This window comes from Callionymus lyra, chromosome 14 (genome assembly GCF_982586985.1).
Source record: "Callionymus lyra chromosome 14, fCalLyr1.hap1.1, whole genome shotgun sequence".
Taxonomy (NCBI): domain Eukaryota; kingdom Metazoa; phylum Chordata; class Actinopteri; order Syngnathiformes; family Callionymidae; genus Callionymus; species Callionymus lyra.
This window is the reverse complement of record NC_141831.1, coordinates 22,116,506-22,354,329: the sequence shown is the minus strand read 5'-3', so window position 1 is coordinate 22,354,329 and position 237,824 is coordinate 22,116,506. Positions and strand designations below refer to the sequence as shown.

General features: G+C 38.3%; 9 protein-coding genes across 13 annotated transcripts; 2 read left to right on the top strand and 7 right to left on the bottom strand.

The window, feature by feature from the left end:
* Window positions 1-7,634: 7,634 nt before the first annotated feature.
* LOC148066463 (uncharacterized) lies at window positions 7,635-11,166 on the bottom strand. The gene is made up of 5 exons (XM_087806947.1): window positions 10,978-11,166; window positions 10,195-10,395; window positions 9,642-10,115; window positions 8,499-8,552; window positions 7,635-8,425 (listed from the first exon to the last, which is right to left on the bottom strand). Exons 2-5 carry the CDS (start codon window positions 10,319-10,321, stop codon window positions 7,989-7,991), a joined length of 1,092 nt encoding a protein of 363 aa, XP_087663073.1. The 5' UTR covers window positions 10,322-10,395; window positions 10,978-11,166; the 3' UTR covers window positions 7,635-7,988.
* A 674-nt stretch (window positions 11,167-11,840) lies between these two features.
* Window positions 11,841-16,909, bottom strand: LOC148066462 (calpain small subunit 1-like). Its single transcript, XM_087807646.1, has 11 exons — window positions 16,770-16,909; window positions 16,031-16,077; window positions 15,902-15,938; window positions 15,701-15,793; window positions 15,444-15,501; window positions 14,986-15,050; window positions 14,460-14,532; window positions 14,144-14,218; window positions 13,205-13,321; window positions 13,088-13,146; window positions 11,841-12,985 (listed from the first exon to the last, which is right to left on the bottom strand). Exons 2-11 carry the CDS (start codon window positions 16,075-16,077, stop codon window positions 12,959-12,961), a joined length of 651 nt encoding a protein of 216 aa, XP_087663772.1. The 5' UTR covers window positions 16,770-16,909; the 3' UTR covers window positions 11,841-12,958.
* Window positions 16,910-21,908: 4,999 nt separating this feature from the next.
* On the bottom strand, window positions 21,909-49,067 carry LOC148066461 (RNA-binding protein Nova-1-like). 2 transcript variants are annotated; one of them, XM_087806662.1, is made up of 4 exons: window positions 48,748-49,067; window positions 41,061-41,204; window positions 30,127-30,293; window positions 21,909-29,777 (listed from the first exon to the last, which is right to left on the bottom strand). In XM_087806662.1, the coding sequence occupies exons 1-4, from the start codon at window positions 48,914-48,916 to the stop codon at window positions 28,758-28,760; spliced, it is 1,500 nt and encodes a 499-aa protein (XP_087662788.1). In that variant the 5' UTR covers window positions 48,917-49,067; the 3' UTR covers window positions 21,909-28,757. The 2 variants fall into 2 exon arrangements, with proteins under 2 accessions (XP_087662788.1, XP_087662790.1); XM_087806664.1 differs by lacking the exon at window positions 48,748-49,067 and adding an exon at window positions 44,130-45,043.
* A 2,757-nt stretch (window positions 49,068-51,824) lies between these two features.
* kptn (kaptin (actin binding protein)) lies at window positions 51,825-55,082 on the bottom strand. Its single transcript, XM_087807168.1, has 12 exons — window positions 54,767-55,082; window positions 54,550-54,632; window positions 54,402-54,486; window positions 54,285-54,339; window positions 54,039-54,117; window positions 53,469-53,542; window positions 53,284-53,393; window positions 52,953-53,048; window positions 52,820-52,874; window positions 52,601-52,736; window positions 52,353-52,526; window positions 51,825-52,167 (listed from the first exon to the last, which is right to left on the bottom strand). Exons 1-12 carry the CDS (start codon window positions 54,966-54,968, stop codon window positions 52,018-52,020), a joined length of 1,299 nt encoding a protein of 432 aa, XP_087663294.1. The 5' UTR covers window positions 54,969-55,082; the 3' UTR covers window positions 51,825-52,017.
* A 515-nt stretch (window positions 55,083-55,597) lies between these two features.
* Window positions 55,598-61,833, bottom strand: orai2 (ORAI calcium release-activated calcium modulator 2). 2 transcript variants are annotated; one of them, XM_087807828.1, is made up of 3 exons: window positions 61,594-61,833; window positions 59,705-59,934; window positions 55,598-57,668 (listed from the first exon to the last, which is right to left on the bottom strand). In XM_087807828.1, exons 2-3 carry the CDS (start codon window positions 59,927-59,929, stop codon window positions 57,117-57,119), a joined length of 777 nt encoding a protein of 258 aa, XP_087663954.1. In that variant the 5' UTR covers window positions 59,930-59,934; window positions 61,594-61,833; the 3' UTR covers window positions 55,598-57,116. The 2 variants fall into 2 exon arrangements, with proteins under 2 accessions (XP_087663954.1, XP_087663955.1); XM_087807829.1 differs by lacking the exon at window positions 61,594-61,833 and adding an exon at window positions 61,171-61,558.
* An 879-nt stretch (window positions 61,834-62,712) lies between these two features.
* Window positions 62,713-81,721, bottom strand: usp28 (ubiquitin specific peptidase 28). Of its 3 annotated transcripts, none has more exons than XM_087807487.1 (26): window positions 81,209-81,721; window positions 80,065-80,139; window positions 77,970-78,090; window positions 77,323-77,410; window positions 77,020-77,182; window positions 73,775-73,861; window positions 73,562-73,699; window positions 73,224-73,294; window positions 73,062-73,138; window positions 72,840-72,985; window positions 72,651-72,778; window positions 71,681-71,776; window positions 71,422-71,595; window positions 71,154-71,350; window positions 71,008-71,078; window positions 70,706-70,934; window positions 69,372-69,710; window positions 68,718-68,851; window positions 67,750-68,016; window positions 67,042-67,137; window positions 66,531-66,709; window positions 66,212-66,290; window positions 65,333-65,412; window positions 64,765-64,888; window positions 63,831-64,029; window positions 62,713-63,518 (listed from the first exon to the last, which is right to left on the bottom strand). In XM_087807487.1, exons 1-26 carry the CDS (start codon window positions 81,251-81,253, stop codon window positions 63,343-63,345), a joined length of 3,579 nt encoding a protein of 1,192 aa, XP_087663613.1. In that variant the 5' UTR covers window positions 81,254-81,721; the 3' UTR covers window positions 62,713-63,342. The 3 variants fall into 3 exon arrangements, with proteins under 3 accessions (XP_087663613.1, XP_087663615.1, XP_087663614.1); XM_087807489.1 differs by having other exon boundaries at window positions 68,718-68,848; XM_087807488.1 differs by having other exon boundaries at window positions 77,323-77,407.
* A 163-nt stretch (window positions 81,722-81,884) lies between these two features.
* On the top strand, window positions 81,885-88,260 carry htr3b (5-hydroxytryptamine (serotonin) receptor 3B). Its single transcript, XM_087806906.1, has 9 exons — window positions 81,885-81,903; window positions 82,094-82,245; window positions 82,591-82,635; window positions 82,730-82,839; window positions 83,944-84,113; window positions 85,137-85,294; window positions 87,132-87,342; window positions 87,605-87,805; window positions 87,992-88,260. The coding sequence occupies exons 1-9, from the start codon at window positions 81,885-81,887 to the stop codon at window positions 88,258-88,260; spliced, it is 1,335 nt and encodes a 444-aa protein (XP_087663032.1).
* Window positions 88,261-91,184: 2,924 nt separating this feature from the next.
* Window positions 91,185-96,071, top strand: htr3a (5-hydroxytryptamine (serotonin) receptor 3A). Its single transcript, XM_087807127.1, has 9 exons — window positions 91,185-91,248; window positions 91,812-91,975; window positions 92,053-92,097; window positions 92,158-92,267; window positions 92,338-92,507; window positions 93,413-93,573; window positions 94,124-94,334; window positions 94,478-94,714; window positions 95,761-96,071. The coding sequence occupies exons 1-9, from the start codon at window positions 91,185-91,187 to the stop codon at window positions 96,069-96,071; spliced, it is 1,473 nt and encodes a 490-aa protein (XP_087663253.1).
* A 7,524-nt stretch (window positions 96,072-103,595) lies between these two features.
* On the bottom strand, window positions 103,596-233,190 carry zbtb16a (zinc finger and BTB domain containing 16a). The gene is made up of 7 exons (XM_087807125.1): window positions 232,989-233,190; window positions 229,816-231,121; window positions 184,005-184,102; window positions 155,832-155,918; window positions 118,631-118,801; window positions 108,934-109,104; window positions 103,596-103,851 (listed from the first exon to the last, which is right to left on the bottom strand). Exons 2-7 carry the CDS (start codon window positions 231,042-231,044, stop codon window positions 103,622-103,624), a joined length of 1,986 nt encoding a protein of 661 aa, XP_087663251.1. The 5' UTR covers window positions 231,045-231,121; window positions 232,989-233,190; the 3' UTR covers window positions 103,596-103,621.
* Between the last annotated feature and the right edge of the window lie 4,634 nt (window positions 233,191-237,824).

Below are 237,824 nucleotides of genomic sequence, written 5' to 3'. Positions count from 1 at the left end.
GTATCGTTACTGTCTTTTGTCTGCTGGAGCAAAAACTGTCTCCACCAGACGTCTTATTTATGGACCATCTGCACCAACACTGGTACTTTAATCTCTGCCATCACCAGCTAACAATCTTGAATAATCGTCACGATTAATCCAAATTTATATTCAGAAATTGAACTCATTAACAGACCTATCAATCATCGTCTGGGTCAATCGACTCCATTTCAATGTTACTTTAAAGGAAAATCTGTCATGTTAAATATCATTTGTATTTGGTAAGACACGTACTTTTCCACTTTAGGCAGAAATCCCCTTGAATTTTTATTTTTTTCTGTTCTGCATTTGACTTTTAATATTTATTTCAATGGACAAAATGCACTCGTCATAATATTATTATAATAATAATAAATAAAAGTTGAATTCAATGTTGTCCTGTCCTAAATATGTTGAATATTAGAAATCAGGTTTCTTATTTACAGCCTTCAGAGATTACATGTCAGTTTTTTTATTCTTCGGAGTATCGAGAGATATTCATTTCTCATGATGTTCCTTTCTTGTGACATTCATATCTCGCGATATCATGATTCACATCTTGCGTTATTTCTATTCGGAAGTTCCGGATATCTTAAATAAAAACTACCAGTGATGTTCTCCAGTAGTTACAGCGAAGACGTTCTTCTCCTGGATCCTGTTTTTTGTGTTGGGATCTTAACTGTATGTAAGTAACTAAGTAAGTGTGAAGTTGTAAATAAATAATACAGAAGGAACAAATGTAATAACTTTGTCTGTTCATTGAGTGTTGTGTGTGATCATACATTATTATCAGTTAATTAATTGATGACCAAGTGAGTGATTGAGACCAGAAGCCAAAGAAGATGGAGCTGGAAGAATTATTGAACGAGAATGACTTGATACGATTTATTACAATACTTTCTGGTCGGATGTTACTTATATAATGCGCATGATCGTGAAATATTAAGATACCAACTAGAGTATAAAGAGATACGGACATAATGGGAAACGAATATCTTGAGATACCAATATTTCGAGATACCAATATCCCATGATACAAGCATCACAAGTTATGAATATCTCGAAATACCTATATCTTGAGATACAATTATCCTGAGATACCAACATCTTGAGATACCAATATCCTGAGATACCAATATCCCAAGATACCAATATCCTGAGATACCAATATCCTGAGATATAAGCATCCCGAGATACGAATATCTCGAAATACCAACGTCTTGAGATTTCAATATCCTGAGATACCAATATCCTGCCCTGAGATACCAACATCTTGAGATACCAATATCCTGTCCTGAGATACCAACATCTTGAGATACCAATATCCTGCCCTGAGATACCAACATCTTGAGATACCAATATCCTGTCCTGAGATACCAACATCTTGAGATACCAATATCCTGCCCTGAGATACCAACATCTTGAGATACCAATATCCCGAGATACAAATATCCCATTATACAAGCATCACAAGATACGAATGTCCCAAAATACCAACATCTTGAGATACCAACTACAAGAGATATGAGTATCAAGAGATACGAACATAATCAGAAACAAATATCTTGAGATACCAATATTCCAAGATACCAATATCCCGAGATACCGACATCTTGAGATACCAACATCTTGAGATACCAATATCCTGAGATAATAATATCCTGAGATAACAATATCCTGAGATAATAATATCCGAGATACAAGCTTGACGAGATACGAATATCTCGAAAATACCAACATCTTGAGACACAATTATCTCGAGATACCAATAGCCTGAGATACGAGCGTCACGAAATAGGAATTTCTTGAAATACCGACATTTCCAAATACCAATATCCCGAGATACGCGCAACAATATCTCAAAACAAAAAAACATCTTGAGATACAAATATCCAGAGATATTAATATACGTGATATATACATATATATATATATATATATATATATATATAACGTAGAGTATCACAAGATAAGATTACGAGATTAAAAAAAAAAAAAAGGACATTCATGTCACCTTCGGGGCTTCGTACTTGATTTATTGGGGTCTGACAGAATAGTGGTAAATGGTTCTTAATTCTACAGCATTTTCAGCCATTCACACACAAAAAGCTGCGACACAGTTCCATATTACCACCATGAGCAATCAAGTGTCGTCATATCCGGAGCTGGGATTTAACCCAACAACTTCTTAGTCAGCCACTCTACCGTCAGAGCTATGTTTCCCAATTCATATTCTAGTCTTCTAATTATCCAAAGATAAAACATCTTACAAAGTTATATAAACAAGTTCTCGGTACAATTCTCTGCAGATCCATCGAACATTGCAGACATTCGTTCATCTTGATTCAATTAAAACTGTCTGCAGAAAGAAGTACAAGATAGCTGATACTGTTGTCCTGAGCTGCCTTTGAGCAAGGGTTGCTGGAGTCTAACGTTGATGCCTGTCAAAAAGTAACTTGAGTTCCTGGAATCCAAGTGTAACATTCGACATTCTGCTGGTTTGGACCACACTGGCGCTACAAATGCCTCCATCAGCCCCAGCAGAACCATCAACCTGTCAGCGCTGAATCTCAGCCGAACATTATCACACAAACAAAACACAGCCTTGTGCAACGAATCTCTAGTGAATGAAACTGTTGGACGAATGCCTCGGAAAAAACAATTGACGCACGAGACAAACAATTGTTGTTTTTCATTCGAGACTCAAGCGAAGTAGCAAAACAGGATTTGTGCTGAGTAAGCGGCACAATATTTATCACAATTGACAGAACAGGTGGTGCTTTGATCTGTTTTCAATCCAATATTTTTGTATCAAAGTACTTTTGTACTTAAGAACTTTCACTTGATTAATTCGGTTAATGAGTGCACTAGCGTTTTCAATATTGTATTTTTGTATCTCAGGTATATGTCAAGTACTTATGTACTGGAGTATTTTGAATTAATTACTTTGGTAAATAAGAACTGTACCTTGTGTTTACAATCAGGTATTTTTGTACCTTTGTGCTCAAGTATTTTTACTTGATTATTTACTTTGGTAACTGACAGACTTTTGTTTACATTGTTAATCAAGTACTTGTGTATACTTTTGAACTGAAGCATTTTTACTTGATTACTTTGCCAATAAGTACATCTTGATCATGTATTAAAAAGGGTATTTTTGTATTTGAGTACTGTTTTACTTGAGTAGCGGGTCCAGGGTTTGAAAAAATAAATTATATAACTACTTTTGTAATTAAGTATTTTTACTCAATTACTCGTTGGTAAAAACTATTTTTTTTAATAGGGTATTTTTTATATCCGAGTGCTTTTTACTCAAGTATTTGTACTTGATTACAGTGTATAACGATACATTTGTTGTGCCAGTGTTATCAATCAGGCATTTTTGTATCCAGGTCCTTTTGTACCTTAGTGCGTTTATTCAATTACTTTGGTAAATAAGTGCTTTTTACCCCATTGTTTTTTAAGCAAAAACTTTTGTAGTAAAGTACTTTAACTTGACTACTTTGAGTAATGTTTGAACCAGTAAAATTATCCAGGAATTTTTGGTACTGTACCCAATTAATTTTGGAAATTAGTGTGTACCAGTGTTTTCAACATTTTTTCTATCCAAGTATGTTTTAACTCGATTAACTTCACTTGATTATTTTGGAAAATAAGTACTTCTTTGCACCAATGCTTTCAATCAAATATTTTTGAATCCGAGTACTTTTGTATGCAAGTGAATTTATTTGATTACTTAAATAATAAGTGCTTTTTGTATCAAAGTTTCCAATCAATCATTTTGTATGTGTTGTTTTCTATTTAATCATTTTAACCAAAAACTTCATTAATTGAATCATTTGTGCACCAGTGTTATCAGTCAACGTTTTTTGTAGCAGATTACTAATGTACTTAAATGATTTTACTTTAGTAATTTAGTAAATTAGTACTTTTTGTACCACTGTTTTCAATCAAGTTTTTTGGTATCAGAGTACTTTTTTACTTTGAAAAACTTAACTCCATTAATTTGGTAAATGAGTACTTTTTGTACCATTATTTTCAGTCAAGTATTTTGGTATCAGAGTACTTTTTTACTTTGAAAAACTTAACTCCATTAGTTTGGTAAATGAGTACTTTTTGTACCATTATTTTCAGTCAAGTATTTTGGTATCCAGGTACTTTTGTACTTGAAAAACTTTAACTCCATTAGTTTGGTAAATCTGTAGTTTTTGTACCACTGTTTTCAATCAAGTATTTTGGTATCCAGGTACTTTTTTACTTGAAAAACTTTAACTCCATTAGTTTGGTAAATCTGTAGTTTTTGTACCACTGTTTTCAATCAAGTATTTTGGTATCCAGGTACTTTTTTACTTGAAAAACTTAACTCCATTAGTTTGGTAAATCAGTAGTTTTTGTACCACTGTTTTCAATCAAGTATTTTGGTATGCGAGTACTTTTGTAGTGGAAAAACTTTACTGTACTTTTTGTTCCATTGTTCTCAATTGAGTTTTTCAGGTATCCAAGTACTTTTGTCCTTGACTATTTTAACACAATTACTTTAGTAAAAGATTGAAAACAATTACAAAAAGCACTCAATTATTTTTGCATCAAATACTTGGGAAAATTTGTTTTTTAATCGTAATGTTTTGCACCAGTGTTTTCAATCAAGTATTTTGGGATTAAAGTATTTTTGTACTAAAGTCATTGGACTACATTACTGTGATGAATCAGAGCTTTTTGCAACAGTGTTTTCAATCAAGTATTGAATCAGTATCCTGATTCAGTATACAAACATACTGACTCAGTATACAAAAAGTGCTTTTTGTATCAAAGTTTCCAATCAATCATTTTGTATGTGTTGTTTTCTATTTAATCATTTTAACCAAATACTTCATTAATTGAATCATTTGTGCACCAGTGTTATCAGTCAACGTTTTTTGTAGCAGATTACTAATGTACTTAAATGATTTTACTTTAGTAATTTAGTAAATTAGTACTTTTTGTACCACTGTTTTCAATCAAGTTTTTTGGTATCAGAGTACTTTTTTACTTTGAAAAACTTAACTCCATTAATTTGTTAAATGAGTACTTTTTGTACCATTATTTTCAGTCAAGTATTTTGGTATCAGAGTACTTTTTTACTTTGAAAAACTTAACTCCATTAGTTTGGTAAATGAGTACTTTTTGTACCATTATTTTCAGTCAAGTATTTTGGTATCCAGGTACTTTTGTACTTGAAAAACTTTAACTCCATTAGTTTGGTAAATCTGTAGTTTTTGTACCACTGTTTTCAATCAAGTATTTTGGTATCCAGGTACTTTTTTACTTGAAAAACTTTAACTCCATTAGTTTGGTAAATCTGTAGTTTTTGTACCACTGTTTTCAATCAAGTATTTTGGTATCCAGGTACTTTTTTACTTGAAAAACTTAACTCCATTAGTTTGGTAAATCAGTAGTTTTTGTACCACTGTTTTCAATCAAGTATTTTGGTATGCGAGTACTTTTGTAGTGGAAAAACGTTACTGTACTTTTTGTTCCATTGTTCTCAATTGAGTTTTTCAGGTATCCAAGTACTTTTGTCCTTGACTATTTTAACACAATTACTTTAGTAGACCACCAGCAACAGCTACAAACAACCAAGAGTCACAGTCGGGAGAAGAACTTTGTGTAGAAGATGCTGCGACGGCGGCAGCAACCGTGATGGTTGGTCAGTGACGGAGAGTGACAGTAGATCACAGCTCAGCAGATGTCCACGTCCTTTTGTGGAGGCATGATAATGATTTAATCCCATCATTCTGTGGAACGCCGTTCCCCCCCCTTCTCCATCCCACCTTAGCTCCCTCCTCCAGACGCTCCTGCAGCAGCCTCCCTGGCAGATGGGAGATGAAAGGGGGAGCAGCGGGGGTGGGGTCGCGGGGGTCAACTGCCGCAACAGAATAGAGGGAGGAAACGTATAGACTTGCACAGGGCGATCGATGGATAGATTTTCTTTCCTTGTCCTCCCTGAAACATGCATCCCTCTCTCCGCCATATGTCCACGTGCATCACGTGCACACGTTTGAGCGGAATCTTCACCACTCGTGGTGCGTTCATGTACTTCTGAGAAGATGACGAAGTACACACGTTTGAAGGGAGATGAAAAGCCACTTTAAAATATTTACATTATATTTATAAACTATCCTTTTCATCATTACTTATTAGCAACTTCAATAATTACTTAGCAAAACGGAAACAAATAACAAAATATTAAATTAAATAATGTCTCAAATATTGTTGAAAACATTACGAGTACACACAAAGAAATTCAATAACAAAGCTCCTATGAAAATGTGGAAAAAAATATATAAAGATATATATAAAAGAAAAAAAATAATGTTGGAAAGAAAATAATGGATGGAAATGACAACATGCATGACAAAAAACACACTTTAAAGATGCAGAAGATTAGAGTTTAAATGGTGTTTCATGCTCAAGTGCTTCACAGTTACTCAAAAGTAAACCGAGTCTTTTCTATATTGTAGTTCAAGCTGAGCACAGATCAGTTTCATAGACCCTGGAAGTGAATAACGTCTATTCAGCAAAGCTTAACTTTAGAGTTTAGAGCTCCTAAAGAGCCCAAGGTAAAAAAAAAAAACACAATGTGAATACAGCTGCTCGTTCAGGGGCCCCAGACTTGATGCTGCCTCCAGTTATGGAGGAAACCCCCCCAGTGTCCAAGCATCCTGCCCTCCCTGCCTCAGCGCTCTGGAGCAGCTGTTTAACCAACACGGACAGAAGGGGAACAAAGCCATCCATGCCTGGTGTGTCTCACTATTCATGTGTGCAGATGCACGCCGGCGACTGCTGATCCGACTCTTCTGTAAACAGGAAGTTGAAATGGAACAACTGCCAGTCATTCGTGACCTCTGACATCACATCATTGATGTGCTCAGATCGACAACAAACATGAATCTCTTAAATTTAAGAATTTTAGAAATTTAAAATGAACAGGAGTTACATTAAAGATTAAATTATGACGTCATTATATGATCTAACATACGGTCATGAGCGGCTGTAACTTGCCTCACCGTTAGAGGGCAGTAAAAGATAATTTAAGTTAAACGTAGTACATTTCTTTTGCAACACAATAACTATACTTTTCACTTCAAAAATGTTATGTTAAAACACGTTTTAGTTTTATTCCCACTTTTTTATTTTTATTATTGTTTTGAACACTAGAGCAGGATATTAGTCTTCGATTATTTAAAAATGTAATATTTTTAATACACCTCAAAGCCTCACTATGTTTTTCTTTTGGGAAAGTATACCCAAGTGGGATCTGTCCATCATAGCCATATGTAGTTACACTAATTTAAATGAATAAAAATACATAGATTTTTTCCATCTTGAATCTTGGTTTCCATTATGAAGGACGATTGCTATTCTGTTGGTTTTCATTCTGGATGTAATTTCATCCTATAAGTAAAAGATTTTAAAAGTAACAATAAACCATTTAACTGTAGACCCTCCTCACAGGGGACAGTTTCCTAGCTCACCATATATAGCAAGTATATATTGAATATTATAAATAAATATTAAAAAGGAAATAGTCAAAAACCTTCATTTCAGCTTTCTGATCACTTCCAGCGTCACTTCCCTCAGGTATTTATTCCATATTTCAAATGTTCATCAACAGCACATAAAAAAGACAATCCAGACGACTTGTTTACAGTTTCTAAAGCACCAGGATCCATGTTTAGCTTCAGACTGAAGACCATATGATGGTCAGTACAGACACTGACGCCTGGGAACGCTACAACTTACAAGTTTTAAAAAACAAAGCAGACTAATCGTTTGCATGAAACATAAAAGGTAAAAGCTGTTTTAAAAACCATGAAGTGGTGGTTGAAGGTTCAATCTCAGTAGCAAAAGTCCACCATTCACGTGGTTCAACAGTACAGCAGTCAGTGGAGCAGTTTGAAGGACCGTCAGAGTTCATGAGTTCGATTCTGCTATAAAGTGGGACGTCCGTTTAGTTTGTCGTGCATCAGCGCTACGGCGCCCCCTGTGAAGTCTCTGAGAACCTGCACCGTCTCTCGCTGGATCTGCAGCGACTCGCGGACGAACTCCTGCTGGGTCTCGGCCAGCTGCTGCACCGACTCCGACAGCAGCTCCAGCGAGCGCGACACCGTCTCCAGCAGCATGTTGGTGGCGTGCTGCTCCTGGAGGCTCTGCGAGGCCTGGTGGAGAAAGCTCTCCCTCGCGCTCGGCAGGGACGGCGCTGCTGGGAGTGTGGCTGCTGTGCTGGGAGGTGCTGAGGACGCTGGCTGCTGCTGCTGCTTGTGGAGGCCGTTGTTCCCCTGGTGATCTCCTGAGGCTTTGTGCTGAGTGGAGGAAAACGCTTCCTCTCTTTGGTCTTCGTCAGAGTCTGCAAATGTACCTTGAACTTCTGATAAAGATAAAACTCATGATTAGCCTTATGAAAAAAAAAGTCAATCCTCACATGAAATGTGACGACTCACCGTCAGTGAATGGAAGTTCATACTGAATATCAAACGCAGGTTGAGACGAGTCGCCTGCAAAACAGTCAGAATTTCATAAATGTGGAAGTTGACAAATCAAGAACAAGAACCAGATCAAAAAAAGACCCTGCACAAGATGTACTTATTTTCAGAGCTCAGTAGGTGGCGCTCTCCGTTTATAAACTATCTGAGCACCAAAGTTTATATGGCATAGAGTGCCACCTAGCGGCCTGTGTGTGTTTCTACGGTGTGGTGGACAAACACCTGTATCTTTTAAGTAAACATGTTCTAAACTCTAACATGCATACATCATTGCAAAGAATGCAAATCTTATTAAACAGTGTTTTACGCACTAATAACTGAACTCACCACTAACAGCATTAGCATCGTATACCACATTATTTCTGACTTCCTACTGTTTATTTAGTTGTTTTTTTTAGCTAAAAGTGTTTTACTATGTATTGTCCTCCTGATTTAATGTTGTTTATCTTTTTTATCTATTATTGTCTATTAATTAAATGTATTAATTATTTTCTAGGCAAGTTGATTTACTTACAATATTTTCTGTTACAAACAAACATAATTATAACATTAAAATATATTCCTGCTTCTTCTGTTTGTTTTCTTAAAGATTCAATATTATGCAGTGTTGTATTTTTTTTTAATATAGTGACACAATATACTGTGGAGGGGTGTTTCTTTTTTTCCTAGGGGTAGGGCATACAAATAATAGAGAAACACTGGTTTAAAATCCACCTCATTTTGTCACCTTCACGGTTACTTTATTTTTTTTGTTATTGTTATAATTATCTGTTCTCTTATTCATCAACACCTCCTTCCCATATGTAAGTAAGTAAGTAATTTATATTTTTAGAGCACTTATCCAGACCAGGGTCAGAAAGCGCTTAAACAATCAAAACAATACTCAGTAAAATATATGCTAAAAGGTCAAGACACCACCGAGAAAAAGCCATTGCAATTTGTGTTTCCTGCTTCCTAAAAATGATCATCATTGTTTATGATTTTTCCATCATTGATATACAGCATTTGTTTATTGAGAACTATGGTTTGCTGCCAGCAGATAGTATAAATGCAATGTAATGTAAATGTAAAAAAGTGAGAGTCTGTGTTTCAACAACTTACGAGATGATCCGCTGTTATTTGGTTGCTCTTCTTTGTTGCTAGTCTGTGCGGTTCCAATGCTGGTAAAAGAAGAGGGCGGCGGCATCGACACCATGTCTAGTCCATTAGGGGAGCTCTGCATTCCCATCATATCATCCTCATAGTCCTCTTCCTCCTCCATGTCATCGTCGTCTCCCAGAGGTTCAAAATCACCCGCGTTGCGGCCCTCGTCGTCATCCTGCATCTCCAGAATTTGAAGAACTATTTTCTCCGTCTGATTGAGGTCCTTGGAAAGACGAGAGTTGAGGCCTCTGTTCGGTACGGTGCCTGACCGCATGGCGGCCACTTTCCGCTTAGTGTCACACTTCAGATCCGACCATTTCTTGATGACTTCGATCACTTCTCGCTGGCATTCTCCGATTTCGTTGATCCGTGCTGTAATTTTTGCCCACACGCGCTTCTTACGGTCTGTCGCGATACCACGGTTGAATTTACCTTTAAAGGAAAATACATTTTCATTCAAAAATACTGATATACCACAGTTTGACTTGTTGACACATTCAAATACACGTACCAACAACTATTGTGCGATTCTTCCTGACTTCGTCCAGCAATATGTGGACTTCACTGAAAGAGAAGCGAGCCTTCCTCTTCTTGAATCTGTACACACTGTCCAGGTTACAGTGAGTTGGTGAAGACATCTTCAGTCACCAGCTGCAGCTTCTCTTCTGAGCCCCTTCTCCTCCACTTCAGTCAGTGGTTGACCGGCACAGAACTATATGAACGAGAAAATAGAACAACAATCATCAAACGTGTCAAAAAAGGTATTTAATTGACATTGTTAAATATACTTGGGAAAGTTAAGTAAACAACATAAACACGCTTTGTTGTCGTTGCAGAACAGGCTGGTTTAAAGACACACGTGCATGTTTTCTGCAACTCACGTTTATAAATGCAGACGTTTTCTGTCACAAGGTTAAAAACAACAAACGATAAACTTGTTTACAGTCAGAGTGAACGAACGACGAAGTCTGTTACTAATACAAACAAGCTAGCTAACGTTAGCAGGTTTAATGGTTAATCCTTATAGCCTCCATTTCCGTTTATATCAGACAATTAATCATATTTTAACCAATACATCACACTTTACATTAGGGTTTAGAGATAGTTTGCATTTATAACGCATTTTTAGGTGTCTACATTACCCCTGTATGCTACGAGTTAGCTTTCTGGTTAGCATTACAGTCACAGCTATCGTTAGCTTGTGTCAATTCAAACGGAATTCATGGTTTTGTTTATTTTCAACTTGGACATGGAATTGACTCGGAAGGCAGAATAATAGATCGGTTGAGCGTACCTCCCGTGACGTAGAGATATGAAGTGGACCCGACACTTCCCCGTCGGGCGGTAGCAATGCTAAAGCTAACCGGTAGAAGCTAATTTTACGCTACAGAAAACGTGTCCGGTCGATGGTGGTCAGTCAAGCACAATGAACCACCCACGAAATCCATGAGTGAAAGTGCTAAACATTGAGTACGTTATCACATTGTTTTTTTTTATTTACACAAGCTTATCTAAGGGAATGCGTTGCGACGCACTTACTCTACTTTGGGATTTTATTTTCACGGTAATGAACGGGCTCTTATTCTGAAGGAGCATTTTAATTGTTGTGAATCCAATGTAGTCTAAATTTTGTTTTTAAACCAATTCCTAAAAATAAGTTTACATCTTAAATACACAAAAACAACAGATATAAATGTAAACATGTATTCATCATAGACAAATATCTTAGGTTCTCGTTCATGAATGAGAAAATGATGGAGGAAAATGTGCTGAACTCAGTTACTTGTAAAACATTTAAAAAAATAATATTATAAAAAGCACACATGACGATGGATGGATGGATGGAAAAAGCACACAATTATCGATCACAGCATGTGCCTCACCTGCAGAGACCGGGCATAACATTACAAATAAAGGCAGCTATTAAGTTGCTCGACAGGGGGCGCTACTCTACCGTCATGATAGGATGTCCTCACTGAAAAGTTGAGGTAGATCAGGAGTTCTGGACATTATCAGCAGGGAGGAGTCCCGGGGCAAACCCAAGGAAATGGCAGAGAAGTTGTGTTTCTCCAATAGTCCGTGAACACGAAGAGTTGAAGGTGGTTTCCAGCTTCAGAACTATGCTCGGATTATCAGAATAAACGACACATACAAACGTTATCTGAAACATGGCACAGGTACTTTTTATTTTTCCCAAATCACATTATTGGCGGCACAGCTACATGCTTGAATATATTAAATGATATTAACTGCATGCTTTACAGGGACAAACAATTGTATTAATGATTCATTCACATATAGTCATCAAAATCAGTGCCTAGTCTGGGATACTACTGTAGATGTGGTTTAGATACTGGTTTGCTGTCAAAACTAAAATCAACACGTGTTGTATAACATACTTAAAAATGATTATACTTTATATTCAAGGCCACTCACGACAATCTAATTTTATAAAAATATTTCAAAACATACAAGAACTGGAGTAAATTAACCTGTTAAAATCTGGCTCAATGTTTGGCAGAAAAAGCAGGTCATAAACAGCTTTTTGTCACATCCCATAATCTCTGATGTGTCGATGCTTTCATAACACACCACCACCTCAAACAATAATCCGTCGCTCATTACATAAAGGACACCAACATGGATTTTGTCACACAAAGTGGCAGAACAGCAGATGTGGCGGATGATTGAAAGCAACGTCACCTTTGATGGACAGTCCGACCAAACTCTTATAATCCTGCACATGTTAATTTATGATGGTCTGGATGAAGTGGAAAAAAAGTGGCATTTACTGTGCATGAGGATTTAAAAAGATAGTTTTGCAGGTCAAGTCCTGCTGCAGCATTTGTTTTGACATCAACAGCTATGGTGTGTGTGATTGTTGTATTGATTGAACTTCTGGCACATTATTTAAAATGTGTTTTTTCCCCCTAGAGTGCATGTGGCAAACAAAGAACAGACCTGATTAAAATGTCAAACAAATACACAAAGAATATAATGGCACCCATCAGCCTGCTGGTACATGTTGTAAATGCTGGTCCAGAACTTTGTGTAACATTTCTGAGTGCAGGCGACTTTCAGCAAATAATCCCATAAACTGTAAAATAAACCAAACCCAGAACCCTCTTAAAATATCTGGCTTAAAATTCACGACAAACATGCGCAAACACACACACACAAGATTGACTGAATAAAGTGGAAATGTGGATAAAGTTGTGTAAAATTTTGTGCTGTGAGGGAAACATGTGTTTGTGTAGCAGCTGACAGCATCTGGCTCAAGAGTACATGGTCAGCTGGAGCCACTGGAGGAAACAGGAGAAGAGGAATTTCAGATCCCAGTGCAACACACAAACTCAACATCATTATATATTGACGCTGAAAAGCCAAAAGCGAGATCAGCTCACCTCCTGAACATTGACTTTGATAGTCCCATTGTTGTCCTTATCCAGGGTTTTGAAGGCACCTGAAGCAGAACAGACGTCAGCCATAATACACATTAGTAAAATATTTCTTTGGCTTACGGCACATGGCATCCAGTCGGACAAGACACCCGATATAGTTGTCAAAGTCCATGTTTCCATTTTCATCACTGTATCTGCGGATGATCATGCTGTACATACTTTCATTGAGCTTGAACCCTGCAGAATTGAAGTATATGTTATTGAAAATACCATGTGAATGACAACTCAATGTAATCAAGCAAATATCTTCAACACTAGAAAAATATGTTTCTCTTCCAAAAACAAGCAGTGATGAGAAAAGTTTGTGACATTCCTGTTGTATCACACAATCGTACTTTCGTTTTACTACAAGAGGAAGAACACAAAGCACATTACACATGTAAAGCATCTAAGAATTTGCGTAACAACACGATTGTGTCATCCAGCCAAGTCACACCTACTTTCATAAACACGTACTAGATCATCGGTTTGTGCAGCTGATAATTGGAGCATAGAGGAACTCCCTCAGTACGACAAGGGACCTTTTTTGTTAGCATTGGATGAATATGAGTATTCTGTGGAATAATGTTTCAAATGTATGTAGTTCATTTCATTTTCCATAATGTAGCTCAATAGGAATCACTATAGTTGCTTGACTGTGTAGTTGTAATAAAATGAACACAAACATGTTTATAGCCTGTTTCAGGACCTAACACAAAACAGTCTAAAAGGCACAGAAAAATAATGTTAAAAGCCAGTTTAAGGGAATGACCTTGTGAGACTTGCTAAATTTTAAAAAGCTCAGTTTGCTTCATTTTGGCCTCTATTTTCAAAATAAAACAATGATATACTTGTGCAGGGAAGAAATATAATTTCATCAAGTAATCCTGTGTTTTAAAGCACACATATCAACGAGATAAACGGCCTTTAAGGTCGTTTCTCGAGTGTTAATCAATGCCTTGATTAAACGGCTCAAGGCTAAACACAGGTCGGGTCACTATGTTTGGGAATGACACTCACCAGCAGCTTGGAAAGCACCTGGTAGCTCGTCGGCCCCGATGACTCCGGAACCATCCCTGTCATAGTTCTTGTACACTCCCTGTACAACAACAAAATGTATTTCCTTCAACCCAGGTTTCTCTTAAGGCGGAGTCATAGCATGACTAAACAGAAACAGAGCCAAACAAACACATGTTCTGAAATGTTGATTAAATTAATATTCACACATTATGATAGCAGGGCTAAAAGCAGCACATGCTACTTGTTTCTTCATTATCTGCAGGAAACACAAACCACAGGAATGCATCAGCACAGACACACTAGTGGGTTACAACACTTGCCTGCCATTTCTTGATATTATTCCAGAGATGTTTGAATTCATGGAAGCCCAGTTTGCCAGTGCTGTCGCTCTGAAACTGTGTTAAGGAAGAAACAAAGCCAACCCTCGTTCATCCTGGCAGTGTTTGCGTAAGGCACATTTTTTCTGGTTCCTTATTTACATGGCACATTACTCACAGAAGCATCAAGGAATGTCTGAAAAACACTGAATGGTTGATCGTCTAAATTAGGACTCCTTGGTTGTGGAATGGTAACATTAAAATGTTTAAACAAGGAAGAGTGATGGAACTCCTACTCAGGTCAACTGCTCGACATTTGAGGTTGGCCGTCTAAACATATAGATCATTTGTAAAAATTGTAAAGTCTAAGTCACGGGCCAAAGCAATTTTAATATTTTTGCTTATATTAAACACTAGCATCTTCATAGGGGACTACATCAACATGAACATTAGTCTGTATTGCATTGAGTTGACACAGGGTTGAGATCATCATCTTAGATAGATCATCTCATGCAAAATGGATACATCCATGACTGCAACCATGCTCCTACAAGACTCGATACTGAACCCATCTGTCTGCAGATCTGCATCTGAAATGGAAGAGAAAATCGAGACGCGAGGGGATTAGAGATCAACTAAGGAACAAGTTGTCTATCACTGGACAATAATTAATGAAAATAACTTTTATCTTACGTCCTCAAGAGCAACCACTCACTTCACTAAATGAAAAACTATTTCTGACAAACTAAAATACAGGAAAAATGCTGTATATGAATATGAAGAGAGTTGGAACATAATCAAACGTTGACTTCTACTCCTGATCCAGAGAAAGCCCGTTCAAATACAAAATACTTTACACAAAAAGAGCTATAGGATATTGTAATAGAAATGGTGAAAATAACTGCTCAAAAAATTGATTAAAGCAACTGATCTAGTGTGTAGTGGCAGCACTAGAGAGCAACAGAGAATAACTTTTGGCTTACGGTTTTTAATGATTCTGTTCAGAATGTCCTTAAGTTCAACGGGGCTCACTTCCATGTCCTGTATTGCAAACACCAAAACAGACTTGTTTACAATTGTCCTATAATAGTAGTGTAATAAAAAAGTAATGTGCATTTTTGATACAGAGACAAGTTATCACAAAACAATATACTTTAAATAGCAAGGGCTTTAATTTATAATCTTTCTCTTGTTTAATCAATAATTTTTTAATGAAACATTATGGATATTGTTCACCCACATCTCCTGCTAGCTGCTGGAAAACCCTGCGAAACTGCTTCTCTTCATCATTTTCATGGTGCTCAGCATAAGCCTGGGGCCTCCGTGGCGGAGGCTGTGGGTTAAAACATCAGCATTTGTCAGCGACAACATCCTGACACAGAATTAGCAGTAATGTGGCAGGTGTGAGAGAACATATAGGAATGTCAGAACTGTCACTCACAGGTTCAGAGGGCACAAACTGGGCAGGGTCAATGTTGCTACAAAATAAACAAATATGGGCCATCACATGTCATCACGGATGATCAAAAAGATTTGCACCACACAAACTAAACTTTTAACGGAAACTCACCTGACAACATCAACGATGCCCCCCACCAGCTTCCTAGCCCAGAACATCTTCAGAAAGCAAAATTAAATTCAATACCTCTCATTTTAAATGATGCTTCCTTATTTCTGTATATAAAAGCTATATGGGTGAGTCTGAAAGGGAATTTCATTAATATTCCAAATGTATTTACAACACAATTTGATAAAAAACCTGTACATAATGTCAAGATTTGTAGGATTCCTCAGGTATTGTTTGCTATGTTGTTGTTTATCGTCAAAATGTTCAAGTCATAAGTTGGCAGCTTTATTTCCTATCAAATAAGCGACACACCCACTGCCCACTTAAGTTTTCCACAGAGCCAGGAAAGCAGAGTCACACCCGTTCACTTTAAAACAATAGCGATTTCGAAAAAAAAAAACATAAATTGGTAGAATACTTTAATAATATACACAATGAAATTTTAGCTAACCTGTTTAGTAGCCAGCTAGGCTTAAGCGTGATTTCTACCATGACGACAGCCGAATGTGTCTTTAAACGCATTTGTCTGAAAATAACCGAGAACTTTAACAACTGTTGGGTCAGTTTACTGTCGCTGGAATGTAAACTATTGTAGCTAAGATTAGATGCTAAGCTAACGTCGAGCTACATCAAACTGATGCTGTCAAGTTAGCTTCGCTGTGGCTAATACAAGCTAATCAAGTTCACGATCCCTTAAAAAAGTTTATATGTCGAGCAGACTCGACGCGATGCAAACATTTACCTTGGTAAAATGTCAGTCGGAGGGTTGGTAGCAGAATCGTTGGATGGGCTTTAGAGAGGACTTGTACTAACTTCGGTTCCGCTGCTCAGTCAACACGCCCAACGCTGCAAACACGGACGTCAGCACACACTGCAGGATGGTAGCCTTCTGATCACATCCGGGTTCGTTAAGGCGACGTTAAAGCCTATACTGTATATTACCACAAGTGGATAATTTAATTTTAGAACCAAACATTTATGTCATGTTATATATCAAATATGTTGACTTAATGTTTCCACCAAAAAACATATATGGTATTATATTTAATTTGTGAACAGGCTAGTTATTATTTTTAAATAATCGTCGTAATTTATTAGTTTTCTCATATTTTTTTCAGAATCAGAAACTTTTATTGCCAGTGTTGTAAACACAACATATGATTATTTTGTGGTGTCATTAAAGGATAAAATAATGAAATAAGATAATACAAAATAAGCAATAGTCAAACAGAGCACCAAGGCATTCCATTCTGTTATTATTAAAAATTGTGAATGTTATAGATTAGAAAAAATAAATGAATAAAAATAACTCAGATATACACAACAGTGCAATTACTTGAACCACTTTTGTTTAGTTTAGTAGAGATTATTTTGGTTTTGATTTAAATGACGAATGACGAAATGTAACTTAATGTGATAATGATGATAATCGTTTATTCTTGTATCGTTCACTTGTATATAATACATAGTTGCATTATTCTCAATTAAACGTCGAATCCATTTGTAAGCTACAATTCATTGATGAACCCCAAACCTCTCTTTTCTTCTGAATGTGTGTGAGTCCTTGAATCCATTTCCCTGATGGACTTTTATTCTGTTCAGGAAAATAGAAGGCAATTAAGTAGCTCCAGTGAAGATTCGCCAATAGGCATGTTTCAAAATTACAATGAATAATTAAACACAACTTAATAAGGAACGAAGGGAAATTGTGTTTCAATTTATTCTGCCAGAAACCAATTTAAGTATGATTGGCTGTGAAGTAATGGATTGTTTCAAACTAATGAAGAAAAGTCAAAGAAACTTTACCGTGTTTAATATAATTTTATATTTAATGTCTGAGTATATTTTGTCTTTGGAAATGTGTCATCTGATAATGGAATCAACAAACCAACAAGCCTAAAAATGGTTTCATGAACAAATACAGTGACAAATTGCCAGGAAACCTCTTTAGGGAGAAACATTTCTTTCCTATCATTATGATGATATTTTTTTCCCTTTAAAATGTAAGATATGAATGACTTCATATTAATTAATCACTTGCATTATTGATTCCTCACAGTTGTTTCCAATGAAACAACACGACAAGCATATATGTTGACTCAATGTCTTAGAAACTGGTTGGTAATTGCTTAATCTAATCCACACATCTAAATATCAGTTTGATTCGTTTATTTAGTAAAGTCACATTAACATCCCCTTTAATTGCTGGTTATCTCCAGTAGGGGGCTATGGTGCCCAAGTTACATGAACGCCAGAGTCGTGCACCACTGAAGGCATCAGTGCACGAAGATGTTTTTGTTTGAAGATGTTTTTCTCATCCAACTCCAGACTTGATTTTTCAAAATGATTAATCTTAACTATTGCATCTCCCCACAGTCATGTTTTGATTCAAGGCCAAAGGTCAGCAATAAATGTAAAAGCAAGTCCACAGGCCACAAGTCATATTAGTTATCCTCCTTATTCTCTTGGTATTCTTAACTTTGCACCAATATTAAGTATTAACCAGTAAAAGATTTAAACAAACTATGTCCAGTTTAACATCTTGTCATGTTATAAGAGCTTCAACTGTTGCAGAGCAATATGATTTTTTGTGTGTGTGCTTAGAAAGCCACTGATACACTACTAGTTACTGGTGTGTTTTTCTAACACATATTTTAATTTTTTTTAAATCCATAATCAGGAAAAAGGTGACGTATTATATATGAACAACAAAGCTCATCTACAGTTTTCACTTCAGCTGCACTTAAAGATTATTGTGATTTCCTTTATCTAGCAAAGGTAACTCATTTTTTAATTGAAGTGGTTTCTATTTTAGCGGGTTTTACCTAATTGTGTTGTATGGGTGGGTAGATACTGACCACTGCCTTCTATCTATGTATTTTCATCAATCACAATATCGTTGGTATATTAGAATTCTAGGACTGAAATGCTAACGTTATTCCTTTGTGATCTTCAATTTCTCTGTGGCCAGCATGAGCAGCTGCAGCCACCTTGATAGTGCAGAGGGTTGCCAGCCGCATCCTCCATTTTAACCAGTGAGCACCAACATCCCGAACCGCCACGCTCCCCACGCACACTATTCATATTCATACATGCCAAGATCAAGTTTAAATTTTGACGCCTCGTTCATCAAATCTGCCGCGGAAAACTTGCAGCAAAATAAATCATCCTCTGGTTTAATTTGTGTCACAATTAGCAGCGGCGACTTGTTTAATTAATGGTGAGTTTAAATCACGTGGTTAATTGGGGAGGAAACACAATGTTCAGTGTAGAGAGGGATATCTATCCTTCAGAACCCACTCCAGCTAAAATTACTCCATCCATGAAATAGAGGTATCCATGGTTACACCAGGAGCCATGTTAAAGGCTGCCTTACTGTGTCTCTATTCTCAAACACTGCTTCTTTCTTTCTCACCCTCATTCATCATTTCAAAGACACACTGTGCCACCTCGACTTTCTTTTTTTTTTTTTAGGACTCACCGTTTTTCTCTGCAAATGAGATCTTGGGCGTGAATAATTGGGGAAGTGTTAACAGTGACAGTCGGGTTATTAAATATGGCTGAATTATAGATGCAAATGTAACATCTGCACTTACCAGCGTGACTTTGAAGGAGTGGAGCCGACCGGGCGCCCCTGGTTCAGCGGCACAGAGGTGGAAATGTGGCTCGGGAGCGTCCCAGTACGACATATTTGCAGTCTTCAGAACAACCTGTTACCTTGACAACGCAGTTTTATCATTCAAGCCCATTGCTACCTTCTCTCACACTGAGAGGCCAGTGTGGTTAAATATATGTTGCTGCAGGGTTTTACACATCAGTATGTTTGGAACATTTCCAGTCGCCAGCCGTCGTTCTACTACGACATTTCAAGGAGCGTTCCTTTAAATGTCATATATTCAGTTTGAGTCATGCAGGCACTGAATATAAATACAATATATGCATGTTTTTTTGCATCTAAATAACATTATTTCAATTAGACTGAAGCAAAATATATTGAAATAAATCCATATTTAAAAGGGAAAACTTACAAAAATGTTAATAAATCATCGTCTAGAGCTTATCCAAGGTCAGGTTGCAGCCTGGTCTTTCCTCTCATAGAAACCTCCTGTGGCTGTTGTGGGGGAACATCAAGGTATTCCTAGGAGAACTTGGGTAGAGTCTCATTGGTCCAGCTTCATTCGTGTCTTTTTCCTTCAGCTACTACATTTACCTTTTGGCTCAGCTCTGTCTTCACCGATGCATCCGTCTTCCTTTACTTCACAAAGGTCTTTATAATAAATAATTATTCATAATTTACATTAGTTTTTTTCCACAATTAATAATCGATACATGAAAATACAGGTGTGAAATGTATTTTTAAAGCAATAAAGGATAAATGTAGCATAAATATCTTCCCATGTATGTACATATTCATTAGTTACATGCTTCATTTTGAAAGCTATTCTTGTTTAAGAAAAACTTCAAGTCAGAAAAGGTTCTCTTGTTTTTGAAAATGATTTGGCCCTTCTGCCCTTTGTCTGACACATGCACGAGTACATTCTATATACTTTTAGATGGATGATTTATCTGTTATTAGTGTAGTTTAGCAGAATTGTTAAAAAAAAAAATATACTTGTTTTTTAAGTCTTATCTACACAGACAATATTCTGCAGCACATTTATTAAAAATAACAACTAAAAACTATTTCTTCCACTACTAAAGGTAAAATGAAATCCCGCGAGATCTCATGATGACTGGGGTCGAGAGGATACAGTCGGCTAAAGCAGATTTTGGTCATATTTTCTTTTCCAAACAAATAAAAGCATTAATTAATTAAAAATATACTACAAATATATCGTTGTTCCTAAAGTATGGAAATAAATTACGACATATCGTATTGTTGCTTTTGTATCGTGATACGTATCATATCTTGCCAATACACACCCCTAATATTTGGGTTGCATATTGTGTGTGTGTGTGTGTGTGTGTGTGTGTGTGTGTGTGTGTGTGTCAACAGCCTGCTTGTTTCGCTGATCTCAGAAGATTAGTGTTGCATTTGAGCAAGGTCAACCAGCAATAATGGAGCTCTGGATCCGAGTCAAGCCACAGCACAGACTCACTCATTTGCATCTCCTCCTCGAGCCGACTGCTGTTCCGTGTAGGACGCCTGCTCGAAACGTACACACGTCAACATCTGACATCATGGCGAGGAAGGGGAGAAGACATCAGTCGCCGGCTCTACGTGGATTACCCTGCTCTGATGTTCTTCAGTCATATCGTCTTCCTCTGCACAAATCCTCAGATGAAGTGCTATCAGTTCATCTCGATGTATTCCAACCTATGACTCATCAGTTCTTAACAATAAGCTACATCGCTCACGTTGGTGTCCTGTTCTGTGTGTATTTTGACAACTAAATACACCCTTTAAGTCGTGGGGGCAGCAGTAAGAGCAAAGTGGGCCAGACTTCTCAGCACACATCCTAGATATTCTATTTGTTTCAACTGGGAGGAGGCTAGAAGTCTCTTGATTGTTAAAGAGTCTCTTAGACAGGGACGTCTGGGTCTCTTGTCTTTGCCAGCTGCCTCCATGACCTCGGTTAAAGCTATTCTTAAAAAAAAAAAATTAAAATAACTTTCAATAAAAAATGTAATACTGTGCTATTATTATCTGGCGAATTTAAAAACATAACCGTATGATTAGTTGTCTACATCACTAAGGCTTAAGATTTTTGAAATACTACACACGCTATACCTCAAGATATTGTTGGGGATACATCAAGTTTTCTTTTTCTTATTGGACGCAGTGGAGAGCGTCGCCCCATGTGGCCGAGGCGAAGCCTGGAACTGACCCATTTGTGTTGCGGTGCAGAGCGGCGGAGAACAAAAGGCAACAGCAGACCAGTGATGTTAAAATGAACATTTATAATGACTCTTTGTCGCCGTCGCAAAAATAATCTTTAAAAAACAATTCAATTATTAACACTGAAATGCTGACTTCACTGGTAGTCCACGAGTCATAAAACACAACTCACTGAATTTTCTTTTACAAACACAGTACTACAGTTACATTAAATAGTCATTACCGTTAAATCTATTCATGAATAATGTTCAAATAAACAAATAAAAAACAAAGAACAATGACACTTTTTAAAACCCTTTCATTCCCAAAGTAGCTGTTGTCATCATCAGTGTATCATTTTAGAAAATAGACTCCTTCTGAGATGTTTCTCTCTGGCAAAAGCTGAAAACAGACTGGCAGCATAACAACGAGGGTACAGAAGCTCATGTGTCAACGATTAGAGTGACTTTTGCTTTTTTTTTTTTTTTTTCCTCAAGGGGAGTGATTCAACATTTAGTAGGCTGGCTGTCTTTTGGCTCAGTATGGAATTATTTGGCACTCATTAGGACAAAAACATTGCCGTAAAAATCGCTCACACATTATTTCTAAAATAAGGCATTTTCATTTCAAATCTGAATCACTTTTTCAAACGGTCCTTTGAAAGCCCTTGAAAGGATTTACTCTGGACTTTCACAGATTATCTTGTAGCAAACCAAGACAGATCCATAAATCCAAAACATGTACCCAATCAACAAAACAATTTGTCTGCTTGAAATGTTAATTTGTATGCTGTCAGTCCATTTTATCTCTCTGAGATGGAACAAACGGACCACAACGGAAAATACACATGAACATGTTCGTAGGGTACCAGCATGCTTTCTTCCTCTTGTGCAAGCGCTCCGTCTTGCAGAATAGTCCAGCAAACAGAAAAACTAACGAAACAAAAAAAACAGTCTTAAAGTATCTGACACATACATGAGCTCCACGGGATGAAGAAGTCAAGAACGTTCATGGGAGGTTCAGGAGGGCCAAAGACAAATCAAATGGCCACGTGTCTGGTTGGCGAGAATTTTCTTGAAGGAAAGGGTCGATCCGTTTAAAGGGCAGACACAGTAGCAGGTGCTGACCGAGTTCATGTGTTGTGTAGTGAGATCCAGGTAGAAGAGGTTTTTAAGAGACGCGAGCAGCCTTAAGGTATTTATAGTGTTAACCAGTCCCAGCCTTTGTATAAAAGGACTCTGTAGGGCATGAGGGAACACCCTACTGAAACGAAAAAAAGGAAAACAAACACATATTTTGGAATGATAACATTTTCCAGTTTGGCATCGAGTTGGGAATCTAACCTGCATGTTGTAATTTTCGTTAGAAAGACGGGGATCGAATTGAGCCTTCGTGACGTCCCGTCTGAACGAAGAAGCACTCAGTGACTGAAACTGAAGGGAATGTGAAACACCTTCGAGTGAGGACACAGGTGCTACTTTAGCGTTTCCACTTCTCGCCATCACAAACAACTGGGAATAAATCAAATAAATCAGAGAAACATCAGAAAAAGAAAGTGGTTGAACAAGGTTTGCTTCATTTCACACCTAATATGACCCGCGGATCAGTAAAGTGCATTTATGCAACACCAAAACAAACAATGCTGAAAAGCGAATCGGAAGTTGTATTAGAAACGTATCTGGGTTATGTAGACGGCCACGCGAGGCCTACCTGACTATAGCTGAACTCTGGTATTGACATAGATATTAACTTTACATGTATGTGACATTCCTGCCCTGAATTGACATTAAAAGACCCATAACAATCGACAGAAAAAAGAACTAAAAAAAAACAGTCAATGAGTACATTCATAGAGTAGATCTGGGCTTTCAAGCTGTGACAAAAACACTGTCGTGGTACAGGTCGTATGATACGGAAGCGTGATCGTGTCGCTTGAACAACAACGACATTCAAGTTTAACAATTCATCAGCAAAGGTCACTTCCTTTAACTCATGACATTCAAATAAACTAAAAAAAAAACGGATTCTGGTTACTAGCAATTTTACTCATCTCCACGTAGTGCAACTCTTGGATAGACGTGAACGAATAAATAAATAAAAAGGACGGAGTTGTTGCAGGTGATCTGTCTGTTTTTGATAATATCAAAAGAATGTATTCAAGAGAACGCAATACGCTTCCGTAGTTTGAGGTTCAACCTGTTTATTCAAATGAAAGTGACCGTCAAACAAGAGCTTCACATTTGCTCGTTAAACATTAGAAACACTCCGTTTTTCCTTTCCAACAGATAAAAAAACCCAAAAAACATTCCGATGACAGTCGATGAAACTTTTGACATGTATATATGCGTGTCTTTTTTTTTCGGGCCAACATGACGAAAAATGAACGTCCTCCCAACTCACAACAGAACAACAACATTTCAACATGAGGCGAGTAAACTGAAGTGCTTAACATCTGAATGCATGCAGCGTTTATGTCTTTGAATGTTTTGCGAGACGGCCTCGCACATTTTTTTTTTTCCTCCGTATTTTTTTTTTTTTTAAACATTTTTTTTTTTTTACTTTGATACCATGCAATAGAAGACGTGCAAAAAGATAACACCGAACTTCACGAACACATTTCTTGATTGTTAATGGCTATGTTATGAATGCTTATAACATGTTAATGCTTAGTCCATGCTGGCCTATAGAGACATTTGTGAGAAAACAGCAGTACTTAAGCCACAGGTCAAACGAACACACGAGGGATGCATGGAGTGTAAAACAACATGGATCCATAAAAATCACAATCTTTAACTCTTACTCTATGTATGGGATCAAAACAATGCACAGAGATGTTTTTTTTATCCTTTGTTTTCTTAAGCAATGTTTTTTGATTATCTTTTTCTTAACTCAAAAGAAAGTGTTTGATTGGCACTTGATCAGCACTTCTAAACAAGTTATCGATAATGACTAACATTTGATCGCACATCTATAAATTCAGAAGCTGCAGAGGTCTAGTTTGGCACATGTTGTACTATGGAGTCTATTATTACTTTGACTATCTTACCAATACTGTATAGTGGTCTTCTCTCGTGGTGCTCCAGCGGTGAAGAGCCCACTTCTAATCGTCTTTTCCCAACTCAAATATTTTGTATAGTTTACTTATCAAATAGCAGCATTTTCATAACTTACAAAAAAGTACATGTAAACCTATTCATTCAAAATTGGAGTAATTTCAAAGTTCATACAACAGACATAAAACACAAAACAGGACAACATGCTACTATATTGCTTCCAATATTCTTTACATTTTCTTACTGTCGAACTAAATCATCAATGACAGAAATATGGACACCACCGGCTGATGATGAGGCATCATAATGCACAAACAAATCGCAAAGCTAATCTTAGTCAGGCTTAGTTGGCACTCTCATCTTCCACACGAATATAACATAGTTCACATTGTATCGACAACGCGGGACTGCATTTGGACTACAAACTAGAATAGCTACAATAAAGTACATATAGATCATATGACATGACATATTGTTCTTCCACAGAAATGAAGTCTAGTCTTCTTCAGATAAGAGGATATGCATAAAGGATGTCATTGTTTCAGCTTGAGGTCACACACATGTTCCCACCTTCCTTTCTCTATCTTAGGCCTTCTGTCTTTGCTATCGTTTTTGTTAATAGGCTGGGAAGCGAGCGTCACGAGTTGTTCTAACAGTCCTCCGTGAACGAAGGCTACAGCCCACCTCCCCAGATCCTACTTGTTCTTCTTAGAGAGGGAATTCAATTCTTTGTGTCAATGTTGCTGGTTGTCTCGTTGGCGTCACAGTTTTTGGAGGCAGGTGTTTTTTTTTCTCTTTTTTTTTCTTTTTTTTTTTCTTTTTTTCTGTGCATTCACGCCTTGTGGCAAAATATGTTCGAACCCTCATGACCTATTAGTGCATATCTTTCACCAGCAGCATAAGCGACACACCGCCCATGAGAAGACAAGACAGGAGGAAGGAGAAAGAGGGGGAGAGAGAGAAGAGAGCGCACGGTGCATGAAGGCGCACAGACATATATCAGGATGAGGAACTGCATCTTGCAGGGGGAAACAAATGTTGAGAGAAAGAGGAAAGTTAATGAAGGGCAGAGAGGAATAGTATTTGGCACGATGTATTGATCAGAGAGCTGAGGCTCCCTGCAGTAAAGCAGTCCAGTTGCATTGATAAACACCCCCTTGGTTTGTGCTTGTTTCCTTTTAAATGCTGAAACTGTGGGCAGTGGAAGGATCTATGATTTGAGAAGGGGCCAGATTGAGGATGAAAGATTTCAAGCTCATTGTTGCACATTCAGACACAAAGACTCCAAATACCTTCGGCGTTAAACAAAAATCTTGGTTGGTTTAAAAAAGGCTTCTTAGTCGCCCCTTGAATTTCCGTGGACACTTCTTAGCACCAACCCTCACAGCTGCGTACTCATGAAGCTGATCATAGAGCCTGGGTTGATGGGGACTTTTCGAGCGAGACAAGACTGGGGTCATCTATGGTTGGATTCTCAAATGTTTTGCTAATTTTCGTCAACGAACATAAACTCTTGTCTTGAGACGCAGATATGCACATTACACTATACTCACACCCCCAGCAGCGACAGACACACTTTACATTGTGTTCTTTTTTTTTCTCACAGTGCGGTCTTGAGAGACCCAGTGTACTCATGAGCATGGATAGCAGCACAGTAGTCAGCTAAGCTTCGAGTGCTCGCAGATGTAACAAAACATTTGCCTTTCACGTCACGCTCTGCGTAAAGCCGGGCATGAGATGGTGAACATTCCGGGAATGTTGGTGACGACAGATGAAGTGCGCTTTCTTGACAAGATGCAAACGTAGAATCGAGGTGGCAGCAAGGAAGCCGTCACCACGGATCCTCAGGGTGATGTCGGAAGGACCAGGAAATGTGATAGAGGCACTCGTATCGTTGCCACAGTCAACACAACATGCTTCATCTCTGTGAGCTTCAGATACTTCCGTAGCTTAAGCAAATTCTGGGAAGCATACTCTCCACATTTCAACACCCTTTTAATCTGTGATCGCCGCCATTCACCGATCTCTCGCCTTAAGGAGTCTAGCAAAACAAATGTTCCGTACTGGGTGTCCATCTTAACAGCAGCTTTTGCCATCATTGACATTAGAGCTAAAGTTGACAAGTGATGTCAACACTACCTCCTAAATAATAAAAATACCCTTTTTGGGGTCATTTGTTTGGATATTGCAAATCCTGAGGTTCTGTAGAGACGCACATACAATTTCCCTCGACTGGAATCTACCCAGCAACAAGTGAAGCAGATATGAGCACGGAAATGTTCGGGAAAGAGCCTGAATTTTCAGCTCCACAGTGAAAACTGTGTCTATAACATGGATTGAATGCCCAGATCTAGTGATCCTTCTTGCATTTTGGGAAGTACTGTATCATTTGTTTGAGCTCTTTCAGCAAATTTGGAGCTAAATACTGCAACGTCTTTCACTGGTCGTCCCTCTGCCCTTGCAGAAGTGTTTGTCTCCTGTCTATTTGGTACCTTTAATATAAAGGTTTGTTCAAAGATATTGGTTCGAACAGCTTTTTTCTCTAAATGCTGTCGAGAATCTTTGTTCCCTTATTTCATCCGAGCGCTCGAGATGCTGCTCTTAGCTCCAAGGTAGTCTGGGGGAAAATCGGAAAATTTGCCAATTAATAAACGGGGAAAAAAAGACTAGACCAGGAGCAGAATGGATTCTCAGCTAAAATCAATCCTCCTTCATTACGTAGAGGCTGGGTCGGATCCAGTGGGCGACTAATGACTGGACGACACATTTTCTGAAGCAACTAACAACAGTGGTCGCCAGACGGTTTAGGGTTTGATGGCACTGAATATATAAATAGAATCAGATAGCACCAAGAAAGGGTTTCAACATTTTCGTAGCTATGATTGAATATGCAACTATCTTTCTGTGTTTGTGCGTTTGTGGGAGCATCATCGATAACTGTGTTTATGTTAAGCATATTTATACATTCCTGTGTGTCTCCTCTGTCCTCTCACATTGTTTATTTAACCCCTGAACAATATTCGCCAGTGTGAGGTTCAGACCGGGGTTTTTTTCGTTATACATTTCTTTCACTGCAACACAACATTTGATCCCTGTAAATAAAAAATAGCAACAGGCTAATATTGTTTTACATTCAGATCCACCTGCACTGGCAGGTTTAAATAATCTACTTGTGTCAGAATGAAACCATGTCAATAAATAATGGAGAAAATATAAAGCAGCTAAATTTAGACAGTTCAATCGTGTGACGTGAGCTAACTAATGTCAAAGTAGATGTCGTCGATGTGAAAGAAATTATACTCAGATTACTTCACTGAGACGTGAGGCGACCTCAGGTGCTTGTCGTGAAACCTCTCTTCTGTTGACGATGGCTTCCGCATCGTGGACACAGAGCGAGGTTTTGGGAGATAGCTCCATAAGCTTGCTGGAACTTCCTCTTGCACTCGGCTCGCCAGGAGCCGAGATTCACAAACAAAAAGTAAACTAACAAAAACCGAACACAAAAGAGAAAAAAAAGTAGGTAAGAGAGCTATGAGGTTTTGGAGAAGGGCGAGACCAGGGGCCTCGCCCATAAATCTGCAGCTTGGCAGTGGACCAGTTCAGCTTTCTCTGATCACCATCATCAAAAGGACTCGACACAAACTTTTAAAAAACATCAGGACCTTTGTCCTAAAAACACATTCACATTTCACACACACTTATCTTGGTTGTCTCCCCCACCTCCTCCTTTGTGATTCTCTCGTTTGATACTGAAATATTGAACAGATATTTGGACTTTTCTTTTTTTCTTTTCTTGGTGATCCTCTCAGTTCCTTTCCATCTGTCTTCATCCTTTCCTTCTTTCCTCTTCTTTAGCCTTTTAGCCCACTTTTTGTGGGTTGGTAGCACGCACGCCTTGCTCGTACGTGATCCGCTGGCTGATCAGATACTGCGCTGCTTGTGTGGCTGCTGGCGACCCTGTTATGGTTACTTTACGGTTCCGAGTACCGGGAATGAACTCTCCTTTTTTGGAGATCTGGATACGGGCTCCTGTTAGCTCCTGGTACTCTACCAGCGTTTTCCCACCTTTCCCTAAGATGGCGCCGACCAGATTCTCAGGTACTGCTATCTCAACCACGTCCTTGGCACCATCTGCCAGCTTCTCTGTTGCCAATAGGGACGAGGCCATAAGTGGGGAAGAAGCATTAAGGTAACCATTGGAAGCCCCGGTGGCAGCTGCAAGAGAACCCAGGGAGAACCCACCTAGGCCTGTCGCAGGGTGGCCGGCACTGCTGGAGGCATCGCTAGCGTATGAGGCAAGGAGGTTAGCTGCAGCGGCTGCAGCTGGGTTGGCACTGGCTGCTACAGCAGCGAGGACCCCAGAGGCAGCCGCGGGGTTGAGGCCCAGGCCCAGGGTATTGGTGTTGTAGCCATAGCTGGCCAATGTGTTGAGAGCTGAGGTGATGGCCAGCAGGTCGTTGCCGGAGAAGCTGGACATGGCGGCAGGGAAGGCACCCATTCCTGTCAGTCCAGCTTGGCCTAACAGACTAGAGGCAGTGGCGGCGGCTGCAGCAGCGTTGGGTAGAACCTCAGCTGTGTTAGCATAAGGGGATCCGGTGGGGTTGGAGTTAGCCACTGGGCCCGAGACGTTGGAATAGCTAATATTGAGGCAGCTGCTGCTCTGTGGGTCCTCTTGGATTTTCTGCACTATGATTTCCACTGCCTTGCGGTTCTGTTCCGGCTCACCGCTGATGGTTACCACTCGCTCCTGCAGGTTGATGCCCTCCGGCTTCTGCGAGAGCTGCACCCAAGCCCCGGATTGCTCCATGACTGCTTTCACAGTGGCTCCTCCTTTGCCAATGATCAGCCCAGCTGTGCTGTTGGGCACTATCAGTTTAGCCTGCAGGAAAATAAACTCCATTAAACTTTATTTTCTGACAAGAAACAAAGTCAAAGACGATATCAACAATGAAGGTCAGGGACAGGGAACTCAGTCACTGAGTCAGTACTACACAATCCCTGCTTTACTCAGCAATTTGCTAATCCCGGGGGTTTAGCCTGCAGCTGCCACATGGCTCTGTCTCGCTATAAAAGACTGTTGATAAAAATAACCACATACCCTCACATTTTCCTGACCCCGCCACACATTGGGTCATGGCCCAAAGGATGAGTAACACTAGTGACTAATAAACAGTGTCCTGGACGTGAACCGCTGCGAGCACACAGCGAGCCGCTGGATTACGTCTCACCTGTTTGACACGGTCGGGGTTGACGGTTGTCTGGGGTTGCAGTATGCTGACTGGCTCTGGTTTCTGGGCACTCTGCGGCATCTCACGGACCTTCTCGGCGATAAAGTTGTGGACGCCATTGAGAGCTTCGACTGTACCCTGTATCAGACACACACGCTCTGTTGTTCCTGTGAGGGAAAAGACGTCAGTTCTTAGAAGAGGGTTTCAGCATATGACGAAAAATATTTGGATTTTACATCAAGCCTTGATCACTTAAGCATTTCATGAAAGGAAGACGTGCCACAGGGGGGTTGGGGTGGGGGGGCGGGTAGGATTCCTCCCCAGTGATGTAACTCCTTCTAATGTCCAGCTTTGCTGGCCTTTCACTTCTAATAGACTAAACACACACTTGTTCCTTCTCTGGGCTTCACTCGACACCCACAATACCAACTTACCAGCATTCCGTTGCCATGGCGAAGTGCTCCGGCTGTAGAAACATTCTTTGCAATGGCAAGGCCATTTTGTACATTTTTTTTTATTTTTTATGAAACACCCATTCTTTTCTGTCGACCTTCCACCTTCTATTCCAGATAGATTTTTACATTTTGTCACTTACGTTTCCTGACAATTAAGAGTACATTAATTAATTAAATTCTGTCCTGAATATCATCAACTTTCCCAAATATATTTTGTATTCTTCTAATGTCAAGCAAAACTCTCTAAAACTTAATGGGTATTTTTTAGTGTTGTGGATTCTCGCATTAGTATCACTCACTTTTATTTGAATTTTTCTGTATGAGACAAACCACAGCAGAACATTTTAGATGCCCCAGTGGACAATTCAAAGGATCAGGGGCACTTAATGGTTTATTGGATCATAAAAGAACACCTTTTAAATGTGACTCTTTGACCGGAGAGATTTCAATATGCAGATGAGAGCCGTGAGAGATGTGGTTCGAGGGCACCAGGTGGATGAATGCAGTAAAAGGTTGCGTCGCACCTCAACTATACAAGATGACTACGAATAAATCACCGGGCAGTTTATTATCTCTCTGAAGTTAACGCGTGATTTACAAGCGGAGGTTTTAGAAAACACATCAGGAACTGATGGAATCTCCGGAGAATCTGAGACCACACACACTCTGCCTCGCCAGCCGGTCAAATCCTTGAGGTGACAAAGTGACAGACGCACATTTGGCAGCACAGACGCTTGACCTGAACTGACACTCGATGTCAACACGGTGATTCGTCAAGAAAGATTATCGGGCCACGTTTAAAGCCGTAACAGGTTCAATTCTTTGAGCATAGTTTCAGTCAAGGAGAGAGAGAGTGGCCTCATACATAACTGCAACGCAAGATACACCGCCTGATGTCGTGTCCTGGGCAGTTCAACATTTTAAACCCACACAAGTACCTGGATGAATATCAACCTACACTTCTGAACAAGGACAGCTTGGACGTTCCTATCTAAGTCTTCAGCTTTGCTCGACAGGCCGGTGATTTTCAGATGACCTTTTCGAAACCCTTGAGTGAAGCAAAGTCTCATTATGCTTCAACCCAGTAAAAGTCCACCATCCTGTGAAGGTCTCTAAATGATCTCCTGGTCCACCTCTGAAAGAGATTTAGATACACTCGACCGTCTACGTGGGGTTTATTTGATGGATAATGTGGGTACTATTGAGACACTTTAGCTGTAGATGCTAAATATGGCTTAAGATACGACTTAATTAAATCATACAATGACGCACAAAAGCAGAAGGATGATGCCAACTCATCAATCTAGCAAGTGATCACCTGAGTCATAGAGTAGAATAACGTTTCCATTTCAGAAAGATTTATATAATTGTTTTTCAGAAAAATAAACTTTTGTTTACTGTTTTTCTTTGCATACTTTCGGATACAAATTCAACAAATTACCTCAGTTATGTTTTTATACAAACTGTTAAGGTAATAATGTAAAAGAATAAACGAAACCACGGAAATAAAGATGATCAGAAAAGCAAACATGAAAACATATTCATGGAAATGCTCTTTTCTGACTTGGAGACACATCGTGTTGCCTGGAGACAAACAGTTTTTACGTCATCTGCTAGTCAATTCAGTATTTAAAAGACGCATGCAACAATTCCTCAAACCCTTCTTCATTTTAAGGATTTATACCCTTTCCACTACATTTCCAACTCTTCCTTGTAGCATTCCAAGACTATTATGCACCAGAATTCAAACAGCTGAGAATAAACGTTAGAGATGATTTTTTTTTAACCTTTGTAGCTTTTTAGTGGGTTTTCTGTTATGTAATGTCAATTCCACTTGAGTCCTGCAGCTAAATTTAATAAGCAGAATTAGGTCAAGGGTTAAAGAGTCATAATAGTTACGAGCTGTAGTCCTTCTAGTGAGAATTGTGTTGGTCTTGAAACGTGTTTCCATCACCCATGCTACAAGTCCCATAGTGCACTACAACAGTTGCATCCTAATAAAGGTGTTCCTTTCGAGCCCTGTAAACATGGCAACAGATATAAGTAGTTCTTTCACGGCAGTACTTTCCGGTCAATCTGATTATTGAAGTGACTCCTTCCCGGGAGTTGGCTCTTGAAGGATCTCTGAAGAAATATTCCTTTCAAAGAGCAGTTCAGGAGAGACATTTTTTTGGACGCTCTGATTATTTTCAGACTGAGGTCAGAGGAGAGGTATTGTAGATTGGTCACATAGGAGGCTGTTAACATTATTTTGGAGCATGAAGAATATTCTGTATTTAACAGTCCAAATACAGTCATGAAAGTATGCAAGAAAATACGACTGGACTGAACCAAACTCGGGTAAACTGTTCACCAATGTGACGAAAAGTATGGTAAATTCCCTTTATTTTGAAGTGATGGACTGAATCATGGGTAATAAACTGGAATATTGCGTTACAATAAAGGCATAAAGAAATGTGGAATGAATTTTCACTGAGGTTGGAAGCAGCTCTTACGACACACACCCTCCCTCACACCACCACATGAATTCTCAACTTGTACATTACACTCCATGCTACGCTAAAGGTGTTAAACGTTAGCTCTGCTAATAGATTTGTGACCTCTCATTACTGTCAGTGCTAATGAACAAGGTGTCTGATGAACAGAATATTGTTTCACTCAGAGCTCCTTAGCATCAAATAAACAGAAGGATTTTAGAAATCCTCTTAATATTCTGAATAAAAGGAGAACGTTTAAATTTAAGTTCATCACATCAGTTAAGGATCAATGGAGAACAATGGAGATCAAGAAATGTGCAATAAAACAGTTTTGAATTGTTGACTCAATTTGCTAGGTCCAAAATATCAAGGTAAAAACATTTGAAAAGATAAAGAAAGTTACATATTAATATCTTATTATGTTAAAAGTTCAAGACTATTCAGTTTATATACAGTGTATTTAAAATTCTCAATGCAATTTGTTTAGAATACAGGAAACATTATGGAAAAATAATATTATATGAAATCTCAAAAACTAAGTTTCTTAAGAGAATCATATAAATCAAAAGGCAAGAAAACCCAAACGTTTTAGATCATACTTATAATTTTATACTTTAAATATATAAAATATAATGACTCTAGAAATTATGTGTAACCACATGTGTTTGCAACAAGCTGCCAATAATAATAAAAACAAAATGCCTGTTTTAGTAATAAAATAACTTTGAAAGGGATGAACATATTTCCTGCTGGGTTCAAGGGAATCTTAACTTGCACAACAAAATGCAAAAGTGGAGTCAATGAACGGTAAAAGATATGCAGTATAAACGCGTGAAAACTCTCGTATAGCCAAGCAGCAGTCTGTTTGAAAGTAACTTCAGTGAGCCAAAGGGAATCCTAAACTACTCAGTACTCTTTGATTAAACTTTATAAGGAGGTGGAGAAGTGGCAAGTATTGCCAGGCAGAAATAGATATTGCAATTATTTTTACAGGGAAGGCTTCAGTGCAGACTGGCCTATATCACTGCAGAGAACACGGAAGCAGAAGGAGCCAAAAATAAAAATGGATTCACACTAGGCTGCTCTTGTCAAGCTTCGTTTTTATACCAGGGAGCTTGAGAAACAAACCACCTTAAAAAAATAAGTTAAGTTTCATCGTCGCTTACTTGAATAACAAATCGACTTTCTGTTCAAGATAGACATTAACTGGTGACCTTATGATGCTGTCATATAGAAGTATATCAGGGCCATCAGGGCCATCAGAATATTGAATGGTTAATTATTAAATTCATGTTTAAATTGTTTAAATGTTTAAATTTGAAATGTGGTATTTTTTAATCATTTCTAAACTGAAAAGTTGAACTTGTTTTAATTGAGTAATTTAATTTAATATATTGTATATTAAAAATGGTTTCATTTATTTTATATTGAATATTAAACAAAAATCAATTCAATACAATACAAATTCAAACTGTCAATATAGAAATTATTTAACTAAATTATTAAAAATAACATTTCAGACATTTAGAATGTTAAATTCAACCATACAATATCCTGATGGCACAGACCTACTTCCAAACTGTGTGTCGAATATTTTACTTTACAATCAATCAACTTAAACAAAATATCCCCCTTCAAGATCCTTGATACATCTTATGAACATTTAAGCGTGATTTATTACAACTGAAGTCACACATAGATGCTAAATTAACTGAGGTTTAAACAATATAATTTGTGTCAAGAATCCTAATGACTTATTGAGAATATTATGTGGTTTAAATTAGCAGACATCTAGACTATATAACCGATAAAGAAACATCTACATTTTCCTATTTTTTCTCTTGTAAGTGGACACAGAAAGTGAAGCATAAAAACATCCAATCACTTAGGTTTCAAACTAAACGGGAGATGCATCAAAATAAAACTGAATTTAAGTGAATTGCATTTTCTGAGACCTCCTTCAATCATGAATAATAATTTGATTTAAAAAACGTGGCTCTCAAAATAAGAGCACTGCTGCAATGCACCATGGGTACTTGAAAAGGATACATAATCATGCAACCTTGAGCTTTAAATGATCTGTGAGAGATGCAGCATAAGCAAACCTTCATTTTTCAATCAAGGGAATCTTCCGTAAATCCTATAAAAAAAAAAAAGCAATCATCACTAGAAAGTATTTAAACTAGGAGTGTAAATGTTTACAATGTTTTCTACATGTATAACCAAAGCTTCTTACTGTTGTGTAAACGGTTACACTGAAGAGATTTATGATCTCGATATGCCATCTTTCTATATTAATTGCGCTATACAACCACTAGAATGTTCTGTCGCAATTCAATCCCTTCCTTCCGGGGTTTTTTAGCCGAAAAATTTACATTTTTTCAATTTCAACAGTGCTCCTTATAAATAAAATTCTGGTAGTACTCTCTGGCCTCAAACTGATTTGATGTAGTACACAGCGCTCATAAATCTTGTGGAAACTATGAAGCCACATTAAATACGTTTTGTCATTTACGATAATTTAAAGCCCTGTATAAGTGAAATAAATAGATATAAATGAATGAAAAATTAACGAAAAACGAAACACACGCAGAGGAGGAGAGAAAAAAACACATTGACAGTAAGTCAGGTGGTTGTGTACACAGTTGTTGACTTTTCTCAACAGTAATGATTTGAGATAACCGTTAACACTTTGACACCCCTAGTTTAACCACTATAATATTATAAACGATAACGATGTGGCCTTCAAAGTAAAGAACCATTTCTTTACTCAGGTTATTGAAAGAGGCAATTTCAGACACCAGTGCCGACTTTTAGTTGATGATAATCACCGTCCTTGAGCAAGTTACTAGAGAATCAATTCTTCTTTTAACCATATACAAGGAATTATACATAGGTTAAATGTTAATGTGAGGAGGATCAAACAGTAGAAACAAGACAACACTCAGGAAGCGCAGACGTCCGGCCACAAACCTTATTTCCACCATCTTGAGATTTTCACCCATTTTTATCGTACATTCATTTCTGTAAATTAGATAGCTTTTTAATGAATATTAAAATAAGCTTTACGGCAGGAGCCCCCAACATTTTTTGCACCGTGGACTGGTTAAATGTGGGAATTTTATTCACGGACCAACCTTCATATAATCATATAAAAATTTAAACTAGTTTACAGGAATAATTTTTTTTCACGAGCCACAGCCATAGGCCAATATTACTTCAGAGAAATACCATCTTTTTCTTTACAACCAGGTAAAACCCGATCGAGTTTGTTGAGTTTGCGCTCAAGTGTGGAATCTACAGAAAAGATCAAGAGCACCAGCAAAATGTTATCATCTGTCCCTCAACCTATTGCCTTTATATTTACATTTTTTTTACATTTTTTTTTTTTTTGTCCTTAAGTTGTATCGTAGCCGAGTCTTGCCAATAGTCCATCTCAGTTTGTCATCAGCAATCCGGGTCAGTCGGCAAGCTTTCCACTACTTAGAAAGGCTCAGCACTGACTACGATGTCATACTATGATTTTTTTTTTGTCAATATACATTGGGCCTGTTTCAGGTGCCTGTTCGGGTGCTTTAAACATTTGAATGAAATATGGAGGTCTTGACCTGCCATAACCATTTGATCATGATATACCACAATATAGTTTTTCATAAAATACCTTCAAAACCTCCAACATAATATGGAAATATCCTGCGTTTTCTCTCTCTTTATTTGAAACTGCACTGCAAAATTGCTTGAATTGGAATTCCAATCTGTACTAGGAGGATTCCAGATTCTACTATTGAATTCTAATCTCTACTAGGAGATATTGGAATCCTACTACTGTATTGGGATCTGAATATTGGAATTCCATCACTTGATCAAGATACTTTATGCTGTCACTTTGAAATCAACCTTTGAACTGGCTTGAGAGGGAGAAATAAACTATTTTATACCGAGTCACTCACTTATGGTTTTCCCTTATTTACATATCAATATTAAGATACCAGTTCAGTAGCAGGATTCCAATCTGTACTATTAGGATTCCAGATCCTACTGGATTCCAGTCTGTACAGTGGTCATATCATCCACACACTGAAAGGTGAAACTAGGCTTTAAATAAGTATTGCTCTGACATATCTGTACTAAAGTTGGCAGATATGTGGGATAAACTGGATTATTTGAGATTAAAAGTTTTCAATACAATCATAACTTATATATGAAAATTCTGAGATACTCATTGATCGAATTCTAGGGATTCCAAATGGACGACGTCACAAGAACAAAAACAATGGCTTGGTATCAAACAGAAACAACAGCAAGGGGCTCAAGAATGGTAAATAATGACCAAAGATAGCCAGTCCTTCTGGTGTCGTTTCTCCCGGTACTCACTTGGTTGTGAGATCAATAAAGTTAAAAGATATGAGTTATAAAACGTGTGATAAACTTCCACATCTGCTCCTCATTTCCCGAAACAACAGGAACCGTATCCTTCAGGGGATTCGCGTTCAATCCCGATGATTTTAATGATCCGAAGATGAAAAACACGAGACTCTGTTTCTATGACATCACAACAAATTCATCTGTTTGCTGCGGCTCAAGTAGCCGAGCACTTGGCTCCCCGCCATCGGCGCCGAACAAAGGTTACCAAGTTTTACTTCTGTGTTTATGTTTGAGTCGTGAACTCCCACGACTCGCTGCAGCTGCTTAAATATGCGGATGTGTGCGAGTAAGTAGGTGTGAGTAGGTGTGAACATGTGCCGGGTCCACTGTACGAGTGGGTGAATGAGCAACACGCCGAGATGTTTCGCCCAAGCAACACTTTAAACCAACATTAACCAGCTCGTCGTGAGGCCGGTGGCGAGAAGTGTGATGTCACCATCTAGCAGGAGCGCAGCGAAAGAACGAGCTCTGAGGAGGAAAAGGGGAATCTTGGCTTGTGTTCGTGGAGGAAAGTACAGCTGGGAGGGAGGGGGGTTTGGGGGGGTCATGTCCGCCGAGAGAGATTGAAGGAGGCTATTTCTAGGGCCTGCACCCCATACTAGCGTACAACCCTGCATCACACACACCCGTCTCAGCACCTACTTCACACACGCGTGTGCGGAGGTGAGCCATCGGGAGAAAATGGCTGCGCCAGGTTGATTCCCCCGGCTTTTCCTGGAGCGCGTCTGCTGCAGGACGAGCGACGAGGGCGTGAACTGTGTGTAATGGCATTACCACGCTGTATCAGCGCGATGGCAGCTGATTCCACACAAACAGACGAGGGCCTCGACTGGAGACCAATTTTCTGTTACCATCAGAATGCGGCGCGACGAGGCCACTACGGCTTTTTTTTTTTTTCTCCCAGAGATCGGGACTTCTTCTCAGAAAAAGCAGGCGCTCTCGGGGCTATTGTGCCGCGTACAGTAGCTGCGGGTTCGGCTTACTTGTGTGGGGGCCACCGTCGCCCGTCCAATCAGATCCCTGCCAGCACCCCGCTCCCCGAACTCCTCTTCTCACTCATCACAATAATGAGGAGGGGGATGGGGACAGCAGGTGGTGGCCTATGAGCACATCCACAAACTCAAGCAAGAAATAGAGACAAGTCTGCAAGAAGTGAGGCCACGATGAGCAAAAAGTCCTGTGTGTTGCTACACTTTGTGGTTCATCAAGGCCAGAGAAAAAGTGCATGTAAGAAACCACCGTGAAGAACACTCAACCTTCACAAAGCCTAAACGCACACGAAAACCGGTCGTTTTAACCATTGTATCACCCGTCTTCTCGCAGGTATACCATCGTCACCATCAATATAAATATATAATACAGGGGCCTCTCATTTATTGCAAAGGTTTTCTTCTGAGAATCCCCCGCACTACCCAAAATCCTCAGAGGTTGTTACAATTTAATTTTTCACTCGTTTATTTATTGACATTCATTTTAACTCACAACTTGCATATGAGTCTCACCCCTCTCAAAAACCAGTGACTGCACAGTTTCCACAATGCTTTGCCGCCCAGTCAACCAATCCTAACTGTCGGTCATGTGACGTATAAGTAGATTTTCAGTACAGTATCCACCAATCAAATGTAACTAAACAGAGCAGCGTGTAGTAGTGATGGTCTGATGAACCTTCATGAAGCAGTGTCATGTTGTTTAGAGGTCAGTAGGTGGCGCCATCACTGTAAAAAGGATGTGATGTTAAATTAGAACAGTTGCTCAAAACAAAGAAAAATAGTGCAGAGACCGCCATCTAGTGGACTCTTAAAATAATGACAATGCTTCATGAAGCTTCATCACTAGTGTGTAGTAAGGCATCATGGAAGTTCAGGGATCTTTTGGCACCATATGTAAGGTGGGTGTGGTTAATAGTCCCTTCCAGTAAGTCAGTGGTGTTGTTTATCTGCTATTTAAATAAATCATCACTGCAACAGTGTGAACAACGACTACAAGCTGCCATATTTAATATTAATGCAGTACAGTGTGCACAAACAAAGAAAATCCCTGAAATAGCGAGACTGCGGAAGGTGAACCCCCGATATGGCGGGAGGACATTTCATCTCTGAAATACACAATGATGTGTGGATAATGTTTTGAAAATGTTGACTTGTGGGAGAGGGAGGTGTGTTCAGAAATGGATGAGTATTGCTTTGCATTCACAAATAATACATTCAATACAAATTGTATAGATTTGTTTATAAAAATGATCACAAAAAAAGATACCAAATTAAGCATTTCAATTAGAAAAACTCAGATGCATAATATTTTGATTTAAGAAACAAAAACTAGGTTGTAATGTTTTGCGTAAATTAAACGACGTGACAACACACGAGATCCAGAAATAAATCTCCGGTTGCAGCAGATGATGAATATGAGCAGGAGCCAAAATATTTTCTTTTCTTTGTTTGGCTGTTTTTTTCCCTCTGCAGCCACAGAGGATTTTAAGGAGTTCTCTGCTCAACACTTACAAAATGATCTGAACGAGGATTGAATTGTTAATCCGTTTTTTGGTCCGAGTGGAATAAGAATGCGGTAAAGGAGCACGAACATAGAAAATTAATTTAAAATGATACACATCTTTTAATTAAATCGATGACTTATTTCTGAAATGATATCATCAATCTATTGTACCTTTTTATTTACACGTCATGACGAACCTCTTTTTTTAAAACAAAAATCTTTTTATGTTCTGAATGTATCCAGAGTAAAATGTATAAAACTCCTCCTTGATGATTTAGTTGCTTCACAGCAAACAGCTGGAGCTAATAATCGGTGTGACAGTCCACACCTGTTATTCCTCGGCAGGTTGATGCCTCCTCTGAGGCGTAAAGGACACTTATAGGATTCTGTGTTTGGAGGAAAAGATGGCTTCGGCTTTACCTCGCATTAAACCAGGGTCGTAGAGCTGCTGTACATTATAGCAACCTTGTAGTTTCTAGCTTATATTAAATATTAATGCATATTTTAACTGAGCTGATGCACTTGATACACATACAGATTCAGTCTATATACGTATAAAGCATCAGAGACATTGATCAGATTTTGTTGAGTAATTATTGTCTAAATTTCACGGCACTTGTGTGTATCAAAGTTGATATAGTACAAGACAAAATATCACAGTTTCTGGATTACATTTGTTGCCCTGAAGTTTCAGTGTTTCCAGAGTCAGATAATTATTATTTCTGTCTCTCGTATAGAGAGTCTGAAGATCCACTCGATCTGAAATACAAGTATCAATTATCTTCATTGTTCAGTGGAAAGGAACAATCTGCTGTTTTGACTGGATACGAAAACGATGAAATTGTGCAAGTGTGGATTGTGGTTTTTCTCCTATTAATGCTGTCGTGAGAAAAGAAAGTGAAGCCAGCGTGAAGAGGGCAAACGCCCCAACATAAGGACTGTCTTGTTAAAATAAGATTCAATTAGTTAGTTTTGAGTGGGATTTTGATTTACGTTCAATAGACGGTTATTTTTAAAAGCCAACGTGACATATATGAGAAAGAATCGGAGTGAGATGGTGGAGGTTTGAAACCGTCTTTCTTACCTGGGTAGAAGTCTTTGGATTTGGACAGTTTGATGGTGGCACCCGTCTCTTTCTGCAGTTGTACGATGGTCTGACCGCCTTTGCCAATTATAGAGCCGGCTGCATAGCTGGGGATCAGCACCTTCAGGAAGTACTCGCCCTCCTCTGGGGAAGAGACACACAAAGTGAGATGTTTTGTAAAGGAGCACAGCGGATCATTTCATCTTGTGCTGCTACATCTCCCGGACTACTATCTCCAACACCAATACTGCTTTTACTCAGACTTTCAAAATTGCACTCATGTAGGAAAGGTTGAGTTGACATGTTGTGAATATCTGTGACATGTTCACTGTGGCCCAGATTTCCTGTAGAGTAAATGATGACCTCTTTTCAAGTGTGCGGCGCTCCAGTTTTTCACTGTTTGCAAACAGTTTAAGCGGGTTTAACCAAATTGTCTACAATCAGAATTCCTTAACCTCAACATGGAGCTCTTGTGTCCCCAAAATCTGACACTGAACTCTATTAGAATGTAGAAGATTATAGATTATTTAAGACCAAAAATCTTCTCTTCTCTTGAGTGTCAAACCCATGGCACCGTGGCCCAATCACAGCCCTACTTATAGATTGCTCAGATTTAATTCAATACTAATTTACACTATACTTCCATTGCACGGTGAAAGCATGACCTGTGAAGCACCTGAGCCCGGGGGCCACATGTAGCCTTTTGCTTGCATTGACAAGACAACCGATCAAAGTACAACAATAGAAGTGACGCTGCTGTTCAGAGTTTTAATATTTAATATTCGTCATTGTGTCATTTTTTGTGTGAATCTACAACATTCAAAAGTCATATTGAAACAGATATCAAAATATAAGATTTACATGAGAATGTGTATAACAATTATCTTGTATAATATCTTATCTTATAATAAAAATGTTGAGAAAAGATAAAAGATAATATTAGTAGTTGAATGAAGCCCACATATGCCATATTTCTATGTTTCCCCAAAAGTATTTTTTTTAAATCCTGAGAATATCCAAATAGAATTCAAATAAAATAGTAACAATCAGATTATATTAATACATTAACAACCCTTTAGAGAGAGCCTCACTGAAAGTGTATCTACCATAGCACGAGATAATGTCAGTATACTGACTCAATATTGATCGGATACACAAAGTGGTCAATTTTGAAAGGAAGTCATTGCTAATACGATTAATTCCTAATAATAATAAAGTGCTTGTACATTTTGACATGAGCGAGATTAAACACGGCGACAGCCTCCTCACACTGATCTTCAGTGACGAACGGTCTTAAGAGGAGCATATGGAAATCAATCCCACTGATTTGTCGAAGGTTATACTTTCAAGATGGTCCAAATCTCTCTTTTGGAAAGAGGCTCGGTCGCGAGCGGAAGATTGACAGCGCACGTGACTTCCATGTGTTGCGCTGCCAATTAAGTGTTTCTTTTCATACTTTCTTCCCCACTTGTAATTAAGAATTAATCAGCGTCGAGGGGTAAAGTGTGTGTACGAGAACAACCTGCTCCCATCGAGTGTTGGAATGAAGGAAAAAAGCAATCAGCTACTTATTGAGCTCAGATATAATTAAAGTGCCGGCAATACATCAAATGTCTTTTTATTTATAGACGCAACGCAATTATGGCTCACGACTGGTCTGGGATGTACATGGATGACGTCACGGTAAACACTTGGCACAGGTGCTACGAAGTGGAAGATACGACGAGCGTCCGCTGCATGCTGGATTCCAACAGCAATGACGTCATATTTGATATCGGCTTTTCGCCGGCTCGAGGAAGACGTCATGACAACGGAAAGAGGTGTACACGCTTAGCGGCGCCGTGTCTAATGTCATTTCTTTTTTATAAAATATGTTAGCATGCAGATGCCGAGGCCCAAAGTCTGACATCATGTTGCTGCATCTGGCGTGTCACGGAGGGGTGTCAAATGAGGGGTTACAGCGGCAGCACAAGACGATGATCAACCTGTTGCCTCATTAACACGCACGATAAAGTCGGACTATAACCGACACGGGCGACGTGACATTACACAATCTGACAGCCGACAACGTCGGTCCTGCTCCTGATCACATTAATATGCCCCTCATGTTCCATTAGGACGGCGTTTTTGTTTTCGTACACACCACCGGGTGGTTTCAGAGACACGCTCGCACGCCTGTCCACGCCATTTCACTCCTAATTTAAAGCACAAAAAGTGAATTTAAGACTGATAATTTATGCACAACGCTAATGCAAATCTCGCCACAATCCAGTCATTCCTGGCTACATTGGCTGTCCATGCTCAACGGACTACGATCTCAGAACTATTGTTGTGGACAAACCACAAAATGACCTTGGTAAAAAAAAACAAAAGATCGTGGATGATTGGCTGTGACAGGAGGTATGAGCGGACGCTACGCTACTCCACTTCAGGATACGTAGCCACAACATTCCCCCTCGAGCAATAGCCAATATAAATATCTTAAAAAACCTGTTGTTGATAGACAAGCCCAGACCCACTGCGTAACTTTCTTTCTCACCCTCAACCAGAGTAAACCCAGCAGGGGGGGAGGTCGCTACGATTCCCTCAGTCACCCTCGCAGGCACGTTTGCAGTCATTAGTCAATAATTAATTCTGTCCTAGTGTCTGAGATCACAGTAACAGGTTTTAATGGCGTCATGTGGTAGAGTAAACATGGCAATCTGTTGCTGCAATCCGCCAGGGAGCAGGAGCAGTGGGGCACACTGGGATATGGAGCCAGTAGGGTGTTAGTTCAAATCCCTGCCTCGGAAAAAAATGGAAAGGGTGGTTTGGAGGAAAGTCACGAAACACTGTGCCAAATGTGTTGAGTTAACTTAATCAAGGGGGGTGGGTCAGGAGGAAATGCCTTGTGACCGTCCTCCCTCCTTCTCACTACCCATTCTGCATTTCAATGGATCAACCTGCCGAAGACGGACGGCCAAAAAGACGATGGAAACGAAAACGAGCTACGACGGACAAACGCACCTCTTCTCTAAAAGAGACTGTCATAAATTCAACAAGTCAAACAAAAAGAGTTCCGAGGCTTACCCATTCTGAGATCTGCTGCTGCTCAAGTCCTCTGTCAGATCGCCATCAATGCCGGGACGAAGTCTCTAAAGGGTATCTGAACATTAGGCTAGGCATGGGTGCAGTGGTAGTGTTGAGGAATGCGGCCAGTCGACCTTTTTTCACTGAGGTCTAATTCATCTGTGGTCGCGGAAAAGGAGATTTCACCGCAGCATCCAAGCCATGCCTGCAGCTGGCCAGAGCCTCAATTGTCTGAGAAAATGCTAATGCAGGCTCTCAGTGTTTTCAGTGAAAGACGGCACGCATTGTTCAAGCCTGCATCGGTGTGAAGGAGGGGGGGGTCTTCCCTGCCGCATCACCCTTTTCACTGCTCTCATCCATATTCATCGAGTGGCCTGTCCGTCTGCAGCAGTACGCGGGACTGACACCTCGCTCGGCCAATCGGCGGCGTCCTCTCGGCGGCGCGTCACGTCCCCACCCCTCCGAAGCCGGTCCCAAAAAAATTGAATTCTCTTCCCTACTCCGCCTCTTTTGACGCAGCACTATAAAGTATGGCGGTCCATTCACTCACTTTCCTAGTGTATGGTGACAAAGGTGAAGTGTACGTAGGGACGGGGTTTGAAGGTGAATGGGCGACGCGAGGCGAGTGACCCTCCGGTGTAGACAGAAGCGGCGTATTGATAAGCGGATGATGAACGAGTCGGGAGGAGGAGTGATCAGAGACGGTGTGCCTTCGCCACCCACTCTCCTCTCCTCCTTTTCCCCTACCCCCAATCCCTTAGACGGCCATGTTTGAGAGGGCGGAGGGGCTCATCAACCATTGCAAATGGCAGTGCCGCAGAATGGTGGAGGGGGGTTATGGAGCCAATCACTACGCCTATAAATCTTACGCCGAGAGGTTCCTTAACTAGGTGTACACGGATTACAACATACGTGTGCCTGTGGACGGGTACGAGGGTCCAGCCTGATTTATTAGGGCGATTCACAAGAAATCAAGAATTCCATCTGCAAGTCACTAGATTTGTTCTTTACATGCTTCGGGAAAATTTCCGACCGCTGTCAATTAGTAGGAGATGGTCTTGCAAATAGACACAGCATCCCTGTAGACCCCACTCCCTCTCCCCTTCTTCCAGTCCCATCTTTTTTCTCACTGCTCTGCTCTGTCTTCAATCCTATCCCTCTCTCTTGTTCTCTCTTTCTCTGCCACCTGGCAAATTCACAGTCCTCTCACGTCACACCGCTCTGCAAGGGCACCTGTGTCCTTCCGACCGAATTCTCTGCAAATAAATTAATAAATACAGTTTTCGCACCCGTGCCAACCTTTCCATTAGCAACATTAGGTGGTCGTCCCTTAATTCCTCGCTCACGCCGGCTCGTGGACGACACATGCTTGCCAGCATCATGGGCTCAGAGAACAGGCAATTAGAGAGAGAAATAAAAGAAAGATGTTCATTTTGAGCAGCGAGGGCAGCGCTGATAAAAGACTGATGCATCTCACTCAGTGTGTCCATGGCTGCTACCACACAATGAGGGGCTTGGTTCAGGCTTTTCATGTCTTTGTTACAACTGCCAGTCATGTTAATGATCAGTTTGGGCAGGAATAACGTGATCAATATCAGATGTAGTACAAGGGGTTGATGATTATAGGGGCGGACTGTCTAGCATGACTGCCGCACAAGCTGCAGATACACAATAAAGCCCATAATGCATCACGTGAAGTTAGGAAGTAACAAAGCAGTGCATGAGAGCAAGACAATGATACATTTTATCTTTTATTCAAAAACAAACACAAAATATCCCAGAACAAACTTGTTACTATCTGGAACAAAACGATAGTATTAGGAGACAATCCAGGCGGCAGAAATATATATTAATGCTACTATTGTTTTTCAAATCTACATCTTAAAAGAAAACTTGATGAGTTTAATATTCTCTGCCTTAGTAAACATCTTCTCTAATGCTAAGCCTCCCTGATATAATATACCTGGAAGATGTGGGACTAGTCGTCATAGGAATTAAAACTAAAAAGCAGAGAAAGGCAACACCGCATTGCAGTTTTTGATGGACTTATTTACTTTCATTAAGTATATTAGCGCCCCCACACACAGAGCAGAAGATGTGAGATACTGACTGTATCAACAGAGGTTTATTTATTCCAGCACACGTAGTAGCTTCCGAGAGCTGTAGTTTCATATCATTTATGATCACGGAACAAAGTACAAGTGAGCCACAGTCTGCAGGAATCGTCCTTGACCTATTGTCATAAATAATGTAACTAGTAAAAACTTCACAAACTAACATTATAAAGAATTACTAATACATCTTTTTAGAACCCCAGTATGTAGTAGGTCACCTAGCAAACACAGCCGACCTCTGATTGGAAGATCCGTCATCAGACATTCTTGAATCTTTTAGAATTGTAGCCAAATTAAAAACACATTTCTGTCTTGCTGGTTGAAGGTGGGAGTGACCGAAATTTAAAAAAATACGCAGCAAACTACAGTGAGAACAGTCTCAGAACTACTAAACCACAAAGAACTTTGAGGCTGTTGAATCCTAAGGTTCGACATAACAAACTTGACAACACATTTTCTCAACAAGGTCACATGGAGGTCATTTATTTCAAGTCGTAATAACAATCATCCATGAAAATGATAATTTACATCCTTTCATATTATTCAAGTATTATTGGTCAATCTTCAAGTAATACAAGTTCCATAATGCACTGCAACAACCTTGGAAGCGTAAGAATTAATGAAACAAGATGTATATTTCTGTGTATGTTTGATTTAACCATTTCAATCTCCACACCTTTAGTTAGTTCGATAGAAAGATAGATACTATTTATATTTATAGAGCAACAGCAGCATGGAATACACATATAATGATAAGATAATGGACGGTTTAGTAACTATTTCAAACAACTACTTTGCATTTATACCTCATCAGGCACTTCAGTAGTTTGTCTCAGGTGCAAACATAAGAAGGTAGATCAGGACCCGGAGAAAGAAGGGAGTTCGACTACATTTCTACATGTTATTCTGTGTGTTACACTCATCTGTTGCTCAGCGTGAGTCGTGTTGAAGTTTCTATCTGATATAAAAAAGCTTCCAGAGAAGCGAGAACAGCAGGTGTAAAGCAGCTCAGGGGCTGCTAATGGAGGACATACGAGAACTGTATCTGCTGTAAAATAGTGTCTGATGGCACGAGGGTGCTTATGTGTCGTGCTGAAATTACATTTCTGGGGAGCAGCGAGGTGCAGCAAAGAAGCACTCATGCTGGCAGGGCTGGGATAAAATGCCGCTATCATGGAGGAGCAGGCTGTCTGGTACGCAGGCAAAGAGCGCTTCAGCTACTTACGGCGACCAAGGTGTCCGTTCTCCACGGACGTCAAATTAACTTCATGTTTCTGAGGCTTTGTGAAGCCCAGCTGTACCCATATGACGCCCTGATTCAGCAGCCATCTTCAATGCGACACCATGGCTGCTCAGTAATGACACAAGCATGTAGACAACAAGATACCCAGAAGCCTGAAGACATGAGAAATGATAACACAGCATTTTTTATTGCTTACTTCCTCTTCCTTCATCATTACAGAATGATAATGTTGATGATGCGAAACATGAACTCATGATCCACGACCACAACAAAATGAAATAATCTTTCAATTAAGAAAAATGTCAGATAACCAAAAAGATGAATAAATAGTGTGATATATTTAATAGTGTGTAGTTCATAGAAGTCAATAACCATTAACTTAACATTGACATTGTTTTAAATATGAACAATGCTTAGAGAATGATCTGTGCATTTCAAATTTAAATTGTTTACCCTAATTTTTCCAGACGCTACGTGCCTGACTAAAAATTAAACCACTCATTCTACAAAACTGGTGCCTTTTTTGTCTACTCCATTTCATAAAAAAAGGTCCAAACCAGACCTGGACAATCTACTTATGTCGAGAATGTAGAGAGAAATGTTATTATAAATTCAAATTAAAACAACTTAAATAACCAAAATCATGCCTGGATACTACTCTTATTATAAGTTTAAGATACTACTTGACTAGATACTACTTCGATTTATTTATGTTTCATATTTAATAGTGTAACTTAACCTTAAATGTAGAGTGAAGGGAATTCTAAAGTAAATGCTATACTTGAAATCTTAACTGAACAATAAACAATCATTCTGTTGTTCATTTAGGAACACTTTATACCTATGTATAGTTTGAAGATTCAAATCAATTGTTTTTCTCAGATCAAATAACAAACCTATCATTTATTACAACAATATTGTTGAAAAAAAGAACAAATGATAGATCACCTTAATATTAAGGATGGTCTGAAGTGAGAATATACTGTTGTACGTCTAATGGCCGCATTAAATGCATTTTTTCAAGTCACATTTTGTGTAGAAACGTGTTGTTGTACTTTAGATTGAATGAAAAGTCTAGGAGGTTGGTGCAGGTGCAGGACTGGGGGGTAAGTGGGTTCATCTCCAGAGCTGACCTGAACTCCAACAGTGTGAGGTGACACAGCTGCAGGGGCTCACAGGTGGACGCACACGCACACGCACACGCGTGAAAATGCGAGTTTTGTTTATGGACGCGAGGCAGTGTTGCGTTCGAGGACCTTACCTCCCGTGTTGGTGCGCTTGGTACAGCCGGCCTCCTCCGCCGGAGTCTCCAGCGGTCGCTTGCGGGAGTCCGCGTTCTCCGCCTCCATTTGCTGCTGCATGCCGAGCAGGTTCGGATCGGAATAAATCCCGTTATGATCCACGACGTCTCCGCCGCCACCGGCCATCATTGTATGTCCTCAACAACAAAAAACAAACCCTCGGATGAATCCTCTTCAAAGCACCGAGGCGAGCATCTTGTGATGGCGCGCGGGGACGAATGAAGTTTTTCGGGTCTCTGGTGGGTCTCTGGTGGGTCTCTGGTGGGTCCAGACGTCGGATCCGGAATGATGGGGTGGGGGGGGGGAGAAAAAATGTGCTCCCCGTCAGCACGCGCTTTGTTGTGGACTGAAACCGGGGTTCGAGAGGAAAAAGGCGCACGGAGTGTGGAGCCGGGAACAAGTGCAGCAGTGCAGGGGAGAGACGCGCACGCCAGGAGTGCGAGGAAGTCCTCGGTGAGAAGTGCAGCTGTTGTTATTGTTGCCTTTGTAGTGGAGGAGCAGAAGTGGAGGAGAGAAGAGAGGACGACAGTGCCACTGACCGGCCGAAACCACCGCACAGAGAGGACACGTTTAGGTTTTATTCTCCTCTCATTCTAACTCAATCTGATCCTACTCTTCTGTGAGTCCATCCTTTTTTAAATAATGTCGTTTTTTTGCTTCACCAAAAATAGTTTTTTCCGGCACAGCTGAGGGTAGAAATTTGCCATCGTTTCGATCAATAGATCAGAGTCAAAAGTTGAATTTAATCTCTGTAGATGTAAACATATTCCTGGATGTTGAGGTGACTGGATGTCCCAGGATTAGAACCTCATAGTTAAACTGTAAACTCAGAAGAAAGATACTCCAAATAGTTTTAAATCAATAAAGAATTAAACAAAATCCAGGATAACAACTCTATAAATAATGAGGGGAAAACGACAAATTATTATCTAGTTATTTAGAATACATTCCCAATTTTCTTAGGATTCTAGTTTAAAGTTCTGTTTCTAACACAAACTAAATATGAAAACTATCGCCCAATAAAGGATGCGTCATGTTTGATTATGTTCTTCCCTCATTTGATTTGAATCTGCTCCTACTCTTCTGTGAGGGGAATTATTTATTTTAATAAAGTTGATTTTTACTCCCCTAAAATAGTTTTTCTGTCACAGCTGAGGGTACAGTGTTAAATCAATAAAGAATTAAAGAAATCCAGGATAACAACTCTACAAATAATGAGGGGAAAAAACGACAGATTATTATATAGTTATTTAGAGTACATTCCCAATTTTCTTCAGATTATAGTTTAAAGTTTATAAAGTTCCGTTTCTAACCAAACTAAATACAAAACTATTGCCCAATAAAGGATGCATCATGTTTGATTATGTTCTTCATCATTTGATTTTAATCTGCTCCTACTCTTCTGTGAGTGAATTCTTTATTTTAATAAAGTTGATTTTTACTCCCCAAAATAGTTTTTCTGTCACAGCTGAGGGTACAGTGTTAAATCAATAAAGAATTAAACATAAATCCAGGACAACAACTCTACAAATAATGAGGGGAAAAAACGACAATTTATTATCTAGTTATTTAGAATACATTCCCAATTTTCTTCAGATTCTAGTTTAAAGTTCTGTTTCTAACCCAAACTAAATATGAAAACTATCGCCCAATAAAGGATGCGTCATGTTTGATTATGTTCTTCCCTCATTTGATTTGAATCTGCTCTTACTCTTCTATGAGTGAATTCTTTCTTTTAATAAAGTCGATTTTTACTCCCCTAAAATAGTTTTTCCATCACAGCAGAGGGTAGAAATTTGCCATGGTTTCGATCAATAGATCAGAGTCAAAAGTTTAATTTAATGTTTAGAGATGTAAACATATTCCTGGATGTTGAGGTGACTGGATGTCCCAGGATTAGAACCTCATAGTTATGAGGCTGTAAACTCAGAAGAAAGATATTCCAAATGCTCATGGAAGGAGATTTACGGAAGATAATTGTTGGCAAGAACAGTGTTGAATAAATAAAGAATTAAACATAAATCCAGGATAACAATTCTACAACTAATGAGGGAAAAAAACGACAAATTATTATACAGTTAGAGTAAATTCCCAATTTTCTTCAGATTCTAGTTTAAAGTTTATAAAGTTCCGTTTCTAACCAAACTAAATATGAAAACTATCGCCCAATAAAGGATGCATCATGTTTGATTATGTTCATCATTTGACATGAATCTGCTCTTACTCTTCTATGAGTGAATTCTTTCTTTTAATATAGTCGATTTTTACTCCCCTAAAATAGTTTTCTGTCACAGCTGAGGGTACAGTGATAAATCAATAAAGAATTAAACAAAATCCAGGATAACAACTCTACAAATAATGAGGGGGAAAAACGACAAATTATAGTTATTTAGAGTACATTCCCAATTTTCTTCAGATTCTAGTTGAAAGTTTTTAAAGTTCTGTTTCTAGCCCAAACTAAATACGAAACTATTGCCCAATAAAGGATGCATCATGTTTGATTATGTTCTTCATCATTTGATTTGAATCTGCTCCTACTCTTCTGTGAGTGAATTCTTTCTTTTAATGAAGTCGATTTTTACTCCCCTAAAATAGTTTTTCTGTCACAGCTGTGAGAAGAAACTGTCACCGTTTTATTGAAACGTTTCACTTTCAGCAAATAAAGGTTTAGTGAATGTATTTGGGACTCTTGTGAGATGTAAACATATTTTTGGATGCCAGTATGTAAACTTGAGTGCCCTGGAAAATTCCAAGAGCTCATGGAAGGAGATTTATGGAAGAATAATTGTTGACAATTACAGCACTAAGTCAACCGAGAAGAAAGCACCAGGATAACAACCCTACAAATAATGAGAAAAGTTAATTATTTTCGAGTTGGTTTGAAAAGGCCAAACAATCCCTGCCAACATGTCCTACCAGTTTACCTCGGATCTTGGTTTAAATTTTACCAAGTTAAGTTTCTCCCCAAACTAAATACAAAAACCATCTGGGTTAAGTCATGTTTGGAATTGTGTGAACAACAGCAGGACGTCCACAGTGTTCTCCACCCGTGTTCTGTGATTTATTTATTTTATTACACAACACAGCAGTTTATAAAACTTCCCATATTTAGAGAGTTTTGAAACATGTTTAGCTTTAATTCATCAGTGATGAACATGTTTGCAAACTGGAATTAAAAAACAAAAGAAAAAACAATTCATGGCTCTTCATGTTTTCATATTGATTGGTAATTATGTGGTGCTGATGTCTTCCTCTGCATTTCTCTTCACCTCTTCAGTGACTTCAGGTCTGGACTCTTCCCGCTCTGAGCCCGGTTTCAGCATGGATAGTCGCTTGGCGAGCCGCTCCAGAACCAAATCAGCTGTGCTGGTCAGACTGTGCTGAAATGGCACACAATCATAAATAAGATAATACCTTAAAGCGTTAATGAAAGCTAAAAGAAAAATAAATGTGGTGATGTAGATCTCCTTAAGCTTTGGATCAATATTACAAAATGTTTGGATGCAACTGTAGTTACGGCGTGCGGCCGCTAGATGGGCGTACACATACTAGAAATGTTTCATACCTGCAGAATATGAAGTCCTTTCAGAGTGAGGACCGCCAGCTCCCTCAAACCGTCTCCGGTCAAGTCCAAGTAGATGATGGAAAGCAAGGGACTCTTGAAGCTCCGCCTCCACAGTAACTCAAACTGATCATCCTTTTTGCTCCCTGATGGTCGAAACTTGTAGCAGAGAAGCTCCTGAGGGGGAGACAAGTGTCTACATGAAGACCTCCTCTGGTATGTCAGGATTCAAGTGCACAGGGAAGACAGACCTGCCCATATGTTCCCAACAGGACCTCCTTCTGCCCGTCGAAATCCAGGTCAATGACCAGAGCACAGAGCACCGCATCCCACTGGTCGCTCTCCGAGAGACATATGGAGTGAGACAGGCCACACTCCCGGACATCTCTGGAGGACATCCAAGAGACATTAGCTTCACATCACAGAGCAAGTATGAGACAAACAGTTAGGGATTACCGTCAACACTTCACCTGTAGACGACGGCCATCTCGATGGTGCTGGTGACCAGCAGGTTGTAACTTTTGACTGTGGGAAAGAAAAAGAAGATCTCTTAAGAATAAAAGCGAAAGTTATAAAAGATGTATAAGACTGAACATGACTCACTGATGGTCTGATCCACATCACTTGGGCAGGTCAGAGGAAACAATGACACCATGGAGATTGGACTGTCAAACTGGACCCGCCAGCTCTGCAGAACCTCTGAAACAAATGTTAAGGCAAATTAAACAAAGATATAATTGAGGTATTGTCCGAGTACTTAACTCTGACGATGCAGAATTTACAGATTGCATGACTTTAGTCATTATTTCTGAGTCAAAATAAACATACACATACATACATATTTGCTGTTGATATATCGATACAGTACAAAAACGTTGTGATATATCGTTGTATCGGTATTTCCTGAAATCTCTACTAAAAGATTTGACCTCACCTGGTCCACGCTGGTCAACCAGAGCCAATCCTACGCAAGCGTTCTGACAGCCAAACGCAGAAAGTCTCCGTAGTCCATCATCCAGACTCAAAACGTCCAACCATAAAACACTGTAAGGATGAGAAAATAAATGTTGTTCATTTTGTTTTTTCTATTGACTACAGAACGGGGAACAGAACTCTCACTTGCTGGGCAACTGCTGCAGTTCAGGGAAGAGTCTCTCCACCGGCTGCTCTTCAAACTGGTGCAATGAGGCGTTCTGTGGACAAGTAGAGATTCTTCCAACTCACACATTTACTTCCTGTTATGATCTTATCACTGCTGTACAGAAAGTCTTTAGTATCACTATAATAATGTCACTATTAATAAAAGTTGGAAATAGACAAACAATGCTGAAAGATAATCAAAAATGCTTACTACAGTTTGTTATTATGTGAGACTTTAGATAATACATCATATAAAGATGTGATTAGTTATGTAGTTATTACATTAAAAAAAATGTAATAAAGAAGATCATGTTGCATGCATACAATGTGATGTGTTTTGAGTACAAATGTCAGAGTAATATGTTCAGGTTTTACGACAACCGTAGCTGTATTTTGTGTGTGTATATGTATATATATAAAGTTAAACAAAATGAAATTACCGATGGAGATTTTCAAAATCAAACTAGAAAGAACAATCCATATTTTCTTATTAATTTTTTTTTTTAAATATAATGCTTATTCCAAGCGATCATCGCACACATCTCTGACCTCCTTGTAAAGATGAATCCTCTGGTCGTGACCACTGAGAAGAAACACCGTCTCACTGCTCCCATCATCACAGTGGACTCTGAAACAAGAAATGATTGACGTTTCAATAAACACAGTTATTGACTTGTGTTTATTGTCATTAGATGTTTATAACATTAACTACATGTTGTAGAAAATATAGAAAGTCTTTTCGTATCGTTTATGTACAGAATGTTTCTGATTGTGTTTGGTATCAAACACACTTACTCTGTGTGGTAGAGCTGGAAAGGTGTGAACTGCAGTTCCAAGTTCAAACAGCTTTCTGTTCAGAGAAGACAGTTCATAAAACATACTGACCATAACTCACAATAAGGTTCGTCTTACGTGCAATGGAGTCCAGGTTGAATTCAGAACCAGGCTCATAGTCGCAGTAGATGTTTAGAAACGGGGTTGCTTTGTCTCCGGAGTCCTGCATTAGAAGTCTCAGACTAACAAATCAAACATTTTCGATGTTGTGACTGAAAGATCTGACCTTGATGAAGGTGATTCCCACCACCAGCCCTCGCTTGGGTGGAGACTTGTTGAAGGCATCGATGGACACAATCTCTGCATCCACTAGGAGGAACAAGTCAAAATAAAAAAAGTGTTCAATGTACACCACAAACAAGTGATTTGTCGACTGACTAGATACTAGAACATACATATGAGAGAGGGATGAAAACAATACAAAAATGGTTTGGTGTCAGTACCTGGAATGTAGGTGAACTGGACCTCTTTGGCCACAGGTCGGATCTTCTGCTGCAGCTCCTGGTAAGTGAAGCTCACAACCTTCCCCTTGAGAGTGGCAGCTAGCAGCTGCTGCTCACCGGCTTGGCACAGCCCGTAAATATTACTCTGAGAAGGAAAGCGACTAAAACTGTCTTCCACGAATGGGTACAAACCACAGGCCATAATGCATCTGAGCGAAACCTCATTTATAGAGCCTGGAATTGTTTATTTTGACGCGTTTCATGCTTGTTTTGGTAGCATAGCTAGCTACTATTCCCTACTGCTGCTAAAAGCTGCATCAAGCGCCCAAAATAAGATGATTCACTTCCGGTAAAAAATAAAGACAACCTTTTCCCCGTCAGCGCAATAACAGTAAGGAGTACGCTTGATGGTTTTAATTTGAAATAATTTACATCATCTAATTTTTATATCGATTGTGTTTTGACTAAACGTCAACGTGAATAAAAACATCCGGGTCGGAAGAGGCGCTGAATAAATGGAATTATTTACCCGTGACCCATTAAAGATGTAATGGTTTTATTTTTTTTAGATTTATGAATACAATTGAATACATTTTTTTTTTACTAAACTTGTACATTAAGAAAGTACAAAAACCTCAGCCTTATTGGGTTAAAGTAACTATAACTTATTAGGGTACATTTTACATATATATGGAATTTAAATACAACCGTCAGGTAAAAATTTGGTAAATCATAATGTGTGACTGTGTTCTTCCACTAGAGGTCAGTAGACTTTAGGACTTTAAACTCAAATTCTTAAACTTTAGATCAGAGAAAATAAAAGATAATAGACACGATTGAGTATTTGTTTTATTTTTTAAAGCACTTTGCAAGCTGTAAAGTTAAACTCCATGTTACAATATTTACAAGTACAAGTGCACTTTTGAGAGAAACAAAACTTTGGTCAATGACTGCATCTGGAATGTGGGGAAAAAAGACAAAAATAAATATAACTGACACAAGGTGTAAAAAAAAAGGTAACCTGAATGTAACATGAAATTGAAGTTGTGGATTTCTTAAAGCTCTGGATAAGGCAGGCCTTTATTTGGATAGTAACATTCATGACGAAGCACCTGAAGCAGCATCAGTAAGCAGTCTTAACCCTTTGGCTCCGAGGGTTTTGCAAACGACTATTTGTGTAAACGGTTTGAGGAGTTTGGATTTTTTTTAACCCCTTTAAAACAGTGTAACTGTCGTGTCTCTGATTATATACACATATTAAGACCATAACATGGAGCTCATTAAAACGGAGCTCCTTAGGAAAGGCAGCCGTAAACACTCATGCATGACACAGAAACATCTGCAAATACAAAACCACTTTTGGTTTGGTGTCAAACATGCATAAGCTTGATGAGCAGGTTCACGGAGCGAGCGGTAAACAGTGACTGTCGGGGAATCTAGATTGAAGCTACTGTTGTCACAACGTCGATCATCCACTTTAGCATTTAGATATCACTGAGCATGTTGTTTTTTTTTCATTAGAAAAACAGAAACCTGTTTATCTCTGCAAATATTGATTTTCCTAAAAATAATTTGGCAAACTTTATGACGAAATAAAGCACTTTGACGGCGGAGATGCTGAGTGGCCAGTTGTCTTGCTACAGTCTTGGCCTCAGAAAACCATATTCAGCTACATCTTTAATGCACTTCTCATCTCGCAAAAGGGATTAAGTCATAGTCCTGCACCAGTGTGGATGCACTGAACTTGAAACTGGGTAGAAAATAAACTTCTTTCAAGGCAGATCTCAGTGAGGTAGATGACGTACAGACAAAAGTACATCCATCATCTGGAGACTTTGAATTCAACATTTACTTTACATTCATACCAACAGCTTTTTTCTAAACTGCGAGTAAAGGAAAATGTTCCTAATCTTAATCCCCATGAGAATAATAGGATCATAATTAAATGTATTTATAACTGCTTTAATTGCACCACACATCATTTAAGGTTAAACTTTGGCCAGTAATTTATATTGACTGCCAAAAATACGCAGGCCTTTGAATTTTACCTTTTTTGTTTTGTTTTGATAAAACACATTGGTATGTTCATTAATTTGTCCTGACTATTACTTATTTATAAATAGTTTTATTTAAATTAAGGCAGATCTAATTCTGTGACCAACATTTACCGTGACCCGTCAAAGGATGAACATAAAGACGCTCACATACTTTAGAAGCCCTTTTCTGTTTGACCTCAAACTGACCTTGACAAAGCTTTTAAGCAAGCAAGTGCATCTTGGTAACATGGTGGTGTGTGTGCTTCATGATCTCCAGACGGACGAAGAGAGTTCAAGGTTGAAGGTCACTGTCGTCACACAGTCTGGATTCCTCTGTCGTGTCCGTCGAGCTGCACCTTTATCTTGTGCAGCTCCTCGATCTCCAGGTGGTGGCGCTCCGTCTTGTGGCGCACCAGAGAGCGGTAGAAGTGAATCGTGAACAGCACGAAGATCAGCCCGACCGGGACCATGATGATGGTGGCCGAGAGCGCGGCGTGCCAGCCGCTGGAGCTCGCCGGCTTTTCCACTCTGCAGTCGGGCGGCTTCTTCAGCTCGGTGGAGTCCACGGGGAGGAACTTGATCCAGCACAGCAGCACCACCTCCGCCAGGAACAGCAGGATGCCCAGCGCCGTGGAGAAGCCCCAGGCCAGCTCGATGTAGTGGTGCATCCGCTCGTGCGGAGACTCACTGACCGAGTTCAGGTTGTGGATGTTGCTGACCGCCTCCACGTTGGGCAGGATGCAGGTGCTGATGAGCAAGGCGAAGAGGTGCACGGCCACCAGGACGGTGGTGCAGATGCTGAAGCCGATGAGGAGCGCCGGAGGGTAATTGTACTGCATCTCCAGCTGCACCTCCACCATCGCCACCTGCAGCGGACAACACAGGAGTCCATTAAACCGACCACCTTCTTCACTCCAACATCAAGATGACAGAGCAGATGTTGACACTTAAACTGTCACAGCTGATCACTTTTTTCCAGTCATTTCAAAATAAAACATCTCAAGATTGTTTCTCAAGAGAACGACACCAAATATAGTGCAACAGAACAAACTCCATATTTGTCCTGTGGACCGTGGGAAAGTATTGACCTCCACCTTACAAGATACTGAAATATTAGTGGAATTTTATCTTATCTTAATGATGCATTAGTGACCATGTAGCAAGAACAACATGTCTAAACAAACACTTTAAAGTTCTGGTTATTGAATAATAATCCTATTGAATTATTATTATTACCATGATTATTATTATCACGTCTCTGTATTGTTTTTGTTTCCTTTACCACCGTTAGTATATTGAAATAGTTTCACGATTTTTGATGAATTTGCTTTAAGTTTGTTTGTCAAAAAAAAGAAAGAATATCACTGTGCAAATGTATACATGACTGTATTAAAGTCCCACAATGCAATGCATCAACATTCCAAATACAAATAGAATAAATGTTAACCTTTTCTTTCTTCCTGTGACGAGATGAGAAGCATTCACATGATCACGAAGCTACATGGTCACGTTAGTAACACATATGAAACAATGCGAAGAGCTTCCTCCACTGAACGGCATGTTAAATTAGTTTATCCTCAGTTAAATTCTGTGAATCTATTCACCACATCATCTACGCTATACAAACAACGTACTTACAAGAAAATTGATAACATCATAAATAGTTTAAAAACACACCACTGAAATAAACCGGATTCATTAGTATTTAATAATCTACTTAGTTTGTGCTACAACTCTTTTATCTCTTGACCTGCACTGCATCACCTCTTTCCTGCAAATCCTCTGTAACATTCTCTCCATTGTAGCTCCTCTTCGATTTAAGGAGCATTATCTTCATCTTCGTACTCGCTCTCCGTGGTTTTGTAATGGTGACACGCAGCAACAGCTTCGTCACAACATGTCATCACCCAGAAGCCTGTGTCGAGTCTGGTTTTGCTTGAGGTTTCTGCCTGTCAAAAGGTAGTTTTTCCTCGCCACTGTCGCTCACTGTGATTGGCGGGGACAAGTTTTTCCCCATATATATATATATATATATATAAACTACAAGTCTCTTGAGATAACTTTGTTATGTTGGACTTTTAAAATAAAGTTAAATTCGAGTGTCAGGTTAAACCTAATTCTTCACTAATTCTTTAGTTTTGTTTATAAAAAACAGGTTTGTCTTTGTGACATTGTTAAAATGTGTTGGGGCAGGTGACTGATGTCTGGAGGTCATCAGAGGTCATCACTAATTGCAATACAACCGCCTCAAGCTCTATTATCGTTGAAGAGTGTTAGAGGCAAGTAACCCAAATAGCGGACCCACCTGAACAGGCAATCGATTTAAAAACCAGTGAGAGGCTAGTAACTGAAGTATGTCGGTCACATGACCAGTAGGATTAGCCGTATATAATCAAATCAACATTCTGTGTCACAAGCATGTCTGCGCATAATGGGTAGTCATCATTGTAACTGACATCCATGTCACTCAGGAGCTTCACGTCGTTGTTTAAACGTCACCTCTTTTTTCGATCTACAAATCAAGCCCAACTCAAACCAAAACACTTCGAGAGACTTTTCTTTAAGATCAATAGAATAAAATAGATCTGAAGACATCCAGTCAAGGGATCATACAAACCTAAATGTGAGTCTTTGGATGTGATAAACTTTACCAAGTGATACAAGCGATAAAAAACACTTGCAGAGCAGGCTGTCACTCAAAAAACATCTAATCTCAAATCACACACTTTTATCATTTTCAGCAAAGCACTTAAAATGACTTTCTCTAGCAACCAAAGTGATATTAAACAAACAAGTTTGTTTATTTTAAACTAAACCTCTACACATTCTACTGGATCATGTGGATTTACTGCCACCAACTGTTAATAAAATGTATTCAGATGTTCTCAGAGTGTGTACGCACCATGGCGAAGCCTGAAAGGAGCGCGGAGGTTCGACTGGACGCCTTCAGCTTGGCTCGACTCAGGTAGAGTTTCCTCCAGGACAGCGCCTGCACCGAGTGATGGTTGGAGCTGACCAGCTCCAGATAACTGCGTCGCACCCAGTCCCTGTAGTCCATCCCGCCGCCGTCCGGAGCATTTTCTCCTGGTGCCGGGGAGCCCATGGGCACGTTCAGCTCACTGCTCATGGCACCTTTCGTCGAAAACGAATAAATACGCAGTCACACACGAGATGAAATGGATGATGATCAATACATAAAAACAGTTTTCTAAACTTGATCTCAGAACAGTAAGTCTGGTTATCAGTGCTCTCAACAAGCCATCTAAGGTGAGCCACAATTTCCTGTGAGCGTCAATCTGTCACTTTCAACCCAGGAAACCAACAACTGAGCAGACTCTTGCCTCATGAGAAGATGGTGGGCAAGACTAGTCACGCCATCAAGAAGACAATGTTATCTTGAAAGTTGATTGAAACGCTGGAACGACCAACATTTATTTATAAAGAGTATTTCTTGATCATTTAAAATGTCTATGGAGTGCCATATTTAAGTAATAAAAAAGTGATTGGAAATAGAGACAATCTACAGGAAACATGGTCAAAATATGAATTATAATATATCAAGATACATTTAGATGGATACAATTAAACTCAATGTTATGGCTGAGGGGAAATTGATACATTATATCCTTAAAACTCTTCACTGGCTTCCAGTTTCTTTCAGGATCAACTTTAAAATTCTGGTTCTTACTTTCAGATCTATTCATGGTCAGACCTTAAATCAGTGATCTGATCCAGCCGTACACCCCAGCTCGGGCTCTGAGGTCTGTGGATCAGAATCTGCTGATGGTTCCTCGCACACGGTTCAGGACCAGAGGAGAGAAATCCTTCCAGGCTGTTGCTCCTAAGCTTTGGAACGATCTTCCTCTCTCTTTGCGCTTGATGGATCTACTGACTCCTTTAAGAAACATCTTAAGACGTTTTTATTCGTTCAGGCTTTTCCTTGATTTTCTGGAACTCTTGTTGTGTTATCAGTTTTATCTTGATCTTTAAAGTATATACTTTATTAAATATTGTTTTGATTGTTTAAGCGCTTTGTGACCCTGGTCTGGAAAAGCGCCATAGACATAAAAATTACTTACTTACTTACTTACATAAGGAAATGCGTGTATAAATTAGCAAGTATTTCGGTGTATCTTTTTCTACTATTTGTTTGGTAGTTTTTACTAGTCTAGGTCTCTATTTCCATTTGTTTTTTACTACCAATTTATGACACTCCTGGCATTCCATACATGTATGCATAATTTGAAAATGTAGTAAATAAATCTCATTTCACTGTCAATAAACAAAAATAACATAGTAATGACAATGACGTTATGGATTTATCCATTTTTTTTAGTCAACAGTTTTGATCCTTTCATGCGTGTGTACCTGAAACAAATCATGTCTTCTTCTGCAAGTTAAAACACATTTTCTGGTGACATCTCTGGCCTGAGGCAACATTCCTGCAACACTGGAGCAGATCTGGTCGAACTTCTCGTTCATCTGAGCGTCAAGTTTGAGTGACAGGAGTCGAGGCGGCGGACGTTGCACTTTTACGTCTCCATGTATATTTAGCACTTGGTAAGTAAGTCGTATCCGTTTACCAGGGTTTTCACCGGCAATAAAACCGCAGTCACTGGGAGTTGAAAAATATTTAAAAAAAAGTTAGGTGTTCTAACAGTGTTTGAATTAAACCAACGTTCCAGTAACTAACCGCTCGTCAAGCTGACACTCCTTTAGCTCGTCAAGCTAACCAGCACGACTCACATCCTGTTTAGATCTGTGTGGATCCACTTCAGTGTTGGTCCTTACCTTCCTGAAGAAAACCTCCTGGATCACCGCCGGTGATTCTGTTGCTGCTCCTCACGACACACACCAGGCTCTGAAAACAATCTCACGCTCACACTCTTCCGGACACTTCCGGTGGTCAGCCTCGCCGCACAAAACGCAATATGGCTTCAGAACTTAAACCAGGAAAATAGGTGGATCTTGGCGATGAAAGCCATGTTTCGACATGTTTATAAAGCGCCCACTGAAAATCGTTCTCTTCCTCAAGAGGGTGCGGAAATTAAAAAGCCTGAAAAAAACTGATTTCCGGTTGATGGGGTTGGAATTCAAAATAAAAGCTTTGATTTACGCGAGAGCGATTGTGTCTTTATTCGTCACAGAGGTTGTTCCAGAAGTTTGGAAAACACCAGAAAATGCTTTAATAAGTACATTGGACTCTTTTAACCTCATGCATTGTCCTAAGCCACGTGGTCTTATTTAACCAGGTCACAGTAATCGTAGAGTTTATTATATAACAGTGGGTTAGACAGTCTTTCAGGTTCATCAAACGTCATAATCGTACATAAATCACACATTATTTGATCTTATTTTACTGTTCCTTTTTAACGTTTCATATCCGAGATTCTATATTTTATTTTATGCCTGCAATTTTTTCAATTTAAATTAACAGAAATATCGTATTTTTGTATCTTGCTACGCCTCTTTGTAATATTGGATGCTGCAAGAAATGTCTCTTTAGAGATATAATAAATATCAATCTATCTAGAGTGTGCAGTGTGTGGTTTTTGACAACCACGGTTGTGCAGCTGCGTCAAATATTTTGACCACATCCCTCTTAAGCTTTTGTCTCTAACTTTCATCTGAGCCTCACTGATCCTCATTTAATTGCTTCTCTGATGGACATTTAACTTTTACATTTAAGCAGGACAACAGCCGTGAACGCACCAGAGGGAGGAACTGCAGACAATTGCTTAACCTTTCTTAAAAATAAATGCATGTTCAATTGACTGCTGGTTCAATTTCTATCTCATGAATTGTTGAAATCATGCAAAATACATTAAGCAATATGAATATATAACCAGTTGATCAGTTGTGCATAATTTAAACAGACTTAAGGCAACTACAATCAGACACAACAGTAAACGGTATTTAAAATATTTATTGTGTACAAGTGAAAAAGCAGCAGAAGGTGAATGCTTTTATTTTTTCAGTGTCACAAACATGTTTCCTCAGTTCTTCAACAAGAGTGTTAAATCAAAGTGCTTCCCAGGTCACAGGGACCTTTTTCTGTACAATGATGTATATATATATTTTTTAAATATAAACTACTCTGTTTATACCTTTTCTACTTGTTAGTCTATATCTTTTTCAAATAAAAATAAATACAAAACACATTTTAAAACGCTGTTAAACATTCGCTCTGCTGATCAAGTCTCAGCTCTGCACGCAGACTTCCTGTCACTTTACTTTTAAAACACTGAATATTGACCGATGAAAATCTGTTTAACAGATTGAAAAAACACACATGGTGTTCTACTCTCTACTGTTTGTGTTTTTAAAGATATTTTGAGCTCTAGTCTTTAAATTTGTGACGACTACAGACACTTATTAATGCGCACAACTACCTATGTTAATGCTCGATCAAGACGTACAAACCACTGCAGCTGAATACGTTTTGTGACTAGTTTAAAGAGTCTCAGCACAGAGGGATCCACCAGTCACTTCATTCAAGGTGTTTGATTAGTAAACAACGGTGACTCCGCCCACGGGGGTTTACGTCACAGTGACGACGGAGGTGTTGTGGATGGACTCCATGACGGCAGCCAGACGACTGCACAGGTCATAGGCTTGGTTGACGTGGACTTTGGGCGGATCTTTAAGGACGACCGTCTCTGTCGAGCAGTCCAAAACCCTGGGCAGGAACTCCCCGAGTTTGACCTGTAATGAGTCTGAATAAAAGGACAAAAAAAACATTACTTTTCTAATCTTATTCCACATGAAAGACACGTTGAACTCAATGTTCTGCTCATACTCTAAACCAGGGAGGTCAAACTCACACATGAGGCTAAATTGTTTTTGCAGTCTAGGTCCCACTAAATTCCTTTCTATCAGTTTAACTCTTAGATAATTTATGTTCCTTATCTTATCTTAATCACTGATGTCAAGATGTAAACATTTCTCTACTTTGATCTGGAGCCAACCATCCGGAGGGCCACGTATAATGAGTCTGACATGCTTCCAAACGAATCAATTTTCCTCACCATCCATCTCCTGGCTCAGACAGCAGCACCAATGGCCGCGGATGCTTTCCAGAGTCTCCCTGTCCTCCTGCGACAGCGACCTCTCCCGGTTCATCAGGTGGAGACACGGGATGATGACCTCCTCCATGATGGCGATGCCTTCCTCCACTTTGCCCTCCTCGGCGCTGCAGAACAGCTTGGATGCACTTTCATTTAGTTTCTGCAATGCAGAAGGACGGCAGGAGGAAGTGGTTATTGCAAGAAAATATCTTATATTATAACAGATTTACACGTGAGATGTCAAGTCAACTGGTACAACCAGAGAAAAACGAACATGTTAAATGGAGACCATAGTGTCATGGTGGTCTCTTCCCCCTTTTTAGCTCCAAAGCAGGAAGAGATGGCCATTTGATCATAAGGTTTGGTTCAACTCTGATCCCAACTTGAACTTCTGGATATTCTTGAGACTGTTTCTGACGTGAGTTTTTTGTTACAGTACGCCTTTTCTCTCTTTTTTGTCTACTGTGTTCTGGATTTCGTTTTTTTTACCCTTTGTGCATTTGATTTATCTGACACACTGACTTTCGTTTGTTTTACTGTTTCCGCTTCTGCATTCTTTGATTATCCACCCGTGACAGATACAGTAGGTGTCTCACAGTTCTGATGCCTAAAAATGTTGTAGTACGTCATGGGGATTTTTTGCTTTTATTTGTTTCCTCAAAACCAACAATCCTAATCAAATTCTTTTAACATTAGTAACAAATGATACTAGGGAGTAGATGATCCAGGATCTTTGCAATTTCATGGTGGTATCAACGTTTAAACACACATGTGATGTGTAGTATTAATGACAATTTACAGTTTCTGAACATTCATCTGTTTAATAAATAAAAAAATGACTTTTTAAAAAAATGTTTCAAAGGTGGTTCTGCTCCTTCAGTCGGCTGCTGCTCACCGTGAGGCAGTTCCTCCTGTAGACGCCGATGAGAGACTTGTCGATGCCTCGCTTCTCTCCGTTCTTCAGAAGAGTGGAGTTGGTGTCGTACGCGTGGGCGAGGTAGGTCAAAGCTTCACGCATCCTGAAAAACAACCACACGAATCTCAATAAAATACTTTTGAATGATGTTTCTCGATCATCCAGGAAGCCTCTGGGAGACCCCCGCTTTACTCTGACAGGAAATGCCCAAATGTCAAAATGTTGAAATATATCATGTTTTCATTTCAAATGTCAACAGCTCAGTAGATTTTATCATTCATTAATAAAGGTAGAGATGAGATGAGCAGCACAGACTTCTCAAACTGCAAAATATGTTTGCATTTTAAAAAGATCATCTCGATCATCCTTTAGATAAACCTTGTCTTCTTCAAAAAATTGGACCTGGACTGTTCAACATTTCCTAAACAAGACCAACAGATTTTTAGATCCCATGTTAGGAAACAAAATGTTGCTCATCTCGTTTCACTCATCTCTAACCTGCCATAGTTTTTAGGTTGAAAACAGTTGGTTTACATGTGAAACCTACTTTCCATGTTGATAATGCTCCAGCCCCGTCAGCAGGTAGACAAACACGGTCCTGAACAGCCTGTAGTCATCGTGCCACTGCTGTAGACAAACACAGTAAATAACCTTTAAATTACATTTTCCAGCTTCCTTTAACCGCCTCAATTTGATATTTATTTTAGTTATTTGTTTTTCAATTATCTCAGTTGAGTAAGTGTCTCTATGCACTGGTGATTTACTACATTTTAAAAGAATATATAGTGTGACTCTTAATCTTAATAATACTTAATGCCTTTAGTCGAGTCTGCATATGTTTTATTCTTCTTAAACAGAACATTTGAGCGACTATAAGGGACAAATTAGTGGCAAAAACAAATGGAGTGAAATTGCTTCACCAGGTTACATTTTAAGTCCCGATTTAGCAAATTTAATTCAGTATTTAATTACAACACTGGCCTTAATCGACTAAAGAACAGCAGCTAAATAATTTGAAATAAAAAAATGCTGGTGTTAAAAGTGCGTCACTCAGAGTAAAAGTGCTCTTTGATTGTTTTCATCCGTGGGTTGGTTTTATATTGAACAGGTAACGATCATGTCTACAGTGTTCGATCATGCATGTAAGTGCATGATGGCTGTGCCTATTTACATATAAAGTGCATTTACAGCACAGGTATATGGTTATTTCTAACAGTATGAGGTAAAAATATTAACTTAAAAAACAGTATTTTAAACTAAATATGTTGTGTATTACAGTCCGTGCAGAAGCAGAAACAAGTGATGTGTTGTTTTGTTGTGGCAATATCAGCTCAGATCCACCTCCGAACACAAAGAGGTAATAAAATAATTGCTTATCGAGTCACGCCATCTGTGGATGCTTAGATTTTAAGGACACAGGCAGTACCAAGTATTCATCCATGTCCATGTCCTCGGGCTTGATGAGGCGTAGCTTGGCTCGAGCTTCTCTCATGATACTGATCGCCCTGCAGGTACAAAGAGCACCGAGTCAGAGAGCTGCAGTAAAGGTGTTGAACGCTTGATGGCAGCAACGACCTGGTGTTCGTCTATGTCAGCAACAACAATAATATATTAAAAATAGTTGTATCAAGAAAATGTGGATGGATTTGATCTAATATACATTGTTTTAACATTCACTTCATTATCAACAACTGGCTATCAAAATCAACTCTTTTGTTCATTTGCCTCTCATCTGTTTACCACACCTTTCATCGAAGCTCAGGTTACGGTCGGTAAACTGCTCCAGCAGGGTTCTCTCAATGATACGCTTGGGTGCCTTATTCTGGAAGAAGTAAACAAGGGCGTGCTGCAGACGAGCGTCCTCCTGTGGCGTCGTCTCCTCCTGGGAGAGCTCGTGCAGACGGGAATACTCTTCATGGAAGGCCTGAGAGAGCAGATGGAAGCATGAATATTCACATATCTGTGATACTGTTAGTCAGGAAACAGACACTAATGAGTGTGAGATGATTCAAACTCATGTCTGACTTATATTGAACATGCACTTATGTTATAACAGTGGCTGACTTCTTATTGTCAGTTGAGCTGAGCCAAAAGACAGAGCTCTCCATTAACAAGTCCATCTATCATAAAATTCTGACTTGTATGTGGATGAAAACTGTCGTCAAAGCAAAGACTCAATCCAGATTTGATTGAATAACCAACATTGTGACATTTAAGTCTATAAGTCTGATCGTTCAGAATCCATGGATCCCATACCTTGATGAGACCAGCCTCGGGACCCTCCGTGTCGAATATTTGTCTGGCTTTTGCAATGGCCAGAATGACGCCCTGCATGGCAGGAGTCAGCATCATCTGTTGAGAGAGGAAATAATCGATTTAGAGCGAATCAGTGGGCACATTCTAAAGAAATAAATGTAAAAATTGTGTGTTGGTGGACACATATTTTAAGAGTTAGCCAAAAAGAAAAGTGGTGAGCCATAGTGATGAGCTATAATTATTGTGATTGTACCACATTATTATAGAACATAAAGCTGCTCTTTTGATAAATATAAACCCCCAAAACATCATCACACATGTTGTTAGTATTTGTTTTTCTCTAAATGAATCAGAAAGTAAACGTCTACACATGTCCAAGTGACAATATTTCTCTTTTTCAAGGTTACATCTTGGAGCCTTTTTGTAAAGTTAAGAGTCATTTCCAAATCAAATCCAGTTCAAGTTCCTGTTATCATCTAAGGAGAAACTGAATTATTCATATTCATCTTTGTAATACAATCTAATAAAATACAGTGAAGGAAAGGAAACGTCCACCAGTAGACCTCGACTTCAACGAGTAAATGTTCAATACCACATTTGACCACGTGGAGGCAGCACATTCAAGTGAATCTCAGAGGCTGGTTTTCTCAGTAAATATAAATGTATTCACAGTAAGGATATTTGCTATATTTGGTAAAAGAAACCCACCTCCTCATTGTAACCATCGGCGTCCGCTCGCACCATAATCCGTCCGACGTTGGGGATCTCAACCTCTGAAACCTCATTCTCCGTCTGCCTCTGTCGAGCCGGGACCTCCCGGTGCTGCTGCTCCTCCAGATCCGCCTCTTGTTCAGGTGCTTCGCTGGGAGTCTCCGGGTCGACCTCGGGGCCGCGGTCCTCCACTTCAGAGTCGCTCTTGGCGGCGAGGGGGTCAGAAGGTGCTTCATCACCGAGCACCTCTTCGGTGTCTGGAGTCTGACAGAGAAGAGCTGTTAAATAAGCATCAACTTCAATTCAATCATTATTGCTATGAACGCTGTTTATCAGGAGACGATAACCAGCTGGTATTTTCTATTTGAATTGTGACTCTGGTGGCTCTCAAAACACCACCTGCAGCCTCAAGTGTTCGCAAATTAAACACAGCACTGCAGAGGTTAATAATAACTGATTTTTGAAACTAATACGACACACAATCAAATAAAAGAGCTATTTTATTACAAATACCTTTTTTTTTTAAATTAACCATAAAACTGCACATTTTGTGATCTTGGGCCAGTAAACATCCCTTTTAACCCTTCTGTTATCTGAGGGTCAAGGTGAACCAGAGGCCAGAAAACAAATGTGTTTATGGTATCCCTTGCGTAGTCTCTGAGTCAAGATGAACGACTGCCACCAATGCATATGTATTTCTGGAGACAACACAACAGATTTGTTTTTGGGCCTTTGGGTCATCTTGACCCTGAGGTCACACAAGGGTTAACAAAACAATATATTTTGAATTAAAACAAAATCTTTTTTTGTTCAGTTAAAGTTCTAAATAAAGACTCAGCTGGTATTATCATGTTATCACTATGCTGAGAGGTGAAGAGGATACTTGACCCAGATGTCTGGGGTTATTTTTGTGGCATAGAATTTCTGACCCAGTTTCTAACACAACTCTTCTTATCTCTGCCCACCTGATTTTGAATTTGTTTTTCTGCCGCAGCTTTATCTGCGGGAGGCCCCTGGGTGTCGCTGACTGCTGTAGCGCCATCGTCTGGCGGCGAGTCTGTGTTCTGAGCTGGTGGCTCTGAGGTCACGGCTCCTGCTTCTGTGGGAAAACAATGTTTAGTTTCAGGTTGAGATTCTGGTTAATGCGCTGAACTGCTTTTCCAGGTGGAAGCTTGTGTAGATTAATGAGCAGAAACTCTTTTTTACTTTACTTTTTTTGATACACTCTGCTTTATGATTGTCGTCAACATTATGCTATTTATTAGAAAAAGACTGGAGGATGTGATTGTATTTATTATTATGTTTCCATCATGGTTTTTACTGTTATGCTCCTTTGAATTGCATGTTTAATTTTTATTACACTTTTATCGCTTTTATTTATAGTCACAACTTATCTTTATTGGTTTGAATACTTTTTTTTATTGTTATTCATGATCGTTTGTATCTATTGCTATCACATGTATCAAACATGTCTGCGATCCAAACTTCATGAACCATGTTTAAATGAGGAGAGTAAGGATTTTATCACAGTGATAGGACAATAAATATTGTTAATAAAATGCCAAGAAAAAAGATTTTTTCAATAATCTATTAGACCGCCCAGTTCAACAATTACAGACCTTCAGGCTCCACCACGACATCCTGCTCTAGATTCTTCTCCTCCTCCGGTTCCTCTTGTTGTGTCTCCTGAACACCGTCCTGGTCCGGCTCCACGGACTGAGGTCTGGATTGAGGGGCCGGCTCCACCAGAGTCTGTTGAACATCCTCCTGTCCGGGGTCGGAAGGTTCTGCGGAGGCGGTGGACTCTCCCTGTGGCGCTGCAGTCTGGCAGAACTGCTCCTGCCATTCATTGAGCTCCTGCTGGAACCAGCGGTTATCTTCGTGGACGTAGCGCCGCAGGACGGGGGGCAGAGAGTCCAGGCCGTGCAGGACTTGACCGGTTTCATCATCTGTGTCACCTAGACAGAGAATATATGGTGTTATTAATGTTTACGACTGCTCTTATTACTGGAGAAATGCATTAGTGAATAAGGCGGTGTATTTGGCAATAATTCGGGGATATGATAAGTATCACGATACAAGGGGAACAATACAATACTTTACAATACTCTAGGAACAAATATATATTTGTAGTATCGTCGAGTACTTTACTCTGGCAAATTTACGGACAGGATGACTCTTGACGAAGTTGTAACTGCTTTAATTTATTTTGATACCAAAAAATCAGATTTAAAAGCTGCTGGAGTCGCGTGTCTCCTCTTGTCCTCAGTCACTGCGGAATTTGCTGCCATCCACTGGCCGGAATTTTCATTGCAACACAAACACTGTGAATATTTGCACATTAATTGTAAATTAATACATTAATTGTAATTACATCACTGATCTGATCAAGTCTTACACCCCAGCTCGGGCTCTGAGGTCTGTGGATCAGAATCTACTGATGGTTCCTCGCACACGGTTCAGGACCAGAGGAGAGAAATCTTTTCAGGCTGTTGCTCCTAAGCTTTGGAACGATCTTCCTCTCTCTTTGCGCTTGATGGATCTACTGACTCCTTTAAGAAACATCTTAAGACATTTTTATTTGTTCAGGCTTTTCCTTGATTTTCTGGAACTCCTGTTGTGTTATCAGTTTTATCTTGACCTTTAAAGTATATACTTTATTGAATATTGTTTTGATTTAAGCGCTTTGTGACCCTGGTCTGGAAAAGCTTATAGCTTAAGCGCTATATCAATAAAAATTACTAACTTACTTACTAAATAAAACAAATATTTTACACTCTATACTCTCTATTAAATATAAACCATGAAAAAACGATAAAAACAAAATTATATTGTGATATTTAAGTGTTTTGGTTTATTGTCACAGCCCTGTTTGTAAGTGCGATTCTGACAAAAATAAACCAGCTTTCGCTCGTTTCTTTTTTTCCGCACGACAAACGACTGAATATAATACCTGTGATCAGGTTGGGCAGCCTGTCGTCGATGTACATCAGGCAGTAAGCACTGGCATTAGTCATCCCACCGAAGGAGTCTCGCTCCAGCTCATCCCAAGAAGATTCCGTTATGTTGATGTCATTGTACTTCATCCAGCGTTGGTTGGCGTGGTCATAGATGTACGCCCAGTAATGACCCGCGGACGCCTGACCTTCATGCACCAGGACGGCGTGAAGTCTGTAGGGAACCTTGAAAGAAAACAAAATCATAAAGGTTGAAAATATTTGCAGTGTTTTTTTGTACTTGATGATCGTGTTTTACCTGACACAAGCTGTTGTCTGAATACATGCCCTCGAGTGCCTGAGAGAGCCTGTCAATGTTGACCTTAAGTTCTAGTGACACGAACAGAATATCAACAATGAATACAAAGATATATATATGTCTTTATTTGTTTTGTTTTTTTTTACCATTGATGTCGTTCTCTACTTCTGTCCTCCATCGCTGCAGGCAGCTCTTGACATGCTGCAACTCTTCTTCGCTGATGCTGTGAGGAGCTGGATGTGGGGAGCAATCAATAGGTGGCCGGCACTGGGTGAAGGGTTTGTAAATGGGGGTCCTCTGACAACTGGACATACTGTCTGGTGAGTCAGCGTCTGGAGATCCACTGTTGGGGACGAAAACAATCGAGTTAAATGGTTAGATTTTTCAAAAGTGGATCAACAACTTGTTACTGACCTGCACTCTGTGTTGGCGAGGTCGCTGAGCGGGTGGGATGGTGGGGTCGGGGACGATGAAGTGGGTCTCGCGTCTTCGGCGGCACTGGACGGCTTGGTGGTGGCAAACTCCAGCACGAACTGCAGCATGTCGGCCAGTGGATACTTGGTGGGTCCTGAGCCGAAGTTCTTGTAGCTGAGAATATAAACACCAGTGAACTGCAGACAAACACACACACAAAAATAAAGAAGGAAATGATGGCATGGACGGTGTGACCCACCACTCAAGTTTCTGTTGAAGAGTTGAAAGTTGGTCTCGCAGCTTTTTGACTTCACAGCGTCTCTCGTGGGTCTGTGTGATGTTTTTGTGCAGATATCTGGCAGTAAAAGAAAATTTTAATTATTAAACTTAAAAAAGAATGATATATATACAAACACACACATAAAAAATACACTGGTCCTCCATTTTTTGCACGGGATTACTTTCTAAAAAAAACGGCCACATTAAACGAAATACGCAAAATAGTGAAAGTTAATGTTTTTATAGTTGTTAAAATTTAAAATATTTATTTAACACGTATTTAAATTTGCTAACTCAACAGTGCATAAGAAGTGCCATCCCTCTCAACAACCTTCTCAGTAATGGTAAAGTAAAAACCTCCCACAATGCTTTGCTGCCCAGCAAACCAATCACAGCTGTTGATCACTTTTGTCATAGCAATAGATGTAGAATGTAAATATAATATTGTCGAGACCAAGTAAGTAAGTAAGTAAGTAATTTTTATTTGTATAGCGCTTTTCCAGACCAGGGTCACAAAGCGCTTAAACAATCAAAACAATATTCAATAAAGTATATACCATAATACCAATTGGCCGTAAATAAATAGATCAGTGTTTAGAAAGGCATGATGGGAGTTCACTGTAGTAATGGTCTGATGAAGCTTCATGAAGCATGTCATTATATTCAGAGTCCACTAGATGGCGGTCTCTGCACTATTTTCCTTTGTTTTGCACAACATTGCTGATGAAACATCACATCATTATTAGACTGATGGCGCCCCCTAGTGACCTCTAAACAACATAACACTGTTTCATGAAGCTTCATCATCACGTCACTAGTTCAACCTTCTTGTCACCATAAGTAAGGTGGTTGCGATAACTAGTCCCTGTGGTTGTGTTAAGGTTTACCCGCTGTTCAGATACATCAACTTCTGCAGAATGCATTCTGTTTTGATTCTTTTCTAATCTTACCTGTCCATGTGAACGATCTGAGGAAACTCGAGTTTCTTGTGAATCTTCTCAGGGCGACCGAGTTGTGTGTTGAACTCAAACCTGGACAGTTCGAATGTGAGAACCGGCGGCAACTTTTTGAACCATCTCTGTCAAAATACAACAAAGCATTAGCAGGAAATAACCAGCTGGTTCCGACCGCTTTACTACCTCACGACCAGAGACGCTGTGATCAGAATGCAGCGACTCGATCTCCCTCTCGACCATGGCACCTTCCAGACATTCATCCAGGTTGTTGAAGCCATTCACCTGCAAGGGGTACTGACCGAACTGCTCAATATTGCAGAGGGTTTTTCCTAAACAGAGCAAGTAAGTAAGACAATGACTGATGGTCCATTAAGTGAGATGTAGTGACTTCTGGAGATTACCAACCCTCGTGTCTTCTCTCCGTCACAAACGTCCCGTAGAAAAGCTGCACCATTGGGTTTTCTAATTTATCGTCCAGGTTTCTATCAACACAGTGACATTTCAACCTTGTAAGATCAATCATGGTGCATGAGGACGGCGTGTTACATGGATGTGTTACACTCTTACTTTCCATTGGCTGCCAGTTGAAACGCGTCCTCCAGCCAGTCGAGCAGCTTATGGGAAAACTCACTTACATCCTAAAACGTGGAAACACACATGCGTCAAGCTCACCTGATGATTGGTAACGGTGAGTCAAGAAGCTTACAGGTGAACGTACTTGAATGTTTGTTTGAAAAGTAGAATTATTTAAATGTTTATGTTATTAATTAACATGTAAATGACATTGTTTTAGGATAAAGACATTGTAAAACACGAAAAAAGGCTCTTAACTTTTGTTTGAAACTTATAAAAAACGCCAAAAGCTCATCCCAGACGCCCACCCTGTGTGAAGCTGCATGTGTTACCTGCTGTGCCTCACTGGTCCGAAAAGCATCTCGCAGCAGCTCCACAGCTGCAGACGGATCCACAAACCTCCGAGTGGAACCAACCATGAGGGCAAACAGACACCGGAGCTCCTGCATGAAGGCCACGTTCCTCTTATCCTGCAGAACAAACTCTGTGTTAAAACCCCCTTCACTTCCACCGCCGTTTGGATGCTGAAGCGTTTTGTAATTCACCGCGTGACTCTTGCACTTCTCCAGAATTCGCTCAGACAGGTGGTAGTTGAGAACCAGACGCCTGAAGACTGGCAGGTGGAACAGTGACTGCACAAACAACAACCAAAAGAGAGTTAAGACCACATTAACCACCACCAGCTGATGAATGTGAGACAATTTATCACCATGACAGCAACGATACTCTCTGTGTTGCACGTCTTTGTTTGCCAAACACATTCATGGATTTAAACCTTCAATTGGGTAAAAGTTTTCACAGTCGAATTAGAACCAATGATAGCTTAATAAAAGTATATACTGTGTAAGGAGTATATACGTTAGTTTATGTGTGCTGTAATTAATTACTTAATCAAAAAACGTTAATTGTTCTTGTTGCTTTGTTTTTAACAGCCTCGTTTCTCGTTACTTCTTTGCTACTTGATGGAGTCTACTGACTCCTTTAAGAAACATCTTAAGACGTTTCTATTTGTGCAGGCTTTTCCTTGAATTTCTCGAACTCCTGTGTTGTTCTCTGTGTTGTCTTGATCTTTGAAGTATGTACTGTTTTGAGTATTGTTTTGATTGTTAAAGCGCTTTGTGACCCTGGTCTCGAAAAGCGCTATATAAATATATATTACTTACTTACTTACTTACTACTCTTTGACACATCAACGACGCATTCGTTGACAATGGGATTGCTATGGTGTGTTCAAGAACGTATTATATTTTAGAACTAAACACGAAACACTATAACTAAACTAAACTAAACATCAAGCTAATGACTATAATTAACACACACACACAACACACTTAGACTTCCGGTCTTTTAGCTAATAATGCAGAAATGCTGACTTTTGTAAAGTTTATTTTGATGGTTTGATTAGTTCACTGTTGTCTGTACTTTTTTAAACTTTAAGTTTTGTATTGTTTGTTATTTTCATTTGAACGTTGTTGTGTTTTTAAGACAGTGTTGTTCAATTTGATGGATTAATGGGTTTGTGTGATCAATAGGATAATTAAGACTTTGTGTGTTTAAGTTTCTACGGGGTAAATAAATTGTTATCGTCTTTTTGAGACTCAAATATGACAGTGGATCCCAATTTATTTTGTTTGTTTCATTTGTTGTTCATACCTTTTGTCTGACTTGATGCTTTGATGCTAGTGATCGATTGCTTTAACCCTCTCTTACCAAAGTTAATTTAAAGGAATGAGTAAAAGTAAAAGTAACTGCGTTACTTTTGAAAGAAGTAATTATTAATATCGATTACATTACAGGAATTTGATAATTGACTTGATCAGAAAATGCAATGGAAACTATAAATAACCAAAAAGAAACTCAAGAAAAGAGAGATTACTTGTATTCTGCTCATTTACACCCATATTCTTTTATAGATTTAAACTAAATAATTCAATTCTACTTAATTTAAAGGGTCAAGTCATAAGTGTCTTGGAATGAATTAACATTGTTTATAAAACACTGTTATAGAAGAGAAAAACAGGTTCCAATAGCAATGAACGACATTGGTGAGGACAAATCTACTGTTAACAGGCAGAAACCTAGAGCAGAACCAGTCTTTTGCCTATTTAATCATCTTAAATATCGTTGATAGTAATCAGCTTTATTGGACAAAATGTTTATGGATCCAGATGGTAATAAGGAGCATTTCCTGATCTTATTTTTGTTATTTTGCTTTTAGACAAACTCTAACTAAAGAATTAGCTTTGTAGAGCTAATGCCAGGCAATATTTTTGTTTAAAAAAACTTGAGTCTTCTCTTTGTTCTTGTGACAATGTAGATGTTTTTAATGGTCCCTTCACTCACACGCCTGCCCTTTGTTAACCATCTATTCCAGCTCTCTTGATAAACCAAGCACATTAGTGTGTATTAGGATCATATATCATGTGTGGTTCAGATTTTGAGCACTTACCAATATCCTCGTGAATATGTTTCCATTCAAGTGGGGAAATTCAATTACTCTTATCTTTGTTTTACTGTAATTTATGCCGCCAAAGATAATAGAATGGAATGTGAGCCGGCTTCTGAATGATGTGGTCACTCCAGGCCTCCATCTGATAGCATAATTGCATTTTGAGAAGGAATGCTTTATCTGAGGTTTGTTGGATTACAAAAACAAGTCGCCGTAATAGGAACAATAAGCATAAATAATGGCAAAGAAATGAACACTAGAAAGAGCAACTAATAGTATAAACAAAGCTATCTGTATTTCATATAATGGAGGTTTAAGGAAGCATATTTTAAGCATATCTGCTGTAACCAGTTACAGATTACTTTCTGCTCATTTGTGGAAAAGAGATTTACCTCCAGGTCACTTTCCAAATTGATAAGAGTTGCTTCTTGGTGAGCTAAGCTCAGTCCATAAGGGATTTGCAAAAATAATTACCGGCTGACAGACAATGTAAAGCAGATCAGGCAGCTAATTGTTTTCACATTGAAGATTTTACTAGCAAGGTGAACACATCGTGGGTGAATGAGTCTTTGCTAGAAGTTGATTTTAGGTCCACACAGTGGCATATTTTAAATAACAATTGCATTTAAACGTATCACGACTATAAAACAGGTGAGACTTAAGTTTAGATTTTACAGCTGATTAATTGTTTAAAGTAGTTTGTATGTTTACTCCGGGCACTCCGGTTGTCCTCCCACAGTACAGAATAATACACAGTTTGATGGGGAAATTGTCCGTAGGTAGGAGTTGTGTTGAATGGTTTTGTGTCTTCGTGTGCCCTGCGAAAGACTGACATCCTGTCCAGGGTGTCCCCCACCTCTCGCCCCGAGAAACCAGGATAGCCCCTCCAGCCCCTCTGCCATCCCCATAAGGGAATAAGCAGCAAAGAAAATGAATGAATGACTGAAATGTGCCTCTCAATTCCAGTTATGGGTCGTTGAGGTTTACAGCGGTCGTGGTTCACAAACCAGTGTCCTCATTCTCTTGGTCATTAGGTGGCGCTCTCAGTTTAAAATGATGTGAGGATACAATGAATTAAAGCAGAAAGTTCCATCTAGTATTCTTTGAAAACAAGGTTTCAAGCAAGCATGTCATCATAGCAACATTAGAGAAACAATGTTTAAAATTAAACAATTTGTTAAAATGTCATTTTTATAGTTACTTCAAAAGGAAACTTTATTTGTGAACATGATAAACTACAATAAGTTAACAAACAATATCGAAATGAAAAGTGTTTTTAACAAGCCTTCCTTATGACTGGTTTGTGATTTACTACATTCAAGATCACCACATTATTCTTACCTGGATGACAGCGCTGAACCAACAGGTGTTCCCTACATTCCGAATTCCAACGGGCCATTCCTCTTGTCGGATCCAGTCAGAGGGGCTACACATCTCCCCCTGAGCCTCACATTTCTTTCTCTTGATTCTGGCTGAGCTCTCCTCGGCACTGGCCTCCAGAGCCCTGGTGAACACATGAAAATGACCCTCAAATAATTTGATACTAAAAATAATGTGACAGAAAGTAAAGAAAGAAGGGTGACATCAGGTCCAATTACGGCTCTATGGAAGAATGTCGTCCAATTTAAAAGTATTATGATCTACCTGTGGAATTCTCTCTCTTCTTCTTGAGCATTGTGGGACTCCTGTAGACTGAGTTCAATGGCGGCCTGGAGCTCATCTTTAAGAACTGCTGAGGGAGATAATGGAATCAAACATATCTCAAATTCACACGATAATATCGAAAAGTTAAATTATCAAGTAATTATCAAGTTCATAAACAATTTTATTTACCCTATGTTGACATACATCTAAATCATTTTCCTAAAGGGCAACCAATGATGCTCATCATGACCATGTTATGAACTTATTACTTTATAAAGTTCTCCCCCGACTGAAATCTCGGCGAACAAGAAGTTACGAGAGCGCAGTCCATTATGACGTAATAATGGCTTAACTCCTCATCCAGCAAGTTGTAATCACGGCCCGCTTTGTTTTTACAATGAGTCCCTTGGAGGTGGAAACTTCTGGGATTGATAACTCGCGTTGACAAACCTTGATGTTTGACCAATCACAATGTGTGATTATACGTATATATTTCAATGAAAAGAGAGTTTTGTACAAACAGACACATACTGATGATACAATAGAGGTTCAACATTTATTTAAGACACACTTAAATCAACACATTTGTCGCCTTTTAAGCATAAAATAAGTGTCATTTTAATTTCCATTTGATTAATTCAGTTTACCTTTCTCTCCTTCCCAGGGTCCTCCAGGATTCCCAGACTCCGGTGAGTCCCCAGATTCCTGCACCTCGGTGGGCTGGGTGGTGAGCAGCGCCACCGCATGACCAACATCTCCTTGACTGGCCTTAAAGATCAGAGACGAGTGGATGGTTAGTTGCTTTCAGACAACAGTATGTTTAGAAGTGTACATTTGTCTGTAAGCACAGATGAATACAAACCGATAATCATCAAAAGTATCATGATAATACATACAGTCAATACTAATATGGCATCAAAGCCTTCAGTGAGTTGATTCCAAGGGTGATTTGGTTCTAAACTCGTGGGCTCCGGCGGCTTCCTCGCCTGCAGGACAACAGACTGTCTGCGCCACAGTCGCACAAGCTGTTTACTGCTGCCTTTTACTTTTATGAGCCTCCTATTAACTCATGCTCTCAGGGATTTCTGCTTGCGAGCGGCGATGTTTCAAAGCTCAACCAGTGGGTGCATATTCCGTTCCCGGGAGGTGCTTCTAATGTAATCAAAGATGCTCCTGGAACATTAATTACACTTCAAGAACAGCTTCAAAGACATCCAGCTTCAGGGACAGATCGCCGACGAGACCAGAAAAAAAATACATAAACATCCCAATAACGTTTGTGTGAACCCTTTTTAAGGATACGTCGTATTTTCTTCCTATTCTGCAGTTAATCACACAGACTGTATCAAAGACTTTAGCCTTTGTAAACAGAGTTGAAGATAGTTTATGTACGTCTGACATCATCAGGGTTCTGGTTGACTTTTTATTGGCTTTTAAACTCGCTGAAAGATAAACCTGCTGATATTTAAACTTCTCCCAGATATGGAATCCAGAGATTCTGACACTTGAACTGTGGGGGTGTAAGAAAACATCGATACACATGAATATTTCTAATATATACCGTATCGATATTCAACCGCACATTTAAAAAAATAATTTCACGTCAACAGAATGTTTCTGGGCTAAATGTGACGCTGCCCCTGATTGGCTGAAATGTGTTTGACTAAAACAATGCACTTGTAATTGTACTATGGAATATAAACATAGACGTGACTAACAAAGATCGCCAAATAAATAGCTGTTCTAATTATAAAATGTACATTGTTTAAATGTATTGATTACTCGTAAGTTTAAAAAGTGGCCAGGACACGATTCAGTCACCGGGGTCGTCCCATAGCCCGGACACATTCTGATGAAAGTCACTCGGTCTTTTTGTTAATGTACATTTATTGTCCGTGCTACAAAGTATCTTCTATTCGCTAAGTTGAAGTTTGGTTGACTCAAAAAAAAGTTTTTTTTGTATCACCTGATGATAAGGTTCCAGGGTTGAGTCAGTACTTAGGTGACTTAGGTCAGTCTGTCAAACTGAGCCTGAGAAACCTGGGTGTTGTATTTGATAAAGACATGTCTCTAGTTCAACACTGCAGAAAACTGACCAGAAACTGTTTCCTTCAACTGAGAAAAATCTATAAACTTGAAACTTGAAAATGATGTCACAACACAATCTGGAGCTTGTTATCCATGAGTTTGTTTCTTCTTGTTTAGAATATTGTAACAGTTAATACAAAACTCTGCAGCGAGAATTCTGTAACCGCTCTAGTAGAAGAACTCACATTTCCCCGATCCTTAAATCTCCTCACTGGCTGCCAGTTTCTTTCAGGATCAATTTTAAAATGACTTCAAGAAACATCTTGTTATTTGTGAAGGTTCTTCCCTGATTTTTCTTGGACTCCTGTGTTTGTCTTATGTATATTTTCCTTTTAAAGTATATATTTTAACTGTGTATTGTTTTTGATTGTTAACACGCATTGGGACCCTGGTCTAGAAAGGTGCTTTACAAATAAACTTTACTTACCTTACTTTTAAAAAAAATGGAAAGTGCCCAGACCGAAATAGTATGGCGGATATGACTGAGGGCGAGAGGATACAGTCGATTCTAGGAGGGTTTTTTTTTTAATTTGAATTTGTTTCGATTCTAGGAGTTTTTAAGGCCCATGTTTGGGAATTTTTTGGTTTCAAATAAAATAAAAGCTATTACGACCCCCCCCCCCTCCAGAGAACTGGTAATAAGGTGACACTTACATTCAAGGCTCTACAGAGGATCTGTGGATCCTGGACACCAGTGATTTCCTTCAGCTGGTTGATCAACATGATGCTCTGAAGAAAAGCACAGTTATGAAGTACATTTAATAAACAATCCTTTAACTAACCATTAATTGTGCAATAACAATATGTCCGTATCTTCAACAGGTGGCCAACGAGAAGCAAAAAGACTTTTAAAACAAGCAACATTTCCACCTTTGTATCATGAGTGAAGTCTTCAGAGTTGAAAAGAAAGGTCCGTAAAAGGGTTTCGAGCGTCCATATAAGAACTCCCAGAAGGAAGTAGACGAGGCGTCTGAACCGGCCACGGTGACGAGAGGTTGTGTGAGTCATGCTTCTGCTCTGTGACCCACATCCCTGACACATGCCAGTCGCAGCGATAATGGGGTCGAGTGTTGGAGCCGCCAAGGGGACAATGGCGGAATATGACGCTCAAGTTCTCCAATATTCGGGGGTCGGCGACCAATGGAACGACTTGGGAACCGATCATAGGCGATCGATACTGGCTCTTAAAAACGTTTGTATCAGAAGATGTCGAGCACAAAACAAACTCTGGGATGGTCAACATGGACGTGACAAGTGTCAAACACGACGCTAAATAAAGCCAGCAGGTGGAAATATCAAAGTGCGTCTCCCACATAGACAGGGAGCCTGAGCCGGGCCCCTCAGACTTATATGGCGTCCCGGGGATATGTGAGACTCCCGAGGGCTGGGATCTATTTTCGGCCGCTGACAGGGATAGCATCGACTTCTGTTTATCATTCCTCTCACCATGTCACCGGGAGTGAGTGACAAAAGCACTGGGTCCATCTCACTCCCAGCGTCCACTTCCACATACCAACACTATATACGACAAGATCTTTTATTAAATCAACAATATCATTTATTAGAGTCAACAGTTGGTTTAACCCCATTTAACTCGCATTTCTTTTTACTATTTCAGATTAATTAAACATGTATTTATGTTAATAACAAGTGTAAAAAGTAGATAAAAGTAAAATAGTGAAGGTTATGGAGATAGAAAAATAGATGAAATGCAGAGGGGCTCCTGGAGTCAGGAACAGAGGGGTTAGTGTTAGATCACTTCATCTCACTTCTTGTGTTAATTCAAACCAGGTCTCACCGAGTTGCTCGAGTTCTCTCCATTTTCGCTCTCCTCGGTTCTCATGGCAGACGAGAAACCCTCAATTTCTGTCAAATCTGTTCTGTTCCAGCGTGTGTTTCAGTCCCTGACGAAGAGTCAAACCAACTCCATCTGTCAATCTCCCGGAGACTCGAGACCGCGGCGCGCGACCACCTGTTAGGAAAGCGTGCGCGCGCTCACGAGCACTTGCAATGACGTAGGGCGAATGCGACGTTTGATTATTTTTATTATAACAAGACACAGGATAAAGCATACAAAATATTGTCATTATTAATAATATACAGTTTTATAATTAATTTAAGTCCAGATAAAAAAAAAAGATTTATTTAAAAGAAAAAACTAAAATATATATATATATATATATTTATACAGCTTTTTATCTCCTTCAACTAACAATTTAAATAGTAATAATAATTAAAAAAAATACTAGACAATGTTTCCATGTTCATCAACCTGAGCGCAATGGGGGCTTTTATCACATTAACCTGTCACTCAAACCCAACCCCGTGAAAATCAATACCAGGAAATCCAAAATGTCGACCAGATCCTTCTCATTGTTGCTTTGCTTTTCATTGGAGACGCTGCACAGAGGAGACATTTTTGATCAACTGTTTGTATTTTTAATGGGATAAAAATAATGTTTATTCTCAAATTGATGGTTCTGTGTTACACAGGTAAGACTTTAAACTGTTATTAATTTGGTGTATGCTTTCATTTTATCTATAATAATCATGTTTTTAACTTGGTAACTATCAATAGAGATACATTACATCAGGAAGGAAGATGTATTGGTTTGTTGAACATGTCTTGAATATAATCTGTCAGAATAATACTTATTTACATTTTTACCAGCCCATTTTGCAGCAAGTGTTCCAGAGAAGCATAAAAGATCTGCTTTGAATCAACTCACCAGAACGCTTCTGAGAAAATACGACTGTGGAGTTCGACCCGTTCACAACTGGACCACCACCACCACAGTCCTCATAGACCTCATCCTTCAGTCTGTTCTGGACGTGGTGAGTTTGGGATTTTAAACTGACTTTTTTATTTTATTGTACAGAAACATTGTAAGGAATTGCGCGTATAATATAAGTGCTATATTTTAACTTGTTATGCAGGTATTACAATATGTATATAAAATTGTTAGGATTGTATAGATGTTAATATAAAAATACATTTAAAAAATATATAACAAATAAAATACTTCAGTCGATAAAATCAGGAAGTTAATATATGAATTAAAATGTAAAGCAATTTAATTTAAAGAAGACACCAACGTAAATATAATTAAATATACTTTTAGCTTTAATATTAAATGTGAACATTATCCTCATCACATTGCTGAAATAATTTCTTCTTAGGACTCAAAGACCCAGAGCATCACGACCAGTGTTTGGTACAGACAGGTATGTACTGTTGCTGTTTATGAAGAATTTGTTTGGAGAATTCTAATTTCCCACCCAAGAGTGAACATATCCACGCACCTTCTGTTGGATCCAGATATGGACAGATGAGTTCCTGGTTTGGGACCCTGAGGAATTTGACGGCATAAATGAGATCTCACTGTCATCTGACGCCATCTGGATACCGGATATTATCGTTAGTGAAATGTGAGTTTGTTGCAGGCATTGTTCTGATTTTCTGGAATAATGTGGTAAACAAGGTGAACAGAATAATTATTAGTAACAGACTTGAATTCACCTGTAAGAGTGAGAGAATCAATAAGGCAGCGCGGCACAGAAATATTGATTCTCTTGTGTGAATGGAGCCAAAAGCAATTATGTTAGAACATGTTAACAAGACAGAACATATATACATGTCTCTCAAATACAACTCATTATCGCTTTATTACATGGGTTAAAAATATAAAATGAAGCATCAATATGAACTGAAAATATTGAGTTAAAAAAAAGAAGCAGAAAAATAGTAAAAAAAATAAATTAGTTACTAGAAAAAAACATTCTTTTTAAATAAATAAATACATCTTTAGGCTTAACATAACTCTATGGCAGAACATAAATGGAGAATAACATTTTACAGGGCAAGATCTACACATTTTGAAAAAGGCTATTATTTATGTGATCAGATCTAAGAAACCTAACATGATCTAAATGTAAAATAAGGAAACTTTTATTTATATTATGACTTTTAATACATTAAATGTATAATTAATATTATATTTCAGTTATCTTATAATGTTACATTTCTTGACCCTCAATATATGAATATATATCCTCATGTATTATCACTTGTATATTAAAATCTATATGTATGTACAGTATGTATGGATTTTAATATACGAGTAATAATACATGAGGACACAATTATAATCTATACATCAACATTGATTCATATTGATTCATCAAGTTAAATATAATACACTTTAGAAATAAAGGCAAAGATGTTAAGGGTCACACCAGTCTTTTTTTTAGGTTTGCAAAAAGATCAAAAGCATGATCATACAATCAATGAAGGTGCACAAATATATATGTCAGAATATTATTATTATCGTCCTATTCTTTTTATTCAAACAATGTATTGATTGACACATACAAGGGAGTCATCGACAAGTGTTTGCTTTAGCTCTTTATTAGCTTAACATTCTGAATTCTGCTGACTTGCTAACATGGGCACAGTCACTGAGGTTATGTAATAAAAAGTTCAGGGTCATCTTCAGCGATGGTCTCAACTTACCTTTTCCTCTTCCGTCCAAGTGTGGCCGAGGGCAAGTCCCCTCCCATCCCGTATGTTTACGTCAACTCCTCGGGCTCGGTGAAGAACTACCGACCCATGCAGGTGGTTCTGGCCTGCAACCTGGAGATGTACGCCTTTCCCTTTGACAAGCAGAACTGCAGCCTCACCTTCCGCAGCTGGTTGCACTCAGGTCTTTACTGTCTTAATGTATATTGCATTAAAATAGCAAGATCATCAGGAGGTAGCTGAAAAATCTGTAATGAAATAATAATAATCAAGCCACAGATTGACAACCACAAAATGATTTTGAGTTTATTAGAGCAATTTTCAGCACTTGAAATATGGTTGATATCAAGAGCTCACTCGCACAACACTTAGCATGCGAGACCAATAATAGTTATTTCTGCAGCTCATAGTGATGAATCTTCAAATAACTCATGGTACCTCGTAACACCTCGATAGTTCAATAATCTGTCATTCATTATCAATATATTTTTATGAATTTAGAACATGTTAATTCATTTTTTAGCTATTTTGATAAAAGCAGACAAACACAAACAACTGAATGTCATTGAAAATTATGTTTCTTTTTTTTATGTCTTATTACTTGTGATCAATTCAGTGTCTTTATTTTGAAAGTCCACTAGATGTCACTCTAAGTTTTATCTGGTTTCATTGAAAAAGTAAAGTAGCGGCCAAGACTATAAAGCAGAGAGTGCCATCTAGTGGCCTTTAAACATGAAGACACTGTATCATGATACCTCATCAGCTGTTTCATGAGGCCTCATCAACCCATCACTAGTAAATTCATCAACAATAAACCTGGACAGTGGAATACATTGGGTGTGTATTGACCTAATGACAAAGACATTCATACAATACATAAACGATAATACGATATACCAATCAACACAAGGAACCCACAGTATCAAAACAGCACTTATCTCTAGTTTCATCTTTGAAATCTACATTAATATAATAAAGTATATTTTTCAACACGATATTTATAAACCATTATCAACAATATCATAACGACTCTTGAGTCCCTTAATTTAATTTCCTTTTTTTCGTTTATCTTCTTGTTTTTTGGTGGTCTTAGGTGGTTTGGAAAGAAAGAAACAATGTTATTATCACTTTCCCCATGTTTAATGTGTTGGTTTGTAATTAAAGGATCAGACGTAATGAAGTGTTTTCTCTGTCTCGGCCCCTGCAGTGAAGGAAATTGACCTGGGCTTGAGGAGGAGTGCCGAGGCCATTACCAATGATAAAAAGCAGTTCATGAACGACGGAGAATGGGAGCTGCTGGCGATTCCTTCGAGCTACTGGCACGTGCAGCAGGACGACATGGGATACGCCCACATCCAGTTCAACGTACGTGACACAGGAGACCGGTTCGATCATAGATCAAAATGCTCACTCTCAGCTCGGAGCAGAGCAACAAGCCATCGCTGCCAGTAAATGCATTGTGATTGCTTATCGATGGTGAGTTTTAACTGCGGCCCTCTGCGGGTTTGGTCCCACTCCTCATGCTGTGCAGTGGAATTGTTAAGTGTAGAGCAATTGGCTGAAACCTTCATGGATCGAGCGAGTGAGCTAATGCCAAATGATGAGGCTTAGGGTGTTTCTGGCCACTAAAGAGGCAGATAGAGCGAGGGGCTGATAGACAGGGGCGGCTGAGCAACCATAATGAGACTGTCTCAGTGGCTGCCTGATCAATGGACTTCTTGTTAGAGCCCGGGAAAATGGCTCCATAGCCCACTGCAGGTGGACAGGAGGCATCGCTGCTATTTATTCTGCTCAAAGACCAATGTCTTCTTAGGAAAGCAACATTTCACAGCTCGGCGGTATATGTCGGAATGCTAGTTTTACTGCTGATGGTTAAAAACTCTGTGGATGCTTTCAAAAATACCAAACAAACAGGAAATATATTTGTCATTCCTGTTGTTACCGGGCCGCACAGAAAGAAAAAAAAAGATCTTACTGCATAAAAGCTTTTTAATTTACAAAAATAAAACATATTTTATTAGAAATAACATTAGTGTGTGACGAGTGAAAATTAGTGATGGTCTGATGAAGCTTCATGAAGCAGTGTCATGTTGTTTAGAGGTCAGTAGGTGGCGCCATCAGTTTAAAAATCATATAATGTTTCATTAGAACAGTTGTTCAAAACAAAGGAAAATAGTGTAGAGACCGCCATCTAGTGGACTCTGAAAACAATGACACTGCTTCATGAAGCTTCATCAGACCATCACTAGTGAAAATAAGTAAAACACAAAAAACAAAAAAGGTTCTCATTCCATATAAATGATGTTTAAACACAAACATGCTCACACATTGGCACAATGTCTCTAAAAGGAGACACTCATACAGAACATCATTGTCAGTATACAATCAAACATACATAGATGCAAATACGCAAACATCTAGTTTTAACCAGATTTTTTTCATGCACTTAATTGTAGTTTTTTTGCATGTCATGTTATTGTTTTTTTTACTTTTCTCTCTCTCAACACTTGACATTTAATCGGTACGGGGTGAAAAAGAAAATCTTGTGGACCCTTGCACTAAGGCATGAGACCCCAGCCCTTTTTTTTGCGGCATGGACCGTTTTAATATCAGGATTATATTCACAGGCAGACCTTCAGATAAAGCAGTTAAAATAAATCATATAGAGTGTGTGTTTCACTCATTATAACTGGTTTACTGGTTTACTCTTTGTGTGAACATAACAGAAACAAGCTTCAGGCTAATGTTCAGAGAAACCACTTTTTTTCCAAACAAAACACATTCAAGTAATAATCAATAGAACAGAAAAGACATGTATCATTTATACTTTCTGTGCGGCCCCTAAAAATGCAGGTCCCTAGACCAGGGGTTGGGAACCACAAGCATAAGGTGAAACAAACGCCAGACACATATAAAAAATGAAAAATAAAAGAAATGTTAAAAAATAAAAATAAAAACGGTTTAATATTGATATTAAAAACTAAGTAAATTGGACTTAAGATGTTTTTGAGGGTCATTGTAGTAAAATCTAACATTATAAATAAACATAACATTATTTTTTATTAAGTTCTTTTTATTTTGTTGTTGTTTCAGAAATATTGACTGCAATACTCTAAAAAAGATAAATTAATGTGTTAATCCAACAGTTTCCTCAGACAAATCAAGTCTCACTTCTTCACGTCTTTCCTCTCGGGGCAACAAGGTGCTGATCAGGCGGCGCCCCCTGCTGTACGTGGTGGGTCTCCTCATACCCAGCATCTTCCTGATGCTGGTGGACGTCATCAGCTTCTACCTGCCTCTGAACAGCGGCACCAGGATCACCTTCAAGATCAGCATCCTGCTGGGCTACACCGTCTTCAGGGTCAACCTGACGGACGAGCTGCCGGTCACCGCGGTCCGCACTCCGCTCATAGGTCAGCGTCTTGTTATTATGTGATATACTGTTAAAATTACAAGGACAAAGGGTGGCCCCATTTGTTTTTCTCTTCTACTTCGTCACCCTATTCGTTACGCAATTATATATTTTTTAATTTTATAATACATACTTTGAAAATCTAGTTTTATTTGCAACTTGTATTTCCTTATAATAAGACTTCGACCTATTTCAGTTTTATAAAAATCATTACTCGATTGATTCAAGATCTAGTGACTTTATTCTACGTTTTTAACCTCCAGGAGTGTTTTTTGCCGTGTGCATGGCCATGCTGATGCTCAGCCTGACCAAGTCCATACTGGTGGTGAAGCTGCTGCACCACAGCGAGAAGGAGGTCAGACAGATGTCAGTGTCCGCCTGCCTGCTGGACAAGTACGGCTCGGCGGGTCACGACTTCCCCGAGAGTGTCGGTACCTCCATTAAAACCCTCGACCAGTCTGGAGGTAAAGCTATCAGATCCGTCAAGAGAAGACTTTTGTCGGTTTCGATGGTACTGAGAGATCTTTGAGGGAAAATTCAGATTTTATCTGTTATTTTGTTAGATTGTATTAATGTTTTTCGGATGAGGCTGAAAAGCCTTACTATTCAGATATAGATTCCTGCCTTGACTTTTCAATCCTGGCCCACAGATTTTGAGTTCGATCCCTCACTGGATGATGACCTGCTGTCTCTGGATGAGATGCCCGACCCGGCTCCCTCTGGGCTGGACTGGCTTCATCGAGAACTGGTGTCTCTTCGTGAAGACTTCTCTCAGGAGGACAGCGAGTCTTCAGCACAGGGGGAGTGGCTGGCCCTCTGCTCCAGACTGGATCGCTATCTCTTTCGCTTCTACCTGCTGGTTCTTGGCCTGTACGCCTCCACTCTGGTGCTGCTCTGGGCCAGTTGGAGCTTCGCCTGATCGCCAAAATTGGACTTTGAAGAATTTGTATATGTATTATGTATCACTGTGTTCTTATGCATACTGTGTGTTTCAGCGCCACCCATTAAAGAGAAATACATTCAGTCGACAAACTGATGCCTGAACATCCCACATCCGACACCATTTGTCCAGAAGAGTGAAAATCTGAGCCTTAAGACAAAAACCTTCACAGATCGTCATCACAGATCTGTATCCACGAGACGTTCGTACAATAAAGATCTTACATATGCAGAGGAAACACTTGGTCACATGACCATCCCTCTTCTTCAACCATTTGTGACAGAGAAGAGAATACTTTACCTAATGTAGTCTTGAAGCTTTGTGGTTTGCTCAATGTAGATAATGTTAATTCTGTGATCTATAAAGTGTTATAAAATGTTTAAATGTTTAAGATAAGATAAGGAACATATATTATTGACATAAAGACACTTCCAATAATAGTAAAAAATATATAATAAAGAAAATTATTTTGGGAAGAATAACAAACATGAAAATAATTAAAGGGCAACTAATCTTGGACATATTGTACTTCATCAGTATGTGTCTGTTTGTAAAAAACTCTCTTTAATTTTTTTTATTAACCAACTAATAAACACTGTTTTTATGGAGGTAATCTTGTTCATCATAACCACGGCCACTCTGCAGTCATTGGTCAAACATCAAGGTTTGTAATCACGAGTCATCATTCTGGATGTCTGGGAGGGACTCATTGTATAAACAAAGCGAGTGTGATTACAGTTGGCTGGAAGAGGAGTGAAGCAATTATTGGACTTCGCTCTTGTAACCTCTTGCTTGCAAAGATTACAGGTGGGGGGGAACTTTAATAAGTAATAAGTTCAAAACATGGTCATGATGAGGGTCTTACTGCATCTTGGAGAGGAAGACAACATCTGAAACATGTGAGTGAGTCAGAAGAGTTGGGTTTTCACATTAGTTGCCCTTTAAAAAAAACCAAAAAGACTTGCTGTTACAGAAAGTTTGGAAAATATATATATATATATTGTTCGCCCTGTGACTCACATTGTTAAAATATTATGGCTCCTTGTGTGATTGAGTTCGATAACCGCGTCTTATGTTGTAATTATTATATAAATATTATAAACAACATGAATAAATGCATTTGTGGACCAAGTTTCCTCAGTTTCTCTTTGCATTTGTAATCTTAGGAATACAGACTTATTCTGCTGCTAATCAGTTGATAGATATTATGGATCATTCATGTGGATAGGTAAGATCAGAGGATCACTAACATAAAAACTACATGAACACATAAAGCATACTTTTCTGTTACTCTTTAAGCATCTATTAGTGCAGGTGGGGAAGTTAAGTACCAGGTAATTCATGCGACTACAGTTGAAAACTAATGCCTGGAAATCTGGCAAATATAATAAAAACATTCTTAGATCTACAATGCTTTATTTAAATCAGATAACAAGATGAAGGTCTTACAAAGACATTTATGTGAGTAAACTGCTATCATGAATCTTCACCACTGAGATCAACTCGCAGATACTGTATAATACGCCGGCCTTGGGGGGAAAATCTATAGTGCCGGTGTGATTCTACTCATACTTTAATCTCCATCCTGCCGCCACAAAATAGATCAATAAAAGCCATTCGGAGCTTAGGCTGCTGTGTCTCCGCTCCCCGATGGTCTCCAAACACTCATGATAAGATTATTAAACCTGCGTCACAGAGCAGCAGCCAGTGGAAGAATCTATGTTAATGTGATTTTTGTAGCATCTGAAACTTCTTCCTCTGCTGGATCCAGTTGCACATGATGTAACGGAGCCGTCGCTGGCTTCATTATCTTCTGCCAGAGGTATTTATGTGCACTTGACTCTCTTCCAAATGACTCGCATTGTGGAGATGAATCTGTATTTAAACACCTTATGAAAACATGACTTCAGAGGAGAAGGTTTTTAGCTGGTTTTACAACCATCATACAATGAACGCAGCTTCACAACTGAAACAAAGAAGTTTAACATGATCAAGTCAAACATCACAGACTATAGAACAAGGAGCTGAAATCTCAAAGTACAAAATGTGCATTTAAAAACAGGAGGTACTAGTCAGATTTTTACATTGTCTTTTCATTCTTTGAGGCTTAATTTACCTGAATTATCTCTGTGTTTGTCTTTCCAACAAAGTACAGTTTTACTATGTGCATGATACTATTGCAGCTCAGAAGAGTAACCGCAGCAACAGACTCCTCTCCCTGCACTGCAGAACAGAACGCTTTAAGACGTCCTTTGTTCTTTCTGCCATAAGATGTTACAAAAGAACTCTCCCTCATGCTTGAGATGCACTTTTACTTTTGCTTTTTCTGTGGCAACTTTTGAATTATTTATTTATGTCTTTCTATGTTTTTGTATGTATTTATTAATTTGATTTTAGATGTATTTATAACCCTAACCCATCCATCCATCCATCCATCCATCCATCCATCCATCCATCCATCCATCCATCCATCCGTCCGTCCGTCCGTCCGTCCGTCCATCCATCCATCCATCCATCCATCCATCCATCCATCCATCCATCCATCCATCCATCCATCCATCCATCCATCCATCCATCCATCCATCCTAATCAGAATGACTTATGTGTTAAAGCATTAGTCTTTCTTTGTATCATAACAACTTTTAATACTGTTAAAAAAAACACATGTTGACAAGCAACTACAGGAATAAAGTTATAAATTGAATCTGTGTTTTTTAAATGATTTAAATGTATATTTTTTTCTTTATTTTTTTTTGACGGAAGAACACACCCTGATGAGTAAAGTGACACTAACAAGGTTTGTCTTGTGAGTCAGTGAAGTGATGGATCAAGTGGTGAAAGTGTGTGTGTGTGTGTTTCCATCAGAGCAGCACACAGACATCAACAACAGTCGGACCAGCAGCATGAGACCCTCGTGGACCGTGTTAGCAATTCTTGCCTTTCTTGAAACACCCAGAGCCTGCACAGGTACTTTTTTACTCTTACTCCTACTTATTTATGGCTATTCATTTGAACTATTTTCTACTTACAGTTTTACTTAAATCACTCCTTTAACACCACCGAGACATACAGTAATACCTCACAAACTATTGTATGTACAAATAGATTACTTATAGAATTATCTATTCAATATTTTAACAAATATTTTATTAACTAAAAGCTGGTCCCGGGACCGTTACTGGTCGGTAAGGGAAGATATTTGTTACTGGAAGGAAAATATGTTGTATGTTATTTCTTTTATATTGAGTACAACTGTCTGAAAATGGTTGTATTTTTGAAAGATGGCAGGATTTTCTCTCGAGTCACATTAGCCTGTGACTGTTGACATGTCATTGTATTGGTAAAGGTTATAATAAGCCTTTAAACTAGTGAAAACTATTAAGGCAAAACTCTATATGGGACCATGATGTGCCTATGATGGTGCATTTTGGTCGGATGTTTTTCTCAACCCTACCATAAATGTTGGTGCGTGTTGTCAAGGATGTTGCGGAACTGTATGACTTGTAAAACAGTCAAATGACTTGTTGCAGTGAAAAGACTGGGCGGCAGCTCTGGGAGGTTTGCAAACGCGACGTTGGTGCGTCTCTCTGAGTTCCTGAGCGCGGGATATAAGAAAGGAGTGAGACCAGTGAAGGACTGGAGGACCTCCACCATCGTGGCCATCGACCTGATGGTCTATTCCATCCTCAACGTGGTCGGTTTCTAATCCTCTGCAATCTTGTTGAATAGTTCTTGACACAACATCTGACTTGTGAATCCATGTGAAAACAGGATGAGAAGAACCAGGTGTTGACGACCTACGTGTGGTACAGACAGGTACAGACTCTAATGTTTTATGGTGACAGGATTGGAATCATTCGAGTGTATTCTGAACAGGCATGGACCGATGAGTTCCTGGTGTGGAATCCAGAGGACTTTGATGAAGTCAAACAAGTTTCTATCCCCACAGCCAACGTTTGGGTGCCAGACATCCTCATCAACGAGTTGTAAGATCCGCTGCTGTTTTAATAATAACCCCGTTGAGTACGACTTTGACTCCCTCGTCTGTCACGCCAGCGTGGATGTGGGGAAGTCTCCTGACATCCCATATGTCTACGTGACACATGATGGACTGGTTCGGAACTACAAACCCATCCAGGTTGTCACGGCGTGCACGCTCAACATCTACAACTTCCCCTTCGACGTGCAGAAGTGCAGCCTGACGTTCCAGAGCTGGCTTCATACCAGTGAGTCTCTTTTTCATACCGACGACAGAAGCAGGAGACGGAGTCGAGAACGAGTGACAAGTTTACATTTTATAAGAAACTTAACTTACTTTTACTTTTAGGATTGTTAAAGCAAAATTATTAGTCTAGAAATAACAGTTTTTAACAGAATAATTGCCTGTCCCTCACATTTTTTTTTGAATAATACAACTATATATGTTTTATATCATGTAAAAACTAAATTGAATACATCTATATTTACATAATCTGATATTTAAAGAATTCAGAAGTATATTACTCATATTTAATCTTCAGGACATGTCATTTAAAGCATCAATCTGAGAATAATATAAATTAAATAACCATCAACATATTTCCACAGTCCGATAAAATGGCCGCTGATGACGCTAACTGGTGTCAATGAGCAACTTGTAAGATATATTTTAAAGATGCTGTTAAAAAAATCTAATAATAATAATGAATACAAACAGTAATTATTGTACAAAGCAACATTTTTTATTTTTGGAGATGGTTTGAAAATGCTTCAATCCTACTTTATTTTTCCATTTTTATATATATTTTTTTCATGATCAGTGCTTTGCTTCTAAGATACAACAAGATAAAATTTACAATGTATTTCGTCCCATAGTTTGGATTTAAAACAGTAACAGTAACACAGACCACAGATGTATTTACAGGGCAAACATAACAAGCATGTATTCAATATGTTGCAAAATAAATCATAAATAATAATGAAATATCTCCAGAATTAATAACGAGATGACAAAAAATGAATATGTATTCGCTATAACAGAAGTATGCACAAGAACGTGAACTGATAAAAGTTTGCTCACAGAAGAAAAGTAGAGTAAAGGAGAGCGTTAAAAATTAAAATAAAATCTATTTATGTTGCTTTCCATCCACAGTTGACGACATCAACATCACGCTGATGAGAAGTCCTGAAGAGCTCCGGGAGGACAAGAGCGTCTTCATGAATCAAGGGGAGTGGGAGCTCCTCCATATTCTGTCCAACTACAAGATATTCAGCGTGGACAACGACGACTACTACGCCGAGATGAAGTTTCACGTGAGAGATTCGTTACTCAAGAAAGTGAAATGAGCTCCTTGGCAGGGGTATGCTTTATCTCGGTGCTTCTATTAGGAGTGACATGACACGTCAAAACAACCTTTAAAAAGTGGGCAAAACAAAATTAAATTAAATGCAAATCTGATCATTTCTAATTTAGATTGATTGAACCTTTGGTTTAACTGTTTGCTAAACTGTTGCATGATGGGATTTTTTGTATTGATATTGATATGCCATTGATAATAATGAAAAAAGCCTAATGTATTCTCCTGTCAGGCATAAACAGCAGGTTCTTGTTCTGTGTCAGGATGAGTCTACTTCATAGTGTTGGATAAAATTGTCTTTTAACGTCATTAAAGTGTACAATTACAATTATTTTCTAGATTAAAAGTTAGGAATTTTATCAGAGATCTAAGTGAAGAAATGAGTGAAGATGACAATGTAACCATGAGTTATTGATTTCTTCATTTAAAAGCACATATAAAACCTGGTAAAAAGAGACGATATAGCACAAGTCAAAGGCAGCTAAGGTGGATGTTGAAACTCACAGGTGGTGATCCGGCGGCGCCCCTTGTTCTACACGGTCAACCTGCTCCTGCCCAGCATCTTCCTGATGGTGATGGACGTGGTGGGCTTCTATCTCCCCCCCGACAGCGGCGAGAGGGTTTCTTTCAAGATCACCTTGCTGCTGGGATACTCCGTCTTCCTCATCATTGTCTCCGACACTCTGCCTGCCACCGCCATCGGAACCCCGTTGATCGGTGAGCAGCATCTCTCACGTCTTATCAGCAATTTGCATTAATATCAGGGTTCCTGCGCTGAGAGCTATCTTCAGAGAGAAGCCTGTGAAAGTGCTTCTGCTGCTTTTGAAGGTAGAGATGTTGAGACCTGGTGTGTGCTGCAGGGGTGTACTTCGTGGTCTGCATGGCCCTCCTGGTGATCAGCCTCACGGAGACGGTCCTGATTGTCCGCCTGGTCCACAAGCAGGACCTGCAGACGCCCGTCCCTCCCTGGGTGAAGTACCTGGTGCTGGAGAGGGCGCCGGTCCTCTTCTGCATCCACCAGAAGCACAAACTCTGCTCCAGACTCTCGTCACAGAGTTCAGACCTGGAACACTACAAGGAGAGCAACTATGGAACAGGTAGATCCTCAGAAAACTGTCTTTTCAAATGTTTGATTAAACTTTATTATTAGTAATATATTCATATATACTGTATGTTTAGAGGGGCTGAGGAGGTTTCATGAAACAGTGTCTTTATTTTCAAGTCCACTAGAGGGCATCCTATCCTTTTATAGAAACCCCTGAACAAAGTGTGGCCCTCATGAGGTCAGATGAAAACTTCAAAACGGATCAAGAAGACATTTTTGACTGCTCACAGGCAATTATATTTTTTATTTATTTGTATTATTAATTTAAAGTTTAACACTAAACTTTGTTTCAAGCTCCTTTTCCTTTGGTTACCTTTGTTTTTTTGCCTTTTTTTTATATTTTTTTTACCTCAAAATAATTATAATAAAACATATTTAGAAAATGTTTTAAGAAAATATAATATACAATAAAAAACAATTTCACCTTTTCTGTTTTTAATGACAAAGCATATTTTTGTTCAATCTTTTAAATTTGATCGTTTTATGTGTTTCTTGTTGCTTGTGGTAATCACCCCCCTTTGTTTATACAATGAGTACCTCGGAGTTGGAGACTTCAGGGATTGATTACGTGTGGTGACAAACATTGATGCTTGACCAATCACAGCAGAGTGGGTGTGATTATAGTAAACCAGATTAAATCTCCAGAAAAATAAAGTGTTTTCAGGAGGTGGGACTTAAGCACATTCTCTAATGTACATATTTCAATGAAGAGTGAGTTTTGTACAAACAGACACATACTGATGATACAATAGAGTCCAATATAAATTTAAGACACATTTAAATCAACACGTTAGTTGCCTTTTAAAACTATCTTGTTTATTTCCTGACGGGCCCTAACAGCATTCGTGCAGAAATTTAATTGTCCCTCTTTTTTATTATCTTTGGCTCAGAAATACTACTTCGAAAGCACATGAAGCAATGAAACCACATTTTTGGACTGAGAGCGCCAACTATTCATCTCTGTTGAAGGACACAGGGTTTCATGAAACCTCTTCATCAAACCTAGACTAACTCTAACTGCATTCTTGTCCGGCTCAGCCCAGTGCACTCTCCATCACACCTGTGAGATCGGCCGCAGGGTGAGTCACCACGAGCGGGAGAGCGTCCTGATGGGCCTGGGCCGACCCCTCCCCAGAGACCCCACCCCGCCCGTCATGGACAACATCCTGCAGGAGGTGACGGCCATCCGACGCTTCCTGGAGAAACGAGACCGAGGCCGAGAGATCGCCAAGGAGTGGCTGCAGGTCGGCTACGTGCTGGACGTGCTGCTCTTCAGAGTCTACCTGGTTGCCATGGTGACGTACAGCATCACGCTGGGCACGCTGTGGTCGGTGTGGCAGGTCGCCTGAAGTCCTGAAGGGAATTTTTTCAAAGTGGAGAAGTTGCTCAAGACAGAGTGTTCTTAGGAGAGTACACTGTGGTGCACATGTTGACAGCTGGAGCTCATCATCTATTAAAGCACACGCTGAATTAAACATCAATGTCATCAGCAAAGCTTTTCAGGTGATAGAAGGATGAACCTTCACACTCAAGCACTCGCTTTGTTAACACTTAAATAATCATTGTGTGTTTTTGAACGCCGCACATGACCAAGATTTAACCAAGAGAAACATCTCAAGACATTTTTATTCATACCTGATTTTCTGAGACTCCTGTGTTGTTCTCAGTAATATCTTGACCTTTAAAGTATATACTTTATTGAATATTGTCTTGATTGTTTAAGCGTTTTGTGAGCCTGGTCTGGAAAAGCGCTCTACAAATATGAATTACTAACTTACTTACTTAATTGTGAGTATAACTAGTTACAGAACAAATAAGTCATTTTGTTGCAACAATTTTCCATATTTTCTCATCAAGCCTGGACTATTCTTTTGGAAAGTTCTGACCTCTAAAAACGAGAGGCTCAGCAAGAAGTGAAGTAAGGTGTTCATATATAATATAATGGTTAATTGTATGTTTGTGTATACTTTTAAATAACATATAACAACCATGTAATAAAGTCAGTTTTAAGGTATACATGTATATTCAACAATCCTTCTAAAATAGCTTTATATAACTATCATGTTATCATTAAACTCTACATGTATTTTATTACGCAGAACTTACTATAAAACTCATGTCAGATATCGATGAGAGCGAGTCGTTGTTGCAGTTCAAACATAGGCCAGTTGATGGCGCCACTCACAACGACATGGAGGAGCGTATGTAAAGTGAAGAATATAAAAAAACATAATTAAACCAAAGTACTGTGTTTGTATTAGAATGTATTGTACAATAAATGCTTAAACACTTTCTCCTCATTACAATATGTACATTTCTATTCCCACCGTCACGAAGGAAACATCTATTTAAAGAAAGCTCTTTGTGTTCTGACTCATTTATTTGTGTTGTCGAGGTGATTGTGTGCTTTATTTGTGCTGCTAATTCTCACAGACATTGATTCCATTGGTTAGCTCGCTTTAATAGGCAGCCAAACAAGATCACTTGATACAATTAAACATATTTGCATTTCAAACTGAGACGTCTTTGGAGACGATCACGTTTATTTATTAGAAAGAGATGTTCTTTCCTCTGACCTTGTCAATAATGTATTTATAGAAGCCATTTTTCTTATGTCAATTTAAAAGTCCCAAAAATACATGTTTATTTAATCTTCAAAATAGTAGGTTTAGTATTTGATGGAAAAAACAATAATATTACCTGAAAAGTTATTGAAATGTGTTAAAATCAACACACTTAAATGTTGAAGAAATACATAACATTATCACTTTGATATCATTATACGACTAAAAAAAAGATATTTTTTAATGACTTACTTACTTACAATATCGTGAGTAAGTTATGCTATTTCAATATTAAATCAAGCTTACTGTTTCCAAAAAAAATTATGCTGAATATCATTTCATATTAAATGAAAAAAAAGGTCAGAGGTTAAATGTCAAACAAACAAACCTTCATGATCTTTGCAACCATCCTGACATTCACCAGCTCCTTCCTTCCTAAACACCCCAAAATAAGATCACACATGATCCCTAAACTAACAAAACCCACTCTTGAGGGACATTTCCTGGTTTTGTGTCCGTCCACAACAGTCAAAACAAACATTGAAAGACAGCGACGACGTGTTCTCGCTGAAATAGTAGGAGCCGCTTAAGCAGAGCGAGAAGAGACGCCTCATTACTTTTCAATACACTGACGCACAGATCTCCTGGTGCCTGCTGGGAAAAGGAAATGAGCAAATATCTGGACATTATTAGGACATTTTTTGATCAAAAGTTATCCGTCTTCTTAAATAATGTATTTTATGACAATAATATTGACGTACGGGAAGGTAAAAACTGGAAAACTATTTTCACATTTTAGTAAAAAATATCCTTTCTTATTTAATACTGAGTTAGGAAGTCCATGTATGAAGGTTAGGAGATGGATAAATACAAAAAATGCTGATCGCAACAAAAAAAAAGAAAAAAAGCACTTTTTTTTCTTTTATAGAAGTGAGAGCAATAAATAATAAATACAGTCTCATACAAGGAGGATTCAATGTACGTGGAATTATTATTTTTAAAAAGTCATAGTGTCGTTAAGTTAATAACATTTCCATTATTTTAACGACACTCACATGACTCACAAACTGCTAAGCTAACGTTACAAACTAGCTATATATCTAGTAATAACATAGAGCTAATCCACGCTATGTTGTGTTTGCTAAAGTAACATTTCCATTATTTTAACGACGCTCATGAAAACAATATAAACTGCTAACGGTACAAACTAGCAATAGATCAAGTAATAACATAGAGCTAATCCATGCTATGTTGTGTTTGCTAAAGTAACATTTCCATTATTTCAATGACGCTAAAGAAAACATAAACTGCTAAGCTAACGTTACAAACTAGCTATATATCTAGTTGTAAAATAGAGCTAATCCATGCTATGTTGTGTTTGCTAAAGTAACATTTCCATTATTTCAACAACGCTAAAGAAAACACATCAATTGTTAAGCTCACGTTACAAACTAGCTATATATCTAGTTATAAGATATGACTAGTCCATGCTACGTTGTCTTTATTAACTTCTTTTTTTTCAGCTCGTCCAGAACCAAAGAAGAAACCACGTCCATGAAACAGCTCAAGATTGTAGCTAGTTGTTAGCGTAACGTTGCTAACCTCAAATATTTAGTTTATTTTGTAGGAAGGTTGTGTTCCCAGCCAAACATATAAAAATATATTAAAAGTCGCGCCATGATGTCGACACTAAATTTAAACTAGTTAGGATTTAAATTTTATTTTGAGCCGTTACATACGTATACGGTGGGGCTTAATTTTTCCCTTTTTACGGATTAAATCTCCTGTCCAAATAAAAAAAAATTAATGTTTAAGTTGATATCGTGAGCTATAATGATGCTATTGTTCAAGATAACTAAAACACAGTGTAGGAAACTTACCCACAATAATTGATGAAAATATTGGAGGATGTCGATTTACGGTAGTCTGTTAGCACGTGCTAGTTTAAGCATTAAAAAAATGAAAACATAATAATACAATTACTTTATTATAATGATACAAATACTCTTATAGAAGTGATGGTTAACATTGAAGTTAGTTCGGCCCGTGACTGAGACAGTGATCAGTATGTTTATAATTTTTGTTTTAAGTTTGACACCATTTTGTAATGAGCTTAAAAGACGACAAGAAGGACGTGCAGCATTAATTCTTTTATTTTTATTTTTTTCACACTCCATCAGAGAACACTGAAATGTTACAAAGAGATGCGTCTGATTCTACATGGGAAGAAACAAAAAACAAAACAAAAAAAAACAACCTCTATTACAGACGGTGGCTATAGATTGGTGGCACAGCTCAACAGGAAACGCCACAGGAAAAATAATCGCACAATGTCGCTGGAAAAGACAAAGGACCTTTGCAAAGCTCTAATGCAAATTTTTTTTTTTCTTTTTTTTAAACTCATAACAATAAGAGAACAAAAATAAAAATAATAATTGGGCACCTTCTAAGATTAGGCTAAGATTAGGTGCTGAGGTAGACAAAAACTATAACAATTCAAATCATAATATATATATATAAAAAAAACCACTATTTTCTCAATACAGAGCAACGGGACTGGCACTTGTGCTGTCACGACAATGGAGGGGAGAAGTAACACACACACGCCAGGGAAAAGACAAGAGAGAAAAAAGCTTACATAAAAATGCTTTGTTATGCTTGGTCCGACAGAGCGATTGGTCCTCAGTGCTAATATAAAAAATACGACGTCTTGGTGCTTTTATTACTGAAAACAGTTTTTTAGTCTAGACCTCGATGGCACATGCGTTTGAGAAACACTGCATGAAATGGCTACTTTGTTCTAGAAACACCACACCGAAAACACAGAGTGCCAGCTCCAGGGATGCCATGATTTCTCTCTCTTTAAGCATCCAGAATGCATCCAAAGAAAATAAAAAGTACTTTATAAAAAATGAGCAAAAAAAGCAGAAGGGCGTTACCCCAGTGCTCACCTACGACGTGGAGGTTTTTTTCAATTTAAAGGAAATTTATAGTATAAAGTTCTCGGCAGCAAACCTGTTGCCGACAAAAAACAACCCGTCCCCCTCCCTCCCCCCGTCCCGGAAAAAAATTGTTTTCTACTTGTCTGGATTCCAGAAATGTGCCCGAATTACTGCCAATCACAGAGTCCTGCATTCTAGACGATGCAGAATCTTGGCCGTCCGAATACATCAGAGTTTTCATTACCGAAAAAATGACTCGTCTATTCAAAACCAGAAACTGAGCGTCATGACATCCCCAGCGTGCTAAAGACACCATATTTTAATCATCTTCTGAAAATACAGAAAACTAAGCAGATATAGATGGATATTTTTGTTGAACAACTTCCATTTTTAGGCACAAAGATAGTACAGAAACATCGGAGAACACTGAGGGAAGAACTATATCAATGCCAATGTATATATATATCTTTTTTTTTTTAAACATAGAGAAAAAACAGTGGCATAGAATATAATTTTATTTTTCTGATCTGATTAGTGCATTTTCCCCAATAATACCCAAACACACACGCATAGTTACACACGCTTGGACGCACTCGTACACCCGCAATAGTAGAAAACATTCAGAGGACGATGATAGGAATACACGTGATCGTTGCATCGTGGCGGTACAGACGGAGCCGTGTTGGGTTTATTGTCGAGGGTGGATTTTAACACGAGGGCGGGGAAAAAAAGAAGCCCCCTCAGCTCACAGTGTTTGAGAATAAAATGGCAAGACACCACGGGACATGCCATCCCTTCTTTTTTCAAGTACAAAAACAAAAAATGTCGACAGTCAAGTTTGATTGAAAAAGTGAATGACAAGTACTAACAAGTTAGGCAGCTTCTTCTCTGCCGTCCCATATTTTATCATCTTTTTTTTTTCTTCTTCTTATTGGATCTTTGTCACACACAGAGAATTGAAAAAAAATGGTGGCGGGATAGATCGAGTCCTTCACCTATAATGCATTTGACATCCAGAAAAGCAACACTTATTATTACAACACACACATTATTTTGTCCAACAATATCAAAGAGGAGCAAGGCCAAAAAACGATTCACACCCAAAGAAAATGACAGGTAATAGTAATAATAATAAAAAAAGAAATACAAATAGTTGTGCCCTGCTTTAACCCTCCACAAATGGAAAAAGGACTGACACTGAATACAAAAATATCACAATTTTTTGATATCAAACTGCCGTTATTGGCTTTTGTTCAGAATTTCTCAGAGAGAATCTTTTTATTCTTTTTTTTTTTCTAACTTTTGATTGCAGTTCCAATTGTCCATCGCACTCTGCAAAAACAAAAAAAACCTGTCCCTGGGTTCAGCATGTTTTTGATGAACCATCTTTTTTTATTTTTTTTATTAATCAAATTACAAAACTACAACTCTATTCACATATTTTCAAGTTTAAACTGTTTAAACCCTCTTAGAAAACGCTTCCTCTCGTCCTCCTGCTTCACTTAAGGCTTCAAAACTGCACTCGGAATTTTTTTTTGTAATCCAGGGGAGACTTTAGAAGAAGGATAAACCTGTCAATCATCTTATCCGCCACTACTACTTTAGTTATTTTATACACATTTCGCTCCATAAAACAATCATAAATCAACTTTATTTTGCAAAATAAAAAAATATGAGATGACTTAGCAATGATACATAAAACACCTAAAAAAAAAAAAAAAACTTAGAGGTAGCTTTTACAACAAATAAACCAAACTTTACGGCTCCTTATCAAGCGGTTAATAATACCAAGTTTGGTAACATGTAATGCACGAAAAGAAATTTCACAACATTTAGAAGAAAAAACAACAAATCTCTCCCACCGTGGCACTTTTTTTTTTTTTTCTTCCGCGAACACATTGCTTCATCTCACTGTGCTATGCATCTTTTTTTTTTTTCGACACACTCAAAAAAACATGAGACAGAAGGGATAAAAAGTACACGAGCAACATGAGGTCACAACAAAAAAACAAACAACCAACGAGGTAATTCAAGTACGATGTGTTGAGCTCTCGCTCAAGGTCAATAATAATAAGCAACAGAAGAGATGAAAGCGACGAAAAAAAACAAAAGAAAAACAAGTTCGTTCTTCCAACTTGTTTCGCCTCCGTCACTGCGGATAAGTAAAACGCTTTAGATATGTGTGACACAGTGACGGGCGGCGGTTTTTTTTTTTCATCGTTAATTTTCAAGCAGGTCGCGACTTGAGACGAATAGCGGTTTTATCCTTCTTTCACATTCAGTTTTTCACATATGACGCCATCTTTTTTTTCATTTTCGCTAGTGTTTCCAGCACAGCCGAAGGCTCACATTCTCCACTTGCAGATCCTCCGACCCCCTAGATAAACGTCCCCCGTGTTTCGTAATGAAAGATGCGATCACAAGTGTTAGTGTGCGATAATAAAGGCTACAAATAAAAAGATGTTAAAAGCGGAAGATTGATATGTTCCAGAGTGAGTTATGAGTCATGATTATATACCTTGTTCTAACAGAGACTGTTGTCGTGATTTTGTTTTGTTCCGTGCAATCAAGCCATGATTAACAATAAACGCTGAGCTGGATAAAATAAAAATAAAGATTAATCGAGAAACGAATGCATAACAATTGAGGCCGATGGTGCCTCAACAGGTGATTAAACCGCCAACACAGAACCAGGAAGACTAGTGAGAAAAGTGGGGAGACGTGGAAAAGCAGCAGTAATATTCCCTTCCCCCCGAACTACTACCCTTCCGGCAGAGTTTTTCGTGCTTAACTCTGTCCAGTTGTATCTACTGCATAAGAGCATGAACACGCTCAGGATTTGGATTCTCAAGAGCTGTCGTGATCTGGAAAATATACAACTTGGAAACTGAACTTTTCTTCTAAAGTTTGTCGTTTGAAACTAATAATTCTGAGGTGCAAAATGAACTTACTTACTTAACTAAAAGTAATGGATTCTTAACCATTTTTTAAATCGACGTTTCAAAAGTACCTCCCGCGTTGCTAGCTGGTTAGCGACGCGCTAATAAGACAGCCCTTGAGAATCCGCCCTCACACACCATCGGCAGCATTTGACGGTCACTTCCTTGCAAAACTGGTTTTTCGGTAGTTTGGCGTGAAAATGACCTGACTTTGACGCGGATGTAGTGATAAGACCCGGTAAATCCGAACAAAGATGAGAATCTCCTCCAAGTCATTTTTTGTGTGTGTGTTACTCACGAAATAAACACAAAACCTTCTTACGTTTTGAGTCTCTTGTTATTGACATTCCTTTTATCGACTGCTCTCCTCCACATCCTCCTTCTTCCCTCCGTTACATTCTCCTCGCCCTCTGACCCCTCACCCCCCCCTGCCCCCCCGGGACCACCTGGGCTCTCAGACGTAGCACAGGTACAGGTAGGTCTTCTCTATGCGCCAGTCTGGCGGCACGTCTTCGGGCTTGTGGCCCTTCATGTGCTTCTGCATGGCGGACAGGCTGGGGCAGTACTCCAGGCAGATGGTGCATTGGTAGGGCGAGGCGCCGTTGTGGGTGCGCAGGTGCTTGATCATGGCGGAGTAGTCCCTGGACCGCTGGTGGCACAGCTTGCACTCGAATGGCTTCTCACCTAAAGGACGGCAGACAGTCGTTACGGAGCCACCTCCAACATTTGTGAGCAGAAAACCAAAAACAAGACGATGGCTAGAAGCTTCAGAATCACCAGGAACTCTTTCATTCCTTTAAGAGGAAAGAATATTGTTGAATATCGTCATTTCATTTGCATTATACAACGTTGGCAATAAAAGTTTTCTGATTCTGATTCTGAAATTGAGGAGAATGAAGTCAAACGGCAAAACAAGATGTTTGAGGAAGTGGTCGTCTGAGTGCGTCGACCTTGATCTGCACTTAGCTCGCAATGATTCCACTTTGTCTCAAAGTCGATAAACAGACAGTTACACGAATACAAGCGTCTGTACTGCGATGAAACTGCAATTCTTCACCGTCCACTCCTGACATTTCTCCAGTCCATTGCATCACTTTTGGAGGTTAAAATATTTTCTGTCTCCTTTTTTTAAATTCTTCACTATACATGTGCTTAACCCTTGTATTATCTCAGGGTCAAGGTGACCCAAAGGCCTGAGAACAACTGTGTTTGTGTCATCCCTTGTGTTGTCTATAGTTTGAGTATGTACATATAGATAGATAAACTTATATATTAGATATGGCTATTGATTATTACAATTACACATTGTTAGAAAGTTAGGAGTTTAACTGCACTGACAATAGTTTGTTATTTAAAAGTTATTCATTTCATAAATGATTAAACATATAATTATGTAACCTTTTGAATCTTTTGTTTTCGTGTACATTTTTTATTATTAAGAAATAGTTACTCTGGAGATTCTAAATAAACCAAAACAAATGTACTTATTATAGGATTAACTTCCTATATTCTCTTACTATTGAACTTGTCTACATACATGAACTAGTTTCATTCTGGAAATTCAAAGATAATTATTCAACTTTAATCGACAGAATTGCATTTTATACTATGAATCGTGCTTTAAATATTCAAAAACTGACCATGTTTAAGAAGAACAATCGGCTCTTACGTTATTAACTGTTGCAGTGCATTATGGGACTCGAAGAATGATTAAATAGCTAATATAATCTTTCTTTAACTTTCTTCTTCCTGACACATAAATCTAGACTTGTTCAATATACATTTACACAACAACACCCTACAAAAGTAAGTAATAACGGGATAATAAACTGGATCCATCACCAGCTTCGGCGTAATTCAAATGCCAGTGTTTTGCACTTTGATAATATCGCTGCTGCCTTCAATACTTTGTTTGTTTGTCTGCACCAGGCGCCGGTGTTGTGTGCGGTGCATATATACGACAAAATTGTTGTGATATTTATTGCCATCCGTGCATCACAGTCCCCTCCACGCATGACCCCGACCATTTTCATCAGCTATGATAGCGCCGAGCCCGGCCAGGAAAATTGCACAGTTCTGTGGAAAAAAGGCGGCAGAATTGCTCCGGCTGGGGTCGCGCGAGGGAAAAGCCGCCAGACGCTTGGCAAGGAGGTAAACAAATCAGCAGTTTAACCAGATTAGTATCTAAAACACTTGGTATGTAAAGCTGCGAAAATACCCACGAAATGTCTGAAGGAAAAGACGAGTGAATGACTTCAGACGGATGTGAGACTGTAGAAAACATCAGATGGATGATGATTCAGAAGCTGCTCGTGTCGCAACATTAAACCTGAGAAACGGCTGAAATACTGACTATATCTACAACGTTATCTTTGCACAGCATTGTATCATCTCTCAACAACCTGCAAATAATCCAATATACTCTACAGTAGTAACATCTCTATTTGAATCTACAACTACAATTAAAGGCTGATTTATTTAAAAACTAAATTCCATAATTACGTGTATCTTTCATGTCAATCTGGAGCTCAACCTTCTTCTACTCTTAATAACATGTTGCATTTAATATAGTACATAAAGAAGTTTCTTCCTTAAATATTGTGAATATTTTCTTTGCCAAAATCTTCCTTTTATGGTTCTGAACCAGACTTGATGGTTATAATTGGATACAAATAAATCAATAATAAAGTAAAGTAAGTGATTTTAATTTGATTTATTATTATCATTATATTTATTATTAATTACATTCTATTTAAATTAATTTGATGGTTAAAGGGCTTTGTGACCCTGGTCTAGAAAGGCGCTTTTCAAATAACCTTTACTTTAATAAATAATAAACATTCTTTAATAAAATTCTGGATCATTTTTTTAAATTTAAAACTGTAACACTGAGATATTCATTATTTTACGATTCTTTAAATAAGTATGGAATAGAATTTTGACCATATTTACGTCAAAAAAGAAATGCATAAGTACATATGCAGTGGTGGAGGTTGTTTTCCTTGACCCAGAGACTACACAAGGGATACCACAAACACATTTGTTTTCAGGCCTTCGGGTCACCTTGACCTTGAGATAACCCTTGTGTTAATTACAATATTATTACCTACTATTACCTATTATTAATAACTCGTGTTTTACGTAATTTATCTATTTCTTCCACATTGTCTGATTCATACAATATGAACACTTTCCAAGATCTTTAAAAAAAGAATGAAAAGTAATAATTTATCAGTGAAAACAACTGAGCCGCGAGTCCTTGGCAACAAAAAAGAAGGGCTGATGTGTTAATGTTTCATTCGACCGCCTGATCAACTCATCACAGAAACATTAGAGGGGGGATCTGGTGGCGGCGTGTGCGCCCCTGCAGGTGTCATAAATCAAAGTGCACCTCCGCTCTCAGCTGTGGGGGGGCTCTAATATTCAAGAGGCCCATTTCAATTCAGCAACAGCCGCCCCGCTAAATGCGCTAATGATTTGAGTGATGGCGGCGAATAATCCACCGGCGCTCCAGTCGGCAGACGCAAATTAGACATGTAAATGCTGACCTTTAGCAATGGCATTTGAAATGAGCTGTCGGAAGTGATCTGGCCGCGGCGCTCGCCGTCACCTTTCAGCTGGAGCGACGTGTTCGCCCGAGACGGGGGGACGACTCCCGCTCTCTCCCCCCTCGGTTAACCTTGACCTCGGCTCCGGGGGGCTGGGCTCTCGACTACCGGTCATATTCATAAGTAATAATGCAGTGGATAAGCCGACTGTAAGCAAGGTCGCCTCATATACAACCGGCTTGGTGATGAATTGCAAATAGGCTGTCGGTATTGATCCGCCATTGGCATTTGGGATGTGTGGAGAGATGGGGGGCGTCAGGGTTAGGTTGCCAATGTCGATGATTCATCAAGCGGCTCTCTTTTGTGCGAGGTGGCCTTTGACGGTGAGCTTGTCACCTGCTCTTGTTATCTGCTGTTGCTCCACGGCTTAACGTGGAGCCCCCCCCCCCGCCCGCCACAAAAGGGGAAAGGGTGGAAAGGAGGGAAGCCAATTATTGGACAGGCTGCCTTGATAGTGTGGCTTAACAGCTGGCTTATTGAATAGGAGATGTGCGCACACTCGGTGTGAGTCCGTGTGTGCGTTCAAAGACAGACAAGTCGCGACAAAAAAAAAACTGCCGCCATTGTCGCTCAGTTGGTTCGTAATCGGCACTTATTCTCCAGAGTCGCCGTGTCAACATCTTTATGTGACTCTAAGTATACTGGGATCAATATGAAGTCTTTGAGAAATGCTACTGCGTCAGTATTACAGCAGCAAATATATTCATCTGGCCGGGGAATACCTCTTCAACCCTCAGTATTAGAGTATGATGGATACTTGGATACACCTTCAACTCATCTTTAAGTTTGATATTCTTCCTTATTAATTGGGCGCAAGGAGATTTTTACTTTATATATAATATTACGGTAAATATATATAGGTCGTCCCTATACAGCACTTAAGACTCACAAGGTGCTTATCTTTTAAAAAAATACAGCCTAAATGTAAACTAATGCACGGTATGCTAACAGATGCACTTTAAATAATCTTTTTACAGCTAGCAGAGGTAAAAAATAAACAATAATAATTTGGAAAAACTTCAACAATTCTGATAGTTTGAACTAAATCATTGTCCAACCCATATGTTTAATTTAATTTAAGAAATAGATTGTGCGTTTTGTCCAGCCTAGGAACCAGATTTTATTTAATTTGGCCTCTTTGTTCAGTTGGATTTGACACCACTGAATTAAAATGTCTACATCAGGGGTTTTTCACTCATTTTATTTTTAAAATAAACTCGACATAAACGAACGTCTTGACGTGTCATGAGCCACGAGCTAATTTTATTTTAGAGAAAATACCATATTTTTGTAAAAACCAAACCAATTCCAGACAGTAACAATTAATACCACACATTGGTATTATTTCTCTGCCTAATGGACCAGTACCATTCCCTGGACTTTGTTGGAGTTGGGGACCAATGCCCTACATGGTCAGGATAAATAAAACTTTGTATATAAATAAATACAAATGATTTTGCAATACAATGTTTTATTATTTTAATAATATTGGGGCTATATTTTCTTTACAATAATTAGATCAAGCATCCGGGTACTTTTTGTTGCTTTAAATGGCATATTTATAAATGCTTGGAGTTGATATTGTTTTTATTTCTGGAAACTTTATACATAATATATATATAAAAAAAATGCTAATAATTGTGTTGTTGCAACATTCATTGTATCTAAAAGAAGATTTATTTGTTTTTTTATTAATTTATTTAATTTATGTAAAACATGCACAGACAAAAACTACTTTATATATATATATATATATATATATATATATATATATATAAAAATGAAATATTAGCATTTAAATGTGGTGTAAAAATCTAACACAAAACATTATCAAAAATATCAAAAAAGCTAGTTCTTGCTTATTTAAAATACTTGAATCACTAATTATATCAGTATAAAGACGTGAAAACTACTTATAAAATAGAATTACATTTCAGTTAATCTATTAAATGAATGAAGAAAGAGATCAGATCATACAAAAATGGGTCACAGCTTCACACTGATTCATGAGAACCAGATCAATGAAAAAATGGCCCATCATGCCTCAATTTGCACTTGTCTTAATTTATTTTATTTGACCATATCAACTGTTTTAAAAAAATAGTCAGTATTAGGACTAGACTAGATAAAGGGGTGTGTGATTGTGTGTCAGTGGTACCTGTGTGCACACGGTAGTGGGTCTCCAGCTGGTGCTTGAGGCTGAACTTCTTCCCGCAGCCGTTACATTCATAGGGCTTCTCCCCGGTGTGGATGCGCTTGTGGCCCTTCAGCGTGCTCTCGTCCCGGAAGCAGCTCCCGCAGAACTCGCACTCGTACGGATGGTCCCCGGCTGAAACATGGACACACAAGGTTGACTTCAACAGATCATGTGACAGCGTTGACAGCATCAACACGTTGATATGAATGTACAGTTTTAAACATCAGTTGAGCGTCATTGTCACCGCAGTTGAAAACATATATTTTACTCTCCATCCCGGCATCAAGGCCTGGTCGCGTCAAGACCGGCAGTTAAATGTTGAAATTGTTGATCCTGTTCTGCAAATATTCTTCATGGCTTTGCTGCTTTTGTGTGTATCCACAAATAATTACATCCTGTCAGAGCTGCTCCCAGCCACGAGGCTTGTTATTGACCACACTGTCCTCTCCCGGAACACTTATGGATACTGTGATGAATGTGTCGTCGGTGGGCGTTAGGTCACTCTTTTTGCTTCACTATACTATTTAAAGAGTGACGTCTGAATTATGGGGAACAGATCAGGACTAAGTGATTTTTTTTCCCGCACCATTTTTAGATCTGACTAAATATGTTTCTCTTCCTAACATTGATACCACATGTTGCTTGATGAAATTAGATTGTTTTATTCATTTATTTTTCCGGTCATATCTCCAGAAACAAACCTTAATAATAGCAGTCAGCCATCACAATGCTACAGTTAGCATAGCTAATGAATACATTGTTAGCTATTTGCTAGCTGCTTCACAAAACGTAATTAAACATTTTTAAAATGTGGGATATTTTTAGCAGATCTTTGGATGGAATTATGAAGTTTTATTTATTATTAGGTTAAAGATTAGCATTTTTTCCCCAACTTAAAAAAATAATTAGTGAGGCATTTCTTTATTTGTTATTTACCGGATTAAGAGCAAATATTGTCTGGCTTTGTTCTAGCTAATGTAATATTTTAAACTTAATTAATATGTCGCTAACATTTAAAACATTTTAATGATAAAGGTTTATGATGGATTGCATTTATAAAATAAAGATTAAATCCCAGAATTTCACTTTTTCTATAACCATCCAACAACTGCTTTTACAGGTATTCATCTAACAGAAAATGAAGAAACAAGGAAAGTGTAACGACTGAATAATTATTATATAATAAGCTATGAAAAGCTATTTACTGAAGGAGATTTCACCAGTAATGATAAATAATGTAATCATTTATTATTTCTTTTGACTTTACGCAAGAACTTTTTTATTTAACTTTTAATTTTCATCTTTCTCGGTGAAAAGGTCAAGCTAAATAATTTAATTTGGTCAATTTCATCACCATTTTATTTTCCATTGTTGTGACTCAACACAGTTTCTGTCCAAACCTCTTATTATTTCTTTTCTTTCAGAGCTTATAAACCTCAATTACTATTCAGTGAGCACCTGTGCTATTATTTATTTCGCTGATGCGGTGAATCACCGCAGACTTGAACTTGTAACATTTGAAATGATTAATTTGTAGCGCTATGATTTATTGATGGAATAGTAGATATGGCGAGCAGCTCATTTGAAAACACAATTCTCTACCGAGTCATCTCATGGTCCAACCTTGTTTTTACTAATCGTGACGCTGCTCGAAACCAATTGGTTTTGCACTTAACGTCAATAAATCAGCCTCTGTGTCGTGAGAATACATTCTTCTGAAGGTTGTTCCACGGATGACAACAGAACTGATCGCTGGATAAAGTGTGCCAACAATGTGTAAAAATGTACGCTCATTTACAGACATATTTCTTCCAGCGTGTGACATATTCTTGGCAACCCTGGCAGCGAGCTAAATGACAACAGACATCACACTCGGCTGGTCAGCAGCCAGCTCCCACGTTCCCATGGGGAGGCTGTAATGGATATTCAGATATCACTGATCAGGATATTATGATTTGATAGCGGCTCTCGCCGTCATCCCGACCACTAATCACCGTGTTTGACGAGGAGCTGCTCTTTGCATCGTTTGCTTTCACCCCCTCCTGTTACACTCTCCGGCAGAGCAGCGGATATTTATTAATGTATTTCCCTTTCCATTGCTGCAGGTTTAAGCCACCATCAATGACCTATGCCTTTCATTATCTGCCTGTCCAAGGCGCGACGTGCCGGCGAATAAATTGCATTTGTGCGGCAGCCGTCGCCGCTGAGAGACAGTTTGAGTTCCATCCCGCATGTTTTATTTAAGGTTCAGGTCTGTTTACATACAGTATGTATGGGCTGCTCAGTTATTTAGGGAGACAGGGGCGATGCAAAAGGAATAAAAGATGGATACACTTTAAATGCTGATCACATTTCAGATCCATGCAAGAGTTTCAGTGCCTCGTGGTATTGGACTGTTTCCCATTAAACGGGAGCTTTGATGAGTGTGTGTGTGTGTGGAGACGGGAGGAAACAGGAGTGTGTGTACGGCGTTAAGGGGGGGGTGGGTAAAAATCAATAAAAGTGACAGTCTTTATTTGTCTGCATGAAGTTATCAGTGGCTCCTGCTGTAAGACATTGTGCTCTTTCTAGCGTTTCAGCCGCGGCAGAGATCACAATCCATCACGGCGCTCGGTGGGCTCGCAGGATGCGGCGGGAATAATAAGTGAGCCGATGTTCACCTGACTTTAATTAGGGCCTGTGATCAGACCAGTGGGTGGGTCGCTAATATGCAGAGGAGACCGACGGGCGATGATTTATGGGCCTCGTCCCACGTCTGGCACTGATTTGCCCACAGATAAGTTAATTTTCAAGGAATGAATATATGATCAACGAGCCATTCATGCCAATACCTTGGATTTTGAAGTGTGTTTACACTCATCATGGCCCTGATTTATTCCTCTGGTACAGCCAGGATAAATACAAATAAGACGATGAATGACTTGGTAGCAATGAACACATAATAGCACACATGCTAGTAGGACTTTGATTGTACAAGTTTCAATGTCGCACGGGCAGCAAAGAGGCCTAAACTTTTCTCTGGTCTGAATTATCTCCACCAACTTTTATTTTGAAAAACCATCTTCCTCAAGGCTTCCTCTCAGTGGGACTTGCCTGAAACAACTATGTCTTCAACAGGTAAAGTAAGGTAAGGTCATGATGATGTTTAAGGACCTGACGAAGGCCAGGGAAAGAAGAATTGACTCAAGGTATTGGACTTGAGTATTGGTATCAGGTAGATCATGTTGATGAGGCTTCATGAAACCACTGGTGAGGTATCATGATACAGTGTCTTCTCTTAGTTAGAAAATGATGCGACATTTTGGCAAAGATTTTAAAACAAATCTATTCATCTATCCATCTTGTGGCCTTTCAACAATGAAGACACATTATCATGACACCTCATCAGCTGTTTCATGAAGCCTCATCAACACATCACTAGTATCCATACATGAGGTACTTTAACTCTACCAACTGTTTGAGAAGCTTCAACCGACAGAAAGAAGAATACAATTCGCCACATTAGCATAGAAGCTACACATTCCAGAAACTAACTCTTGACGTCCCTTTCTTGCCAAGTGTCTTTGAACGCAGCACGGCTATTTCTTTCACTTTCACCACCAAACATTGTTACTTTGGTGTCTATTTCTTTAAGGGATCTTGGCATTTGGAATACCTGATCCCCAACCCTAGTCCTTCACAAAGGCTGTAAACCATAGTGAAGCACGTTCAACATCTTGACACGACCATGACGTATTTTTTAAGACGGTAGAAAATTACACATCTGAGCGACACTGGCAGTTACTACGATACATTTTTAGAGCAGCGTTTGTCTCTCAGGGCTTCTACAGCTTATGGCAAGTTCATTTCAAGACTTTAAACATTGTTTTTTACCATTTGAAATTCAATTTTAGACCAACTTGACAATCAATGTCAAAAAATTGATTGATTCTTAAGACTCTTACTTCATGTTTTAAGTTGATTTTTAAGAATATCCCTGAATTTACACCTTCCAAGAGCAAACACAGAAGTTGCTATATGGAGAAGAATGAAAAATGGCATCTACTGTTAGATCCGCTGTTAAGAATGCAGGTCAAATTGTATTCATTGATTCATTTTCTACCCCTTATCGGGGTCGCGGGGAGACTGGAGCCTATCCCGGTTTCATTGGGCGAAAGGCAGGGGACACCCTGGACAGGAAGCCAGCCTGTCGCAGGGCACCAGAAGCACAGACAACCATTCACACACACTCTCATACCTACAGTTCTCAATCAACCTCTGTATGTTTTTGGACTGTGGGAGGAAACCGGAGACCAATTTTAATATTTGAAACGTACAATCTTCCTCATCAAGGGTTCATTTTAAAGACTGAAGGCCCTTATTTCAGATCCATTATTTGATTGCCTCTTATAGAGAGGATATACAAAGGATCCCCTGCTTCTGTGTCATCAGCAACAGGTACATCGATGACGCACACATTCTATTTGGATTTCCTCCCATCATCCTCGCGGCGACGCTCACAGCGGGCACTTTTCTAAAACTAAACTGATGAAATAAACGCCTCGACAGCCGCCGTCTCCTCCCAGACCAGGGGGTGGGGGGGGGGGACAGTTCAGGTTTAACTGTCCGTCACAGCTCTGGCATCACCCTCTTTTATCAGAGTGGTCACGTGACCGACGGAGACACGGTGAGAGAGCACCCTAGGGTGGAATCACCACCTGCGTCTCCTCTCTTTTGTTTCCTTTGCGGCGTCCATAGGCTTGATGGGGGGGCGTGGGCGCCCGTGGGCACCAGGGGGGGCTGTTCATTATCCACAGTTGAGGCTGTAAATCAGCGGGCTTCATCAACGCCAGGACCAGAACTGATTTATTCCCTCACTCGCGCTCTCCCTGGCCGTCTCTCTATCAAATACAGCTGCGAACACAAAAAACGCCATGCCACAGCAGACAGCAAATTGGCTCAGAGTTAAAAACACACACACACACTTACACACACTCACACAGACGGGCGCACAACAACAGAATATTAATGAAGGTCTGTAGAGTGTAAAAGAGGAGAGAGAACACGCACAGCTGCCGCCACTATGTGCAGACACTGTGGATGGCTGAACCTAAAATACACTGTACACACACCAGCAACAAGCCAGTGCAGGGGCGGCTTTGAGGTGAGCGTGTGTCTGGCATGTTAAAAAGACGAGATCGCAGGTGGTTGGATGAGAATGAGAGAGCGGGGCACAGCCGGGGAGCGATGGTGAGATAAAGATGCTTGGAATAAACAACATTAAATCAGCTTTCTTTTTTTTTTTTCTTCTTTCCCTCTCTTCCGCCCCCGCCTTTAAATGGTGATCCAGTGTCAGAGCCTCCACGGCGAGGCTGCTTTTAGAAGATAAGGGAGCAGACAGGTAAAATGAAGAACACGTAATGAACGGCTATAAAACGCTTCCTGTAGCTTTTCTGTTGTCAGTTGATACAAGTGAGTAGTAATTTAACCAATAACCTGCTTGTATGTGAAAAAGCTTTCAGTGGGAAATGAGCTGAAACACGCCAAACATTTAAATGAGGCAGAAACATCAAGCAGACTTCTTGTTTCTTTGAATCCTCACCACAAACGGTAACTCTACAAATGATCTGCGCGAGCATGACCGACTGTTTTAGATCGTACAGCTCGTACTCAAGGCAGGTGCAATTTAGGAGATTTAGAAATATATTTGTAACAATCAAGTCCTACGTTGAGTTACCATGTAAGAAAGGAAACTCCGGACAAAATGTATATTTACCTAACAGGAAGTAGGACTTTAATATTGTCTTTTTATTCCTTGAAGCTAAAAGTTTCATGCAGGATATAAATTCAAAGTATACTTTCTTATATAAAAGCATTATTATCCTTATAATGCCTTTAGTTATTTTACAACACATATTTACATGAAAAAAATAGTAAATAGTTGGCTTTATTTTAATTTTGTGTTTCTTTATCATGTATGTACAAATAGAAAAATATTTATAAATATTTGAAATAAATTCATTTTTGTTTTGGTTACTACAAAGACACCGTTTCTTTAAGTGACATAAAAGAAAGGGTATTCTTCAAAGACTAGTAGAAGATCTCAATCCAATATTATATATTTGGAGGATTTACTAGGTGGACGGATAGTTGAAATAAACCACCCCATAACGCTTTCTTTGCTATATATTTTGATGATTAGAATGTAAATGATTTAAATCTTGTCGTCTCAATAAACCACCTGTAATAAAGGAATCCATGATGAGATAATATTCATTATGTATCAAATGTGTATCATGTTTTATACAGGGTTGGATTAATTTGCTTAATGTAAATGACACGTTACAATAATGATGATAATATTTGGATTTTCAGGTCAAATGCTTTATATAACCAGAATGTGTTAAAATACATGATACATGATTATTCGTATGGTGGCTCAGAAGATATTCTTCTCGACCAAAAGGTTCAACAAGTGTTTTATTAAATTGGTTTGTTGCTGGCTGTGACATCACCAACCCTCTGGCATGAGGTGCATTGTACATGTACATTGTACATTGTATATACAGGTATCCATTGTCCAACAGCTTAGTTGTTGTTGTGGTTCATTCAATATTGGACCTGACGGAACCAGAGCTGCAGAGCCTACATTTGTATGTGTTTATGTGAGTAATATTTGTATAATTTACAAATATTTAACCTTTGGATTGATAGTTATTTACTTACAAACAAACACCATGTTATATTATTACATAGGTGTGAAACAAGATGTGTTCCGACCTCTCCTCGCATCTCTGGTCGATTCAATCCGACACTTAAAGATCTGCTCGGTGACTATAGATTCTAATAAGAGGATCTTTAAGATGAATTTCATGAGCAAAGAGAAAACCAAAATAACCAAAGTGCATTTATGATATTAATCACAATTAATGCGGATTGTATTTCGGATGAACGAACACACAAAAATGAGATTTAAGAATAATTTTTGGTCAGCACACACAGCTCATGATGAAGACACGTGAAGGAGGAGACGAGCGGGGAAAGTGTATGAATCTGGGGCAGGCTGATTAGCTCGGTGCATTCAGAGCAGCGGTATCCAAAAAACAAAAACAAGTGCCGGCTTTGTTATGCCTGCGCTCATCAACACGGGTGTGAGTCGGATTCCTCGTAGGAACATGTGTGTATCTGAACTATCTCGGCTCGTTTGCGAGATTATCAACATCAAACGAGAAGGAACACCCTGTCTGCAACTTTTTTTTTGAAATTACAACCTATTTTTTAAAGCTGCTGACTTGATAATCCCCGACAAAAGCCTGCACATCATATCTTAAACGCTCATTGCGATGCACACACGAAGGCAGCATCTGTGCAGGTGGACTCGTGTCCTCCACGATGTCAGCGGGATGGAGACAGATGTGCGACGCTACTGTACAGACAGTCTCCACGCCGGCGTCACATACTAATGGTTGCCTCCGCCGACTTGTAAATAGGCCTGACTGCTCGCATCGCGCTGCCTTTCCTTTCAAATATTTATCCGTGAGCTGGTGAGCTAAATCGGCTCTGACAGTGAGACTGTTATTTAAGGTCGCAGACAGGCAGCTGAGCAAAAAGGAGAGAGCAGGAAGGAGAGGAAGGAGGAGGAGGAGGGGGAGAGCAGAGGGAAAAAAAAAAGAAGGAAAAAAGTATCCATCCTTTGCTGGTATCACAGACTTCATTTCCATGTGTTCATATTCTGTCATGGCTTATTTTCCCTCTGTCGAGTGTGTGTTCCTTCTCCGGCCTCAGCAGAGAGGAGCAACACAACAAAAAAAAGAAACTCTCTTTAAAACACTTCTTGAGGCGACTAGAATTCATTTCATGTTGACCTGAATTATTTTATTCAGCCGAGCAAGTCGCAATGTAGCCGGGCACAAACAGCATAATCCACCCCCATCACGTTTCCCAAAATAAAACACGGCTTTTTACTTACTGTAAGCACTATTTGTCCAAGATAATCCCTGTTCTGAAGCCAGTGAGTCCTCTCTTCACTTTTAAAGGCAGAGCTGGGTTTATTTTTTTCTACTTAAGCTCTTCTGATGCTCAAAATGTATCAAAGAAGAAGACATTTGTTTTCACAAAAATCTACTCTACTGCAGTATTCGACGTCAGTAAATTGCGGCTAAACTTGGGTGTCGTACAGCCTGGGGGCCACTTGGCACTTAAGATCTTTTCTGCTAAGAATAATATGTTTTAATTCTCATATACATGTTTACACATGTTTACTTCTCATATGGTCACATCTGATTTTATGACACTTTTATTTATTATTTTACCTTTTATTTATTACTTTTAAAATTATTTTTATATATCATCATGTTTTGCATTTGGCTTGACAACAAATCAAGATAAATAAACTTTAAAGTGATTTAAAATATATTTCATTACATCAGTTCATGTTGCTATAAATTCACTTTCAACTCAATATTTATTAATTAAATGTTATTCAAGATTTTAATGTTATTTTCTTTGCAATGTTTGTTCTAGAACTACCTGCACAATTATCTTTTTTTTAAATTTATACATGTCATAAAGCACATTGAAGAGCAGGCAGATAAAACAAACAGATACATTCTCTGTTTATTAATCAATACAACTAAATTAATATGAAATAAATACAATGACAGTTATTTAAGGTGTAGGTGGTCTCACTATATCGACAATTTGCTTGAACTTTTTAGGTTACATTTTTTTAATTAAATAATTATGGATGTAAAAACACTTTATATGCACTGATATCAATAGTGAACATATATTGCATTATTTCTATGAAAGAAAAGAGGTTTGTATTCAACAAAAACAAACAAAACTATTTTTTTTCTGAAAAAATAGAAATGTATGAATGCACTTAAAGTATTAAGGAGAAATGTCTTGAGTATTTATTTAAAATATAAGTAAATAATGATAATAATTGAGAACATTTCTTTATAAAAACTGTTTTATAGACCATATAAAACCTTCTATTAGACAAAGAAACATCTATACAGGACATGACTAATGACTCAAACATAAAGGAACATTTCAATGTTATTTAAAATCTTTCACTCATAAAAGCATGTTTAAAAAATGTGTCTTGATTTTAAGTTTGATTTTAAGTTTGAAGAATCTTAAATCCCCAGACAGACTACATTATATTCAGCAAGCTTTGTGTTAGCATGCTAGCTGTCTTTATGGCGAGGGATACAGCTGGTCAATAAGGGGTTAATAACTCCATGATAAAAAAAAAAGTCTGAAATTATATGTTTCACTGTTAAACATTTTAAGTAATTATTTTATTCGTAGGATTTACTGCCGCGAAACCAGTGATCTTATATTTGAGTGACCTTCTCCCCGACAATGTGTTCCGGCAGTTCTTAAGATCAGATATTTACACTTGACTTTCATCACCTCTCACTGATCTGACACCAGCTGAGAACAGATGAGCAGGAGCTTTGATATGAGTTCAATGAAAAATGGTGGAATCACGATGTGCACTCATAGTGATGGACGTGAACAGGAAAGACCTCGGTGCTCCAGGAAACTATCCCAGAGTTACAGGAGGCCAGTAGTTCCTGGTTGTGTTTCGATCATGCTGAAGAGGCTCACGAAAGGACTTCTTCCAAATACTGGTCTACATCTCAGAGACGGTGGTGCGTTCACTGACCTGTGTGCGAGCGGAGGTGGCGTTTGAGCGCAGTATGGCTCGGGAAAGTCCTGTTGCACTCGCTGCAGATGTAGCTGCGAACCCCGGCGTGGACCTCCATGTGCTGCTGCAGAGCCGTCTGGCCCTGGAAGCGCTTCCCGCACAGCAGGCAGAAGATGGCCATGTCGGAGCCTGCAACACAACAAGACCTTTAGACACCAGTCATGGCCACCATGATGCATTCGAGGGTCACAATAAAGACACATGTAGGAGGCTCTTGTAAGTTGAACATTACAACATATAGTTTATAGTCATCTTTCATTATAAGTCATTTATTAGAAAATGATAACGTCTTTTATAAATCTTCCTCACATTTTAATAATATCCGCCTGCATCACAAATTAAAATAAAATGGAGGGAAATAAAATGGCAAATACAGTAATAATAATAATAAAAACATCTTATTAATCCTTATTTTGTAATTTAAAAAAAAATGTGTTTGTTTCCAGACCTGGTTAAATGGGTAAATTAACAATTGATTATTTAATAATAATAATAATAACAATATTAAAAAAGAAAAGGGATATGGAAGACAAAGAATATGATTAAAATATAAAATCAGATAAACAAAAAATGAAAACACAACACATATAACAGATACAATTGTAAGACAAATACTTTTAAAGTGAAAATAAAACATTTTACAATTAAAAAATTTCCTATGTGTATTTAATTTGTTTTTAATCTATGAACATATTCATTTAATAAATAAACATTTTAATATACAGACTAGCGCTTAATTATAAAACCATGTTGTAGCTAAATCCTCCCGTACATATAAATATTTATGATATAAATAATAAAACAATGTAGTATAAATAACATATAACAAAAACAAACATAGAACAGATACAATATTTTAAAGATATTTTCTTTAGATTGTATGATAAACCAGTCATTTTTAACATCTAATAATATTTTAAAACATTTGAATTAAGAAAAGTAATATATGTGTTTAAAAAAAAGTTTAACAATTAAAAGAATAATCTTGTTTTCTTATAAATAAAGGGATACGTGTCCTTTTTTCCCCAGGCATAAACATTTCAAAAATATGATGGTGCTCCATTATAAAAGAATGTTGTGCCACATATTAATACTTGTTATCAGGCAGCATCTATGTTCGTTGCCACCGTCCCAGCCGGTGTCGTTTGTACTGGGACGCCGCAGCAGTAAACGCCTCACATCCCTCTCATTATTGCCTAAACTACAGTGCCGCGATAACTGCTGCGTACTTAGCAGCGTCAGAGTTCACAAACTGTGTCCTTGGAGGCTTAAGAAAACTATATTTACGGGATTAAAGGTGCTCACGATGCTCAGCCTCTCTGTGCAGACGGATAAAGATCTCCTATGCAATACTTCAATCGAATCTTGACTTCGGCAGCATTTTTCTCCAGCAGAGATAAGAACACACCGACGGGAGGAAAAAAATCACGACAGAGAAACAGACACACAAAGTTGGCACGCTCCCTTGAACACACTCCCTTCACACTTTTTCAATTACCAGGCTGGAGAAAACTCAGGGGAAGGACTGAGTGTTTGGAGCTCAGTTTCTATTTCATCAGTCAATAACACATCTTTGGGGCAAAGCTGACACTAATTTAAAAATCTATGAAGAGCAGCCCGCCTCGTGTTCATAACCACTGGAGGGGGAGGAGGGGTCTCCACGCCAGATCAATCACCGTCTTTACGCACTCACCTCACCAGAGAGGCGAGGATGCACCGGTGGAGGAGGAGGAGCCACGGTACAGAGAAGCTGCTGGAGATTGGGTTTTTGTAGAAAATGATGACGGAGATTTCAAGTGGGGGGAAAAAAGAACAACTCATTCCAGCGGAGAGAAACAAGTATCGAACAATCCATCGCTCTCTTTTTTGTGCAGAGGTAGATATAAGAAGCTTGATGATTGTTTTCTTGCGAGCTTGGCTTTGATAACTTTATTAAACACACAATTCCACTCATAGTCTGTGTTAAAAACAATGTTTAATTGATACTGGCTCAATCTAGTTCATTCTTTAATAGAACTTTCCCCAAAATATATTCACTTCTTTAATATAATATATACATTTTATATAGATAATATCAACTCAGATGGATTTTTATAAAAATACACAATTAAAACTAGAACACTTAATTGTTTTACAATTTTATAATTAATTATGATAAACATACTTTAATTTGCATCTCCAATTTAGCCTTTAATTTAAATTAATTCAACAGAGAAATAAAACATATGAATTTAGAGACTGAAAGTGAAATTCAATTCATTAATATTTTCCAAATAAATTATAAAAGATATATTGGATTAATTATTTATACCCTGTACTTTTTAAATAGTTTATTAGCAAACACAAGTTTGTATTCATACATCCATAACTAATACAAACAAATGAATTTATAAGGTACATATTTAATTAAATTATAAATGTTCTTACAATAAAATATGTTTAAATTATATTATTGTAATTATATCATATACATTTTATATTATTATTTAATTAAATCAAACTATCCTTAATCAAATAAAGAAAATAATCCCTGTAGTAATGTTTGATGCATTTTCATCATTTTATTCCCATCAACATGTTTTTGATATTAAACGGGTAAAAAGTAATGATCAGTATTTAATTCTCCTTCACATTTCATTATGAGTGAAAAGCTTCTTTAATGGAGCTCGGCCTCCCCGGGTGTATTTTTCTCATCTGTGCTCTTTTATCAATGAAGAGACTATTGATGAGGTCGATTCCTCCTGGAATCCCATTAGGGCCTCGAGTACTTAAGTAGCTTTGATTGACAAGAACGTCTTCCATTCACTTCAAATCTCCGTCTGGCTCTGTCTCGGCGTCTCTGATCCGCTCTGTCTCGTCTTCACTTCCTGTCGTCACCTCCTCACTTCCCAGGTAGAGGAACATGTCTCGGTGAAATAACCGAGGGAGTGAGTTAAAATCCGAAAAGGGGAGGAAGGGATTGGAAGTTCCAGAGGAATAATTAGTTGTGTGGGGGGGGGGTTTGGAATGTAAAAGGTTAGCTGACCTCTGACCTCAGGGCCTGGGCTTGGGTGTGGACATGCTTGAAATATAAAACCGCGACACTCAAACGTGCACAAAGGCTATTGGTCGACGGAGGCACCACATGAGACAAACTTTGAAGTTGCTGCGTAATCTAAACCAGCCTTAAAAAACAAACACTAGCAGAAACTGTATTTACTCATATCCTGGATGAAGCTAACAAAGGCTAACACACTCAAATATTGACCTTCCATCTATGTTTTTCACATCAACTTCATTAGAGACATACGTCAACTGTTGCAGTGCATTATGAGCCTGAATCATAGGAGTGAATTCATCATTGTTTTTAATAATCAACACCCAAACAGTTCATGAGGTTATTAAAAATAATTATTTATCAGGGATTGATTATTGAGTATTGCATTAAGTAACAACTGTAACATTTTTGCTTACAAGCAAAAATGAATTTAAAAATGAAAAGACATACAAAATAAAAAAAGAAATCCTTAATAAAATAACTTAAAATTCTCTGAAATATTTATAGTATTACTCACAAGGGCCGCATGAATACAATCAAGGGCCCCATGTCTTTAGTTAATGGTGCCACTAAATTTAATTTGAAATAAAACATTATAAAAATAAACATATAAAAATAATAAAAAAATAATATATATATATAATAAATATTTTGTGTTCGCTCATGTTTGAGTCAAAGAGAAATAAAAAATGTAATCCAGTACCACCTTAACATGTCAATAGCTATAATATATAATGATTTAATTTTATTTATCTTTATTTTCCAGCTGTCTTTTATTGTAATTATTTTATTTATCAAATATTAGATGAATTATAACATTGTATTAATAAGATTAATGGGCTAAAACAACAACAACAACAACATGTTGATATAAAACTATTCTAGGATGTTAAAAAGGAAGTGCGGTTAATGTTTTTGGTTTGTCAAGATATTTAATTGAATATAAATGCATTCTCATATCCTGCTGTCATAAAAAACAAATCTACACGCATTAGTTCAATGCCAGACTAATCTCAAGTTTGGCACAAACAACCGGTTCTCATGTCTTTACAACGAGGACTTTTAGAGAGACGGATAAAATAAATAAAAACCAGAAGTTAAAAAAAAACTGCATAAAAAGCAACAGCTGGACTTTTAAAGGCATTCTAGTGTTTCCCTCTGATTAGACTCGGAATGAAGTGGTACAGACTTCCCCGTCAGTGTGTTTGTGTCGTGGCAAGGTGACTAAGGGTGTTGTCAGCCGCTGATAGATGAATACAACCGTGAGGAGATAAAACAGGTGGGAGAAAAGTAGTTGACCCAGGAGGTCCATTACAGTGTAAAATTGAGTCGGCACAAAGTGACACGCTGAAGGAAGAGCTGCGAGTGTGGAGAAAGGGCTCAGACTCGCAGGCCTGTTTTAGGAATAATTTAGCTCCTCTAACCAGCTTTTCTCACTTTCCCTCGGCATCTATTTATAACGGGCCGGCGCAGTCTGTGGCTGCGGCAGAGCGGCCACTTTTTTTAATGGTCCAGGAGAAGCAGGACGGTTATTTAAGCTGCGGACCGACACGCTCGGTAATAGAGCCCCATTCTGCCCGAGAGCAGGGAAATAGTTCAAGGAACGGGGGAAAGCTGCTTTCTGGAGTATCGGGGCCAACATTCACTGGCCAAATACATTATGACCACCCGTCTTTGGCCCGAAGGATTTGTTCCCGTGCTCAATACCTATCAAAAATGGATGCAGGCCTCAGCAAACAAGTGAGTGAAGGCACCGAACTAGGGTTTAGCTTTACATGGGTTAGCATGAGCAGTGAAATAAAGTCTCCTTCAACATTGATAAGACCATAAATAACACAATTACGGAGATACAACTGAGCTCATAATACAAAAAACTAAAACACTGATATTTCCATGTTAAACTCTAATTAGAAGTCGCATTATGTTTGCTAAAATCCATTTAGACCTCTGTCTTTTCACCAAATATAATGATTCTACATTTGTTTTTCTATGACTCTAATGATGTTGTTTTTACATTTTTTGTGCACGGTTTACTTTAATTATCTCTGTTTGCTATCCTTTAACAAACAAAAGTTTCTTCCCCTGGAAATCGGTTGCGCCATCTCTGAATAATTGGAGACATCAATAACCATGGTTTCTTATCGTCTTTTAAACACTTTAAAGGTCACAAAATAAACATGAATCTACTTTTGGCCACATAAAAAGACTCTGTGAACCAGATTTAGCAACAGTTCTCGATGAACAGAAGTTAATTTGGAAAGCCAAAAATAAGTATGAGTTGAGACAAATTGATGCAGAAGCTAGTTTACTGAGGCGAGAACGCAAGTCTGTCATTGGACAGTTTTCGACACAAACCTGTTGAGAAATATAGTAAAATTAGCTCCCCCTCAAAAAAAAGAGATTAAAAGCCCTTTACTTAGACCGTCTTAAACGTCTGATAGACTTGACACCCCTGCAGAGGATCTTCCAGATGCTCTATTTAACACCATGATTAAAAAGAGGTGAAAAAAAACAAACCACACAAAGATGTGTTCTAAAAACACGCGCGGGTGACGTGCAGCAGATTTGTCACGGCTGGTTGCTCATTATAAACACAAAACTCCGCCTGAAGAGAAACTGAAAAGGGACATTTTTAGATGAGAGCAATTCGACTGCGACGCCACCGTGAGCACAAACACACACGCGATAGCTTTCCCCGTCAGAACACTTGTGGCTCTGCGGTCCGGACACTTGAACACGTCCTGGACGTGGCCTGCAATGCAGCAGAGGAAACAGAGGAACCTGGCGGAAGGTAATGAGGCGGCGAGCAGCGGGACCTGAGCGCGAGGTGTTCAATCACAGGCCATTACTGCAGCCCTCAACCTTTCACACCGCTCGCTCCTGTCAATAGCGATCCATACGACACTGTAGTTTATCAACGAGGGCCCGTACAGTGGCCCCCCGAAACGAGCGCGAGCGGCGGCGGCGGCGTCAAGGTCACCAAGTTGTTCCCAGCTGTAAAATTTTACTGTTTACTTCATCATGCTCATGGTTTTTATGGAGCAGCACTCGATAGTCACCAGTAAACAAAGTGGCCGTCTCTTCGATTAACAAGGTCTGAGGAGGTTCTATAAAGGCTATTAGGGGAACATCAATGCCGCACGCTTGGGCTCTAAATCTACATACCTGTTGAAAAATGAGTCGCACGCTTTTAAAAAAGCTACAAACTCAATGACGGAACGAGAACATTTGCTTTTCCAGAATAAAATGCAGTGTGAATACTGAATCTGCTGAATCTTAAGCTGAAATTCAGTATTGAATTACTATTCAAAGTAAAAATGTTTTGAAACAGTTGAAATTATGGCATCAAGGAAAAAGACTGACGTGAAAACGTTGAAATTAAGGGAAAAAGGTTGCGAAGAAAAACAGAAGAAGAAAAGGAAGAAGAATACAAATCAGGAAAAGAAGAAAAAAGTAGTAGAATTAGTATTAGAAATAGTCAAATTATTAATAGAGGTAGAAGAAGAAGTAGTAGAAGTAGTAGAAGTAGTAGTGGGAGTATAAGAAGTAGTAGAATTAGTAGTAGAAGTAGAATAAGTAGCAGTAGTAGCGAGATAGAAGAAGTAGTAGAACTAGTATTAGAAGTAGAAGAATTAGTAGTAGAAGTAGAAATGGAAGTAGAATTAGTATTAAAAGTAGTAGAAGTAGAAGAAGTAGAATTAGTATTAAAAATCAGTAGAAGAAATAGAAGTAGTAGAATTAGTAGTAGAAGTAGAAGAATAAGTAGTAGTAGCGGGAGTAAAAGAAGTAGTAGTAGAGGAAGAAGAATAAAAAGTAGTAGTGGGAGTACAAGAAGTAGTAGTAGTGAGAGTAGGTAAAATAGTAGTAGTGGGAGTAGAATAAGTAATCGTAGAAGAAGTAGTAGAATTAGTATTAAAAGTAGTAGAATTAGAAGTAGAAGTAGAAGAATAAGTATTAGTAGTAGTGGGAGTAGAATAAGTAGTAGTAGTAGTGGGAGTAGAATAAGTAGTAGTAGTGGGAGTAGAATAAGTAGTGGTACTGGGAGTTGAATAAGTAGTAGTAGTGTTAGTAGAAGAAGTAGTAGAATTAGTAGTAGAAGCAGTGGTAGAATTAGTATTAAAAGTAGTATAAATAGAATTAGAAGTAGAAGTAGAAGAATAATTAGTAGTAGTAGTGGTAGTAGAAGAAGTATTAGTACTGGGAGTAGAATAATTATTAGTAGTGGGAGTAGAATAAGTATTAGTAGTGGGTGTAGAAGAAGTAGTACTGGGAGTAGAAGAAGTATTAGCAGTGGGTGTAGAAGAAGTAGTACTGGGAGTAGAAGAAGTATTAGCAGTGGGAGTAGAAGAAGTATAAGTAGTGGGAGTATAATAAGTATAAGTAGTGGGAGTAGAAGAAGTATTAGTAGTGGGAGTAGAAGAAGTATTAGTAGTGGGAGTAGAAGAAGTAGTACTAAACACCCGTGATGAACAACTAGCTCCATTGAGAAAGCAGTGACAGTGAAACACCTCAGAGATGATCATCGATGCTGTCGTACGTTCAGTTCTGGCAAACAAGCATCATCATCATTAGTACGCAGTCGCCTTGAAAAGGTTGCGAAGCTGCTTCCATCGCAGTCCGGCGCCGCTTCACACATCTCTCTCCACCACCAACAAAAGAAGTGCCTTCTGTTATTTAACCACGGACAGACTTGAAAAGGTCAAACTCCCCGAACATCTTACTGTGACCTCAGTGTAGCGGTGAATGTTTGGGGGAAAATTAACAACAGAAACAAGATTTAACTTCATCCATGATTAACCTTCGTCTCAGTCACTGTCAAAAAACAAAAAGGGTTTAAATGTGTCAAATCCAGCCTGCAAAATTGTTTTATGTGGCCAGCTTTAAATAAGTGGATTTAGATAGATAGATAAACTTTATTGACAGAGAAATATGGAGATGTAGTGAGTCGGTAGTGCAAGTTCTAAAGGTTTAAATCAATATAAATATTGTTTTAATTAAATACAAGGTTGTTGAATTTTGTGAATTTTGATTTATTTAAATAATTTAAATAAATAAATAATATTATTATTAAATTTATTAGCTAGTACCTTTTGTTTATTATCAACACCCCTTATTTTTAGTAATTTATTCTAAAAAGGGCTGAATTGCTCGAGTGCAAACTTATTTATATATAAGTATTAAAACTCTTTCTTGGTTGAGTTTTTTATTTAAATAAAGCCGATCTCATTTGTTTTTCGGCAAATTTGACACATTTACTTTAACAGTCTCGCGACAAGGAACAGTAATTATATTGTAGCAGCTTTTTCTATTCCCTAATTTAAATTTAAATGATGTTTTATAAATTAAACTAAAGGTTAAAATGAGAAAAGATTCGGGAGAACATTCAGTTCATGACACATATTTCGTTTGGGTTTCATCAGCTGAAGTGAATCCTCTCATGTTCGTCACCAGCGATGGTGAAAAATAGCTAATTGATGGAAATAAAAATCACTTTGGAAGGTTTATTCATTCATGCAGCAGAAAAATATGAAAGTGTCACAATCACAAGATGTTTTTTTTTTTTTTTTAAATATCTTCTCGAATATATTAACAACATTTAAGGTTTTCATTTTACTTCCCTGCTTCTATTCAACTTGTAAAAAAACACGACTCTATTGGTGAGACTTCCACCACAAAAGAAAACCTCTTAAAAACAAGTTTTAGAGGTTCACGACTTAAAAGTAGTCACGTGTCGCCCCTGAAAGGAAAACGTCTTAGAACGCTGTTTACGGCAATTCTTATTTTACTCAAGGTTACCACTGATGAGGCCGATGTGTATTCAGCAGCTCTGGGAAGAAGGTTCTGGTTATTTAGCTAAACATTACTGAGAGTTTTCAATGAGAACGTGTCGTTAAATTAAACATGGAACTATGCAAATATAGTTTTTATAGCTGCTTATATTCATTTTAGAAACATGTTGTAAATGGATGAGATATAGAGAGTGTTGGACTCTTGTTTAAATCTGAATTATGAATTTATTAGAAAGGCAAACGCACAAATAAAGCTTAAAATTTCATAAATATTTTAGTCAGAAAAGCATATTGCCGTTCAAAATCCTAACATAAATAATTTGAAAATATGACTAAATAAAAGAGGTAAATATTTCAGAAAAATACTTGATTTTTTTTCAAGGTAGAAAGTCTCGTGATGGTGAAAATGCAACACGTCTATCACGCCGGCTGTGGTTTTTGTTTTCGTGGCTGCCTCGCAGTTTCATCTGGGGGTGGGTTGGGGGGGGGGTTGGTGGTGCGGGGGTGATAACTCACATCAGAGTCGCAGCAGTGCTGACATTGTAAGATGGACTGCTCCCAGCTAGATTAATGCCACCAGATGCCAGGCGAGATGCCATATTAATTACCCAGAGATAATGTCAGCACAACCATATGGCAGCTCAACTGGCCATTTAGTTGACAGGGAGAGATCTTTATGGAGGCACATATTTCCTCATCGCCACAGACTCGCACCACTTCTTCTCTCCACCGCACTATATTATGACACAATTTACTGTCGCCTGGATCCAACCGCTGGAGTTTCAAAATCATTTCTACTGCTTTCTTGGTCACTCACACATGAGCTTCTCGTGCTGCAAATAAACACTGACCTGCTAGATTCAGAACTATGACAAGAACATTTAGCATGAAGCTAATATTACTCAGTATTATGGAGCCTATCATACTGTATTATGATTTAAAAGTTATAAAAAATATTAAAATTATTTAATATAGCTTTACTTGCAATCCCAATTCATATATATATATAATGTGGTTTAAGGAAACCAGCAAATATTTTCACCTTAAGTCCAACTAGATTTGAAAGTATTCCTAACACTGTTACGAAACGTACAGATGTTTTTGTGTTTTACTGTAAATCTGACATTTTATTATCATAAGATTTTTTTTGGTCCTGATTTGTTCCATTATAAGAAATATAGACGTGCAAAGTAAATGCCAGTTAAGGACATTTTGTTTAGATAATCTTTTGGTATTTAAAAAAAAAATATATAAAAAAAACTTGTCACATTAATAAAAAAATAAAAAAATAATAGTAATAAAAAGTTTTTATTAATTTATTTTATATTTTAAAATACTCATATCATCCAAATATTCATACATATTTTTTTTATACATTTTTAAAATTTAAAATATTTTTGAAACACGTATTTATATTATTTTTAGGTATGAAAAAAGAAATAAAAACACACATTAAATAAATAAAAAATAATTGTCGGTCAGAGATTGACCTTTTTCTTAAAATGACCTTGAATATTTGTGTAAAAAGGTGTAGAAACATTATTGCTAAATCTGCTGTATTTAACATATAAAGAGATCATTTAAATAAACATTACTGTCATTCTATGGTTCCATAGCACCATTTTAGAAACAAATCTTAATGAAACAAAAAGAAAAATGTTCACTTAAAGTTCGAGATGAATTGAAAAATATTCATAATACCGTACGAATAGATCCTTTTGTTTTACAGTATTTTTAAAAAATATTATACTGAATAACAATAGGTGATTTGTTTCATTCAAGAAATAAAGTGGACAATGCTGATGCCAGTTATTGACAATTCTACAATTCTTGTATTTTTTATTTAAAACAAACACTGAAATAATCGTATTTATTTATTTTATATTTGAAAATACACATATTGTTTAAATATTAATACAAAAGTTCATAGAAAACATCTATATTTTGTGTTAAACCCACTATTTATATCACTAAAATACATTATAAGTTCTGAAAAACACACATTAAATGAAATAACAATAGAAAAAGATTAACATGAATATTCACATGTGTGTGTAAAAAGGTGGAGCAACATGCTTGCTATATCTGTATTGCTACAGCTGTATATTAAGAATAAAGACGATTAATTGTCCGTCTGTGACTTCATAGAGCGTTCTAGAAACAAACCATGATGAAGGTAAAGAACAAGCTTCCGTATTAACTGCCCTCACTTTGTGTGAGCGATGCTCTGCAAACATGGGGGTCGAAATATAACCGAGGTGATAAAACAGAGGCAGTAATATCTGTCTGACTCACGTCTGTAATTATGTTTGTGTTGAGGCTTTTCTTAAAAGGTCTTAAACACACATTACACACGTTCCAGAATCTGTTGCGGATGTAAATTCCACGCCGAGGCGGGATTTATTCGCCGCCGAGTGTTTGTTTTTCCTCCACTGTAACGATCATAAACCGGGAATTAATGTCAACGTGAAGAACTGCGAGCAGCCCTTCAGTGGGATTTACCTTCGCTCTCCTCGTGTGGACAGAGACTCCCCCGGACCCCCTCACCAAAAAACCTCCCCGACATCCCCTCCTCGTCCACCACCCCCCCCACACCCTTCCCTCCAATCCCCACAAATCCGATTTAATCAGACAACTTGTGCAGTGTGGCTGCGAGTAAGAAAAAGGATAATTAGTAAACAGAGGAGCGGCTCGCCAGGCTTCATTGGCATTCGCACCGGGTTACTGTGTCGCATTTAAAATGCAGTCTGATGAAGTCTACAGAATCAAACCATTTGTTACTCCTATTGAGGAGGCTTCGGGCTACTGGCAATTAAATTGGAATTAGCGCTGGGGAATGAGATACGGCAGATTCATACCAGGGAGAGGAGGGAGCGCCGAGGAAACAGAGACGGCGCTCTGTCTGGACGCCGGTACAGTGGCGTCCAATAAAAACTTTACATTCAACTCAAACTTTTCTTCTCCTGCAGGTCAACCTACATTTCCATGGAACATCACTCCACTTGACTGTCGCATTCAAAATTAAAACTTTATTTATAAAGAAAAAGACACTCATTTTTTTGCTTAACTAGTTATATTAGTTGTTATAATACAAATAAACTCAATGTTACTAGTGTATTAATACACATAACTGACACATACTTTAACTGAAATATTGCTGTTCTAATTAAAATACATTCATTTTAAGCCATTTGTATTTGTATTAAGAAATCATTGTCCTTGTTTTATTGTCCTCATCTGTATAATATGCTTGTGCTCAAAAAAATACTTTCTAATATTATTATTAGTATTCAACAATATTCAAGAATTTGAAATTATAAGGGTGTATTTTATATGTATTCATTTCTGGGGGATATTTTTTTTTTTAAATATTGTAATTATACACTATAAAAGAATTTTCAAATAATGTCATAATTCCTGTAAAATACAAATTATGTTATTTTTTATTATACAACACATTACTAGTGTATTTATTATTATTATTAACTGACATACTTTAAATGAAATATTGCTGTTCGTATTAAAATACATGAATTTATCTTTAATCAACAGTAAACACAAACTTAAGCCATTTGTAGTTTTACTAAGCAATTATTTTCCTTGTTTTATTCTCTTTTTCTGTATAATATACTTAAATATATATACTAAAATAAATACGTTCTGATAGTATTATGAATATTATTATGAGTATGAGTTTAACTATTATTATGCGTATTCAACAATATTCAAGAATTTCAAATTATGAGGTATATTTTATATTTATTCCGTTTTTGGAGAAAAATAAATCCTCAGAATTACATTTTATTATTTAACGTAATTATACAGTATAAAAGTATTTTCAAACAATGTCATAATTCCTGTAAAATACAAGTTATGTTATTGGTTTATAGTAAAACTACAACACAAAACTGACAATAATAAAATAGATATGATTAATACATTTGATAATATTCTCATATTTACGACACATTAATAGTGTATAAATGCACTTAACTGACACATACTTTAACTAAAATATTGCTGTTGTAATTAAAATACATTAATTTTCTTTCAATCAACAATAAAAACAAAAAGCCATTTGTATTTTTTAATTTAAATTATTATTTAACTCATTTTATTCTCCTCCTCTGTATAATATACTTGTGCTAAAATGAATATACTTTCTAATAGTATTATAACTATTAAACAATATTTACAAATGATATATTGGTATATTTCATATCTATTCATTTTTCAGTATTAAATGTTAATATTTAAAATAATTATACAGTATAAAAGCTTGACTTTAGCAATCAAAATATTTTTTTTAATTATATCAGTTTTTCTTTTTAATATTTGTTTGATGAATTGTTTTTCTCATTAAAAAAAGAGAAATGATAAGTAAAGTAAAATTGAACCAATATTCTCATATCTACAACACATTACTAGTGTATTATTGCACTTTACTGTAACATTAAGTTTGAAAAGAATTACACATTTATATTAGTTGAAATATTAATATGTTGTTGTAATTAAAATAAAAGCTTTTCCATCAATAAAACAATCAAAACGGAGTTTTTCATTTTAATACTGTTGCACTTTAAATAAATGTATAAACTAACGTCATTGTCCAACAATATAGTTCTTCTTTAAGGTCATTGATGATTATTTTAAGGAGAAATAACAGTTGGTTTTACATGTTCAATACCAGAAAGTACAAGTCTATGGTGCATTGGAGTGCAGGAGGTTAGTGTTGCCATAGCGATGGTCAGTATTTAGACGACATGTGATCTTCATACTTAACAAACCAGACCAACATGGACATGCAGAGAGTTCAATGAGACAAAGAGATGCCGTTTGCTCGGCCACAGTCGACCGGGCACAGAGGACTCTGGCTCTGAGAGAGAGGGACGGAGGATGAAGGGAAGAATGAAAGGAGGGAGAGATGGAGAGAGAGAAGGGCAAGGAAATGGAAAGGTGGAGCAAATAAATGAGGTGGAAAGAAGAGAGTCCAGGACTTAAGGTTGCATTTGTACAGCATTTACATGTTTATGTCGTAGTCATTTTGTTTGAATCAACATTAATTTATTAAGAAATTATTTTCTTTGTTTTATTATTTTGTTTGTAAAATATACTTATGCTATAACATATATTATTATGACTATTCAACAATATTTAAGAATTTTAAATGATGAGGTATATTTTCTTTTTATTCATTCATATTTTTGGAAAATATTATCATTTTACATAATGTATGATACAGTTTAGAAGCATTTTAATGAATGCTGTATGTCCTGTATAACACTAATGTTATTTTTTAATGGCACAATTATACAAAAAAAAGATCAATAAAAAGACAACTATACAGTCATTTTTAGGATGTCTCCCTCCAACCTAGAGGAGGCCCAGGGGCAGACCCAGGACACGCTAGAGCATTGGTGGGCAATTAAAGTTCTACAAGGGCCACATTAAATTCCGTGAATGTCGTAGGGGCCGTCAAACAAAAATAAAGACGAAAAATCCCCCCCAAAAAAAGGTAAATAAGATGCAATTTTATTCTTGTATAGATTCGTTTTTTTCAAAACATTTCTTCAATTAACTTATTTGAGGGATTAATATATACTCTAAAAACAACACACAAAAAGGAGGGAAGAGTTGTGTGAAGATGATCATACTTTGACATTACGAGGGCCGCATAAATACAGTCAAAGGGCCACATGTGGCCCCCGGGCCGCACTTTGCCCAGGTCTGCGCTAGAGAGACATCAAGTCTCTGGACTGAAGCAGGAAGTGAAACGATTGTCTGACCTCAAAGTCGAGTTAGAAACAACATCCCAAACATACTCAGATTTTATAATTTTTGTCAACGTCTGTGTGAACATCTTTCGATGTCCACTGATTGCCAGGAAATCACTCCGTCTCGGAATGAACCATTTATCATCCCCGAGGACAAAGTTTTAGGGGAAATTTGATTTAAAAAACAAACATTGTTGGGTTGAATCAATCAAAACAAATACATGTGAATTTAATTAACAATAAAGTGGAGCTTTAACTCGCAGAGATTACCCTCACGAACCCTCCAAAAAGCTCCATTAAAGGGGAAATAAATGCAGGGAAATGATGATTATTACAAATGGTTCCTCCACTCAAGATTCTCAAGGTTAAACACGAAGATGTTGTGCGAGTCCATTTGGACTGATGAAAATAAATGACAACCCTCCACAGCGGGAGGTTCCACTTCCCCACTGAGAATTACTGTGTGTGCACGTTGGGATCCGTGCACATCAAATGCTGGATTGTGTGTGTTTCAGATAAAGCGTCCATGTTGGAGTGCTTGATTGTTTTTTTTCAAACAAGAAATGGAGACATTTTCACACTAAGTATATGAGGGAGTGCGGCGTCTGATGTAAATCCCTGTCAACAAGACTAATAAATAAGAGATACAAAAAAAACACTCTGATCTTCTGGGCGAGCGGTGACAAAAACTGCTTCGACGCACATGAATAATAAAGCGTGTACTTTGAGATTTGAGGCGTTCATAGTTCTTAGAGGGAGATCTCACTTTCTCTCTTTTCAAACCAGACCATAACTTTTGAGCTGAAGCTTTAAAAAGTCGTCATGAAGAAACACATTGTCTTGAACGGGCCGAAGAGACAGGAAGAGGAAGTTGTTGTTTTTTTGTTTTTTTTTAAAGGTGTTGAATGCGTCACCTTAAATGAGCTCAGTTTATTGATCCCGCACTAATGACGAGAACATCTTCTTCCTGTCTGACCGGCGTCTACTTGAGTCCGGTTTTTTCGTTTGAGAACGTTCACACCTTCACGAGTGCTTCGGACCCGAATGACGGAAAAAACACTTTGGATGATTCAGACGAGCTGGGAATTATCTAACGTTTCACGTATGTTAAGAGGTTTTAGTGTTTATTTCGCTTTTACTTTACCTAAGTATTAAACATTTCAGCTCGTTGCTAGTTAGCAAACGGATATTCTAGTAAACATTATTAGAATTCTTATACCACAAACATGTTTCTGAGTAACACATTACAAAAAGCAAGTCTTCATAACTTAAAAAAACCCTCCCCTTTTACTTCTCTAGTCAAAATAATATGTTCCTGCTTGACCTCTGAGTATTTTCCCCAAATAACATCAATAAAAAGAATACAATTACAAGGGAATTCTTCAATTTCAATCAAATGCTAACATAGCATGTATGCTAATGTGGCACTACACAGCAGAGTGTGCAAATTAATAGAACCTTCTTTTTTTTAAATTAAACCTAAAACACACAATAAATGGTGTTTAAAACGTATCCTTAAAACTAGTTAATAAAATAATAAGACTAGTTAATAACATAATTGCCTAAGGATAAGAACATTTTTATTAGTAGTTTATACTACAACATTTCCATTTTTTACCCTTTTTTTGTAAAAAATATCTGAATATTCATCTAAAAAAATCAAAAATCAAATTTAAGTATGTAAGTAAGTAAAATTTAGGGTTTAACACAAAATGCCAATGTTGCTCTTAACAGCATGGAACATTTAAAAAAAAAAAAAATTCTAATTAAACCTTTCGTCGAGCTACTCAACCCGTTCTTTTTCGGTGAATTATCCAGTAAATTGTCTACATTATATTCACAGACTGACCTTAAGATTAAAACGCCGAAAATAAAATCGCATCACGGCCAAAAAAACAACAATGTTAAGAGCATGACAGAACACTGACTCAGCAGAAGTCCTGCACTGGCTCCTCTGCAACAAGATGGTTCTTGTATAGAGTTTAACTCATTTGTACTATGTTTACAGGGTGATTTTTGGGGTAAAAATGAATGAAACTCGTGTCTTAACGTTACGAGAGTCATTTGAGAGAAAATATTTTGAGAGAGAAAAGTGTTTTTTAACAGATAAAACTCATTTCAGACATTAATAACGGAAATAGAGTTAAATCAATGATGTTTTCTTCCTGTTGTATCGTCTTCTCACACATTGAATAGTGAAGTCCAGGGAAACTGCACCCCCTCACACCTCGTCCAGTGGTGGAATTCCACATTTTTTCTTCCCAAGATTTACTTTCTCACTGACCATCAGGGGAGGGGGGGGGCCTACAGACCCCCATTAGTCACAGGCTCTTTGGTCCTTCCACCCAATGACACACACACATAAAGACCAGATGACCCCGGCACCCCCTCCTCGAGCACCGACATGGTCTTTCCTGCCGGACAAAAGGCTTTTCGCACCTCCACTCTACTGTCTCCATCACAACATCTCCTGCGACGCACACTTGCTGGACAGGACGGGAAGCTAGTTTTGTCTTCTCAGACGGCTTTGGGAGCCCAGAAGGGAGGAAGGCGGGTTCGGCACAAAAAGAGGGTGACGGGCGTCTGGGACGGGAAGGTTATCTGATCTGATGTGTGCGAGCATTTACAAACACAGTAAGGACAGCAGAACTAAAAGGCTGCTGCAGAATGAAAGCCACAAAAGCGTGCTTCTCTTGATACTTGGCGGAGGCTTAATGTAGTTAACGTCAGCCTTTTGTCGGCGGCAGCCGAGGACGAGTACAGGAGTGGAGGTCAGGGAGAAGAATCAAAGCGCTACAAGAGTCTATTGTCGCCGAGGTTTGTGTTTAACACACATACAGGCTTTCTTTAGAGCAGCGGCTTTGACGATAAAACCAGCGCACAGGTGAGGAGCTTCACCTGTGTGTGGTGCTGCGTTCAGGGTCGATGCACCACAGCTGTGCTGCCTTCAAGTGCTCCACAACAAAACAAAGATAACTTCTCGACCTGCTTCTTTATATTTTTTCATTAAAAAAAAAATAGGCCCTTGATCTAGTTATTTCAGATTAGCTTTAACGTGTTATCTTAATATATATATAAATTTCACTCGTATATTTGGGTTTCGGCTTTCATTTTAAAGATAGTTTTTTGAATATCCCTCTTTTGAAATCAAACTTTAACACGAGAAAATAGCTTTATAATTATTATATAAAGAACTATTTTTGATATAAAATTATGACTGATAAATTACATTAAATATAAAGAAAAAGCTTAAATATTTATATAAATAATGTAAAAGTTTAAATTCTTTCCAAAAATTACAAATCTAATTTATATTTAACATCACCAAATATAACTAAGGAAAATAGCTTTATAATTATTATATAAATAACTATTTTTTTAATATAGAATTATGACTAATAAATTACGTTAAATAGACAGAAATAAACATTTAAATAAATAATATAACATTTTTAATTCTAATTTAGATTTCACATCACCAAATCTAACCAGAGAAAATAGCTTAATAATGAGTTTATGGAGAAATATCAACTTTATAAAACAATGACTATTTTTAGGGGGTTTAGTAGACAGAAAAATCTAAAATATTTATAAAAATAAAGAATTATAAATCTTATTTAAATTTAACATCACCAAATTTAACCTGAGTAACTACGGTAATAATTATCAAATTAGGTCATATTTAATCTATAAGAATGACTAATGAATAAGGAAAAAAAAAAATTCATAAACATTGTCAAAATTACAAATCTAATTCAATAATGATTTAATTTAATAATAATTGAAAATAGTTTAAAAAAAATAATTTCATTATTATTAAAATTAAACAAATATTAATAAAAAAATTGTCTTGTACAAGTAAAAATATATTAAAACCGGTTATTAAAATGATTTCTTTAATCACTATTATATTATTATTTTTGTTTAAATTAAATATTTTGTTTAATTGAAAGTTTTCTACTTTACTTTTTTTTTATACAAGTTCATATTATTTTACTATCAGTGCAATATTGAGGCCACTTAATAATAATGTTGTTACCATAGTAAGAATAAACAAATATATGAGAAACATAATGGAACTAATGGACTTAAGATGAGTTAACGGTTTGTGGTGTTTAAGTTTAAATCATGTCAGTGAGTCACTAGTTTGACACTTAAAAAATCATATTTGTATAGAAATCCATTTGTCCTGTGACAGGATCTACAGTAGCCTGGAGTGGATTAAAAGCACTTCAGCAGACAAGCTTTAATTGAAAGCAACAAAAGGGGTCGCGACCTTGAAGCTAAACTCTGAGTGGTCGACTCGACTTTGTGGGTTTGATGAAAAGCTTTTATTTATAGATCACCTGTGTGTCGATCAAACCGCATCGACGAGGAAACAGCAGCCACCAGAGAGCAGGAACAAAGTGTGTGTGAGTGTGTGTGTGTGTGTGTGTGTGCGTCTGAGGAACCAATACAGTGGTGAGCTTCAGTCTCTCTTAATTCCATTTCAAGGGGGAATTGATTTGGAGCGCAGGCTAGTCGAGGGCGAAATTCAATCTCATTTGCTTTTATTTTTGTCATTTTGTGGAAAACACAGATCAGAGGCGCCGCAATAAGAGAAATGTAGCCAGTAGGGGGTAAAAGAATAAATGTAAACGCAGCATTAGAAAAGACAGACGCAGCAGGAAGTGTCATCAGATGCAAATATAGGAGAGATTAGAAAATAAAGGAAAAAAAAACAAGATGTCGTCACGTATAGGACGCAGATAAATAATGCATGCTAAATAATACAAATATAAACTGTTTCTCGGACTATTCTTGAATGTTTTAGATCAAGTAGATTTTCTTTGAATCTTGTTTGGACTTGTATGTATGATGAAGTTATAAAATGTCCATGTTATGATTCAAGAAAAACGTTTTGTAACATATTGTATTATTGCTTTTATAATTGAGTAAATTCCTTTAAAATATGTATTTTTAAAAAGGTCCTTTATTTAATGACAACAATAAAAAAATATATTTATTACAGTAGATATTAAGATTATATATTTAAAAAATAATATAAAAAAAATATTATTTTTATTACAAAACTAGAATAAAGAATAATTAATATTTAAATATTGACTCAAGCATACCAATAATAATAACAATACAATTTATTAAGTGATTTAACATCAGACAATTAAATAAAATACATTCAAGGTCCAATAAGTTAATTTTAAGAACATAAAAATAACTTTAAAAATGTTAATTAAAATACCAAAAATATTCATGAAACAATTCAACATAATTATCATTTAATCTAATTTAATGAAAAATATTCAACATCTTGAAATGGGTTAAGAATGGTCGTATTCAAATAATGACTTAATTTAAAACAACATTGCTGAATATTTAACTTAAAGGTTATTATTATTATTATTGTTTTTCTTCACATCTCTTAAGTCACATTAATGAAAAACATGAAGATGGTTCAACTTTGGCAGAACTCAACTTTTTACACATTAGTTATGGAAACGTAAAAAATATAATTATCAAAGTCAAGTCGACCTAAAACACAGCTTCACATCTTCGTTTCTGGTTTCATCCGAGCGTGTTCCGTTGCCGCCGCGACCTACTTTCACGTCATCATTCCCGTATTGATTCGCTTCATTTAAACCTCGTCGTGCCACGATTAAAAAACAAGGACTCGCACGAGCTGTTGTATAATTCACTTCTCTTCATTCAGGCGAGGCAGAAAATGGACGCTCATTACCGGGGCGAAGATGGCGAGCATGTGAGGACGCCTGTAATGTGACTTTGATTTAGATCCCGTCTTAATCTCAAGAATCACAGAGCAGCTTGTAAACAGTTGTTTCACTTCCTGAATCAAACCACCTGTGTGTGGTTGAGTCTCGCTCATAAAAAACACCAGGAACGCTGATAAAAGTGCATTTATATTCAGAAAACTTCGATTTTTAAGACAGGGTCTGATGCTAATAAATGTGGGAAGAAATTAAAACGTTACTGAAAGCTTCAATCTGTGAGACGTGGCCCCCTGCTGGGATGGATCAGGCAGAAATAAAGACGATAACTTGGCGGTTATTAGACTTTACAGGATGAAAACATGGCAGCGGTTTGACTGAAATGATCATTTCAGAGCCTGGTGAAGCAGCTGAGTGCGCTCTCTGGTCAGCAGGGGGGGCTCTACCGTCTCACGCTCACTGGTTTCCAGTTGTGAGCGCTAGGACTGGGAGACGTCCTCACATGACCTTTAGCAAAAGCGGCTCACTGGAGTTTGCCGGCAGTGGAGGGGAAAAGAAAAAAAAGCTTCTTATGCGATATATGGCGAGACTTAACAGCCTCAATGTCCATGAGACACTTAATGGCTCACAAGTGAGATTAGAGCAGAAGTTTAGTGGGTCAGGTGTTTGCTCGGGGTCACCGGGGTCAACGCAGTTCAACTGAAGCCAGGATATTCCCAACAGAATTCCACAGACAAACACTAGCTGTTCAAAGTAAATGATCCTAACTTCCCTAAACATGAAGATATTAACCCTTAATATGAACAAACTTTTCTCTGGAGTTGGACGATGTATAACAAACTCACAATTAAAAACTCAAAAAATGTTTAAATATTAATCCGATTTTTTTGTGGTGACAGTATAGTATAAAGGAAATACATATAAATAAAATAAAAAAATAAAAAAATAAAAGATAAATTAAACGGAACAAAATAAACATTAAATTAAAGTGGGCAAGTAAAAAATAAATAATTAAATACTATATTTTATTAAATAAAATATAATTTAAAAAATCAAAGATGATTCATCATTAATATATATATTGATCATTAGGTCTAATTATTTTAACTCTTGTAAACCATTTGAATTAACGATAAATGATATATATTTTTTAAATAAAATAAAATAAATATAGGTTTACGCGTTTAAAATAAAGCCACTAATCATGTTTAAGTTAGAATTTTATACATTTAAAACTGTTTACTTCTGAAATTTTTTGCATCAGCGTCATGTGATTGCATTTACAATTTCCAACTATTTTTAATTCCACTAAAAAAGCAATATATTCTTAAAATAATGTGGCTTGAATAGTCATCATTTTATAGTTATACATTTTCTTATCTGCTTTAAAACTGAATAAAACTAGTATAATCGCTGGGACTTCTTTATCAAGTGTCCGTCTGTACGAAGAACATTTGCTCGTGTTGAAGTTTATTCCTGAGTGAATCTAAAGTGTTTTCAAAGGCACGTGAAAAGCTCCGACGACTCCAAAGATCCTTCTCGTGAAGCTGACAGTTAGACGGCGACTTTATCTTTCACCTCTTGAAGCAGAAAGATTCCTTGATTAGCTGTTTTCATTCCTCCTTCATTATCATTAGCAGCCATTAAGCTAATGAGAGACAGTGTGAATGTCTTTTTAATATAAGACCAGAGAAGAGAGACTCTTGTTCTCAACTGGATTTTTTTAGCTGTAAAACAAGTGATAAACTAAATAAACAAAGTTATTATCAAAACTATAACTTGTAGTTTTTATCGCACATATTTTATTACATTGTTTCTTTTTAACATGAAACGTTTTGTTTACTTTTTCATACAGATAAGTAGACTTGACTAGAGAGTCAGTCGTCCAACTGGAGCTGGATTGATTCACATTTGTAAAGTTGCTAACAAAAAAACTTTCTCTTTTATAGTTTCTCCTGCTGTCCCTCCTTTTTTTTTTTAGCCTGTTTGGGATTCCTGGCCTTTCACCTGACCTCGGGCCTTTCTGGGAGAGATGGGGGAGCTGGTTGCTTGTGGTGATGGGGGTTTATGTGTAATCCTGTTCCTGTGACCACAAAGGCTTTGGCCCCTGAGGGCCAAGGACCGGCCGCATTTTCGGAATTGCAACGTTATCCCTCAGCAAACCTCTTGGACGGACAACATATCAAAGGATTAGGAACCTGCTGCTGCTCAAACTAACCAAGTCTTCATTTATATTCTTTTATGTTGTGCAATATTTTCACAATAATCATGTCTGTGACTCCAAATGGGACCATCAACAACATATATTACACAAATGGTTGATATTTTTAATGTAGAAATGCGACTTAAGTGTAACTTTTTCCCTCTTCATGACATAAAACCCTTGTAAAAACATAATCATAGTCTATTTCAGTGGCCAAACTTATTGTATTGTCTACCATCTGTAACTGGCACATCATTAAGACTGAATAGAACTCGAGTTTGGATGTTATTTTTGGATTTTTGGATGATTCTTTTGGAGAATTCGGACCTGCTCTAGTAGGAGGACTCACATTTCCCGGATCCTTAAACTCTTAAACTCAGTTTCTTTCGGGATCCATTTTAAAATTCTGGTTCTTACTTTCAGAACTATTCATGGCCTCTTTACATCAGTGATCTGATCCAGCCTTACACCCCAGCTCGGGCTCTTAGGTCTTTGGATGAGAAACATCTTTAGACCTTTTTAATTGTGTAGGCGTTTTCTAAATTTACTTTGGGCTTCTGTGTTTGTCTCTATGTTGTCTTAACCTTTTAATGTATATATTTTAACTGTGTATTGTTTTTGATTGTTTAAGAGCTTGGTGACCCTGGTCTGAGAAAGGTACTTTACAAATAATAATTATTAACTTACTAATTTACATAGTACTTAAGAATCAGAATTAAAAACCTTTTATTTCCACACAACAGCTGATTTGTTTCGTAGTGGAAATATAAAATTTCACATATATATATTTATATATATTATTAAAAATAAACTATATGAAAGAAAACAAAATACATTCAATTAAATTACATTAATAAACTTGAATTCATTTGTTGAAATTATGCTTTTTTATCATCAGCATCAGAACAAAGTTTTCAGAACCTCCAAAAAAGTTCACCTATTTCTTCATTTGAAAATTTCCAACCAGGCGAGGGTGTCGACGAGCCCGCGAGTGCATGTGTGAGGATGATGGTTGGGATGCTTCAGTTCAACAAGTTCGACATCAATCTATTAGCAAGAGTAATTGCAGCGTGGCGTCATTACAAGTGACATATAATTTAAAGCATTCAGATGCTGATATCTGGCTGCTGCTAATTGCTTGCTTAACTAATCCATTAAGGAGTGTTTCTACAACAGCTTGCATGCTCCATTATCATTAGTTTTACTCCCAGAAACCCTTTTTTCACCACGGCCTGGCCCTGAGCTCCTTTAAACCTAAAGAATTTGCTTCTTCTTTTTTTTTTTAAAGAGCAACTTCTGAAGATGGAGAGAAGTGAAGCGAAAGAGAGAATAGCTTTAATTGACGCCTCCTCCATTTTCCCAGGGTGAGGACGAGAGGGGGGAGACGGGGGGGAGGAGGCGAGATGTGACACTTGGTCTCCTGGTGCTGCGACTGTACAAAAGGAAGCAGATTTGCAGAAGAGCCGACCCCTGACCCCTAAAGCCGCAGAAAGGGTCCTCGGCGGCCCCCAAAAACAGCCAATCAATCACCGTCCAGAGCCTGTTGCTCAGCCGGACTGTAAAAGGAGACCGCGGCCGGACAAGAGCCCCCAACCCCCAACACATTCCACAATGGACGCCAGCGGAGGGGGTTCTGCAAATACAAACTAATTTTATTTTCATTTTAACATCTCTGCTGCCTTCGATCTCTTCCTCTGATCCGTGTCACGCTCAAAGAACATCTTCAAATCAAGTTTGAGATGGTTGTGTCGAACCCTCACTTCTCAATGGACGGTGATACAAGTTTGAATTCTTGAACGCTAGTTTTAGCATGAAGCGTCTCTGTGGTTTGTGTCGCGATCAATAAAGTTTCATCCTTCAATAACGACTGACGACACAACAGACATTCTAGTCCAGACCTTTCCAATGGTGAAAGCCAACATTTTTATTTTGTATTTATTATTGATTTATTTTTCTTTCTTTGTCCGTTTGGTAAATATTTATTGCCACTACAAATATTTTTGAGATAAATATTGAGATCATATTTAGGAAAATAGGAAAACTTTAATATTTTATTGTATTATAAGAACATCATTTTACATCATTTTATATTCTTTATGAATGACAATGAATTTATGTTTTTAATTAATTTTTCCCATCATATTTTGGCTCTATAATGCTCTATACACTGAAAAATACTGAATAAAATTTAATGGAATTGAATTATACTCTATACAACAGTCAGAGTATACAATGTGGCCCCTGAGGAAATTTAACTACCCACCCCTGCTCTCGTCTTTATCCTCAAAGCACAACCACAAGCACCACTTAACTATGAAGCAATTTTCCGTTTTTAATTTTAATTTTAGAGATAAAATGTGGAGATTTATGGATTTTTAGTTACTTTTTGAAGCTCTTTTAACAAATATTTAAGTCATTATTACTCAATTATTTGTATTTTAATTTCTATCAAGGCCTCAATTGTGTCCTTGGGTGTGTTTTTCATGAGATTCTTTGTGTTTCAATAAATCCTTATTTTCTATTTGATGAACACAAGTTGAATTAAATACATCTTTAAAGGCGTCTGATGATGTTTTCAGCTCCAGTACAACTCAACAAACAAGATCATCATCGGCTGACCTCCTGACAGTACAAACTACACTTGCACAGGTGGAGCGACGACAGCACAAGTGAGCAGCGACTCTTTGTGAGAGGAAAACATGAGAAAGTTGTTTTATCCTGGAGCACCTTTATGTCTGACCGTCTGTGGACTCGAGTGGAGAAGAGGAATCCTCCGGAGACGAGAGTTACTCAAGGTCGGTGTACAGTGAACATCTGGCTGCTGACTTACGAGCGCGATGTCGCCGCCGCAGAGACACTTGAGCATATTAGCTGGTGATTAAACACATCATTAGATGCAAAGTAACTTCTTAAAGTGCAACATTTGCATAGAGCAACGTTTGAAACCAAGAGCAGCAAGGACAGACGCGCAGACGTACAGATGGAACACATCCTCGGCCTTGATTATTTTTAAGGCATTGATGAATAAATGATGATCCATGTGGGCAGAATTTGGATGAGCATGTGTACAAAGACGGAACAAAAGGAATTCTTATCCTTTATTAATTTACAGAATGAGATCAAAATGCATTTTTAAATTGCAGAATCTTCCTAAAAAAAATGGGTCATGAAACATTTCTATAACGAATTAGCATGAAATATCATAGTTTCCACCTTTGTTTGATATGTAAACAATGAGGTTTTTATATTAACAAATATTAGTTATTTATTAAATAAAACAGCATGTTTCACATAATTCATTGTAAATAGAATATTTATTCAGTTCAACTGTGTATTTATTTTTATTATATGGTCAGTTAGTTGTCAAAAATATTACACATTTTCCTTGATTTTCTGGAACTCCTGTTGTGTTATCAGTTTTATCTTGCCCTTTAAAGTGTATACTTTATTGAGCATTGTTCTGATTGTTTAAGTGCTTTGTGACCCTGGTCTGGAAAAGCGCTTTACAAATAAAAATGACTTACTTACTTAAGTGACTAACAAAATACATGTTCAATTTTAAGAATGACAAAACATGTTCTATTCAATTTCATCAATGAAGGAGTGAGTAACAGCTTTTAGCACGGGAATAAAAATAAAAATGAAACGGCTCGTTCGCGTTCCTACATGATCGGAAGCTCAAACGACATTTAACGGCCATATTACATCCCATAATGCTAATTATCAGACGGATGCGTTGGAAGTTCCATTTGGACGAGCAGCTGAACTGTAACATTCCTGCACTAACGTTCCATCAGGCAGTCGCCGGCGCACATTAACTGGTGCTGCCGGAGCTCAAGTGAGCAGAGCACAGGCTGCTCCGGTCGTTACCGACGTATACTTGTTGTTGCTTAATATGAGAGCGAGGATTACTGCGCGTTAAACAGGCCACAAATGTCGGAAAGACAAAACACGCAACAGTTACATGATGTTCCTCTGATATGGCCCGCAAGGACCGGATGAGTAAATAATGCTTGGATACAGACTAGATTCTTTTTTATGGCTTAAAGCAAGAATATGACTAAATATTTTGAATAATTGTGCGTATTAGAAATATGACTTTATTATGAATATGTTTAGTTTCATACATGTTTATTGTATAGGTACATTTCATTAAAATAAATATATATTTTGTTACGTAAAAATGTAAAAAGTAAGTCTTTTTTTGTCAAACTACTATAACAAATAACCCTAAAGATGGAAAATCAACTAACTGCTAAAACAAAGGAAAGTTATATATTTATTTTTTATGTATTTTTTCTAGTTTTTACAAAACTATAATTTGATATGTTTATATATAACCTGAAATTCTAAATTATTGCCGACCCATAAACTTAAAAAAAAACCAAAAGAAATCTAAAATTCAGGTCCAAACCGTTTGTCTAATGGAATTATTTGGAATAAATAGCTAAACACGTTAATATATTTGTGTGTTTAACAATTTTAAAGATGAAAGCATTCCTGGTTGCGGCCATATCGCATTGAGAACATAAAATGTGCAAGAATGCCGTCCAATCAGGTGATTCATTCCCTGGAACGCACCTCGTCAAACATTCATGGAACTCTAAAGATGTGTCAATACTGATAGAGCGGCTCCAAAGTATTTAAAGGAGATTTAGAATATTTACCTTAAAGTCAAAAATAACACTCATACTGCGCTTTATCTTCTCTTAAACCCTACAAAAGCTTATCTATGACACGCCAGTGGATTTTTGTTTCAAAGGCTTGACCAGGTGACTTCTATCAAAGCAATCTTCTCTCCGAGGGAAACCTACTATTAACTGATAAGAGTCTGTCCTCGCTGGGTGTAATGGGCCCCACTTGAGCTTCTTATTTGAGGTATTGTCCACGCAGGCCCCCGCCACAACTCAGGCCGACACAACCACTGCACGCTAGCTTCATGTCCACAAGCATGTGGGGACAACAAAACACTTCACGAGCCAAAGAAGGTCAGCTGAGGCGAGAGAGTTTGTTGTTCCAGTTACGGAACTATGCCAGGATCTATGTTTCATCAAAATAAAAACAGAAAGTTTAACCCTTTAATTGCATAACAAGACTAAGATCTAACACAGTGTCAGGCGATTAAATTTCCACAGGGGCTACATTTTATACTGCGACTGTGTAGAAACTCAAAAAAGTTCCAAAAAACAAGCTGAACAACTACAATGTTCACGATTATTATATTTCATATAAACCGTTTTTTATTTCATGTAAAGGAATTTTTAATATAATAATAAAATAAAAAATCAGAAGCACAAACTGCCAAAAACATACAGTTGAACGTCTGAATAAATAAATATAAATACAAAATAAGAGTGTTAGTTTCTCCATGATCTGTCTGATAACTTTGACATCATTACTATAGTGAAAGGGACCAGAACACGATCTTGTGGCCTTACCAGAGATGGATTCAAACCCTTGAACGACTCTTCCATTGTCCAGTTAACTAGCTAGCTCAGTGAATCAATAAACACTTTCTTTTGAAAACAACTAAATCTAGCGCTTGATAAACACCAGCACGTGCGCATCATACTTCATGTTGACCGAGGTAACCGTCACTGACGGAGGTTGGAGTATGTAATCGAGCATCCAGCGGTTTGTCTAAAAAACAAACCAGTGGAAGACAAACCGAGCACAATTAAAGCCCACCAGCCTGGAAACTCCCATCAGCCACTGCAGCAGCAGCAGATACAAAAAAGTTGACTTTCAAGGAATTGATGTAAACGCTTGAAGAGAAATCATTGTGCGAGGCTGGAGTGTAAATCCATCATAAATAATGCAGATTGAATCTCGTCTGCTGTGTAATGTGATCTAAACACTATTGATATTGTGTGGCTGGTAATTAGCTCTTTTTCTTTATTGAGGAAGAAGGAAGCTCATCAAGTGTGAGCTGAAATTACATTTAAATTGAGTTGTAATTAATTAGGTCTAAATGTCATTTTCATAATTGGGATTGTCCAGAAGGCTCTTCTGGCAAATCGTCTACTCCTGGGCAGGAGGATAATGCACAAATAGGAGTCGCGAAAGCCGTCTCGAGACGGTTCTTCCTCCCCATACTGTGTATGGAGTACTGCCAAAATAACCCATGGCAGATTGACGAGGGTTAAACTCCCATAATCAATATGACACCGCTAAGTGCGCTTTGATTGAGCCGCGCGCCGTCTAAAAGGACATTTCTGTGCGCCCGGCTGCCTTCGCCGCCGAGAAAATGCAGCATTTGTCCGAAGCTAAACGGTCTTCAGAATGTCATTGTCGCGGGAACATTACGTTTTATATGAGTCAGAAAGACAAAGTGACGATGAACGGCCGTTTTCATTAGCGTGGCGGCTCGGGTCCATTAGGAGTGTCGCAGATTTGGACGGGGTAGGATGGCGGGGGGATGCTACAATCAAAGTCGCTGGATCTCATTCCCACAAGGAGCCTTGTTGTGGGTAAATTTGCTGGGTGTAAAAAAACCCATGTCACCAGGCAACTGGTTCCGATTGGCGGCTTTGTTTGGGGTGAAAGGTCGACGCCACTTGTGCTAATCTCCTTGCTTTACAATTAAAGAACACCGGAGAGCCGCTCGGACCCTCTTTCCGCTCTCACACAACAACAACAAAATGAAAGGATTGAAAGACTCCGCCGCCGTCCCCTTCATCCCCGCTCACCCCGCCCGCCAATTGAAAGGTATTTGCACTGTAAATTAAAAGGCTGCCATTTTAGCAGTCCGCTAAGACGTCCACATGCAGCTCCAATCTAATTACGGGGTGATTTACTTCAAATAACACCATCGACAAAAGAGATGTGGTGATTGTCGAGGGGGGGGGCGGCGGAGGGGTGTCGTACACATCCCTCTTGGGGTGAATCCTTTTATATTCAAAGTCTTGCCAAGGTTAAAAAAGCAGATGTGGCGGTAGGAGGCGTCCCGACAAAAGCTGCCTTTTTATTCCCTGGACGGCGAAAGCCTGTTGTTGATTTGGACCCGTCTTCCCTTATCTATCTTTTTTTTTAAAGCACGACGGGAACAATGCCACAGCGGCCAACATGCAAATGCAGAGGGAGGGGTTGGGGTTGGGGTGGGGGGGGCAGAGCGGCGGGACGTACTCGCCAGGGTAGCATTGTGGCGAGAGGCTAAAACACATCTTCGGGGTCGAAAGAGAGAAAAGGGGATGGTGTTTATTGGTCGGGCCAGATTTGCAACCGTGTCCTGCTGACTTCCATTTTATGGCCTGTGAATCGCTGAGCCCTCTGGGAGTCTCTAATCCACTGCCACCCGCTCGCCCGCCCTTCCCTCATCCCGTCATCTCATAGGCTGGATGTTGAGGCGACGTCGCGATGATCCGTCCATGTGGGGGAGACACCAACAACAAGACTGTTGCCCCACCACAGACATACCCAATTTGCTCGCACATCCCACCCACCAATTTCAGCGCAAATAAGAATACTACTTCCCTTCAATGACACGCTGTTGTCCCATGGTTTCCTGTGGCGACGGCTCAAAGCGCCGGTGCCCACCATGACATTAAGCCCGAGCACAGTAGTTCTGCAATGCAGGGGCCCTGTCGGGTATTTCTCAATGAATGAGGCCCGGGAATGTAGCTATGCCAACTCTCATTCACACGTTTCATCTCATTTACAAACATCTCCATCTTTTTTTTTTTTGTGCGTACAAGCCCCGGACCACTGCGACCACGGTCTCGCCGCAGTCCTGCACAGTATCAATCACTACCACTGAGGATTTTTTCTCTGCCTGGGAAAAACTCATTTAGATCTTATCTGGGGAAAAATTTGTTTGCCGAGAGAGTGGAAAGGAGGTCTGGAGCAGGAGTGACTGTAGTCGAGCTCGCGCCACTTGATTTAATTTAGCCACCGATGGAGTCGAAAGCCTCTCGTACTCTCCCTCGTTTAAGGAGGTGAGCGAGAGTAAGTACCAGGGATGGAGGCGTCGAGGAATAAATATTTATTTGCAGACTTTAATGGGGACCCAGCATCTGAAACATTGAGACGTTGTATAGCTGTGCGGCATTTATATTTTCTCTCGTGAAAACTAAGTGTCTGAACAGAATATGACATTTATATTTCGTATACTCGCTTCAACTTAGCAAAGTACCTTGAAATCTTAAGAGTCAATTCTACGAAAACTTCAACAAGATAAAGAAATTCCAATAAATTCATAACACTGTACTTGTAATGTTTGTCATGTAATTGGAGTTTAATAGAAACATATTGTCAAATTCCAGATTTATAAACACGAAAATATTACTTCAGAATGATAGCAGCTAGCGTCTTCATAGCTAAGCTAGCAACTAAGCTATTCTGCTAAAATTTGAGAACTTAGTTCCTGCTATGAGTTTTTTGTAATAACCAAAAGATGAAGAGAACCAGAAGTGTTACTTCGTGGTGTGTAAAAAATATGGGATAGAATCACAAAAAAAGGCTTAATATACATGTTTGGTTTTTATAAAACATTGTTTAGTATTAAGGTTATATTTTAAAATGAATTTAGGTTTGGTTCCATGTGGATCAATACAGGGTTACATAAATATTATTTATATATAAAATCAAATTGAAACATGCGTTCTGTAATTCCTAATGCTTCATTTTTAATCATTTTAAAAGCATTTGTAAATGCCTTGTTATTGGAGAGCTTACAAAATTGAATGGCTTCGTAAAGTGATTTTTTTAAAAGTTGGTGTGTGGTTGGTTACTATGGATCCATGGATTTAGGGTGTTGTGTATCAACAAGGAATCAGAGTGAGGGTTGGATGGACTGGATGGTTGAAACACCTGATGAAGAACCTCCATCAGAACGGTTACCTCACATGATCCAGGGTAGATCTGGTCAGCAGGACAGACACGCAGACAGACTGCTAATCTGGCCTCCAACCATGGACAGCTTGTTCAATCCAAAGTGTGATTCGGAAAACAACGGGCGCTCTTTCTAATCAGCATTTTTGAGCCGGCAGATGACAGAAAGCCCGACATGGGAACATCCTGTGATCAAACGCCACAATGCTAATGCACATCTGCCCTATAGCGACGCCGTCAAACGCCTCATAAAACAAGCTTATTTTAATCTTTATGGTGATCATTTGATTCTAACGGCTTAACAAGACTTTAGAGCCATCAAAAGGTTGAGTGGAGTGACATTCACACTTCCAGGGCGCTCGCCTTTTTTTTACACACATCTGCGACGATCCACAACACATGTGTAGCGCTGCCTGTGCGGTCAGGCGGGGTTGGGGGGGAATATTTGTTTTGCTTATTGCCGCGCTAATGCTCACTGACAACTTAATAACATCACAATTAACTAAATGCTAAACAGATGCCAGTGTTGGACTAATGTGATTGAGACACTCGGCACTTTTGACGTGACCCCTGTGTAGCGGCGCCATTGGCCTAATTCACTTGAGTGACACCGCTGGACTTTGTGTGCGTGATTGCGAACTTGTGAACAATTTTATCATCAGGCTTCATTTTTCCTGACGGACATGTTGTTTTCCCCCCCTTCATCCCCACATCCTCTCCCTCTCCTCTGATCCGCTCGGCCCTGCATTTCTGGCTGTATTGCCAAACTATTCCTGGCTTGAGAAATAAAGTGTTTACTCTGCGGCCGAGGCCTGGAAGAGTCCTGCTGGGTTCCCACTGGCTGAAGCCGCTCTTGCCGCCCCATGGTTTGCATGGTTTGGTCGTGTTACACAAGTTAAAAAATAGGAACGTGAACTAAGATTCCGAAGTGAAGAGAAGCCTCGCCTTCTTTTATTCAAGGATTTATTCATCGCACCGATATGAATCATGACAACATTCTTTCACGCCCTGTGGAGTCATTTCTTAAAAAGACGCTTGTCTCGTCTTGAACGACAACAGCATGACCTTCCTTTAGGAGATGCTCAGATTGTGACAGTGAACCAGTCCGTGTTCGCTGGCGTGCATAATGTACGACTTACATGAGCATGGAGACGCAACGCAATCATCGCAAACCAACAACAAAGTCATATTAGCTTAGATTGTTTGTGATATTATTTTCTGGCAACACGCTGTGACCTCATGATCTGTTTGGTGCTTCTATTTAATAAAGTGGAAGCTAGTTGTAATACACATGGAAACCAATTATCATTTTTATTATTTACTTTTAAAAATGTTCTTTATAATAATCATTTTCAATTATTAATTATCATTATTTTCCAGATGTCTTTCATGTTTATTTTTATTCTAATTCTATTTGTTTTGCTGTTTCTGTTTTTTATGAATGAAAAACTATATGATGCAGGTGGACATTGGGGGAAAGGGTGATCTTGTTTTTGGGGATTTTTGTTATGCCTTAAAAATATATGATATGTATAATATGCGATAAAACTTAAAACGGGGAAAGAAGATACGAGACATACAAATATGAAATATGAATAAATAATATGAAATCCAGGTCATTAAACACTTATTAAACTGCTCCTCAAATGTGAAGAATGCTCTTGAATGATTAAGTGAAATGTAATTCAGTTTAAAAAACATCATAGAAAGATGAAAATAACTCAATTATATGATGAGTACCAGTATCCTTGACAGCTGAAAGCCTTTGGTGTGGAATAAGATTATTTGTAATTTAGGTGTGAGAGGTTTCAATAGATTATTTTCTTACTATATTTGAGTGGATAATTGTAAGCGTGTGTCTTTAATAGATAACTGAATATGGAACAGTAAAGGTAGCTGCTTGAGCTCAATCTGACTAAAATCAAAGACTAAAAAGGGCATAAAGTTTCATAGTTTAACTGGGCGTGTAATCATTGCGTAAATCTGTCTGTTAGATTCTGAAATGAGTAGCTAATGTAGATGTTGTATGTCGAGGATGTGTTAATGCTTTTGGCAGAATCTCATTCATTTACTTGAGCCAATTTATACTTGGAAGTAAATTATTGTTTATTGTGAACCAGAAATGGGCAAAAGATAACTAAATCATGGAGTCTTTGTTGTCTTTATACAGTATTTGAAAAGGCTCATTTAAAAAATGACTAGTATTTTTATACTAAATCAGAGCTTTTAAAAGGACATTATAACAACAACTTCAACAAAGATTCCATTGAAATACTTAAAATGACATTTAGAAAAATAAATAAATAAATAGTTTTACTAATATAATTATTTATAAATATATCGTTGTGTATAATTTATTTTGGTATTAAATCACTGACTCTATGTGTCAGGTTTGTATTTTATAACTGGGATCCAATGTCTCTTGTGACTTTTAAGGTCACGAATCTCATTGAAACCCTTTAACCCCACAAAAAGTAAACTTATATCTTATAGTAGTAATTCCAAGTCCTCTCTACTGTTCTGTCTTCAATAGAGGGAGTTCTTTACTTACTTTAAACTTCTTAGTTTGTTTATTTTAGCATGTTTCAAACTTACTTTACTAACACTTTTGTGTCTTTGTGTCTCAGTGTGGACTCAAAATATTGGACCGTCGACTGAACAATTACGACAATGTAAATTCAAGCGGCCTGACAGGAAGTGGAGCTCTGAGCTCTGGTGAAGTGACAAACGCAGCTGAACTCAGGTAATCCTGGATTTATTTGTGTGTCTTGCACAACACGGGAAAGTTGGCAGCGTGTTTACTTGCACAAGATTGTGCGTTTTTTACCCACAAACACATGATGTTTTCCTACGAGTTCCCCTTTAACACGACAGCCTGTCGATCAGGACCGTCTGCTAACTATCCCATGGTTTTGGATAACGACCTCGTCCGGGCCTGACACACGAGAACCTCGGAGTGTGATATAATAAGCAAACTGGACAAAGAGCTGCAGAGTTGACTGAAACAGAGAAGTTCCTTTTCAAAGCAGCAGAGAATAGATTTGTCTAGTAAGGGTCAGAATCTTAGCGGTGGGCAAATCTGTGTTTGACAAATTCACCAACTCCCTGCTGCTGTTTTTCTTCTTCCGTAACAAACTCACAATATAAAAAAAATGAGAAAAGTAGTTTCCATTTTACGCAGAACAAGAAGTCGATTCTGTTCATTTGTGGTCCGATTCTATTGAGTTGTGAAATTCCTAATTCACCTTTAGGATTATTTTCCCAAAATAAAAATAGATCATCCGTGTTACTCTGAATTCATCACTTCATCTCTGATCACGCCACTTGGTTTGAAAGCGTCTGGAAGCCTGTAAATATCCCTGATATTCTCTTCTCTGGCGTGTCGCGACGGAAAGCCGCTGGTTTAGAACCAAAGATGGCAGATAGTGTCACCCTTCTTTCACCGCCGTCCTTTCACGCTCCCTTCTTTAGCGACTCTTATCAGCCAACACGCGGCGCTACACAACCCCTCGCATCCGTGTTAAGCTCCGAGACTTTGATTTGTTTTGCATTAAAAGATGAATGAAGTGAGAGAAAAGAAAGGGGGGATGGTGGTAGAAAGTGAGGAGCCTGGTGATGTTTTCCATATTGACAACAATTCATGAGACTGTTTTCTTGAGAGAGGCGAAGTGGGATGAAATCTTTACGTCAAGTGTGTATGATAAATGACCATCTTTCTTGCTGCTCGTCTAGAACAGTCTGGGCCTTCCCGAGGCACCCCCCCGATCCCTGCACCCACCCCCACATTTCTTCCAGACTGGAATGTCTATATTTAGAGTTCTTCTTTCCTCTGTTATGGCTGTTGGATCATTAGCCTCGTTTAACCCTTCTTTACCTCCAGCTTTCTGATTGGCTGAGGGCATGCCCCTCAGGACTAACCCACACCTTCCCCCCCTTCAAACTTCAACCATGTCGTCCCAGTTTCCCCTCCTCCCCCTCTTACATACGGAAGATGGGGGGCCTGAATGAATGGTCACGAAGACTAAAGTGGATGAGCCCAAAGGGAGCAGCTAGTGGCAGAATGAGTGTTTGTGCTGGAAATGAAGGACAAAATGAGACGATGATGATGATGATGATGATGATGATAATGATGAGCGGCTATTTTAGGAGCCGTTTCTGGCTGGCGGGGCTTCATTGGCAGCTCTCTTTCCATTTATCTCATTTGGTTTTTTGGGCAAAATAGGGTCGTGCTAAAGCACATTGTGATATGTTGGACGGTGACCAGATGACCTTTCCCATGACACCTCTGAACCCCAAAGCCTCCACTTGTGTAGCTAAAAATATCCAAACCAAACAGGCTGCTAATGAACGCTAACAAGCGGATTGAAGACATTTCTAATCACGCAACAATGTTGGTTGCACAATCGTTGACGAAACACATTTTTACCTCATGTTGTCATCGAAAGTTTGATGATCATTTTAATAATATATAATTTTTATTGACTGTGTGTCACCTGTTGAAACTAAGGACTTTTATTTATTCTTGTCAAACTATTTAACCTGAGGTAATTTGTTTTTGCAGTAAAATAGACAAAAATGTAATGAAGATGATGATAACATATCATATAATAATGTTAAATGGTTAAATTTAACATTAACAACACTAAAACTTTTAAATACATTTATATATTTTTAATATATTATATAAGCATTATTGAATTGAATTATTATGAGGGAACAATTAGATTCAAAAATGTATATATTAAACGATTTAAATTGTTTTTATTAAATAATTGAATTAATTAACACAGAGGTTGATATTCTGATTACAATAATGAAAACAATTTAATCTAAATTCAATATTTTTTAATGCAAGCCTTTTGAACTGGAACTTGAATATAAAATGTTGGTACATTTTCAATATTTAAAATGTTAAATCCAACTATTCAATATTCTGATGGAACTGATATATTTCATGTATTCAACCACAGTCATCAGCTTCTTCATTGAAATGTGTTTTATTTTCCCATTTTACACCTAAAGAAAACTACAATGAGTATAATAGTTTATCATTTAATTTGAGAAAAATAATACTTAATTCCGTAGTTGGACAAAAAATAAATGAAATAAATGAATAACAATAATTATTAATTTGATTTCAAAAGCAAGTATTTTAAAAACAATCGTGCAACTGACGTTTTTACGTGGTGCGATACAGGAAATCTATTGGAGCAATTGTAGAGTTGAAAATAAATTCGATTGAGTGTAAATTTAACATATTGCACGACACTCTTCACTCATTTCTCAAGATGTTTGTAACAAACTGTATCATCTGTAAAAGTTATCAATGTTGTGAAGCACTGGAGGATTGAATGAAATTAACCTCTGGTATTTTGATCATAAAGTAAGCTGCACACATGTCAGGTAATTTAACTTAAATATCTTCGTTCAATTAACACATTTGTCATGGACACCAGACAGTTCTGGGCCAGCTAACATCTGCTGAAAGGGGATTTACTTCTTATTTTACATCCTGGCATGGAGTTCGCTCTCGTCCTCTCATCTCTGCGGCGGAGCGCTGATAAACAACTTGGGTCTGCCAAGTTTTCAGAGTTTGTTGATTACTGTTGGACTTGATTTAGGACGTACGGGGCTAATCCACGTTGATGCAATCTGTCAGTCAAACCATCACGACTCAGGAGGACTGATGTCAACACTGAAGTTGGCCTAATTATTCAGCGTGATGGACTATAACAAAGACCCTCTGAGCCGCTTCCATGTTATACGTTTCAGGATGTCGTGATGATTTGTGTTTTTCCTACCGGTGTGGATCGGCCGGTGAGACTCCAGGGATTCTTCCGTCTGGAACTGGGCGCCGCACTGGTCGCATACGATGGCCTTCTCACCAGCTGCACGACAAAAATAAGCAGAAAGATCATTTAATACACGCATCAGCCTTTAGCACAAGCACATGTTGACTGAACATGACGACGATCACACAACAAATGCTGTCTCATGAGAACCATTAAGTCATTTCAAAGAGAAGAAGTTGTTGCCTTGTCTCTTGAGTTAATCACAATAAAAGCCATCAGTGTTCATCACATTTGAGTCTTACAAATATATCCCATAATAGTCTGGAATTTAACTTTTTCTTCATAAGTCATTTAGCAAAAGTGTAAACTAATATTGGGATTTATTTGATTAGTATTCTTTGAATGCGATTGTGTTTTAACCATTGTTAACATTTAATATTACGTTACAAAACCACAGCAACCAAGACAAGCCGCCACAGGGTCAAAGATGGTTCAAGTCGCAGGCAACGTCAAACAGTCTACTACCAACATCCTCTGACAGGAAATAAGTGTCTAAACAGGAAGTGATGTATTTTATCAAACCTGCTTAACTGCAAAACACCAACACTTTTTTGGATCAGGCACCTTCTACGTGATGACATTACTCATTGAAAACGCAAAATACGTATTAAAAGCTTTTTTTATCAGTTACCAGAAACTCCATTGAAACTAGACACTTAAAACATAAATATTTTAATTCGGACGATTTTCCGAAACAAATTTTTAAATGAAAAAATGAGGAATTGTTTCGATTTCTTGTAAGTTTAAAAAAAGGGCATGGGAAACAGTTCAGCCAACATGTATCTTAAATGTTTTAGTTGTGATACAAAGTGACATTATCTTGTGGAAGGTCGTAATGGTAAGACTGGCCGAAACAGTAGTGATGGTCTGATGAAGCTTCATGAAGCAGTGTCATGTTGTTTAGAGGTCAGTGGGGGGCGCCATCAGTTTAAAAAGGATGTGATGTTTCATTTGAACAGTTGTTCAAAACAAAGGAAAATAGTGCAGAGACCGCCATCTAGTGGACTCTGAAAATAATGACACTGATTCATGAAGCTTCATCAGATCAACAAGAAACAGTACTTAAACCGTAATCTCTGTAGGTCATGACATTGACAAGCTGTGGAATTGATATAGTTTATTCCTGTTAAATTTAACACACATGGCCTAAGGTATTACTAAATCACTATTTTAGTCATGGATTATGCAACATCAAGCGTGTAAGCCTGAAGTTGTACTCTCATGTATTACAACAATGAAGTCTAGGGAACGGAGGGTACTGTTGAAGGGCACATCCGATCAAGCCCAGGCGTGGAGTCTTTTATGACTTGGCAGCAAGTACAGTACATGGCACACACACCCCTCAAAGAGCACATCTGGATGGTGTGTGTTTTCCAGTGCAGGCACGGAGCGATCTCTCCCGGCCGTGGTTTTGTTCTTGGAACAGCCTTGTGGGTTACGACACCTCCACAGAGGAAAAAAAAAGGAGGAACACAAAGAAAACAGGAAGCCAATTCTTAGATGACAAAATAAAACAGACCGGGAGAGATGCTCGTGTGGTTTTGCAACCGCGGTGACATTAGGGAACGGCCTGTACTGTAATAAGCTCTTACCAAAAGCAGAAATGACAAGGAGTGTACATGACACGGTGTGCGTGCCAAAAGAATGCTTATGCAACCAGTTATGCAAAAAAAAAAAAAAGACGCTGCACAAGTGACCAGATCATGAGGACCGGCCCGTCCCGGATCGTACAAGATCTTCTTCAACAGAGCAAATGAAGCTTAAATAAGTCAGCGAGTGAGAGATGGTCTTTTTTTTCTCTCCCTCCTCCATATTCAACAGACATGATTTGCATCAGGAGCGTATGGTGCACTCGTGTCAAATGCACAGATGAGCATATGGCTGAATTAGCCGCCGCGATAGCAGCCACTTAACCTTTAGAGAGCAAGACATGTAGAGGAGATGTACAGCCAATCCCCCGCTAGACCTGCTGTTGTCCCTCATTTGCATTAATCAAACGGTCGCTTCGGTTCTTTTAAAAGTCCCTGGTTCATCATCGATGCAGTAACTGAGATGATGGTTTTTACTGCGGCTTTAATCGAGACCTCAGATTCACCCGCCGGCTGACGGATCTGAAGAAAATCATCCTCTAGATTCATCATGTTTGAATGAGACTTAACCTCTGTCAAGAATGCATTTAAACAGGGATCCAATTCTGTTTTCAAATAAATGTTGCCCAAATGTTGAAAATGTTGTTTTTTGATGTTCAAAAAAACAGAAAAATCGACCCTTTTTCGGGACCAAAAGTTGTTAAAAACTGTCAAAAATAAACGTCTCTAAAATTGGATAAATAATGTCTTAAAACCATAGTTTAATACTTGGCGAACCATGTGAACACAAACAGTTTTCTGAAGTCTAAAAAAACAGGAAAATTAGACCCTTTTTCGTGACCAAAAGTTGTAAATCTTTCAAAAATCAACATATCTGAAAATGGGAAATAATGTCTTTAAACCATAGTTTTAATGTTTGGTGAACCATGTGAACTTCAACTGTTTTCTGAAGACTAAATAAAACAGGAAAATTCAACCTATTTTTGTTACCAAAATGTGTAGGTTTTTTTTGCAACATACAGGACAACAACAAGATATAAATGATTAGTTGAGTTTGAGTTTTTAAAGCTAAAGTCTACATTTTGAAAAGAAGGTGTTATATTTGAATAACAAATTCAAGTGGTTTAGTACAGTTTGATGTGCATTTTGTTTTGAAAAAATATTTTATTTCCTCTGAAGTAACAATAGCCTGTGATTCCAGACCAGGGGTCACTCATGTGGTGCCTGATAACATATTTTTTCATGCAATAAACATCTTATTATGTATTTTTTTTGCATTTCCTTTGCTTTCAACTCATTGTAAATCTTTGAGTATATTAGAGAAATGTTGTTAATCATCCATCAAAATGTATAACCAACTGACGGTAACCATTCTAGTAGCTCCCAGTTGCAAACAAGTTGGTGACCCTTGCACTAGATATATCAAGATGGTTGTTTCAGTCATGTTACTCAATAAAATAAACATTTAAACAAGTGAAAAAGAGAAAACACAAACTATCCGGGTACATCTTGTTGCAAAAAACTGTCCAAAGCTCCTCCTTCATTGTTTTACAAGAATTTAACGTTTATAAATCGGTTATGCCATTTTATTTATTAATCTTTTACCGGAAGGTCGTTCCGTTTTTATAATTTAACCAGTCCTGGTTTAGAAGGTTTCAAGAATGTCGCAAGTTTGATTCCTGATCACTTCAGTTAGAGATGAAACAACTGGAACTATAAATTTTACTTTGATTATATATTTTGAATGTTTGTCAGATCCAATAATCCAAGAAAGTGTTACATAATAGCTCAGTAATAACAAATAAATCAAGAAGGGAAGTTAAAATGCAACACATGTTTCTGCAACCGTTTCATAGAGAGAGAATGGAATAGTATTTAGATCCCGAGACAAATTGATAAATGATTAATAATTCACTTATTACATTACCATTTGATTTCTTGAGGTAAGCTAATACGTTGCGTTTCGAGACCAAGCATTAAGTTAAAGTGTAGATTACCGAAATACATTTTTTTCTATTAAAAATATAGGTTCATCCTCTGGGAGAGTCAAACCTAAAGGGCACTTAAACACAAACCTCTTACACACCAGTCAGGGGGGAGGCTACGACGAGCTTGCTAAACGGACGGGGATAGGGTTTTAGTGCAGGGCATGGCCCCGCTTGTGGCACCATAACATAAATTGTGGGGGAACCCCCTGCGTGGTGCCTTGCTCCAAGGAGAATAAAGGTCAACACGGAGGCGAAAGGGGAGTAGACGTCGGAATCAAGAGCACACACACCGCCCGGCAGCCACCCGGGCGTACGCCCGTCACTCTAGTTAGCAGGCTAAGTGCTAACAGGGGGGCCCTCCCCTTAGAAACGCTGGCCATGAGCTATTTTCACTGCCAAATGAAAGCAGTAAATCTTTGAGGCCCCTTTGATCGCAGAAACTTGTTAGCTTAGAAGAGGATTGACGAGACAAATACTCCACATCAGCTGTTACTTTTGTCGCCGCCGCTACAATGGCACGTTAAGCTAGTTTAAGACACATCACACGTGGGATTGTTGTTTTCTTTTATTGAAAGATGGGTTGTGACAAAATCAACAGGAACTGGAATGTTGAAGTAGAAGTTGGATTAGATGTCACTTGACTAATATTATATTAATAATTAAACCAGTTTTTTTCATTATTCCAAAAAAAAGGTTTTACATCATTTTGCAGCCTTGACACTTTTAAAATCCAAAAAGAACACAAAAGGTTATCAGTGCGTAAACTGATTGTAAAATCAGATTTAGCATTTCGATTACGCAACTTGACTTGTGAGTCAGTGTGTGTGTGTGTGTGTGTGTGCGTGGCGATCAGGTGCCACTGAACGGGCTTCCCTTTTCACTTCCTCTTGTGAAATATTGCACAAGTGCTGCTGCAGCCGAGCGAGCCTCAGTTATTTCATAAACAGCCATAAAACGGGAACAAGCGAGAGGCTTCCCTGTCAGTCAAGCATACTTCCTATTAAATTGAAAAGATGCTGCTCAAGCATTTCTTCACCTGTAGTTTTTCCAAACTGGTTCTGAATTAGCTTCACTTAGTGAAGATTTCAAGGAGGTTTTTTTTGGAATTCTTGGAGGATTTCTGACGATTTCTTTGAGAGTTTATTGGATAAATGTGTCCATGTTGGCGAGGTGATCTTGTGAGGTCACCTCAGCTGTGCTTGTTTAAACAATTAAGATGTCATTTCGAACAGTAAATCCACAGACTTTTAAAATGTTTGTTTCACTTTAGACTGAAAATTGTGCAGGCAGACGAATCAGGGATTAGCTCATCACACTGTCCTCAATGACATGCTAAGTCTGTTTAGTCATTTCCCTAAATAATGTTTGGTCGCTGGAGTCTTATTAGCATGTCGAGACCAAAAGTAACTTCAATAATCTTTTGTGTGAATCGGGCTGATCCGGCAACGTGAGCCTGAGCTCCGAGTTTTAAAGTGTAAACATGGAGTTTTGACACTTGTTGTCCCAACCTACTTTCTCTTCTCAGGTAGACGCTAAAGTTTGCAACAGATGTACTCCCTTCAGGGGACTCGCTTCAAAGCAGAATCTTTCATCAAAGACAATCAGAGAATTAAACATTAGTGCTGGAGAGTCTGTCTTTGCTCATAGCGAGACACAAAAAGTAGGCCAGCCGTGATGCCGGTGCTAAACATCTGATGCCTCTGGATCCTTCCTGCAGTCAGGAAAACCTTTTTGCTTTCCTTTACAACTGCTGTTTGTTGATTCCATCACAGTTGACGACTGATTTAGCCGGAATGATGCTACAATATACAGACATAAAATAAGTTTTCTCTGTCTGGATTATTGATTGACAAGTGGATGTTTACCAATTTGATATGGATCAGTACAGACCAACTCACTCACACTTGTAAGTCTCTGCTGAGTTAGGGGTGTAATAGAGGGGGGTTCAGGTCTGGAACTGACCAAGAAAAAATAATTTACTTTCAACCATTGGCTCGTTAAATGTTAGAAGCATCAAGTGTAGCAGTGCATTGTGGGACAGACTGTGAGATTTTCAAAATTGTATCTTTCATCTGTGAATTAAACAGGGGGTCCCCAATGTTTTCTGCACCACAGACTGGCATCATGTCAAAATTAGATATAGATCGACCTTTAGATTAAAACAGTCAAAATAAAGTCTAAAATTCACTCATCTTCACTAGCTTACATGTTGTTGTATTTTTATTAAACTTGCATTCAGCCACAAGCTTGTTTTACTTAATTTATGCCATCTTTTTGTGAAAACATAACACATTGCAGACAGTAATAATCAACAATACAAATATTATTCTTTCTGTGCAGCCCGGTAACAAATGCCTCATTGACCGGTACTGGTCCCTGGACCAGGGGTTGGGCACCACATAAATAACCAGATATAGGATTGATGCATTGATGAGGGTTTGACATGTGTCTTGGGGGGTCATTTAGCAACCCCAAAACAATAGCAAATTATTACTAGAGTTTGTTTATTTTAGTGATCCGATTGTATGGAGTGTTTTATTATGCATATATTTTTCCAGATCCTAAATCCAGATGGAAGGAACTGAACACCACCCAAATTATTAGTTTATTTTCCTTTTAGAAACTTCTCATACGTCGTGACTTCATTTTTTATATAACAGATCACATTACCTCCTTGGCAGAGGCAATAAAGCTCAGTAAGTTTCTTGCTAACTTGCCATCAAACCAATGATTTCGTTTTTAAATTCTTCATCTGATCCGATTTCATGGTCGTGTTGCACATGTCACTTTCAACTGCACTGGGTTTCCAGTGAGAAATTAAATATCTTCCACAATTCTGTGACTGTGGCGGCGCATGAGGGCGTGTGCGAGGAGAGCAATTGGTCCGGAGGCAAAGTTTGATCTAAATATATGAGCCGACTCCTGTTATCCAAGTGGCTGCAAGCATGTAAACACTCGCTAGATTTGATTTGAGTCCCTAGATTATCATATGATGTGTCAATATCAGACGAGATTTCCATCTGGTTTAAAGGACGAGTTTGTCACATAATGAAATTATACTGCATCAAAGTTTGTTATGAGAAAGTCCCCGACTTGCATTCTATTGCACGACATGGTGCACGTTAGAAAAAGGACTTTTTTTTTTCTGAGGGATAACTGGGACATTTTAAAGGCTTGTTGCAATGTTTCTGTCAATAGTAGGCAAATATCAGAGCAGTCGAACAGACGAGACGCAATTACAGTGTGTTCCAGTGTGCGTGTGCGTGTGCGTGTGCGTGTGTGTGTGTGTGTGTGTGTGTGTGTGTGTGTGTGTGCGTGTGTGACAGAGGGAGGGAGCAGTCATCGACCAAAACACAAGCTGGCTGTTCGCAGAGTATACAGAAATGGCTTACGTAACCCACTGTCAGAAAATAAAAATAAATCCATAAACACTTTGCGAGACAAACAAGTCACACAATCACACGCACGTTATTTGAAGTCGCACTAATGAATGTTAACTTTCACTCGAGCGTGAATGGAAATCTTTCAGAAAAGTGTTTGTTTTTTTTTGTCCATAAATAAAAAAGCAAATAAAAATGGCAATAAAAAATGAGGACAAGGAAAAAAAAAACATTCCGTCTGGTCGATGCTGGATCGTGGCGACCACAGTGTGCTTTCAGAACAATGCGTACAGACAGTGAGTCCACTCTTGTCCTCGCTCTACCTTTATGGGAAACCATCCTGTACACGTCTATTTGCACTCTTATCAGCAGCACGGCAGCGTCGAGGCTGCCAGTTGGAGGGTACTGTCTGTACCCTGTAGCAGAGTAGGTGTGTACCTTTGGGCTCCCAGCACGTTTTTTCCAGGTTTAGAAATGCCTGAGCCGATGCCAGGGAGACACTTACACAAGAGCTGTTATAACAGCCAGGTAAGGGCACAGAGTTAAGTGTAAAAACCTCTTAACATTATCATTTTTTAAATCAAAAAAGAAAACATGAGCTTGAGCTGAATTCTAAATTCTTGTTTATTTTGGATACAAAAAAACTTGTGTTTATCAATCGTCATATACAAATAATAAAACATATTAGTTTGTGCTAAAATGACTCAATTGGTATGTTTAACTGGATGGAAATTATTTCGTGTCTACATAACAGGCTGGTGTTGCTTGTGCAACGTGTTAGAATCCCACTTCTGACAACATCTGTAACAACTTCCCCTTTACTGAGGGAAGGCTGTTACGTTTCAAAGGGAACTGTTGTGTTAGGAAACAAGACAAACAAACATGGAAATAATATGTAATATGATGGGATAACTTATGTTACATCTACTGCACAACAAACCAAGTTTCAGTTATGCCTGCCATCCTACTTGTGACGCCACTGTCTTGACCAACTCTTATTTTCCATTGACCCTTGTGTTAACTCGGGGTCAAGGTGACCCGGAAGCCCGAAAACAAAGGAAGAGGTCGTTCACCTTGACTCAGAGGCAACATAAAGGATACCACAAACTCAATTTCACATCATTTTTTTTGTTATATAACATAACATGAACCCTTGTAATAAATCAGCAGATTAAAAAATATTTATTTTTTGATTTAAATCAAATGTGTTTCTATGACTGAAACTCTAAATAAATGTTTAAGAATTTAGCAACTTCAAATGTCTCCTTCATAAAAAACTCATGAAATAAAGATGCTTTTTCTTTTGGGCCACCTTGACCCTAAGATAACACATAAAATCACCAGTGCACATATTCCGCATGCAAATGTTGGTCTGTCATGATCAATCAAAGCATCTCAAGTACACAATAATAGTCAGAAATACTGAGTCCACTACACATACTTTCATCGGATCATTTAAATAAAATAGACGTAAGCTTGTCTACTGATGCCGAGGTCGACTCTCCAGGTCACAAGTCTGAGACAACAGCAGGAACTCATCCAGAAATAATGACTTATTGTTGAACACATGGTTACTAATGCATGCACAAAGCTAACAATGAGTCCTGTGACATCTTATGTTTTAAAAAAACATTTCTCTTGGAATAATGGCGGCTGAGATGAAGATGAAAAGGGACAGGATGAGACAGCCGTGAGTCAGGTAAAGACCAGATCGGGGACAATCGGTGTCGAACACAGTGTTCCGCCGCTACTGTAATCATCCACAAAGTACACCATGACACTATGAAACACTTGTTCTCAGAACCGAGACGTACTCAAACAGCCGCAAATGGCTTTATGTTGTGAGCAAACAACAAAGATGATAGAGGAAATGATGTGTGTGCGCGAGTGTGTAAAGAGGGCGAAGCGACATCAAAAAAAGCAAGAGAACCTGTTTGCTCCCGATGATATTGTTATCGACGGAGAGGAAGAAGAAATCAAAGAGAAGCGGGAGAGCACAAGGATGAGGGAGGGAGAGAAAGAAGGAGGAAACAGATGAAGACAGAGAATATTCAGGTCGCAGTTGACAGCTTTACGGTCTAATGCGTCGGATGGGATGTCTAGGGACGTGGCAGAGCAGACAAATATTGACTCGCAGTGCACGTGTGGGAAAGACTAAATATTCTTCCCCTTTTTTTCTAGATAAACGGGCTCACGTTGCACCATCATATTCCCTCCCCGGCTCTACCTTTTTAATCCATTTGTTTGTCCAGTAGGTCACAGACAGTTTCCTGCTCTCCCTGTCCTTTTGAACCGTTTGTTTCTGCCTCTCCAGTGACTTCGTCTCAGCGCCCCCTCAAACCTCTCCTCACCGCTCCCCTGCCATTTCCATCCAGTCCGTCTCTCCCGACCTGACTTGACGTCAGAGGAACCAGGTTTCAAGCCACCGCTGACATAAATAGACACGAACACTCATGCATCATTTACCTCGGCCTCAAAGTGCCGCTGGTTTCTTTAAAGGTAAAGTCAGGTTTGATTAAGAGTTTTTTATTCCCGCTGACCCTGAATTCATGTCCTCGACTGCCAACTTTAAAGTTCTGACTCGTCACAAACTCCATTCATCCGTGATTTCATGCTGCTCTTTACACACTTTTATTTTATTCACCGTGTTTGTTGTTGAGTAACGGCTCTAAACTCTGTCCTGTCACAAGAGGATTGGTCATCTTCTTTATGGCATGTGTCATAACATTTTACAAGTTAGAGGAGCTACTTTTAATTTTATCAACTTGTTTCTATTCTCTATTATTTAATTATTAATGCAGAACTTTGTTGAGGTTACGTCAGAGGGGTTTTGTTTATTCGTCCTCACATGAAACCATCTTTAGAACGAAGCCTGTTTGATTATAACATGAACCCTTGTAATAAATCAGCAGATTAAACAACATTTATTTTTTGATTTAAACCAAATGTGTGGATTTCTATGACTGAAACTCAAAATAAAAGCAGCTTGTATGTTTGTTTAAAAAACTGTTGAAATAAATATGCTCCTATTGAAGTGCTTTATGGGACTTTCACTGGTGGTCATTTTGGTTATGGTATTTACTTCCTCATTGAAATCACAATTTCCCATCAAAATAAAAGCATGCTCAATGAAACAATTGCAAATGTGTTTTGCATCACTTTTGGAAAAAAGTAATAAAATAAAATAAAACTAGCAACGTTTTAAAAGTAGTTTTAATCTACATGCTCGCTACATATGATCCAAGTTCATATTCTTGCAGTAATGCATCTTGAATGTGCAAATAAATAAAGGAAATATCACTAAAAAGAAGAGAAATGAGATGCTGGGAATAAATTTAAATTTTAAAATAAATAAATATGTGAAGTCTTTTTTTAAAATTGCCCTCAATCCTGACTTGCCGCCCCTGAGGGTGAAAGGTGGCATATGTTTCCTCAACAACCTTCTTTTCAGACACTACGTCCTCAACTTATATCCATGTTATCCTGCGGGCCGTGGTGACCCCTGGGCTGGAGCTGGATTGACAAAGATGTCTAAGTGTGCAAAGGAAGGAAACAAGAACCTGACGGAGGGACCAGCCTAGGGCTCTCCTGGTGTGAAGAGACAGGAAGTGAGTTCGGCCAAAGTGGGCTCTTTACTCACGAAGCCTGAGGGGCTGGTACTAATAGACGCCAGTCGGAAAAAACAGTGGGTGGGCTTCTGTCAAAATACACACCGGCATGACTGACATGAAGCAGATTGAGTGTATAAACAAAAACGTGTTGCTTTGATTAGATAACATTCTCCTTTAGAACCAACTTGAGGTGGAAAATTAGATTTAAAAATATACAATATTTGTATTTTTAAACAATTGTTTAACTATCTTTCTTAAATGCTCTCACAATTTTAAATATTAGACAGTGGACAATAGTTATCAATACTATACGCAATATTAGTTTAAGGAATAAACTCAATATCAAACTCATTTCTTTATCCAGTTTCTATTAACGTCTGCTGAGAAGGTACATTATACTTTAAATGCAAATGTTCTTAGTCATGCTACACAATATCTTTTTCCTCTTCTCAACATTTATATCAAGAACATTCTTGCATTTCTAAAGTTATTAGTAAAACCTTAGCGTAGGAACGCTACCAGCGTTGGACAAGAAAGCTCTGCATTATTCTATGTATTCTTTAGAGCGGCCCGGAGACGACACCCTGACCAGTGGGTGAACCCTTACCCCTGCGACCAACACAGACGGTTGCCGGGCCAGCTGCAGGGGAATGCAGCCATTGACATTCTCTTTCCAGTGCTGTAAATGCATTTATAGAGCACTGGACTGGACTGGAGAAGTGAAGCATCACGAGAGGGAAAACTGCTTCAACGAAAAACAAATGTTTTCTTCAACTTCAACTCAAACCAAAACCAGCAGCAGGAATGAGGATTTTTAACCAGCCTTGAGGCGTCGACTCAACATTAAAAGTTGTTTTTTTTTCCCTTCCTGTATTTGTGTCAGAGCTTCACTTCCATCCTGTTCTCCTTTTCGCTGGAGAACTAAAACGGCAACTTGAGTTAAGACTTGGTCAGCTGCCCCCACTCTCCCTCGGCTAACCTCTGGTCAATAACCTGTAAAGATTTAGTGTTTAGAGCCCATTATTTCCTGCTTTCAAGTCACACGTTGTCAAAGGCAATCCTGAGTTTATTAAGCTGGAGTCATGGGGCCACAGCACAGAGAGTACAGTCTTCGCTCCCTGGTAAAAATGGACGGAATGAGAAAAGAAGAGAAAACCATCTGTTAAATATTTAATAGAAGATAAACACAATTTATTGTCGTGTGGGGCGGAGGTTTCCAACCATTTTTTTCCCACAGTGGACCAGTTTAATGTCGGCATTTGTTCTCGGAGCGATCTCCAGATAAAAACATCATCTATTTTCACTAGTTTACAGGTTTATTTTGTAAGTAAACTTGACTCAAACGAGCATCGCGACATGTCACAGGCTAATGTTACTTCTTTTTCAAAACAAAAAACACCTTTCAGACAGTAATATTCAGTAGAATAGAAATGATATACATTATTTAAAGTACTAACATATGTATTGATGTTAACTAAAAATATAACTAAAAAGAGCTTTCTTTCTCCTGAGTCCTATTGGAGTTCTTCTAAGAAAACACAAAGGTGTTCCTGGGTCTCCAGGTCTCCAATATTTTCCAGTTCTGGACCTTGGTCTCCTCCCAGTTGGACATGCTCTGAGAACCTGCCAAGGAAGGCGTCCTGGACTCGGCATGAAAAGGTTCCAGAGCAATCAACTGTCTTTTCTACAAATGGTGGAGCAGAGGTTCTACTCTGAATGTCTACTGAATGATTGACCTCCTCACCTTATCTCTAAGGGAGAGTCCAGAACGAGAAAAGTCACTTGGCCCGCTTGTATCCTCGATCTTGTCCAAGAAGAAAATGGACAGTTAAACGTAAGAAACATTCAGCGAAGGAACCCGTTCATTGGTCGCTCCTCAGGGTCTGATTAAAACTTTAATCCGATTAGACGGGATTCACATGGTAATAGAAGGCAAATGTCAGCAGAAACAAGTGCAGAAGTGGTTGAGATCATTTTTTGGCTACACTGAGGAGCTCCAACTGGCTGAACAACAGGAAATTCTTCAAACATGGTGTTTGCTTTATTGCTTTCAGGTGCATGTTTCATGGTGCGGCACGCTCTTTTCCTCGATTCCGCCATTCCGAATCAACCATTCCTCGCCATTAAATCCTTCACATAAAACTTAACAAGTGCTGACTTCAAACACCCAAACTGGATCAATTAGAATTTTTTGAACAAACTCGCCCACCAAAATACTTTCAGTCGTTTAGTTCTCCTCTGCTGCCAAAAAAAGACAACACACAGAGAGTTTCCCTTCCCATGAAGTCATCGCTTTTCTTTATCAATCACCGTCTTTGCAGGTTAATTAAACAAATACCTGCGGCCATCATCGCATACATGTTGCCTTCACAATAAAATATATATTTATAGCAGACATGTTTGTGAGAGAGTTGAAGAATGATTCACCAATATGGTGCAAAAAATTTCCCTTTTCCAGTGAAACAGGGATATTTCCTTAAATCCGGCACAAACACAACCTGTAGAAGGACTTACAAGTCTTCAAGAAAATGACTTACAGTTGAAGTATATTTCTAATTTGGCATCATCAACTGACACTGTGTCCACAACATAAACCTTAAGACAAACATAATCTCTCTGACTGGTTATTTAAAATGTTTGACAGTACTTATTGTAGCAAGAAAAGTGGATTTGAACAACAAGTCTGCAGTCCTGACGCCACCACCAAAGCTCAGGCAACTTCAGAATAACCATTTCACATTCCTGGATACAGGCCTGGATTACATGGTGCATTCAAACGCAACAATAAAAACAGTAATTATTTAGTATATTGAAACTTAAAAATTGGTTGATCCAATGGAAACCATTGTTCTCTGTTTTAGAGCTTTAATCCGGATTCCATCAGTGGCTTTACAAAACCAGTCACGCACGCAAAAAAAAAACAACACATGTGGGCCACATGTACTTCTTCCTTGCGCAGTTCAACAAGTGTGTACTCGTACAATATCTACAAATAATGAGTGACAATGCTCCGTGTCTGTAGATTTGGCTGGTAAATGTACCGTACATCCACGATACAGCCTAAGCTTCTTAGAGGGAGTCGAGAATGAACCGAATTTACATGGTGACCAACAGATCTGAGTTATGACAACAACTTTAAATTTGAAGATCCTAAAGTTGATATATGCCTAACAAGAGTTTTTAAACTTATGTTGGACCACTAGCTTTTAAGCAGAACCTTGTAACACTTTAATGATTTTACTTCACATTCTCTATGATTATCGAGTCGAGCATTTAAAGATTGAAGCTCAGTCATCCTGGAGAAGCAATAGCAACCAGACTAAATAAATAATAATAATTATAAGTATTATAATCATTATAGGAGGTCATTTTATAGTAGCGGCTTGTTGTTTTAATATCCCCCGACCGTTATAGAGATAATACTTTCACAATAAGAAAGATAACAACAAAAAAAATCAAACTTCATGAATTACCTATAATTCCACCTGGGAAGTCTGAAAAGGAAACAAACCGATGTAGTTTGCTGACCCTGTTCTCATCCAGACCTGACACGGCTCTAGATATAGACACAGCTGAACTGATACTGTAGAAGTAATGACAGCTCCTGGCGGGCGGCCAGGAAGCAAGTGTGTGTGTGTGTGTGAGTGTGTGTATGAGTTGAGTAAGGGGGGCGAGGTGGGGGATACAATCAGCTGAGGCAGAAATAGGCCAAATGTTGACTGTACGGTTCACAGAGTTCGCCTGTCCTCCCGTGTTTCCATGAGTCTGGAGTTTACCCACCTCAGTGTCTTTAGCCTTAAAGTCGGTTCAACTCGTATTCATGACGATGATACTTTGATTTGATTCATGTCTCTGATAATATACTCATCAAAAAATGATGTCGTATAATGTTCAATTCAATATTTATACCGACAGATACTCTATCCAAAAAGGAAAATGGTAACGGAAAAATACATTGGGTTTAAAATTAAACGGAACATGTGAAAGAGATTTCTCGGGTTGTTTATACAGACGACACTTGTTTTTAAACCACCGAGGACACATTGACCTGACCTGAAAACATTTAGTGTCATCTTACGAAATACATGTGGAAAATACTTCTTTTTCATTTCAAAGCCAGTGAGTAGATCAGTGTGAAAAAATGTTTTAACGCGATCATTAATCCAGAAACTAGTCAGATAATTCAGTTTGATCATTACAAATAGTAATAAAAATGTTTGTTTTAATCATACATGATCATATATTTATCCATTAATGGATCAAACTGCAGCAGAGACCGTGAACAGACTCACTGATGTTCTTGGATTCAGTCACATGACTCAGATGTTTACATGAAGATTTCTCTGCAGTGATTCAAAGAAATTAATGCGTCTGAAAGAGTCTGATAGCTTGACAAAAAACATGTGTGTGTGTGAGTGTGTGTGTGTGTGTGTGTGCACGGCTCTCGGTTGGGATGCACTCATTATGTCTGATCTCCTCATGTCTCCCAGTTTAACCCAGAGGGACGTCTTTTCAAGGCACGTGTGCGGCTGTTTAACATGAAAAACACGTCAAAGAAGGAGTGAAGGTTGACACGAATGTGACAGTTTTCTTGATGACTTCTAATATTCATGGGATTCTCGAAGATGAGTTGGACAAACATTTGACTTCTTGACGCTTTCACCAGTATGGTGGCAGAGTCGGATCTTGATAGACATGCTTGTATAATATTCTATTGTCACAAGTTAGTAATTAAGTAAAGGTAATTTGTAAAGTGCCTTTCTAGACCAGGGTCAAAAGACTCCATTAGTCGAAAAAAGAACATCTGTTTGTGTACACCTTGTTGAATTGTGAAATCGACAATGAATAACAATAATACATTTAGCTCGGTTATTGATCCTAATGAGTCTTTTATCGGGTAAGGTTAAATTAAAATAAAATATATATTGTTTATCTGCTGAACCAGCTTGGAATACCTAGAACCCAGATAGTTTTTTTAACAAACTTTAAATAATTGTATGTATTTTGTGGTCTTAATCAGACCCGTGCAAAGTGTAGGGGCCACATGCAGCCCTTAGACTGTATTTATGTGGCCCACACAAAGGCAAATGATTTTTTTGGGGTATTTACTTCCATTATTCATTACTTGTCTCGAAATATAGGGTTTTTGTTTTAGTATTTTTGTCATATTTGTGATCATTTATTGGCCCTCAAAAATATTTAAGTGAATGTAAAAAACATTTTTGGAAAATAGACCTTTTGATGTGGGATATCGAATTATAAACAGAAATATAAAATACAATACATAACACTCTCAGTATATTTAGCTTGTTTTTGCTTGATGGCCCCTTAGAAAAGCCCCTGTATGAAATGTGGGCCCTGAGCAAATTGATTTGCCAAACATTGATCCAAATTATCTTATGTGATTTTTGTTTATAAAATATAAAAGAAAGTTATTAGAAGTGACCAATAATGAGCTCTTCAGTCGAGCTAGATGAGCTTCATAAGTGAACTAAGACATGTGTAAGACCAATGTTCATGATGTTCAGTAAGAGACACATTCATCTTTAAGTAAAATGTTTGGGAAAAACTGTGTAACACAAGCCATGATGTATATTCAAGTCTAATGAAATATTGTGAGTTCTGTGCTTTATTATATCTTCTCTCATGAAGATTAGAAAATATTTCTTGGGTAGAGCAACAAAAGTCTCCCGATGATGGATTCTATTAAGCCGGCCTCGGAGGGTAAATGTGGTCAACAGCCGGACAAAAGAAAGTAATAGTTGCAAATCAATACACTCTGTACCCCGACAATCCTCAGAGGAACCGTCCAAAAACCCTGTTTACTCCCCGACTGAAGAGCTTTTCCCTCTGACTGGCCGTATTAGTATTCTGTGGCCACTTGCTTGTTTTCAACAGTTATAACACAATATCCATGCTTTGCTTTTATGTCGCACCTCCCTGTGGAATTAGCAGCATAAAAGCAATCCTTGTGTGTCCTGGCTACTTCCAGATGGCTTTGGGAGTGCTTTTATCTTCTCCCTCTGCCTCGCTCGCTCTGTCTCCTTTCACTTTCTCTTGCTTGCTTTTTTTTTTTTTTCCTCCCTTTTCCCCCCACATGAAAGTGCCGTCGGCGGATCTCTGCTTAGCCGGGTTCATTCTCTCCTCATCCCGAAATATAAAACTTTCAAAGAGCATTTCATGAGGGAGCTCTCTCATAAATGGGATTCATTGCTTTCTAATCTGCGCTCCGAAATTGATCTAAAAAGTTTCCCAGAGCCATCGGCCAACTTACATAATACAATAAAACAGGGTCGTGCCGCTGAGAATATTTACTTTCATTACAATTTGTGTCATAAACAATCCTCCGTCGTCCACCTCCCCATCAGCTGGTGACATTTAGGACTAACACGAGAGGAATGTCTCCGCATACAAACATTTATTCAACAAGGATCACTCTGGAATGCCGGGGCTCAGAGAAGACAATAAAAAATAAGAAAATGTCAAACTTTACGACTCTTATTAGCCGCGCGTCGCTGTACAATACATAGGAGACAACAGGTTTGTCCTCGTGTAATTACACATGTGCAGTAATGACACAGTAACTCGATTCAGACTTCCATGTGTTCCCCGATGTCAGCGCATACCAGCGACTCATTACGGCAGACATGCCACCAATACTTGTCGGAATCTAATAGTCATTGTAAAGATCCAGCACATGTTGTACCAGAAGACAATGTCGCGGTGTGCGGCGTGAGACATTCCAGGCGCTCCATGAAATCAGGCGTATTTTAAAATCACGCTTCACTTAATAAAAGGTGTGACGTCCGGCACTGCTAGTAGACGCAGGACAACACTGAGGACATTGTGGAAGTATCCTGACGCACACGTCCAGATATTCAGCTCGTCTTTAAAATCCATTACGATCATTTGAATGTTAGCTACTCGGCAAGTTATAATAGCAGCTGGGAAAGACAATGAAGACACAAAAGTATCAGGACTAAACTGGTGGTTTTAGAACTACAAAAGTACATAAAAAATAAATGTTAGAAAGAATCTCCATCCATATATGGCTAAAGAGGCGCTAATGCTGAAGTACTAATGTATGTACTCAGGAGCCAAACACTTACATTGTCAGTCTTTTGGCTCAAGAAAATCCTATGTTTTTGAATCACAGAATTGTTTTAAACAAACATTTGAGTACCTGAACACTTGTGTGTCAAACTGAAGGACCACAGGCTCAAAGTAAGTAAGTAAGTCATTTTTATTTGTATAGCGCTTTTCCAGACCAGGGTCACAAAGCGCTTAAACAATCAAAACAATATTCAATAAAGTATATATTTTAAAGATCAAGATAAAACTGAGAACACAACAGGAGTTCCAGAAAATCAAGGAAAAGCCTGAACAAATAGAAACGTCTTAAGATGTTTCTTAAAGGAGTCAGTAGATCCATCAAGCGCAAAGAGAGAGGAAGATCGTTCCAAAGTTTAGGAGCAACAGCCTGGAAGGATTTCTCTCCTCTGGTCCTGAACCGTGTGCAAGGAACCATCAGTAGATTCTGATCCACAGACCTCAGAGCCCGAGCTGGGGTGTAAGGCTGGATCAGATCACTGATGTAAGGAGGAGCCTGACCATGAATAGATCTGAAAGTAAGAACCAGGATTTTAAAGTTGATCCTGAAAGAAACTGGAAGCCAGTGAAGAGTTTAAAGGATCGGAGAAATGTGAGTTCTTCTACTTGAGGGGGTCAGAATTCTCGCTGCAAAGTGCGTAACTGAAATATAAATAGCCAACAGTGAAAGGCGCTTTACAAATAAAACTAACTTACAATATATTATCATGATGTTACCTATGAATATCATTATCTCCCACTCATTATCAGAGTCCCATAATGCAATGCAACATCTATAAACTGAATTTATGTCAAACTCTATTTCGTTTCAAATGTACCGGTTCATAAGAAATTTTATTAACTTGACTCATCACGCTCGCCTGATCATAAAACCTACTCATTATTTTCTAATAGTTGCATGACAAGCATTGGTTTCATTTCGTGAGGCGTCCCAACGGTTTTTGTCGTTCCGTGTGTGCGTCGCCTGTGCACACATTCGCACAGCAACACAAATCCATACTAGCCACAGGCTCCTCTCCGATCTATTTTCTGCTCAGCTGGTTTTAAATGAAGTTATTATGACTCATTAAAATGCCCACAAGCTCGTGGAAGTCGGCCAATTACGATTTAAATTTAGCATTCTGCTCTCACAACCTTATCTCCCCCCCGTTACTACCCACCACACGACACCCTGGATTGTGTTGCATTTACACCCCTCTAACACCTCCCCTTGAGGGAAAAACTTTTACATTTGCATGAAAAAAATGAATGGATTTCAAGCTACTTCTGGGCAGAATTCTTGAACGATGCATCAAGAAGACAAGCAACCAACATGTGTTGTCCAGATCCAGAGCTGCGCCTCCTCCTCCGACCACTAATTGCAATACAGAACTGCAAATTGGATCATGCAGGGGTCACGCACAGACACACTTCTTCTGTAGTTATGTAACTCCAGCCTTGTGAAACTTTATTGTTCTTGTTTAACTCTCAGGCTCTACTTTAATTTACTACCATCTTGATTCATTAAAGTCAAACAAAAGAAAGTTCACTTAAATCTGCTCATTTTATACTAAAACAAAAAGGGATTTTAAATCCTTTAAAGTCAGTTTAATGAATGTATTTAGCTGTATCCTGTATGGACAAAACACAGAATTTACCCTTTAATCATAAAAAAATGTTTATTCTATCTATAAATATTGACAATTTTTAAGTATGTTTGGTCGTTTAGAAGCATCCGACTTGTGGAATTCAGCACTGAATCTTTAGTTTGTGTTTAGAAATTGATGTTCCATCTTTAATAGTGAGATTAGATTGGTTTAAATTCATTTAATGATAAGTTTCACACTAGACAACATCAGGATGATTCAACAGGGATCCCTATATAAAGCCTTGTTTCCAAAAAGAAATTCCCAAATTAAATAAAAAGAACATTTAGTGGTAAAAGTGTTCTTGACTTTAAAAATATGTATACACCCACTAATAAATGTAATAAACACAATTTCTGGGGATCAAAATAAATAGATTCATCTTGTTTCTTTAATAGACAAAACAATGCTTTTTTTTTTTTTTTTTTTTTTTTTAGCATATTGTAAACATGTATACAATAATAATATAACACATTAACTTGTAATAAGCTACTTGTTCACATGTGTACTAACATCAAATCAGTCATGTATTAACCATCATTAAGTAATAACTCACACCTTGTTCATTGACTATATTCCAACCTTAATAGTATGATATCAAAGAGTAAATGGAGAACAACACCTTAATTACAGATTATTAACAGGAACATAATAGGTCATTAAAGTTTACCATTATAACCATGTTTCTCTACTTACTCCTTATCAGGTGTTAATACCATGAAAGAAGTAATTTCTTATAAATAATAGTGTCTCTCTTAAATTAAATATAAAAAATATATAGTATGTAAAGTATTAATAGCATCCTAAATACTTAAAAATAAGTATGTGTAATTATGAACATGTATGGTGGTTAGGATGCTGTTAATACCAGTAGAAAAATATACTTTTTTGACGTGTGTCAAATACTTAATAAAGTATGAAAAGGCTTCCACTTTAAAATAGGGATTACATTCACAATTACAAAAAAATGTTTTGAGTAATTTGGATGCTTTTAATACTTTTATATTCATGCTTTATTACAGTATCATTAATAGTGAATTACTTCTCTCATTGTATTTGCAAGAGATACATATATTGAAGCTAGTTTTCATCAAAGTTAATCTTTAATTTTTCCTTTATTTCCTGTTATGACCAGCAATAAGGTGTAGTTCAGAGTGTACTCTTTGTCGTGTTATAATGGGTACAAAATAATCACAATGAAGAAGTGTGAGTTAGTATTTATGATGGTTAATAAGTGGCTAATTTAATGTTAAAACACCTATGAATAAGTAGCTTATTCATAGTTAATATTTGTTTCCCATGCTAAAGTGTTGCCTAATATTTAATTTGATAATCGTTCCAACTGAACCAACTGAAAACAAATATATAAACAAACAATCACAATAAGGTTAACTATGGATACTATAGAAAAATCTATGTTTGGTAACATCTGAATAAAATTCTTTTACTTATGCGAGACCTTGACACGACAGATAACTCAGAGGATGTTGCAGTCAGTTCTTAATGTCGAACGGCGACTAAAATCATCTTTTTCTTCACTTTAATCTAAGTGCGTAAGATGATAAGTATGTCCGACACTCTTCTCTGCTGTTTCACAATCTGCATCTCCCATCTCGCTGCTCCGAGCCACTCTCCCCCCCTTTAAAAAAAGGAAAAAGCACTCCCAGAATAATACCTGGAGACTTGACCGAGCAATCCCACCTGATCCTCCTTCACCCCCCCTTGAGCGATGTTGACTCTTCATCCTGTAAGACCCTCACATAAACACAGGACCTAAATCACCGTCAGACTCCGGCGCCGACACATGTGTATTCCCCTCTTCCCACTTTTGAAGCAAGAGTCGGAGCGAGCAAACACGTTTACTAGTGTCTGTGGTATCATTTGAATTTCCAGGAGAGTAAATTAATTGTCTGCCTTTTGCAATAATTGACTTTTACCTCTCACACGCACACAACATGCATCGCTGCCAGACACACACACATGCTGCTGGCTGACAACAAAGCTGCTGGGAGGAGGGAGGAATGATGAAGCGAATCCAAAATTCAGTCGAGTGTGTTCTTGTTTTGAGCAGAAGGCACACAGTGTACTGTACTGCAATAGGCCATAAAACTCCCCACCAAAAAACAAAACAAAAAAAAGGCAGCTGTTAGACACACAAATGTTTCGACAATCGCTCTCCATCTAAACACTTGGTCTCGCATACAGAAATAAGACTTGGCATCGGCGTGGAATACCGAATCAGGCCATTATGAGAGAGAGAGAGACGGTTTCTGAGAAAACAAAGGATATAAATCTGCAATATCTCTGTGGCGGAGGGAGTCTTTTCCTTTATCGCACGGAAATTAAGATCACAAAACTCAAATGTATCAGTCTAGAAACTGACAACAAGACTTTTTAAACACAGATTTTAGGTGGACAATATGTGAGTATATACTGTACCTCCATCATGTCAGAAAAACTGTGTACAATGGTCATATATATATGTGGAAGAGAGTCTTCTGTCTTCTAGTAGAACAGAGGATTTACCCATAAAAGTTTTGTCATTGATCACTAAATTAATGATTCATACATTTAGAATTACTGAATACAAAAAGAAGTATCCATCTATAAATGGCTAATGTGCTAAAGCGCTAATGTAGCTTCAGCACTCTTGAAGCGACTTCACTCTAGAGCTACGCTCTGCACTTCAAACGTTGATAAACTGTAAATATAGATCCTTTCCTTTACAAGCACATTCTTGACAGTCAATGAATTGACATTGAAAGCAATAACCTACCTCTCTTGCTCCATGTAGCTCGGATCATGATGGAAAATAATCCCTGGATTGCTATCAAAGTACTAGTGTAGCTTTGGAAGCTAATGCTAGCATTTGTAATGATGCATTTAGCTGATGTTTTGCTTTTATTTACTTGCATAAAGCCTAACACAAATGTTCATTTTTGTGAATGCAAGATTTGACTGTTGCTTATTTCAATTTCTTAGGGTATTTCATTTAACACTTTTAGCTTTGTATTGTTCGTTACTGTCCTTTTAAGGTTGTTGTTTGTTTTTTACAGTGCCGTTACATTTTATTGGTTTAATGTAATAGTTTTTGTGATTAATAATAAAATAAAAAGGTGACTTTTGTGTGTTTAATTGCCTAGGATGAATAAAAAAGGGAAATATTGGTACAGGCAATCTGTATTGGCCACATGTACATGTGTATGATCCACTTACATTTCCCCGTACCCTTTATATTTCTTTCTTCATTTTATAAAAAGTTACTTTCCCTAGGAGCTAGTGACTTTAAAAGTAAAAGTTACTTTCCCTAGTAATGGGTAAGTTTAAAGTAACAAGTAACTTTAAGTAACTGAGTTACTTTCCCTGGTTACAAGAAACTTTAATAGTAACTAAGTAAATAAGTTACCATTTTAAAGTAACTTAACCAACACTGACTATAACATGATAATGAGGTCTTAAGTATTTTAAATCTGACAAAAAGCAAACCTCATGTTTACAACTGACATTTTTTCATAAGCAAACCTTCAACGTTGGCTTCGTACCCTTCAGTTATGTAACTTAACAGTGTGAAGTCAAAACAAAATATGTTGTCGGTCGCAGTAGAGTAACTCGCAATAAGTGTAAATTCATGTCATACGGTTAACTGACAACAATGTATAATTAGGCCATGCACCCTTGACAGTATGTGACACATTTATGTGTCATGCAAGTTACAGTTGACACACGCACAACACGCACACACACACACACACACACACACACACACACACACACACACACACACACACACACACACACACACACACACACACACACACACACACACACACACACACACACACACACACACACACACACACACACACACACACAGTGAGCTCCCAACCCTCTCAACTGGTCGCACGCTATAATAGACGCTGCTCCAGTCGTTACTGAGCAGCTATTTATGTTCCATTCCTTTTTTTAAAAAAAACACACCTTTTCCAAGAAGCCGGCAGCACAGGTACATGGAGTTCTGGTTAAGGAGTGCAGCTGCTGTGTGTGACACGTTTCCAATAAACTCTCATTTAGTCAGGACAGAGAGCTAACACCCCCCTATCACCACCACCACCACCACCCCCCTCTTCTTCTGCAAATATAAATATCAGGTCGACAGGACGACCTCTCGTCGAGTATAATCCAGCTAAATAATCCAGCTGGTGTTTGGACTGTAAATCTACGAGTCAGAGAAGTATTATAAGAAGTGTGTGTGTTTTTTGTTTGGGGGGGGGGTCACATTATACTATTAAAGCATGACCTACTGCCGTTTATATACTTAGTCCGTCATCCTGTAACATACCCTGGCAAACAGCAGTGATAAAGTGTCGCCAGAAATCAGCTCAAAAGAAAATGAGAACCTCTCACAGCTGGACCATACTTAACTATTTTTTTTTTTCAGCCAAACTACTTTTTTTTCCCCAAACTGCAAGCTTTTAATAGCACTTTCTCCCCCATATCCCCCCTCCCTCCGTGTGTCCCCCGTCCATCTTATCGCTTAAGCGTTTCCTCACACACACACACACACACACACACACACATTTAGGAATTTGTGGCCTGGAAGGCAGTCAAGTTTCATTAATTTCTGGGTTTGGGTACAGTACAGTGTGTTCCTAGACTCACATCTGCGAGCGATCATAAATGCAGGAATGCTGGCAGAACATCCAGACCTGCCGGCACAAAATATGTCGTCATCACTGCGAGGGGAAGCGGTAAACGCCAAAACCGCCAACCGGGGCGTTCACAGACAAACAAATGCAACAAGAGACAAAGAAGAAAAGTGTCATTTTCCAGCTTTGATTTAAGTGTGACGCTCAAATCTTTCTCACGGTCATTTAAGGATAACAGGTCGTCATCTTCTAAGGAAATTTAAGAAATGTTTTTTTATGGAATGATATAAAATCCCAGAGTCTCCTCTGGATTTCCTGGATTTTGCTGTGTATTAGTTTCAAATGCTCTTCCTATGTTGATATTTAGCTTTAGCTCTGAATTAAAAATGTCAATATAATCATGCTGGAATGTTTGATGATATATCATGGTTTATACTACATTTATATATGGGACAGAGCCCAAAAGGCTCAAACCCTACATAATAATAATTATTATTATTGTCATCATTATTTCTCTTATTGAAGGCGTATTTTGACTAAAATCTTGACCTCCCATGATGCATTTTGTTTAGTGACAGCCTCCCACATGAGTTTTCTACAAGATATTAAAAGAGAATATTGGGTAAGTAGTCGAGATGAAAACAAACTCAGAATTGCACAGACCTTGTCATTTTATGGACATTATTTGGTTTGTGGTTTAAATGTGATAGAAATAAACTCAATCCATAAGCATTAGTAGGCGAGGAAGAGTTGGTGCGACACCACAGAGAGTAACTATGGCTTTAAACAGTTTAGAATGGTAGATAGTGATACACGTCCATTTTCCCCTCTATTCCTGCGTTTCCTGGACTATGCTGTTTATTTAAATTTGAAAAAGGTTCAAATACACTTTATACTGTATATGTAAATTTTTATCTTGATATTTAGCATTAGCTGTGAATAAATAAGATATGATGAATGTAGGATGATTGTATATCATTGTTAATACTTTACTTATATATGCTTTAAAAGAAAGAAAAGCATGTTTAAAATGTAAAAAAAAAGGACAGAATTGCAATTAATATTAAAGTATTAAGTTCCAAACCCATAAATAAAGTATTGTTATGGAGATTTGTGCAAAAATATCATTAGATTTATTCTTCAAGTTATGTGGGCTGAACGAAGGCTTGAACTCCACATGGATTAATTGAAATTGACATTTGTCTACATTATCATTATTATTATTGTCATCATTATTTCTCTTACTGAAGGCGTATTGTGACTTAAATCTTGACCTCCCATGATGCATTCTGTTATCGGCAAGTGACAGCCTTGCATACAAGTTTTCTACGAGGTATTAAAAGAGAATATTAGGTAAGTAGGTAAACAACTCAGAAGTGCACAGACCTTTTCATTTTTAAGATTTGTTTTGGTTTGTGATTTAAATATAATAGAAATAAACTCAATCCGACAGCATTAGTAGGCGAGGAAGAGTTGTAGGAGCTGCTGCGACACCACAGAGAGTTACTAAGGCTTTAAACGATTTATAAATCCAGATGGTGATACACGTCATTTTTTTCTCTCCATTCCTTTTCAGATGAATCGGATTCTCTGTAAATCTGACACAACCTCAGCCTCGTAGCGAGCAGCTAATGGGGGGCTGAGTCACGGTTCTGGTCCAGACCCGCGGTGTGCGGATGTTTGCTCAGCACATACCATCAAATCCTCGACGTCAGGTGGAGATTAAAAGGGAGGACTGAGTGGATTGAGAGGAAGCAAAATAAATAGCTGGCACAAGGTAGACTGTACATACTGTACCACGGGTCGTGGCACGCCGCCCAGACTGGAGCGCCGCCAAAGTCCTTCGTACAGAAATCACAGACAGAGAACGCAGACAGAGACAGCAGCAGCAGTGGTGTCTGAAACGCTCCACATCCACGACAAACTGTGCATACCAAAAAGCCCCTCTGCCTTCTCGCTTCATCTCCCCAATATTCTGTCTTCTGTGAAGCCGACTGAAGGATGATGGGGGGGCTGCTGGAGCAGGAAGAGAGGCGGGGGTGGGTGGGGGGGGGGCAGCCGAGGTTGAGGGGGTTTGGGGAGTCGGTGAAGTGTCATCATTACACTGAGACACGATAATGTTTTTTTTTTTCTTCTCAATCCCAGACGAAAGTATTATACCAAGAGGGAGGAGAGGAAAAAAAAAAGCCTTGAAAGTCAAACGGTGGAGGCGGAGGTGAAAAAAAAAAAGACAACAAAAACTATCAAAGAAGCTTTGCCTCAGCGCTGTCTCTTCCCTAACCATCGGCTGTCTCAACAGAAGTGCCTGTCTCGCCTTTCACACCCGACCAAAGCAGCTATGAGTCAACACTGATGTGTGTAACAGAACAGGTTGATGCTCTGCGTCAAAACAACTCCACCAAGAGAGGAGAAAATAGAAAGAGAGGAGGAGAATAAAAAAATAAAAAGTTTGTGCACTTGCTGCCACAGTTGCTATAAATACGCTCCCCCTCCTGATCCTCAAGGTGGCGCATGTGAAGACTTTGTTCAGCAGCGATTTTCAACCTTTTGAATTAGATATAACACGACAAACGGGTCATGATGGCGGAAATACAGAAGTTGAGTTAAAAAAAAAGGCTTCTATTTCTGTTAATCACATTTAAGGTTGTGATAGCAACTGTGCTAATCCAACTTTGCAAGTCGCTACAGGTGTATTCAAGCACTTGAATAAAAAGCTCCTTCTCTCACAACAGGTGAGTTGAACAGAACAAGCATGAAAATATTCCCTTTCATTTGTTGACACGCAGAGTCGTCTGTCGAGTAAATCCAGCTGCTCCGCGTGAGTTTGGCATTTAAGTTTGTCACTTCACTGGAGGAGAATCAGCGTCACTCTCAACAAATTTACAGATCAATCTCAATTGTGATGTTTTGGGAATTTTCAAACATCACTCCAGCCCCGGTGGAGAACTGGGGGGAAAAGCGGGGACACATATTTGGAAATAGAGAGGGGGAGGAGGGGTACCCTCAAAGGTCGCGCTGCTTTTACAGCACCTCATCTGCACTGGAAGCCCGGGGAGCGAGAAGCTCCTTATTGCCTATAAAAAGCGAGTTCAGGCTGTTAAAGTGCGGCAGCAGAGTGGGCTTCGGTCTTTTGCTGTGGGTTTGGTGTTCACAGTGTGTAGTCTGACCCAAACAGTTGTGTAACCACCGATATCAACACTGGTGGGATACAATCTCAGAATGTACCTTCGTGTTGTAACATGTTATGATGAACTAAAACAGATTCTTATTTAGACGTAATACTTCCCAACATTTGTGTCATACATGCAGCTTTTACAACTTTTACATACATGTTGTACATTTATTTGACATAACTACAGAGATTTAATTCATATTTTAATCCTGGCCTTAGCTACTACAGCTACTAAATATATGTCGCCAATTTTGATCTTAAAAGGCAACTTATATGTTGATTTATCTTAAATAGATATTGGACTCTATTGTTCTTATCAGTATGTGTCTGTTTGTACAAAACTCTCTTTTCATTAAAATATCTACATTAGAAAATGTACTTAAGCCCCGCCCACTGAAAACATTTTTCTTGAGATTAAATCTTCTTCTGCTGTGATTGGTCATCATCGAGGTTTGTCACCACGTTTCATCAATCCCAGAAGTCTCCACCTCCAAGGGACTCCTTTCATAAACAAAGCGGGGCGTGATTACGGTTGGCTGGAGGAGGAGTTAAGACCATTATTACGTCATAATGGACTCCGCTCTCGTAAGCTCTCATTCGCTGAGATTTCAGATGGGGTAGAACTTTATAAAGTAATAAGTTAAAAACATGGTCATGATAAGAGACTTACTGAATCTTGGAGAGGAAGACTTCAACATTTGAAACATGTGAGTGAGACAGTAGAGGATTTGATCATGTCCTTCCATTCCTGTGCGAGTCAATGAGTGAGCATGTGCAGTTGTGCGTCGGTTTTGAATATACTTTTTTAAGCAGATAAAGTTATATTTTGTGCGTCATAATTGAGGTTCCATTCATGGCTTCAGTCAACAGTACGAGCATCAGTGACATCGGAGAGTTGAGGAGTGTGTGTTTTATGCTACATGACTTGTGGTGTGAACAAGCTTCTCAAATGTGATTTTAAGGTCAGATCTTTTTTTTTTTATAGATTTGTTTCTTGATACCTGTATGAGACAGCAAATGCATGCGTAGACGTAGACTGTCCAGGAAGCTCTTCCCACACAACTCACAGCTGTAGGTCTTCATTCCACTGTGAATCTTCCTGTGGACAGAGAACAACAAAGATAAGTAAATGTTACACACATTTGAAGCACACAAATAGAAGGCAGCTCAACTTAAGCGTCATTTAAATGTAGATTCTTCCCGGAAAAAGAAACAAATTGATTTTATAATCCACAATAAACTGAATTAATGATCATGTGCAGTCCCCTTTGTGTGTGTGTAGGTGTGTGTGTGTGCGTGTGACCAACACTTTGTGACACAGTTTAAGCTTACAAGGTCAGACAAGAAGGGTCAATATTTGATTTAGTGGTAAAAGGTCTTGAAGGTTCCAGTAACTCAATAACTTTTGACAACAACTTTGTTGCGTTGCGAAACCCTCAAAGATTCGCTTGGCTCGGCACAAACTATTTTTTATTCTTTGTCAGATAAATAGTGATGTAAAGCAATAAGGGAATTGTATTATTATTCATCAGCCTTATAAGAGCCAAAAAAATGACTTTATTTAAAGAGAGACGCTGAGTGTTTGTATATTTGTGAATTACTTTAATAACTATTTCAGTATTAATAAATCTACTCTCGTTTAGCAACGTAATGAGTATTGGAATGAAAAAAGTAGAGCCTTAGAAATGTAAATAATAATGTAGAAAACAAACATAATGAAGCAATGTAGTGTATTGAAAATGTTTTTAATCTATTTGTCAGATTATGAGTTAATTATGCAAGTTGATAAAATATAGATATAATAATAGATGTGAAGAGTACAAAAATAAATAGAATTTATATTTGTATAAATGCTGAAAAAAGGTTGAGTGACAGCAGGATATTAAACCAAATAAATACTTCGCAACAGTTAATGAGTCACACGACAAGAAAGTTAGGAACATATTCAAAGTAGTCTAGTTTCAATGGGTGAGATTTCATCTACAAGTTTCCAAGGCTTTAACTTCTCAGCCCTTGTGCTTTAGGACCACGAGAGTGAATCATGTCACTCATCTGCTCTGAACATGGCAACAAAGTGCTAAGAATATACATCTTGAACGCGGCGCGAACAAAAGCACGACACTATACTCAGGATGGCAAATGTGACTGCCGGAGCGGTGAAAAGACAATGTCAAACAAAGGGAAGTCTCCGTCTCCGTCGTCGTCGCGTCGGTGGCACCGTGTGATCAACGGAGTGCTTTCTTCAAGAAACAATGGCCTTGATAAGAGATCCACTCAACTTGGGCGAGATGACAGCCATCGCTCTTAGCCCCTAGCAGAGACGCTGCAGAAGGTGATGCTACTATCACTCCCCCGTCAAAAGAAAATACTGACTGACTGAGACGGAGAATTCAAATCTTTTCAAGTGTGTCAAGAAGTAGAGACAGAAATAACATTAAAAGTAAGTATTGAAAACCATTTTTCATCAACGCATCTGGAAGGACATATAGTGAAAACACTAGTGTTTAGGGCCGATCTGTTGAGAAAACTAAAAAGAAAATGGCATCTTGTTGGCAGGCATTGAGCAATTAAAAAGCTTTAAAATGGCTATAGTCCCCCGAAGAGAAAGGACAGTTAAAAAGGGAGAATATCACAATTGAAAACTGATCAAATTGAAGGACATGCTTATGAAACAAAAAAGACATCTTTCATTGTGGCGGCGTCCCGAGAAGCACAACACGCTTGATTTCATTCTGGAGGATTGTAGGTGAAACACGCTCTTACTAAAGTACTTAAGCAGTAAACCACGACACACACCGAGCACAAAGCCTTTCAAAGGCCCTTTGTGCCCCTCTTCAATCTTGCCATTGTCCCCTTAGACAGCGCTGATAAAGTACAGATGGACTTATTAAGGACCCCCGAAAGTGGGAACTAGGCTGTCATACAAGTACTGATGGGTTGAATTGAAAACACCATTGAGACATCGTAAGAACCAATCCAATACATCTCTCCTGATCCTACATTTCAGTACATTTATTTGGGGACAAAAAGATGGAAATGGAATAAGAAATCATGGATTCTTGCCAATAAAAACGGTCATTTTGAGCTTAAACGAGTGAATCGTAAAAGCAAATTCATCCATAGGATGAGTTGACGTTACACACCTATTAACTCCGTGACCAGGTGAGAATATTTCCACGCAACTCTCGGGAGTTTAATGATTTGTAAAATGATACTTAAATATTGTCTCAGCTCGCTGACTTTACACCACGAGACCCCCTCGCACTCTTTCAAACACCCTCGTAACCGCCTGCTTTCATGTGGCGCTCCTGAATGAGATGATGAGGTGTGTAAGTGGTGGATGTGTGTGTGCGAGTGTGGCGGGTGGGACCTCAGGGAGGGTGGGTTGGTGGGTGTGGGGGGGCGTGATTTGAAACAGACTGACTGTAGCCATTAAGGAAGTTCACATAAAACTCTCTCAGGCCATTTACTCAGTTAATAATCGACTTTGTCCAACAGTCACTTTTGACAACCGCCATAAATTTCAAATTTATGTCAACAAAACATATGCTGATCACCTCGTACGGCATTCTTCCTCGTAAAAAACAGCCCAACCGAGGGCTGTCGGAGTGTGGATGTTTGAAATGTGAGTTGATTACCGGCCCGTGTTATGGAGTCGTAACAGCTTGCCTCGCGTAATTCACAACTTTTTTTTTTTCCAGCCCCCCGATTCGCCCGGTGGACGTGGCTGGGCCATCTATCATAACTAGCGCCACATCTGGCGAAATAAACTCTCATTCTTTACCACCTGCCCGTCAACTTGGAGTAGAATTACACCCTTAAACAAACCAAAATAAGAGAATGTGCTAAAGCTCTAGCGGCAGACATTGATGGTGCTTTAATAGCTTGAGTTACCGAGATTCCTTATGATTGGTTGGAGCTGCTGTCATTAAAAACCAAATGACTTTCTCTTCACTTTCAGGCAGCGCATGTAACACCACCGTATTGGAACTCTTAAACAAACAGGTAATCAGTTAAAGTGAAAAATATCTGGAGGGTAAAAACCCCACCCCCTGCCTGGTGAGCCGTGGTTATTGACGACTTTGTCCTTTAAAAAAACGTCTTAAAAAAACAAAACAGCAGGAAAGTAGAGTGTGAAGCTCCATTTCCTTCAAACGTTATAAATAATTTGATCGCGACAAGATCCGTCTCCATCTTCAGCAGTTCCAGAATCATGAAAAGGCGAGAATATCGCTGCTATTATCGAGGCCCATATACCGCAACGTGAGCCAGGCTGGGATTTCCAGCCCTAATCAGTAACAAAACTCATTCTTATCTAAAATCTATTTTCTCTTTTCAGCCTTGAGTGTTGTTTTCCGTCTTCATCTGGGCTTTCATCTTTTATTTTTCAATTTTTTTCCCCACCACTTCAATCCAACATCCCTGAAGGGAGCTATAAAACAAGCCTGAAATGATGTCTGTAAATAAAAGCTTCAGAGGAAGAGCGATGCGAGAGTAAAGATGGCACCAAGAAGAGAAGAAACCACTGAAGAGATAAAGGGAGGGCATTGATAAGAGGTGGTAAATGGAGAGAAGTCTGTGTGTGTTTGTGTGTGTTCATTAGTTTGGGAAAAGAACTGATAATTGAGGGAAGAGCTGAGGGATGAAACCTAAGTAGCCGAGGGATGTGAGTAGAGGGGGATTTCTGGAACATTAAGGACTCCAAATTTTATACTTAATTATTTTGAATTATTACTGGTTTTAAGCACCCACCAATGAAACTTGTTGGTTCTGCTGCTTTTTTTTTTTTTACAAACAAAAAGCTGCCTTTTCACACAAAGACGTGGTGCAAACATCTTTGCAACACATTTGTTCTATTTATATATTAATATATTTATATTAAGCATTTGAAACAGGAAGTAATTATTATTATTGTAAATATTGTCGCTAGCAGTGAGATCCATGGCCTTGCACAGTGGTCCCCGTTTATATTCAGACAAAAATTAAAAATTTCTAAAAAAAAAAAGGCTAGACCGTAAACAACACTGGACCTTAAGTTTGTAAAAAAATAATCTTATTATAACGCTCTAGACTTGTTTTTTGGAACAAGGTGCTCCCAAAAAGAGTATTTCATTCATTTTCACTAGTTTAAAAGTTAATTTTTTCCATGAAACTTGACTGAAATGATCGTCTTGATGTGTTAAAAAGGACAGACTAGTATTACTTCAGAGAAAAATGCCATATTACTTTCAGAATAAAACATATTTCAGATTATTATTTTTCTTTCTGTGCGGCCCAGTAACAAATACCTCACAGACCGGTACCGTGCCGATATAAAGATGCCAGTGAAGATAAGATAAGAGACACAGATTAACGGATGTTTGTTTGGTGAAGGACAGCAAAGATAATCTGAGCGTCAAAAAAATGAAAAAAGCATTTTGATAAGGCCAGGACTTAAGACAGCTAAAATATTTTGGCCCTTTGTGTCATTGATTGAACACATCCGGTCTAGCAGGTGGCAGTAGCTGAAGTTATTACTTTGCCATCTGAAATCTCGGCGAACGAGAGGTTACAAGAGCAGAGTCCATTATGGCGTAATAATGGCTTCACTCCTTCACCAGCCAGCTGTAATCATGCCCGACTTTGTTTATACAATGAGTCCCTTGAAGGAGGAGACTTCCGGGATTGATGACGCACGGTAACGAGCCTTGATGTTTGACCAATCACAGCAGAGGGGGCGTGACAAACAAAATTAAATCTTCAGGAAAACAAGCGTTTTCAGCGGGCGGGGCTTAAACACATTTTCTAATGTAAATATTTCAATGAAAAGAAAGTTTTGTACGATCAGACACGTATTGAGTAAGATTAAGACTTAAATCAATACATTAGTTGAACTTTAAAATATTTTCGGATCCAGACGCCGTCTGTTCCTTGTCCTGTAATAGAAAACCTTAGAAGTGCATTGAGTTATTGAGACTAAAAGACTGATAATATTTACTCAACTGTCTCTCCTCTTATTAAACTACAAATAAAATGTAAACACACAAAGCAAAATGTCAAGTCTCTCGAAAAACAACCGGGTCTCATTTCAAAGTCGTATGAAATCACCAAATAGGTCGTTAAGATGGAGGAAAAAAAGTGTATTTGCGTAAACCCAATTACACTAGCATGACAAAAGAGCGCCGAGTAATGGACAACAATTTAGGGATAAAAGCAAAAGACCAGCGCGCACGATGTGATAAAGACAAAATGATGCACGAGGAGATTTGCCACGGGATCCTAATGTGGCCATCAGTGGCTCAGTGCGTCACAGACACCTCTTATTTTGTTTTTGACAAATGGAATAAGGAGATTTGCCCCCCAAAAAACAGTCCATTAGAGGGCAGACCAAATCATAAAGACAAATCCACATGTCTGTGGGTAAACCCTTGAGTGGGATTATAACGGCACCTCATCCATTTCTTTAGACCCGCCTGCGCATACACATCTGCTGCGGCTCTTTTACACGGGTCCATTTTCAGGCTGTCTGACGGAGCAGGTGGGAAAAAAAGAAACTGTCATTTCATTCCTGCTTTTAAGCCTCCCAATTCCATCACCCCCCCCCACTCACACCTCCTCTCTGTCTTTGCTCAATCAAAATGTATCAGGCTGGCTGGCGTAACACCGGTCGGCGTGGACTGTTTATCCAGAGTCCTCCCGCACATATCAATGACTTGGCCCCTGTTGTCCCCCCAGTCGGGGAGGCTTTCATATAAATTCAAGCCACACACACGGGCGGCGAGGCGCTCGTGTTAAGCATAGATGAGTAGCAGGGCGAGAGGAAAAGGGTACAGACGCAGAGATTGAGAGGGAGGGCGCCATCGCCTTTCATCCAGACATTCTTATTTATACATTTATTAGCCCAAAACCTGGCGGGATCTCGGAGTAGCGAGAAAAGAAAATATAACCACGCGTCACAACATGTCTTTCAGGTGTCATTTCACGTTTTAAGAATAACGCCAACCTACTGCGGCGAATCATCCGTCAGAGTCGTTCTGATACGACAGCTGCTTGTATTAGATTAACAGTGTCTGCTCACTTCAATTAGAATCAAATCAGTCATGTCTGCGTTACTACGTACGACGAGTGAAGAACAGTCGCTAACTTGTACGTCGCGCTCCTAATAGATCCATTGATGAGTATTTTTGTCGTGTCAACATCTGAGATGATAAAGGTTTTTTCTGGACTTTATGGTTGAAAACTTGCGTTCTTCTGTTACGATCTCTAAGCAGTCAGTGTTGCGACCCGAACAAAATGCATGTTAGCTTAACCACCTTTAACATGAAGTACAAATCAGTTTCCTTCAACATTAGTTTTATTAACATTGAAAGTCTAATTGTGTGTATTTGTTGAAAATCTGCTACTCAGTTCTAACAATTAGTATCTTTAAAAGCTACTATATCGCATCGAAAATGTTTCTACTTCCTGCCACAGAAAGGTTTGGCCCATGTGTACTAGAGTGTTGTGTTATATAGACAAAGATGGGAGTAATACGTCATTAGCTAACGCAGTAAATACATTTATTTTCGTGGTGGTGTCGCGAAAAACTATTTGTCAGGAACCGCAACACGTTCATTATACTGCGATTTAAACAAGCACGTGAAGTAACTAGTAACCTAACACAGGAATACCGTCTCCAAAATGTTTTGACTTCAAACCCTGTCAGTTCACAAAATTGTCAAGTGACAGCGAACCGAACAACGAATTTTAATCCAATGCCATCTTTTATCCTTGTTATTTTTTTTTATGATTTGTATAAACCCTTGAATAGATCATTTTCATGAATTTAATTCATATCACTCTTCGTCTCACTGGCCCTGACATTTTTTACAAGCCTTCTCTCAAACCCTGTAGTTCTTCCATTACTATGAACTATTCAATCTGTAATACATTATTCTTCTTTAAGATGCATTTTATTTACATTTATTTTTCTCCATTTTCTGAACAAACCTGACTATTGCACTTTGGCAAATTGGCCAAAGGTGTACTTTTCCTAGTAAATATTTGAAACAAGCCACTGAATTACTTTTGAAATAAGTAAAAAGTATCTGTAACTAAGTTAGTGACTCGTCTAACACTGTATAAAGGATTTTATACATTGATACAATAGAGCTGGATAAGCGAAGCAAGAGTCCAGGGTCACCATCAGAACGGCATTGTCTCTCTTTAAAGGCATCAGTAATGTACAACGGTGGGGTCTTCGGCTCCGAGGACTGGAGGTGCTGTCGAACATGTCATTCTTCCACAGCCTCCACATCCTCTGAAGAAAAGCCTGAACACATTCTTCCCCTCTTAGATTCTAATTGCTCTTCCCTTGGTAGCGGGAGAGTGTTTGAATTAAATCCTGCTACAATACCTGGATTCAAGCCAAGCTCAGAGGGTGGATTTACTCTTTAATGCCTTCAGAACTACCTGGAAAGTCGTCTACCTGTGCAGGTCCGGTCGCTGCCGAGAGCTTCTCAGCCGGTTATTACCACTTATGAGGAGAGGAATGGTGATGCAAGTGCATGGAGGGCAGCAACAGCGTTAGCATAACCCGTTAACGGAGAAAGTCTCCCTGTAAACAATCCGACACCTGCCAGTGTTTCGCTCTCATTTTGACTTGAAAGTCACATTTTACTGAAGTGACGGAACAAAGATGAGGCAGAGCATGTAAGATCACATGTTTAAAGTATTCCTGTTGGAGCCCATCTACGAGACAAACACCTCTTCCCCCGTCTCCTCCTCAGTTTGAGCATCAAAAGAGCTCGCTGTCTGAAAATAGCACATCAACATTTACGTGGATTCTTGTTGTCTTCCCTCTTTTTTTCTCCTTCTAGTCTCCACAATGTTGCCAGTTTGCTATATTGCTCTTTTTCTCCGCTCGCTGCAGCTTCTTTCTTGATGTGAGCGATGCTACAAGTGAGACGTGTGTGTGCGCGTGTGTGTGTGTGTGTGTGTGTGTGTGTGTGTGTGTGTGTGTGTGTGTGTGTGTGTGTGTGTGTGTGTGTGTGTGTGTGTGTGTGTGTGTGTGTGTGTGTGTGTGTCGCTGGGTGCTAGCTGATCTTTGGTTGGTCTATAAAAAGCAGACAAAGTCTTCCCTCTCTCCTCATGCATTATGCATCGGCATCACCTTCCATCAAATGGCAGAAAAACCTCAAAGATGACTAACTTTAGCTTCTGTTCTGAAAGCAAACACCAGGGGAAAGTGTTATTTTGGCAGTCAGGAGTCGAGCCGAGCACCTGTTAGATCAATGGAAAACAAAATGATCTGTTTGACAACAAGGAATGCTACATATATAGAGTGCTCCGAAATCAAATAAATAAAAATAAACTTGTTTTTTTTAACTATTTGTTGGCGACAAGAATAACTAAACTGAACATGTTCAAATTACCTTCGAAATATTCAGGGTTTTTTTTCTACAAAAGCAATCGTTTGTTAGAACCTTAGCTAATATGAAGTTAAATGCAAATAGATATTTCAGCATTTAAGCTCCTTTAATAAACTAATATTTTATTTGAATTGGTTTGTGGTAGTTGCTATGTATATAATAAACACAGACGTTGATATCTGTTATATTTATAATCTTTTTTAATTACCAAGAAGAAATTAATCCAACTTTAAACTGTTTTTCCAAACATGTCTCTCCCCAACAACAGCTCAACATTTTAAGTAATATATCGTAAGTCACTGTCCGTATTTCTTTCGACTCTGTGTAAACACACTTCTTTTTCAAGCAGCAATCAGTCAACACGGTGTTTATTTTGGTGTTGGACCGAGCGCCATTATGTAACCGCTTCTAGGATTGATTCGATGTACAATTCGGAACCCTGGACGCCGTCACGGATCATGTTCTAGGAAAGAGATAGCGGCAGGTCAGTCGATTTGTTTACGCAAAAAGAGAAAAGCTTGCGCGTGTGCTGGCTGGTACAAGACGGCGGCTATTTATATGAAAATTAAGCAGAAATAGGATTACTTAGTTTGACAGTGTGGACGGCCTCAGGCAGGTTGTTTTGATCCGACTGACCTCGAGAACTTGTGTGTGTGTGTGTGAGAGAGTGTGTGTGAGAGCTGCAGGCTCGGGGAGGTTCAGGTGGCGGCGGTGGCACTAGGCCATCTGCACTGTCATTCACCGCACGTCCACCTTCTAAGAGTTGCACTGCACCCACGGGCATCCCAAACAGCCCCTGCTGCATCTCTGTGGGGCTGCAGTAAACAAGTCGGCCTCCTCCCTGACAATGCGAGAGAGTGTCAGTGTGTGTGTGTGTGTGTGTGTGTGTGTGTGTGTGTGTGTGTGTGTGTGTGTGTGTGTGTGTGTGTGTGTGTGTGTGTGTGTGTGTGTGTGTGTGTGTGTGTGTGTGTGTGTGTGTGTGTGTGTGTGTGTGAGAGAGAGAGGAAGAGATGGTCTTGAATATTCTGCTGGCTGAATGAATACATGATGACACCTGTGAATGTTTGTTTTTCTCTCACTTGTCTGAACCCCAACCGTGGACCTTTAAAGATCTGCATCAATACGATCGGCATTTTTAATGTGTTTTTTTTAATCCAATTTAATTTCTATTTATTGTATTTGCACCCATTCCTGCCATTCCAAGATGTCATAAATACATAAAAATATTTTTTTTTTTATTTTTTGTTAAGTGTCTACATGAATCATATTATGATCATTCTTTTTCTTAAATTGTATTCATCATTTAAATATTTATAAATATAAATGGCTTCTGAAAAGTTTTAATAGAGATTTTTAATTGATTAATAGTTAATAAGATAATTAAGAAGTTTTATTTGTTCAGGCTTTTCCTTGATTTTCTGGAACACCTGTTGTGTTATCAGTTTTATCTTGATCTTTAAAGTATATACTTTATTGAATATTGTTTTGTTTAAGCGCTTTGTGACCCTGGTCTGGAAAAGCGCTATATAAATAAAAATGACTTACTTACTTACTTACTAATAGTTGATTCTCTATAGTATATTCTATCCTTAACACTATCAGATTATTGTTTCATATTGTTCTCAGTGAACTTTTGGATTTTTTTAAACAATTCTCTGGAATAATTTTGAAAGAAATGCTTTCTTTTCCACATCTACTTAAAGTTTCACATTTACCAATATTTATATTTGTTTTCTACATTAAAAAATGCCAACACATTAAAGAAAATAAAGGGAATTTGTCCTGTTATTGTGCCATTTAACTCAATGTTTGTTTATTTTAATTTGATTAGTTTAGTCATCAGAGTGAATGCATTTATTGGTGAGTTCCTAACATAAAGTTAAACAATATAAAGTTTCCCATCTTTGAAACTACAAGTCACAATGATGCCGTTAAACATATTCCGGCCGCCACAGAGTTCCACAAACAGCTCCATCCCTGCACAGAAGCCTATTAGAGAAAGAAGACTTCAGCCAGCGAGTATGACGGCCGAGCAGCAGCCAGTGAATGGAGTGGGCGTTCTGTGCCAAGAAAATCTGTCGGCTTGAATCAGAACCTTTTGCCCGCACAGCAGCGGGTCATGTGAGACTAGTCGGAACTGTGTGTAATAAAGCTAATAACAAAGTGATCTGCTCTTCTTTTGTTCCGCTCTTTTATATTCGGCCCAGTTGCCTGGTGGCGGTCCAGTTAATGATGCTGGTGAAATGCAAAAAAGAAAAAAAGAAATTGTGCATGAATCACAGAACTGTGAGTGAGTTAGGCTGCGAGGCTTGTTGGAAATGACCCAAATTTACCTTTTTGCTTTCTCTGCTCGTTACATAACAACATTCTTCTTTGAAGCGTACAAATGTTTTTCTACGTTCCAAACCAAACAACAACCACCTCAGTTATCAAGTGCTAGATCAAGTAGGCTTTTAAGAAGATGTGTTTTAAAAAACCTTCAGTCACTATGACTTCACAGAGTTTAATGTATTTGTATTTGCAAAGTCAAATTTAATGTTCAAACAGTTGGATTCTCTTATCCCTTGTGTTATCTCTGGGTCAAAGCGACCCAAAGGCTCAAAAACAAATGCGCTTATGGTATCCCTTGTGTAGTCTCTTGGTCAAGTGAACGACCTCCACCACTGCATATGTATTTATGGAAGTCAGGGAGGTCGTTCAACTTGACCCAGATCACTTTTTGTTATGTTATTTACTACAACAATACATTTTTTTTATTTTCATTTTATTGTCAATTTCAGTATGTGTTGAACTCAAACGTGAATTTGTGAGAAGTTTATATGAAAATGCTATATTTTAAAACTAGAATTTTGCAGGAAATCTTTTTTTATGTCAAAATAAAACAAATGTTGTCAGGTTTCTTGGGTTTTACTGTATTTATTATCATTTAAATATTTTGTTCAACTTTTTCAATCAAGTATATATCATTCACATAAGCTCTATTGTGACAGTGTAGTTCAGGCTATTTGAGTCAATTAAACTGTATTAAAATATAATGAAATCAATATATATAATTCAATTGCACATGGTTTTGTAGATAAATATTCAGTTTATTGTAATATTGATATTAATGTTAATAAGTGGGATCAATTTCCTGATGAAGATTGTTGTTGTTGGCACTTCAGGTTGTGAGTGTACATAAAGAGTGTAAATAAAATATCTCGTAAAATCCATAAAAGAAGAAAAAGAAGTTGAAGTTGAAGTAAGTTCCTTGTATGTGAATAAGTCGGCTTCGTATTTGAAAGGATGAAAAGTCAACACTAGCACCGATCATAGCTCAGCGCGAGAGATCAAGACTTACGAGTCAATCACAGACAAGGTTCGGATCACAAGAGAACGGTTGCAACAACTGAACTGAGAGAAACATACAGTGCGAGTGAAAGGATAAAATACGTGCAGACAGCTATTTGGCCGCGGGGCCGGTATAGTCGTGTCTGGCTGTCAGACCAGAGTCTTTACTCGAGTGCAGCCTTTACCTGACCCCGGACACACAACGACAGCAGCAATTCAACAACTGATAATGTGACTGATCATGAGCGCCGCGGCACACTGAAAACACACATTGAATTATTGCGTAACGAAATACTTTGTAATACAGTTACGTTTTCCTTTAAAAAGTTAGCAGAGAAAAAGCGAGACTACTTGACTATTTTACAACCAAACAAACAACTTTTTAATCCTGTTAAGGATAGTTTTCCTTTCGGTTCATTTGTGTGAAACTATTAGAACAGTATACATCAGATGATTGACTCGAAGCAGGCTGGGCTTCACTCTAAGGGAGCGTCACACAATGACAAGAAAAAAGCGTGAAAGGTCTAGGGGGGGAAAAAGAAAACAAAGACAAGGAAAAAGAAAAATGTTCACTTCAATTGCCAAAGCAAGTCCCTTAAAAGTTTTATCATATTTTACATTTAAATTCATATTTTCCTTATTTGCCAGATGTCTTTGAACGCAGCGCCAACTCCCTCGTACTTTTACGAAAACATTGTGACTTCAGTGCGTCTGTTTAACAAAAATGACTTTTCACTTTGATGCTAGGCTAATTATCCTAATTATTACGCTGGGTTAGCATGCATGTCATTTTGTGGCAGATGATGTAGTTAGTTAAGAAAGATTAAAAAAACAAAGAATTTGCCAGGAGAAAGTTATTATTAGGAGTGTGAAAAAATATAAATACACCGATATATTTCAAAAGAAATATCAGATCAATGTTTATTATTTTTTGGCTTTCAAATTATCATAGTTATTTTATGGTTTAAATTTGAAGTGTCTATAAATGCAATAACTATTATTTATTTACAATAAACAAGCCCCTTTTCAATGTTTTTTTTCCTTTTCATTTTTGTGTTGCACTTAAACTTCCAGCCACTAGATGAAAGCAGTCATTACATCCTTTGCAACTAAAGGAAAAATACAATTGTCGACTAGAAAATAGAAATAGAACCGGGGACGAGAGGATACAGTTGACTCTAGCAGCTTTTAAAGTTGAAGTTTATCACATTTTGGTTAATAAACGAATGAAATGAGTGATGTGGTCATAAATATTGAATATATTGTTGTTCTTACAGTAACACAATATCGTATAGTTATTGTGTTCATATGCCTTCAATCATTTACCGTGTTGTGTTATATTTCTCGCCTCACTTTCTCAAAAACAATTCCTTCCTCACAGCAGCTTTTCTCGAACCACACGTCAAATGATTTGAGTGAGTTTCTCTCTTCCAAAGCCTCAAATCAGACATCTGCTCCTAAAACATCCACATCTTCTCATGCTTGGTTAAATATCTGCCAGCTGGGCTGCTTTTCTCAGCGTGTTTGTCTTGTTTTGTCTTAAAAAAAAAAAAAAAAAGAGTTCAGGTGCTGGATCCATCATACATGTAGATGGAATCCAATAAGCTGTGAGCGAGGCTGCAGCTGGGGTCTGCAGAGACGAGGGAGAGAGAGAGCGGGGATGCTCTTGTTGGCAGTGCTCGCTCTAAACCCTGCTCTCACCAGATGCCATGTTATAGAGAGGGTAATTAATAGCCCTGTGGGGCCTCGCCGTGAATCGCCAAGACACTCTCAAACACACACAAAATAATAACGTCTCCATTCGTCCCCTCCAAGTGGCCCGACGCCAACTAGCCTTCACCTCATTATGCCAATCAAACGGACCGGGGAGGTGTGGTGGGTCCAATCTGTCCGTCCTCATTGGGGCCAAACGCACTCTCACCATCCATGTGTTCATTATAAAAGGTGGACCTCATCTACGCCTTCACGCCGAGCCGCCATTTAGAAGCGTTTTCTTTCTCAGCTCGAACCACTAAACATGGCTTTTTTCTTCCAAGATGCTAAAAATGCTGGATTTACCAGCTGCCAGGTTGGAGCCAAACATCCAGAGCTGCAGCTGGTTTTCACTTCTTCACTATAAACTGCAGGGTAAACTATTTACAGTCCGAGTGCCAGCAATCTACTTTGAGATAATAACAGGGCTTTAAAGATGGACTCAGCGGTTCTGGAGTGGGATTGTTGAAATTTGTTCTCAACAGCCAGACAAATAAAAGAGTTTTTCTAACTCTGCAGAGTCATGGACACACCGAGGTAAACATCCAGCCCATGAACACCAGGACTACTAAAACTGGTATTTTAGGAAATAATTTCAGTGGTTTGTCAGGGATGTAGTGCTCGATGGCACCTGGGCAGAAGCTTAAAGTTTTAAAATACACTGCAACAGCTTCTGTTCAAGTTCTTTTAATAGCCAAAGAATTTTTTTTTCATATATATATATATATCCACATAAATAACAATCAGATGTCTATTTGTTGGTGTGTTTCCAGATAAACATGAGTAGAATAATTTATTTATATATTTGTTTTTATTTAACTATTGTTAGACTGGACTATTATATTAACTACTTTTGGTGAGTATTATTATTATTATTTTTTTTTAGCTCTTGAAATACTTTTTTTTTAAATATAATCCTTTTTATTTCATATTGTTGTTATATTTTCTACGTTCTTGCTTTGTCGTTTGCTAACAAAACAAAAAAAACAACAAGAGAATAATAGAGGTCTTACAATTTGAGCAAATCTGTAGAGAACAGTTTTATTTAATCGTTGTTTGATGCTCAACCACGATTGACAGATCGAGGAAATCTAATGTCAAATAGGAATAGGACTCTATGGATTACCAAAAATATGATGAAAGTTGTGACACAACAAATGTTCATGACTTTGCATAAGAAGCTGTGATACTATTGTTATTTACCTTTGTGTCTTCTGTTGCTCTTCTAGTATATTGTGCATTATCACAGGCTATATTGGTTTTGTCTTTCTTTTAGTTATTATTACCACTTTGAGTTTAACTAATATGGTATAATCTTTGAATGTATATGCCCTTGCTTAAGTTGGTGGTTAATGTAGGGATAACGGGGAATACGTGGAGATTTTTTTCTTTGTATGCACTCCTTACATAATTAAAATCTCTAATAATATATATATATATATATATATATATATATATATATATATATTTATACTATTTAACCATTTCCTCTCCTGCTTGTGCTGCACTGAGCTGAATTTATGCGTTTGTGCTGTACATCCAGACAGTTCCGGTGGTAATTGGGGTTAAGAATGTACATTATGACAATAATAAATAATGAATAAAAGGTTATGTATTGATATTATTGTATTATAATTTTAAGATATTAGAAATAATTTGTCTTTTACTCTTGAGATTTCCAACATTTATGAGTTTTAATATGTCAATTTAATAAAACATAACTGCCAAAGGTTTGTATATATTTGATTTAATTCCATTTAAAGCCATTGATCAAAGCACCTGCAGTGCGCAGGGACAGCCAAAGGCGTCGGGCTGTAACACCGAGCACCATCTCCCTCTAAACATCTCGAGCGCAGAAACAAGTTTCCACCTGACCTGCCTCGAGAGTCGTATAAAGAGACGTCGTTAGAGGCGGCTCACCTCTCGGTGTCAGGTCATTGTTTAAAGCATTTCACCAAACCACATTTGAGCGTCCCCCCCTGTAGTCTCATTGAAATCAGCTTCTTAACAAACACATCTCCATCCCTTTACCTCGCGTCTGACCCGCTCCCCCCCCACCACAGCCAAACTCCTCTCTTGTGTTACCTGAGACAAGCAATTTACCTTTTTTGTTGTTTGCCTGACCTAGAGAAAACAATTTCAGAGGGGTCTTCCTGTGCTCTTAACAGCCCTCCGTTTGAGCAGGTAAAGGCGACTGGCGTGCCACAATGGCTTTTTTTTTCTCCTCCGTGGAGAAGATGAATTGGTGAGCTGTCAGCCTCAGACAGGCAGAGTAGCAGTGTTTCTGTAATGGGACACTGGAAGTGTCTTTGATTAATGGAAGAGCCATACTGAGCTGTTAGAGAACCCGCCGTGGCCCAGCGAGAGCGATTGAGCGGCGGATACATGGCGACAGATGCGTGAGGGAGCGCCGGCCGAGGTACTAGCAGGAGGAGGAGGAAGAGGATGGAAAACACCAGCCTGGCTCCGAGCCATTTCTAACAAGCCGTTTTCTTAAATCTCATGAACTGACTGAACGACAACATCGAGGGGAGAAAAAAACACTTTTAATGACATCATTTGATCAATTCTGAGAACACGTGAAGACACTTGCTTTATTCCAGATTAACGCACTTTGCTGGTCTCTACTTTCTACTGTGTTAGGAATACTCTCCGTTGACACATTTGCGGCTGCATTTATTTGAAAGTACTTTATGTTTTCGTAACCAGAACTTTTACTCTAGTATCTACTTCAGTTGTTCATTGAAAGACAACATCCTTGAAGTCATTAGTTCAACCTTTAATGTGTTAAATACGCAAACATTTGTTAAAAAAAAAAAGTGTTAGGAGTTTCTCAAGAGCTCAAAAGAATGTGATTTTTGGTGCTTTTAATATATCCATTATACTCCATGTGTGATCAACCTTCATATAAGAACAGTAAAAGTAAAATCATAGAGTTTGTGTTTGTCACTTATTTGCTTAGATTACAGGTTTTTCTTTTTGAGTTAACTTGACTGAAACAAGTGTCTTGATGTGTTAAGAGTCATAAGCAAATGTAATTTATGTAACTTCTTACTTTTTTTTCAACAGATGCATGTCAGGAGATCTGCACTTTATTTACGTAAAATGCCGACACAGCAAAAACAAGTTATTGTTGGGAAAGCAAAAATTTCTCGTTCAAAGTTTAAAACAACACAGAGTTGATCCTCACGAAAAGAATATAAACATCATATGATGTTTGGAATTCAAATGCTCAGCATTTTTTAATTAAATTGTTTTATTTAAAAACAAATAAAAGAAGAATCATAAAAATAAGTGTTTATTAAACAGGGGCTAATATAAAAAAAAGTAAATTAATGTCACTTTGATTGAATTTAATTTGTTTAAAGTAAAATATTTTTATTTTATTTTATTAAAGCTTAAATTAGAATTCCTTTTGAAAGGTAAAGCCTTCATACTTACTGTACTTCTTTACTACACACGGATAAAACAAAAGGTCTTTATAAATTATTTGACATACTTCATGAAGTACAATTCAAAATCAAATAAAGAAAATGCTGAAGTGAAGCTACAGTGAGCATCTTATTCTGTTGTGTTTGCCGATGAGTTGAACATCTTTCAAGAGGGTTGGGGTCACTCCTAATCTCTCCTTCACCTCATGGGTGGAAGGGATTCGGAGGTGAGCTCCACAGTGGGGGTTGGGGTGTCTGTTTATGTTGGCCCTTGTTTCCAGGGTTGGGAACTGTCCCGAGGGAGCACATTCCTCACCAAGAGCAAGACTAAAGGTATGTGAACCATCTGGACAAAGCCACTGGCCACAATGGAGCTACACAAGCCCGTCCATGTGGTCCGAGAGCGCAGCCTGCGCCGCGACACTGTTAGCGCTTTCAGTTCCCGTCGGGAGCTACAGAGCCACAGATATATACACCCATCGGGGCGACCATCGCTTCCACTTTGTGTCGCGGAGTTCCTTCCTCCCGGCTTGACCAGGGTGAACGGGGTCATCTGTGAGGCCCACAGTGATGCCCGCACAACAGCGTGGACGTGAAGAATGCTGCCTAGGATCAACATATCATTAGCAGGAGAGACAATCGTTACCTTCTTCTCTTGTTTCTATCAGCATTTCTCATCATCCTCACATGACTGATGCGACTGCGTCAACAACGCACAAATGAGTCCGCGATGACGACACCGAAAAAAAAAAGAAGCCATTATGTTGAAACCACCAGAGGCCAGCGATGGCAAGTATTCTGCACCTGCCAAATGATACCATAACACCCCGATTTATTAGCAGCCATGAGGCCAGAAGTCTTTATGAACTATAGTGAGGCTGTAACTGTTTAGTAAACACGACAACAGGGCCACGAGAAGAGACACAAAATAACTGCAATAACCATGAAGATGTCAGCAGATCAACAGTGAAAGATACAGATTTCATTTTCTTTCGACATTTGCAGCTGTAAACATGATATTAAGCTAAAAATAATAATACATTTAATTACAATTACTATGTCCATATAACAGCTTTTTCTTGGTGTCTTTGCTACTTTTAAAATGTTTAGCCAAGATGTTGATAACATCCAAAAAATATAATAAATAATATACATTTAAAAATAGTTTCATCAAGGCCTTAAATAAGCAAAATAAAAAATGTCACATTATTATGAGTAATATTTCGATGAAATATCTATTAAGTGTTTTTTCACTGAGTAATGAAGCACTTTTAAAAAAAAAGGAAAAGCCTTTTTGAGTAAACTTTGTTTTGTATGCATTTGTTTGTATAAATGTATTAATTTGATTGGGTTTATTTATTTATTTGATTGTTTTTACATGCATTTATTTATGGATGTTTGTATGAATGTGTTATTGCTGCTGGACAAAAAAAATGCTCTGGGGGATATATAAAGTATCTATCTATTTATTAAAAGATGTAACATATTGATTATAAATAGATTTAAAGTAAGATCATGTTCTTACAGGAAACACTAAATTTTATATTTCATTTAACCGACTTATTGCTTGTTTCTGCAGCCGTTAGCCTTAATTGCTAAATGAAATAAATCAAAAAGATCAACGTCAATAACACCCATCACTAATTCTCCTCCATTAAACTGGAGTGGTCTTCAAGTGTCCAGTTGAGCCGGGAGCAGAGCCAGAGCACCGGGGGCCGACGGAAAGGGAGTTTGATCATCAGCCCGGAGACACACGGCTTGCTAATAAGACATTGTAATGAATGAATCGATGTGTATTTGGTGGGAGAGGTCGCTGTTGTCAAGTGTGCTCAAGTGCAGTTTGTGTCTGCTTCTACCTGCTGCATTGATCCAGGAGATTCAATGTGTTGCTCTTTAAATAAAGTTTCCATCTGGGCTTAAAAAGTGGAACATTTTGGACTGAAATCATTAAATACTTTTAGAGTGTTTTAAAAAAAGACAACCATTAAATTATTACAGCAACACGACATCAGGCAGCATTTATAAAAGCTGTTAAAACATTTTCTATCAATGAATGTTCATTTGAAAAGATCTTTGAAGAGGCCGACCTCACTCTGAGTTCGAGAATTATCAAGTGTGTGGCAAAAAAACCCTTCATTATAGCTGCACTTTTAAACACTCTGGATCCCCAAATAAACTACTTTGGACCCTGTTTAGAGGCAAACAGAAAACAAAAAAGCATCTTAAAGTTTTAATGAGAAACATTCTTCCGCTCGTTTGAAGTGGTGACAACGCTGTAATGTGAACGAGAGTTTCTTATTAACGTTTTACTTATTTTTTAACAATATTTAATCACCAAAACACAGTTCTTAATAATCAGTTAATGGAAATATTTATACATTCTTAACCTACTTTTTTGTTAATGCAGATTAACCAGGTGGTCAAAAAACCTATTTTGAGTTTATTTATAAAAACAATGTATTTATTGGAGATATTTGATTTGTAAAACTCCAAACAGGATGTCACACTTTCTCTTTGTTTGCAGTCCAACCCAAAACAGGACGAATGAAGGTCCTGCAGTTAGTGTTGTTCTTCAAGCTGCATTTTTATGACTAAAACCATCATTTCCATTAAATAAATAGTCAATTTTGATACAAAAAAATTAAGCACAATATATACTTAAATATTTATGCAACATTTTGTATCAGTTTTGTCGGGTTTTAAGAAAAATCCGGCCTCGTTTCCCATTTAAATAAGAGCTTTCCTTTGCGTCGTGTGGACTTGTGCGAGTGTGTAGCTTCCTTATGTTGAGGCAGCAGTGCCCTCTAGGCGGAGAGCGACCCCCTTCCCTCCCCCGCCTCCCTCCTCCTCACCCGCTCCAGCCTCGACATAAAGAAAATGGTTTTAACATGATCCACACAAGAGAGAAGCAGACTTTCTCTTTTTTTTTCTCTCTCTCATGGGTATGTGACCTGGAAAGACCTCAGACGTGAACATATGTTTTCAGACAAAAGTTGAAAAAAAGAGAAAAAAGGGGATGAATGGAAGCAGCTGACGACTTACACCTCTGAAGTAGAATATATATATTTTAATGTGTTATTTACAAGAGTTTAATTCATTTGTGAACATGTTTAGCCTCAAACTAAGTTGAAAAAAAGAGAAGAATTTATTGAAGGGTGGGGGGTTGTCACGCAGGTCGTACTGGTCTTGGTGGGAAGGAGGGAGCCTAGCGGTGCTCGGGGTCAGAGGTCAGCTGCTTGCACTCAACAGCTGTCCTAAAAGCAGTGGAGATAAGGCCTGAGAGCATCCTGTGTGCATGTGTGTGTGTGTGTGTCGCTAATTCCGGCCGCTGGGCAAATAGATACAGTAGAGCCCGACCAACTGGAACTGGTCGAGGTTTTGCCTTCCGACTGGGTTTTAAATAAAAAACAGACTGGAGGTCAGGGCGTGACCGGTAGGCCAGGTCGTTCATCAGCCACTAATGGCGGGAGCTTTTTGCGGTCGCGATAAATGACCTTCAGACGGAGAAGTGAAGCGTCCATCTCCTCAAGTCAACCAACTCAAACTGATCATCTTCAGATGACCACGCAGAGGAAAGATCCCGTTCAGACCGGTTCCTTGACCATCCTGGTCGTCCAACATCCTCTCAGAGCTGCCAGTCCTGGACTGTGTCAAATCCATCGACCAACTCATCGTGTCTGGCTGAAGTCCACGGAAGGTTCAGCGACTTCTCTCTGCTACGGATTAACAGTGAGGTGGAATTAAGCGTGTATTGTTGGTGAGGAATTTATTACAGTAATTACGGCAAGTAATTACTGCGAGTTACAAAAGCTGGAGGGAGAAACTGCAGATGGAAAAACAGTGATAAAGCCACTTTGTTTTCTGGACCCGAGTATGTTGAGAAGGAAAACGTGCGTAATACAATGTACATTATTCGTCAAACTGAAATAATGACTTTATTACACACACAGTGTGTGTGTTATTACATTATGAAGGGTTTAAGTGTGAAGAAAAGTGGGCGCGGTCTACTAGTGGGTTGACAATGATGCTTTTATACATGAATCGTTGACTTGTTACATGAATGAAGGATTATAATCCCAGTTAATCCCATGAACATCATCCGAAGATACACTTGTCGCTTTTAAACTCAATCTTTAAAATAGGTAGAAGAGACTCCAGCACAGAGATTTCAAAAAGTGTCTCCCAAGACACTTCTAGTGGAGATTTAAGTCAATTTTTCAATTTCTACAACACAAAACCAAATTTAGAAACCCAAGTGACCTCTGGCTCGGGTGCTAAATCAGGCCCACCTATGTATCCAAGGTGGCCCAATAGTAATGTGAACACAGTGCCCTAAAATAAAACACACCATAATACTACAATATAAAATCATACGTAAACTAAATGACATGGAATGCATGTTGAAATTAGGCCAGAGTTGATTTGTTGTTGCTGTTTTGCAGAAAACAAAGTGTAAGAATAGTGCACGATAAAAGGATAATCTGATGTTTTTAAGAACAACCGGAGCGGCTCGAACTACGAGATTTGCTTATGCAGTAAAACAAGCAGGCATTATGAAACTAACCGCAGAAATGTATGTGTTGCAGGAGGATGATCTTATTTCCTGTCATGGATTCACCAAAAACTGCACCTTTTTGCACAGTTTGAGAAGTCGATGTAACTTGTCTCAATACTTTTGAAGAAAAAAATATTTTTCCACAAAACTGTTATAATATCCTGCATATTACAAAGAGTGACACAATAAAACCCATCATATGACTTTTCCAATCATAAAAGCTATGAAGATGGAAAGAGAGAACTTCTATTAAACATATGTTGGAACTACTTGGCAGATAAATACTACAGTAAAAACGTGGAACTCTACTTACTGAAATGAAAAGTAAGAAGCTCTTCAAATGCATGTCGTATGAATTATTTTATCATTAATTAGGAAATATTCTGCTCAAATGATGCTAAAAAAAGACAGCTATGAAGACAGCAAAGTGTGAAGTAAATATAATTTTTACTGAAAAAACAAAAGAATAAAAAGGAGCAGAAATATAACAACGGTTATTCTTTCTGCTCATTTTCTATCTCCACAAATATATTGTTTGATCAGCTGAAATTTATACCCGTACGTTTTTTTATTTAAGTGAGAAATAGCTTGTTTTCAGGATATCATTTGATTAACTAGAGATGAAAATGTATGCATGTATTTATAACAAAAAGTGTGTATTAATCAAAGTGTATGTTTATTGAAAACAGCTGAAAATGTTAGATTGTGAATGAAAAGTGTATGTTTGTAAAAGTATACAAAACAGAAAAGTGTAGGTAAAGGACACAAAGGAGACTGAGAGAAATAAACGACTAAATCTGACTTTAATATTTGTACCGTTGAGTCTAATCCCGTTTTTTGATTAATCATATGTGAGGCTAGTTGAGTTTATCCCTTTTACTTTTTTATATACACTATTTAGCTTATTTTTTGCTTCAAATTAATATTCAAATATCTTAGGGTAACATAAAATGAACATTTACTCACATTATAAATATAATGAATTATTTATAACTAGCAAAAAAGTATAACAACAATGATAATCAGGAAACTTCCCAAAAAATGGATGCTGAACACTGAAACTTTGTTATTCGCTGGTGAAAGAAAACTTGTTCCTATACTATAGTCAATATCTAAAAGACTGGCATGTGTGTGATCTGTGCAGCAGGACTTCAAGGACCTGGACGTGGAATTTAGGTCATGAAAAAGTGTCGATATGGAACTTTTTTTTTTTTTTGCGTCGCACAGTCAGTGCTGCACTCCAGTAAACTCCACGGAGGCTCTAAGAATAAAAGGCTCATGTGAGTGATCCCCCAAAAAAGCCAATGAAAGGAAGCAGCGAGAAGTTCCTCTTCCTCTCCATCACTATCACTTCCTTGTTCCAGGACCTGACGCTCCGACCACGAGATGCAGAATCAGATCAAATACTGCACGCTTGTGTCATTGTTGCAGGAAGTGGCTGCTCACGCGCACGTGCCCACAAACCCGTGTCCCAAATTGCGCACTTCTGCACTCAATTGGCGCACTCAAACGGCCAGAAAATTGAGTGTGGATCGATGGACACTTTCCACCCTTAACAGCCGCAATCTTAGTGACGTCGATGACGCTAAACGGGCGTCTTTTGAGCAGATACCGGCGCAAATGTCTGGAGAAAACACTCATTTCAGTCGAGTCATTTCCAGTAAGTGTGTAGCGACAGTGTTTGGTTTGAGACAGTACTCTCTGTCGAAAAAGTGTGCACTGCGCAAGTACATACGCTGTCTTAAAGTGCACTTTAAACCAGTGCATTGGAGTGCACAGAACTACTCTTTGTTTCCAGAGGCTGCCTTATTATTGAAAGTGATACAAAAAGGAAATTGATTACAAAGAAGGATTAACTGGACTCAGTCCCCTGAAGAGTAAAAGAACAAAAAAACAAGTGGACCCGGCGTGGCGGCGAGGATTGGTTATCATTTAATAAAACGGGTTTGTTTCTTCTCTCTGTGATCACGGAGCGCTCGCCGTGTTTGGCTGAGCTCGGCTGTTGGCAGCGACTCCACCTCTGTGATGTGTTTTAATAAACACAACCTTTATTGTTCCCCAGCGTTATTCTGGAGCGTGGAAATGAGTATTCCTTCGGCTGGACCCCGTCCTACTGGCACAACCCCGGCCCCCCCCCCAACAAGGTCGACGCACCCACTGGCACACCGGCTGCGTCAGACAAAACATGCCATTTTTAATTAGCTTTGTTGCTAAATAGAAGGATGGAGGGAAGATCAGGGAACATGTCGTCCTGTGATAATTGGACTGTTCCGAGACTCAGACGCATCAATATGTGAGAATCCTGGCAAGTCCGTGACAAACCATCAGGCTCAAAGAGCATCTTGGACACCAGCTCTGTGCAGGTCCTTCATTCTCTCTATATTAATTAAATGTCTCGCCAATTATGGTTGGAAAGACTGCCACGTTTTTTTTTTTTGCCTTTTATCATCTTAATAATGGAACGGCAGTAGAACCTTTCAATCGTGCTCTTTTTTATTACAACTTCATTTATTTTTTAATAATGTACGAGCCTTCCATCCTCACAACAATGTTTGTGTTTCACTCGCCTCTTACAGGCCATGAAAATGTGAAAGAGATTCACACACAAATATTTGTATTGATTTGAGAAAGAAAAAAAAAAGAAATATTTTTAATATTTACCATTTATGTGGCTGTTTTCACACATATTTATGGATTTTTTTTTTTACATTTTAATGAACACAAACCAGTTTGATCATATTTACTACGCAGATTTGTTATCAAGAAATGAATAATTGATGGATGGACAGACTGACGGAAAGATATATGAACGAATAGATGGATAAATCATTAAATTGTCATAATGCTAATAAATAAAACGTATGCATACATTACTTTTTTTTCTTTTATATGATGAATATTGTTATTTTGTTTCATTCAAATACATTTATACTGAGCTGCCCTAAAATATTATAGTAAAATCACAAATGTTTAGAAGTTTGTGTATGAAAGTAATTCACACACACAATTATTAATATTGACTTAAGAAAGAAAAACATTAATTTACTTCTATGAATATTTTCTCATATATTTATGGATTCATTTTGATATTTTTCTGTACATTAACTAGTTTGTTCATATTTTCAAAAAAATAATAACTGGATGGATGGATGTAAAGAATTATAAACAAACAGATGGATACATTTAATCATGAAATTGTCAAAAATAATAATAAATAAATAATTTTTTAGATAATTTCTCATCTTTATATTGAAGATTTGGCTAAAACTTTTTTTTATTATTATACGATAAATATTGTTATTTTGTTTCAAATATATATATATATTGATAAAATGTTGAAATAAAATCTTGTTGACCTTAAAATATTATAAAATAATATTAGTTTATTCATTTTCTTATAGATTTCTTGTTGCCAAAATAAATAACAATTTCAACAATAAAGGATTTCTTCTTCTCACAAGTCTCACAAGAAACTATGTTCCATCAGTCAAAGCAAATAATAAGCATCATGGTTGTGTCCCGAGAACAGTGAAGGTGCGTTTTGCAACGTAGGCATGAGTGCTAGGGTGACCATGCGTTATAATGAAGAGCTCAAAGAGAAACTCCAGCAGGAAGAAAAGAAAACAGTGCCTGAAGTTACACTTCATATGCACCTGAGTGTGGACAGAAGATCCTGTACTGGCCTGATCCAGACTAGTGTATATTTCAATGCTTCACACATCACCTCCCTGAACAGTTTGGTGTTTTTCTCTCAGGGTGTTTGCTCAGATCCGGGAAAGCAGGACACAACACCCTGCCTGGGGCTTTTCAATGAGATTAGACGGTGACAGTGACACGCCAGCGTGGCCAAATGATCCCTAAAAACCACAGGGAAAGGAATTCTGTGCCATGAGCATGAGTCACAGAAGCCGTGTCTGCCGGCCCGAGTGTTTGCTTCTTTAATTACTGGCTCGCTTCACACACATGACGGCCGTGCTCACGGAGATGTGGGAAGACAACACATTCCAACTCTTCACCACCGTGTTCCGTACGAAAGTGACAGATAACGGTGTCCGAGAGCGGAGGCGCTGGTTTTTGGTTTGGGAATTATTCGATTCAAGGACTGAGATTGGTCGCAGATGCGTCGACACAGAAGCAACACGATTCACTTTGAACTTTCGCTGCGGATGAACGATCAAACTATCTGTGTTCTGAGGGGACAATGTCTCGCAGTTTGGATTCTTCTTTACAACTTTACACCACTTTATCTGCTCATTTACAACCACAGGCGTCATTGATTTACTGTTTTATCTTAACAGTTTTCTTTTACATTCATTTTCAGTTTATCAAACTAACTTAACACACAAACGTATAATAAATAATTATCAACAGCAAAGTATGTTGTTTATTATTATAGATCTGATTTGACATTTTAATTCATCTTGAAAAATAGTAAAAAAAAAAAGAAAAAGTTATATTTATAGACAGAACTAGATTAATTCAATCTTAAAATAATTAAATTCTAGCTTGAGAGTTTACTTTTCAATTTATTTTACAAACTTAATTTTAACTTGTTGAAGCAACATTCATAAATAATGATAAACATGATAAACCAGAGCAGAGTTATGATCATTTCATGTTATTTAATTTATTTGGATGGAATTTGGAAATGGACATATTTTTTCACATCATTAGGAAATAAATGCATCTTTCCCTCCAAATCTGTCTTTCAGAAGTCAAGTTACGATGTATTTTTTTTTATCATTTATTTTCATTTATCATATTTACAGTTTTTGAATAAGTTAAGCAAGTCTGTTGGTTACTCACATTTATTTTTGTAATTATACAAATTATTAGATTATATTTGTATTTATTTTAATCATAATAGCTCTTTCTATCATATTTTTATCTTTTAATCGTAACAACTCTTAAATTCATAATAACATATTTTTTATTTTTTATACTTTTAAATTAAATATTTCAAATTACTTTAACAGGCTATTTTTATTAATAGCATTTGCTATTATTGACTTGCCAGTAAAAAGCCACATTTAAAAAACATTATGACAGACATTTAAGGTTAACTTGATTGATTATATATTCTGGTTAGTTTCAATAATTCACTTAATACATGTTTTAATTAAATCAATATTACTAATTTATCATTGAAATTAATGTGGTTTATACAGGAACCAACATAAAGAACTCCATGATTATCTTTTTATCTGTCCCGAATAAAACATTCAAAATAGCACCAACAGGCAAAAACTAAATAATAATAAAGTATTGGACGGCAATAAAGTTGTTACTGAGGTTGACATTTTTGGGGATGAATAATATTACCAGCACTGCTACCAAGTTTACTTTTCAGTGGCCACAATAACACAAACTTCATAACACAGTGTATTCTGTGAAAACCTTTGAAAACCTTTTCTATTATAATTTTATAATATATACAATATATTACTTATCTCAACAAGCTTTAAGATCCACAAACTAGCATATCTAGTGTTTTTCTCCTGCCGACATAATGCAATAAATAACATGTTTGGCTACAAATGTGTCTACAGCCATGTCAGGTTTAATCTTTATTTATTTAAATGTTAATTTCCCACTGCATTGTTTTTTAATCTGAAAATGAAGGGATAGAGCTATGGACAGATAGACGGATGTATGGAAAAATAGTAACGGACTGATGGATGGATATATATGGACAGAGGGATGGATATAGGGATGAATAGAAGCACAATGGATGGATGATATAAGGACAGATTGATGGATATATGATTGGATAGAAGGATGGATGGATGGATGGATGGATGGATATATGATTGGATAGAAGGATAGATGGATGGATGATTGGATAGAAGGACGGATAAATGATTGGATAGAAGGACAGATGGATAGATGGATGGATGATTGGATAGAAGGACGGATAAATGGATGGATATATGATTGAATAGAAGGACGGATGGATGGATATATGATTGGATAGAAGGACGGATGGATGGATATATGATTGGATAGAAGGAAGGATGGATAGATGGATGGATGATTGGATAGAATGTCGGATAAATGGATGGAAAGATGATTGGATAGAAGGTATATGGATGGATGGAATTATGATTGGATAGAAGGACGGACGGATGGATGGATATATGATTGGATAGAAGGACGGATAAATGAATGGATATATGATTGGATAGAAGGTATATGGATGGATGAAATTATGATTGGATATAAGGACAGATGGATGGATCGATATATGATTGGATAGAAAGATGGATGGATGGATATATTTGACAGGAAGAAGGTTAAATGAATAGATATATGGATGGATGGATATATGGATGGACGGATGGATGAGGGATATATGGGTGGACGGATGGATTTATGGGTGGTTGGGTGGACATATAGGTGGATGGAAGGACAGACTGAAGGATGGATATGTGGATGGATGGATGCATATATGGTTGGATGGAAGGACGGACGGACTAATGGATGGATATGTGGATGGATGGATGCATATATGGTTGTATGGAAGGACAGATGGACTAATGGATGGATATGTGGATGGATGGATGCATATATGGTTGGATGGAAGGACGGATGGACTAATGGATGGATATGTGGATGGATGGATGCATATATGGTTGGATGGAAGGAGGGATTAATGGATGGATGGACATGTGGATGATGGATGGATGGCTGGATATGTGGATGGATGAATGCATATGGTAGGATGGAAGGATGGACTGATGGATGGATGGATGGATGGATGAATGCATATATGGTTAAATGGAAGGACGGACTGATGAATGGATATGTGGATGGATGAATGCATATGGTTGGATGGAAGGACGGACTGATGAATGGATGGATGGATGGATGAATGCATATATGGATGAATGGGTGGATGGATATGTTGATGGATATATAAACAGGCTAAAACAATATTGAATAAATTGCACATTTGTGAGGAAGATTTCTGCTCCATTGTGAAACTTCTAGTGAGTTTATTTTACAAATCATCCTCTCAAAGTCAAAGTCCAACATGCACACATGAGTTACCTTCAGCACTTACGCCGCGACTGAAGAGAGAACGTTTTCATAGATGGGAAAGGAGTTCATTTGCCAAGAGCCCATTCAACGCCGAGTGTTAACAACTGTAATTCCAGCAATGTTTTATCCCGACGCCGCTCCTCTTCAGCCGCGATGACTTTCTACAAGGTCAGAAGCTCGTCTCACGCTCAAGAGGACTATTCAAACATTTCATCAGCTTCTGACATTTTCTTCTGTACAATGAGAGATGAAGAATGTTTTCTTTACTCTGATCAAAGCTACAAGTGGGCGACTTCATTTCAGCCCATTACGCATCGCAAGTCTTCTTTCAAGAGTGTTTGTTTTCTACCCGAGTGAACGTTCAAGGCAGCTCTAGAACAAATAACCAATAGGATAGTAACAAGGTCACGTGATGCCAGAACATGTCCCAGCTACACGGGCCGAAAGGTAAGGAAACTATTTGAGGGTCAATTTAATCTTGTAGCCTGGGAGGAAACTAGAGTTATCAGTGGAAATAACACCAGGATGGAAGTTAGCAAACAAGCTACGTAGATATATATATAACAAATAATAATTCAGGCATCTTAATTTATATTCTTAATACAACCAAGACTTCAAAACTAAATTAAGACACAATAACAAACTATAATTCTACAGTTTAGCATGCTAGAATTAAGTTTATGGTACATTTTATCAAGCTAGCAGTATGTTTAGTGTACTTTTTAGCATGCTAGCATTACGTTTATTGTATAGTTTAGCAAGCTAGCATAAAGTATTTTGTACATTTTAGCATGCTATTATTACATTTATTTTACATTTCAGCATACTAGCAGTATGTTTAGTGTACTTTTTAGCATGCTAGCATTACGTTTATTGTACATTTTAGCATGCTAGCATTAGGTTTATTGTACATTTGAGCATGCTAGCATTACGTTTATTGTACATTTTAGTGTATATTACTAATAGTAGTTTAGCACACTTAACACGTTCCCGTTTATATATTTATAAAAATAAGTATTTTGATTGGTGAGCAGAGGAGGCAAGAACCATCGAAACAATAAAAGGTATTCTTAATGGGGCAGAAAATAAATGAATAATATAACAAATATATATATACAAAATTATATATATTGTTCACAAATATCATGTATTTATATTCAAATAAAAATAAAAAATACTAATAAAAGTTTAAACCTTCAAAAGTGTAAAATAATAATAATAATTATAATATTTAATCTATAATAATGGATAAGAAAATATCACACAAAATGTTATTCAGTAAAATGTACCATAATTGAGGGGATACTAATTGAATGTTTTATTAAAACTATTAACTACTAATGTTTATAGTATATTATATATATTAATTATGCAGGTCATCTGACATGAACGATGCCTCAAACACAGCCCTAAAGTCAGACATTAAACGCTCTGAAATACTGTACGGCGGCTCAGAGAGGATGAAGTTGACTCTTTCCCATCACGCCGTGACAGCCGTGCTCAACATCTGGCTACTGCTACATTCCTTAGGAGGATTATCTCAGCAGCCGCTCGACAGGAGGCAGTTAATTTCAGGTGTATTTTTCCACAGAGGGATTATTCGGCATCATGCAAAAGAGGCAACTGAAGATGTCACAGGTAGAGCTTAAGAAGTGAGTGGGCGGGAGACAAATTGTGCTTCCCGGGTCTGAATGCGACGAGTCTGAGGATGTCACGAATCATCCCACACCCTTCATTGTCTGACCTGCAGCCTCTGAGCCGAGCAGATAAAAACACATGAATGGAGGCCATTTTGACAACAGCACGCAGGCCAAACAGATTCAAATGGAAATAAAAAGGGACGAAAAACAACGTTGACAGTTTAGACTTATTTTGTTTTTCTTAAACCTTTTAACGTAATATTTCATTATCACACTTTTTTTTAGATGCAACGATATTTAATTCAATTTAAACACGGTCATTGTAGACTTGCTTGTGTGGGTTCCTTTGGGTACTCCAGTTTGTCAGAAACTACTTATAGTGAAAGGTGATATAACTGTATATTGTAGGTACGATACAAAAATGATGGAAATAATTTGTAATGTTGCTCAAATTGAGGCTTTAAAATATGTAAAAACTTATGACAAATATAATTATCTCCATTGTTTCCATTACATTTTTATATATTTTGTCTAAATGAACAATACTTTGGTATTGTTGTATTTTTGGCGAGCTGGTACTGAATTGGTATCAGCTTCTTATTTGCCCATAAAAGATACAAATGTTACCATAACTACTCTTCTAATGTAAAATGACTGATAATTGGATTTGTAAGTTAATAAAGTGGTACTATAGAGTACATGGATCTTTTTAAAAATTATGGAAAATTATAAAAAATGTACTAGTATCGGTATGTACTGCTTAAATCTTGCCATTGTACAGTTTATGTAGTATATTTTACAGTACATTTTTAAATTATTACACTGACTTTAACTTGGTAAATCATGGTATATGAATATTGTGATATGAAAACATCCATATCTTGGTAGAATTTCTTTTTTTTGCAATATGCTAGTAGTAAATGGCTTTTATTTTAGTTTGATTTCATAATTTATTTGAGTTAGATTTATTTTAGTTTTCATCTATAGCTGCAATGGACTCTTAACCTGCCAAAAATCCAGATGCAATTTTTTTTAAATGTTTGACCTCTGAAAAGTGATATTTTCAACTTAAAGGAAATATAAAAGTATAAAGGTTTCATAATTCTCTGAAACATGGCAATTGTCACTAATATTATAATATATATATATATATATATAATTTTCTAATATTAGAAATAAAAGTTTTGAGTAATTTACTGCATTATATTAATATAAAAATGTTAAACAAACAAATATGACCCCCTTTAAATTAGACCATACAGTCATAATATATTAAATTAATATTTATTTTAATTATAGATGGTGCAATATTTATGCATCATAAGTACATTATTTTGATCAAATGCAAGTGTAATTACGAGCAGGTGTAACAGAAAGATAAATGTTTTCTTTTGTGCAGTTAAAAGGATAAAATATCCATTTATACGACGGCATGTTTGATGTTTATTTATCAAGTTAAGGAATCTGAATAAACCATCAGCGATTTAACCTGAAGCAAACAGCCGCGCAGGAAGTGAAGGTTGACAGCGTCGCACCTTTGTGCAGTTTTACACTTGATTTCCTTGTGCAGGGAAGCATTCGCCGGCGACGCATCTGCAAACCTCCACACTAAAGAAAGAAGCTTGTCAGCCTTGAAACCTCGGCTTTGACTGCTTTGTGCCGCATCGGAGTTTAAATACTCCAAATAACAAAGTATATTTCCGTGATATAAACGGATGAGGAAAGATACTTTGATGCGTTTTACTCTTCTATCCTACGATGAAGGTGAAACGATGATAAACGAGTCGACCGCTGGAGGAGGAAACAGTCAAGTGTCTAAAGCAACATGGAAGGGAAAACGGACTACGGTCCAACACCTTCGCAACAATGCTTCCTCTGACCCAATAAAATCATAAAACGCCTCTCTGGCGGCTCCCCTCTCTCCCGGCGTCTCTTTGAACTGGCGTGACACTGAACACAGCCGAGGAGACGCAGACGTGACAGTGTGAACATCAACAATCTGGTGCTAGACACCACTTTTACACCCGCGCCGCAATCCACAGTTCAAAGTGTGCGCAGGGGAAAATATATTTTAGTCGGGCGGGATCGCGGAATACGTGGGCAGAATGTTGAGAGAGGCTGGGGTTTTTTTTTTTTGGGAGCGACAAGGTGAGACAAAATGGAGGTAAAATGTGATGTTTTCAGACGAGTATGATGAAAATAAAAAAGGTGTTCCCGGCTGGAATTTTTAGTTGAAATAGGATCAAGTTGGTGTTTTAACCATGATTTGTTCACGATAAATGCTGCGTTTAAAGCATCATAAAGAGAAGAAAGTAGTTAAACTAAACATGAATTCGCAAAAAGAACCACATCAATAAATTTCTATTGTATCAGCGTGTCAGTGAACGCAACATTTGGTTCCAGCGGTCAACAGGTTGACATTATTTCACCTTAAAAATATAATATCTCTATGGTTCAATTTAAAGTTTAAGTTGTTTTTAATAAAAAAAATACAATAAATTACACTGCCGTCTTTTCAATGTAATTAATATCAAATAAAATAACAATAAAGTCATGAATTGACAAGTCTACTGACATCTTAAGACGTTTTTATTTGTTCAGGCTTTTCCTTGATTTTCTGGAACTCCTGTTTTGTTATCAGTTTTATCTTGATCTTTAAAATATATACTTTATTGAATATTGTTTTGATTGTTTAAGCGCTTTGTGACCCTGGTCTAGAAAAGCGCTATACAAATAAAAATGCCTTACTTACTTACTTACTTTTCAATGTAATTAATATCAAATAAAGTAACAATAAAGTCATGAATTGACAGAAACATATTTTACTTCTACTTCACCTAAAAATATATATTTTTGAGACTTAAAGTTTTAGTAAAAGTTATCAAGGAACTTCCAATGATATTTAAAAAAAATCTTCAAATAAAGCTAACCATGGACATGTTGGATTCTTGCTAAGCTAATACGTTTTCGTTTTTTTTTAGTAATAACTTCAGACTGAACTCCCTAAAACATATTCAAATGTTGAAGAAAAAAGAAGTTATTTTCAAGCGTCCAGAGACAGGGCGAGACGAAGCGCAGCATTGTTGACTCAAACACACCTGCCAGAGAGATGTACGTTTACAGTAACACAAAGCCACCATTGAGGGGCCGGAGCTTTGTCTGCATGTACAGCCCGGCGACAACATTTTGCAAGTTTCTGAGGGCTTCATGCGTGTTGGTGTTAAGGTGGGGTGTGTGTGTGTGTGTTGGGGGGGTGTTTGTGGCGCGCTGGCAGCTGAGGCAATCTGGGTCTCAAGCACATCTAAGGTTGGGCAATTAGTTCCAGTGCCACTATTAATGTGCTGAAGGGGCGCGCTCCACAGGGGGTCGAGGGCTCGGCTCAAAGGGCTTCGGGCCTTGCTGAGGGGAGGGGCCGACAAAGGTGGGGGTCAGGACCTCGGGGCCATGTGAAAGCTGTACCATGTCCACTGACCTCTGGGCGCATGTACAGGCCGGACCGACACGCCCTCTGACAGGCCCGGAGATGAGCCGGACCCGAGTGGACGACGGGACCTCCCCCGTGACGTGGAGGACTTTGTTCAATGAAGAGTGAAACTTATTTTGAAATCTCAACACACAAGAGATTCATGCAGATATATGAATATGCAGAATATGTTCACTGTATTGGTAATGTAAGCTCGTGACATGGTTCAACAACGGATTTTATATCTACCATAGAAATGGTAATGAAATTAAAAATCTTTAGGAAAAAGTAACTAATAATAATTATGAATATATATAAAGAGGCTTGTTTATAAAAAATGTTAATATTAAATATAAGATTGAAAATAATATATTATTGACAATAATGAAATGATTGGCATTAATATTTTAAAAATTTAAATAATATTTTGTACATAACTTTGTAACAGAACCCCTTTAATGTTGCAGTTTGCTGTGACATACAAACAAATGTGTGTATATATACATTTAAAAGAATAAGATATATATCATTTTATATTTCTAATTGTAATACATTTGTGCATTTTTGTAGTGTGTGCATTTGTACTTCAGTTTAAAGTATTATGAAATTATTATTGTTATTATTTATTCTTGTATTTATCATTTTTATTAAAGGTTTTATTTATTTTATTTTTTTATTCTCGTTTTTTTTGTAATTCGTATTATGTGTACTATATGTCTTAATATAATGTGTACGTAAGAGTGTACTGCTGTGTTTAACTTCCTACAACGTGGGACAAATGAAGTTGTATCAAATCAAATCAAATATACAGATGTACGTCAAAAAATAAGTTATTTTATTATCAATTAATTACCTTGTTACAGATAAAACTGTATTATGACACGACATCACGTCTCATTTTTATATTGAGTTGTTTTGTCAAATCAAAGTAATTCTAATAGTAATTACATTTTTAATCAGATATAAATGTCATTTCTTCTCTGCTGGGCCAATCTTTTCTCACCAAATCTTGTCTAATTTGAAGCCACAAGCTTTCTTTAATATGTCAAGGACGTTTGAAGGACATGAGCCAATAGTCTAGTGCGAACGATGTTTAAAACTTATTTTCTATTTTGAGGTCATGAGACGACAAGTGGCTGTTTTTTCTTTTGTGTTATATTTCAAGTTAAACAAACATCTGTTAACAAACGTCTCAGAACTTTTCAAAACCCAATCAAAAATAACTTTTCAGGGTTCATGATTTGACCTGATCAGATCAAAGTTTAGCCACTTTATTAAGCATTCAAGGAACCATTTGAGCAGGTCAAATAGTGAAGCTTAATATCGTTGTTTAATCTCAAAAATGTTTTTCATTATTACTTTTACTGTCATTATTTGTTATATATCAACAAAGTTAACATTTAACTAATCAAATCTAAATCTCATAATTAATAGTATCAGAAAAAAACTGTTGAATTTCGAATAATTAGAAACAGAAATGAGGGAAACGACAACTGTAACTGTATAATAATGAGGATTATAACCACATATTTAGCAGGAATGGTACGAGAACATAATGTTGCTGAAAAGCTGCTTCTGCAATAACAAGTTGCAGATTTGAATTCAAACTCCGGGCCGAGGCGTCTCTGGCAGGTTTGTCCGAATCGCTGACCACCAGACTTTGACAGCAGCCATTGTGTTCTTTCAGGACAAAAGCCTGGAGAGGTGGGGGTCAAAGCAAACTCCTACACACACCCCCCCAACACACCCTGCTTGGTCAGTAAAGTTCTTGCTTGCTGACCTCTAACCCCTACTGTCATTGTCCGAGCAAAAATAATAAAATCTGCTCGGACGGAGGGAAGCCCTGGAGACCCGACTCTTTATTGTACATCTTAGTGGCTTCCCCTTCATCCTCGCTTCCTTTCAAGGACGCTTGACCGAGATTATGTTCAGATTATACTTCTGGTCTCTGGCAGATGGTACCAGTTCTTCTTCTCATGCTAGGCTGGAACCATAACTCAACGGCAATAAACAAGGATGGGTAATAGATCCGGTGGGATTAAGCCAAACAAACATTTTTTAAAAACTCCCTGAGAAGCAGAACTCGAGTTACTCAAACATGTCCGTCAGTCAGTAACTGGCAGACAATAGGAAAAGGTTCTTGGAGTCAAACGTGACGACAGAATAAACAGTTTATCCTCCTCGACCGGTTGTTCTTGTCCAATAAATCGGAGATCGTCTTTCCTGCTCGACTCGTACGACACAAATGTGGATGTTCTAAAATGAAAACGACTTTTTTTGGTTCATTTTCAAAATGATTTTCAACGACTTACTTTAGTATTCAGAAGAGTGTTTCTGAATGAACGTTCAGTCTTTAGAAGATTTAATTATTTATTAGTAGTGGTTCTTTCATTTTGCAAATTCTAAATCAGTTTTTTCTCATATTTTACACAAAGATTCAAAGCATTTATTACATTACAGTGAGGAATTTCAATGGCAAATCTAATTTAATTTGAAAAAGTTGGACATTAAACAAGACTAAATTCTATCAAAACATGGAGTTGAAGACATCCACCAAAATTTAGACTAACATTTTTTGGTAACTTGTCAAGTAATGATGTAATTCAAGTCAATAATAAACCCTTGCTTTATTGTGTACGCTTCAATCAGTTATGTAGATTAGTGTTTAAAAAATGTTGATTTAATGTCCTATGTTGGCAGCAGTACGTTTGGAATAAAAGGTTAAAAATGAGTCTCAGTGAAACTTCATTTCCTCACATCGAGTCTAAATTTGTCGACTCAGCAAAGATCCGCGATAAGTAAACGATCACAAACGACATCAGGAAGCAGATCTTCTTGTCACGTCACACAAAAGTTTGCGTGGAAGTCATCACTGCCGCCTTTTCTCTCCAAAACCACTCCTCCACCCTTTTTTTTTTTTTTCAGTTTCCCTCTATGAAGCCACTAACCCCCCATCGCACAGACAAAAGTCAGGTCTGTAACCCCTGCCGCCCCACCCCCCGTGCTCTTTGACCTGTAGTGAAGGCCTGGCTGAGCACAAACAGTGGTCGACCCCTCAAGCCCCCCCTCTCACCGCCGCCCGTCCACCGCGGTCTCCTGTTTCACTCGGCCAATGAAAAGGTCTACTGTAAATAACAGGAGCCCGGTTGACCCCACAGTTTATTTGGACCTAAGACCCCTGCATCCATCCTACTGTAACAGAGCCCGTCCCTCACAATGGTCTCTCTCATGGGTGTTAGTCGGTGGGCTCTCTCCCCACTGTGCCCACTCAGAATGGGGATTAGAAAAAAAAAAAAAAGAAGGGCCCCCATCAGGTCCTCCAAGGGGGTCAACCCCCTCCAAACCAGCAATGCAACCCCATCCAGCAGACACTTTAGCCTTTGTCCCTGTGTGTGAAGTAAAGGGAGAATGTGGAGGTGGGGCCGTCGCCCGAGTCCAATCCCAGGCCGATACCGGACAAGTACTTTGCTAATCAATATTTCAAAACGGGACACAAAAAACACCCGGACTACACTTAGCCATCAGATGAAGCAAAACTGTGTGTTTGCTAAAAGGCAACAAGTTATGTTAAAAAAAACTGAAATAAATGTATTAAATCAAGATTATTTAAGTCAAAGCCAACAGTATATCTACCTTCAATGTAGCCCTCAATAGAGTGACGCGACATATTCCGATCACATGAAAATAAATGCTATTCTTTGAAACTGCTGCAGTATTTTCTCCCACAAATGAGCCATTTTCGTAACTTCAGTTTTGTTTCTTTACGATCCACGAAGCAAGAACTACACACTTAACTCTATGTAATCAAGTTAACTGGCCATTGTGTCGAACAAGCGTTATTCATGAGCGAAACTTTGGTAAATTGACGCCTTCAATTGTTTTATTCCAGTGTTGTTAAGTATAAATAAATCCCCTTTCAACACAATGGAGTTAAAAAAAAAAAAAAAGAACAATGAAATTTTAAAACCGGCGAGACAATGGCAAAATGAAAGAGCAGGGATTTCGGTGATGGGGCGAGTTTTCGAGAACAACACTCAAGCTTAAAACATGAAATGGAGATAAATAAAATCAGGGACTGAGAGTTGCCAAAGACCACATAAAAGGCGTCAGTGAGTCTGTGTTATGGGCAATTATGAGCTGGAAAAATCCAATACCATCACAAATGTGAGCATCTGAGTCGCCGTTTGTTCCCTTTGGTTCAAAACAGAAAGTAAATTGTACTTTTTGGAAATCTAAATGAAGATATGAGACAATCTGCAAATTAAAATGAAAGAAAAGAGCGTATTTTTAACACATACAGTATTTTAAAGTGGTAAGAATTGCAAGAAATCTATTTAATGAACCAAATATCCCCATTTTATATACATTATCAGTCGTATGGTTCCATCAACAGATACACCATTTTAAATTTGATTCAAACCCAATTTAAAATACTGAACCATCATCACAGTATCGGCAGTTTTGTTCAAGACGGAGATAGAGAGAGGGAAGGAGATGGAGAGGAAGGCTCCGGGTCAGAGGCTAAGTGAAATATATCCCCACTCTGAGGCATGCAAGAGAGAGGATGCAGGAAGCTGAGGGCCAAAGATAAGGGCACAGACGTGGGCGATAAGCAGCCAAACACCTGTAAGGGAAGCTGCTTCTCTCAGACCAACACTTACAGGAGGCAATAAACCGGCAGAGGAAAAAAAAAAAAAAGCCCCCCAAAAAAAGACGGAATATCGACTGAAGCACCAGAGAGCGGGAGAGACAAACACCGCCGCTTCCAAAAGGAAGGTGAGAGAAAACTGCAGAAGTGTGACCGCGGGTATAAAGGGGATAAAACCCCATCCTGTTTTACAGCGTGCCTAATGGCATCTGGCGGGAGCCTACAGCATCATTTGTAAGGTCAGTGGCGAGACAGGAGTGGCAGAAATGATGCTGTTTGAGTCATGACATGTCAGAGCCACCCGCTTCAGTGATCAGTCCAGGAAATGGAATGGGCTATTTTTTTTTTTTTTTCTTCCCCCCCCCCTCCAACCTCCTTCTCTCTTACCATCCCACTCCAGCTTTTCGGGGGCCCAGGGACAAACAGACAAACACAAAACAATCTTGAAGCGGTCAAGAGAGACCTTGGAAGACGCCTGACAGGCAGGCGGTAAACAAGAGAGACGGATTCATAATGTGTCAGGAGAGATATTCAAAGCCATTATGGCTGCTTTCAAAACGTCCCGTGGCTATTATTAAAAACAACGAGGTCATGTCACCTCGGATATTTACTACTGTAGTCTTCAATAGGCCTTTTAAAGAAAGCAATCCCGCTCATTTCAGAGCAATATTGGACACCAGTCGTGTTTATTTAACTGATCACGATGACCACGCCTACTCTGTTGCGACGGTTCAGAAGTTGCTTTCTCGCTCCACGACCACTTAAATAAAATCATCATATTTAATGTCATATACAAATAACAGCCAGTAGGTTCCTTTAAGTTCTTTCGTTTCCGTTTACTTCAGGGTTTCTCAAAGCAATATTGGACACCAGTGACGTTTATTTACCTCGTCTCAATGCCACATCAGCGCAAATTTGTAAGTGCTTCAGCAGTTTCACCTTAATTTAATTTACCTTTAATACATAATCTGTTCTTTTAATTTAATTTGTTAGTTTGCTCATGTTTTGCCTAAATAACTTAGTTCTACTGAATAAACAGCATGTTTGATATTCACATGAACACTAATGAAGGAGTCTTAAAAGTATGAACATCTGTTTAAAACATATTAATATGAAGAACAAACTGTTTTAAACCAAGTTACCTTTTTATAAAATCCTGTTTGTTCAATGATTTTTAAAGATGACATACTGTTGTCAAAATTCACAAGCGTAAAACAACGACTTTAAAACACGATACGTTGACGTTTTTCAATTAAATGCATTACATTCATAAGTATAATCATTATTAAAGCTTAAACTTTCCTCCTGTGTCTCCACCAGACTCATTCGACCCCCAACCCTGGCCTCTGCGAGGGGCCGATCCATCATCAGCTCTCTCTCCCTCTGGTAATCTCTCCGGGCGTCTTCGGTCAGCAAATACATAAATCAATTATGGTTTTAAGCTTTATGCCATGATTTACCCAACTGATCCCTGCAGGATTACAACGCAGCTTAGAACGTGTCGGCTAGCGCTAAAGCTCCTGGACGCCCTGACTTTCATCGCACTCGTGCCAGAGGACATGCTAGATGTCAGAGGTATAGATTTAAAAGGCAATTGAAGACTTACGTCATGAGGTGAAATGTATACTTGTGAACACATGACTGACCCAACTCTTGTTCCTTATCAAAAATGTTGGATTAGGATGTATATGCTGGTAATAAAAACAAAAAACAAGTAGTAAATAAGTTACACTGTATAGATATAGACTTCGAAAACGGTTTAGCTTCACTATCTTCCCTCTTAAAATCTCATTTGCCATAATGACAACATTTAGTCGAGGATGAACCGTTAAAAATCAATCAAAGTTAAGGAACTCTGATTGGTTAACATGTTTCACTAATTACTTTTTTTTTCTGGTTCAACTGAATCTATAAACCCAACCATGTTTATTAATGGTTGCAAAATTTCTGAGGTTAATGTGATAAATCAGAAGAATCTTATGATTTTCATGTTGAAATATAATAACATTTCTTAAACAATAAACAGACTATAAACGTTTCAATATGAGTCGTTTCTGAAGCAAAGAGCCAGAGAACCTTCATTTTCATCACTTCTTCACACGGGTTTGAAGTGATGGACGCAACCCCTCACGGATCCGCTCGTGTTCCTACCTGAGGAGCTCTTGACAGGTGATGGTGAGAATGAGAATTTTTTTTTTTTTTTTATGATCGGCTTCTTAGCATACTGGTATCACTCCCCTGAGGCCTCTTGCCAATCTCTGGCAAACCATTCAAGTGGCAACAAAGAGGCTAATTAGAAGCTCTCGGTGGAAACCCGCGCAGGCCTCTGATTTGATACTTCCCAGGGAGGCTCAGGGGCCTCGGAGGTGGCGGTGGCAGTGTTTTCACACACACTCCCATGCGCTCACACATGCATACATACGGTTTCAGGAGCACACTCGGGCTGGCCCTCTTGGCTCCGGCACATTCACTGGATGTGGCTGTCCTCCCGGTCTGCCGGAGCGACAGAATCGGAGAGAAGGAACCGACACATTTGCCTTTATGTGGTGGGGACCTGAAGAGGGGATGCTAATGGGATATCGATGGGATTAGAACCCGGAGTCCTCAGGTCCAAGAGGGCACTTTTTGATGAACAGAAACTGGAACCCACTCAGCGTTCATGTGGCCCTTCCTCATTGATTCGACTCTTCACAGGGATGAACACACTTTTGTGCAGTCAGTCTTTGAGTTAAGCAACACGTTAACACAAGGTTTGGGGGCCAGTGCGGGTCGGTGAGGTATTTGTATTGGCCAGCACAAAACTATATATTCTTTTTATATTATTTCTGATCTATTGATTTTTATCAATTTTATTGAATAAATAAACCTGAAAATTATTGAAACACAAACTGGATATTATATTAATTGTTTTTATTCAGGGGGTTTGTCCGTGAATACAATGCTGACATGAAATCGCTCCGCAGTTACCTTTATCTTTATTTTCCCTCTAAATGTAATCGAAAACAGATAAACATATTTCAACACAATCTACCAGGAATGTTGATAATGCGACAAAGAGCAGATAATACATTTTGGTTGTGCATTTATGAAGGTTTTAGCCTCCAAAATGGGTATAAAAATGGATATTTTGTATTGGTTTCATTGCAGGTCTTTTTTTTTGTTAGTTTTTTTTAATATACTATTTAATAAAATGAAGAGATGTAGTGTAATTCTCAAATAAAAGTATAATTTGTGTCCTAAAAGAGAGCTCTAGGACGTAAAATACGGTCAAAGATTATACAGAGAGCGTTTGTAAATCCCCAGAGTGACTTAAGAGACTGAAACAGCAAGTGTTGTGTATGACATGATGTCATCACTATTGTCCATGTCTTACTGCAGTTAATTTCCACTTTGACACAAAACCTTCTCAGTCCTAAAATACTGCAATAACAACAAAAATATGTTCTAAGAAAGGGAATAAACAGCAAAATCATCTGAAATATAAGTTTGTTTATAATTAAGTTGGTTATAGCACTAGCATGAATCTTGTTAGAGTACTTAAAACCATAAAAACTCCATATACATTTACTTGTTATCACACGGGTAAACACAACTTCCAGTACATTATGTTAACCTTATCCCTCCTTCGAGACTGCAAGGCCCCCGTAGAGACAAAAGATAGGGGCCACAGTGTGGCGGTTTCATTGCTGGCCCTGCCACACCGCATCAGCAAAGGCCACGTCCACCCAACACCACAGGCCACACAGAAGCAGCTGGTCGCTCCACGCCAAGCCGCTAACTTTTTATTACAACTGCAACCGGTCTGTTTTTGATCCCACCACCTCACACCGCAGCTCCGTCGATTCCTTTTCTAACAATTCAAACTTTTCCCGAAGAGACCGGTTTGATCTGGACTGGAGTTTGTCTGCATGCATAGTTCATTTGACATGATGTAGCCCCATGCGATAAGTCTTTAATCGATACATCTTCCTTTCCTGACAGTGTGGACAGAGCCCAGATCTAAGATCAGAGCGACGCCGGTGTAAATCTTTACGGTTCAACCAGAGCCTTTTAAAGCCTGTCTATAATTGGGCTCCAGCCAGCAGCTGCCTCAGCTGCAGATATCACCACGAGCCTGGTCAAAGCTCCAGTTCCTCAGGGGCATAAACAAACACAGAAGCTTCAATAAGGGCAGGAAAGCACCTGTGTTGAGGATACAAGAGAGAGACAGACTCAGGGAAAGTCTCTTCCTGGTGTCTGGGCCGAGGCACTACAAGGAGAGGCGTTTCAGTTGAGTGAAGATTTTCTTTTTCTTTTTTTTTTTTTTTTCCTCCGCCGCCGTTGGATTATTACATGTACTGTACCTCCGAGTACGCCGAGGAGACTTAGCTCACTGAGTGATTTCAAATAGAGCGTAATCCACTGCTATGTAATGGATGCTTTGTTGTCAGAATGCTTTTCGGAAAGCAGGAAATGCTTGCACAGTTTTAAAGATTATAAGCTTTTGTTTTGTTCCAAGATATTTCATTTTGTTCCAACTGTAACAGACGACATGATGAGGGATCAAGCGTGTGCGGAGCATGTCGACTGACCTCGAAAATATTTCAACAATGTTGCCTTGTTCTGATCATAGAAGTGAACACTGCACTTGTTTATACTTGAGCTATGAATATATACAACATAGTACCCATTGTAAAACTCAAACAGGTATTTATCTCTCAATGATAGTAAAGAATAAACGCCAGTATAGTTAATTTGGGATTGAGTTTTTAATGTTCTCCTTGGCAGGAGTATTTCTTACTACCCGAAAGAACAAAAATAAAGTGTTTAAGTCGAATACCCTTCACTAAGTTTGACAGTATAAATGTATGTTTGCATACATGGTTATCGCCATACGGGGGCTATAGACCTCTATCAGTTCTCCATCTGCTCTTGGTGTACTGAGAAGGAGTGCTAAAGGTTATCTTTCCCACTCTGATATGCACAGATAAGAACCCTGGGCCCACTGTTCAAACACCTGGGGTCCAGTTATTAGTGCGCCCTCCATCCTCTTCTGCATGAAGACGAGAGGAAATGGAAGAACCATGTTTGCCGCTGGTAGATCTAATGAGGCTTTCGTGGAGGTCAACGCATGCATCATCAGCTTCTCCACAGTCGACGTATTAAATAAGCGGGATATGTAATGTGATATCAGACCCTTCTATAGAATCATCTCATTGACGTACATCATGTATGATGTACATTAAAGAAGGGTTGGATATTAGCATGAGAATGGGTGAACGCTGGGAAGAGATAAAGATGGTTCCAGTGAATTGGAAGTCGTGCCAGGAATACAAGCTACACCATCTTCAGAATCGGTCAGTAGCAGCCGTTCATCTACCCCTTACAATTACAGACATTAATAGACATTCCCTTTTTTATCTTAGCATATTGGCAGCTAAGTTTGGCAACATAATGAATAAATGAACGGTTCCTTAGAACCCAAATTGGACCCATTGATGGAACATTAAAGTTGTGTATGTGGACAATTTGACGATGCCAACAAAATTTATTTTAAAAAACAAGCAATTTCCTTATATTACTTGTCCCACAGTTTTTATATTCCTTTAAACATTTGATTGACACCTCAAGATTTAAGAGTAGATAATACATTTTGGTTGTGGATTTATGAAGGTTTTGCCTCCAAAATGGATATAAAAATGTATATTTTGTATTGGTTTCATTGCAGGTCTGTTTTTTTGTTAGTTTTTTTTAATATACTATTTAATAAAATGAAGGGACATAGTGTAATTCTCAAATCAAAGTATTTATCGACATCATCCTTTAAAAAAATGTGTTAAATCTTATAGCTGTATAAAAATCCCAGGTTCTTTTAAAATCAACCTTTAAAAGTATACAAACTGTTTAATTGTCTAGTATTTGTTCATCTCAACTAGCCAATAAGGCAAATACTTATACTCATACAGGAAGTAAGTCCTTTCTGCGTCCATCATATCGACAAACACACACACACTCCTCACACAACGACCTTTCCACATCTGGAAACACTTCCACTCATGTTTGACTTGACCTGCCTGGACTAAATGAACTCTGCCAACTTTTAATTTGTTTGGCGCGGGGGGCAGCGGTGACCCTGACATGGTGGCTGGTCGGGAAATGACGTGTAATTAGTCCCGGCGAACAAAACTCCACTCATCTGAAATGATACAGCGTTTGCTCAAAGAAGAGCGAGAGCCCGGGAAGAGTGAGCTGGGATCCGTTATCAAAAAAGATTCACTGAGAAGTATCAAACATCTCAAGGATGTTTCATGAAGGAGCGGCGAGACGGACGGTGATGCAACGTTTGATTCGTTTTACATTTTATGAGGCCGTCAGGACAGCACCTACAATATTAAGCAGTGTCGTGCCGGTGTATCAGCCCGTCTAAATGAACGCATTAGTATGCTACTGGGCGAGCCAGCAAGATCAATGCATGAAACAGTTTGGAAATCTCCTTTGATACAAGATATCCCAGCTTGAGCAAATTGATGAAATTCCTCTTGAAACAGAGGCAACCATTTCACACACCAGACTTTTTCTCAAGACACAGACTAAAGTCAAGTCTGCCCTTTAAAGCACTTTAACTGAAGTTACAGGTTACTTCAACTGATTCATCTTCCATTAAAGACTTGCTTCAAGTCGGAAATATTTAACGCAAATCTATAAAAAATCTTTTCTGGATCAGCCAAAAAGCAGCGACCAACTAACTAAAAAGTATTTATTGCTTTTGAGAGTAACTTTGAAATGTTGTAAGTCAAGAATGCATCATGGTTCATAAAACGACTGAACAAATTGAACCATAAAGACTCTAAACTATTTGCAGTTCTGCGCACACATATGCCGGCTCAAGCCTGAGCACAAAGGTGAAAGAGTTCAGATCCTCATGTGAACTTTAACCAGCACGCTTTCGTATTGATTTACACAAAAAGGCAAGAAGTTGGCATTCCTGGTAGCAACAGGCGACCAGACCGGAAAAAAAACACATGGCAAAACTGTGGGGCGTAGAAAAAAAAACCCTTAAGAACATTAACAGTCTATGAATGAAGCTTCATTGCATTGTGATTTGAGGTTTATGGACTTTGTTAAACACAAGTCGGTCTTGTCCTGGAACTACCTCCAAACCCCTGCTCCAGAGCTTATTTCCTGGGCTGACCTTCAACTCCCACTATCAAGCTAATAAGGGCCCCACTTGTGCAGTTATGGAGAAAGGGAGGGGGGGTTGGTTTAAGGATGTGGGGGTAGCGCTTACGAAAGTGTGTGAGGTTGCTGCCACACACGTCTTGTAAGGTGTGACAAAGAGTTGAAGACGTTATAGCTGCAGAACTGCAGTCTTTATGATTGTTGAACAAACTAAAACCATTGGTAAGCAAAGAGTCTGATGCACATTAGCAGCTAAAATGACCAATTTCATGCATGTGCTAGCCTTAATTGAGTACAGGCAGTGTGACACCATCGGCTATTATCGTCCATTAATTACTTGGAAAAGCACTGTACAGAACTACTGACCCGAACTGTAATGGCCAGATAAATCAGGAAGGGACATACCTGTGCTGCTCCACAGCTTCGTTGTCGGGGAGTTCTGCGCCGCACACGTTGCAGCGCTCATGCTGGTTCCGGACATCTGGTTTCATGCCCGCCGCCAGCTCACCGAGCTTGTTGAAGAACTCTCTCTGGATGAAGCTCTGAGGCAGGAGTCCCCCGTATGCACTGAAGTCCATCGACATGGCCAAGGCGGGGGACATGGGGAGAGCCGAGGCCATGGACACCGGCAGGGACATGATGCCGTCGGATTTGTGATTGACTGGAAGAGCGTACAGGGAGGCTAGATGTTTCTCCGCCATCCCCGTCATGGCCTCCAAACCCATCGGGGTGACTTCGCCGTGAGCCTCCCCCATGCCGTCGTCTCGGACGTAGTGCAGCTCGCGGGCACTGGTGATGACGCTGCTCCGGGTCGGCGTCCCCGGTCCGTCTCGGTTCTTGTCTTCGCCGCTGCGCTCGCCGTTGCTGAAGCCGCCGGACTCGGCGTTCTGAGGGCTGCTGTGACCGTTTCCTCCCATGTCCACTTGCATCATCTCGGTCTTGATCTCCGTCATCAATTGGTGGGAGTTGCCGTGGACCAGTTGCTCGCCGCCAAAGCCCTGCTGGAGCAGACTCTGACCGATGCTCATCAGACTGTCCACAGCCGCTTTGGTGGGACTAAGAGTGGAGAGCCCGAAAGAGGTGGACACTGAGGGACTCTGGTCCACCCCGCCAGCTAGGTTGGCACCTTGCTGGGAACCTGATAGATAGAGACTATCCATGGAATGCTTTTTGGAGTTTTTGGCTCCATTGAGGCCTTTACGATCCTCATCTTCCTCTGTGCTACCGTCGTTGGCGACGTCATTCTCGTCCGACGACTGAATGGTTTCCAGGATCTTGAGGCATTGCTCCTCCAAGTACTCAATCTCCAGGATCTCTGCTGCGTACAGCAGATCATCCAAATCCTCTACCTTGGCCTGGAGTGTGGCAGTGTAAGCATACTCCAAAATCTGCTGAAAAGTCTTTGGTGACAGAAAGTCCAACGTATAGTGCTGGCTGCTGCGGTGGAAAAGAATCTCGAACATTTTGCTGGTGCACGCGAGCACAGTCCGGTGACCGTGGAACTCCTGGCTGTCCACCATGATGACCACATCGCACAGGGTCCCGGCCAGGCGCATCTGATTGGCCTTCTGTAACAGGGAATTGGGATGGTTGGGGTTCTGGAGCTGGATCATGCCCATTTTAGTTAAATCCATTTTTGTTGATGAACTTCGCGAGGCCGACTCATGAGGCTCCCCAGTGGTGTTGGATGTCTTTGTAAACAAGATGAAACCTTGAAAGAGAAGAGATTTTTTTCAGTTAAATTTTGCTCAAAAAAAGTGTAATTTCCAAAATATATATATATATAAACACTTGTACAACTCTCACACAACATAGATGTATAAATATTATGTATATTCTGAAAGACACATGGGCTAGCGAAATTCACATTGAACAGGAACGTTCCACGGTTTGTGTGGCACCGTTCCCAAAATTCAGCCGAGCGCATTGACTGTAGAATCCAAAAGACAAATCGTAGCCGTCCAAACGACTCGCCCCGAATACCAATGTGTCTCAACATATGCTTCGTTAAAAAAAAGACGTCTCCATTAGGTTATCTGATGATGTACACCAGTTAAACAAGCTCGGATTGTGGTTTCGCCACTTGGCGCACAAAAGAGTGTCAGCAGCCTTTACTGAAATTAAATAGCATCTTACTCAGTATTCCCAGCACAGACAGGAGCAGAGAGCAGTGGCCAGAAATGGTTGGAAAGGAAAACAGGACGAGGCAAAAAAAAAAAAAGAAAAAGCACACAATGCTGCAAACAGTCCGCTCGCTGTCTCTTGGACAATCGTCTCAGAACACCACGTTCTCGCACGACAACATGTTGATCCACCACATGTTCCCTGACTCCACAATGACTTATTCAGAACAGGGAGTTCAGTCTCAACCATAGCCATGTTATAAAAATTAATGAAGCTTTTTTTTTTTAAACATCAACGTTAAGGTTATTTTAGGATTAAAAGGCAGATTCAAGGGGAATATTATGTATTTTAGAATGATTTATATTCATTTATTCAATTGAATGCATGAATTTCAGAGGCATGTTGAAGAATTTGTAAAGAATGAAATAGAAAACACTCACTGTCAAGACATTCAAGAGGGGTTTATTCCTCAGTTTGCTCTTTAACTAAAAGCTCATAGTCAGCAGAGGTCAAACAAAAAAACAAAAAAAGGGACACTATCTTTATTATTCCCACAATTTATGGCTCCATAAATGACTTGCTTGTTGCGCTTCATGGCTCATCCAAACCAGACAGCATCACTAAAAAAAAAAATACATTTTTTTTTCTCTCCCAAGTTGCTGTTTGCGGACTTTATCGCGCATGCTTCCGCTTCCCCATTAATAAAAAGACGGAGCGTCTAGACAGCGTTGAAATTGGCCAGACAAATTATGCACAACATCACACACTATATTTAGTACATTAAGATTTTGCGCGTCCACACACACACACACGCGCGCATGACGGAGACAGAAAAAATGAGGCGAAAATGAAAATAATCGGATGAAAAAGTGAAGGGAAAATATGACGAACACAGGTGATCGGATCAAGAGGTGGGAAAAAAAGGAATCAGACAAGGATCGATCACAAATCAATTTGCAATCGCCTCTTCGATTATTGGGGAGCGATCAAATAAAACTGCCCTGGCTGTCAATCAATGCTAATCCGAGTGTCCTGATCCCACTTCACGCCACGATGTCATCGCGTCTCGTGAACATCTCAAAGTCGATATGTTTGTCTGGCATGAAGGGAAAAACATGACCGGCATTTTTTTTTTAAACACGCGTGTTTGCGTGAGAGATCCCTTTTTTTTTTTTAATTTAATTTAATTTTAATAAAGAAATAAATGAAACTTCCGCACACCTTCCGCGGCTCTCTCAGGTGGAAGGCTCGTGGACGAGAGCCGCGTGTCAAAGTGGGGTTCGGATCTTGTGTCAACTTCACGCGCGTGAGGTTGTGCGGGGACAAGCGTCTGTGGATCGCTTCAAAACACACACACGGTGAATGAAAGTGGACACACACACACACGCACATATACAAACGCATGCAGCAGGAACGCTGGTTCTGGTTCGGGAGCCAGGGCTCGGTACACTCACCTCAAGTTGCACGTTTTATTTTGGGGGGTTCCGTGTGTGGTGGTCGCGGGGCTACAGCATAGTAAGGCAGCTCGCAGTGGCCGCTCTCTCAACGCGCACTAAACTCCTTTCTTCTCTCGCCTCAGCAAATCAACACGACGCTGACGTCAGACAGCCAGACGAGCAGCAGGCAGGCGGTGAGATACAAACACTGAGAAAGTGAGACACCTAGGGGGCTGTCTCGTGTCAAATGGCTGGTTTTTTTTTTACTGTATGTCAGTGACGCTCGCCCTCCTCCCTTCCTTCCAGCTGCCGGGATCATAACCGGCGTCATGAAGAATCACATCCAGAATATATGGATCCAAATAGCTGACGCGTGCTGTCGGTGTTTACAGGTGAAGATGACGGAGAATAACTTATAAATACAGCATGTGCTGTGGTGCGTTTGGGAACTGGAGGAGCCGGCCGTGATCAATGTCGAGTTGAGAAGTTATTTATATATGAAAAGCAAGTGTGAGAAATTGCATAAAAAAGACTCAAATAAAAAAAAATATTTTAAAATAAAGCAACTAATTTAATGTCCAAGAAGGACACTTTATGTATGTTTTAATATGTTCAAATATAGTAAGTAAGTCATTTTTATTTGTATAGCGCCTTTCTAGACCAGGGTCACAAAGCGCTTAAACAATCAAAACAATATTTAATAAAGTATATACTTTAAAGGTCAAGATACAACTGATAATACAACAGGAGTTCCAGAAAATCAAGGAAAAGCCTGAACAAATAAAAAAAGTCTTAATATGTTTCTATATATATATAGAGCGAAACTTGAATTCCATAAATAAAACTGCTGTTGAATCATTCATTTAAAGGAAGCAGAAAGTTATGTTGTAAAATCACTGATTTGACATCCAACAATAACACATTATCTACGTTTTCAAATGTTACATGAGCAAAAATTAATTAATTAATTAATAGAGAAGAATGTAGAATAGTATGTAATTTATTTTTGAAAATTCTAAAATAATTAGCAAAATTGAAAAAAAAAAATTGAATGCCTTAAAAATTGCTTTAGAAAAATAAATTAAAAGGAAATTCCAAATGTTAGTATAGAATGAAAGACGCAGAAGATAATTTGATGTCCAAAAATGACATTGTCTACATTTTCAAATGTTACATGAGTAAAAATAATTAATGAATAGACAAGAATGTAGAATAGTATGTAATTTATTTTTGAAAATTCTAAAATAATTAGAAAAATAAAAAAAAATAAAAAATCTGGATGCCATAAAACTGCTGTAGAACAATGAATTAAAAGGAAATTCAAAATGTATAGAATGAAAGACGCAGAAGCTAATTTGAGGTCCAACAATGACACATTATCTATGTTTTCAAATGTAATATGAGCAAAAATAAATAACTCAATAGAGAAGAATGTAGATTAGTTTGTTGTTTATTTTTGAAAATTCTAAAATAATTAGCAAAATTGAAAAAATGAAAATCTGAATGCCATAAAAACTGCTGTAGAACAATGAATTAAAGGAAATTCAAAACGTTAGTATGGAATGCAAGACGCAGAAGCTAATTTGATGTCCAACAATGACACATTATCTATGTTTTCAAATGTTACATGAGCAAAAATAAATAAATCAATAGAGAAGAATGTAGATAAGTTTGTTATTCATTTTTGAAAATTCTAAAATAATTAGCAAAACTGAAAAAAATAAATCTGAATGCCATTAGAACTGCTGTAGAACAATTAAATAAAAGGAATTTCAAAATGTTAGTAAAGAATGAAAGACGCAGAAGCTAATTTGATGTCCAACAATGACACATTATCTACGTTTTCAAATGTTACATGAGCAAAAATAAATAAATGAATAGAGAAGAATGTAGAAGAGCATGTTATGGGTTTTATTTTAATTCAAAAATATTGAAAAAAATAGAAGAAAAAAAATCTGAATGCCATAGAAACTTCTGTAGAACAATTCATTAAAAGGAAATACAAAACATTAGTATAGAATAATAGAATGAAAGACGCAGTAGTTAATTTGATGTCCAACAATGACACATTATCTTCATTTAAGATGTTACATGAGCAAAAAAACAACAACCCACAAATGCCATTGAACTGCTACAGTAAGTGAATAGAATAATTAACAGAGAAGAATGTAAAATGGTAGAAGGACAGCAGCAGAGGTTGAGTTGATATCCATCTATGACACATTATGTATGTTTTTAAATGTTGCTATAATAAATGTAATATCCAATAAAGAATTCAAAGGCTTGGCACCTTATGTATGTTTTCAAAAAGCTAAAATATTGAGAAACAAAATTTGAATGATAAAATGAATGAAACAGCTGCAGAACTATGAATTAAAAGGAAACACAAAATGTTTACTATAGAATGATAAAATAATGCAGAAGCTAATTTGATAATATATATCCAATATTCAATAATTAATTCAAAGGTTCGGCACATTTTGTAGGTTTTCAAATGCTAAAATATTGATCAAAAGGTTGTAGAGAAAGTAACTTAGACTAGTAGAATGAGCTTTCACGTCTAACAATGACACAATATCTATGTTTTAAAATGTTAAAATATTGACAAAGAAAGAAAGATAAGTAAATCTGCAACTGTACAAGAATTAATTGAATTGACACACACAATTTTTAATATAGAATTGTAGAATGCCATAAGCTAATTTTATGTCCAACAATGACACATTATATATGTTTTAAAACACGAGGGTAAAAAAAGCGGAAAGACATTGAACTGCTATAGAATAATTAATAGAAAGAAATGTAGAATGAAGTAGTTGATTCGATGCCCATCTATGACACTTTATATGTGTTTTTAAATGTTGCCTGAGAACAAATTAAATAACATTTACAATTTTAAATCAGGATTAATTGCATGATTTTCCTGATTAATCACAATTAATCGCATTGTGTACGCAATATCCGATAATTAATTAAAAAGTAGTGTAAATGTTTCTTCTGTAATATGAACTCAAGTGATTTATTGCAAATAAACACAGAAGATTTAATGTAGAACGACAGTTGCAGAAGCTAATTTTATGTCCAACAAAGACACATTTTGGGAAAATCCGGTTTCACAAATTGAATCATAATGATGTGTCTTTGACATGGTATTGATTCACGTCGTAAAAAAAGAAAAGAAACAAAAGAATTCCGGGGCCAGTTCTCGGAACCCTCTAAAAAATAATTGATATTGCAGTGAGCATGTATCCTCAATGATCAGCCAAATGGCTCGTGGACATCAACAGCTTTTGTCAAAAGAAAAGCTTTTTATTTTTTGTTTTGGATCAATAAATGTGCAGGCAGTTGATAAAACACATGAGAAGTATATTTAAGTGCTTCCCGGTGCGCACACACTTAATGACGACCATTAACTGACGGAACATTTTGTATTTTTTAAATCCTCTTGCTTCTCTAATGCAGACTCCTATGGCAACATAACAAAGTTTAGTTTCTGCGTTCAAGACGAATGTTGTGACAGAACAAGAGGAAGTCACTAAATGAAATGATGGAGCAGCCGTTTTTTGAAAAACTTCGTCATTACAGGCGGGCAACAAGTCTGTTGTGTCGATGCGTGTTTGCCTCCGAACTTCTCAGAATAATAGAGAATAGTTTCCTCAACTTGTGAGTGGATGGGTCGTGGGGACAGCATATGCATTTAAGAGACCTAGACTTCCTTCTTCTCAGAGACATCCTACAATAATTCTGGATGAACATGGTCATCATTTATTTATTCATGACCATTTAGCTTCTCCATCCAGTCATTTTCAATCATGTCATTCTGAAATAGGTATTTTTTGTTTGGTAAATATCGTATTTTAAAGCAATATAGATGTATTTATACATTTGTCAGTGAAGAGGGAGGGACATCGAGGAAACAAAACTTTAGACAAAGCTTGATTCTCTCTTATCTCTATCTCCAAATTGTCAAATTTGCGAAGAATGTATTTTGAGAGAAATCAAAGACCTCACTTCATTTTAACTTCCTCACCCTTGGAAGTGCTGAAGGTTGTTGATTAAATTACACACATTCAGGCCACATAAGATGACCCCAAGGGCCGCATTTAGCCACCAGGCCTCGAGTTTCTAAAAGTGTTTGTTCACAATATTTCTCTGCTGGACCAGTTGCCTTTTTTCTATCAGTGCATTCTTTCTGGTATTCAGTCAAACATCTAGAAAATGTTTCAAGATAATTGATAGTGTTTCATTTTTCGAAAGTTTCGAATAAGATGCTCTTTATATTTGCACTTTGTTATCTCTTTGCACTTTGCTCTTTTGCACTTCGTTCTTGTTCTTGCTTTTATGAAACTTGCTGTACCTTCTATTGTCTGCTGTGTACTGGAAATCTAATTTTCCGAAGAACATCTCCAGAGGGATTAATAAAGTTAATCTAAGATTTGAAACGTGCTAATAGTGGATCTTGTTAGCGTCTTTTATCCAAAGGAACTTTGCCCACTTTGCTCCGTGTATCACAAAAACCAGGACCTTTTGTTGGCTTCAATTGGCTGGAGATTTTATATATTGATTATTCTTATTATTGAAATGCAGTTGTGTTTTTAGGTTGATGTTGAGTTGCTGCTGTACAAGTCATATGACCTGATGTTATGTAGCATTAGCATGCCCACTGACTCGCTTCAACTGATGCAGATATGTTTAATTTGTTTCTTTAATCCAGTAATTTTGGCAATTTTTAAAATAAGTACTTCACCTCATTTTATCTAAAATATGGGAAAAATAAATGTATGTCCCATTCTTTGTTTTATCTCTCACTCTAGCATCAGAGTGAAATATAGCTACAGTAGCTTAAGTTAGCAT

Bases quoted from the DNA above. Each gene is read 5' to 3' on its own strand.
- LOC148066463 (XM_087806947.1), bottom strand. From the start codon at position 10,321: ATGTCTTCACCAACTCACTGTAACCTGGACAGTGTGTACAGATTCAAG. The intron at 10,116-10,194 runs GTACGTGTATTT...TTTCCTTTAAAG, and splicing joins GAATCGCACAATAGTTGTTG to GTAAATTCAACCGTGGTATC. The intron at 8,426-8,498 runs GTGAGTCGTCAC...TATCTTTATCAG, and splicing joins TGAACTTCCATTCACTGACG to AAGTTCAAGGTACATTTGCA.
- LOC148066462 (XM_087807646.1), bottom strand. From the start codon at position 16,077: ATGTTCTGGGCTAGGAAGCTGGTGGGGGGCATCGTTGATGTTGTCAG. The intron at 15,794-15,901 runs GTGAGTGACAGT...TTTAACCCACAG, and splicing joins AGTTTGTGCCCTCTGAACCT to CCTCCGCCACGGAGGCCCCA. The intron at 13,147-13,204 runs GTAAGCCAAAGA...GTTCTGCTTCAG, and splicing joins CCGACTGGATGCCATGTGCC to GTGCCTTCAAAACCCTGGAT.
- LOC148066461 (XM_087806662.1), bottom strand. From the start codon at position 48,916: ATGATGGCCGGTGGCGGCGGAGACGTCGTGGATCATAACGGGATTTAT. The intron at 30,294-41,060 runs GTAAGAAAGACG...TTTCCCTCACAG, and splicing joins ATCCAAAGACTTCTACCCAG to GAACAACAGAGCGTGTGTGT. The intron at 29,778-30,126 runs GTGAGACGTAAT...ATTTTCCTGCAG, and splicing joins ACCCCGACCGTGTCAAACAG to GCTAAACTGATAGTGCCCAA.
- kptn (XM_087807168.1), bottom strand. From the start codon at position 54,968: ATGGCCTGTGGTTTGTACCCATTCGTGGAAGACAGTTTTAGTCGCTTT. The intron at 52,527-52,600 runs GTCTGTCTTCCC...TCTCCCCCTCAG, and splicing joins TGTTGGGAACATATGGGCAG to GAGCTTCTCTGCTACAAGTT. The intron at 52,168-52,352 runs GTATGAAACATT...GTGCCATTTCAG, and splicing joins AAGGACTTCATATTCTGCAG to CACAGTCTGACCAGCACAGC.
- orai2 (XM_087807828.1), bottom strand. From the start codon at position 59,929: ATGAGCAGTGAGCTGAACGTGCCCATGGGCTCCCCGGCACCAGGAGAA. The intron at 57,669-59,704 runs GTGCGTACACAC...TGTCCGCTGCAG, and splicing joins TCCTTTCAGGCTTCGCCATG to GTGGCGATGGTGGAGGTGCA.
- usp28 (XM_087807487.1), bottom strand. From the start codon at position 81,253: ATGAGAACCGAGGAGAGCGAAAATGGAGAGAACTCGAGCAACTCG. The intron at 73,862-77,019 runs GTAAGAATAATG...TTGTTTGTGCAG, and splicing joins GGTTCAGCGCTGTCATCCAG to TCACTGTTCCACCTGCCAGT. The intron at 72,986-73,061 runs GTTGGTAATCTC...TGCTCTGTTTAG, and splicing joins GACGGAGAGAAGACACGAGG to GAAAAACCCTCTGCAATATT.
- htr3b (XM_087806906.1), top strand. The intron at 82,246-82,590 runs GTGAGTTTGGGA...ATTTCTTCTTAG, and splicing joins TTCAGTCTGTTCTGGACGTG to GACTCAAAGACCCAGAGCAT. The intron at 85,295-87,131 runs GTACGTGACACA...CGGGGCAACAAG, and splicing joins ACGCCCACATCCAGTTCAAC to GTGCTGATCAGGCGGCGCCC.
- htr3a (XM_087807127.1), top strand. From the start codon at position 91,185: ATGAGACCCTCGTGGACCGTGTTAGCAATTCTTGCCTTTCTTGAAACA. The intron at 91,976-92,052 runs GTCGGTTTCTAA...ATGTGAAAACAG, and splicing joins TCTATTCCATCCTCAACGTG to GATGAGAAGAACCAGGTGTT. The intron at 92,098-92,157 runs GTACAGACTCTA...TATTCTGAACAG, and splicing joins CCTACGTGTGGTACAGACAG to GCATGGACCGATGAGTTCCT.
- zbtb16a (XM_087807125.1), bottom strand. From the start codon at position 231,044: ATGGATTTAACTAAAATGGGCATGATCCAGCTCCAGAACCCCAACCAT. The intron at 118,802-155,831 runs GTAGGAAAAACA...GTTGTGTTGCAG, and splicing joins TCACCGGCCGATCCACACCG to GCTCCGACATGGCCATCTTC. The intron at 103,852-108,933 runs GTACCACTGACA...GCCGTCCTTTAG, and splicing joins CCACTACCGTGTGCACACAG to GTGAGAAGCCATTCGAGTGC.